The sequence below is a fragment of the Plectropomus leopardus genome, chromosome 21, assembly GCF_026936395.1.
Source record: "Plectropomus leopardus strain MGB_pleo_1.0 chromosome 21, ASM2693639v1, whole genome shotgun sequence".
Lineage (NCBI taxonomy): Eukaryota > Metazoa > Chordata > Actinopteri > Perciformes > Serranidae > Plectropomus > Plectropomus leopardus.
In genome coordinates this window covers 2,925,728-3,214,085 of record NC_142196.1, presented here as the reverse complement: position 1 = coordinate 3,214,085, position 288,358 = coordinate 2,925,728, and the positions used below count along the sequence as shown (strand labels likewise).

General features: G+C 38.7%; 4 protein-coding genes across 9 annotated transcripts; 3 read left to right on the top strand and 1 right to left on the bottom strand.

Annotated features, from left to right (window-relative positions):
• Positions 1-49,239: 49,239 nt before the first annotated feature.
• hecw1a (HECT, C2 and WW domain containing E3 ubiquitin protein ligase 1a) lies at positions 49,240-123,594 on the top strand. Of its 4 annotated transcripts, XM_088072056.1 has the most exons (30): positions 49,240-49,430; positions 58,311-58,368; positions 63,666-63,987; positions 64,376-64,483; positions 67,464-67,558; positions 73,697-73,772; positions 76,168-76,337; positions 86,625-86,767; positions 87,064-87,164; positions 89,271-90,265; positions 90,966-91,545; positions 96,605-96,703; positions 102,015-102,168; positions 103,572-103,675; positions 103,991-104,097; positions 104,732-104,917; positions 105,715-105,849; positions 106,302-106,410; positions 106,535-106,631; positions 108,024-108,107; positions 108,752-108,858; positions 111,823-111,937; positions 112,093-112,206; positions 112,510-112,662; positions 113,362-113,460; positions 113,613-113,742; positions 113,954-114,100; positions 114,397-114,511; positions 115,620-115,818; positions 117,539-123,594. In XM_088072056.1, the coding sequence occupies exons 2-30, from the start codon at positions 58,342-58,344 to the stop codon at positions 117,648-117,650; spliced, it is 4,983 nt and encodes a 1,660-aa protein (XP_087928182.1). In that variant the 5' UTR covers positions 49,240-49,430; positions 58,311-58,341; the 3' UTR covers positions 117,651-123,594. The 4 variants fall into 4 exon arrangements, with proteins under 4 accessions (XP_087928182.1, XP_042366304.2, XP_087928184.1 ...); XM_042510370.2 differs by lacking the exon at positions 58,311-58,368; XM_088072058.1 differs by lacking the exon at positions 96,605-96,703.
• A 781-nt stretch (positions 123,595-124,375) lies between these two features.
• On the top strand, positions 124,376-165,636 carry stk17a (serine/threonine kinase 17a). Its single transcript, XM_042510578.2, has 7 exons — positions 124,376-124,828; positions 146,174-146,386; positions 159,403-159,550; positions 160,424-160,550; positions 160,646-160,694; positions 161,687-161,866; positions 162,626-165,636. The coding sequence occupies exons 1-7, from the start codon at positions 124,641-124,643 to the stop codon at positions 163,002-163,004; spliced, it is 1,284 nt and encodes a 427-aa protein (XP_042366512.1). The 5' UTR covers positions 124,376-124,640; the 3' UTR covers positions 163,005-165,636.
• A 3,292-nt stretch (positions 165,637-168,928) lies between these two features.
• On the top strand, positions 168,929-224,337 carry vopp1b (VOPP1 WW domain binding protein b). Of its 3 annotated transcripts, none has more exons than XM_088072167.1 (6): positions 168,929-169,200; positions 181,383-181,608; positions 199,155-199,213; positions 212,358-212,435; positions 213,849-213,982; positions 217,313-224,337. In XM_088072167.1, the coding sequence occupies exons 2-6, from the start codon at positions 181,558-181,560 to the stop codon at positions 217,516-217,518; spliced, it is 528 nt and encodes a 175-aa protein (XP_087928293.1). In that variant the 5' UTR covers positions 168,929-169,200; positions 181,383-181,557; the 3' UTR covers positions 217,519-224,337. The 3 variants fall into 3 exon arrangements, with proteins under 3 accessions (XP_087928293.1, XP_087928294.1, XP_087928292.1); XM_088072168.1 differs by lacking the exon at positions 168,929-169,200 and having other exon boundaries at positions 181,319-181,608; positions 217,313-217,546; positions 217,789-224,337; XM_088072166.1 differs by lacking the exon at positions 168,929-169,200 and having other exon boundaries at positions 181,320-181,608.
• A 25,285-nt stretch (positions 224,338-249,622) lies between these two features.
• Positions 249,623-276,839, bottom strand: lancl2 (LanC lantibiotic synthetase component C-like 2 (bacterial)). Its single transcript, XM_042510847.2, has 10 exons — positions 276,357-276,839; positions 275,301-275,505; positions 270,618-270,735; positions 270,033-270,240; positions 267,079-267,226; positions 259,110-259,256; positions 256,511-256,693; positions 252,920-253,096; positions 252,322-252,394; positions 249,623-251,041 (listed from the first exon to the last, which is right to left on the bottom strand). Exons 2-10 carry the CDS (start codon positions 275,463-275,465, stop codon positions 250,965-250,967), a joined length of 1,296 nt encoding a protein of 431 aa, XP_042366781.1. The 5' UTR covers positions 275,466-275,505; positions 276,357-276,839; the 3' UTR covers positions 249,623-250,964.
• Positions 276,840-288,358: the final 11,519 nt, after the last annotated feature.

The window sequence follows — 288,358 nt, the reverse complement described above, 5'->3', positions numbered from 1 at the left end:
TCAATATTACCAAAACATCCTCAGAATGAGTCAGCATTTAACCATACGGGGCCATTACTTGAAATTTTAAACATCATTAAAAGGTTTTTTGAATTTTAGATTAAAATGTTTTCTGTGAAAAAGTTTGGTGGGGTTTTTTTTGTATTTCAGGCAATTCAAAAAAGCTTTATTTCATGATTTTGGGTTTCAATTATTTTCTGTTGTCTTGAGAACTTTGTTTTGGGGTTTTCTGTTTATGTCTTTTCTTGTTTCATGCTTTGCATTCACATTTTATCCGTTTCCTGTTTTATTTTGTACATTCACTCCTTATGTGTCTTATTTCCCTTTCTGCCTTTGTGTATTTTCCCACCTTTGTGCCCCTTTTTTCCACCTGTCCCTCAGCTTTGCTGTCACCTGTCCCTCATTGACACTCTTGTTATCAGCCAATCCGTCTGTTTCCTTTCTTTTACCTGTGCCTGCCTCTGCCAGCTGTTTCTTGTTCATGTGATTAGTTCTCTGTGTATATAAACCTGTGTATTCCCTTCTGTTCCTCGTCAGTTCAGGGCTTTGTTTCATTCTGGCTGGTTTTCAGTTTAGTTTTGTCTGTTTTTTGGAGGTGTTTTACCATCATTCAAGCTCGCTTTTTGTTTACTACTTGCCTGCTGTTTTGCATTTGGATCCTCATTCAGAACTAAACACTTTAATAGCAAATGCGACCCAAGTGACTTTTTAGTTTTAAGAATAAACACAAATAGTCTCCAGGATTCAGAACATATGAAGAATGATAATGACTTTTTTTAAAATGTTTAATTTTACTAGTTTGCATTTAGAAAATGTCCTCTGACTTGGAAGATTCCTTTGCACAAATATTTAAGAAATTTAAACCTGAAAGCTTTCAGACTTTTTGTTTTATTTAATTTAATGAATAACTCAAATAGCCTCTGGGATTCAGAACATTATGAAGAATAATTATGTAATGTGTTGCTTTGTTTTGTTTTTTAGTTAAATGTTTTTGTTTGATTTCAGAAAATGTCTTTTGACTTGGCAGATTCCTTGGCAGAAATGATTAAAAAATTAAACCTGAAAGCTAGAAAATATTTTTGGTTTTTTGTTTTTTTTTTAACTTTTTATTATTGTGAAGAAACATAAATAGCCTCCAGGATGCAGAGCATTATGAAGAATGCTGATTTTTCTTTTCTTTTACTGATTTAATTTTTTAGTTTATATGTAGAAAATGTCCTCTGACATGTCAGATTCCTTGGCAGAAAGAAAATAAATAAAAATAAAACTTGGAAGCTAGAAACTTTGGTATTTGCACCAGGTGAGCAGCTCCATAGCTCTGTATAGGTGCCATCTTAGCATCCAGTATCATGATATTATTATAAATCTGTGGAGCTGTCATGTTGTTCATCTTTATTATACAGTTTCTAGGACATTCCCTCCCGTGTTGGTTATTCATTTCATTTATAGTTGAGCCAGCTGAAAAAAAACAGCAGCTCTTTTACTCCCACAAGTACGCTCATTAGATCCCACATTAGGCCTGTCAGTGGATCAGAAATCTGATGACATGCGGAGTGAGTGTGGAAGAGGAGGCACTGTTTATGTAGCAGCACAGCTGCAAATGAGCAGGGACATTTATTTTGCAGGACAGGGTCAGGTCCCTATTTTCCTCATTGTGTGTTACTGTCCAATTACCATAATGCATGTCAGTTAACCCTTTAAAACCTGGACCGACATTGGATTTGTTGTGCTGCATTCAGACACTTTCACAAGCATTTAAACCTTTGAAAATGTGAGCAAATAAGTTTGATTAAAAAAATGAATACACTGAATGAAAAAAAAAAAACAAAAAACTAAAATACAACAAGAAACTGACCTTAATGAAAACCTATGCAATAAAAAAGATATATTTTTAGCACTTATTTCCTGTTTTTTCTTTATTTTTTCTGAAGGAAATTTTTGGTAATTGTCTTGTAACTTTTAAATAATTTCTTGCTAATTTTGTATCTTTTTGTTAAGTTGCTCATTATCTTCCTTTCATGTTTCTAAAAGAAATCAACAAATAAATGTTAAAGGAAATTATTTCTCCTAACATAGACACAGGTGTAAAATCCAGCCGACATTCCACAGGGATACAGAGGTTCAGAGGGAAAAAAATATAAAGACTATCACTGTAAACATTGTTTTATGATAATCCTGACAGACATTTGTAAGATTTGTGTCAAACAACGATCTGAATGTGACAGACAAACACTCTCCCACGCACACACTTAGTCACCGCCACATGTAATTTCTGCAGCTTTGTGTGCTTCCAGTGGTAATAAAGCAGGTTGCATTGTGGGTACATGCCCTCCACCCATGTCATTTCCACACCAAGCAAATTATTCTAATATGGGAGCGTGAAATTATCCCTTTAGGGAGAGACTGCATGTACTCAATCAACCCTGCTAAGACAGCAGAGAAGCTCGCTGACCCTGTGTGTGTGTGTGTGTGTGTGTGTGTGTGTGTGTGTGTGTGTGTGTCCATACATCCCTCAGGTTTTCACTTCGAGCCTCCTCATCCATCCACACCACCCATCACATAAAATTTACATCAAGCTGCGAAGCTGCAGTTGTCTAACAGGGATGCTTTGTTGTAAGCTTTTAACAATTATAGGTATACTCCAGTCATTTATGTATTGTCCATCTATAACATTTTTTTTAATGATCGTCAACAATAGCCATGTATCAAAGGCTTCTTTCAGTCACTAATATAGACCAAAACCACCAAAACTGGATCCTACACTTCTTACACATCCTACACTTGTGGTGTGAAACTCCACACCACAAGTTTATAATGCAGGCATGCTGTTAAAAAATATATACACTCCAAACCAAAGTAACACTGATAGCATGACTATGACATCGTCAACATAGTTTTTTTTAGATTTGACAAAGCTCATCAAGAGCCACAGAAGAACAGAAATGTAGCGTTTCTGTGGTTTGTAGAAACATACAATGCCCAAATTTTCTTTTGGAGACTGAACTAGCATGGAGGCTCTGTTGTAAAGATGCTGTTAGTAATACATTGATGCAATAGGAATCCAGTGGGTTTTTTTTTACTTTTACCAATGCTAAATTTCACAAATTTCTCATTTTAATTAGTCCCTTAAAGCTGCAGTTGGTAACTTCCAGGAGAGAGAGACTTTGCTTGAAAATTTGAAAGAGAACAACCAGCAGGTCCCTCCTCCTCCCTCTCTGCTGCTCCTCAGCCCCGCCTCCACACCTCCTCTAAGCCCCTCCCCTGCAGAGGAGGCTATAATTCAGTGCAGGCTCGCAACTTCAGCAACCGATGCGTCCAACAAACAAACTTAAAGGGCTCTGGTAAGAGCGAAACACAACAATAAAGCTAGAAATAGCTGCTTTAATATAACTGTTGCTGACTATATTTGAGCTAGAGACGTGGTCTTCATTACATTAGCTGCGTATTTATAAATAACCAGTCTGTGTGATGCTAGTAACGTTACAGTGTTTCTACGTAAGCATTAGCTCTACATTGAAGTGTTTGGCTAACGTTACAGTACTGTACTGTAAATAGATTGTTTCAGCCAGCTCTTATGTCTCCAGATTGTTTTAAAATGTAATAGACTTTTTGCCATTATATAAATAAATGTTAAAAAATTGATTTGTTTGTACTTTCGGTGTTTTTTTCATCCATTGTATCCATAATTTTTCTCCCGAGGCCGCAAGCTGACGATAGTGACCTTGGCTGAGTGTGCACGAGGGAAGGTGACTGCGCAGAGAGTGCACGGCAGTGATTGACACTGCATAGAGGCTCCCTCTGGCTCTGATTGGTTGATCTCTGCCTGCGCTGGAGTGATTTCTACAAATTGCAATAACAGTACCAGGAGGAGCCACAGGACCCTGATTTTTTCACAGATCATCTGTCTCCTATGTACCTCTCAGATTATTATAACAGATTCAGAAAATATAACAAAAAGTTATTTTGGAAAACGTTACCCACTGTAGCTTTAAAGTCCCAATCTTTACTTACTTCTTTAATGTTGTGATATTACTCAGCCTTATGTGCTGATACATAATGTCAAACGTGTTGCTGTTTCCATCAGTTGAGACCTTGAGGGCCTCTCAAAAGGCAAAAGGCTTTTGTAAGAAATATGCTCATCTGTCTCTTTATTCAGCTGTTGATGTCATGTGACAGGACAACCTTTTCCCACCGTCCTCTGCTAATGTGAGAAATGAGAGATCTGCTCTGAATGAACATAATGTACAAACTCTGATTTCACTGATGCGGCTTTTCAAAGGCTGACATTGATATTTTTGGAACGAGGCTGACAATATTTATTAGAAAAGAAAAAAAGACTTGACTTGTATGGAAGTTATGATGTTAAATTCAGATTTAATCAAAGCACAACACCAGGTCCATGCATGAGATGCACAAGCAAACAGTCACTGCAAAAACATTTGAACCAAGCTTTAGTGTGCATCCACATCACGTGTCCTCTCCTGAAGGTACAGGACATGTGACATACATCCTAAGGCATGCATGTTTGAGACAATGTGTCCATCTCTGGCTGAACATCTGATGTAAAGGTGATGTGCCTTTGAGTCTTGTCCAGCAGGACAGCACATTCTGTCTGTTTCATCTCCACACAGACGGAGAGAATTTGGAATGTGGTTCTAAGACAGCTTGGTGCTGCTGTCACAGTACTGCAGAACTCATGCTGCCCAAACATGAGATCTGTCCTTCTTAAAAGCTGTTCATTTCACAGCTGGAGATCTCCTCCATCAATCTAGTCAGTGTGAACACTCCACTTAAAGCTTGTTTGACGAGGCACAGTAGTGCTCAGTCGCTCAGGTAATTATTACAGAGCAAATAGACCCAGCTTTTAATTATTTGGTATGATTTTTTACCTTTGAACTCAGATTTTATCCTAGATTCTGCCTTTTTTTTGGTTTAAAGTGACTGAAATAGTGCTGATATCAGATACTGTGTGTACTGTATCTTGCATTCCAAGAAGACCATTGATTTTCTTAAGTCTTTTTCCTATTTTGCCAACTCTTTATACATAGGTGAGGTCCTCAGCAGATTTGTTCTAATCAGGCATGTAATTGTTATTTCATGTCAGCTAGTATTGGCCCTGCGTCATGCTGTCTGAAGACAAAGACAAGTACATAAAATGTTTCTTTTTTTAAATATACTTTATTTTTTGAGTGTTTCTTTGTGAAGAACAGAAAAGACAAGACAAGAACAACAGACAGGATCATCATATGTTGAATAAAACTCTTGATATCATATCAAAAAAAAATTGAAGGAAAGTTGGGAAGAAGAATGGTTGTATTATTGCATATGAGACTATACATCCTTTAAGTCCATGATTTTCCTTTAACATCCTGCAAGGACTTTGCAATCCATGACCCTGATTTGTGAAGAGACAAAGTGCTGTGTCTTCTACTTATTAATAATCCAAAGTCCATTCTGCTTGTCATAAAACACAGTTTTCCAATCAAGATTAACATATCAAATAAAACAGTCAATTCTAATTCAAATAGGATATCCACTTTTTTCAATATTTTTCACATTTTTCTGTAGCATGTTAAAAAGTCAGTCAGTCAGTCAGTCAGTCAATCATTTTCTATAACTGCTTGTCCTCGTAAGGGTCGCGGGGAGCTGGAGCCAATCCCAGCTGTCATCGGGCAGAAGGTGGGGTACACCCTGGACAGGTCCCTAGACTATCACAGGCTGACACATATAGACAGACAACCATACACGCTCACAGTCACAACTAAGGGCAAAAAAAGTCAATTGTTCCAAAACATAAATTTCCTTAACTATTTCTATTTGTTCAGACCTTCCCAGAGACTCTTTACGCAGCTGTTTCCTGGTTATTGCTTTTTTTGCTACCTGCTAACAGTATTTGTAATATACATATATATATATATATATATATATATATATATATATATATATATATATATATATGTCCAGCTTTGGCACATTTCCCAAATAAATAACACTAAAATAACAATCAAGTTTTAAGCAAATGAGGTGATCTAATCTCTGTAACCACGTCTACCCAGTGATGAATGAAATGTTTCTGTAAGTTATTTTGTTGAAAGGCTTCTTAGCAAGGTGCCCTGAGTAAATTTAAGTTGGGCTTTTATTGTGGAAGGTAAAAGCAGAAGTGAAGCTGGGTGCTTTTGTGGGACATAATGCATGTGTTGCTAGGTTGGTTTTAGGTCCCAGAAGAAGTGCGAAGCCAATTTTTGTCGTGGTCCCACAGCAGAATTAGCTTGTGAAAGGGTTAACTGTTAAACCTGCAATAACTAATTCTGTTTGGCCACTTGGAGGCAGCAGAAACAACCTGTAAACAAAGCATTGGTAAATCATCACCTTAAAAATTATATGGTAGCATAACCATTCATTTGGAAAATATTAAAGTTGTGGGCCAAACCGCTAAACAATTAACTGAAACTCACAATAAAAATCTGTAAAGCTAAAGAGAGCTGCAGATTCAGGTGATTATTCTCTGGAGGTTCATCACTGCAAACAACCTCTTTCATACTGTCACATTGTTTTCACATTGTCAATACATTGTTATTATAAAAGTCTCAATTATAGCGGCTTTCATCCCCTATGTCAGGGTTGAGTCGTATGAAAAAAAACGTTTCTATTCCCTCACAGTCAAGGACAAGTGGGTGCAGATCGGTGAAAGCATATTTACCCAATAAATCTCATTCTGATTTTCAGTCTCTTGCTAAATAGTGGTTAGATTACAATACAAAACATTAACTGCCTCAATTGTGAGTTTGTGGATAATTTTTTATTGTGGAGAGTCAAAAGTCAAAAGCCCCCTGATTATGTGTTTGTCATAAAGGGCACTGTGGTGATGGAAAGGGATTTTTATTGTTATGCCTCCACTCCGGCAGCAGCCAAGGCCGTAAGTATTATGTTTTTTGGGTTGTTGTCAGGTTGTCCTTGCATCCGTCTGTATATACGTACGTACATCCATCCCATTCTCATAAATACACTATCTCAGAAAAACACCTTGAAGGAATTTTTTCAAATTTGGTATAAACTTCCACAATTTTTATTTTTTATTTGGCCATAAAGAAATTACACTCTAATTCTGACAAAATTTCACACATTGGAGGGTAAAAAAATGGAGTGATGATATTTAATATCAGAAAGGTCAAAGGCATTGAGGGTATTTAATAAAATTTGACACAAATGTCCACTTGTATTCAACTATAAACTGATTAGATTCTGGTCATGTTCATTGTGACCTTGCATCCATCTGATAGTCATGAAGGATTTAAGGGAATTTTCTCAGAATTGGCACAAATATCCACTTGGACTCAAGGATGAATTGATTTGATTATGGCGGAGAAAGATCACTGTGACCTAGCCACCACCTTTTTTGTTGCCATAACTCAACAATTTAAATGTGAATTATAACCAAATTTCACCAAAATAATGTCTAATAGGAAAAATAATGAGGTGATAACATTTTAAATCCAAAAGGTCACAGGTCAACTTCTTTGTGACATCATAATGTTCTGTAAAAACAATTTTTTTGCAATTGTGCAATGCAGTAATTCAGAATTCTAAGGGGAGACATTTGGTTGGCTATTGAATTGGTGACACTAATCTTGGGTGTCCATCTTGAAACTGTGCTGACTGTTTAGATTGTCTGTACTGTCTTTTAATTTTGTAGTTTTTTGCAGCAACATCAATATTTGAAGCATTGTCTTCTGTCATGGCTTCATGACTGTATATTGCCACAATATATATCTGGCAAATATACACTCTGAAAAAGGGTGTCTGGTCTGGAACGTCTGTGTGACAACAACAAAAAAGTGCTGTAATTGGGGTGCTGTCCTAATTTTGGCTCCACTGATTTCTACTTTCAGGATTCAGCTGCCAGTCTCAAAAACTTAAATTGTGAGTGAGCCTATTGTGTTTGATTTTTATTTTCATATGAGTCTGGACAGACATCGATGTAAACTGCAACTTGACTGGTTGATGGAGGCACATAACCATGAGGCAAGGTGGTACTTCTAGTTTCTTTTTATTCTTCGTTCATTTTCACTTCCATAGGTCACTTCCACTCGGTTATATGGTGTGTTAGTCATAGACAATAATGTCACCTCACAGGGACAATTCAAATTTCATCTAGTTCATTTTGCCCAGTTCTGTCAGAAAATTGACTGAATCGTTCATTTTGGAAAATAGCAGTTCTCTCCTTTTTTTTCCTGCATGAAGCAGGACTTTTACATTCATTTCCACTTCGAATAATACACTCCATTGTTCGCTGAAAATAGGAAGTGAGGTTGGAAATAGAGTACGCGCTACCAGAAACCAGCAGGAGGATGACTCTGCCTCGTGATTTAATAGATTACCATATGTGGTCTACCATCCAAAAGTCATTTACTACTTTAACATGCACACTAGAGCCTGATTGAAATGAATGAGTGCAGATTTAAGCTGTCTGAATGAGCCATTTACATGGTTGAAGTAACCCTATTTACTCATTTTATGTCTGAGTTTGCAGATTTTTTTTTATATCCAGGCTCATGACTGTATATATGTATGCTACATCTGCAATATATATTAATGCTAGTGTTATCGAGTTCAGGATTTAAAGTGATGGGACACAATACAGTCACAGTCACCTTGGTATGAATCAAAGCACTTGGTCAGATTGTAATAATGCAGTTACACTACATCTATATTCTTGGTGTTTGCTGAAAAGAGAAGTAAATTATCTGCTATGAATTATTTCCACATGAAGGTTAGGTTAGCTTTCAGTGAAAAAAAGGCCACTGTCTCATGATAGTGTCTCAGAGCCAACAGCAGACAGACGCAGAGACTCGCTGATAAACATAATGGAACATTTAGCAGCTAAAGAGACAGATACTGTTCTTGGAGATGGTGGAGACAAAAAACAGAGCTAAGACGAGATTTAATGATGAACAAAAGGGAATTCCAAATGAATACTAATGTTCACTTTTGAATGTGTGTTGAAATGTAACAGTTTGTATGAAAAATTGATGGTGTGACAGCTACTCGAAATTGAAACAAAACCATCTGGATCTCCCCCAGGTGTGTGGCTGTCACATTTCTTTTAAACAAAGAAGGCAAAGAGCGACAAATTAAGAAATGACCCAACAATTTGCAGTCTGTATGGTTTGGTTACATTATTAAGAAAAATACTTACTCAACAGGCCTCACAGCGAGAGGGTCCCTGGTTCGAATCCCAGTTGGAACGGGGTTCGGTCTGGGCGGGGGGGGCCCTTCTGTGCAGAGTTTGCATGTTCTCCCTGTGTCTGCATGGGTTCTCTCCGGGGTCTCCGGCTTCCTCCCACAGTCCAAAGACATGCAGCTCAGGTTAATTGGTGACTCTAAATTGCCCTTAGGCGTGACTGTGAGCGTGTATGGTTGTCTGTCTATATGTGTCGGCCCTGCGATGGTCTGGCGAACTGTCCAGGGTGTACCCCGCCTTCCGCCCGATGACAGCTGGGATTGGCTCCAGCCCCCCCGCGACCCTTACGAGGACAAGCGGTTACAGAAAATGACTGACTGACTGACTTACTCAACAGGTTGGCTTAACTTTGTCACTTTCTGTTATCTCAAGCAAACACTGTGAAAAGAAACATAAGACTTTACCCTTGTCAAGTGAAAAATAAGAGCCCATCAAGCAGCAACACTTCCATTCATCTGTTTATTGACGTCTACTAGCCAGCTCCGCCTTCCCAATGTGCACATTGACATCAAATCACAAAGGAGAAATGTGTAAGCAATATTGCATATTATGCAAGTGATGTGATATATCATTATCCAGATAATGTATGTTTAACACTAAGAAGTCATATCATTTAAAAAGAGATGTGTATCCACTTTCATAATAAAAGTCTAGTGAACTGCTTTTCATTTTCTTTCAGCCCGGCAGGTTAAAAGGTTAATCGTTGAAATAATGACTGTAATTGCACTGACTGTTTTAATTGAGTGAACACTACAATTTAAAACAGTGAATCTTGGACAGAAAATCCCAGTTTCCACTCTGACCGTCTTTTCATCTGACACAGTGGATGTCATCACTTAACAAGGAGAGCAGGTTACATCATGAACAGGCTTTAACGGAGCACTAACACACAGACTTAAAGGATCGACTGTGAACGAGGAACTACATGAAAATACATGAGAATTCAGAGGCAGGCTGTTCATTAAATCAGTCAGAGCGCATGAAAAGTTTCTGAGAGAATGCAGCTGATAGAAGAAGTGAATCAAAGAGAATGCATTTGTGATCAGAGATAAATATATATATATATATATATAAAAACTCCATATTAACAGCTGAGTGACAACTTCAGGGTAAACACAAGATCAAGGCAATATTCTCAAGGCAGTGCTGTTTAAGGGGTCGTTAATGTGAATATGAAAAATTCAGCACACGTAGTAACTCATGTTTGACAGCAATGTAAGGAATTAAATAAGATACCTCAGAAGACTGTCTATAGATGTGTTGGGGGAGGGGTGCAAAACAAATTTTATGTTGTATGTTCAACATGTTGGTAGGATGAGGATTAACAACTCACATCACCTCAGGAATAGCAGGGTATGTGGATACAAGTGTGATGCATTTCTTGTACTGGAAAATTACATAGCATGGATGTATATATCCCATATAATTAAAATAATAGCAAAAGGCAAAAACATATGTTTTTTGAGTATACATAGTTTTTCTTGCATCCCTGCTTTTTGCAGATGATGTGGTTCTGTTGGTTCCATCACATCATGACCTCCAGCATGCACTGGGGCAGTGAGCCCATTTTAATGAGCAGTTTGCTCATCAAAATTGGCCAGTTGAGGTGGTTCGAGCATCTGATCAGGATGCTTCCTGGTGCCCTTGATAGAGGTTTTCTGGGGCACCTCTAATTGGCGGAAGATCATTTTTGCATCACATTCCTTTAGTTTCCTTTCATAACTCTTTGTCCCAGCGCAAACATGTCAGGCTATAACATACAGACCCTTGAAAGGATCAATGCTGGGTCTGAGTCACAAAGTGCAACCCCTTTCTGCAGTAAATTGACCATTTGTCACTACTTGTTCCATTAATGTCTTTCTTGAGTCCTGCCTAGGTTGTTCTTTGACCCTGGGGTTGTGTGATACAAAGGTTAAGGAAGCTTTATTCATTTTTCCTGGGGGGATGTAAGACTTGACTCACCATATTTACTACACCTGACATGATCAAGGTTATCTTCTCAGAATCAACAGAGCTCCTCCAAAGACAAGGACCAATCACTATAATGTGAAGTTCCTGACTATTTGATGAAAACATGGACACAACTGCAAATGACAGAGATTCAGTCACAAGCAAGTACAGAAGCTAAATACTTGGAGACACTTAAACTAGTACTTATTCTCTACTAGCCTGAACAGCTTAACCTATGTTGATCGCTGACCTGTCGAGGTTAGGGCAGTCCATTCTAAATTCGAAGTCCTAAAATACCAGTGCTTTTGCAGTGATTTTGGCGTAAGATCCCAACACCAAAAGCCACCTTTTGTTGTCCACATGATATGCCACTGGACTGAGTAATTTGAGAACACAGGCGGGTAGAACCATTTGTGGAATTATTATATGCCGGCGGATGGTGGGATGGCCCCTGGTGTGGCAACATGATACGCAGACACAAGGTATCAGTGAGAACAAGAATGACAACAGTGTAATGCAAGGAGCACAAAGGTCCCTATAGGGCGGGCGGACGGGGCAAGGGGTAGTGGATGGGTCGAACAAACCCTGGACTTTTATGCATGAGTCTGGTGTTTGCTTCCCATCTGAATGGGATTTTGGAAAAAAAAAAAAAAACAGGAAGAAACCAAGGCACTTGTCTTGAGAAAGAAAGTTAAAATGCCTTTATCTAATTGGCAGGTTCTCAAAGTAGAACATGATTAAAAACAACTGATACTTTAAAGCGTTACGGCGTCCATTCAGAAAGTTACTTCCTGAAGTAGGCTGGACACCGAAACGCATTGAAGAATCAATAGTTTTTTAATCATATGCTATTTTTAGAACCTGCCAATGAAATAAAGACATTTAAACTTTCTTTCTTAAGAAAAGTTATTTGGTTCCTTCCTGTTTTTTACTAATTTGTTCATGCCCTTAACCAAAGAGCACTGACTTTTTTTTAATATTTCTAGTTTGAAGAAGCTCTCCTGTTTTGTGGCTTGTTTGCATGGGGTTTTATTTATCTACACCTTACCATGTGCTTAAACCTGAACCATCCCTGATTTTGTTGCCTAATCCTAATCACCCATGCCAGCATGTGCCTGTGCTCACATCCCAGCGTAGGGTACTTTTGTTGCCTAACCACATGCACTGTAATCCAATCATGTCCTTGTGTTGACATAATGGTAGCAGCATCCGGAAACATCAACAGCAGACACAGAAGGATACGTAGAGTGTAATAAGTACACGCGAAAGTCCACTGCAAAGTGGCAATATGTGATGATTTGGGATGAGAACATTTTGGTTAAAGAGTAGATGGGTTAATATTATGCTCAGCTGGCACTGCAACCAATCAAGATCACAGCAGATGAGCTCTTTAAGCCTCTGCTATGAGACAATGATTAAAATACTAAACTGGGACCATGAAAAAAGGCCATTAAAAGAATGGACTTATGCCTTGTCTCTTCAGTGTCAGTGCTGGTTTCTTTATCCATGAAGACAATCGTTTCCTAACCTTAACAAACTAGTTTCAATTGTCAGAAGTTCAACTCAAAGTTCACTGGATAGATGACAGGTGCCACCTCTTTCCCTTTCTCACACATGCTTTGGTAATGAAACAACTGTCCAACACTGGAAACCATCTGCTTCCAGATTTAGGCATCCTCCCGTTGATCATTATGCAGAAACCACACTGCTTAGAAATTGTGCAATTGATGATCGGTCACAGCATGTCCCCTTTTTGACATTTTTCCCCTTAATAGGTGACACACAGGAGTTGCAGTGTGACTGTTAATGACCTCTTCTTCACACAAGACAATTTGTGCAACCTTTCAGTGAGACTGATGTCAGAGAGTCACTTTTGTCAATGAGCTAAGGCTAAATATTTTTTGAAGGTCAGGCATTCTCTAGGGCTCTGTGGACAGGGGCTTTGTGGTTATTTCACACCAGTTTTTACTCGTATTGATTAATTCCTTAAACCACAGAGGTCACTCCTTGTCCATGTCAAAGATGGGCAAGACACATGATAACTCTTCATCAGCAGGAAAGTGGATGCAATTAATATGAGAATGTTTCCCCTAAGGGAGTCACTCTGAAAGCTTTGGTTTTGACAGTTGATCAGTCAGTCTACCGCTTTGATTCAGAGTAAAATATCTCAGTAATTACTGGAAGAATTCCTCTGGAATATGGTTTAACGTTTATGGTCCCCAGAGAAGCCTACTGACTGTGATGATCCTCCACCTTTTACTCTAGATATTTGTGAAATAAATGTCTCTTTTAAAATGGATTGTCAGAAAAGTGGTAAACAGATCCATGTTCTCCTCAGCATGACTTGTAATAACTTTGGTGATTCCTTTGTCCAAAAATTTGGCTTACAACCAAACACCTAATGACATTTCCATTGGTGACTGGTCAATGTTTTCATATTAAAAGAAATGGTGATGAATACATCTACTAAACATCAGCATTACTAGCATGCTGACATTTACATTTAACCCCACAGCATTAGTGTGTCTAAGTATCGGTCACACAGGACTGCTAGCATGGCATAGGACTCTTGAACTCCTTTCCCACTGTACAAGAAACCCTCTAATATCCACCAACATCTGGCCTTTGTCTTCGGCATGAAAGTTTACAACTGGCATCCACTCCTGGGACTTTATTGGCTCAGCAGTGATGGAAATACAACACCTGGGAGGACACTTTTAAAATTTTCAAAATCTACCTGTTCAGGCATGATGCAATGATGCTTAAAGACACATACACCATCTGTCCAAGTGCAGCACTCAAACATTGCAAATTAGTCGGCACATAACTTGAAGAGAGACTGAATTACTGAAGAGAAGCAAGTTAACCACCATTACATTCTAACTGGCCTCCATGCTGCTTCCAACTATTAACTCACCCTATTATCTGGTACATTCATGATACTGACCATTTCACACACAAAAAAAGAAACAAAAAGGCATGCTTATCTGCTGCAGAGCTGTGGGCATAACTCTGGTCTACTGGCAATGGTAAAGAAGTCTTCTGCCATTTTTTAAGCAGGGTTCCCTGCATTTATGTGATGATTCGGGTGGGACAAGGGTATTAGTTTTGCTAAAATTAACAAAATGGAACAATTTGACCGTATACATGAAAAAAAATAATTTGGTTCATGAAACATATTGAAAGTGCAAAATGCATGATACAAATCACCATGGTCACCATTAAAGCAGTTAAGCTGAAAAAAGTTTAGCGTCATTCAACTTTGTAGCGAGCTAACTGTAAATGATAGCTTGCTAATACCCATGAGTAGCGTATAAGTAAGACCTGAGGGTTCTCTAAACCAGTTTTTAAAAGATTGCAACATTTTAGAGCTGCAATATTCAATTAGAGAATAATTTTTAAAAAATTAAAAATGATCACCAATTTTAGCTCCACTTTTTTGGAAAAATCACAGGAAAAACTTCATCAGAGGCTTAATAAAGGACTGAGTGGTTTTGTGTTTGACCATTTACCTTGCAGTGTCATTGGGGACTCCAGTAGTCCACACATATGCAACATGACTAAACAACACCAACTTTTCCATCTTCCCTCCTCTGGAATCCTCTCGCATTAGTTCCAGTGGGGGCTGGCACCTCATAAAGACTGCTGGACACACCGGCACCAAATCAGTTTTAGGTCGGATAAGTCCTTTCCTCAAGGGGCTCCAAATCCTCTGAGTCATATCTCTTGTTTGGATTGCTCGGGACAGGGTGGGTATAGTAAGTCTGTCAGAGCTGTGCATTGGTATTATGGCGGCAGTGTCAGCTAAGGTTAGTTTTGACTTGCTTTGAGTTATGGCCGAGAATATATCACTTTTTTTAATTAACATCCTTGTTCTGGGCACTTTGTCAAGGAACGGAGGTATTGTTTTCCTCCAACTCACCCAAAACATTGTGTTATATAGGATTAAAAGTCATGTTCTGAGAAACAGTTATCATTCTAAAGCAGTTTTAGATGGTTAATAGAGAATATAGTTAAACTGATGTCATGCCAATTTGAGAGCAATCAAAGAGATTCCATCCTAAACCAACCTTGAAAAATGGCCATGTGGAAGTCCTCCAAATGTAATCCTTATTTACAACTAAATGGAAATTACCACCTTTGTTGAAATAAAATTTTCACTCAGAGCCAATTTATGGACATTCACAACTCTCCTTGACAACTAAGTGGCTAAGCTCAGGTGTCCTCAGAGGAGACCCATTCCCAGTCAAAGGAAGTAAATTGGAACACAGATCAAAGTACATATTGTTGGCAAAAACAATGGCATTTCATATAAGTTAAGATGAAAAATTTAGATGAAACTCTAATGACCCCTATAGGGAAATCAGGCTGCCACATTTACATTCATTGCTACAGGTTGCTAAGAAATACCCAGTATGGCAAAACTTCAGTGGGAGTTTTATAGCTGGCTGGGATCAAGCATTATAATGCCAGCAGCATCTGAATATATCCCAACTCCTTTTTCCATGTAACCATTAATGAAGCCACACTGCCACCAAAAGAAACCACTTATTATTTTCCAATATGTCAAGATGCTTTTTATTATTCTTGTATAATCCAAGAGGCATTTATTTTCATGGCGCACACACATTCACCATTTGACAAGTGATACTTGTACAGAAAAGTCAAGTATGTTATTGCTTGCAGCATTCCATCCATGGAATTACTGGCACACTTACTGACTCAAGTCTCCAGGCTGCTAAGCACTCGCTTCATCACATCTATGAAATACTAATCAGAAAATAACATGCAGTTTATCAATGCAATCATCTGGTAATGAAATGCACCTGTCACATCATCATCAGTAATAGTCTTCATATTATACATCCTATATATATTTCCAATCTGAACAGTTGGGTATACAATGTCTAATACGTAATCAGAGGTAGACATAAACTGACTAACTATACATGCTTTTTACTGCAGAAAGTTGTACTTAATATACAGAATGTTAAACAAGAAATTAATAACCTTTATGACAATTCAATTCTGTTTTATTAAGCTATGCCACTGAAATATGCACAGTATCGGGGACTTGGAACAAATCAGTCTAAATGGATTGCATTCATTCATTCATTATTGGTAGCCACTTATCCTATTCAGGGTCATGCGGTCCACTCTGAACTTGTCAATACCGACTAACTTCCGCAACCAACTGGAACACAGCTGGAACACACAGCTGGACGGCGTCAGATGAGAACGTGGTCGTACAGAACCAGTGAAATTGTGATTGTACGCTGGCAGACGGCTGGAAGGCATTGGGCACGTCCACATGTAATGCGCACAGGCGACAACACCTGAAAACATGGCAGGATAGAACCAAAAACTTCATAATATAAGGAGTGTGAGGGCGCTTATAGGGCAGGCCAGTGGGGAGGTGGATGACAAATAAATAAATAGCTGACTTTCAGTATCCAAACCATATGTGTGTGTGTGTGTGTGTGTGTGTGTGTGTGTGTGTGTGTGTGTGTGTGCATGTTTATTTCTACACCTTATTTTGTGTTATTTTGTTTTGCCTAACCTTACTGGTTGTGACTTTGTTGCCTAATCCTGACCTTGTGACGGTCCACGCTGTGAGTATGCTGCTGTTGACTTCCCGAATTCAGAATCAGAATCAGGTTTTATTGCCAAGTACATTTACATATGCTGATTGGTGCAAAACAATTAACATAAAGGAATAATAAAAATAGTAAATTCAAATATAATAAGACATAAGATAAAAATATAGCAGCAATTCAAAAATATAAAATGAAAAATACAATAGAAAGAACACAAAATGATATGAACAAAAGGTGCAATGGAGGGATTGTACAGTTGTGCAGTGAAGTTGCAGTGCAGTGAATTAAAATATGCTCAACGTTTATTTGGGGCGACGCCAATATTGAACTGCCTACCATTTCCTTAACTACCCTTCAGATAATTTGGGGCCTGTCTTCTTCTGAAATATAAAGACTGAGATTACCCTTATTACACTGCTTTCACTCGAAAAAAGCTAGTGTTTACTATAATTTTTAAGTTACTGAATTAAAGAAAACAAGTTGAAACCTTTACAAAATTAGCTCAACTTGTCTGATCAAATCAGTCATCTTAAATTTTAAAATTTAAAAAATAAGGTACTATTTAGTGTGTACTAATAAAATTACCAATGTAACTCAATTTTGGGGGGTGTTGGCAATGGAATTTCAATTGTGATGATGAATCTTAATGGGTATGTCACAGTGTAATGTGATCACCCCTTTCACATAGCCCATAGTCATCTGATCTGTTGTTAATATAAAAATATTAATCAGCAGCTTCAATATGATCAGTAGATTGGCAGACACATAAGAACTTAATCATTTAACATTTTAAAGAGTTGTTGTTAGCTATTCATTAATGAGCACTTGGTTCCTGATTTACTCCGAACTCATTCCTCAGCAGCTACTCTGGCTACTAGAGTTTGAGTACCTTATTGTAAAGTTTTACTGTGCATCGCATAAGTAGGTCAGCCTCTCATTTGCCAGAGCTGCCAGATGGTCAGTCTTTTCCATCCAGGTGAGTCATCTCAGACGTTTGACAACACCTACACTCCTATAATTACACCTTTAGTAATCAAAACATGTCCTCATCCTTGGGAGTATCCAACTATTCTCTCAAAAGGCCTCATTCAGAGTAATTCACACAGAACAGATGCTGTCATTAAAGCCTGTGTGGATATTACAGGTCAGTGGCTACAGATTAATGGTCACTTTTATCTCTTGAGTAGATTCATCTCATTTTTCAATTCACACATTTCTAGAGTTGTGACTACCCCATAATTGTTTACACTGTGCAGTGTCCAAAAAATATGGTATGACAGACGGTGTAAATGCTGAAGAAATGATAAAAATGATGTGATTAAATAATGTTGTAAGACTGTCATCAGGTCCATTTTAACCCCTGTTACGTGTTACAATGTTACGTGTGGCCCTGCACTGTAAAATCTGACATGTTCATCTTACTTAAAATAATCTTGGAAACCGATTGCCTTGAAAAGGGGAAGTAAATATAAATATTAATCTTAGTTTATGTTTACTTTATATCTTAGTGTTGAGTTTACTCAAAATTCAGATGTATTTACTTAATTTTATGAAGTTGTTTCAACTTTAAAATGACAATTGCAAATTCCTTGTTGTTGTGTTACCAACTTAAGTAAACTACGTTAGTCTGGCTTAACTTGATCATCACACGATGTGTTCTTAGAGTTGTTTGCACCTGTGTTTTCATAGACTCCCATCTTCCCTGTAAATTTAAAGTGTGTGTCTGCTTATCCTAATTAATGGAAAAACAGCAAAGATGATTAAGACACGCATGGCTAAAACAAAGGTCTAAAAGGGGTAGAGCACAAGACTCTAAATGTTTACAGGACAAAGGTCAAAAGTTCTGAAATTGAAGTACTTAGGAAGTGAGGACCAAACTAGCCGTCATGTATTAAGCGGCTTCAGGATATAGAACAACAACAAAAAAGTCACATGGGGTGCTATTACTTGTTCAGTGAACACTGTGGGGGCTGACCACTGGAAGGGAACAGGTTTTTCTCTGTCTTTGCAAATAAATCTGCATGCTCCTAGAAGATGTGTTAAATGGTAAATGGACTGTACTTGTATCACAATTTTCTAGTCTTATTGACCATTCAAAGCGCTTTAAAACTACATGTCACATTCACCCATTCACACACACATTCACACACTGGTGGCCGAGGCTACCATACAAGGTGCCACGTGCTACTCAGTAATCATTCACACATACTCACATTCCAATGACGCAGCATCGGGCTGCAATTTGGGGTTCGGTATCTTGCCCAAGGGTACTTCGACATGTTGCCCAGAGGAGCTGGGGATCGAACCACTGACCTTCCGATTAGAGGACGAGCCACTCTACCTCTGAGCCACAGCCGTTCCCTTGTCAGGATCTGCAAGCAGCAAATGTGGCATTATGTAAGTAAACCAGGGAGAAACATGCCTATCGGGCCTATAAATAATACAATAAATCACAAATTACTGATGGCATGGTCCCCAAATTAACATAATTGATGTAAATTGAAGTCTTAGTGTGGTGTTCATTTTAAAAGTTCTTAATGCTTTGTAAAATAATGAAAACAATTATTAAAAATCTCTAAATGATCCAAATGTCAAGTCAAGTCAATTATATATATAAAGCCCATTATCAGAAATCACAATTTGCCTCAGAGGGCTTTACATCTCATGGCATCCCTCTGTCCTTAGACCGTCACTTCTACTAAGGAAAAACTCCCCCCAAAAAACCTATAATGGGGGAAAAAATATTATTGTTAAATCCTGTAACATTACAAGACTGCAGATTTGTAGATAACGCAATAACCAGTTTTTTGCACCAACATGTTGGCACAAAATGTGCATAAGTAGATTCTGTTCTTACCTAAGAAGAAAACCAAAGAGATTCCAAAAAGGAAAACATTGGTGAATGTTAGAATCTTTTGTGAAAAAAAAATGTGTGAATGGGTTTTAATATGTTTCTTCTTAACAGCAGTTGGACAATGAGGGTCATTGTGATATGAATGGCTGAAAGCATGATAATAAAATCATAACCTGGAGTCATTTTAAAGAGCAGTTTTTTATAAACATGTTTAGTCTTTTAAAGGAGGGATTAAAAAGAATGACAGAAGGTCACAAGTGGGCTTTTATCAGTGTAGTGTCTTTGATGGCCTCCAACTCAGCCTGCAGCTAGGCACAAACCTGAGGATGAGCTGAAACCCACAAACACTAGAGGCCCCACTGTGACTACAAAACTAGTTCTCAGTTTTAAGTGTTACCACTTAAAGTATCAAAGTGAAAATAATTGTTCTGCACCAAAACCCCCCCCGTGACTTATTCATATTCATACGACATTATGAGATTGTTAAGAGTGATGTATTAATGTCTAAGCAGCTGCGGCTGCTCCAGGTTGAGATAGTTTTATCTACTTTATACACAGTTAGCTGGTTTAGTCAAATATAAATCTGAAGGGTTATGAGATGATTAATGGGAAAGGGAAGAATACATTTGTATTCATATATTTTTGTTAAATGTTGAATGATTTGACCTCTTTGGCTGATTTATTTAGTTATTTATAACCATGTCAGAGGCTTAGAGAGAAATGACTCTTTTGTCAAATTGCTACCCCTTGTTACAAAGGTCACAAGAGGTCTCAAGCTAAAGGATGACATCAGTGGTTTAATCATTTACAATGTGTCATGTTTTGTATGATTTTTGTTTTTAATATATATATGTTTTAGTATGTTTTAAGCCATGCCAGCAACATGAAAAGCATTTATGGTCACCAAAAGATGAAGCCACCATGATTCTCCAGTCTCAGAGCCTGTTGGCCTTTGGTCTGATGACAATAAGTCTCTGGGGGTAAATGGTCAATGTAGCCAATAGATATTCTGACGGGCCAAAACTTTCCATTCCCTGTGCCACTCATTTTGGCACACAAACTCCAAATGCAGAATCATTTTTTGAAAGGTTTATATAAAGTTAAATTGTCGTTAGAAGAGTTCACTTGTCTTTCCTTCTGGCACCACCAGCCAGTTGGGGTTAAGTAGGCCAACATGTTCCTATCCCAAGCCATCACAAATCGCCACTTTGCAGGGGACTTCCATGTCTACATATTATGCTCCAAATATCCTTCTGTGTCTGCTGTTGACATTTCTGAATGGCACCACAGTGATGTCAACACAAGCACATGGTGGGGTGACGCTGCATGTGGTAATGTTAGCAAGCACACGGAAACCAAATAATCTGCTGATGGTTAGGTTTAGGCAACAGGGGCACATGGCAAGGTATAGGTAAAAATGCATCAGAAATAAGGCAGGTTGCAAAAACCCCAAGTTTTGTTGGATCTATCCACCACCCCTCCCACCGCCCTACAGGGAACCTCATGCTCCTTATATTACATTATTGCCAGCAGCGTTTCAACCTGCTGCACTCCAGTGGTGTATTATATTGCCACAAAAGGTTCCGTCTGGTCGTGTTATCAACTGACGCCACCGGTCCACGCATCATCTTGCCATGCCAAGTGCTGTCCAGCTGACCGGCAGCACATCATAACACCGTCAAGCCACATTACCAAGTGATGCCACAGGGCAGCATATCAATCTGCCACTAAGGTGGCATTTGGCAGCAGAATGTTACGCCAAAATCACTGACACAGTGGTGGTATTTTACAAATTCTGAATGAGAATGGGCTGGTAGAATACAATTTTCAAATCTATAATGTTGTGGGGTGAAAGTTGAAAGTATCATTAAATGAAAAAATGCTCAAGAAGTAGTATAATGCAAAACCCTTGCCAAATTGCCTGACTAGTACTTGTTGCCTTCATTGACTAGGTTGGTTAGTTTTAGGCATGAAGATTGGCATTGGTTTGATTAAGAATATCAAGGTAAGCCAATCAGAGGCAGAGTATAGCAGAAGAGGGTAGCTCATGCATTAAATTCTTTTTCCGTCCAGATAAAAGAAAAAAAATCACTTTGCAATCATGTGGCATTTTGCTTAGGGTGCACTAAACACAATCTTTTCATGAACTTAACATGAACCTGGCATGACGTTTAAGTAGTTTTATTTATGTTAGGTCATTTGTATTCAGTTCTGCCCTTTCCAGCATGATAATCCTCCCACCACTACTTAGCAGCTTTACTTCACGCTGTCATGTGTTATGATAGGAGGTAAGGCCTTTTCTCTCCTCCTTGGAGGCTGTGTAGGTTTTGCTGATGAGTTGTGGTGCAGGGGGAGGGAGGTGGAGACCCGCCAGTGAGATCAGATAAGAGAACTAACCTATAGTCTATTTTTACCTGTCATTTTTACTGCCATGTTGTTGAGGACAGTCATCACTGCAATATAAAACTAAACTCTAAAACTGTCAAAAGACAAGAGTTGGCTGCTCGCAGGGTAGCAGGAGTGTAACAGCATGCCAAGAGCTGTGGGCCGAGCCAGCCACGGGAACTGCCAGCCCACTGGTCCAACCAGTTACACTCTGATTCTCCTGTCAGGGGCCGACTCTGTTCACTCAGTCACTCCATCCCACCACATACTGTGCAGCTTAGGTTTTTACATGAGTCTCATTCTTTTTATCAAGTCAATAGCAAAACATGTCACTTTAAAGGGATAGTTCGGATCTTTTTAAGCAGGGTTGTGTGAGGCACACTAAAAAAATGGTTTAAGGATATGCAATATTGAGAAGATTTTCAGTGAATTGCCAGACTGTGATTTCCAGAAGCCATTATATTGAGAAAAACTGATATAACAACACTTAACACAGGAGCTGCTGTTTATTTTTCATTGTGTTATTGAGTGACTTTGGCTTTTAAAGGGGTTAAAGTTATATTTCACTGATATAAACAGGGTCCTCACATTAATGTAGGCTGTTTACGCAGTAGAAACACACAAACACTTTTGAAATTGATGCTGCATGACAAGAGAAAAGAAAAAAAGACTGTGCTGTTCGCTTTTTCTCAAGATGTAGAAAACCTACAACTACCAGAATGCAATACGCTACACCAGACCACTGGTGTGTGACGCAATGCCAACTTGTGTGTTCGACCAGCCCTCTGTCATTCCAAAATCCTGAAATACAGCTGCTTTGACAATGCTTTGTCAGAAAATCCTGCCACCAAAAGCCACCTCTGGACAGTGTCAGCTGGGAACACAGTCAGACACTGCTGGTTGTGGTGTTATTATGCACTGCAGGACGGCCAGACGGCACCTGCCGCATCAGCCTGATACGCACATGGCCAGCGTCTCTTCAAAACATAGCTGGACAGAACCTGTTGCATCCGCATGAAATGCCCTTGGGTCCAACAAACCACAGATTTTTATGTGGGAGTCTGGTGTTCACTTCATAACTGAATGTGATCTTTTCTCAAGACCTTACCATGTGCGTCTTTTGTCTATTCCTAACTATCCGTGCCAGTTTGTGCCTATGTTGACGTCACTGTAGTGCCATCCCGGATTTTTTTTTTAACTTTTAATAGGGTTTTAGCTCAACAAATACGAAAAAATTCAAATTATATTCGAAAAATATCACTGGGTCTTAGTTTTCACTTTGTATTTGCTAAACCGTTTTTCACAGTGTCATTATACACCACCGGGAAGCGTCAGTTTGGAACCATTTGTGGTGTTCTGATACACCATAAGGTACCTGACGCAGCAGTATGATACAGAGACGGGCAGCACCAGTTTATAATGCGACAGATGGAACTTGTGGCAGCCGTGTGAAAGCCACTGGATAATGTCAGGGTGAAATGCTACCGCCAATGAAGTAATATATGGAGCTGAAAGGTCCCTCTTCACTGAGTAGGCAGGCGGGACAGGAAGTGGATGGGTCCAACGAACCCATTGTTTTTTTCTTAACCCTGATTTTGTTGCCTAATCCTAATTAGTTAGGTGCGAATCTCAGAATTCAGCGACAGATGCAGGAGGATATCTAGAGCATAATTTAAAGAAGCAGAAGTAAACTGACAAAGCAGCAATATGTGAAGAGAACATGTTGACTGGCCACATGTTGTGCCATGATGAAATTTATGTAGCAAGAGAAAATGTGTTACAGCTGTAATACTTTATATTTAAGGTGACTCTCCTCTACTATCCCTAAAAGTTTCAGCGCTTTTAATACTGAACAGTGCAACCTTTATGTAACCCATAATTACATATACTGACAAGTTGAAGGTCATGTAAAGAAGCAGTGCAATACAGCAAGAAAATACAAACAGCAGGAGGTAGACAAAAAGTCAAGGAGACAGTCATTGTAGGTGCATCATGCAAGATTTGTTTATCTGCCAATCAAAGGGTTTACTATTCCGTATTATCAGGATGACTCTTTGAAATGCTCACACATCTAGTTGTTAAAAAAATAACATAACAGTCAAGGTGCTGTAAAAAAATCCTGACAAAATAATGCACATGCAGACAAGTACACAGCCGTACTGTTGCTGAGGTCCTTCTTCACTGCTCATAATAATGTTATCTGTGTCTTAGTGGAATAAACAAGCACAAGTGCCGATTCGGGCTGCTCACTGTCTCTCTGGGGGAGTGAGTCGGCTAATTAAAACATCACCAGCATCACATCTCTCTATGTGTTTGTATTTTTGTTCTCGTCAGGCCATCCGCAGTTTCTTATAAAAAGGTATGTCAGGAAATGATGGTGCTCTGTATATAATATTTAAGTGTAAAGTTCAGGTGCTGTTTTGTTTTATATGGGCGTCTCAGCACTCTTCACACGTTACTCATTTGCTCACTTTTCCAAACTTTTCCTCTGGTCAAGGTAATTTGGAGTCCGGCGGGGTCTGACTCTCCATCTGGGGCAAAATTAAGCAATTACTTTATTTTTCAGCTCCATAAATGGCCTTGCTAAAAGACAGCTAGCTGACGTCAATTACTCAATCCAGGGGGCTTGCACAAACATAGCCCCTTTTCTTCTTTGTTTTGCTCATTATTTGAGTATAAATATTGCATTTTGGTACTTTTTTTTTCTTTATACTTCTGTAACAGTGCTACCTGGTTAATATGGTTTAAAAATAAAATTGCAATATATTTAGGCTTTATCACGATACACAATATATATCTTGATATATTTCATCTAAACTACTGTAGATTACTAAAATACAATGTTATTAGTTCAATTAAACAAAGTAGCTATTGTCATAATTAAGTTTAAGTCTTGTTATAATAAAGGTGAATAAAGAAATAAAGTACTGTTACAATAAAGTGAAATGAAGTAATGTTATTAAGTAAAATGAAGTACTATTACAATAAAATTAAATAAAGTATTGTTATAATAAAGTTAAATAGAGTACTGTTAGAATAAAGTTAAATAAAGTACTGTTACAGTAATGTTAAACAAAGGTAAATAAAGTACTGTTTTAATCAAATTAAATAAAGTATTGCTATAATTATTATAAATTATTAAAAAGCCCAAAGGGCCCCTGGTGGCTCAGTGGATAGAGGGGGCACCCCATGTAGAAAGGCTGTGTCCTCGCCGCAGCAGCCGCAGGTTCTATTCCAGCCTCGGCACTTTGCTGCATGTCGTCCCTTCTCTCTCTCTTTCTCCCACTTTCACAATTGTGCTGTCCTATCAATTAAAGGCAAAAATGCCCCCAAAAATATCTTTTTAAAAAAAGGCCAAAAAGTTAAATAAAATACTAATATGATGAAGTTAGATTAAGTACTGTTGCAGAAAATGTAAATAAAGTACTGTTTTTGGTACTTTTATAATAACGTTAAATGAAGTGCTGTTATTATTAAATAAATCTAAGCAGAACCATTGATGCTTTTATTTCGAAGAACCCAGCTTGTCTTTCTGTATACTTGAAGCTTCCAGTCAACAGCAGTTAGCTGAAGTTAAACTGTTACCGCAGCACCTTTAAAGATGGGAATTTATTCACTTTGAGCTGGAAACAAACTAAAGCTCTCTAGTTTATATATTAGTAACATTTGCAAGTCAAACTAGAGTGGTCCGTGGTCACAAACTGAGAATTAGCTATGATCTGAACCTACAAAAACACGCCTTACCTGCTGTGGCAGTGAGAATTGCAGATTGCAGCCTGCCGAAATTTCTCCTGTTTAAAATTCCTTCAGTGTTCATTGTTCGGGAGGTTTTTACCAGGAGCTGAATTATCCAAAACAAACAGACCAGGTGATTAAAACTCATCCATAATGCCTACATGATCAGGCTCCTCAGGTGCTCAGTGACCTGAAGGTTCCTCTCAGAGTCTCGGGCTCAGTAACACGTGGAGCATGCAGTGGGAATTGTAAGGTGCCTTTATGTAAATCCTCACATGGACAATCAGCTTTCTCTGGTCAGGGAATTAACATATGGAATTCTGCACCTACTGAACTCAAACTGGATTCTTACTGTGTTCATTTTAAACTCAAACTGAAATAGTTTTTGAAGAGGAATCAGTCATGTAGTCATGAACCAGCTGGTGATTTGTGTTTATGATGTTTATTGTTTTGTATTATGGTTGGTGTTTTAAATTGTGTCAAATCATACATCAATAAAGGCCCATCTAGGGACGGGCATTGCAAATTAGTTTGACTATAAATGTTGTATGAGGCATTAGTTTTATGCTATATACTTGTCCCTATACAAATAAGCATGAAATTAAATTAAATGAAAACTGGTAAAAACACTGAATAAAGTTTCACTTTACAAATCAGTGTTTCTCCAGTGCACTTTAGCATGTTGGAGACAGGCTGCTTGCCCACTACATGCTATTGTATAATTTACTGTGTTCCATTTCTGCCAATATATCCCCATAAATCCTACACACTGGAGCTTTAACAGAAAGTCAATTTAACCTAATTAAATGCAACCACATAACCAACTTTGTGTGAGCTCACATGTTAGCTTAATGACTGACATGGCTGTTGGTGGATGTCAGACATGAGGATCCGCAGCCTGAAGGGACAGCTGCTGTCCCCCATCAATAAGTGACATCCAGCTGTGACAAGATCCGTCTCCATCAACAGCCTGGGGCCACTCTCCAGGAGGACGCAGGAATTATGAGTTGAGCCCAGCCACTTAGCGACAATGACAGAATACTGTCGCCACCATCAAAACCCACCAGAATGCTGATGCTGTCTTTTTATTTTTAGTTGACATACACTTCTCACATGAAACACAACTTTCATGTGCTACTTTAAGAAATGTGCTAACTGCAGAGGGAACAAGGAGGGAGGTGGCACAACTTGAGCAGCACAGCATCCCACAGCTAGAGAGAGATGTTAATGATAGTGTTGATGGTACCAGAGCTGATGATGTTGCAGAGGCTGCACATGTAGATTCCATACAGTCAACTGTTATTATCATCATGAGAGCTTCAGAGCATCTGACTTGAGTTTGAATAGTGCAGTGGAGCAGAGAGAATTCAGCAGTAATTCTGCTTGCATATACACATTACAATCAAAAACCCAAGCAATGCTTTTATTTCTGAAACTTTGCTTTTTTTATGTTTCGGTGTCAAAGAGCAACACTGTTTGTGTACTTTGCAGAGCCTGTTTTTTCGTTCTGTTAAACTGATTTAAATTTCCAATTGTATCTGCAGTCTGAGGTGCTGATGGAGCAGGACTGGAAGGAGCAGTGTCTTGACTGAGGGCTGGGAGTAGGCAGAAAAAGGAGCAGGTGGAAAAGCACCCGCAGCCAAGAGAGGAGTAAAGTTCCTGCAAGCAGCAATTATATTGTTGGCCTTAAAATAAGAGTTGTAGTTTTCAGTATATATACAATACCCTGTGTAGCCTTTGTGTCAATTTCGTTAACTGATTATGTCTCCTTCACACTACATGACTTTAGCCCTGATTTTCCACTTGCCAACACTTTTTGGAGCTCCCGGACAAAAACCCCAGATCAGTGGCAAATTGGGGGTTGGCTTGGCATTTTGGTGTTTGAACTGTTTAAAGATGCGAGCCAAGAGTCTCACCAATGCATCGCAGACACCCAGATATCTAGCATGCTTAATAACTGGACCTGTCAGACTGGTCAGTGGGGTACAGCCAATAAGAGCGTAAGACATGGGTTGAGGACAGAGACAAGTAGGCCCATGCACAGACATAGTCGGGCCCCTGAAAAGGTCAAGTGAATAAATCTAATTTACTTATGCACATGCTCTCACTCTAAATTTCCAGATCCAACCGAAAGAGACACAAAACAAATACAAAGAGACACAAAATGTCTACAAAGAGATAGAAAACAAATAGAAATAGACACAAAATTACTAAATGACTAAAAAGAGATACAGTATGACAACAAAGAGACACAAAAATATTAAAAATAGACAGAAAACAAAATGAACGAGACACAAAATGAAAGAGACACAAAACGAATGCAAAGATACAAAATGAATACAAAGAGACACAAAACGGATACAAAGGGACACAAAAGACCAAAAACTGCAATGTTTGGCACTATACAACATTATGATGTTCTTAAATCTTATTTAGCCACTTGTTGACTACCTTTTTCAAGACACAGCAAAGCCTCAAAACTCACAGTGGGGTATTTACTGATGTTATTTATGTCCTAGAACAAAACCTGAAACTCTCTTAAGTATGTGTTAACTTTGAGACAAGGGAACCAGATTTGCTGAAATGCTAAACTCATTTCTAGGTTTAAGAACTCAAGCCACCTCTCTCATGTAGGTACGCCGCTGGATGGCGTTCAGGTTGAAATGCTGCCAGTAAAGATGTAATATGAGAAGCATGACAGCCCTATAGGGTAGGCGGGAGGGGCGGTGTATGGACTGAACAAACCTGGACTTTCATGTGGGAGTCTGGTGTTCCCTTCCTGTTTAAATGCGATGGGTTTTTTTCACCTTGCCATGTGCCTCCTTACCTTAATCCTAACCATCCGTATCAGTGTGTGTGTGTGTTTGTTGACATCCCAGCATTTGATTGCTAGTGCTGTTGTTGCCCAAACATAAACACATGCAGCATGTTCCCATCCTGTTCGTTTGTTGACATCACAGAAGCGACATCCAGGAACATGAAGATCAGATACAGAAGGAAAAAACATTACATTCAAATGTGGAATTCCACTGCAAAGCTGCAATACGTGACGACTTGTGATGAGAACATTTTGACAATAAATGTTTTAAGCAATATATACTTTCAATAGTAATGGGCTTTGGGCTTGAATGCCACAAAAGGAGTTTCGAAGTCAGAAAGCGCTGACTAACACTTTGTTTGGGTCTTTACTTACTGTCAACAAATCTTTATTAGATTTGTTGACAGTAAGTAAAATATAGAATATCACCAGCCATTAAGAAGTACCTTAAGTTGAACAATAAACTTCTTATGGACATGGATGCAGGTGATGCAGCGTTGTCCCAAACATATCTGAAAATACATTTTTTTCAGTTTAAGGCTTTTACTGAACAGTGGTCAAGCAACATTACACCTCTCATGAAATACACTTTAATATAATGGTCAAAGACAGCATGCTCATAAAACAGTGTGTGTTTCCGGGTGTCTGTGATGACAGTTGCAGTCCACAGATTTATGTGTGACAAAGTGAAGCACTTGGAAAAGCAGCGTGTCTCTTAAAAGGAGTGGAAATCTCTCTGCAGCAGGAGGCGGTGGCAGCTTAAACAAAGAGCACGACGCACAAAAGAGAATGTGACATTAATCACAGGCAGCGAGATCAAACCACGATATCCGTAATCACCTGCTGGCTGCTCTGCTGTGACTTAGCATTATTTTATTGTGTTCACTTATTCAATTTTAATAGCATAGCCTATGTATTTTAATAAAATTTAATCTGCTGTGATCACCGGGGGAAATATATGACTAGTCCTTCTGTTCTCAATCATAGCTATAAATATAAGAATGTCTCCATTTTGTTGTGCAATCCAAGCAACCTGGCCTCACAGAAATGTGTGAAATCGACAGTGACCCCTTAACACTGCTTTGCATGTTTGTTGCGTGTATTGTGTTGAAATTACTTGCTACACCAAGTAAACAATGCCCGTGGAAAGTCAATTAGGATTCTTAGTCGTGGTGGACACACTCATTCCCTGGTAAACTCTGCACAGGGAGGGGTCGGAGTGGTGAATGTGCCAAACAAAGAGAGATACTCATGAGACTGATGTTTGTGAAAGTCAGTGTTGACTTCTTTTAGCCAGTTAGGAAGAGGAAGATGAGCCAGAAGGCAACATTTTTGGATGGATGGACTTCTTTCAACTTTATTTACTTTAGTATGAAAATGTTGATAAAACCAGTAGCCCAAAATTATTTAGTAATTAGTAAATATATGGTATTTCTACCAATTCCTTTTCCCAGCACAATAATAATTCATAATAAATCAGAAATTAAAATTACAGTTTGTTGGATTAAGGGGTGTCTGTGTGCAAAAGTAGTACATTATATTCAAAAATGTCTTCTTTTTTTTTAGTTTATATTCACCCTAAAATAGGAATTGTTTGTTTGTCTAACCTTAGAATAAGAAGTTTATATCTTCATAGGGAGAGTCCACCATGTTATTCTACAGTAGCCCAGAATGGACAAATTAAATACTGACTGTAGATAGAACCATTTGCGTTTTTATGTCGGCAACCACAAACTCAGTTCCATAAACTCAACGCTAGATGCCACTACAACCTACATATTGAACCTTTAATCATAAACATAACCTTGAACTGGTGCAGCAAAAGAACAAATGGATGACTGGCTTAACCAAATAAAATATTTTTAACGTACAATCCACATGTGAATTTATCAGAAGACTAGAGATATGGAAGAAAGGTAGTGGATATTTTCCAGTCAGAAATCAACCCTGTTTATTTCTCAAGTAGACCAAACCATTACATAGTGACATGACTTGGCTTTTCAAGTTGAGCTTTGGGATTTCAGTACTCTGCATGACCAAAGCTTCAGATCAGTGTACCACACACTAAGCTTCAGGAGAAAGCTGAATAATCCCATGTTTAGCAGCAGAGGACCTCATGTGGTCTGAACACTGTGTCCCCATCAGTGGGTGTTCTGAATCTATAGCAGCTTAAAGCTATAGGCAGGTTTTTCTTTGTTGTTCTTGGTTTTTATGGATTTAAAGTGATAGACAGCGGACTAGATGGCAGATGAATACGGGCTACCATTTACTGCAACTCATGAACATGCTTTAAACCTGTTGACCAGCAAATTTGGATAATTTCCTATTTCACCAAGTGTGTCATCTGTAGGGCTTTTGTCAATCGCTGGACAGTAATCCTCATTTTTCTGTCAGAGGAAAAATGTTTCCCATTTAGCACTGAATAATTAAATTCCCTTTTTAAAGAACCGAGTTGCAGGAGTCTGAAACAGAACATGAGCAGTTATTCCTCAGACCTTTTTGTACACTGCTGTGAAATACATTCAAACCTGTCAAATGGCTCAAAGAAAGCGTTGCAATGCTGGCTCTTACATATCAAGGTAGCATATACAGGGAGCTCAGGGGACACCTCAAGGTTGTCAGAATGGTAATACTGCTTGAGCCTAAACTCAAAGTCTGCTATAGAAACCTGTAGCACACAGCTGCAGCAGTCCTGTGGTGTGTACATGTTTGATAAAGACAGAAGCCTTTAGGGAGAACATCTTCAATCTCTGTCCAGTATACATCACCTGGACATCAAGACAGAGTCACATTGCATCATCAGCATGGGCAAAACATCATTGTTGATATGCACTATTTACTGTAGATTTAATCTGTTATTGCAACACATTTTCATTCCAAGTTGTTGCACCGCTCTAGGTATCCTTCTGCATCTGCTGTTGACATTCCAGGATGTGGCTCCCATGAAATCAACAAAGGCACATGCTGGGATTATGCTGCACGTGGTAATGTTAAGGCAACACAAGGAAATGGCAATCAATGCCAGGAAGTCAACAAATGTGCATACAGGCTTGGATGGTTAGAGGGCACATGGTAAGGGGTAGGAAGAAAATATCACATTCAGATGGGAAGGAAACACCGGATTCCTATATGAAAGTCTTGGGTTTGTTGGACCCATCCTCCACCCATCCCACTTATAATACAGGCATGCACCATTAGGCTTTCTATATTACGTTGTTATCGCCAGTGTTTCAACCTGCCGCCATCATTTAGATGCTAGGCTATTGTTAAATGCATTCCAAAGTTAATTTGCTTGCATCCTTTTACATAGTAATGTCATTTGAAGTGGCATTGTTACATAACTTTACATTGTACTTGGATCAAATAACCATGCTTGTTAGTATGGTTATTTGATCCAGAAACACATTCTTTTTCTAAACCATAGACTCACTATAATGATGGACGACACGTCTTTTCTTAAAAGCTGTACAAAACTGAGCCAAAATCCAAATCCTGGATATGGCAGCTGCAGTCTTAGCTGGTGATGTTATTCAGAGCCAGAGTCTGTGCAGTAGCAATCTCTGCTGGTATCGAGTTCATGCCCAAACATCCGTCCAATCAATCCCAAGCAGCTCCATTAATACATAGCTGTCAGTCACAGCCTTAATTACTGTTTTTTTTAAATGTTGAATTACTAGCAAAAACCAATCTTACCAGAAAAACCAACACTTGAACATACGGCGGCATGATAAGAATGATCTAAAATGACAGACACTATCTTGAAACATTTCTTTGTGTACTTTCAGTTTTTAGTTTAGTCCATTTCCCTTTCACTAACGTGGAGGGGAGGGGTTTATGACGTGTACTGCAGCCGTCCACCAGGGGGTGACTGAGCTGTTTTGACTTCACTTTTGGGGAGTTGTCATCTTTATATGAAGTTTATGTTCTAAACATAACCAAGAGGTTCCTTAACCTAACCCTTTTGCCAACATACAATTTCAACAGATTACGTGATACAACCAAATAATGTGGTGCTTAGAGGTTGTGGTCATTTCACATATTTCTGTGATATCATGTTTCCTTGATGCAGGCACTTCTCCTAACAGAACTTTAGCAAAATAATGTATTGGGGCGAGCAATGTAAGCCTCATAGAGTATTCTCAAATACACTGACATTTGACATAAACGATATCAGACACTCTCTGAGTCTCTGAGTGCGAACAAAAAAGAATTTAGCCCCTTTGATTTGCTTTTGTAGCTTATTGTATTAGGTTTCACTTCCAGAGAAACTTACAAGCTGTGAAGGATATTTAGGAAATTGGTCTGACATTGGTTTATGTCCGTGGATTCCAGGCCAGATTCCCTGAGCAGCAGTTGAACACAGAATGTCTTAAAATGGTCTGGTACACATCCAGAAAAGAGAGCTATTAATAATAGAGAGCACATTAGAGCGTATGGCCCCTATTATCTCTCTGGACAGTCTTTTGGGGATAATGTCAAGGGGACTGAATGAGGGTCTCATGTGCAGCTCAATATTCATGTGTGCATGCAGTGATATTAGCTCCAAGCAACATGACACATTTAGACAGAATTCAGGTTCAACATGAGTCCAGTGCAGACACAGGAGGAGGGATATAAGTGCTAACATAGTTGATCTTACTGACACAGACGCAAGCTTTTTTTTCCCCCGTTTAGTTGCGGAGGAATTTTTGTTACCTTACTTGTGTTCATGCATTCTGCATGATCTTTTAACCCTTTATAACTGGATTGATATCAATGTGTTCAGAAAACTTTCACAAGCATCTAAGATCTTTGACATCTGAGCTACTTGATTTGATTTCTTTTCAAGAGATGATAAAAAAGGCAATGAGCAAAATGGCAAGAAATACCCTGCAAATTGCAATTAAAATATGAATAAAAGGTGACAGGAAAAATAACCTGGACAGAAAGAGACAGAGTAAATTTCTAGAGTTGTTTTTGTTGTTGTTGTTGTTGGTGCTGTTTTTTTTGGAAAAAAAAAAAAAACGAATAAATTTAATTACTACGATTGAATTTTTTTTTTCAGTTCATATCCTTGGTTTATTCTTTATTTTATATTTTTTGTGTGCTAATTTTCAGGAAAATTCTTGTTTCTTTGACTAATTTTATGCAAATTGTTATGGTAATTTCTTGTAGAAAAGCTCAGTGCCTTTTTCTTATGTTCTTAAAAAAATGAGGCCAATTCTTTCAGATATCAAAGAGTTAAGGCTGCTTCTTTTTTTCTCTTTTAATGCCTTATAAGCAACAAAATGACAAGTGGCTCATGCCAGCCACCATACTAATTGGTACAGTAGCTAATGCGTACAGATCACCATGTATTGACCTAATTATTTTACTGTCAAATGGGTAAAATCTTAGTTTGTTGTAGAGCTATGTGTATTGATATGCCCCTTCTTGTCTTGCTATCTATTATCAAAAATAAAGAATTGTGTTCTCACATAAACATCTGCAAGTCTGCAAGTGAGGAGGTCTCCTTGACTTAAAGCCCAGTTTTGACCTAATATTCACTATCAAATGAACCATAGTGGTGCGGGACATGTTGTTTTTCTCCCATGGTGCTTTGGTACTTGTTCCCCTGTGATCTGGCTGCCTTTCAGAAGATCATGCAGGGTAACTGTTGTGTTATCCTTTCCTTCCAGCTGGGAAAAACAAGAGCAGCTCATGTGTATTAGAGCTCTATACCACTTCCTCTCTCTGAGAAAAAACTTTGAAATGCCCTAAAACACTAGAAGCTTTTCAAAACCCTGTATAAATCATAAAATCCTAGAAGTGTCCTAAAATCTGAGAAATTTCTTAAAATTGTAGAAACTCTCTAAAATCTTAGAAATGTCCTAAAACCTAAAAAACCTCCTTAAATCTGAGAAATGTACTTAAATCCCCAAACTTCTTAAAATCCAATACATTTCCTAAAATCCAAATGATTTCCTAACATCTGAGAAACATCTTAAAATTCTAGAAGTGTCCTAAAATCCTGGAAACATGTATGGGGCTGCTGTGACTGGCCCTGGCCTCCTGACTTTTGCAAAAGTGGCCGCAAACCAAAGCAAGTTGAGTATTCCTGCTGTAGCATTTGGATGAAGCAGAAGTAAAGAATTGATGGTAAGAGAAATAATTGTGTTGACTTATACTGCACATACTGACTGTGTCACATTTCATGTAATTATTATTTTAGTTGTGGTAGTAATTAAGAATTATTTTCCCTGTCCACAGGAGGTGATGTTTTCATCATTATGCATCATCCAGAAATGACATCAGTGTCTCACACACGTCTATGTATTCATCCACTGATAAATTATCGACACAGCCCTAATTGAAGTTGTGGGCTGTGGGCACAGCACTGATACAACTAATTGGCTGTTATGGCTGTTTTCTCATCACTTGTTACTACAGGAAAGAAATTACTGTCTAAAATGCTGGCAGAGTATCCAACAGGAAGATACCTCTGTAAGTATTAAATCATTTAAATTGGTTCACAAGATACTGAAAATGTTATAAAACAGAGAAACAGTAGAAAAGGCGAAAGCTTATTATCGTATGTGCTCATGACAGGGAACTAATTTGACTCAGGATCATTTTATAGTGTCTTACCTAACAAGTTCATTCAAAGTTACCTCTCCAAGGTATTAAAGGAATACTTCGCCTCCCGAATGAGCATTTGTACATCAACTGCTCACCTTGTGTTTCTTTGAGTGTCTTAATAAAACTTCACAGTGAATGAATAATCCAAATAAATCTTGATGAACTGATGCCATTTTGGTCCGCCTTTAACAATAGATTAAGTGAATCAGAATCTTTGTTTACAAACTCTCACACAACCTGTGCAGTATAATCCAAGTCTCATTTATCCAGTCTGATGCTCAGTGCCTTCCAAACAGCCCTTTCTTATAGGGGAACTGAATGAAAAGTGAAATCATACTTAAATGGCTAGTTCACATCCAAATAAAAAACATAACAAAAACATCCTACATGAAACTACTTAAAACACTTTCCCTTTCTTTTTTTGCTTTTTTTGTTTGTTTGTTTGAATCTTGTGTGTGTGTTCATTTTTATTATCATTGTCACTGCCCCATCTCTAAATTCCAACATTTTTGCGGTACTGTAAACACAGCACAGGCCAGACTTAGCATGACTTATTTCTATTCCTCAGCAACAACTTAAGTCGTGGATAATTGATCAGCTGATTCAATCAGTGCTGATCAGATCGATGGATGAGAGGAGAAGCAGACTGCAGAGTGCACAGGTAGTGAATGCAAACTTTTAGACCCAGCTCAACCAACGGCTAAGTTTCACTTTTACCACAGCTGGTGTTCTGATGCGCCGTTGGTATGGTGACAACAGTACACTCGGTACACCGAGTGTGGTGCAGTGATTAACCACATATATATCAAAAGTGCTAGAACATGAATGTGTAGGGAAACCCTGGTACAGTTATATCATTCTGATGCAAAAATAAACCTCTATTCTTGCCAACAGTAAGGTTTACTTCTGTCAGTGTAGGAATGCCATTGAATGCACATGCAGAAGTTAGCATATTTATGTGTCTAATATTTTAACCAGAGGAAAAATCAGGACACTGCACGCAGCTATATCTGTGCAGCTGTTCAGGGGATCACAGCAGTACTCTCCACTGAAAAAAAGGTCTTTTCTGGGTTTTGTCACACTTAAAAATTTTGCATGCTGAGGTTCTGTGGGACATTGGCAAATTTCAGAATAACTGTATTAAAGAAACACTTTCTGGCATGTCTAAGCTACAGGCACTCTGCCATGATGAACCCAGTAAAGGTTATTTCTTAAACAGGAAATTTAGACTTTTTATCATTTCGGAGAAGCTTACACGTACATGAATTTTTTGCATATTTGAAATGCATGTTGATGTTTGTGTGAAACATGTCAGTGTTACCTGAAATAAGTGTGTGTTTGTGTCATTCTTTTCTGTCTTGTCTTTCCAGATTCCCTCCGCTAACACCAATGCTCTCTGCCACTGTCAGCACAATATGTAAATACTAGTGCTGGGCCGTTAACGGCGTTAACGTGCTGCGTTAACGCGGGATTCTTATCGCGCGATAAGGAAATTATCGCGCGATAAACTATTCACTAAGTTGGGTCTATACAGTGAGCAAGGCACCAATTTCACTTTGTTGTTTAAGCGCGGATGTATACCTACCTTCCGCCTTGTTCACGCGGAGGGGGCGTGAACTAGGCGGAAGCTGGTCTGCCTGAGTGACTGGTGGAAAAAGGAGAAGCAGAGACTGGAGTGATTAGGCTCAAGCCGTGTCACAAAGCTGCTGACTGTTAATGGTCTTCTTCATGACCTCTAATGTAGGCCCACAGTTCAGTTAGGGTCATGTTATCAGAGGCTGCGCCCTCTGCTGTTCATTCCAGTTAGCAGGAAAAAGCTTTTTCCACATGGAGACAGAACCTGTGTTCCTAAATGTCTGTGTTTAACAAAATAAAAAAAAGTTAAACACCAAAGTAAATCTTGTGGAACATTATTTTTCTTTACCAAATATTATAGTAGAACAGCTTTCTCAAGCATTTTGTGATGCATTTTCATCATTTAGATAGATAGATATTATTTTGAATGTCTTTGGCAAAATTCAAATCTATAATTTTAATCTAGATTAATCTAGATTAACTACAGGATTGCAGTGAGATTAATCTAGATTAAAAAAATTAATCTATGCCCAGCACTAGTAAATACTCTACATTGTGGGCAGAGACTGACAATAGTGTGTGTAAATGTGTGGGCTGGAAGTGAGGTTTTCAGTCCAGTGTTTGATGTCATTTTCCTAATCTTTCATGTCCCTCTCCACTTTAAACTGGAAAACAAAGGAGGAAATAGCAGTGTGCTGCACAGTGGAAAGAAGTCATCACTGATGTTACTGGCATTTGTAATAAAAATAAATTTGAATTTGCATGCTTTATCAGTCCATCTACATCAGAAGCCCATTAGTTTGCTTTCCCAACTACTGATAGATCAGTATCATAACATAAACCTTCTACAACCAGCTCTGCAAACTGGGTCGTCCAATAGAAAATCTTTACATGTCTGCTGTTTGTATCTGTGCATCTTATCATCTGAAAGGGAAAACTGCATTAACATCTTAATTAAATCAGACTTTAAAAACCTTTTCATAACATGTATGTTACACAGTCCCACAGCAGCAGAACTGAGGCTCACTGCCTCTCTGCCTGCCCCTCAACATGATCTAAATCTTCTGAATTACTTCGATTGACAGGACAATGAACACCGATCATTTCTGAGAGTGTTGACATGGCTTTAGAAGCCAATCCTAGAACCCAAAAGTTGGGTTCACTAAGTGCAGTCTCTCCTGATACCCTCCTCATGACTTTTCACTCCTTTAAAGACTCTGTTTTTTCCATTTTGAGCTGTGTCCACTAAGTCCCACAGTTGATAGTACAACAGCAGTAGTACTGATAGCAGTTGTAGTTGTGTGTAGGCCTGTTCCTCCACCATGGCTCAACAAAGAAATGCTGTCTGTGGTAACACAAAGAAAGAATATTGTACTAAAAAGACTGTGACTTTGGGGTATCTCCACATCAACTCAGACTGCTGAAGCCTTATTACCTCTAGCTGAACTTCAATATGTGACAATACACAGAACAATGATTGTGGAAATCTTAGTCACTCTATGAAGAGATCACCTCGCAGCCAGTATAAACAAGAGACCTGATAATAACTCTTTCACGAAGCGGGTTTCCGAATTTGTGCAAAACTCAAGCAAAATATTCAAAATGTCGATAAAACGCAATACAAGATGACTATGCTTTCACTGAACGGTGTAATGCGACTTCTCCTCTCACGAGAGCAATCCAAGAAGCATGGTGATGGTGATGGATGTTTCTCTCTATTGCAGCCACTGCACTAGCTGTCTTTATTTCCAATCAAAAGCGACGTAGGCAAGTTATGCGAGCGATACAGGAAAGGCAAAGCCCTTTATACATGGGAGTGGCCACGTATGAGGGACTTCTGGGAGGTGATAGTCCACAACTTCACAGAGGAATTGTGGATTAAAAACTTCTGGATGATCCACTCAACTTTTTAAGAGTTATACAATGCAATAACAGCTCTGCTGCATCATGCCCGAGGGAACCAGTTCCTACTGACAAGCACATAGCCATAGCATCATGTGACCTAAGATAGACCAGAAAGTGTTTCCTTTTTCTTTTTTGCGATAAACAGGAGGGTTTTTTTGTGTCAGGGACAACAAGACTTTAGCAAGAGAGAGAAGTAGTAGTAGTAGCAGTTGTACTAATGATGGTTTGTCATAGTGGTGGCAGCAGTGGTAGGTTGTAGTGGTACTGTCAGCAGCCTACTGGTAATAGCAGTATATGCAGTCTGTTATTAGCTGTATACGGTTACAGATATTAAAAGCACAAGTAAAGACAGTAGCAGTGGCAGCACCAGTGGCAGCAGTTGTAGTGGGATATTAGTGTAAGAGGCAGCAGGGCTTTAGTTACAGTAACAGCAGCAGTCATTTGTGGTGGTAGTACAAGCAGTTGTAGTAAAAGTGGTAGTAATGGTAGTAGCATCAGTAGTACTCAGTAGTAGTAACAGTGTGAGAGGCAGCAGCAGTGTTAGAAGTCAGAATAAAAATATTGGTATGAGCTGCTATCAGTGGAAAGCCTGTTTGATTGTGTCACCTTCACAGCGATGCAGGATTTAAGAAAGAACAAGACAAATACAGGACGGAGAGCAAAGGGAGGAGAGAGGGAGGGAAAAGCTGGTGGCGCTAGAAGATGTTTTGTTCATTGCAGCAGATGCCATGCCTTGCTGCTGCTGGCCAGTACAGACAAGGCAAACCAATACTGCGACTAGTCACACTCACACACACACACACACACTCCTCCTTCTTATGTAAATACAAGATTGTGCACTGATGTGAGAGAGGGAGATAGATAGAACCACATGATGTTACGGAGAGCTTACAGCCAGCCTTTTCAATACTTCAAAAACAAAGAGGAAAAAAAACCTGCAGTGTGTCAGCTGTGCAGAAGGACCACACTGTCCTCTAGTGCTCAGATAAGGTACGACACCAGGGACACTGCAGATGATTTCATCCCTCCCACTCACAAGATAACAAGTGGTTTCTCTGGATGGCACTTTGTTGTTCTCTCTCTCTCTCTCTCTCTCTCTCTCTCTCTCCAGTCTTGTAAGTGTGGCATCTTTAAAGCGATGGTTCTATTGTTGGTCAGGGCTTTATGATATAGACAGAAGATGGTATGTCTGTACACTATAATGCAGACTCAAAATCTTATTTTATTTATGTATTTATTTAAGCGTTATACATGTGAAAGACTATTGAAACAGGATATAAACGGGTAGATGTGATGGCTTAACTGCCCCCAAAATAGCAGCAAGCATACCTGAGAGTGATGCAGCAGTACAAATTTCTGTAACAGCTCTTAAATCAGCATATGTTTTTGGTCAATATGATCTGCTTATTTTTTTTCTTTTTCATTTTTTTCCAAGTATAGATGCTCCTGCTCAAATCTTACTCCCAAGTCTTTACTTGAGTTAAGACTACTTCCTTAAAAAACCTAAGGACTCTTAAAAAAACAATTGAATGCACTGACTTGCTTTTTGAATCTATATAATAAAAAAAAAATCATCCGCTGACTTCAAAGCAAATGTAACGAGAGCTTTCATAGAAATTCTTTGTGTCAAACTTTTTTTTTTTTATGAACTCCTGGTGTTGCATGTTTGTTTGGTTGTTCGTTCTTTGCTTTTTGTTACTGTTTTAAATTGCATCCGCTGTCTTGCAAATCCAAGTTTAATAATAAAAAAAAAAATACTCATTTGATATCAAACAAAGTATGGATAACTTGTTTGCATATTGTTATGCATATTTATTATAGGAGCCTACCGCAAGTTTACATTTTGGTTTTACAATAAAATATGGTTCTATAATTTTCTGTCATAGTAAATTACTTCACTGCTAAAAGACAAGAAAACAGACTGTCAGCTGCAGTGTATTTTGATTTTCAGGCTGTTCATTTTTTGTCTCAACGATTGTCATTATTAGCACTTAAAGGAACATAACTCATTCAATATAAAAATGAATCATCAAAATCAGTTACATGTAAACATTAGTGCTTTTTATTCAAAAAAACTACAGTGTTTACATCTACTTTTGCAGTAGATGGGCTAATACAGTCAATGCAGCATCTATGTATATATTTCTATGCTTAAAAAACCCTTGTTGCTCTTTTTTCTAGTGGGCACTACAAACATGATCTTTGTCACATGACCTCTAGATGTGCTTAAACTGAGATGCTTTGGATACTTTTTTTGGACAGCCAGCCCACAGCATGGACCTCCACACTGAGTAAACTGGGACTGTAAGTGCTTTTCACTCGCTTTGTTGTTGCACTTGTTTACAAGCACCAGTTGCTGGATTCAAAAAGTTGATCTCAAAAGCAAAAATGAAGTAATTTGAACTGCCGATTATTAAATTCTGTTTGCTTGTTCGCATAAGCTCTAGATTTCATCTGCCGTTAGAGGCACATGTGACATGATTTCTAAGCGAGGTGATTGGATCTTTCTTGCTGAAATGCATCTTAAACAAATTCTCCCCTGATAGTTTCAGGTATACAAGCTTGCATCTTTAACTGCTTAATCAAAGAATCGGGAAGGTTTGCAATCTGTTTTACCTGATGATTCAATCTGAAGAGTTTCATGGTCATCCAAGATGAAAACATCAGAGTCACATGATGATGATGATGAACAACAACAAAAAAAAAAACACTTGACATGATACTTGTAGAACCAAAGGCACCAATAAGCTCCTCCTAAGTATAGAGAATTGTTCCCCAACCATTTACCTTTAGGATGCCCTTTTCTATCATTGAGTAAACACTACTACTACTGACTACTGATACATTTTATGGACATTTTATATTATATTTCTTGCATGACAAGAACAGTACAGAACAACTTCCAACTGTACAATTAACCTAAATAGTGAACGCAACAACTGTGGGAAGTTTGTATTAAATGAGTGATTTGGATTTTTTTTTTTTTATTAAGCAGATTTTTTCCTGTAAATGATAGGCGATTATTTTGTCATCAATGTGTTTTCCTGATATTTTTAAGAAACTTTTTCTGATGGTCTGTCTTTTCTTTCTTTTTAAACAAATTCCATACTTAATATTCTTTTTTTTTTACTTCTCTTCTCCCTGATGCCATTGTTTTATTATCTCTTTGGTTTCTTGTGCTGCATTCAGACACCTTTCACAACCATTAATACCGTTGACTATCTGAAATGTGAGCAGATCTGATTTATTTCAAAATCATGGGGGGAAAAAGGCAAACAGCAACTTGTCATGAAATGTCATGCAAATTGAAAAAAGATCAGTAAAAGGTGACCAAAGAAAAGACGTCAACTAAAAACTTTCTTTAAAAAGAGAGAGGTAGTGAATCAATGCAAAATTATCAAACAATCAGGGAAAAAGAAACCTATATTTATAATTATTTATTTAAAATTAGGCCACAGAAAAAAAATTATACTATTTTACTTTCTTTTTGTCTTTTTTGTTTTCATTTGATGCTTTTGGGCTTCAACTTTGCTTTTTGTTGCAAATTTCAGTTAATTTTCATTTAACTTTATATTATTTTCTTGCTAATTTGGGGGTAATTTCTTGTTAATTTGCTAATTTTTAATGAACTCAAGCCAAATTGCTCGTTTCAAATGGTTCATGCATCAACATGTTTTCAGCTAGGTTTGCTGCCCTCAAGTGGCTAAAAAAATACCAGCAGCCTAAAAACTGATCCAAAAACCATAAAACGCCATGAAAATGTAACAATACAATAAATCAACACAACACAATAACGTTATATCATCATAAAACTGCAATAATGCAATTTTATACATATATGTTACACATACAATGATGTTTGTCCCATGTTTTATTTCTAATCTACAGAACATACATGTATTGTATCACAAAAAAGTAAATTGTTGTTATCATCACAACTTGGACTAAACTTAAGTGGGGGTTTTTACTTGAAAGCACACAGCTTTGAACTTTTTAAATCTCTGAAACATAAATCAAAAGTTTTTGACTTTAGAGTCTACAGCTTTTGTCAGTTTTTGGTTTAGCACTATCCCCCAGCCCGGCGATGGTTCCACCGAACCTCTGGAGAACTGACTCTTTAATAAGGACGAGAGAGAGCATTTTAATTACTCTCCACAGTGCTTTGCATTATCAGCCCAAAGCAGAATATACAGACAATAGTGTCAATTTAAGGTAAACAGACAGGGATCTGTCTGCTTTAAGAGCAGTCAGATTGATGTCACTGATTAAACCCAAAACACTTCCACAGTCCTCACATCAAGGTCCTTCTTCTCCTCACTGTTAGATTAAGAATTTATTAATGAACACGGAATTAAATGTACAGTCTATAAAAGCATCTAAATGTGTCCTTTCAACTTTTTAATGAGACTGTATGCATGTAGCAAATATATTTGGTTAAAACCAATCACTGTAAAAAAGGCTATACATTATCAAACTCATATGCTTTTACAGTGGACATAGCAACACATGTATTTCTTTATGCTGAGGTTATAATTCCAGCAGGGCAGTTATGATTCTGTAATGCAGTGATACAGTGGGCCAGCCCCGATAGGGGATTTACACTGAGAATTGTTTTAGTACTTTTAGTTTAGGTAAGGTGCCAGAGTGCATAAAACAGCATCAAGATAAAGCTTTTTTATCGAATGAAGCGCCGGTGGAAAATCTCAGCACCTCCTGACAGAGGTCCTAGCTAAGACCCCAATGTCCTAAATTCCTAGAAATGTCCAACAGTTATAGAAATGTCCTAAAATCCTAAAAATGTCCTAAAATCCTTGAAATGTCCTAAATAATAATAATAATAAGAAGAAGAAGAAGAAGAAGAAGAAGAAGAAGAGGAAGAATGGCTATTATTATTATTGTTGTTATTATTATTATTATTATTATTACTTTATATAGCACCTTTAAAAACAGTTGTTTACAAAGTGCTTTGACATAAAAAGCAAAGGCAGGAACTCAGGGAATAATCAAAATAGACATCAACAATTAAGCCAAACAGAGAAAGGTATAGGACAGTCAAAAAGGTCAGAACAAAATACATATACAAAGGTCAACAAGAGTAAAGTATTTTTTAGAAGTTTTTAGAAAATATAAAAATATATGCACTCGAGAAGATAAAAATAATAAAAGAGGTAATCTAACAAGACAACAAGACGAGACGAGAGATGTCATGAGATGCTCCAGTAGAGTTCAAGTTTCATTAATAAATCACCATGTTGAATGTGTGTTGAAAAGCACTCTGGAAAACACCTCTGCTGGAGTAGATGTTGTGTAATGCAGGCTGATGGAAAGTGGGTACACCACATAATGATCCCACTTAATCACAAAGTAACTCCTGCAGTACGTTTGTTGGACTGCAAGTTTGCCTTCAGTGCTCTACTGGTTACCTGCTGGCAGCTCTTAGCTTTTACTGTTTTTACACAAATATACACAAAAATATCTGATTATCAGGGGTTGTGTCATTAGTAAAAGTGGTGATCACCATTATAACATTCATCAGAGGAATGATTGATAATGAGGGGAAAAGAAAGATAGGCTGAAATGTCATTTTGAATTCATCCACACATAATGCTAGGATTTGATAAAATTACACTGAAAAAAAGATAATTGGTAACCAACTAACAATAATTACTGCAGTCAGAAAAAAACATCAATGAATCAAGTTTTTTCAAATCAAGTTATCCAATTTGATCAAGACAACTGCTTGGAAATAATTTAAATTTTACTGATTGAAGTTATTACTTTAAGTTGGTTTAGAATTCTGAGTAAGGGCTCATATATGCTCATCTTACGTGTATGGACATGGATGGAGCCTTTTGTCCGTACTCTGCTTTTCATTTCATCTGTATCTGTCTGTAACAAACGTAAATGTCACCGCCTATGGACATTTTTCTCATGCTTGAAAAAAATATTAAAATCTAAATCTACTAATTTGGACTTAGATAGACATTTCTTTCTCATTGTCATTTACCCATGTTTTTGAAAGAAATCAAACCAAGTTGGGTTCAGAGGTTTAAATACAAGAAAAGGGATGGAGATCCAGGTCCCTACGCAGACTTCCTTCCTTCCTACTGTTTCCATGGTGCAAACATGTCATTTTAACATGTTACCTGCCACGTAATGTGGTAGGTAGTTGTCACAAACATGATGACTTAGCTCACAGCGGTATGACAGCTTTAATACCAGCTGCTATTGCCACGATAACCATGTGTGTATTGGAGTGAAATATTGTGACTGTCCTCTGTTTATTATGATGTCTTTTTTTATGAATAAAATAATAATAATAACAAATTTGACTGCACAAATTAAATACATTGAAAGCATTAGGCTAATTATTCATGTGAATTTGTTCTGCATTAAATATGTCATTTGAGCGCAATTTAAGAGCACAAGTCATAATTCAAGAGCACAAATTGCTTACGTTTTAGAAACCTGAAGAGCTTTGTAGCTTTTTAATTGACTGCTGGCTGTACAACAAATTGCCTCTTGGGGCCGGCTCATAAATGAATGATAACCAGCTATATCCATCATAATAAAATAATTTGGATGGTATTTATAGAGTCAGCAACCTCGATTCCAGAATATCTGTGGCAGTGCTGGCTGTAAGTGTGTGTGTTCAGACAAAGTCCAACCTCCTCATCAACTGACTGTTTTTATCTCTGTCAAAATCAAGCTTTGGCAGTTGTGGGCGTGCGTGTGTGGTTACTGGACATCACAAAAAAAGAAGCCCTTCCCTTCCCTCCTCCTCCTCCTCCCTCTCATGTCTCACTCAGTAGAAAGATGAATAGGCAGCTGTTCCTCCTTGTACATCAATGAATTAAGCGTAATGGAGAGGAGCTGACGGGGGGGCCGCAAAATGAAACCAAGAACTGGAAGAAGTAGGCGGAGGAGGAGGAGGTGACAGTTTCTGAGGAAGAGAAGGATGGGCCAAGACAGTGAGTGAGTGAGTGAGTGAGTGAGTGAGTGAGTGACAGTGAGTGAGTGAGTGAGTGAGTGAGAGTGAGTGAGAGTAAGTGAGTGAGTGAGTGAGTGAGTGAGAGTGAGTGAGTGAGTGAGTGAGTGAGAGTGAGTGAGAGTGAGAGAGAGTGAGTGAGTGAGTGAGTGAGAGAGTGAGAGGTGAGTGGAGTGAGTGAGCGGAAAGGAGGAGTGAGTGAGGAGTGGTGGAGGTGAGGAATGAGAGTAAGTGAGTGAGTGAGTGAGTGAGAGTGAGGGAGTGAGTGAGTGAGAGTGAGTGAGTGAGTGAGTGAGTGAGTGAGTGAGTGAGTGAGTGAGTGAGTGAGTGAGAGTAAGTGAGTGAGTGAGTGAGTGAGCAAGCGAGAGTGAGTGAGTGATTGAGTGAGTGAATGAGTGAGTGACAGTGATTGAGTGAGTGAGTGACTGATTGAGTGAGTGAGTGAGTGAGTGAGTGAGTGAGTGAGTGAGTGAGTGAGTGAGTGAGTGAGTGAGTGAATGAGGGACAGTGACTGAGTGAGTGACTGAATGAGTGACAGTGAGTGAGTGCGTGAGTGAGTGAGTGAGTGAGTGAGTAAGTGAGTGAGTGAGTGAGTGACAGTGAGTGAGTGAGTGGGAATGAAAGGGAATAGCAGATAATGTGAGGGGGTGGGGTGGCAGTGAGGTATCAGAAGACTTACAAGCTCAGCCAGGAAGATGTAGATGTTGGTTTCTCATTTACATTCATATTGTCAGTTTCTCTCTCCCCCGTCTCCTTCCCCTCGATTTTCATTTTCCTCCAACACAGAAACACAGGCAGAATGTAACCTGAGTCCTTACGCAGTGATCCCACATGCAGTGAATGTGAGGCTTATCTTGTGACACTGACTTTACTGATAGTTACTTTAAAAGTGAAAGGAGCATTTTTATGATCTGATTCGTGTTAATTTCATGGCTTGGATTCTCAGTGGGTGATAACATGCAGATGCATTTACAGCCTCATACCAGCAGATGCCACCAGAGGAACAGTCCTCTCTCTCTGATCTCTAGAGTTGATGACCACAGTGATAAATATCCCACAACAAGGGGGCTGGACTCGAACAATCAGCCCTGGCATTTCAGCCCAGACTGACCCACAACAATTGATCAACCATTATTTGAAAGTTAGTACATGGGGTAACTTCTTGTTCTTTCTTCTTTCTCTTTTGGAAAAGTCCATGGCTCAATGTCTTGCTGGGTGGAAATTGTCAAAAGGAGGTGTATTGGTTTTGTTTGGGTGGGTTGAGTGTGTAGGTTTGTCATTCACCTCACTTGTCCATGCTTTTATATTGCGGCTGATCAGTGTGAACTACCATCCATTAGTGCTGTATGTGGAAATGAGCATTATACCTAATTTATGTGAGCTGGTAACTTTACCCCTCAATGCCTCTGTTTTCATATTAGAATAACAGCCTAAATGAGAACATTTGAAAGGAAAATGTTTCAAAGAGTTAAGATAAGTTAAAATAAGTGCAATTCTGTGTTGAAGAATTTAGCTTTTTTTCCTACAGTCAGTCTGTCAAGATTGCAGACTGTTCCATTATTCATATTATAGTGTAATCTGTCAACTGAAAAACTGAAAAATTGACCCTTGCGCAGTGGTATAAGGACAAGAAAAAATCAGCTCTCTCACATCGGTATCCCTTATGGTAAATTTATTGAATAGCAACATTTCAGTGAAGCAACCTTCATGAGACATTTCACATAACAAATGACATGACAACATGCCTGCAATATATGCATACTCACACAGAGGCTCATTCAGCTGAATTCTGCGTAATAATCCAAATGAAGTTCAAATATTATCTATGAGTAAGGTCAGTGAACATCAGACAAAAAAATAAATAAATAAACAACTTTAAGGAAACATCCAAAGCCACTAGATACAGGTAAAGTGGTTATCGCCACCACAATATTATGGCTATAACCAGTATGATAATTCCATACCACATGAATTTGTTGAAATCATTCATTCTCATTATGACAATAAATAGATCAGCAATCCAGTGAACTATCAACATATAATGTAACAAAACAATTAAAAAAACTACTACATTTTGTTTATCAAGTGTTAGAATTTCAGAATTTGTAAAACAATAACAAAGAGACAAGCTGTGAAAAATTAATCAATAAACCAATAGAAAAGCTTTACAACCAGCCTCCTTGGGTCCAAATTTCAGGTATTTGTACTTCTAGTCCATATAACATATCTGAGGGAAATATTGTGCTTTTTAATTCACTACATTTAGCTGAAGAATATGTTACTAATCAATTTATAAATTAAGATTTTTGCCTAAAAGAAACGCAGCAAACAACAAAATATGATGTTTTTTGTATAAATTGAATCCCACAGTGCAGCTGAAATGATAAGTCGATCATTTGATTAGCAACTGATTTTTTCACATTTAAGTCATTTTCTTTCTTTTTCCTTTTTCTTTACAGTTTTGAGTTTTGTGGGTGTTTATTTTTTTTTGGGTAGGCCGACTTTGGCAACTACTTTAGTAAACATAAAGCCTAAGTCATTTTCTTTTGTTGGGGGGGGGGGTTTAAATATTTTTTTCTGAACTGAGTTGGCTACTCTGCCAATAAACATTTAAGTAATTTTCTACGTGTATTTTATAATTTATAACTTTTGGGGTATTATTATCATTGTTATTATTACTATTATTATTATTATTATTATTATTATTATAGGATTTTTTTCTGAATTGAGTACTTGACTTCCTATTTACTTTTAGCTTGCTTAAGTTACATTTGGTAGTAGTAGCCTACTTTTAATTAGGTAAAGGGGCTAATTACTTCCTCCACCACTGTAGTCTAGTCAATAGTCGTATTATTTCTAAAACGCAACTTACATAAAAACGTAGCTTACGTGAACTATTGTTTCAGTCCAGTATTTAGCCTATGACCTTAAACTGACAATGATTTTTAAGTAGTTTGTGTTTACCATGTTGGGGTTAACCGTATGTTTCCCTAATATCTACCACAAAAACGTGTGGCTGAGTATTTTCTAATATTTACCAGCCAGCAGTCCATACACCTCCTGAATTCCGAACAGTTTCCTCCGGTATGTTTCCAGCTCCGGACGGTATTTTCCAGCAGGAGGCTCCTCTCCGCTTCGCGCTGCCTCCTCACATCAGCTGCGGGTCTCTGAGGGAAACCGATGCATGCGAAGAGAGAGAGATGTTGATGATAACTGCGCGCGTGCCACCGCGTGCACGTATGTAGGCCTCATGTTTATATGTGTGCGTCAGGAGGTGGATGGAGGCAGAGACGAGGAGGCAGCGCACGCGAGGACAAAAGCGCGTTTTCTGATTGGCTGTGAGGCACTGGTACCCAGCTCTATGACCAGAAGTGGAACCTTCAAAATAAAAGCATGTTTTAAATCGCAGCGGCTTAAATTGATAATTAAACGGATTTTCTGAATTTTTGAACAAGTATTTATGTTATTCTAACGATGGTGAATGTATTTACAATCAAAATGTCGTGGAAAAATCCTAAAAACCTTCAAAGGTGACGTATTTTGGCAGTGACCGGAAAATGAGCATTGTATTTTGGCTAGCTTACTTTGGTCCAGTGAAGGAGGAAAGGATGTGAGGCTCTCTCGCGCGTGCCTCATCGGCCCTTTAATCGGTACGCTGTTTGTTTGTGTCCCTCCTGCCTTTTACCGTCGAAATGGAGCTCGGTGGAAATTAGCAGGCGTGTACCTCTTCGAGTTCTCGTCCTTCCTCTTGGAGAATGATCCACCGGCAGGTTATTTTATCCCAGGTAGGTCGTCTCTATTGTTGCTGTGTACCGTGAGGTGGTGGAGCCTGTCATATCAGTCTCCAGCAGCGGCCCGTCGCTCTGTAGCCCGCATATGTGTCATTCTCTCCCGTGTGAAGGAAACGCTACACGGAATCTGTTCAAAACATCGGGTTGTTGAGTGGGGTTATCGTTAATAGCACATAACAAGAGATATTTTAAGAACTTGTGGTTATTTGATGTTATTTTTTTCAACATGGAGCACATATTCGCCAAAGTGAAATTGTTTTTAGAGGTGCTTCGCCTCACGACCAAACACGGTTCCTCTGTAGCTTAATTTGCTGTCTTTGCTAGCAAGCTACATCATTCATAAAAGTTGGCTTCACATTTAAAAAAGAGACAAAATTGAATTATTGTAAGCCACTGGACGTGTGCCGAATGAAAGCGTGGATAAGAATCTCAGAAAGTCTTGAGTCATCTTTAGTGTAACGTTGATATCTGCCAGGAAGCAACCGTAACATTAAAGTGATTAATATTCTGAATGGTGTTTGGCCTGGTGTATGGGCACTGGAGACGTCAGCCAGGGAAATGCAGCTTCGCCCTACTTGCTCTTAATTTGGGATGCACTACTAGTCCTTCCCCCTTCCTCTTTGTGTGGGGATTCCCATCCTCAAAATCCTCTTAAATGCTGGAGCAACACACGAAGGGTGCATTTTCCTTTTGTTTTCCTCTGTGCTTTAGTGTCATGCAAATCAGTCACCTTTGATTAACCCTTTGAAACATGGGTAAATTGGCTTGATGTCTTTCAAAAAAATGGGAAGAAAGCAATGACAAACTTGTAAAAAAAAAAAAAATGTAAGGAAATTTATATATATATTATGATAATTTATAAGAATATTTAGAAATAGCTACGTAAAAATGTCCAGGAAACTATACATTTGAACTATTTTTTAATCAACTAATTTATTGCAATTTGCAGGAAATGCCCCCCCCCCATGTTTCCAAAAGATTTCTAACCAATTAGCTTAGGGTTCAGTGGTTTAAATATTTGTGAGAGGTGTCTGATTGCAGCACAAGACAACTGATGTCAATCCAGGTTTCAAACGGTTAAACAAATAACAAATGAGACTGAAGTGTGATTAGAACACTTGCTAATATTAAATATATATATATTTTTTTTTTTTTCAAAGAGCGACATATCACTTTTTATAGATGTGGCTTTGGGCTACATTTCACAGCTGATCATGGTTGTCAAGTTGTCAAGAGGGTGAGTAAATTCTTATGGCCTTCAGTTGGTGACCATCATATGACAAACCACTACCAATATAGCCCACAGGAAACTAAAAAAATGTGTGTCAGCTGAGCAATTTTCCTTTTAAATGCCATTTTAGATAATCCCATGTCCTGCTATTAGGCTATTTTAGGCTTTTTTAAGCTCCTATTGATTTTTTTGTTATTTTTAACCCTTTGAAACCTGAGCAAATATGCTTGCTTTATTTAAAAAACATGGGAAGAAGGCAATGAGCAATGACAGAAGAAATTGAATTAATAAAAAACTATAAGAAAATTAGTTATAATAAATGACATGGAAAAAATGAAAATAAATAATGTTGGTTATCAATATTGTTTTTCTCGAGCTTCTTAAAAAAATAAATCTTATTCTTCTAATTTCTTGCTGTGTGTGGAACTTAAAAGGAGTCTGAAAGCAGCACAAGAAAGGCGATGTCAGTCCTAGTTTTAATGGGTTAAAGTCAGTTTTTTAGTTGTTTTCTTTTTCTTATTTAACTCTGGGTTTCGGGGTGCAAGTTATGTCCTGTTTTTTAACACTCACATTTTTTTGGTGCCAGCTAAGGATGTTATTTCCAATATAAGCAGAGAAAGTGTGTTTGGATGGATTCTGTTGGTGTGAATTTGGTCTTGTTTTTGAAGCCACTTGAACAGATCAAGCTCTGCAGTGGTTGGCTGACTCAGAGGTGAACTCAGGTAATCTATGAGGAATGTTAGTCTTTCGACAATGCTAAAGGCCGAGTAGAGCATATGCTATTCATGTGACCCCTGTGAGCAAGTGCTCATAGATCTCCTATTGTAACCACAAACCCTGGTTGACCTTTGAAACGGTTTACATTGTATGTGACATAAAAAAAGTTTTGGCACAAATACATTTTTTTCTGAATCTTCATGTCCCAAGCTCTTTATATTATAGTGTTTTTTTCTTTTGCTAGTGCTGCCTTTTCTCTGTGCACCGAGGTTGTTGAGAAAATGAGCAGCATTTTGACATTGACAAATATATTTTCCTTTAGTGACTCAGCGTCTTGTGATAGGCTATTTCTGCCACACTGTCCCAGATCAGACACATGAAGGCCCAACTGACAGCACTCTCTTCTGTATTAATCACAGAGTTCAAAGCATGATGAAACAAAGTAAAACACCTACTGTACATCTGACATCCACCATTAGGGATGGGGATCATTGATTTCTCCTTAACGTATATATATATATATATATATATATATATATATATATATATATTAAAGTCTTTATAGATACTATTATCGATACTTTTGTATTATTTGATGGAAAGGCGAGGCAATATTTTTTTTATATGTTACATCATGATAAGGGTTTTATTTACCTTTGCCTTATTGTCGTTTTACTAAGCTGACCTTGCACGCATCACAATAAACCTTACGCTACCTCGTTTATCAAGCTAACTAGCTCTTATCCTGCTGATTTTAACTCGAATTTCAATATTGGATTACTACATATATATTATATTTATTTTTTCAAATTTTACAGTGGGTTATTTACTGATGTATTTTATGTTATAGAACAAAATGTGAAGGTGTCTTCAGCTTGTGTTAACGGCAGACCTTATTTTAGGCTTCTAATCCAAACCCCATTCAAAAAACCCACTTTGAGACAAGGGAACCAGGAGCGCAACGATGCTAACTTATTTTTCAGGTTTTAAGACTTATTCCTGGGGCACTCTACAAACCAGGCAATTGAGGGAGGTTTTGATTCTCAGAGGCTAGGGCTGCAATTTGTGATTATATCGATTATCTACCGATTAGTATCTCAGTTACACTAGATATCAAACAAAAGCCAGCTGCTGAGCTGTAAATTTACCACTTTTTAGCAAAAAAGAGATGGTTTGATTCTCCCCTCCTCCTCTGCACCTGCATGTCCATATAAGAGTAGCATGAAAGTCAGGAACACTCATTCCTCTGCTAAATCTGTGGACCAAAATGCCCCCAGAAGTAACTGCACAGCACACTGACTAGCAAAAAAACAAAAACAGATCAAAACAATGACTGCTCAACTTGAAGCAATCTAAGGCAGCATTTACACTACCTGTTTAAGGCTGGAATATCATGCCGTTGTGCCGCCTCGCTGTTCTGTATGTGACGTCCGATCATGGAAAGGGGGTCAGAGTGGTCTCCTCTCTGAGTTGGGAGAGGGGGAGTAACAGCCTCGAAACAAGGTCTGTGTAAAACTTGCAGCTGGAAAGACGTGACCATGGGCGTCATGAGTGTGGTGTTTTGACGACATGTTAATGTGTGCAATCCACCACAAAAGATTTAAAAAGCAGCTGTTAGCATAGAGCCTACTTCAAAGAAGAGGAATGGTAGCCATAACAGATGGCAAACTGGGAAAAGGGTGAGATTCGGAAGCTCATTACCCTCAAAGCAGAGGGTGAGAATGGCCACCATAACAGAGAGGGTAAATGACTTTGACGTGAAATGCCTATGTTATAAAGCACTGCTGACACATATGTTTTATGCCACGCTTGAGGCAGATGCTTGTGTGTTAAACGTCACGCCTCGTTTGATCGTGGGATGCCGCGATACAGTGTGTAATTACTCACAGGTCCTGGATGATGCCGCTGTCGGTTGGTTCTGTGTAGAGGTGTAGGGGCGGTATAAAGAGGGGACTTCGTTGCAGCCCTATAGTGTGATTTCTGTGTAAAAGTGGCTAAAGACGACATGGGAGTTTCTGACTGTTGATCTGAATCTCCAGCTTTAAGGGGTCAGCCCCAATTTAGATTATCTCTCCTTTTTCCAAGCTAATGAGCGCCTCAATTTTTGACAGAAGAACAGTCAGTGACAGAAAAAAAGCTACCAGTACCGCATTTTACTGCAAAGTCAATTTGAGGATTTTCTAAAAAGCACTACAGGAGTATCAGCATTACAAGACAACAGTTGAATTTGTAGTATGGAGAATTAAAGTACTTCAGAGTGAAAGTTTCCCCAGAGAATCAAGTGATATTCAGCTCAGTGAGTTTGGAGTGATTGGGTTTCAGCAAGGTTTGAAGCTGCTCTGAATTCAGCCATTTTTTGCTGCTTTTTGGCAGTGAGTGGTTAGAGGCCCTGCAGGTACTGACTGCAGTTTGGGTGAACATCAAAGCTCCAGCATACAAAATCAAGTTGAGCAGCAGCGTTAACAGCCCTGTTTCTGTTTCCCCTTTCACATCAAGCCAAGCCAGAGGAAACCATGACAGTGTAAATGTTGAGTACATCATCGCACCAGACCATTTGCCACCTTTTTCTGTCTAATATGAGAGGTTTCAACTGTTTGTTGGACAAGACAGCAATTTTGTCACCCTGGAGCCTTGGTGGACATTTTTCACTACTCTGACACTGCATTGATCAAACAGTATTTAAAATAACTTAATTTAAAGAACTTTTTCACTTATGCAAGCACATATACAAATAGACAGACAATTGTAATACACAGATATATTCACATTAGACACAAACGGGCCTACAGTACACCCACCCCTTATCGCTCCCTCCCTCCCTTCCTTCACTTCAAGAGCACTAAAAGAAAAAAAATAAACAAAAGAAGAGGGGGTCCAAATCATACACATTAATTATAGTAGCAATGTCTACACAGAAAGAAATCACTGTATCAGAGTCAGTCCCTTTACACGGTCCCTTTACAAGGACACCTCCTGCAACCATCTCTTGATTTGACCAAACAATTAATCACTTCATTGAGAAAATGATAAAAAAATAAGCTAGTATACACTGGTGTTCATAATTCCACCAAACCTGGTATGCTTCTGTTAAGACAACACACAAGAGTCCTGTCTCAGAAACAGCACACATTTATACATGGATAAACTTCTGAGTGCATTCAGCATACAGTGCTTTCTATAGAGTTAGTATTGATTTACAATACAGTGTGGTTCTCTGTGCACACATAGACACTGCAGCGCAGAGAGGGAATAAATGTGGGATGATTGATTAAGTAAATGCTCTATGTTAAAATTGTTTAAATGGTCCTAAGTAGTCTTTGTGAAAGTCAGACTTAGAATTTGATGAAATTGTTGTCAAGAACAGCAGGATCAGTAGTAGGAAATATGCATCAGTAACTATATCCCTGCCTATGTCGGCTAGTTGTTCAGGGGTGTCCATATTTCCATTAGTGAAGACACCTGTTGAGACTAGTTTATGTTGTGTGTCGTGTGTGTGTGTAGTCAGACCACAGGTTGCACAAACATTGGTGGCTTGTTCAGTTTTTTAGTCATGAAGAGAACAGTGTTTTCAAACTGATGAGTTGTGGTCCAAATGTAGGTTTTTGATCCATTCTGAATGCACTGCATTTGACTGAATTGACGTAAACTTTGTCAAGGCTGTAAAATACACATTTATTTTGAAGTGCCGTTTCTGTTTATTCTAAAAGCTGTTGTTCTAATTTATTGAAATAAAATTGAAAATGTGGTCATTTATAACCTTGAACTGATGAACTAGGAGAAAGCTGGACCCTGTGATTAGACCAGCTGGGGACCACTGGGTTAGAGAATGATTGCTTGTGGCCAAAATTTGGGTATGTTTGGTAGTAGCCAGTAAAAGCCCTTAGTCAATCCTGAGGGCACTAATGATAGGGTATATAGGAGTATCCAGTTTAAGTGTTGTAAAGTATACATAAGTAAGCATGTAAACACCATTTTGGGTTTATGAAAAACCTGAATTTGCTAGGTAGAGTACTCTGAAAGAAACTGCGATGCATTAATAATCAGTCCAAAGTGAGATATCTCAACAAATGCAGGCAATATTGCAATGAAAGCTGCTCAAGCATTGAATCCTAATGGTTTTGGTGACCCCCTGACCTTTCTTAGAGTTGCTGTATTCATATGGGAAGCTCTGCATGCCCAGACAACAAGAAAACTCTCCACAGGATACTCAATCTGTCAGTGCATCAGGACGGACTGCCCCGTGCCTAAAGGGGATAAATGTAGCACATGTGATTAGCCCCGATTGCCAGTGACAGTGACAGATTGACAGTGTAGGCTGTCGATTCCACCCAGCGTCCAAATGCGCCACAGGTGCAGCAGGTAAGCTTGACCACAAAAATACCAAAAAACTCCAGTCTTCAGAAGATGTTTGCATTTTACATTTCTGCAAACCATTTATATCTAACGAGTGTATATTTCATACATATAGCAACGTTTATGAAGTGATATAGTTCAGATTACATGTATGTAAGATGACTTAGTGGGATTTCCAGCCACAATTGTAGCACCAGAAATGTTTTTTTGATTTCTGATTTTTTTTGCAAGAAATTGGGGATTTCCAGCAAGGTCTGCGCAACAAAACATTCTATTATTAAGCCAAAGCCTGATCTTTTCCTTCAAGTGTTTTTTGTGCCTAAACATAACCACGTAAACTGCATGCTGTTGAAATGTAAAGAACTGTAAAGTTTCTATATATCTGCTTATATTAAACGTACAAATGTTAGGCTACACATCTGTGGTTTGCAGAAACTTACAATGCCAACATTTACTCTGGAGATCGGGTATGTGTGCTTGTCAAGACCCGATGCAATGGGCATCGTTTGACCATTCCATTTAGGCCTCAACAATCCTAAAAGTGATGTGCATTTGTAAAGATATCTCGATGAACAAAATCTGTAAGTATTATTAATGTTTGTTTGCTACAGAGATAATTTTCTGCAAAATCCAGTTAAAAAATTTAATAGGCTTTTTGGCAAATGAACCAGAACGAAGCTAACTTCCACGTTGGCCTACAGAAAAAAGTCATCCCTGAGATACACTATCGGGGTTTATGTGTAGGACTATGTCTTGGCTGAGTGCCGCGACTTCCTGCAGTTTTTTTTTTTTTCAAAGTGAGTTACCAGGCAACCGGTAAAGACATATGCCATCAATTAGTACCTAAACTACCAAAATCTGCTTCAGTTATCTTAGGTGAAGGACCTCTGTTGGCAGCAATACAGTATATCAGTCTGTAGTAACTGTTGTTTTCAGGACCTTCTTCATGAAACACTTCAGCACATAAAGTGCAGATCAGCTTTCACTTCCAGGGGAAAGTCGAGCCACCACAGAGTCAGGGCTTCATGTGGACAGCAGTAATAAGATCATAGCTATGGTTTCCCATCCTTAGCTGCAGAATAAGCTAACAGAAGCTTTTCAGTGATCATTACCGATCTGTCGCGCTGGATCATTTCATTTCCAGCAGAGGCCTTCCAGTCTCCCCTCTTCTGCCTGCTCTACATGTATGCTGAATTAATAATCTTGTAGTCTTGAATGCAATTATTCTGGTTAATTATGCAAGTGTCAGAACAAGCAGAAAGGACAACTGGGGATATTTCCCAGGAGGTTACTACACATGTGTGTTAATGTAGCCAGTTTGGGCACTATACTAATATGGTCCATGACTAATGAGGACTATGGGGATTTGAACACAATGTGAAACAGGAGTTTGTATAGCCTAGATTTTGCCTGTGCTCTTACATATTTTCATATGTATGTCACACCATTGTGTACATTTAAATTCCCAACTCATTTGTTAGCCCGCTGTTAACTCCAGTGTGGGGGTTTGTGACGGCTAAATTCAAATTCCATCATGCATATATAAAGAGACATGGATACAGTGTTGGAGGTGGGCCCCTGCCAAAGTGTAGCGAGCATAGCCAAAGAGCTAACTTCAGGTTTTGCACTCCGGGGTTAAAAGTTAATTCATAGAGACTTTTGAAATATTATCTGGCCTAATTCATCAAATCCTAGTAGTGCCTCAAAGATCATGCCAAAAAGAAAAGCAGACATTTCTGGTCACACAGAGAAACAAAATGAAAGTCTTGGATATAAACAGTTTTTTGTGTTTGTGTAAATATTGCAATGCCGACCTGTTCTCCAAACAAGTCACCACTGCTGGAAAACTCAGAAAAAACCCTAATTTGATGCAGAGGAGTACAATGACACTTGCGACTTTTCAATATTTTGAGGTGATACATAACATGCCACGGCATTGACTCATGTCAAACACAGCTGAGAATGGCATCCACATGTAAACGAGAGTCTTAGGAGAACATTTATTTTATTTGACATTCACAAACAGTTTAGTAGAATTATTGTCTTTTTTTCAGACAATTGCTCAGAGCAAAAAACTGGAATATTTCTAACATGTAAACGTCATCAGTGAATTACAGCACACAAGCGTTGCATCACGGCCTTCGTACCAGATCACATTTAAAAGAAAAGGGCATTACACTACATTCCTGCTAATGTGTTCTTCCTTTGCAGGCTTGCCTTTTCACTGCAGCAATGTGAACCATGTGATTTGTTTTGAGTTGAGCGCCATGCGACGCTCTGATGTGGTGTCTGTCCATTGCTGTGTATCTCTGTTCTCCATGTCTCCGTGTGGAGGTCACAGTGTCTTTGTCTCTCTGTTTGCTCCTGTTTGTCCATCTGTGCTTCTGCTCCTTCTCAATTATTCATATTTTTATCTGACAAAGATGAAGTATGAAAGTCTGATTATGCTGTTGTTTTTTTTTCTCTTCCTGCACACAAATGCCATACTTGACTCCCACCTGCTACATTCACTGCCTCTGCTTTTTGTTTCTGTAGTTTGTAACACGCCGCCCTTCTCCTCCCACTTCCCTCAGGTTTTGGTCTGCTTTGGGTTGACTGGTCATTATGCTGATGCAGCTCTGTAGTATCAAGGTCAGTGCCCCCCCACCTGCCATCACCATCACCCACCACTTTCTTCGTCTGCCTGCTTACCAACTCTGTGTGTAGGATTATGGGATTTTTAAAAATGGTGCCAATTTACAATATGTATGTACAGTTTACTTTAATACTAGATTTAGTTCCTTTAAATGTGATCACTTTCATATCAAAATATATAAATGCACTGCATTGTATATTTATCATTGTATTTGGCCATATTTGCCAAGTCAATGTTAAAAATAATGTATTGGTTTAATCATCAGCTAAATCAATAATAACACTGGCTTTTCACTAATATTCATATACCATGGGGACACTCAGCAAGCACATAAAATCTGTACAGTGTGTGCAGATAACCTTTCTCCATCACCAACTGCACGCACAGAGCCCCAGCATTTAGACCAATCCGTCAAGGCTGGCTAAGTCGAGCCCTGAAGCTCCTTTCCAACTAGAGCATCCTCTGATCTGATCCGAGATCCCAGGATGGAAAACTCTCACATTTGGACACGCTGGTAATGATGCCGAAATCTTGCAGTGATCACAGCATCCATGCTGAACAAACATTGAATTCGACTAGGTCATACCACTCTTTTAAACATGTTTACAGGTGCTAAAGGATTCAGACTTTCACAACTAAATCCTGGTCGCTACAATATATTTTGATTAGAATGACTGGCATTTTAATGATTAGATTAGAAATAAAACTAAAGCCACATTTAGACGAGAATGGCCTCACTAAAAACAGAAAAGTCTTTCCTCTGCATAAAAAAAAGCGTTTATATGTTAACATCGTGAGAATGATCCCCATGTACACTGATTCTCAAAAACTACCAAAAATGCTGTAGTATGCATGCCAGGCCAATAGTTGGTGGTGTAACTTTGTAATGACACACCATAGATGAACATCACATACCTGTGTGCGACTGTGACATTCATTCTCACAGGATCCGCACATGGCCAGTTTTGCACAGCAACAAAAGGGGCTGCATTTAAAAAAAAATTACACTCTGGAGCCTGGTGTCAAAAGTTTGCGTTTTCAGGCCCTCAAAATGCTGTTGTCATGTGAATGAAAGGCCAAACTGCAAGAAAAGTTTTGTGTTTCATGCAAGAACAGGCCCCTAAGTTAGTGGGTTTTGTGTAAACGGAACCACAGGTAGATGCATTTACTTAATAATTTTTCAGTTTTTTTATACTATATTACTTATCTGTACTGTCAGTGGATACAGGGTGTGGACACAATAAATACTTGTCACATCTAATGAAAACCAATACAATAGTTGTAGCCTTTTTTCACTTCATAGTGCTATAGAGCTGCCACTAAATCCCTTCTTTATGCCTACTTTGTATTTTTACACAGAACCAAACAACAGTGGCATCAGGCCACTCCAGTGTGTGAATTTAGACAGTATGTCGGCATTGTGGAACCAAAAAAGAAGTGACACTGTGATAAAAAACTAGATTCGAATTCACGCAGAACAGTGCGATGGACGCGTGAAATTTATCTACTAGAATTTTGACTTTCGTGTGATGAAAGCCTATTAGCCTTAAGATCTAGTTGAGATTCTCCTGATCTTACTGGGAGACAGAAGTGAAGGACAAACTATGTCGCTGTTTGTGGACACATGGATAAATACTGATACTGATAAATAATGGTGTTTACGTCTTGGTTCACTCTGCTTCAGCCGTGATGAATATGAACACTGCATAATTTATCCTCAGTCTTTCACTCTGCTTCAGGGCAAGGAGTCAGCATGTTTACATCCAGCTATGTGTTGAATTTCACTTCAAACCAAGTTAGCTGTTAGCTGCCTCTCCTAGCTAATGCAAGCACAACCAAAGCTGTTGAGGGTGAGATTTCATGAGTTGCAAAGTGTTCCAAACATACTTCAGAGTCCCTATACGTGCGAGTAACACAAACATTGTCATCACGTTCAGTGTTAACACAGCATTAGACTTGGACGCTAACTGCTACAAGCTGCTTTTAAAAATCTCCTGCGGTGGGTTGAACATGTAACATGTAGTGAAAACGTCACCACCGTCCTGCCCATGGTCCCGTCGTGCCAGCTGTGCTTTTTTATTCACACACTGTTTCGGTGCTGTTACTACCTCCTGTGGTGGCTCAAAGGCAACTATGTCCCATTCTACAATCATGCCTTTTGTACAGCAATATTCTTGCACTGATCAGGCTTTTGTTTCACCATCATGGTAATTTCTGAGGCTATAGTTTGTGTTGTTTTGTTGAATTGAATTATGTTATAGGTTTTAATAAAACACTGACCACCCAAAGTTGGTTAAAGAGAAATGCCTTGTTTTTAGTTGTTTTTTAGTGACTTATACTGTAGGCTTATTCTTTGAAGGTGCTCCTCTTGTCACGCATTTTAAAGCTTTCATTTGGAGATGCACCAGTACTGATACCAGTATTGGGTATCAGTCCAATATTGTGCTCATACTTGTATTTGTAAAATGACTCTGATACAAGAGCACCCAATACAACTGTGGGGTAATGTAACTTTAACCTTTCGCCAGTTGAGTGTTGATGACAAAAGAGTGGTCTGCAAATCATAGGAGGAGTGAATAATAGCTCATTTCACACAAGCAATTTCATTAAACATTTAGAACCAAGAAGACACAGAGTTCAGGAAGTTTACTAATGCTAACAGGAACAACCACGTTTGCAGCAAGCGCTGGAAGAAAAAAAAGTCCAGAGACGACCCATGGACAGTAAAAATGACTCTTACTCGAGTAAAATAATAGAAAAACCCATCAGTAAGATACAATCAGTTTAAAAGATACCACTAATTATGGGCACAGAAATGACGGTAGACATAATTAAGTACCTGAGATAGTCTTGACAAGAACCCCAAAAAAGGGTTTCAAATATGCTTATGATAACAATGATTTCATGCTAAAGTGTAAATGTTCTAGTACTGATCTCAATTCGCAGTTTATGTGTATGTAGTAGAGAAGCATTTTGCTCTGTCCATTTCTTACACTTTTTGCGCTTGTACATTTGATTCATGGCAGATTCAGTCTGGTGTGGAAAAGACAAAGTCCACTGCTAACAAAAATTGTGTTAAATGTACTGAAAAAATCTTTATGATTGTAACATTAAGCATGTTTATCAATTTATGTGGAGATGCTTTAATCCAAAGCAGCCGTTGCAGAAGTGCTATGCTGCTGTTATCTCCTGATGTAAAGTTTGTGTAGACAGGACCTTACTCACCAACCATGACCATGGAGCGCCAAACAGTGCCCCACTTACAGATCTCACAGTGCACTCAGGCATGTAACATCATGTAATCGGGTCAAGAATCAACCTCTGAGACAGGCCATTCAAAACCTTAATAATACACAATTTTAAGAATCAATTCTAATCCTAAGAGAGCTAATGGATGGTTTCAGCAGAGAGACATTGGTTATGTTCCTCAGTGCAAAGGAGGGCCCAAAAAACTGTGAAACATTCAAAATGAACAAATCCACTGTTTGACAACAAACAAACTGATCACTTGGATTTACATGCTACATATCTACCATGACTCGACATGCAGATCTGGCTGTCTATTTTAAAAACTTCATTTAAAGCTTCAAGGGAAAAACAAATGACATTGCATCCTTATTCCAACTTGTGTTAATGTTTGTAGAAATCCCCATCTCCTCCTTCCACATGAACAGTGTCACTCTCCAACCACCATTTCCCTAAACTGCCATAATGATGGCCCTTTGCCTGTTTAATTTGTGTGTACTGGTACAAAAGATGTATTAATGCATGCAAACATGTATGGTGTTATAGTCGAAATAATCTCTCAGCATGTTAACATGCAAGCTTGACAAATGCTTTACCTGATATATCTGATATTACATGCAGCAGACAGACCACAGTGATCATATTTTATAATTCTTTAGACTTTGTTAATGTTGCAGCATATTTATTTGATGTTACTACACTTTTCAGAACTCAGAATGACCCAAAAAGCATTACATAGCGACATCCAATGTCAGTGTGAAGGACTTAATATGATACTGCACTCTGATATTACATGTTTCCATCAAAACCAAAGTACACAATGACAATGATTTTCTTCTGTCAGCACAGACTATATAGATGTCAAAGTAGAACATCATGTGGATGTATCTCCAGAACAGGGCATTTGAATGCATGGTAGAGATGGTGAAGGCGTAAATTTGCTCCAAACATTGTGAATTGATTGAATTTGAGAAGACAAGTTGAATCATTACAAAATTACCTCAACTTGTCTTCTCAAATTCAGTAAATTTTAAAGGCAATCTGGACACCAACTTTTTAAAGTTAAAACAAATTGTTTATTTTTACAGTGGGGTGTAACGGCTCAAAAAATTCCAAGTTTGGTTCAATATGACACAGTGATGTCACTGTAAAATACATTTTCAATACAACAAAAAAGAAGCATTGTCAGACAAATTTCCTTGATTTTTAAATTGCTTTTGTTTATGTTTTATATTTATTTATTAAAACTAACACCATGAAGTATGATCTTTTCTTGACTAGGATAATAGAGTTGTACCTCAGTTGCCCATACCTCAGGGTGTTTTTTAGCAGCATATCAAACAAAAACAGCTCTGTATAAAATGTGAAATGTAGTATTGAGATTATAAAAAAAGACAAACAAATGAAACTCTTTTGTTTCAATGTTTCTGAAATGCTAGAGAAATATCTGCATTTTCTAAATGTATAAAAATAAACACAATTTGGGCTTTTGTTGCTTGTACAAAGCAGGAATTACAGTCTGCCTGAAATGGTTTCCTGAAGGAATATTGTAACGAGGTTCAATTACATTCAGCATTTTTGTTAAGCCTGTGTTTTCCACTGCAGAGTCAGGTCTCAAATTTGCAGTATAAATGAAACACTTGCCCTGACTTATTAAGTTAGGAAAGGCTGCGTAAACGCTAACGGGAAAACCTTAGCTTGTAGCTTGTGTTGCTCCTTGTTTTTGTCTGATTCCACCTGTTGACTCACTTTCTGTGGAAAATGTTTAAAAAAATTAAAAATTACCATTGGGTAATCAATAAATTGCGCGATTAAGTAACTATACATGTTTTATTAACTGGAAAAAAAAGTGTAATTAGTGAGGAGTTACTCTGTAATCTACAGTGGCCTGAATCGAACAAAATGGTCACAGCTTATAGCACCAGGACAAAAATAATTAGTGTGAAATTCAACAGAAACACCAATCATGTGCTTTTTCTTTTGATTTTTGATGTTCAGAGCAAAAAACTTTTGACCTCAAACCTCCCTGCGGCGCATTTTCTTCCAGAACTTGTACCAGAATCGGTTCCTGGGCCTGGCGGCCATGGCCTCCCCGACCCGCAGCAGCCAGACCCGCCAGCGCTGCAAGGATGCGGTTCGTCACAGCTACGGCCCGGACACCTTCGCCGTCAATGGGCTGAACCAGGAGGCCTTCATGCTGGGGCTGTCGCGCTCCACCAGCGACACCGATCTGGTCTCCCCTGACGCTCGCTCCACCCTCACCATCAGCTCCTCCCACTACACCATCGGTCAGTCTGAAGACCTGGTGATCACATGGGACATCAAGGAGGAAGTGGATGCTGGGGACTGGATTGGCATGTATCTAGTTGGTAAGTGCGATATGAAATAATGACCCTGAATGTTAGAATTTGATTGATACAACATAAATAATAATCATTTAAGTTTTTTTAATTTATCAGTATAATGATATATGACACAACACAATATTAAATGATGTGATACCATATGATACGATTTGCTACAATACCATACCATACCATACCATTCGATATGATATGATAAGATATATGGCAGACCTGTCATTGGTAGGGAATGGAGGATATTTCTTCATGGAAAATCATTTGCCGTTTATGTTATTGTCATGTGAAGTGTAATGGGAAATGCAAACTCAAAAATGACTTGAAAATGACAAGAAATGACACAAACTCTGGAGGGTCGGAATAGCAGTTTAGCTTTAACTGTTTGATCTCTTCCCAGATGAGGCTTTGTCTGAGAACTTTCTGGACTACAAGAACCGAGGCATCAACGGATCTCACAAGGGACAGATTGTTTGGAAAATTGACTCCAGTTCCAACTTCAGTGACTGTGAGTATTTGTTTGAGTTTTAGCCTATATTGTATGGTTAGATCAGTTGTACCACTTGGTGCAAGTTTTATCAGCTGTTTTATAATGAATCCTTTTCCCTTTTCTCTCTCTTTGATATTATACGTCCCTTTAAGCTTTTGAACCAAACTAAACCGAACAGACAAACACACCAAACAGGTTAGGTATGAAATCGCCCCTAGCTGTAGTCAAATATAAGTAATCATTAGAGTATATTCAGTACTTGTATCCAGTGCTAGTTCCAAGTCATCATCACTGTGGTGTTTTTCTATTCTGTCTCAAATAACAAGTGGATTGATCCTATGAGCGCAGATAGTGCTGCAGCAGCATGCGGAGTATCCGTCTCTGGCAAACTAACAGGGTTGCTTACAGAGGCACATCATTAGAGGGAGAGAGTGGGGGAGGGAGACGGTGACAAATGGTGCACAATTGCTGCGTTTAGGGGCATGGGGAATTGTGTGTATGAGTGAGAGAGTCTACGCAAATGCACACAGGAAACAGAATACATTTATCAGAGTAAAGTTGTCCAGGTGTTTCAGGTGAGTGGCATCAGCCTCTGTTACAGGTGGAGGTGGCTGTTTCAGAAGCTCCATGCTTTACAGGGCTGAAGCTGTTATTATAAAGTGCTCCAAGTATTCATACGTCCCCCAAATATGTACGATTGTCAGCATGGAAAAGCTCCCGAAGCAGCATTTATAAACTTTATAATATTTAGTAATCACTAATACAAAACTGCTGATACCAATAACCAACTAATGCAAATATATCTCCTTGTGTACATGCATGTAACATTAAAATCAGTTCAGCTTACGTTCTCCAATTGATAGAATCATTGAATGAAAAGCCCCAAGTTTCTCAACTGTTTTTAAAAAATGTTTTTCAATGAGTAAGAAAGTAAATAAATAAATCAATTAACAAACATATACAGAAATCTGAACAACCCAAAGACCCAATAGCAATGTTACCAAATAAAGTTTTCTGTGTACTCATGCCTTGATCTCCTTTTAAGGGCACACAAAGGGGACCTATTGTGCTCATTTTCAGGTTCATACTTGTAGTTTTGGTTTCTGCTAGAACACATTTATATGCTTTAATGTTCAAAAAACATGTTATTTTTCTCATACTGTCTGTGCTGGAACATCCGTATACCCCCTCTGTTTAAAATGCTCCATTTTAGTTCCTTCTTCTTAAAGCCATTTTCTAAAGAAGCCCAGTCATGATTGGTCAGCATTTGATGGTTCGATGGTCATTATAAATGACCAATGAAATCTTCCATACAAACTCTTCACAACCAGAAATTTTGCAGCGGAACTGTGATCCAAAATGGGAGAGAAATTAATTCTGTGTCTCAGTTATTGGAGCTACCTTTTTATCACCTGTGTGCAGAACACAGGAATGTCCCGAACACAGTAAATAAGAAGACAATCCAGGCAGAGGGCAGAGTCTCTGCAGATCAATACACCACCATAAGTGAGTGATGATTACAGGGGGGGGTCACTTCTGTATGAGTCTATATATTTTCTATACAAAAATTCAAGGCTGTGCAAATATAAGTGATTTTATTTTTGCCTCCCTGTTTGTTAAACACAGATGACACAAGTCAGACTGCAGGCAAACATTCAGTCACGTGTGCTGGTGCTGCTGTGTGTTCCCCCTCGTCTTGTCAAAACATCTGAGTGTGTCTGACCTAACAAGCAGAAAAACATGGAGCTTTACTATGACCTTAATCTCTTTGTGTCCCCCAAGCCTTTTGATTTTTTTGGTCTACTTCCCCTATTATCCCAAAGGCTATGGAGTCCCAGCAATGATAAATATCACCTATCACTGAGAGCTGATCATTTAAATAGATTGTAAAGAGGTTCATTTTTTTCCGCATTTCCTCTCATTTTTTGCAATACATTTTGTTAAAGATTTAACTAATTAAAATAAAAACTGAAAACATGGGTATGTTATGTTAAATTATTTAGTCACCATTAATAAATGACATATATTTCAAATTTTTATTTAGTCCTGTGGATCATTGAAAAGCCACTGAGGATATGTCAAAAAATCTGTTTACTATAGACTGGTACAGACTGTCTCCAAAGTTTTTGACTCACTTGCCAAGATGAAAAAAAAGGACGTAAATATATATGACAGCTGATCACCACAGCATCAGCATGTTAATACCTGGCCTCTGGTAAGCAGTGATGCAGTGTATATGACTAAGACTAAGATTAGAATTGGAGAAGTGGAACTAATGCTCTTCTGTCAACAATATGGGAGGTAAAAAAGAGTTTACTTTCTTGGTCCAAACTCTTGGGCCTCCGTGTTATTATTTTAAAACATTTATAAGTATGGATCCAACGCTAGCTGGCAGCAGATTGGCAGCAAGTTATGGTTTAGCGGATCAGCTGATGTCCTGTACAGTAAACAGTGAACCTCTTAATGATGCCAAAACACTGCAGAGATTTTCATCATATTTTTTTATTACATGACATTTTTTGGACAAACATTAACTCACTCGTATGGCAGCTAATCTCCCAAAATTTGCTGGAAGTGTGTTCAGGCTTCCTTCAAATTTTAAGTTGACTGAATTTGAATTTGAATATAAAAGTTTTTTGATTTGAATCATTGCAAAATTATCTCAACTTGTTTTGTCTGAGTTCACTTAATTCAAAATTTTATGGCGGCCTGGACACTAACTTTTTTTAAAGTTTAAACAAAATGTTTCTTTTAACAATGTACGTTCCACATTTATTCAAATACCTGCACATATATATATATATCGAGATTCACTGTAGTTATTAACTCTTACAATGCACTTCAAATAAACGTGATCATATGGGTCCCTCATTGCTGGAGACTGGAATGTATTCAAATGAAAATTATAAAACCTGTTGGTGAAAGGGAACTAATTCCTGTTGAATTTTTTCCCCATCATTGCCACCTCCCTGTCCCCGCTCATCATGTGTGTCCTCAGCTGAGACGCAGGTCTGCTTCAGGTACTACCACGGTGTCACCGGAGCGCTGAGAGCCACCACACCCAGCATCACCATAAAGAAAGGACCTGCACCTGTGAGTCTCTCCACAACTTTATTTAACTTTATTTGGACATATGCTGCTTTCTGACATTTGTGGCGTTTGACTGGTCCCCGTTGAATGGCTTCCTAGCTTTTTAATTTCTGTTCAATTCACTCAGTCATGTCAATCAACCTCAGTGATGAGGAAGCTACTTTGTAACTGTAGTTTGCCAGATTATGAGCTACTCCTGAAGTAGCTACACTGCAGTTTTGATGAAAATACTAGACTCCATGAGAAGCTACTCAGTATATTTCAGTCAGAGATACGTCAAAGAATTGACCATCCATTGCAAAGTGTTGTACAGTTAGATTTAGCAGTAGAGGCCCTGCTCTTTGGTTGAGCTTTCAAAGAATTCGAGCAGCAAGAAGGATTTTGCTGAGAGCTAATCCCCTTAACACTTGAGATCAGATAGAAAAATACATGAACATAGAGCTTAGCAAGATAACAATACTACAGCTGCAGTGATGTGAGGAGGAGGAGGAGGAGGAGGAGGAGGCTAGTGGAGTTGCGGCAGCAATCAGTGGATCAGTGCATTAGAGGATCACTGGGATAATAGAGAACTGACAGATTTAAAACACGGGTATGAATATAATTGGATGACAGTGGTCGGCTGGCAGCTGTATGCATCAATAAGCTAATGTTATTGTGACACCTGATGCTGATCAGAAGGTGTTAGTGTGACCTTCTCTGCAGGTGTGGATGATCACACTTTCAGACAGGGACAGTACCAACTGTTTTCCCACCTCAGTCAGCATATGCACACAGGTTTTGTGAACACGGGTACCCTGCTAAAATTAGGCTATAGACTGCTTTCCCATTGCCTGGAGAGCAGATTACATGACTGTGCAGCAGAGGAGTATGCCGTGTGTGGGGTTTTGTATTGGTGTGTCTGTGCAACGTCATGGACAGACCGGAGAACAGGTGAAGAGTAGAAAGCAGAATGGACAGGTCTGTAAAAACGTCACAGTGGTTACCTTCTTTATAAATCTCAAACTTGGTGCAGACTGATTTAGATCGATGTTTTAGTGCCGCTTAGGAGGAGATGGAGTGTAATTAGTGACGGCGCGTCATTGCATCTTGCCAGTTAAGGAGCTGAAATTTGCGCGTTTACCTGGACGTTGTGTTCCTGATGATGCCGATCGGAGCTGGAAGTGATAAATACCCGTGACTACTGCAGAGTCGTTTGACCCAGATGTGAATGCCGATTGTACACTTTCCGACTGCATTAAAGAACAAGATCTAAGTGGTTATTATTGGGTTTTTTTTGTGCAGTGGGAATAAGGCATACTTCAGGCAGTCCCACACCCCAAATCCAGGGGCCTGGTGGCGTGTACATGGCTTTGTCACCATAGATTCAGAAAATCTCTCACTGCTTGAAGCATCTTTTTCATCACCTCTGATATCCAAACCTTTGGCCTTTCCAGGAATCACTCCCACTCTGCCAGATTTTGGCTTGCATTGGATAAACAGGGTTCCCAGTGTGAACTGGATAGTGATCATATGAAATATTGCTACTTATAAATCTTCATACTTAAATCTTTTGAGCTGTCGCACCACATATTAGTTATCGCATTGCAATTGCCCTTCTCAAGCCTTTATCAGCCAGAGGCTGTTATCAGGAGGGTGTCCAGCTGGGTGATTAGGTTTCACTGTTTGTCTTCCCATTCTGCTGCTCTGGGCCCCTGGAAATGCTGATGGGCCCAGAACTTGATCTGTACTTGCTTCCTGAGGACAAACGAATAAAAATAACCGCCATAGGAAGGGATACAGGGAGGGAGGGAAGAGTAGAGACAGAAGAGAGTCAACTCCAGGTAAGTCATTCAGGTTTTTGGATGCGAGGGCTGGAAAGCAACGGATCAAACTGCAGGAGGCCGACACAACAAAGGAGGCGCGAGGAGGAAAAAGACAAGGATACAGGAGATGGACAGACAGGAGAGCAGCGGAGGGAGATTCATCTGCTTTGCCTGTTGTTGACTCTAGATAGAGAAGACACAGCACTTGATTTGTATGGGTGTGATGGACGGCATGTGTCTCCAGCTGGGACTGCTGTCTCCTAGTCATCCTGAGAGAAGGAGCGGGAGGAGGACGAGGCTCAGCTGGATAGCCTGGGTAACCATAAATATTCCCTCTGTCCTCGTCTTTCTCTTTCCTTACACATACATCTGTCTTTGCCTTTGTTTTCTCACAGCATCTTGAGAGACAGATTCATTAGATTGCATCTTAATGTGTTAATCCTTTGAAACCTGAAGCAACATCACTCTTCTTGTGCTGCTTTCAGATGCCTTTCATAAGTATTTAAACCTTTAAACGCTGAGGAAATTGCTGGACTTCTGTCAGAAACATTGGGAAAAAGTCAATGAGAAAGTTGGTTAGAAATGTTCTAGAGATTGCAAGAAATGAGAAGATCTAGAAAATGATATCAAAAAAGCTATGGAAAAATGTCTAGGGAAAAAATATTTTTTAAAAAATGTATTAAAGTGTATTAAAAAGTGTTCACTGCAGATTCTTTTTGCTTATCAGCCAACACATTGACACTGATACTCAGTACTAAGATTTAACAAAGTACATTTACTCAAGTATTGCACATAAGTATGAAATTTAGGTGCTTGTACTTTACTTTAGCATTTTCTTTTCATGTGACTTTATAGTTTAACTCCACTACATTTTAGAGGGAAATATTGCACATTTTACTCCACTACATTTATCTGAGAAGCTTTAGTTACTTTACACATTAAGATTTTTGAGAAGAGTTTATAAAATATGATTTTTATAAATCACAGAGTTTATAGAGGGTGGGGCTGTTTTTTCTATTTTTTTTCTATTCAGGGGGGTTGAATGTTGTTTCCTGTTTTATCATTTTTTTCAAATGTTGAGTCTTTTAGGTGTAGGGTTTTTTTATTTGAGTTTTTGGAGGGTGTTTTTTACTATATATTTTTAAATAATTTTGAGTCTTTTATAAGTAGACTTTTATATATATATTTTTTTATGTATTTTTTTTTTGAGGATTTTTTTCCTGCATTGAGGATTTTTACTTACTTTGAGTGCATTTTCCTGATTATATTCACTTACTTTTACCTAAGTACTATTTTAGAGTATTTAAAGTATTTTCAAAGTCTGGTATTAGTACTTTTACTTAAGTTAAGAATGTGAATACTTAATATTACTGGTCCAAACCAATTTTGACCAGTAATATTTAGGCCTTGGCTCTATTGCTACACAGCTTACCGCCTAGGTGGATTTTGCTTTAAGTTATCTCTACTGAAAGACACATAGCACCAGGAACATGACTGCTACTGACTGATGGACACTGAATAATGGCAATTTACAAACCACCCCCACCAGAGCTCCTCTCAACGCTGAGCTGATAGAAGCTCCTCCACACCGCCCCGTGTCTCTGTTAAACCACTCTAACTGAGTTAGATCACTCAGCCTGTCCATCTTAAAAGGCACTGGGATGGATGAAAAAACATCTTAAACATACTGGCCCAGAGGTTGGAGCCGTGGTTTATCTGATCTGTAATCAGATGCGGATCCACTTTGTACATGTAGGCTGTCTCTCTCAGACCCGTCATGGTTGGGAGGAGGGGAACTTTTATTGTATAAAATCCCCCTCCTCTTACATCATTTAAGATCCTCGCAGTGCTTAAAGAATGCTCATGAATTCTACATATTGTTCCTTTTCTATTCTCAAAGTGCCTGAGCGTTAGGCGAGTCTCTACACTCTGCAGTGGGAAGGGAGATTATATAAAGTGTGCTGCAGATGGATGAAGTTGCCATTTGGTTGATGTGTGAGATTAGAATCATTGAGGAGACTCGCGCTGGCACTTCTCTCTCTGACTGTACTCAGAAAGGCAGATTAGCATCTCATTAAAATGAATTGGTCCAAACATCTGTCATTTCCTTTATCTTTTCATTTCCACTGCCGGTTTGTTTTTTTGTTCCCAGACAATTGCGTAAGCATTCCAAGCTCAGGCTGAATTTTGTGAGCAAATACTGCTGTGTTTCAGAGGACTGAGACCCACTAGCTGTTTACATCGTCCTATACTGTCTGTTTCACTGCTGAGCTTGTGTCATACAGCTTTTACATCAGTGGTTAAAGAGATTGGTAATGTGTCTAAGTAGGCACTATTTTACTTGTCATTATAAGGTAAGAAATAAATCCTAACTCTAATTTTGTATACAGTAAAAATAATGCATATGTCACATCAATGTCATTATCACACAATCATTACCAGCTGTAACAATGTTGCAACAGCTGGTTTTGTTTTCACTCTGTAAGTCTGTCTGAGTGTGTGTGTGTGTGTGTGTGTGTGTGTGTGTGTGTGTGTGTGTGTCATTAATGTGGTCTTGGTGACACTCTTAAGGCACTGGTTAGGTGGAGGGGAGGTTACCACAGTTCATCTACACATTCTACCCGCATTGTTTTGGAAAAGCTAGTTGAAAACCAGCAAGATATCCCTTTAAATTGCAAAAATTCCCATCAGTCTTCACTTTTTTGTGTACTAGTTAGCAAATGTTAGCATGCTAAGATGCTAAATGAAAGCAGTAAACATGGAAAACATTATGTCTGCTCGGCTGTGACGTCACCGTTCTCACAGGATCCGCACATTGCCAGTTTACACGGCAACGGAAGAGTTGGTGTTTTCAATAAAAACTACACTCTGGAACCTGATATCAAAAGTTTGTGTTTTCAGGCGCCCGAAACAGCGCTGTTCTGTGAATGAGAGGCCAAAGTTTAATGTTTCATGCAAGAACTGTTGCCGTGTAAACGGCCCCTTAGTCTTGCTCCAGACTAATCTGGGAAGAAAAATAATGAAATGTCCAAGAATGAGTTGTAATATTAGAAATTTGGATTCCTCCATGTTATTTGAAAAAATCAGTAATAGGTGATAAACCCTTTTAGTTTATGTAATGCCGTGACCTTTATTTCATCACAATCATAAGGACATTTATTTACGTGTACAGCCTTAAGACTGGTGAGGCTCCAAGAGTACTTTGTCTAATTAAAGTTTATATCCTAAAATGTGTGTAATTACAAAAGAAACCTGAATAAACATCACTTTTCTTGTGCTGCATTCAGATGCAGTTCAAAAATATTTAAACCTTTGGATTGGTTTGATTTCTTTAGAAAACAAGGGTGAAAAGCCAATGGGCAACTTAGCCAAGAAATGTGCTACAAATTGCAAGCAATTAATATATTTAGAATATTCTATTTAAAAAGCTAAGGATTAAATACTTTTTTCCTGGTCATTTCCTTGTTTGTTTTTCACTTTCCTTTTTTGCCATTTTCAGGTAATTTTCTTGTACTTCTTCATTTATAATTTTTTCACTAATTTCTTGCAAGTTTTGGGCCATTTCTTCTTAGTTGCTCATTGCCTTTGTCACATATTTTTGAAAGAAATTGAGCCTGAAATTGACTTTCAATTGGTTAAAAATTCAGAGGGGAGAATCGAGAATTTGTGAAACTCACGGCTATGACTCTGCAGTGTCCCTGTGATGTTAATAATTCATTCAGTAAACTCTAAGACATCTTTCCATCAGTTCTGTTTTCTGCCTGCTCCTGTTTGACCGCGTTCAGTATTCGAGCTACACCAAGCCAAAGGTTTCCACTGTATGCTGGAGCTGACGCATCACAGCAGTACTTACTCTCTTCTCCACTTCCTCCTCTCTCTATCAGCTCCCCTGCCTCTCTTATCCCCCATGCTCCTCCTCTTCCTGGCTGTAGAATCAATGTCAGGAGAATGAAGACAAAGTATTGATCGCTGTCAGGCTGACTGAAAATGCAGCTTTACTAAAAGCTGTGCTGAAATGAGATTTCACGTTTTCTCTCTACCTACACACAAAGCTGTCAGACAAAACGGGAATTTTTCAGTCATAAAAGAGTTGTAAATGTAATGATGAATTTTGGTATTTTTGCTTTTTACTTTTTGCTTTTCAGTGTCTCTTGTCTACTGTTATTTGTGACTTTTATTTGTCTGCGGTGGCCTACTTCCCTCATGGGCATCATTAAAGATTCATCCCACAGCAAAGTTAGAGAGACGCTGCTGTAGAAGAGAAGGATAATTGAGTGTGTTTTCATGTTCTTTTCATGGCAGTTTTGAACTCTTTGCGTTTGTGTGTGTGTGTCCTCAGATATTAAAGCCAGTGGTTAGTCCTGAAGTCAACCATGGACTGGGCAACAGGAGACTCATTAACTTCTCGCTGTCAGGTAGGACACCAATATGTGTCTTTTACTTTCCGTCCATTGCTGTGTTGCTCTACTGGGACACTGGAAGCTCTTTGATCAAATCGCTCACACACTCTGTCCTCATCTGAACCATCCCCTAGCCTGCAGCTCTCTCTCGTAAACTCTGTCCTCTTAGTGTTGTCTAAAAGCAGCAGTGTGCTCAAATCAATGCCTGCTCAATTGTTCTGTGTCAATACTGAAGCTGAAGAGAGACAAAAACACCAAGTGCACCTTTTTTTAAAGTTAGTAGATTAGATGTACGGGCACTTTATTAACACTTGGATTTGTTGAGTCTGTAGTATTTATTGCAACAGTCTCTTGCCCTATACAAGAGAATATCAAATAAAATCTATCCTCTAGGCCGCGGGTTTGCAAAGTCTGCCAATGTGGGCTTCCCCTCAGACAAAATCCAATTTTGTAATTCTTGTTCCCCAAATGTTTTGAGGTATGTAAACAGGAAATATAATGTTTTGTAAACCTTGGGCTTCATGCAGCAACATTCTCTTAAATTTCTCTCATATTTTCTCTTAATTTTGTGGTAAGAGAAAATATAACTCAACTCGTGATGCACCAAATGTTCTTAACCACCTAAATCTGCTCTTACTCAGGTGTGCTCAATGATGAATCCCACTGATCATAAGTCACCTGTTAGCACAGGTAACGCCCCCTAAAGACTATATAAGGACAGGTTTTGTTGCCGTGTGTAAAAGACTCTGACACATGACCAAAACTGGAAACATGTCACCAAAAAAGGTCATCAGAAGAACTTCTGCAAGTGAATCTGGCATATGCCTACTGTGAAATAAACTTCAACAAAATAAATGGGATTGCAAGAATGTTTGAAAAAATGTAATAAATCAAAATAATTGAAATAATTAAAAGGAAAAGCAGCAAGTCCTCATACATACAGTATGTATGAGAAGCTGGAACTATGAAATGTTTTTGCATGAAAAATGACTAACATCATGATAAAAAAGTTGCCATTTAATTTTCAACTGAATCAACTAATTGTTTCAGCTGCATTTGTATACTTAAATGTAGTTTGTGTGAAACAATCTTAATTTGTAAAGTAGTTATCTAATATTAGCAGTGGAGTAAAAAGTACAGTATTTCAAATAGCTCAGGTTGGTTGAGAGGATCCCACTCTGGCTGCATTTAGACCTCAAATTATGCACAAACAGGTTCAGTCCATTTATATTCCACAAGCAGAGACAAAGCAACCTTGACACAGTTTAGAAAACACATTGAGGGATATTCCAGCAGTTTCTTTCCCATTCCCAGAAAATGCAATAAAAATATAAACACACTGAACAACATGGCTTATTTGTGACAATCATAGAGTGATGGTAGTTAATAGGCGGGTTTCCATTACGGATTTGTGCAAAACTTAAGCAATATTTTTGAAATGTCGATTAAACACAATTATAAACATGATAACATTCAAAGAAGCATAGCGATGGAGTTTCTAAACATTAGTGACTTTATTTCTATTGCAGCCACCACACTAGCCATCATTATTTACAATCCAAGGCCACGTAGGCGTGTTATGTGAGCAATAATGGAAAGGCAAGTCCCTTATACATGAAAGCGGCCACGTACGAGGGATTTCTGGGAGCTGATAGTTCATGATTTCACAGAGGAATTGTGGATTTAAAACTCCTGGATAATCTGTTAAACTTTTGAAGAGTTATTTGATGCAGTAACAGCTCTTGTGGCTCCTGCTGCATCTTGAGGGAGTCAGTTCCTACCGACAAGCACATAGCCATAGCATCATGTGACCTAGTAAAGACAAAAAGTGTCTCCATTACAGTTTTTCAAAATGTGTTTTTTTTTTAATTGCCTGAAACACCACCTCATGTGAGCATGAAAACAGTTTTTGTGATAAATGGGAGTGTTTTTTTTAAATGTACGTGTTTCCCTAACACATTTTATATTCGTAATTTCAATTTGCACAATTTGAGGGTTAATGGAAACCTGCCTCTAGTTAGCTAGTGAATAACATTTCGCTTCACAAAAGCGGAAAAACTTTGCTCCTCCATGTGTAGGCAGTAATAGTCCACCCATCCGGTCATAAAAGTAATTTTATTGTCGACATTGGTTGAATTTCTCTTCTGTCATTGCATGCATACAGGACTTGTAGTTTTTGTATCTGCAAAGTTCTTTGGTTATTTATATGGTGTATATACATATATAAGTTTACTGTTTATATGTGTGTATGTTTTGAATGTCTTAGCCACTGTACAAAAGTCATCTAAATCACTGAACAGCTGCAAGTCACTAATGAACATCCTACAATACATTAATTTCACTTTTTATCTATTATAACAGAGGACAATCATTGTTGTCTCTCCCTTGCGTTCATGTCCGCCTCTTTCAGACCTCCAGGCAGTTGGTTTGAAGAAAGGGATGTTCTTCAATCCTGACCCCTACCTGAAGCTTTCCATCCAGCCTGGAAAGCACAGCATCTTCCCCTCGCTGCCTCACCACGGCCAAGAGAAACGCTCTGGAGTGGTCTGCAACACCGTCAACCCACAGTGGAGCACCGAGGTACACACACACACACACACACACACACACACACACACACACACAATCAGTGGCACACACTCACTCTGACACATGATAGATTTCCTTGCTATGTTTAGACCTTAGAATAACAACATTATCTATATTCATAGTGTTAGCTGTATCATCTGTGTACTTGATTGTGGTAAATGCAGTCCTCTGTGAGGCTTCAGCAAACAAACTACAGGTCACCTGTTTCTATTGAGCAAGTGGAGAACAGTGTCCCTTTGAGAGAAGCATTTTCTGAGAGAAAAGTGGTTAGGATTCAGTTTTGGTGTAAGAAGTATAGCGGTGATGTGTGTATGTGTGTTCTCTAGTCTGTCAGTTGGGATTTTCCCGTTTTCTCTGACTTTGAAAGGAGATTGAAAGCAAACATTGTGCACATAACTTAGGCACCTGGTTTAGACTCTTGAGTTTTGGTTCTTCCAGTTTGCTGATATTTCAGTCTTATTTTCATCTTGCATTTAAATATTTTATGACATAGAGGCATTCTGAGGGGCTTGATGTATTAAGTTACCATGTTTACAGGTGTTCTCATCTAACTTAAGGTCAAAGGAAAATGCATCTTATCTCATAAGCTGTGTGGCAAACAAATGTTTATGATACTTACATGTTTTGTTCAGCAAAAAAATCTCCGCAAATGAACACCACTTTCACAAATTTTGAAGCCTAAATGTGATCAGATAGATAGTGCTTCTGGCAGAAACATAAAGTCTTTCCTTTTTATTTTGTTTTTGCCTAATTTTTCTTGTGGAACAAAACAAACAATACCAACCAGTAATTTTTCAATGTAAACCACATAAGATAGTATCTCCGTATGTGTGATTCCATGATGTGTAGGCTGTATGGGGACATTTCAGCGTAAGAACTAAAAGCATCTTAGAATCGTTAGTATAATGGTCAGATTTATTAGGAATTTTGTCAAGGTAATTTGTCCTATTACTGGAGTATTTTTTAAGTTCCTAAAATATACTCAGTACACAGATTGCACCACCCAGAAAAGTGAGGATTGGCTGCTTATTTGGTTCCAACTGTAGAGTAAGAGGATCAATGTAATCCATGGAAATCATGTTTGCTTTGTGGAAAACAAGATCAGCCAATTGATTTTCTCAGTTAGGGACTTTTTCAAGGAAACCCATACATTTCTGGAAAGTTCATCGTCAGTCAGTCCTGTCGTGGCGGCAGCAATTTAATGGCATGAGCAAAAAGGCTTGAAGTAATATTAACATTTTACACAGAATGACATTACAAATACAAAGTCAGCAAAACCAAAAGCTTGTTTACCTAATTTGCAAATGATGGTGTGTGCTCTGGAGTTATTAAAGCAATTCAGTTTGTCTGTTTAATACTTTTCAGTGAGTGGTTTAAGTGCTTTCATCTGTGTTAACCAATTTTCAGCCAGAGTTTTTCTTCCAACACACCCGCAAGATGATTTGTCATCCAGTGCTTACATACAAAATATCCTCCAAGTGCTCACAGCCAGGTCAGCCAGTAGGAATCACGGACAGGGGGCAACTTTTTCCACACACCCACTCCAGCACCTCGACCACCCACAGCTTTTAAAATCAATACAGGCAATTTCGATTAAGCTCTTTGCTGTTAGCCTCAGAATGACAGAGACAGAGTCACTTTTTCCCCTCGCCAAGTTAAGCTTTCCTTTTGAGGATTATTTTAGATTCAGAATCAGAAATACTCTATTGATCCTTGGGAGGAAATTATAATTAATTACAGTCACTCTGATGCCAAAAAATAGATAATAATAGCAAGTAGAAATGAGTACACAAAGTATGTAAAAATACAAATACAGTAATAGTAAAACAGTTAGCAAATATTATATTATATGTAAATATTTAAAAACGTATTTATGTATAATGTGCTGAGTATGAACAGTGTGCAAAAACATGCTATCTAAAATAAATGCAGAAATAAATAATCAACAGTAGTATGTGGATATTTAAAATTATAAATATGCATAGTGTGTAAAGTGTGTAAAAATGTCAAGAAATACATTAACAGATATTTAAAACTAGTTTATGTATGTTTAAATAATAATATGGATAATGTGCTGAAAATGTGTAAAATAAACTGTGCTCAATGCTACAATGCATAATGTAGCAGTGTCTAACACTGGTATGTATATTAGTTCAAAATATAAATATCCTTATAATGCCACAATGTACAACAGATATATATATATATATATATATATATATATATATATATATATATATATATATATATATATATATATATATATAAAAGTAATAAGTATATATATATAGTAAGAATAACAAGAAGAATATATATAATTATTATATATTATATATGTATTATATATTATATTATATACAATATGTGTATTTAGCCTCTTCTGAACAAGAAAGCATGACATGTTTGGCACCAGTGGATGCCTTTAGTTGCCTGGTTTCATTTCACTCTATCTTTAAAACTGAGTCTGCCACAGCTGCTTTATTTGTTAGCTCATCGCGTTTGTCGTGTTCAGCTTTGCCTGTCATATCTGGTGCTTCTTCATTCTGTTTTTTAGGGTCAGAACTTTGGCCATTGCCTCTCTGCTTTCTTCTCTTTCTTGTTTTCTCTGTATCCTGGCTTTCCTTTTTTAATCCCCTGATTTTTGGTGAGGCATTCTGACTCAGCTGGTCCGGCACATGTTTACTGCACATCTAGCTCCCGTTGTGAAAATGGTGCTGTCCAAACTGGATAGCACAATTTTCTCTGAGGATTGGGTATCAGATGACAATTTGAAGTGGGTTTTGATAACAAGACATTTATTTCTCCTGTAAGTACATATAACTTGTATCATCACAGCCATACCTCAGTAAATAAAGTCTTCTTGATCCCATTCAAGGATCAACCATTATAGACCTTTGTGTGGCCCCCCTGGGCCTTGAGCCAGGGTCGTTTCGACCCTTTGATGCCTACTACGCCAGGCTAAAGGTTTTTTAATTTTAAACTACAAATGTGTAGAGATCACACTTTAACAGACACTGCAGCTTTGTTCAGAGTTCGACTTTTAACTCTTTAAGTGCTTTTACTCAAACTGCAACTGTTGTACATTATTTTGCACACAAAGAATTAACATTTCTGCTTGTTTAAACCTAGAATTTTCAGTGAGCACACAAGTAAACTGATGCTCATTTTTGTTGAATGGCAAATGTGATCAGCCTTCCTGGACATTACTGAATCCACCATTCTTTGATCATTTTACTGCTTGAAACTAATGATTCATAGTTTATGACTCAATGTTGTTATACTGGTATTTAAGATGAGTAAAATCACCAATGTCAGCTCCTGTCACATAGCCTAATACATCTCCAGTACGTCTTCATCAGTGTCACTGAGGGTTACTGTCATTCAAAGCCCTGAGTGTTCTCTTTCAGAACAAATCAGGAAAAGATTATTTAATATTGTTAACATATTTGAATAAATATCTATGTTATTAAAACTTTAGTTTGAAAATACATTACTCAACCAGAAACCTCAGGACAGATTAACTGTGGCATTTGTCTTTTTGGCATTTTTTCACAAGCTGCATTAGATCATCAAAAAAAGGTGTCCCGAAATGCTTCACAACACGGACACATAAAAACACAAGATGTGGCATTTTCCTCAAATTACGGTGATGTTATGATTAGGACTGAACAATTTGAAGTGAACTGGTGATGCATGATGTTGTGTATTTCAGGTTGATCAGATATGGTTTCAGGCGATGAAATGGACAGGTTGGACTGGAGCATCACTGGGAATTGCTCATTGCTCTGAGAATTATATGAAGCTGTTTTGCTCACTGTCTGCAGTGTTTGTCTCAGAGCACTCTACAGCACAGTCTGTACCATGTATCATGTCCCTCAGGAGACTCCATACGTTGATTTAATATAGTGTCCTGTCCCGGCATGTCTTGGCAGCAGCCGCTCAGCTCAAAGCCACTTTCCTCCTCCAAACTGCTCCCATGTTGAGCAGCTTGCTTGGCAGTAATGTACTGTCGAACTCTAATGGGTCTCCATAGCATGCTGGCTCAGTCAGCTTACTCTCCATACTGCAGCCCAATGCTGTGCAAAGTGAAGAGACAATTCTGCATCAGTATATAATAAGGATGAATAATGACATATTATTAACATGCAAAAATAACCCATGACAAGAATAGATCCTTGCAAACTGGAAAGCACCACCCATGGAATTACGTCCTTTTTGCAGATATCATCTGTAATAGTGTTGCTATGAAGCTATTTTTGAATAATTAATGCATAAATATAAATAGCTTTATCAATATATTAGATCAATGTTGACCCAGATCAGTGTCATTTACCTCTAGTGTGCTGGATCTGATATGGTCTGATTAATTGTTAAAGATAAAGGCAGAATTTTACTCTTCCATATAAGGAAGAAATGTTAAAGAGGAACACAAGTAACAGTCTGAAATGCTAAATTTTTACCCACAAATGGTGGTCAAGTCCAGGAGTTATGGATGGGTCCCAGAGGGCCCTGTTATGACTGTGCAATGTCCCAGAGAAATTATCTGTCACCCTCTGTGACAGCTAGATTTGAGTTTTCTGTCAGGGAATCACTTTTCTGTACGAGTTTCATTCAGTGTGTTGCTTCGCCTCAGGCTACAGTATGCTGGCCTGATAGTCATTTTTGCAATTAAATTTTTCTGTGACTGTGGACATTCTGGAAATAGGCTGAGCAAGAACAGCCTGGATAGTGTTTTTGTGCAGATATAATGGAAATAACTAAAATATTAAAGAGGGATAACATAAATATGTGTGCCCCTCTATGGGAAAAGACCAGTCTCTTTTTTTCCTGCCTGTTACACTGTCTGTACAAGGCAAGACTGTTATGCTGTTATTCCGCTTTGCCGTTCTGTGTAAAAGGTTTGATCGACAAATGGGGGATAGAGTTGTCTTGACTTTAAGCCCGCAGTGGACATGTTAACAGCACTGAATCGACCTCTGTGTAAAAGGGACTCATCTGCTGTCTCATCTATGGAATAAAAGTAAATAAAATTTCTGTTTGTACAAAGGGAAATGGTTTTCAGCTTACAGAAATTCACAGGAGGTATCACTGTGATACATAGTTACATTTCTGAAGAGCTGCACTTCATGCTTCAGTGTAGTTACGGCATATGGTACACATCTATGGAGAGCATATGCTGTAGGTGACACAGAAGTATAATCTTGCATTATCATAACACCTGCCTCTTTCACCTCAAGAATGCCAGCATGCTGTCTAAAATCAAGCAGGCGCGGCATGATGCCACCATTGTTTGGTTCTGTGTAAACTGAGCAACGCCAGCACAAAGATGTAAATGACCCACTGTATGGCATTGGTATATAGATAAAGGTTCCATTTAAACATTGTTTCTGATTGGCTAATGCTGAGCATATATATAATTGACCACATGACCCTGTGTGTTTTTTATAGAGGTTATTTGGTAGCATTTTTTATGAAGACCGCATTTATAATGATTTATAAGTGTAGTGTCTTATGGATACTCTTGTTATATCATACTATAAGTCCTCACTACAGTTGATATGCAGATGATGTGTGAATAGTTGAGTTTTGGAATTTATAATGCATTATAAAACCCCATCAGTCAACCTCTAGTTTTTTAATAAGTCAAGGCCATCCATAAGAAACTTGATACTTATAAATCATTATAAATGACATCTAAAATATTTTATGACTGTTGATATAGTGCATCAGTAAGCATTATGTGTGTTTATGAGTGTTGTCATAAAGCATTATGAGTTTTCTATGAATGCCCTCATAATGCATTATAGATATGGTCTTCAAAGAAAGTGGTGCCGGTCATTCCTTCATTTTTCTGTAAGTCGCCTGATCATTTTAACCATTCTTTATCAGCAAGGGTCCTTTTTACTCCCAAATTGGGTCTTAACAGCATAGTGATGAGTGAATTTCAGCCTCTAAATGATGACTTTCATTTTTCCTCCTACTATTCCTCCTCTACTCGTCCTATCCTCTTCTCTCCTCATATGCCTCCCCCCTCCTCTCCCCTTCCATCCTCTGCATCTCTACAGCTTCATTTCACTCCTCTTCCTTGAGATTAACATGGTACTCTGATGCTGCAACAGCACACACTAACTCTCCCTCCGATTTCCTCACTCTCCCTCTCTCTCGGCTGTACAATCTCACCCTCTTTATTGAGTTTGTCCCCCATCCTCCACTCACAAACACACACTTTTGCTCTGTCTGCTCCGTTCTAGCTCATCTTGTAAATTATTCACTCCGTCTCCTTTTATCCTCCTCCTTTATCACTCCGCACACTGATTTCCCCAGCCCAGCCTTTCTTCCCCTCCTCTTCTCATTTTTCTGTCTTCGTAGCAGCACAGTGTCGTCTCATGTCATCTCGTGCAACCAGATGCACTTTTCAAATCTCATTGCGCTCCTCTCCTCATTGTGCTCTCCTTTTCTTGCCCTAGCCATTCATGTTTTAATGTATCTCTTTCAATCTGTCTTCCAGCACTAGAATTGCAAATTAAATATCACAGGATGTACAAGAACACACACTTACAACGACATCAGGAAACCAAACACAGCTAATATGATACACATAAAGTCACTGACTATAATGCTGGCTAAGGCACAGCTCTGTGACAAGGTTAACAGAGGACAGCAGCTGAAATCTCCTGTAGCTGCCACCACAACTAACACACACACACCATCCTATAGGCTTCAATTAAATTTGTGGAGCTTAAACTGCGTAGAATAAAGTCAATACTCAATATGGGATTGAGAATCCATTCAATAGGAAAATGTTAATAACCACAAAAGAGCTTAATGTGATTGTTTGTCCCTGGTTTGAATATATATATTCTTTCGAGAACTTGGGGGGTTTCACGGTATTACAGTACACCAGAGTGTTTCGAAATCCTGAAGTTTTTTTTGTTGTTGTTGTTTTAAATACCATCATAAATACAGGCGCTCTTCTTTCTGTTAAACTCATTGTATGTAGTGTACAGCACGCATCACCAGAGCTCAGTCTGTGGGATCTACTGGTGGAACAGGAAGCTGAGCTGAAAGACACAGCGACACATAGTGGTGGAGGGACTGTAAACAGCCGGTGGCCAGCAGGCAGAGAGAGAGCGTTGGGAATAACGGCATGTTTTTTTTTACATATAACTTGGTGAATTAAGGATTTATTTAAACCAAATCGGAGCTGTTGATTGTTGGAACAGTGGACTTACTAACGAGATTACTAGGAAGAGTAACTGAGATAGTTAGATAGTGAGTTTTATTTTGTTCCTGTAATTTGAATGCGGTGTGTGTTATGTTGACTAAACGAGGCAAATTAGCCTTGTCAGTCTTCATGACTGAGAGAAAGTTTTATTCCAAAGGTGTACAGCTGTATTTCTCTGTTTAATGAGGAAAATAGATGCGAGAATGTTATTTTTCTTAGCTTGGTAAAATTCCATAAATATATGAAATATAACATACTGCTCAGGTCTAATTCTTGTGTGTATGAGTTACATTAGGTGAAGTTGCTGGTTTTGTTTTTTGACACAGCAGCCAAAAGGTTAATCATTTCATTCGTGTGATGTCACAGAGACCAAAAAGACTTACAGACTTACATTGTGTGGGAGATGTCAGTGGATACATTTTTTTGGCATCACAACCCCTGCATTTGATTTGTTTCTCTATCAGGATTTGATCTATTGGGTCCAGTCACATTTGGAAAGTCTAGAAGAGGCACGAGACTACATCATTTTATCAATCTTCATTAAGTTAGTGGAGCACTAAACCAGAAGTTAACCACACTTAGCCACTGTCATTTTCTGTAGTGCTTGCCCTGTTGACCCTACGATGGCAAATTTTTTTTTAGTGTTTAATGCTTAATATTTGCTGGCAGGGGACCCCTAAACCTGTCTCATACCATGTGTTTCATCCTCAGTGTTGAAGAAAAACCTACACCCTTGAGTTAGTGACATGGAAAACCAAGCAGAATGAATAAATGAAGGATCAAGGAGGTCTGGTCACAGAACCAGTGTCTGCAAGAATTCGAGTTTGACCCTCTCCTATTTATTTTTTATTTTGTAATTTTTGGATAATAATTTAAATGAGAAGCAACCTGTCACACTATCAGTGGCAAATATGATCATACCTCTGGCCTCTGATGATGATGATAGGATAAGGATGGAGGGATGTTTATATGGAGGCATAAATAATAATTACCAATATACAGAATACTTTTGAAGGTTATTTCCATTGTGGATATTTTTGGATTAACACTTCTAATATTTAATAAATTGTGCCAATATTCATTGAAGTATTAAATGATTTTGATGGCAGAAATTTCGAAGCATGTCTCAGAGGGTTCTGAGACAGTGTCCTCTCTGGATTTGATCTTGGTAGGAGGGGAAAGGCTTCGGAGGATTTGGAAAGTTAAAGTTCCAGGCTCTGAAGCCACATTTAAGAAGCTTTGACAGTGATCAGACCCCCGCTGAGAGAGACAGAGAGGGAGGGGATAGGGAACGGGAGAGGGAGATTATTTCATACATCCACTCTAAAACCACATACAACTCCAATTGGATTGAAGAAAGGAAAATGAAGCCTAAATTAAGCGGGTATGACGCTGGAAAGATATTGTAATCTGGCAATATTAACAATATTAACATATTGTTAACAATATTAACATGGAAAATAGTGTGTGGAATTCCCAGATCAGCTACTTGGCCTTTTCAAGTAAACAAAGGGACTGTTTCTTTGTTGTTGTTTTTTTTTTTTTCAACATTACCTGCAGCATGTTAGCACTGGCATTGTGATAATTTTAGCATGCTGACATTAGAATTCAGCTGAGAACAGCCTTACAAAGCCACAAGCATAGCGTCAGTGATGCTCTCAGTCTTGTTTAACCCTTAGGGCCCACTTTAATTTTACACATGCTCATATTGCTCTGTGTACAAAATGCACTTTTTTAAAATCAAGCTTAAAAAATATCATACATTAAAATGATTTAATACTTTCATTGAATTCATTTTTTAACCAACATCAGTCCTTATCATTAAAATCAAATATCCATTAAGTTTCAGAATTTTAACTCTTTAAATGCCAGGTTTTTGTCATGATGGCACTATGTTTTTAGATAGAAAAAAAAACTCCCAAAAAAAATGAATACATTTCAATATACTACATACAAATTAGATTATTTATTATTATTTATTTTTATCACAGCCTGAGATATTTCAATGATTATAATTAGCAGTAACGTTGACTGTGACAGTACACCTAGTGGAAATAGCATGTATTTTCTCCATATGCCAAATGATTTAAAAGAAGTCATCAAGTGAAAAACAGTTAAAATGACAAAGTCAAGGCAAGAGCCCTGAATGACACTAAGAAATAATACAGTGCATGTTTTTGTATGCTTTGATGGGATAAAAATGTCAGTTTGAATGGGTTTCAATGGCAGATTTTTTTGCACTTAACAGTATGAATGTAACAATTTAGTTTACACAGTATTTTTTAGACTTACTGTAGGAGCTGAGCTGCAAATTCCAAAAATAAACAAAAATTCACAATCTTGCCAAAATATATGCCATATGCATGAACACAACTAAAATTATAAAAAAAAAATTAAGAATGCAAAGCACATAAAATGCACCAAACATCCCCTAAGAGGTAATAGTTAACCAAGACCATAAGCATGTCTTAATCTTAACCATAATGGAGACATTGAGTTTAGATATTTTTGTCATTGACTCAACATTTTCCATTTATATCGGTAGTAAATATTATATACTGCAGATTATGCCCACCATGCATACACTAGAAGACTTAAAAAGACTTTGAAAAGTCACACATTATAAGATTTTACAAAGTATGGGGATCTTGCAGGGTCACTATTTGGAAGATTACAGCTAGATTTCTTAAGAGATTATTTCCCATCCTGCACCTGGTGGAAAATATTATATCAAACTCCTTTCAAGAAAAAATACATTTTAACAATTTCTTCTGTGTCAGTAAAAACACAAAACTCTAGAAACACAAGATAAAGAGTGTCACATGTAGAGATTTCAGTCTCTTGGGGTTTCTTAATCTCACCTGCACAACTTTGGCTTTTACTGTTGCATTTCTATGATTTTGTGCATATAAACCTAAAACTTTAAATCGTTTGGCGTTGTCTCTGTTAAAGGCTTACAGATATTATAGTCTAGCTGATCAAAGCTCATCCTAATCCAATGACACAAAGTGATCTAATCCTTATGATGCTCACTCTTCTGTCTGTTTCTCCAGAGGTTTAACTTTGTGTCTCTGCCCACTGACGTCCTGGAGATCGAGGTGAAGGACAAGTTTGCCAAGAGTAGACCGATCATCAAGCGTTTCTTGGGGAAGCTGTCTGTTCCTGTCCAGAGGCTACTTGAGAAACACGCCATTGGGTAAGCTGAGTGCAGTTAGACTGTATTCGTCATCAGTCCAAATATTACTCTTGAGCTTGATGACTCAAGTCTGTAGAGCTTTCCCACATACATCAGCCCACACAGACGGTGGATGAGATGAGGAACGTGGGAGCTTGTTGCCAGTTAAAACCTCATGTGACCATCTGATTTTAGCTATGATTTCACTGGCTTTATTTCAGTCCTCCCATTTTTCTTCCTGTCTCTCCCTGCACTTCTGCTTGACACTTTCTCTTCTTTTTTTTTTTGTTCTGTCTGTCTCTGTCTTCTGTCTGCAGGGACCGGGTGGTGAGTTATTCGCTGGGTCGCAGGTTGCCAACAGATCATGTCTGCGGCCAGCTGCAGTTCCGCTTTGAGCTGACCTCTTCTATCCACCCAGGTATATGAGGCATAATGCCTTCAAGCAGTAGACATATCATCACTCCTGCTGTCTTCTCTTAGCTGCTAAACTCTCAAGTCAACTGTCTCTCTGTAGGAAAATGTTTTAAACTTTGATGCTTTAAAGAAAACTGGTGATCCGTATACATATATTATCTGTGTACGCAGTCCATGCAGTACTTGGTGTTTGGTTATTAAGCATGTGTATTTGTATACCTCCATGCCAGTGATAGCTGAAGCTGAAGGCATTATTTTTCAGGTTGTCAGTCTGTGTCTCCATCCATACATATTTACAGATATGTGCTGTTCTCAGAGCTTAATTTGAGCTGGATCCTGCCAGAACATGTTTGATCTGGAGCCTATTTCATTGCATCCGACACCTCACTATGTCACTATGAAAATATGTCAATATATTTTTGTCTAATATTTAATGTTGCCTGTCTTGTTAGCCTTTATTTCTTACTGAAGTCGCACAATAATCTCTTGTTTGCCTATTTTAGATGCATTTTAAATCAGTTTATTAATTGAAAAATTTAAATCTAAAAAGAGAGAGAAAACGAGAGAGAGCACGCAGGTCATGCAGCGCACAGAGTTTGGGAGTTTTCAATTCAATTCAATTCAATTTTATTGCCCATTATCACGAAACACAGTTTGCCTCAGAGGGCTTTACAGCATACGACATCCCTCTCCCCTTAGATCCTCACATTGTCTCAAGAAAAAACACTATAACCGGGGGAAAAAAGGTTTGTTTATTGAATTTCCTCAAACTGGCCAACCAGTAGGACACAAAGCAGGCCAAAGTCATTTCGGCGGATCAATGGTGTGGAAACCCCGGTGAGGTTGCAAAAGGACAGAGAACTGTGTGAGACACGGGGAGTGAAGAAACAAGCAGGGGAGAGGAGGCCGAGGGCTCTGTGGATGTTTTATGAGCTGTTTCAGAAATAAGCATAAAAGTGGGAAGAAACTGTTATTGTTGTTCTCTGCTGCATCTGTGCTGATTATTGACACTTTGGAGTGTTGGTGCGGTCTGCACTAACAGCCTGCACTAACTTCTGGTGTCCACCTTGAAACTGTGCGGATTGTATAGATCCTGTGTGCTTCTGGGGGTAAGATGTGCGTGAAGCATCCATGTTTTCACAGGCATGGAAGTAAACTGCAAGTGTAACTTAAGTGATGCAGGGAGGCATACAACCACATATTGGTAACTGTAGTTGATTTTAGGATTAACTGTCCCTTTAACAGGCAAAATCATCAAATCCAAGTATTACTGTCTAATTTCAAAACAAAACTGTAAGAAATCCGTGCAGCTCTTTTGATTTGTCCATGGCCCAATGATCTAAACAATCTCCTTAGTACCACGTTACTGAGGTCATTATTAATTCAAGAGCTCAAATCTGCAGTTCATGCACATGATTTATTAATTTGTCATGCAGATTAGTATTTTTGTTTCTGTGACACCTGCCAGGCTGCATACTCTGCCATGCAGAGGAGAAGGAAAAGTAAAGATGACACTGTGGCAGAAATCTTCTTTAGTATCAATATTTTTAAAGAGAAGGACATCAAAGTGTGTTTCCAGGTGTTGAAGCGTTCGGCTGCACATGTGATGAAGCGTATAAAGCCTTTAGTGTCTCCAAAGGGAGCTGTGTGAAGTCTGATAAATGTCCTCGAGTGATCCACTGTCCTTAGCGTAGGTTGAAGTCTACAAGTTTGAGAGGGTATTCCACAGTCTAGTCAAAATGTAAAAATGTAAAAAACCCAAACTTGTGCATGCCTAACTGTCAAGAATATAATATACCGGCTTTAATGGCATCTAAGGGGGCAATCAAACAGACACTTTGCACAAGGTGCACCTCCCATCTGTGGGGCGGGGCTGTGTCCGTGGCCAAAAGTAAGATTGACGAGTGGTGTGACTCTGCACCTTGAGCGGAAAAGTTGAACTTTTTTTTTAAACTTCAACTTAAAAAGAGGAGTGCTTGACAGGCGTGTTGCACCATAGGGAAACAGTGGTTTTATCTGTGACATTTCTCTAGCTACTCATCTCGCTGTGATCGGCCCCTAAAACATGAGTTGAGCAGTCATCTAACCTCTTCATGTGCTCTTTTCACAGATGATGAGGAGATCTCCCTGGTCATAGAGTCAGCGTGTCCTGAGGGGGGAAACGCAGCAAACGACCACCACCCACCTGATGAGGACACGCTCAGTGTGGGACCTGACATGCCAGACCTCCCCCTGGACGCCCCTCCTGACCCTGAGACATCGGTGCCACCAGCCCCCACAGCTGAAGCTCCCTCATCTGAGGAGGTCCGTCCTGCTGAGACAGAGGTGGCTGAGGCGACACCAGAGGTAGAGCAAGAAACTGTGGAGGAGGAGAACACAGTGAGGGAGGAGCCCCCGTCTACGGAGCCGCAGGTGGAGCAGGAAGAGGGGGCCTCGGCTGAACAGCAGGAGCAGAGTAGTGGAGAGGGAGGAGAGGAGGGAGGAGGAGAGGAGAGGCAGCAGGAGAAAGAGGAGGTGGAGGAGAGAGCTGAGTCTGCACCACAAGCTGATGAGGAGGTGACAGGTGAAGAGAAGGTTGGGGAGGAAACACAGCCAAAGCCAGACTCTGACAATCCTGAAGCATCAACAGAAAATGGAGCTGCTGCTACTATGGAGACCCCCACAGAGGGAAACACCACCTCCCAGGAGGCCCCTGTAGAAGCAGCAGAAGGGGCCCCACAGGAGGTAACGGAGGGAGAAGAAAGAAGCTGTGTCCCCTGCACCTGCCAGTCTATCTTCTCAAACTACAACTCCCATGCTCCCTCAAGACGCAAAAACCGCCCCTGCTCCCTTCCTGTGTCAGAGCTGGAGACGGTGATAGCATCAGCCTGCGGCGAGCCGGAGACGCCACGGTCACACTACATCCGGATCCACCACCTCCTCCACAGTCTCCCCTCAGCCCAGCAAAGAGCTCCCAGCCAGGAGGACGAGGAGGAGACCGGGGAGGGAGAGAACACAAGCAACACTCAAGACACCTCGTCCACATCACCAACGCTGAAAAGCTCCAAAGAGCAGGAGGGGCAGGAGGATGACGAGGAGGAGGATACAACCCAGTCTCCCTCTCAGGTACGTCCAGTTATGGACTTCCAGAGGCAGGTAGAGAACCCAAAATCTGTTCTAAACTTACTGTGTAATCACAAGTGTTAGTCAAATAAACACCCTTTATCTGCACACACTACACTAGTAAGTGTGGCCGAGACATCATCATTCTCACAGGATCCACGCATTGTTAGTTTACATGACAACAGAAGGGGTGGTGTTTTCAAAAAATTATACACTGGAACCTAGTTTCAAAAGTTTGCGTTTTCAGCCACCAAAACGCTGTTGTCTGTGAAAGAAAGGCCAAACTGCAACAAAAGTTTCATGCACGAACCGCTGATGTGTAAACAGCCCCTGGCTGTCTGTCCATGGCACACCCCGCCTCTCGCCCAGATGTCAGCTTTGATAGGTTCCAGTCACCTGCAACCGTTAAGAGAACAAGCAGTTATGGCTAATGAATGAATTAAACCATGTTTAACAAAATATTAGTTGGGTAGTCTCCTACCAAACTAATAATGTCTCCAGTTTTTTATATAGATGACAATGAATCCACCTAAATTGAAGCTTTATCACGCCTTTCTAGAATAAAAATAAGTGTGTCTGTCCCAGAGATAACGGTACATTTAGGTCTCTGGTTTCGGAAATCCAGCAGTGTATGACTGGCCGACTGATTTTTTCCTGGCAAGGGGGTAAAAGCTTTATTTTTGGCCGTTTTAAATGTCTGCAGGTCCCAGAGTGTCCGGGCCCCTGCTGCCGTCGCACCCTACCCCGCAGCCTCTCTATTGAACGCCTCTCTGAGCTAAACCAGCTCCTGGAAGGTGAGGGAGGAGGAGGAGGACACACAGCAGTGAGGAGGATCTCCCCCTCCTGTCTGGAGAGCGAGGAGGGAGACTCCAGTAATGGAGGAGGGAGAAGAGTCGGCGGGAGCACCCACAGACATCCCGGCGAGAACGAGTGCGAGTTCTGTGACACCTCCTGCTACAGCACCTCCTGCTACAGCACTTCCTGTTACAGCACGTCATGCTACAGCAACTCGGGCTACGAGGGGAGGAGCCGCTTCTGTAGCCACACCCGCCTCTCCTCGGTGGACAGCAACAGGCTCTCGGGCAGCACTGTGTTCTCCTCGCAGGACGAAGACGAGGATGAGGAGAGTGCCTTTGAGTCGGTACCTGACGCCAGCCAGACGCCAGAGGGCCAGGAGGCGGGCGGGGCAGGAGGAGAGAGGAGGACGGGGAGGTGGAAGGAGGCCAGGAGAGGAGAGCAGGGGGAGCCAGTGGTGGCGGGGCCCAGCGACAGAAACAACATCGGTGAGCTAAAACATGACCTTCTTATTGGTTGTTAGTCTCAGCTTCATTCTGCATCATAACTTAAACATCAGCTGTTGTGTTTTGGAATCATGTTTTGTCATGTGTGCATGCGTGTATGTTTGTGTTTCTATGTGTCTGCAGCTAAACTCACAAACTACTGGACCAATCATCCTAATATTTTGTGACTTAATGCTCAAGGACCTCTTGTGGTTGTTGTGATTTATAATTTTTTAAAACCCGTTTTATTGTGTGTTTTATACTGTCATTGACAGCTGACTGCTGCTGCCTTCAGGTGCCTTGTCAAGCACAGTGGCACTGAAAACACTATATTGAACACAGTTTTAGCTGTATTGCTTTTCCATATGTCAAAAGATAGTTCAATGGATCGTTCAGTTTGTAATGTGTACCGAACGAAAAGCAATGAACTGAACAGTTCATTACAAATATGTGTATTGTTACACCCCTAGAGCCATTAAACTACAGGTAAGTCCACCTGTCTTTATCCACAGCTTTTCTTTCACAATGACAAAACTGCTTGTCAGTAGGCAAGTTTCCATGATAGATGTGCACAAAATTTAAGCGATATTTTCCTTGTGGATAAAAACACAATTGTGAGATCACTGAGCGATGGTCTGCAACTTCTCTGGCGATACCATTCCAAGAAGCATGGCGATGGACGTTCAAAACATTAGCAGCTTTATTTCTATTGCAACCACCACACTAGCCGTCATTATTTCCAATCCAAGGTGACGTAGGCGTGTTATGGAGCGATAATGGAAAGGCGAGCCACTGAAATGTTGGAGCAGCCAGGGAGCGGAGGTGATAGTCCTGAAGATCAGCTCAACTTTGGACGAGTTATGTGATGCAGTAACAGCTCTTGTAGCTCCTGCTGCATCATGAGGGAGCCAGTTCCTACTAACAAGCATATCATCATGTGACCTAGAAAAGTCCAAAAAAAGTGTTTCCGTCGCAGTTTTGTGAAATATGGTGTTTTGTCGTGCGAGTGTAAATTTTTTTTTTGCGATAAATGGAAGTTGTTTCTAAATTGATCATTCATCGAAGAATTCTTTATTCCATGTAATAAATGAAACTGATAAGAAAATACCATTAACATTGAACAGATAGATACATATTCTGTATGTGACAAGGTTTTAAAAGGAGGCAACAAGCAAATGATCACAATCGGTATGTACTGTTTTTGAGGCATCATATTGATTTAATTGATTCACAATCTTTTTTGATTTGAGTAAACAATGAAAAAAATAGTAATAATAAAAAATAAATTAACAATAAATTGCCTTAGTTAAAAATGTGGACAACTGAGCCACTAGGTTCCAGAAAAAAATGTGGTAGTAAATTTGGTCTAAGCTGCTTCATATGGTCTGCAGTCACATAAAAAATTGACTGGTCTTGTTTCACTGAATATGTCTTCATGTTTTATACTGTATTTGTACATTTTACATGATGCCTGTTATAGACTGGGATAGAAAAGTAGGTCACACACACACACAGTCTCACAGAAACAAAATGAAATTCCCCTCTTCTGAAATGCAATCAGCACACTGCCGACTCCCTGCCAGGTTTGTTCTTTCTGTTTTTGTTCTTTCCCACTCCTGTTCCCATCAAAACATCAAATTAAATGTAATCTGGGTCCAAACTTTAACAACCATTATTTTGAAATGAAACGTAGAGTTTCTCGAGGTGTCTGTGTTGTAAAGCACATATGATGCACACAAATTCGAAGAATACCAAATACTGTAGCTTCTGTGTTCAGTTTAAGAGTCCTATTTCCATCATAAATGCAGATGATTTTGAATGTGGGTGAAAGGAAGAGAAGATTTGGGTCTTCCGCCTCCTCCAGCATGACATGAATATGGTAAACTGCAGCAAAGAGTAAATGAGGAAGTGAGTGAGTAATGCTGCGTTCAGTGCTGAGTTGTAGCTATTTAGAGAGATCTGCAGAGTGAGTGTTGTTGTGTAGAATAAGTGTTATTTCTGCTTGAAGCTGTTGGAGTTTGTGTTGGTCCTGTGGGTGTGTACAGGACTGCAGCTCTGCTGGAAAACTGGAGTGATCTAAAGCTCTATGCTGAAGTCAGTTAATGTTTACAACCTGCCAGTATCATGTCACATTTTACACATTAAAACACCTCAATTTGAAATAATTATGATCATTAGGGCCCACTTTAATATCTGAGCACAAAATGCACTTCTAAAAATCAAGCTTTAAGAATGTTATACATATTTTTTTTTGTACTTTCATTGAGTTAATCTTTTTATCAACATCAGTCCTGAACATACATATCAAATATTCATTCATTTTCAGAATTTTAACCCTTTTAATGCCAAGTATTTGTCATAATGCCTCTATGTTTTGAGATGAATAAAAACACATAAAATGAATTCTTTTCGATATACGACATGTAAGGAGTTTTTTTTTTTTCTTTTAATTTTTTGATTATCACAGTCATGGATATGTCAGTGATAAGCAGAAACACATACAAAGTCATTTTTTGTGCAGTGCCAAATACTCACACTCATACCACTGTGCACACAAAATACGCTTTTCAGTATCTAGCTATAAAAATACTACACATCAACATGATTTTCTACTTTCACTGAGTTTATTTTTTTAATCAACATCAGTTATAATCATAAATATCAAATATTCAATGATAAGCATTTTTTTTACCCTTTAAATGGTAGGTTTTTGTTAAGATTCCACTACTTCATTTATTTATTTATTTATTTTACTGATTTCTTGCCAATTTTGGGTCATTTCTTCTACTGTTGCGCTATGCCCCTCTTCCTATGTTTTTGAAAGAAATCAAGCCAGTTGGCTCAAGGGTTAAATTACTGTGTGATTTTCAGGAGGTTGTTCCTGATGTGTGTGCAGTGAGCAGAGGCTGTGTTAAAGACATGTCTAATCATAGTGATGGTGTTTCTGTCCTCCACATCTCTACCTGCTGTCATTACAATGATGTTTCTGTCTTTTGTATTGATGTTTCTGCTAATGTCCAATCCATTTCTCACCTGCTACAACAATCTTTCTGCCTTGGTGATGTTTGTCTGCCCAGCGGGGGAGTGTGCTCTCATTAACGTGACATTGTATGGTTTCCATTTCCACCAGGCTTACTCCAGCCAATTTAACTGTAGTCCCATCTCTAAACGTGTATGATTCCATTTTACATTTTCCTCATCCTGATCGCACATCCAGTCACAATTAGCATTTTAACAGCAGATAGAAATGCTGTTAGAGGCAAAAGAGACTGCCAGTAACCAATGAGAGAGTCTCTTGATATGGACTGAATGTTGTTTCTGAGATCATTGGTTCCTAGGTAACTGTGATGTCAGGAGACAGTCAATCAATCTTAGTCACTATTCTGTAATAAAATAGAGCTAGGGGTGGGCGATATTTCAAATATACATGGTATCATGGCTTGTTCTACATGCAATATGTAAAATTACTATATTGCAATCATTGAGGATATATATATGTATATATATAACGTTACGGCATTTCTATAAGCCACCATTTTTTCCTTTCTCTTGCTCTCTTCTTCGGCTCTGTCTCTCACAGACACACACAAAGCGGGCTTTTACAGAGCTCTGGACCATGATTTTTTAGTCACATTTTGCAACTATGGAGCACAACCGTGATTTGCAAATACTATTAATATCTGAACTGTAGAGCTGCTAGTTTGTTTCCAGCTTGCAGTGACTAAATCGTCACTTTAATGGCGCTGGGGTAACAGTCTAACTTAATGAGTGATAGTGGTGATAGTGTGAGCAGGTGAGGTGTGTGTTTGTATTTGCGAAGCTCTGATTGTGACTATTTCATTACATTTTGTGACTTGCAAATATTTGTAATAAGTGAGCTGTTAGTTCGTTGCCCGCTCACAGTAAATGAATCCTCACAGTTAAAGGCGGCACAGTATCTGTTTAACTGTCTGCCAACACGAACATACACTGTTGACCAGAAGCTTTAAGCATGGATGTACTAAGAAAATCTGGATACAGCCATGGAGGCAGGGGCCCTTTCATACCTGTAAGAGTTGCTCACTGGCGCATGAAGCAAAAAAAATAAAAAGAATGTCTTTTACCTGCTATAAAATACCTGGATCTACGGGCCCATGAGGCATGCGCACTAGAGACATAAAGCGGCCAAGTGTAACTTCCATCTTCAGAGCGACTGATTTCCGTTTTAGAGCTTTGCTAGCTTGAATGTTGGTCTAAAAGAATTAATCTTGTGGCTCTTTTAGACATTCCAACTGCATAGCTAAAATCTAGATAGTGAAGTTAGTTACATAGCGGGGGGTTTGACACTCACAAAGAATTATCCACTGATTTAGAGACATCTCTTTCACAAGGTCAGTCAATGGAGAAAGCTTTTTCTGGGCCCCTGGTCATCACATGATGGACCTGGACAATGTAATTCCACTTTTGGCCACTATTTAAAATTCACATCAGAGCCTGGCACAGTTCATACCTAAAACAAGCCTAGTCCTTCAACATAAAAGCACCATGGGTGTTGGTTTGATTTATTTAATTATAACAATACTTTTAGAATTCAATTATAAAAGTACTTTACTTAACTTCCTTATAATCATGTTTTATTAAATGTTATTATAACAGTAGTGTATTCACCTTCATTATATGACAGTAGCTACTTTATTTAACTTAATTGTAACTGCTTTTGAATAGTTTTGTTTTTAGTAGTTAACATTAGTTTAAAGGACATTTAAAAGTATCAAGACATATATTGTGAATTGCGATATACCCTTAAAATATCATGATATTATTTTAAACCATATCACCCAGCTCTAGATAGAGCAAAAATGTTGGACAACTTTGCAAAACCTCCCAGATGGAAATCATGCACTGTAAAAGTGCCCAGTAAAGACCCAGGGACACTATGGAGAAGCATGTTTAGGAGTGACAATATACAATATGGCACACTTCGCATCCCACGTGAGTTTCGTGTTCCTGGTGTGCCAGGTGGTGTGGTGTCTCCCCAGCTTTCTGGTAATGTATCCCGTGCTGTCTCTCTGGTGTCCTGTAGGCTCAGGCTTCTCCCCTCCTGTTGGCAATCTTCCAGTCCTGCGACCCAGCCATGACCTAAACCATTTTCCTGCTGCCACTGACCAAGCCTTACCTCCAAGTAAGAACCAACACCTCCCAGTCTTACTCTGGAGTCACATCCCTCCTCCCCGGTTTGCTGTCAGTGTGGCTGTCTGTGTGTGTGTGTGTGTCTGTGTGTGTGTGTGTTTCCATCAGGTGCATGCTGCCATTTGTACGTTTGCTTTCCAAACATCTTCCATCTCCTCTGTGTTTGTCGTCACGATCTCATCCTCCCTCCCTGCACACCTCCTCAGGTTTAGTGTGCAGCTTTAAACTGCTCTGTGCTGCTTGGTTCACGGTTGGATCTCTACTCAGTTTAGGATGGAAGGATGGCTCGCTGCTCTCTGCTGATTCAGAGCAGTAAGGTCAGCTGCCGGAAGGCCTAAACTCCACCTAGCTCTTACATCGTCATCATACAGAGTCCCCAACCAGTGGGCTGTTTCCCTACACGCAACTTTCTGTTAAACATGTTTGTGATGCAGAGTCTGTTTTCTGTTTCTTTTTATTAATACAGCAACAGTTCATAACATCTAATGTTGGTTTGTTTAGAGTATTTGTGTTTGCAAAGGACACTGAGCTGACAATAATGGACTAAACCAAATGAAAACATAGCAGTGTTTCCCACAGAATAGTTCCCACAAATAATTGTGATGGGGGGGGGGGATTGGTGGCAGGATACATTCAGAGCTGATCAGATCATTCACTTTCACTGCACCTGCCATACTGCTGCTCCATCCCTCTGTTCCAAGGGTGTGGTGCAATGCAACGGTATAAATATTTCAACAGCATTAACAGTCCAACTCCAAAAATATAAAATCAATTCATGGCAACAGATGATTTGCGCTGATTCATGGCGGGACGCCACAGAGAAATAAATGTTTGGGAAATCTTGCATAGCCTCACAAGCAATGCCGGATGATGGATTTGATAGTTGAGTAAGTAGTATAGATATCTTACCAACAAATGACTTCAGTAGAAGTTAAAGTTGCTTTATAATAAATAAATCTATAAATAATAAGAATATTACTTGATTACAAGTCTTAAAGTATCTGATATTTATTGTACTTAAGTATCAAAACTAAGATATAAATGTACTTAAGTATTGAAGTTAAAACTACAAGTAAATTACTTAATAAAATAAGCAAGTGGTCAGAGTTTTCAAGTGTAATGTATGCCTCATTTTAAGGTAGTGTATGTTTAACTCTGAAAGCTGTTGACCAGCGATGACTCAGCTGTGATCTGCTCCTGAGATAGGAGGTTTTCAAACAGTGGGACATGTCTCTACCCTCCTATGGGACACGGAGGCACCAACACAGTCAGCAGCAGCAGTAGCAGTTACACAGCACAGGGAGGCAATTTACGTACTTTCAAACCCTCAGAGCCAGATTGTCACGTTTCCTATCAAAAATCACGAGTAATAACTCCGTCAGATCTGAACACGCAAACATGATCCCCACATCCTCAGACTCAGTGTGACTTAAATCTTATGAGGATTTCGTTATATCTGCAGAGCCTGCCTGAGAAACATTTTAAAAGTTTTCTTCAGTATTTAAGTAATCCAGTGTTAGCTGTCTGTGTATCCATGTGAACAGGAGCTGCTAACAGCTAATTCAGTGTGCCAGTTTTAAATTTAAACACATATACACTCATAACAGGCTTAAAGCTGTAGCTTACATCATAACTCACTGAATCTAATCTTCTTTCTGTGCACATCCCCCAACGCATTGTGGGAACTGTAGTTCCAAAGATTGAAACATAATTACCCCCCAAACACAAGCAAGAAAGGGAATAATAGTAGAAGTAACAAAAATCAATTCATATTTACTTTTTTGTGTTAGGGCTGTCAGATGATTAATTGTTTTAACAGCCATTAATTGCTGAATTTCAATATTGAAAAGCAATTAATTGTTTTTTAATCACATGTTTAAAGTTGCTTATTTAGTTTTTCAAAACAGTTTTGAAGTCCTTCTTGACAATGTGAAGCAATTATCCCAGACTGTCACTTAAACTTGAGTAACATCCCCGAACAGTGCTGCCCCGAAAAACTGCTGGGTGGGCCATCAACAAAACCTGCGTGATTTTTAGTACTGCTTTCATGTGATGTCGCTAAAATCAGAATGGCAGCTTTCTCTCTCATGTCAGAAAAACAACTCAGCAACTCAGAGATCATTTTATAACACGGGTTGCCGACTTGATGTCATAAATGCGTAAACATGGTGGGCAAAAGTCAATGTTTGGTCAGTGGTATAAAACTTTATTAATAATTCACGTATGGAAACAGCCTCTGGTAGCCTCGGCCACCAGTGTATGAATTTGTGTGAATGTGACAAATAGTGAAAAAGAGTGGTCAAAAAACTTGTCCATCCACCGTCCGTTTAAAAATTGAGCCAAACCACCGTCAGCCTGATTAAAAGGAGCAGGCCTATAAAGGCAGGAATACTCACTCCCTTAATACGGCCAGGAATGAAACTGAGAAGCTTTTCCATTCTGTGTGTGTGTGTGTGCGTGCGTGCGTGCGTGTGTGTGTGTGTGTGTGTGTGTGTGTGTGTGTGTGTGTGTGGGTAGCAGCTGTCGTGACAACCAACAGATGTTTTTTTTCTCTGTCCTGAAGAGGCAGTCTTCCTCCTCCTCCTCCTTCAGCAGTTACTGTCCTCATTGTCTCACACATTCACACTGTGGCTATTTAGCAGCCAAATAAAATCCGTATTGTGGCGTAACCGATAGACACAACAACAGTTTCCAGTTCCAAGATGCGTCTGTGTCTGGCCTCTACAGATACACTTTAATAAAGAATCCACATCTCCCAAACCACTCAGGCAACCAAAAAATCTTTTTTTCTACCCCCCTTTTCCAGAAAACTGCATCTCCTAGCTTTAAGTGAAATGTGTCAAAATAAATGTCTGTGCCTCATATGAAGTGACAGTTCTCGGTTTAAACATATAGAACGAGGTAAACAGGACACATCATTCTGTTTGCCCCTTATATTGAGTAATCTGCAATATGAAAATGATTATTTCATTCAAGGTTTCAATTGGAGTACATCTGAAATTCTTTGAAACCTGGAACGACATACGTTTTCTCATGCTGCGTTCAAACACCTTTCACATGCATTTATACCTTTGAAACCAGCAAGTAAACTGGTTTGATTTTTTTTTATGGCTAAAAATGTTGAGGAACATGAGAATGGATGTCCCACAAATTACAAAAAAATTCAGTGAAGGTGATAAGAAAATGACCTGAAAATTAGTTTTAACACGAGAGAGGGAAATTATAAGATGTTATATGTGGAGAAAACTGTATTCATATAATTATAAATAGAGTTTTCTGGACATTTTTCAGCTTCAACTTTTTGCCTTTCTTCTTATCTTTTTATTATTATTATTATTAATATTATTATTTATTTTAAATTTTATTTTATTTTTAACTGAATTTCAAGTAATCTTTTTTGTAACTCGGAACTTCTTTTTCTTCTTTCTTGTTAACAAATGCTCAAGTTATAGTACCATTACAGTTCCAAAAAAATACATCAGATTTCTATTTGTGAATTAAAAAAAAAAGAAAACTTCATAAAGGAAAAAAAAAAGATATTCAAACATACCTCGTTAAAAAACGAGAGAGAAAAGAGGCAAAAACAAAAAAAAATTTTTTTTAAAAATCAAAAAAGCAACACTAACTTTCGGGACATTTATAGGTAATAACGTGTATAAACTTGTAACTTCTTCCCATGTTTTTTGAAGAACTTAAGCTGATGGCAAAGTGAACTGTGGGTTTTTACTTGTGTCCTAAGAGGTGTATTCCACCTGATGTTGTTCTGTATCTGCTGGATCCATAAACAGGAAACTCTTGGATTAAAAAGTTAGTTACATGGTCAACAACCCAGTATAGTGATGGCAGTGTTGTGACACATTTTGTTTTCTTTGTTTTCTTTCTGTTGTACTAGGATTGATCCTGTTTCTCAGTTTGCAGCTTTCACACACACAGTGTTTCAGGCTCTCTTACACTTGTGGTTGCTGTATTCTCAGTGTATTTAAGATTTAGATTTTCTTTCAGAAATAGAGAGGTAGGCTTATATTATCAATCATTTGCTCCATAGACTTGGATCCTAACACCAGTTAGCGTGTCAGAAAAAACCTGGAAGCCCCAGGGGATCTTCACTCATGCATCAGCCCAGGCATGAAGGGATTACTTATCCACTCAGTTTTGGCTTTATGACGTGCAGCATCAAAGCAGTTGGGGAATGGGAAAATTCGGGACGGTGGTCAAAGCATAACGATTTGGAAAATGTGTGCAAGAGATACTTAAATTTAGAAGTAGTGATTATAAAAGTGAGGATATATGCTTTTTTAAAGAAGTTTATTCAACTGCTGAGGCTGACTGTAAATGGCACTGAACCACAAAATACAGCTATATGAGAATCTGAAGTATTTTTTCAGTAGGTTTTCAGTAAATACAAATAATGCAAAGTGTATCATTTTATTTACAGTTGAATGAGAGCTTTAGACATTTTTTAACCCTTTGAGACATGAGCAATATTGCTTGATTTCTTCATAAACATTGGAGGAGGCATGAGCAACCACAGAAGAAATGACTTAAAATTTGCAAACAAAAAAAGATAAAAGCAAGAAAATGAGCAAAAACATAGTATGAGTCAAAAGTACAAGAAAATTACCTGAAAATTAGGGAAAAAAATGAATGAATAGGCTGGATGAATAAATGAATAAATTCTTCTACTTCTACTACTGCTACTAATGCTACTACCACAACTAATAATAATAATAGTAATAATAATGAAATGACTTGGAAAAAAGCGCTTAAAATTAAAGTAATTCTTTATTATAATTTTAAATATATAATTATGATAATTAGCTGTAATATAGCTTTTCCCTAGCTTCCATAGAAATGTTTTTGCTAGCTTTAATATATTAAAAAAACTAAATCTCCTCATTTCTTGCCGTTTGTGGACAGTTTCTCACTAAGTTGCTCATTTCATTTTTTTCCCGTGTTGTTGAAAGAAAATTGTATCAATTTGATCAGAATTGAAAGGTTTAAATACTTGTGAAAGGTGCCTGTGAGCAGCAGAAGAAAAGTGATGTCGCTCCAGGTTTCAGAGGGTTTAAGTTGATCAGCAGAAATAATATGGTATTGAAAAGTAGAAAGCCTTATGAATATTATACCAGGAAACATAACCTGGAGCCGCTTTTTCTTTTTCTTTCGGGTTAATGGCATTCAGGAAAAGGTTTGTTTACATCCAGCTAACCGTGATGTGATTGTCAAATACCTTCTCATCAGTGAAAAAGAACCCTTCAGCTGATAACTTTGCCTGACTCTTCCTCTCCTCTCTGTCACCACAGACTGGGAAGCTCGTATCGACAGCCACGGCAGAGTTTTCTACGTGGACCACGTCAACCGCACCACCACCTGGCAGAGGCCGAGCCACGGCGGCAAGTGTAACCATGGCATCCCCCGCTCAGGATCCACGCAGCAGATGGAGCAGCTCAACAGGAGGTCAGACTGGGAATACCATTGTAATAATGCATCAAACAATATTGGCATACAGCTGAAAAAAGCAACTAAATTGGGAAAATTTAGACTTTTTTTCTTGTGTATCTTTATCTTCATGGCCTGTCTTTGGCTCTTTTTTAGTTCTTGATTTTTAAGTAGATATCGTAGCCTTTATCAGTCATGTGATGTGTTTGCAAACTGGAACACCAGCCTTATCTGACAAAAACAATGTCATTATTTCTAACCAGTATTTGTTTCTCTGTAAGCACTAATTGGGCATTTTTTCCTTCACTTACTTTGAAGAACATACTGGAGATGTAACAGCATACCAGTTTATCATTTTATGACAAGTGTTTTTTGTCTTTTTAAAAATTTTTATTCAAGTAAAGAAAGACATGACAGCGAGACTACACAAGATAAAACTTAATACATCTGGTGACATGACAGGGCTGCAGAAAATACAAACAAAAAAAAACAAAACCAAGAAAAACACCTTTAAAAAAGTTAGATCTTTTGATGTGGGACGACAGTTGTTACTGTTGTAGTGAGATTCATTGCACTGTGAAATAAATAATGATAAAATGACATTTCTCTTAAAGCAGACGAGCTAGAATACATCATTATATCATGAAAAGTATTATTGTATTCATGTGAAACGGATCTTGTTTCTCATTATAGGGAAAAGGAAAAGGATGGTTTATTTTATAAATACTTTATCATGGTGGCAGCAATACACTGCCATATAGAATAATGTAAAATAAAATGAATATGATTTTAAAACAATAAGGTTCACAAGATGATAGACTATAAAAAAATCCAGGATCATAACACAAACAATGTAGCTATTTCTGTTCACAGAAACCAGTGAGAAAAAATAAAAATTGAAAAAATGAACCAAATATAAAAGATATGTATATATAAAAAACAACAATGAACAATTGTAAAGAGGGACATTAAGCCTATATAATGCAAGGCTGTGTAGTTGTGCAAAATGTGTAATAGATATGGATTATGTTCTAAGTTAATATACCTACAGTAGGTGGTTTATGCACAGTTAATTTTTGCGCAGTATATTAGGATTTAAAACTAATGTAAATATTTGTTTGTACAGTAGGTTCAGTGATACAGGTTTATTGCACAGGGATGCACAGATTTAACTGTTCAATATTACATGGTAAAAAAAAATAAACACTTAAATATCAAGTTTTAAATAGTCTCAAAAGTATATTTAATATACATTTAAATGTCTGTTTTTGTCAAACAAACAGTAATTTTAACCTGAAAGTGGTTAAAGAATGACCCAGAGGGAGAAGAAAACATGATAGCGAGGAGTGGAGGCAGTGCAGTACTCTGAGCTGAATATGAGCTATATCCAGGTCCTATAGTGACATCTGGTGTTTGTGCAGGTACCAGAACATCCAGAGGACCATGGCCACGGAGGAGGACGGAGGGAGTCCCAGGTTAGAGCGGAGCAGCAGCACAGAGACCGACCCTGACACTGCTCAGACAGGTACACTGCTGCTGAGCCTCCACACACTTTAAAGTGACATCATGTCTGCTTTTTCATCCCAACTAAACAGACTAAAGAGATTATTCCTGTAACATTTAGGATCGTGCTCATGCATGTTTATTTGGCTACTAACCTGTTGTCTCTGTCTGAAGACACAAAAAATTGTCTCTATTTTGTGTCCATATTTACAAAGCTTTATTGTCTGATGCAGTACATTTTTGTTAAGTATTATGTTTATAGATAGTGCATATAGTGTTTCAGACAGCAACCTACCTAAATGATAGACAAGTGATGTGTGTGTGTATGTGTGTGCAGGCCCCGCCTCCCCTGTCAATCACCAGAAGGTCAGCCATCTCCTCCAATCACCTGCTGTCAAGTTCATCACACACCCAGAATTCTTCACCGTGTTGCACAGTAACTATGTGAGTCCCACACTCACACACTCACACACACACACACACACACACATAGAACATTGCTTATACACTGTATATTGTGCTAACTTTTTGCTACAGGTCAGATGTAGAAACTATATGGCCTGAGATATACTTGCCATTAACTACGCGTACACGTGACAGTGCCACGCGTCCCTTGTGTCAGTTTGGTGCGTCCGCCTCAAAAGTTAATGTGACGCAGAGTCAAGATGCAGTAGGTATATTAACATCAGGAGCAGTGTAGAATCGTAGCAGACCTGCGAAAGTACTGGTTGTGCTTTTCATCATCGATCTCTTGCATTGGCAGCACGAGAGAAACATTCTCCACACTGATCCGACGCGCTTGTTTTAGAGGCCTTACGTTACCAATGGCATTGCTGCCACTGTCGCCTTTCTGCCTTGATCTCAGCATTAGGTTAGGTAGGTCTGTTGTTTACATCCCACACATCCGGTAGTTGAATATGGCTTGAGCTCTCTCAGGTATCCTCCATTACACCCATTGCCTACAGGCAAGTATATATACAAGAAAGCTCATTACGCAGCCGGACCAGACGCAGCTGGACAAATGACTTGATGAACTTTTCTAAATGTCAAAATAAACATGTAGTTGTTGTTTCTTCAGGCAGCCTACCGGATGTTCACCAGCAGCAGTTGTGTCAAACACATGATCCTGAAGGTGCGTCGAGATGCCCGCAACTTTGAGCGCTACCAACATAACCGGGACCTGGTGGTTTTCCTCAACAAGTTCGCAGACACTCAGCTTGAGCTGCCCAGAGGCTGGGAGATCAAGACAGACCCCCAGGGCAAGGTAGCTTCTCTCTGCAGAGTGACCATTTAATGGATCAGGAGGAGGAGGGTGGTACCTTCCAGTCAGCACTGTGAATGCTGGGGAATGCTATCAAAGCTAAATGAACCAACAACACGCTGGACTGATCGTGTTCAGCTCTTTGGTTCTGTTGTTTTATGCAGTCTGAAGGTCACAGTGCATCATGTCCACTGCAGCTGAATTCAAAACAGCCCAGAATATGAAACTGATAAATGCACAATCCCTCACATGAAAAGAAAAAAGGAAACAATTTATAGTACTGAGATTTAAAGCAATGATAATCTATTCATTTCAGCAAAAGTAATCACTTTGAAAAATAAGATGAAATAATAACATTGAAGGTTTGAGAATAAACAGCCTGGAATAGAAACTTTCAATTAAAATTTGAAATTTCCAATTCAGCCAGATGGTGTCTCTTACTTAATCAGTTAAAGTATTGCAAATTATGTAAAATGTACTATAATGAAGTGGATCTTTGAAGGGCACACATTTTCGACTTACTGTTGTAATTTGTCAGATTACAGGAAGACATTACAATTTAAGATTATTTAAAAATACTTGAAAAATGACAGATTTATCTCCAAATGGAAGAAAACAAAAACAATTGATTTTAGGTGGCCACTTGTTACTTGACAAGTAAATGTTATAATATTGCCCCAAATACTATTAGTATTGCAATATACTCCTATTCAAAATGTATTCATTCTAAAGTGGCACATCAATTAAAATCAGTATATGACAATACTTTACTATTTCAGTCCTTTTTTTCTGTCTCCCAGTCTTTCTTTGTGGACCACAACAGTCGAGCCACGACCTTCATTGACCCTCGCATCCCTCTACAGAACGGCCGGCTGCCGGGCCACCTCGCCCACAGACAGCACCTGCAGAGACTACGCAGCTACAGCGCCGGGGAGGTAACCACTCACACCTGTACCGATCGGCCAGTCTAACACTGTGAATCATTCATGTGTTTTTAATCATTTTTGGACAAAAATAGAGCTCTATGATTCAGAGCTAGAAGAAATGATAGGCTTTGGATATTCACACAAAAAAATCAGTTTGTTGTGAGTCTGGGTTCACATGGGATTTGTTGAAATGATGAGAAGTACAGTAAATGACCAGACTTAAACTTCCTAAAAAATTAAATTCACTGTTTCAGCATCACTTCAGCTGAGGAACGTAGCAAAGTGTATAAAGATCTATAAACAAGTAGACAGTGATGGTGAGCTGAAATGATGTAGAATCACAGCAGATCAGACGTATCAGAGGTGAAATGCGTGTTAAACAGCTTTTAGAGTCTTATCACAAGCTAAACTGTCACCATCGGCTGTGTGTCAGTGAGCAGTGAATCCGCTTGTGTTCCCAGGCCTCCGATGTATCCAGGAGTCGTGGAGCTTCTCTAATGGCCAGACCTGGAAACAGCCTGGTAGCAGCCATAAGAAGCCAGCACAACAACTCACAGCTGAGCGCACCGTGTAGGCACCGTAACAACATCTCAGCATTCATTTAAAGCCACCATCCACCTCTTACTGATTCTCTCTGCTGGCTTTCTCTGGGTTGATGTCTGTCTGCTGCTCTCTGTTTCCTCTCTCTCACCAGCTTACAACGACAAGATCGTGGCGTTCCTTCGACAGCCAAACATATTCGACATGTTGCAGGAGCGACAGCCCAGCCTTAGCAGAAACCATGCACTGAGGTACGCTTCTGTCTTACAGCGTGAATTCAGAAATACTGAAGTCTGCTTTGATTTTTATCATCACTGTCCAAATGTATGTAAGTGAGAGTTCCTGGTTCCTGAAACATATCCAACTAAGATTAGTGTGCAATTTGTGTGTGAAGCACTAAAATCGCATTTCAAAGCACTTATCTGAAGAAGTCTTTAAATGTTGCAAACACATCAAGACTGTTGAGCTCATTTTAAGGATGATTTTGGGCACGGCAACTGATGGGACCAAGTTGGAAGGGGGTCTGTCTCAGTCTGGGTCAGTTGGTATTGAAGACCAAAGACATCACTTGTCCTTCACCTGAGAAATAGTGACATGCATGTGTGAAGAGGGAAAGAGGAATGATGACAGGGTTCCCACAGATACTTGAAAAATCCTAAAAGGCATTGGAACCATTAATCTAAAAATAAGGCCTTTCACTGGTATCAAAATATCTTAAATTAATCTTTCAAAAGTCTTAAAAATGTTCAGACATGGTAAGGAGGATTTTATGAATAGTTTTTTTTCCTGACGTGTTGTAAAATCTCAAATTAAGTGGTAACATCTACTTTTTTTGATAAATAATTTCATATATTCCTGCTCTTAACTTGTCATGAGAAAACCGTCCTGAAAAGTAAAAAAAAAACAAAAAACAACAACTACCTACGTTTAGGATAATATAATATGTTCATTGTTCTCCATGTGTTCCATTCTAAAGGTGGGTTGTTTTTTTCTCAACAATTGATCCAGATAATCTACCTTTTTTACTGGACAAAAAAAAGCAATTTTTTTATGTTACTATAAACATTTTGGCAAAACAAAATTGTCCCTCTTTAATTTTGATTATTAGGAAATTAGTATTAAATGTCATTTTTAGCAGCATTGAAAATGTCTCAAGCTGCAGGAACCCTGAATGTTTCCTCAAATTCCTGTTTTCTTTCTTTTTTGGCTTTTTCAATGCAAATATCACACTGCATAGAAACACCACAACCTGCTGGGGGCCTCCGATGTTTGTTTTGATACTAGAACACGTGACAGTTTACGTTCTCGGGGGATTTGCATGGTGTTTTAACGCCAGAACTCCAGACATTAATACATGGTGTTGAGAATGAATTGTGCCAGTTTAGAGGAATTATGCTTTGTTAATGTAATTGCAGAAGAATTGTTTTTATTGCTTGATAGTTCAAAACGACAATACAGAAGTGCTTGTGCCTTCTCAGGTGTGAGGATGATTGACTGGAGCCTCCATTAATGTTAATTTTCATCAAGTCATGGAGGCTGCATCTCAGTATCAGATTCACATATTTAGTTTTATTAACTATGTGAGTTGAAGTCAATACATGAAATGAACAGCTGATGAGGACTTTGTCTTGTTTACTGTTTAGGGAGAAAATCCACTACATTCGGACAGAGGGCACTCAGGGGGTGGAGAAGTTGTCATGTGATGCAGACCTTGTCATCCTGTTAAGGTAAAGCACACACTAAACCCACTATACTTAACTCAGGTCGCAACATCTATTTCACTTTACAGTGTCTATGTGGTGGCGAGCAGCAACCTTTGAGGCTAAAGAATGAAGCCAGTGCAAATGTGCCATAAACTGCAGGTCCTCTAATGACCACTAGAGGCTAGCTCCAACAGTGAGTCAATCCACATAGACCTCCATGTTAAAACTTTACACCAGAAATAAACACATTTACAGCCTGGAACAAAAAATAAATTGGCCTTTACATCTAATTTCAACATTGATTACAACTATACGGGAGGTGAATTTTTATATAACTTGCCTGTTTGCATTTTTATAAAGGCTTAAAGTTATGCATAATTAAGGGTGTGGCCACTTTTGAGTGACAAGCTGTCTACTGAGTTAACCTCAGCTAATTGGTCAGCTTTCATCTAAATACGGTCACGTTTGGCTCCAAAATTTAGACAGGAGACAGTCAAAATGCCAAAATCAAGGCTTCAAAATGGGGATCACAAACCAATGCATGATGTCTGGTAGCTATGCCCATTACTTTTATACAGTCTTTCCTTTGTGCAGAAATGTTTTCTATGCGTTTCTGATTTCTTGTTTTTCGTTTGTTTGATTGGTTTGTTTTTTGGTTTTTTTTTTAGTTTATTCGAAGAGGAGATCATGTCTTATGTTCCACCTCACCCCATCCACCCCGGCTTCAGCTTCTCTCCTCGCTGCTCCCCCGCCTCCTCACCACAGAACTCTCCTGGTAGGTGGCACTAATGATGGACTTTACTGAAAGAGTCAAATAAAAAACACTTTTGGACTTGTTATGTACAAATCCATGTTATGTCAGAAAAGTGACAGCTGTCAAGCACAAACTTACAATTTTTTTCTTTAAATATCCCTCCTACAGACAAACATACCCCCACAACATGACATAACTTTACCTATCTGGGTCTAGACAGCATTCTTTTTTTTAATTAAATCATTTGAAAATAATGTTATATATGTCTTGAAAGGCCCTGTGATAGTCTCACAACCTCTCCAGAGTGAACTCCACCTCTCGCCCAGTGTCAGCTGGGAAAGGCTCCGCCCCCCCGTGACCCTGAACAGGATAAGCAGTTACACATAATGGTTAGATGGATTGCCATGAAGTAATAAAAAAATTGATATAATAACTCATTCTGGGCCATATGGTCCCCAGTGGTTTCCCTTCATACATCCAAACTTTGGCTGGTATCACGGTGAGATATTTAATTGCGTTCTATTTAAAAAGTTCCTAAGAAGTGCTAAATTGAACTTGGTGAACCCTGCAGAAACTCTGTACTGTGTAATGTCTATAAGATTTGCTGCCATTTGGAGCTAATAATTATAATAGAAACTCGAATTTATGTAGCACTCTCCATGGTACCAGTGGCTGCTTTACGGAGAAAGAAAATAAAAATACATAAATAAATAAAATGGAGGAAAAAAGAAATAATAATGATTGTCTGAGATGAGTGAGCTAGAGGTCGTACATCTCGGTGAACATGTGGGTTTTCGGCTGGGTTTTTTTTTTTTGGTAAATGTCCAGAGATGGGGCTTTGCTGAAAGTTTGCAGGCTGGTATGGTGGGAGGAGAGCAGCCTTGTGTCCATAGACTGTAAATTGTAGGACAGGGTATAGACGCGAAGGGGGTCAGACAGGTACTGAGGGACAAGAGCATGGGGGGGGGGGTTAGGTGAGAGGGAGGAGATTATAGTGAAAGCAGGATTTAACAGCATCCAGCTGTGTTGTTTTTAGTAAAAAACCACATTTTGGACAGCCATGGAATGAATGAATGACTGAATTAATTTTTGTTTCAAACATGTAAAAACAAAACAAAACACACAAACAAAAGCAAACAAGCCTTACAACCAAGTGCAATGAACGAAAAACAAAAAAAGATTCTACAAAACCTATACATCAGTCTCAATAACAAATACTCAAGCCACTAAAAACATATATCACCTCACATGTTCGTAAAGGAGTAGGGAGAAGTACACACTTATTTATCCCTACTCCTATAAAACTAAATGTCAGTATTAACCTCACACACACAGAACTGTATAGATAATTTTATATTTTATAACAACACAGGCTTAGTCGATGGGCAGCTGTAAAGTAGACATTTAGGAAAAACTGAATGGTAATAGGATGGAAGATTTCCTGAGCTCTCTGGTTATCACATCTTTTACCTCCACATGTGTGTATATCTGCCCGTCATCTGGCACACACTGCAGGTACCCATGTATGCAAGTGAAGTGGAAGCACTTTGGAGCCATGCTGACAGTTAAGATGCACACAAATCTAGCATGCTATCTGAAACAAACAAACACACACACACACACACACACACACACACACACACACACAGTAAAACGGTAATCATTGCTGTTTGACGGAGCCTGCAGTGCTCTGTTAGGGTGCACTAATGTTATCTTAATGAGCTGCAGAAGACCTCAAGCAGGCGTGTGTGTGTGTGTGTGTGTGTGTGTGTGTTGGGGTATGCATGTTATTGATGGGAGGGTCTATAACAGGAAATGGGGTCACAGCAGGGAAGCCTGGCTTCTAATTGTGCTTCATTCATTAGTTGTGTTTTTTCTTTGTGGAGCTCAGTTGAACTGCTTCACATCCGTCAGTCTCACTGTGAAAAAGATCCTGCAGAGGTCACTCCATTCTGATTGACTCTGGATTCATTTTGGAGTGAGATAGTGTCATTATCGTTGCAAAATAATGTGTCTGTCTCTCAAAAAAGTAAAATAAAATACACCTTTAATAACATTTTAGTCTTATCCTAGCCGATTATTTCGCAGTATATGTGTATATAACACATTTGCAGTATAACAAAAAAAAGGCTCACCCTGTCCAAAGCTCACAATTGTTACTTCTGTGTTGTCCAGCATGATGTCACCTGTTTGAGGAGGAGAGCGCTTTTGTTGTTTTTGTCTCTTTTGTCACTCAACAATTGGAGCTGAAAAGTGAACAATGTGCACAGAAAGGTAACCGTCACAGCCATTTTTGAACGTGGTTGGCTGGACTGGTTGATTTGTAGTATGTACCACTGCTACAGGTTCCCCTTTATTTATTAAAAAAGGAAATTCTGTTTGTTGGCAGCAGAATTAATAATAGTAACTTGTGTTTGAGGGACACAGAAGGTCGTTTCTATCATCTAAAGGTAAACATGTGGCAGCAAGCTAGAAGCTAGAAAAGCATAGGAGTAATTAAACCCCTGAATGAGGCCTGTGTGCAGTATTGCTGTATGCATGTGATGTGGGAAGGTTGTAGTTTCTGAGTTGGGAAGTCATTTTTCCAGCTTCGTTGTGTTCATGAGCTTTGAGGTTGTAAGATGGGATCAGCATGGAAGCTACAAAGAAGATGAGTTACATGTTAATGCCAAAAGCATTTAAAGAGGTTGATAGCTGTTTCCAGTTTATTTATATTTTTATTTATCCTTGTATATTTTATAAATGTTATATATTATATCAGTCACAATAGTTTGTAAATACACAACATGAAACTCCTGACATTTTTGGTACAGGATGTATGAAACTCTCGACCTCTCAATATCAGACTGTTATTTTGTAAAAAATCTTTTGCAGTGTTTTATATTAACTTTTCTTGTATATTATTTTTTTTTCTGTGTTTGTTTCTGTTGTGTGTGTGTGTGTGTGTGTGTGTGTGTGCATGCATGTGTGTATTTGTGTGTATAGGTCTGCAGAGGGCCAGGGCTCCAGCTCCTTACCGCAGAGACTTCGAAGCCAAACTAAGAAACTTCTACAGGAAATTAGAAGCCAAGGGCTACGGGCAGGGACCTGGCAAGATCAAGTAAGACTCAAATGACACGCATTCATATTGTACCATCAAAATAAAAGCCAAAGGTCAACAGCTCGGATATAGTAGGTTGTATCAGTCACTGTAAAATGAGCAAATATCCTGATGTGCTGGCACCAAAGCAGTAACATATGAGCTGGTTGTTGCAGGCTGCTGATCAGGAGAGAACACCTGCTGGAGGGAACCTTTAACCAGGTGATGGCATACTCTCGTAAAGAGCTGCAGAGGAACAAACTCTACGTCACTTTCCTGGGAGAGGAAGGGTGAGGCACACACACACACACATACAATGTGACCACCTAAAGATGTTACAGGATGCTATGCTGTTCTCGCAAGCTTTTGGAAGTCCAAAACTTTGTCATCAACATGCTTTTTTAGTACCGTTTACAAGACTTTTAAAGCTGCATTAGTCAGTATTTTAATATATAAACGATGGATCCCATGCAGACCATAGACTGTGTATAAAGACAAAATCAAAAGAATTATGTCATCAGATTATCTGCCTAAATATACCATGAATCACATGTGTAAAGATGTCCCCTCTCTGTGTCTTCTTGTCTCTTCAGGTTGGACTACAGCGGTCCTTCCAGAGAGTTCTTCTTCCTGTTGTCTCAGGAGTTGTTTAATCCGTACTACGGCCTGTTTGAGTACTCCGCTAACGATACTTACACCGTTCAGATCAGCCCCATGTCAGCGTTTGTTGAGAACCATCTGGAATGGTAAGCTGTGCAATACGCACACACACACACACACACACACACAAATACACATACACACAATGACACACACCCATATAGTGAACTGGTGTTCTGTGAAACATTCTAAAATTCATATGCAACTTTGGATTAAATACAGAAATTGCACAATCAAATCAGTAATGAACACTTGGCCCCAATCAGCATAGTGCATCTAACTATCTGCTGTTCAGTCGCACGGCTGGAAAGAGCTGAAACACTTTGTTTGTTTATTCATTCACTGTGGTCATCCAGTACAGAGCCTTAGTTTCATGAAAACTCAAAACACCTCTAACAGACTAAACAGCAACACTATTTAAGCCCTATTTGCACACGACCTTCTGTGATTTAGAAATTAACTCCCACATCTGTCTTTTATACGGCACATTTGCACATCAGTGAAGTCTCTATTTTACTCAATTTATTGATATTTTCTTGTGGATATGATGTGTACAGTCATTTGTAACTCCAATCTACACAACACAGAAACACCACACAGCAGCACCAGCAGTGATGCACAGTGTTAAGCTTTTGCTTTCCTAAAAGGTGTTCGAACAAACAGAGCAGATTCTGCCACAAATTGTCATGTCATGATTTGTCATTTGTCTTATTCTATGGTTGACTCTAACTCTAATTGTGCGTGTGTGTGTGTGTGTGTGTGTGTGTGTGTGTGTGTGTGTCCAGGTTCCGTTTCAGTGGTCGTATCCTGGGCCTGGCTCTGATCCATCAGTACCTGCTGGACGCTTTCTTCACCAGACCCTTCTACAAAGCGCTGCTCCGACTGTCAGTACACACACACACACACATCTACAAATATTGTAATTATTTTCATGTATTATTTCGGCTGATGTGAAACTGTGCTATCTGATAGATTAGCAGACTGGTACCGTGTAGTTCTGTGAGCTTTAGGTGCGAGCTCTGTGTGTCTCGTTCAGGGCGACGGACCTGTCTGACCTGGAGTACCTGGACGAGGAGTTCCATCAGTCTCTGCAGTGGATGAAAGACAACGACATCACTGACATCCTGGACCTCACCTTCACCGTCAATGAGGAGGTCTTTGGCCAGGTCAGTGCGTGTGTGTGTGTCACTGTGGATAACAGCATCAACCATGATGATCAGCTCCATATGATCTGCCACGAATGTAAATCTTTTTTTAAAATGTAATGTGTATTTTAGTGTTAGAGTATAATGTATGTATTTTCAAAAGGACAAAATTTCAACATAATGTCAGATAAATCACATTGTTAACTTCACCAAGTACTTCCTGTGTTGCCAGGTGACGGAGCGGGAGCTGAAGTCAGGCGGCTCTAACCTCCAGGTGACTGAGAAGAACAAGAAGGATTATATCGAGCGAATGGCCAAGTGGAGGGTGGAGAGAGGAGTGGTGCAGCAGACGGAGGCGCTGGTCAGAGGCTTCTACGAGGTAAATGCACTGTTTCAGTTCTCACAAGGTTCATAACACCATCAAAGGATTTTATCAACAAAATTAGAAAGTTAAATATATTTGGAAGCCCTTTTTTTCTCATTTATGAAAACACCAGTAAGATCATCAGCCTACTGTAGATAGCTGTCAGAAATGATACTTCAGACAAAACCCAACAGCAAGACAATAACATAATCCTAATCCACAGAGAAATACTTCAATGGCCTCATATGTGAATACATCACAGTACTCACAGTAAACGGATTGATTTTGCACGTTGTTTTTCTCCTTCCCAGGTGGTTGACTCCAGGCTGGTGTCCGTGTTTGATGCGCGGGAGCTAGAGCTGGTTATCGCCGGCACAGTCGAGATCGACCTTGGTGACTGGAGGAGCAACACCGAGTACAGAGGAGGTGTGTAAAATATCAAACACAGATCAAATAGTAAAACTAGGCGGAGCTTATTAAATACAAACCAAGATTCTGTAACTGTATCACCTATTTCTCACCCTTTAAAAGCTGAAATTGGCCTAATTTTTCTCAGATACATGGGGAAAAGTCAATAAGAAACTTTTGTTAAAGTAGTAAAAAGTACAAGAAAATTACCTGAAAATTAGAAAAAGTAGATAAATAAAGAAATTACAACAAACAAACAAACAAAAAAGGTCTAAAAAGAGCTCAAATGTGATAATAATTCTTTTAAAATATTTTTAAATAATTGTAAATATGTTATTATGATAATTCTAAATCCTTTTTTTTGGGTACATTTTTACCTAACTTTAAAAAAAATCTACTAATTTATTGTAATTTGCAAAACATTTATAGCCAAGTCTTATTGCTTTTTGCTCATGATTTGAAGGTTTAAATACTGTGCCTCTGAAGGAGTCTGAATACAGCATAAGGAAAGTGATGTCAGTCTGGGTTTTAAAGTGTTAAATGTCCATAGAAACATATTTTAGTGCACTGTTTAGATGTTGTATGATAATTTGTGAATGAGAAACGGGTGCAATACTGTTTCCTGTATTGTAAAAACGAGGGCGATCAAATGTAAAAATTATACAGCGCTGGTTAAATATGAATTACAGTTCTGTCACTGTGTTGCATTTTTCTCTCCTCAGATCTTTTCAGAAACAGGCTTTAGTGTACTGTTTAGCTGTAATTCCAGATCGTTTGTTACCACATCACCCAGCAGTGGGAGTATGTATTGGTGCGTTATGGCACAGTGCATTCTGGTAGATGTAGGTCCCTCTTTGTCCCTTCTCTATTCTGTCTGTTCATGTGGCACCTATTTCAAAAATATCACTGTCTCTTTACTGCATAGGTGGCCTTGTTTTGTGAGAAGGCCATCTTCTAGCAGTGAAATACTCCCATGCAGTACTTACATTACAACATGGATGCATGGATGCTTGTTACATATTTTTATATATTTATAATAGAACAGGTCAATACAAGACTCTTTAGTGCAAAGCCCTCAACTGAGATTATTCTGTCACATGTTAACCACTTGATTCCCTATCACTAGGTTACCATGATGGTCACATAGTGATGCGGTGGTTCTGGGCCGCTGTGGAGCGCTTCAACAATGAACAGCGTCTCCGTCTGCTGCAGTTTGTCACTGGGACATCCAGCGTGCCCTACGAAGGCTTTGCAGCGCTCCGGGGATCCAACGGCCTCCGGCGCTTCTGCATCGAGAAGTGGGGCAAAGTCACATCACTACCCAGGTATCTGAGCCTGTTTCTAAAAAAGCCATTTCCACACTGCCCTGCTCCCCTTACTTAAAGTCAAAGGCCCACTGCCTGTTTGTCCTCCAGCCCTCAGACACTACACGTTTGTGCTTTGACTGAAAAGTGCAAGGCAGCTGGTGAAATAATTAAACAGCAGCAGTTAACATGTAAGCCTGTGCAAGAAAAACAAAGAGCAGGGCTCAGGTTTCTCTACAGAGCAGCAGAAGTGCCAGAGTTTGACTTGAGACAGTGGAAGCTTCGGCATTAGCAATTATAATGCAGATCTACTGATGATAGGAGGTTAGGAGATAATGGGTGCGTTTGGTTTGAGGTGGTGAAAACAGAAACTATGCCAATTTTGAAAGAATAAATCTCTAAATTTAAAAAACAACAAAAAAGCTTGCTCACTTCAAAACATTTTGGGGTTTTGCTGCTACAGCTTTACTTAATCTGTTTTGATATATCGCTATTGATGGTTAATGTGAGCAAACTTTAGATATTACTGTGTACTGAACATCACAGAATCTGTGTTTTAGCATTTACCATCATCCTGTAATTGTCACTTGGGGCCAAAGGGGGCGCTGTTCAGTAACACTAAGACAGGCTCATTTTAAAGTTGCCCTGTGCAGTAAAACAAATTGGGCCTCATGCAATAACAATCTCATACATTGTTCTAATATTTTCTCTTAATTTTCTGGCAAGAGAAAAAATAAGAGAAGTCAACTCCATATGCATCCAACACTCAAATCTGCTTTGAGCAGGTGTGCTCAGTGATGAAACCTACTGATCATAAGTCACCTATTAGTACAGGTTTTGTGCTGTGTGCAAAGACTGGCACATGAACAAGACTGGAGACATGACACTTAAAAAGACTGTAAGAAGAACTTCTACAGGAGTGAAACTGACGTGGGCCTACTTTAAAATAAACTCAAACCAAGTAAATGTGATGTCAGGGAAATATATTAAAAATATTAAAAGTATGCATGCAAAAAGGTTCAAATAATAAATAATAAATAATTTAAAGGAAAAGCAGCAAGTCCTCATACATACAGTACAGTACAGTATGTCTGAGAAGTAATTAACTGACTAATTGTTACTGTTATCACAGTATTTGGGATCAATGCACCAAGAAGAGTATTTTTCTTAAACCCTGAAAATTATGAATCCAGTCATTATAATTACTTTGAAACATCATCTAAATTCCATTAAATGATATTCATGCATTTTTTAAAATGTTCCTCAAATATAAAACGTATTTTCCTCGCGCAGGGCAACAATATGTGGACTGTGAAAATGAGGTGTTTTTCTCTTAGCTTGGTCAGAGTGATCACAGCCACTTATAAAATGTTCTCTTACCTCAGAGAAGAACAACAATAAGACAACATAGGTGACTCCCAGATATCAAGGAGACAATAAAAGCAACCTTGTGTACTAGGGAAGTACTATATACAGATATCATGGCGCTGAAATATTGATATGAATAATCCCTATTTGTTCCTTATTGTTCTGCGTGTGTGTGTCTGTGTGTTTGTATTTGGACTTTTGAAAAGGACACATCATGTGTTGTTGACCTTGTTCCTCAAAGTGAATTAAAAAACAAAGAAAACCAAATGTAGACAATGATGTAAGCTTCAGGTATTCTCTTCTAGCCATGACTCTCCATACTCTCTAACATTCTGTCTGTCTATGTCTCTCTCTGTCTCTCTGTGTCTCTCAGAGCTCACACCTGTTTTAACCGCCTGGACCTGCCTCCATACCCTTCATACACTATGCTGTATGAGAAACTACTGATCGCGGTGGAGGAAACCAGCACATTTGGCCTGGAGTGAGACAGACAAATCAGCATCCCTCTCTGTGACACAGAGTGGGTTAAAATTCGTTAAAAAAAGGCAGCTCTTGTGGGCTTAACACATTGCAAAGATACCTGGATTGTACTCGACAAAGTTTTTGGTCATGCGGATGTACGTCACTGTTATGGTACTTTGTGTTAGAGTGTCTCACTTAGCTATGAGGATCTTTATGACTGCACCCAGCACTTAGTACACCACAGCGGGACTATGGTATTTTTTTTCTATTAGTCATTAAGACTGGAGGATAGGTAACACAACAACAGCATTAAAGTTGCACGTACCAAAATGATCATCTATCTGGTGATAAAAAAAAAGATTTTCAGTTATAGAGAAGGCTCAAAACAAGGCATTTACTTTAAATTTAAAACATTACTATGAAAGCTAAATACATGACAGTTTAAATTCACAGAAAGGATTTAGATGATAAGTTAATACATGGTAAAAGCTATAATATGCTCATATACTATAAAGACGAAGAGAAACAATAGAATTAAGTCTGAGAAAAAATTGAAAGTAATATAGAGAAAGACCCATATTTAATAAAACAGAAATGTCTACTGCACTTAAAATGCAAACAGTGCACAGAAAGCTTCAGGGTTGTCTTTTGTTGCACACTAAATGAAAAATGTTCCATTCAGATTATTTATTAATATGGCTTTAAAGAAGGGGTGCAAAGTATAATGCAGAATTTAAAAAGCCCCTCAGAAGGATGCAAACTCTGGCAGCCCTGATGCCAAAGGAACAATCAAGTCTGGTTTTTTAACCTGGAAGGTCTGCATCAGTATGACCAACACCTGTTCAACCTGAGGCGTGGTAGGGGACCTGCTTGAGGGTCTAAGACTGGTATCTGGTACTTAAAGAATTAAAGAAATGCAATGTAGCTTTGTGCCAGACACCAGCCATTTGAAGGCCTTAGGGGTGAACACTCGAACCGTACAATCAAATCTAAAACCGTAACCAATGTAAAGATGCTTGAATTATATAGATACATATATGTTTTCTGTTTGCTCCATTCAGAGCTGCAGAAGGCAAAAGCAGCAGGAGATAAAAGGATCTAGACTGTTTAGCTTTTAGGTTTAAGTTGAAGAACTTATAGCAAAAGAAAGGCAATGAAGGATTCCTGCTCTTTGCAAGGTGATTAAGAAGAGCTATCAGGATACCTATGCTTTGTTAGCAAGGTAAAAAAAATGCAGATAACTCAGTGAGTGCAGGAAGAGTCTTATAAATTGATAAGAAAATCCAGTACAAATCTGATCCCAGAGGAGCTGGTGAGGATTTTGATGAGATTACTAAAAGGAAAATAGAAGCTGGACCACTGAGGGGTCTCATCAGTGTCAATAATACTGAAGACAGCCATGCATATTATCTTGTTATTCCTCGACAACTATAGCAATTAAGTTTCTTTTTCAAGCAATGTCAAAGTCTTCAACAAGCTCTCCATGATGAGCAGAGACACAAGAGAAGTGCTAAACATCTTTATCTGATTTAGGAATAGAAAGGTCTGGCATTGTGAAAGTTTGCAAAGATCAATATAGGGATATTTTATATACAAATTGCCCTCTGGTCTAAGGCAGATACCATACACTGACAGCAAATTCAGGTCAAGGGTGCAGGATATCCCCTTTAATTGGTGGGTCTAATCAGTTGGTACAGTCTCAGCAACAACTGCAAGACTTTGTCCAGTTTGAATACTCAAGAAGTATTGTATCGTCCAGGAAGGCCTACATCTGGAGCTTTCGCTCTCTGGTTCTGTCCAAAGTAAAGACAGCAGCTGGGCGCAGACCTTTCATGTTCTCTTCTGAATGGACAACAATGGTACTGACAAAGAACTGCACAGTCTCTTCCGTTTTTCTTGCTCTGCAATCCTTTCAAAAGCAGAGACAATGATGTCACGTCTCCTCTATCAAAGTAGCCATCAATTCCAACTCAAGGGCTTCTGGGATTCCTTCCATGGAGACTGAGGATGATCATGGCGACCAAGCAAACAGGAAGTCATGACTTCTTGCTGACAAAGAATGCATACATGGACTCCAGCTGGCTAAAGGGGACTCTCTGTGAATCCTTTCAGCCAGAGCTGTGCTTCACCTTTCTGTATGTCTGGTCCTGCTGTCTGAAATGCTTGTACTCTTAATCAAGTCCTCCATGATGAAATCTCTGACTGTGTACCTTCAGTATGGTGTTGCTCTTTGTACGGAGCAGGTACTCCACTATCTCAAACCTTTATTTACTGTCTCAATGTGACGGGTGCAAAGCAGCATGTAGGTTTCCAAGGGCCTGGGATCATTGGGTCGGCTTCCTGAACCGATCCGGCCCTTCTGGTATATACTTGTAATGTGTACAGTGGCCCTTGGACAAACCAATGTAATATATGCAATAGTTAAGACCTTTACTCCAACGTGTTCCACACTACCATGTTCTTTCAGACACTGACCGTCCGCAGTGTACCCTCAGCATTCCCAGCCCCTTGTCTGCATCTGTAGTCCAGTAATGGAACTGTGCCTCAGTTACTTACTGCCTCATAAGTGGCCTGTGGGGCTTGTGGCGCTTAGTGGTCAGTGCTCAAGCCTGACAAAAGGAAAGTCCAGAAGTTCAGATATTTGCCTTGGTTCTTTTTGAAAACAGTTTGCATGTTCTACAAGTGTACATGATGTGGGTTTCCCCTCACACTTCAAAAATAAGTCAGGTTCATTGGAGACTCTGATAGTCCATTTGCACTTAGCCATCTCATGCGTCTTGGGCAGATAGCTATCTGATATTAAAAACAAGCCAAGTATAAATGCAACCTGGAAGCATTAAAGCTGGATTGAAATCGGACTCAATTTAGCCATGTTGAAAAGGTATAAAAGCTTGCATCTCTCAAAGCTGCAAACATTGTCTTTACTCCTCCCAGGTGTTATTACACTTTTGTCATTGCAACTTTTGGATGATCTATATGGTTAATGCAGATCTCTAATGATTTTACACATGAAATAGAGTTTCCTCGTTTTGGGGCAGTTTTGCTGCATATGTTAAGAAAGTTGTATAAAGCCCTTTAGTGTAGGGAGTATCTGATACTGTCACTTTAGTTGGCTTAAGGTATGAGGTTTGAAAACAAAACAAAACCAAATCTAGGGGTGTAGAAAGGGCTAGGTATTGTGAAAAAAATGATGACACCATTACTAATACCAGAAACCTTTAAGTGATACATAAACATAAAGAGCTTCATTTGACATCCATTATGTGAATGAAGTAGCATGTAACAGAGTATATATATATATATATATATATATATATATATACATAGATGTATATGTATATATGTCATTGGGGAGTTGGGACAGTCCAGTACTGGTACCCAGTCTTAGGTGTGACATTAGAAAGAAGCCATCTTACCAAACTTCTGTAGTCTGCTCCTCATCTCTGCTTGAGACTAGAGGCTCTGGGCTACATTAGCCACGACTAGCTTCCACACCCAACTCTCCAACTTGACTATAAGGTGGTGCAGGTATGAGGATGAGGACTTTTTTTTTTAATTTCCAGTTTACACATCTCAATTCTAAGGTTTTTTTTTTTTTTTAAAGGGTATTTGGTTAGAAGCCTGAAATAAGGTCTGGGGTTAGATCATACTTTTCACGATTAATGCAATTTGTCCAACAACATAACATACATCACTGAATGCCTCACTCGTAATTACACAGACAATGGCTTCACAGCCCCGTGGTTGTGATGTTTAAGACCATTGCGGCTGGCCAGCTGTTTTCAGTTCTGTAACTTCTCCCTCCACCACTAGATGTTGCTGTGTCTTTCAGCTCAGCTGCCTGTTCCATCAGTAGAGACTGGAGACTGAACTCTGGTTGTGCGTGCTGTGCACCACATACAATAAGTTATATAGAAATAGGAGCACCTGTTTTTATGACAATATTGAAAATCATAGCTTCGGGGTTTCTAGATTCACTGGTGTACTGTCATATAGTCATTCTAAACAAACATTTAGGATGACGGTATGACAGTCCACCACATAGCCACAGAGCTTATTTTCTGCTGCTATCCAAAATCTGATGGAAAAATCCCAAAGGCTTTTTTGTTGAGGGAACCTGGACGAAGCTAACTTTCATGTTAGCCTTCAAGAAAATGTAATCCCTGCAGCACTCTGTAGGTCAAATGCTTTGGTTGCCCAAACCCAACCACACATTACATAGTTTATATTCCATGACGACAATCTTCTGAACCTTAACCATATAGTAGTTGCCATGAGCATCATTATGGTTGCCATTGGATGTAAAAAAAAAAAAAAAGAATTAAAAAAAAAAAAACGTCATTGAACGGTATCTGGGGTTTCACCCAAAATGGACATTCTTGTCTGGCATTAGGTTTATGATACGATTCCCTAAATGGGCCAAAATTACAGAGGGTTAAAAGAAGGATTGAGTAGGTGTAAGTAAGAAATGGATGGATGTGACCTCTTGAGTGTTTTACATATGTGCATGTTTGACAGAATTTGGATGAGCATTTGGCCAAACCATCAGCAGCCTGTCAGGCTTCATCACATGATCCGATACTGTTTTCCTAAACAGCAGTTGAATACACAAACTTCACTTTGTGTTATTTTTTTTTTTGAAAGAGCTAAATGGTGCTTTATTTGATTGATTTGCTATCCACTGAATTTATTACAATGGGGTAATGGGGTACGACAAAATCAACAGAAACACAGGATTGCTGTTTGATTCTTCTAGTAGTTTAGACCGCTACATATATGGAGATTAGTCTCAGTAGATTTAAGAATGATTAGAATCAGATAAATGTTTTACTCTCTTGTAAAGTCACTGTACAGGCGGTCAGGTCAGTAGTGTTACAGGGATCCTTGGCAGTGACGAGGCCTTATCCAAGCATCTCGAGAACCAAGAGGACAAGGCTGTGATTAAGTTGCATCTTCCCTGTCTTTCTTTTTCTCTACAATCTTTTGTACGGTTATTTATACGGTATTGTATTTATAAGTGAAGGGAGGTCCAGAAGCTTTCCTTAAATGTTTTGCTTGTTTGCAGTTTTTTGATGATATGATAAGAAGCATCAGTCAAAGAGTTTGCCTTCACTTTTGAAGCCTTTGCGTTTTGATATGTGTGTCTTTTCTATTATCTCTTAAGCTGGCTGGTTGTCTGTCACTCAGTGCGGGAAATATGCTACCGTGAAGCCTGGTTCTGTTTCCGTCCATATTTCTCTTTTTTTGTGCACCACTTTCTTTGCTGGCATTGTCAGCTTCAGTCAATATTTTCAAGACTTTTTCCTCCATGTCACAGATGTCTCACTGTGTCATAAGCCGCATGCATCCAGCGAGGACTCTGTGCTTCGGGCAGTTTATGGCAACAAGTGACATGCATAAAGATGAGAGATTTCTGTGTGTAATTTGTTGAAAATGTAAAGGCATTGTATGGACGTCTTGTTTTTGTTGGTTGGATATTTGAATACATGCATTGTATAACTTGAACACATTATTCTGGAAAAGAAACGGTTAATAACACTCCCATAACACTGATATGTAAATGATAGCAGCAATGATAGCTATATATATTTAAGTAAGCTTTTGGAGAAGTAAAGAATTGTGAGATGTCTACAGAAAGGTAAGGTGTTGGCAAATTGTAGCAGCTGTCTGGTATTTGTGTCTTTTTAAGCTATTTATTTTCATTTTTAAAAAGGGAATTTAAGAAGGGGAATGAGTGAATGGTGGCAACTTCACTGGGAAGCAACACTGAAGCATGCATATATTTTTGTTTTGTTTATAATTTTTGTGTGTGTATGTGTATTCTACACATACTGTATGTACATAATGTTTAAAGGTACAGTTCTGATTTGTCTGAGAACGGGTTGCTAAATACTCAGGCTGTGCTATCGCTCCACCACACCATACAACTGTTTATGAATCTCAATAAAAAGGTCACTTTGTTACATAGCTGCTTTTGTGCCTAAATGTTGTCAAAAAGACAGAGATTAGAAAGTGAGAATGAAATCTTAAATTTGTTGAAAAATTCTCATCACAAGGTAGCTGAGCAGCCATCAACTGAAGATGAGTTTTCACTATTCGTTCTTTTGGTAGAAAGAAAAATCTTCCAAGTTAGTAGAGGGCTAAATCAGAAGTTAGTAAAATTGCCGGCAAAGTCATGGTCAGAAAATTTTCTTAAAAAAGAAAGAGAGAGAGTGAAAAAAACATTAGAAAATTATCAAATAACAAGGGGGAAAAAAAGGGAATTAAAATTAGTCTACTGAAACAAATCCATTCAAATTATTTATATATTCTTTCTTTTTTGTGCTAATTGCAGGTCATTTTCTTCTTTTTAATCATTTTTTGGGTTATTTCTTGGTATACATATATATATATATATATATATATATATATATATATATATATATATATATATATATATTAATCATAAATAAGTGCTCACAATGAAACTACTGTCATTTAAGTCTGTGTATTTAAGTGAGCTATAAAATTAAAGCTACATTTCTTTATAATTATTTTATGTGATTAAGTTTTTCAGAAGTAATTACTCATTTTTGAATATTGTGAGTTAGAATAACTTTGTCGGAATAATACTTCATCCTTTTTTCCATATGAAAGCAGCGGCTCCTCCATCGCGCCATCCTATTGGCCAGCCCGCCTGTCAATCATCTCGAGCTCCCATGGTAACTGAAAGCACGGCGCCGCTACGCTTGTTTGTCAGTGAGGAGCGAGTTGAGGACCGCTGACAAACGGAGAGCAAAGTACAGACCTGACAGCCCCAAAATGAGCCAGTCACTCGCGTTACTTGGTAGCATATTAAACTATGCTGATTCTTTTAACTGTTTTGCCGCCAAACAGTGATCTTTTTTTGTCGCGTGGATGTTTCTTTGAAGTTGCCACTCGGCGTTTAGTCAGTCGTGTTGTTGAATATTAGTGTGCTTCTGTTTGTGACACTTTTCATCTTTGCTAACTAACTGCTTCATTTAAACGACGTCATGATACCTGAATGTCCACGCGCCGGGACCTCGAGGAGCCGTACCCGCTTCCAGCACAGTCCGAGCCCGGCAGCCGAACCGAGCCAGGGCCGCAGCGTCAGCGGTTTGCTGTCCGAAATCAAAACCACCATCCACACCGAACCCTTCACCGACCACTACACCATCATCCCCGGGAAGGAGCTCGGAAGGTAACACCAACTCTTCCTAAAGTAGCCTACTAAAGAAGCAAGCAAACTTTTTCCCAATTAAAAATATTCATTTTTATTTTATTTTATGTTTTTTAAACGTTAATTGTTTTGTTTTTCTTCCTTTTTTGGTCGAGAAAAACACAGCACTATCTTCCTAGTTAAAAAAATGCTGCACTTGTGTCTCACTCTTCAGGTAAAAGCAAGCCCTGTTAGAAACGCATATTTATGAACTACTTAAATATTTGTTGTTGTTGTTTACATGTTTTTGTTGTCAGCTGGCAGGGGAATTTCTGTGATGTCTACCAGGCTGTAGCCATGCCCCATAAGTTTTATGAAGCTGTATGGCAAACAGATGGATTTATTTATTTAACTTCACTGCATAACTTTGCTACCAGGGGCGCTTCTAGGATTTAAGGACTGTGGGGGGGCTCGGACCTATGTAGAGGGGCTCAGGGGTATCCTTCCCCTTTTTTATTTATTTATTTATTCATGAAAAGCTTTATTTTTATTCTGTTTTATGTACTCTTTCACCTTATTTACTATTTTTCTTACTTTCTAGAGTAATTATGACTAATGATAGGGACAATATTAGTCTTTTTTGGCAATTCACCCTTTGGATTGACATCAGTTTTCTTGCTCTCAGACATCTTTTAGGGGCATTTCAACATTTGAAAAATTGGTTTGATTTCTTTCAAAAACATGACACATCATAAGAAAATTATCAAATAACTAGGGAAAAAATGGAAATCGATATTTATAATTATGTTTTTATAATTAGGCTACAGATAAAAAAAAACAAAAACGTTTTAATTAGTTGTATATTTTATTTTAGACTATTTTTACAGGTCATTTTCCTGTTCTTTTAATTTCTTTTTTGTGTGCTAATTTATTAATTTCTAGCTAACTTTTGGGTATTTTTTTGTTAAGGTTCTCATTGCTTTCTTTCCATGTTTCTAAAAGAAATCTAGCCATTTTGCCTGGGTTTAAAAGGGTTAGTGTTAAGAACGTAACACTTCACAAATGCTGTCATTAAAAATGTATTGCTTAGAGTTGGACAGATAAATGAATGTATTTCACCAATGTATGTTAGCAGTGGTGGAATGTAACAAAGTATATTTACTCAAGTCTAAGAAATAATGGAACAAGAATATAAGATCTGGGGATTACTTGGGCTATTATTATCATTTTGGCAAAAAAAAAGCCTTTATATGTAGCAACGGAGCTATTTATATACATTCGGGGCAAACAACACTACTATTTGCAAGTACAGTAGTACAAAATCATATCTTTCATTATGACCTGAACCTGATTTCACCTGATTAAAATAAGCCCTTTTTCTTTGACTTATTTGACTGAGATGCACTTCGCAATACATTGAACTGACTTCAATTTTGATTCAAAAGTAATATGAACATGACTGAATATTACCTTTAATACAGATTTACAGCTGATTATGGGATTTGCCTTCGGTGATCATTTATTTGCCGCTATGTAGGTATGACTGAATAAAACTTGCACCTGAAGGAGAATAACCGTATTGTTATTTAATCAGAAGTCATAGCGGTTGACTTATCTTTGACACTTGGAAAGTCAAATCTGGTCGAGTGTTTGATAGCATAGATCTGTCAGCTTTGTGTCCGTTTGAACAGCTAATGTTTCACAGGATTTCTGGGAGGTTAATTAGTAGAGGAAATACCCTCCATCCTGTTGGCTCCTCTGATCTGGGATCTAGCCCCTACCAAAGTCACAAGGCCAATCCCTTTTTGATTAGAATATGCTTTTACCCTGACTAATAAATCACACGGGGACTGGAGTCACATTGAATTGCTTCACTGTCAGCTTTGTGACAAAGCTAACAGTGTTGTGCAGTGTGTCTGTTGACCCAGGTACAGCAGCAGAGATAAGAGCTGACTGTAGACTGAATCTAAGTGAGTTCAGCGGGCAGTCTCCTACAGCTACAGCCATGTTAGCAATGTATGTTTGAGGTTTGAGTCTTAGACGGACATAACAAAGGGTGTGCGTGCGTGTGCGTGTGTGTGTGTGACTTTGCAAAGCATGACCTGACATTGTGACTGAGATTAGCTGCCACAGAACAACATGAAAGGTTACATTAATCTGCAGCGCTGCTCTGATCTGCAGCATTATAGTCGGCAGATCAGCTGACAGAAGTTCATGTGTTCAAGTTCATGTACAGCAACACGGAAGGTGTTGTCTTATTGTATTGTTTGACGTAAGCGTGCTCTTAATTGTGGGGAGAGTGAGGATCTGTTTCTTACTCCCTCTTTTTCATATGATGGTTATATAAAACATAAATCAAAAAATATACATGAATATGATTTTCTACTTTCATAGAGTGTCAGTTCTAATCATAAATATAGAATAATCATTAATTTTCAGGATTTTAACCTTTTAAATGTCTTTTTTTGCCATGATTCTACCATGTTTTGTTTTTTTTGGGAAGAAAAACACAAAAATTAATTATTTTCATTATACTACAAGCAAGGAGTTTTGGGATATGGCAGTGATTTACAGCAATATTGATAGTGACAGTGCACCCAGTGGAAGTAGCATTTGTTTTCTATGCCAAATATGGTTTAAAAATGATGTCATCAGGCGGAAAATAGGAAAAATAAAAATGAGAAACTCCAAGGTAAAATCCCAGAATGACAGCCAGAAATAATACAATGCATACAATGCATTTTATGCTTTGATGGCTGTGGGATGAAAAAATGCAGCTTGAATGGGTTTCATGGAGCATTTTTTGCACTTAACAGTCTGTAAAAATTCCACAGTGTTTTTAAGACTTATTGTAGAAGCTGAGCAGGAAATTCCAAGATTCAACAAAACTACCCTATCTTGCCAAAATGTATGCCATATGCATGAAAAAATCAAGAATGCAAAGTGCATTAAATGCAGCAAGAGTTAATTGTGTATGACAATGTGTTGATATTGGTTGGATTTCCATTAATAGTTTAGTAGAGAGCTCTGCTCTGTGGTGGCTTGAACCACATGGTTTTACAGACTGATTGCACAGACTGTCTCAATTTAGAACATTCAAAGGATAGGTTCATATTTTTTGAGTTTGTCTTAAAACAATATTCAGGTGGCTTTTTGGGGAAAAAAAAGTCCCTTTTCCGTTACACTCCTTACCAGGGTTGCAAATTGTAAGCCCTTTCATTAGTAGATAATTGGTAAAATGAACAATCGATTAATCATTGTTTGAAAGAAAAAAAAAAACAACAGCAATAACTTTGCTTAATTAAAACAACACCAAATACAGATTTTTTTGTCAATCAAAGCTCACAGCAACATATTGCATATACTTTGACAGAATGGCATAGCCCAGGGGTAGGCAACCTGTGGCTCTAGAGCCACATGCGGCTCTTCAGCCCCTCTCCAGTGGCTCCTGTGTCTCTGACTAAAAATTATATGGAAATGAAGTTATTTTTTAAAAGATTTTCATTCAATTTTTCAGTTGCAAAAATATGTAGCCTGTACACAGAATATGAAAATGTATTAGCATTTCATTAACTAAAATATGCATCATATTTCTGTGGCCTTGGTGCCTTTTCTGCTTAATTTTGCCAAATTTCAAAAGCGGTGGAGGCTCCTGAATCAAAAAAGCTTGACTAGCTATGGATTCCAAATCCAAGACAGGAGAAGGCTCAGAGGAAAATGAAGAAGTTAATCATGCATATAGATAATAATAATAATAATAACAGTGCATGAATAGATCTTTTAATTTTTACCACCAACACTGCAAAGTTAATGTACAAAAAAATAATAAATAGTGGTCAAACATATTAATGAATGCTCATATAGACCCATTAATAATATTTATAGGCTAGTTTGACTATGTGTTGTGTGTGCAGCTCCAGAGAGATTTTTTTTTTTGTTTTGGGCCAGAAATGGCTCCTTTGATAGTAAAGGTTGCCGACCCCTGGCATAACCTATAGAGTAACTGATTAAATTTCACATGTTGTATCAATTCTGAACGACTGATTTGAAATGATACATTTGTTAAAAAATAGTGGTAGTATTTATATATATATATATATACCAAAAAGTAAAACAGTAAAACAGACTTAAATGTATAAATAAATAAAAAGATAAATAGTCAATAGATAAAGTTCAATTGAAAGCCAGACTAAAAAGGCAGGTCTTGAGTTTGCTTTTAAAAATGCGCTAAATCCAATGAGAGGTGATAACAACAAGGGTGAGCATGATGGACAAGAAAGACACTATTATTGAGTCTGTTCTGAATCAGCATGTCTTCTCAATGTAACCTGACATCATAGTTCGTTTTTATTTAGCTCTGCTTGTGTGTGTGTGTGCGTGTCTGGCTGGACCTGACGATGGGGGAGGGACATCAGCAAACTTTTATGATTTTTTTCCTTTCAAATGCTTTGTCTTGTTGTTTGTCATTTGTATCATTTTGTGCCCCCTCTCTAAATTCAGATCTTTTTATTTCTTCATGAGTCATTTTTCCTCAGCAGCAGTTTGTAACTTATAATTGACGGATCATTGATCTGTTATTCCATCCACACGTAATCACATCAGATCAGTGGATGAGAGGAGCAGCTGCTGCAAGTGAATGCAAACTTTTAGACCTAGCGGAATGAATGGTTAAGATTCATTTTTACTTTGCCTAATGTTCTACTGCTCCATCTGTGCCCAGACTATGCTCTGTGCTACAAGAGTGTGGTGTTACAACTGAAAGACATATATTTATATATAGATCATTAGATATATATTCCTGTTGATGGCCCAGCTCCAGAAATGGAAAATCTATTTTGGCAGCAGATGTTTTAATCATGGTGGGATGCCATAAATAAAAGAATGCGTGGGAAACCCTGGAGAGGACGCAGTGTCGGGCTGAAAATGGAAGAAAAGTTAACAATTCCGTGTGCAAGAAGAATGCAACATAGCTCTGATTTGAGCCTCAGACTGGCTTCTTCTCCGTAGCAACAATGGCTGAGACTCATGGACAATGTAGGAACTGTCCGCCATACCCTGACCGAAAAAAAACAGCTTTCTCAGAAACAAAGTTGAAATAATTAAATGTGGATGTCATTACTGAATGACATCCATAATGAAACAAACAACTGAAATTTGAATACAGACCAGGAAAGATGCTTTGTTTCCTGCTGATGCTGTCATCAGTCTTCTAAATCAATACTCACAGCTGGAAAGCTGCTACAGCTGGACTACCTCGCACTCTAGCAGGAGTTGTAACCAAGTGCTCTGACAAAATAGACTGGAATCAAATCAAACCAAGTCCGTTTGGGATCTAGTCCACGTCTGTGCTCCCAGCTCTGATGTGTTTGTCTTTGGTCAGCATGTTGCTGAGGCTGTTGTTGTTCGGCTGTGCTTGTTGGCGGGGAGATTGTTCTGGCTGTTAATCAGTGTAATAACGGATGAAGGGGATGCCGTTCTTTGGCCATACAACTTGTGTTCATTCCCTGACTGACTCTTGGCCAGTTCCCTGGTTGAGCCCTCTGAACTCGTGGAATTCCATTCATGAGGCCTTTTCAGACTAAACCCTCGGCCCTAAACTGGGGTTGGTGCTTTGTTTTTGTTTTTTTTACCTGGAGTACAAACATCATCGAGCACGTGATAGTAGATAAAGAGCCAGCTGGAATGTAGACTTTATTTTTCTGAATTTAGTATTTATTTTATGAAAATTCTGCTTGATTTATTTATTCAGCTGAAATTGAACGTGCTCCCTCTGTATGGAAGCTTCTGTCACATTATTCCACAGTGTGGTTTGTCCCTGCTGGGGAAACTCTCAGCTGTACAGCAGGGCCTGAAACTGAAGCAGAGTCATGACACCAGCATGCAGAACATTCGGCCTGTAGCACAGCCTTCTAGCAGCGTGTGTGTTTAGAAAGTGTGAAGTGTGCCTGGCAAGCAGTTCCTGAACTGAGATGTGCACAGATGCCGCCCAGCTCACACCTCTTCGCCCTGTCGCTCTCTCCCAGCATTCCTGCTCTGTGAGGAGACTCCCTGCATGTGTGGACTGAACCACAGATTTCACTCAAGTGGCACACTCAGTTTCTTACCGAGTCTACAAGGACCACAGTCAAACCCCCGACAAATGTCAGTGTCTACATTCACCAGACATCACTTTCTCTGATCAGCGAATATTTTTACCAGGTGTCAAAATGTCGTACTGTCTGGTATTGTGTTTGTGAGTCTGCGTGTGTGTCAGCATGGCAAAATGTTCTCCCAGTAACACTTATTGTTGCAAATCTACCACAGATGCAATTTTGAGTACTTTGCCGGGTGTTGTTATGTCTGTCTTAGTCTGTCTGTCTGCCTGTGGACAGATTTTGTCAGCACGATAACAGGGTGAGGAAAGGGTCTGGAAATGCATCTCTGCTCTCTGTAGACAATGTGGTTCTGTTGGCTTCTTCACACTGTGACCATAAGCGTGCACTGGGGACGTTTGCAGCTGAGTCTGAAATGGTCGGGAAGAAAGTCAGTACCTCCAAATCTGAGGTCATGAATCTGCTGGAAAATGGTGGATTGTCCCCTCTGGGAGGGGAGAGAGTTGCTTCCCCAAGATAAGGAGTTCAAGTATCTCTGGATCTTGTTCATAAGTGAGAGTAAAATGGATAGGCGGTTTGGCGTCGGCAGTGATGTGGGCTGAGCCAGACTGACAAGAGGGTGCTGAGTCGGAGGGCTAAATTTTTCATTTCATAGTTCATGTACGTCCCAGCCCTCACCTGTGGTCCTGTGCTTTGGGCAGTGGCAGAAAGAATGAGATTATGGATACAAGTGACTGAAATGAGTTTCCTCTGGAGGGTGTCTGGGCTCAGCCTTAGAGATAGGGTGAGGAGCTCAGACATTCGAGGGAAGCTTTGAGTAGATTGGCTGCTCCTTCATGTTGAAAGGGGCCAGTTGAGGTAGTTTAGGCATCTGATCAGGATGCCTCCTGGACACCTCCAGTTCAAGGTACTCTGGGCACGTCCAGCTGGAAGGAGGCCCCGAGGCAGACTAGAACATTCTTTAGGGATTATATATATCTTGGTTGGCCTGGGATCGCCTCGGGATCCCCCTAGAGGAACCGGAAAATTTTCCCGGGGAGAGGGATGTCTAGAGTACTTTGCTCAGCCTGCTGCCCCCCACAACCTGGACGGATGGATGGAGGGACAGACTGATGGATGGCGTCACAATTGTGTAAGATGCAATCATTAAACTTTACCAGTTTGTAGCTGAGATCAAAATGAAGGCCAAGTTCACAGATGGGTGTGGAGTTGGAGGGTAGGAAGGAGGCAAGGGGCCAATGCCCCTCATTACCCCCCTCTTTTCCTGTCTCTCATGAAAGAGGACACATTCCAGACAAACTGACTTGGACTAATTGATTTTATTCCACCCATTAATTTACTTTGCCTATAGGTACAGACACAATGTTGTGAAAAGGTTGGTAAGAACTGGTGCATTAAATGGTTGCTGTTTGACTGCCTTTAGCTGGCTACTCTTCGCATTCAGGAGTGGAGGTAGGCCGAGGATGGGGGAGAAGGGGGGATTTTAAGGTAATACCCTCCAATACGTCTCTGCAGTTGGAGTCGCAGATGGCCATCAGCCAAGCTCCTTTAGTGACTACGACAATGGTGAAGCAGTCAGTGAATTCCATATGGTTAAGACCCAAAGCTTTTCCATGATGGGTCTTAGTGACAGAAAGGGCCACTCTCTTATTAGCCCATCTGGTCCTGGGCAGAGCTCTTTAGTGATTGCACACAACCACTGGGGTGTCACACCAGGAGCCCATCATCATAGGGATACAGATATTTTGGGAGATTAATTAATTGATGGCTCACATTTTCATCGGTTAAAATTTTGACTAATTCTTCTTCGGATCCTAAGAGTACAAGGTACAAGGTAACTTTATTGTTGTTTATTATGTTGTTTTTTTCCACACAGAAATGTATTTTTATCAGGGAAGTAAACTTAAAATTAACTCTAGACTAAGAACTCCTAAATAATAATGGATCATAATGATAAGTGATAATATTAGCTGGGTGTCTTGATATTAAAAAATAACACAAAAAAAGGCTTAATAATTATTTACCTTCAATAAATTAATTAGTAATTAATTAATTAGATTAATTGTTTCATCCCCACCTGTGGTAGCAACAAGCACTGGATTGACAACCTACTACCAAGGGGGTTTGAGAGCCCCCCCAAATAAAAAAACTACACAATTATATTTATATACAAATAAAAAAAATATATGATAAGTTATACCTTTATACCTTATTTTATAATTAAAGGAGCTTGCTAATGATAATGATCCTGATCCAACAGTAAGGGGTGGTAAATTGGACTCATGGTCTAACTCAGCGTCACCCTTTTTATTTTTGTTTTATTTATTTATTTATTGTTTTACTTTTGAGTGTCTCCCTCGTTTTTATCATTCTGTTACCCATTTAGTTTCATCATTCTGTGCTGCCTCTTCTAAATTTGGATATGTATTTGCGGGTCTGTGAACAAAGTGCAGGCAATACTGATCACAAATTATTTATATCCCTCAGCAGCAGTTTGAGTGGATAATTGATCAGTTGATCCAGTTAGAGCTGATCGCATCGAATGATGAGAGCAGAAGCAGAGTGCAGAGTGAGTGAAAGCAAACTTTTAGACCCAGCACAATGAATGGTTACATTTCATTTCCACTGAGTCTGGTGTTTTGTAGTGACAACAACATGGTGCAATAACAGTATGATTAGCGCTCCAAGAGTGTGGTGTAACTGCACAGCAGGCCTATATATAAATATATTTAAGTAGCACTAGAAAATTTGTTTTAGCTCGATAACAGTCACAATCTTTAAAATGACTGATAAATGTACCCTTTGTTTTCTTAAATGCCATATGTTGGATGGAAAAAGGTAACAGAGGGAGGAAGATAGTATAGATAATCACATCTGCTATGTTTGGCATTTTACCATAATTAATTTTGGGTTTTGATTTCAGCCCACTGTGACAGATATCTGGCAACTGTCTGATACCTGTCTCAGAGAGCTTTGGTCAAAAAATAGCTTCTATGGACCCTTGTTGTAGATATACCAACCACTGGGTCCAGTGGGCAATGAGAACCCCCAAATAAAACACAGCATTATTATAACAGTAGTGTATTCAACTTTATTTAAAGACAATAGCAACTTTAACTGTATTGTAATTGCAGTTCATTCAATAATTTTGTATTTTAGTAGTTAACATTAGTTTAAAGGACATTTAGAAATATATAAAAATAAGATAAAGTAAAATGATATAAAAAATATAATGTGTGTTGCTATATAACTAACTATTTTAAAGCCATATCGCCCAGCCCTACTGTGGATATAATGACTTAGTGGGTAAAGACAAATAATAGGCCCGTTAGAACAGTCTGGTCAGAAAATGACATCACTTTACTGTTATGCGGTCTTTAAAACCAGGAAAAGATAACACTTACCATATGACAATATCCAAAATCTAAGACTATATCCAGCCTCATAGTACTTTTTTACAGTGCTGCGGTGTACATTACAATGTATTTCGATGGGTGACCTTTCCCAGTAGAATTCACCAGCGATGGCAAACACTGTCCCCAGTTGATCAATGTCTTCCTGTCAGAGTTCTGTCTCAGTTGGTGCATCCTGCCTGTGTGTCTGTGGCTTTGACACCAGCCACAAACTCAATGACAGGAGACAGCACAATATCTGCCAACCCTGGTGAACACATAGGGGAATCTGTTGATGCCAGTGGGAACGTTTGGCTCTTAGCCAGTGAAAATCTTTATTTCATTAAATGCATCCAGGACAGTCTGGCAGCCCGTCACACAGCCCGGCTAGGAGACTGCAAACAGTGGACAGAACCAGGGATTCACCCACACGGTGTTAGAAAGCTGATGCACTGAAACCACTCAGAGCTAATAATCGGCCGTGGGCTGTAATACCTTTCCAGTGCATGAGACACTTATGCAGGATTTATGCTTCTGAGTTACCTGACATACACCTCTCCAAAAATGTAACCACCCGTCTGCACAACATTGACCTCCTGTTAATTTGAGACAGACCCTCTATGTATTTTTGTGGAAACAAAACTTTTATTTGCTTTAATTTCAGATAAGATGCAGTAAATTATGACGACAGTAATGTTCCACACTATGGCATGTTAAGTCTTGTTCTAATAACATTACCATATTGTATTTGTTGAGAGAACATGTCTATTATAAGAAAATTACTATGTCGTTGAAACTTGCAGCTTGTGTTTGAGATAAATTTTGTAATGTTATCCTTATTAAATGTTGCTGCTTTCCCTGCCTTCATATTTGAGAAAATTTCTGCTAGCCGCTAGGCTAATTCATACAATATAAAATGCCTTACGAGCCGATCACACCAATACGCATCGCTAGAAAAGCATTGCCAGCAATTTCAGACAAACTTACATCATGGCCATCGTGTCATTGCCTGCAACAGAAATTCTGCTTCATTAAAAGCTATTATAGAACCAGAAGGCAAACCATAAAGCCATGAAGCTTCATGAAAACCATCAGTGTTCTCAAAAGCTTCAGGGCACTTTAGCAGGGCAGCAGAATAATGATTTCAACTGCAGTTTAAATATTAACAGTTAAAGTTAAGCTTTATATTTAATAATATATTTCATTATATTTATTGTTGCTCCCATTTTAAAACAGTGATGCATAAATCTTTACTAGTTAAACACATACATTATAAATAGGCCACGCTGAACAGCTGGTGCAGCATGCTGCAGCTCTCCATTAGAGGTCTCATGTTCAAATTTTATCAGTGAATCAATGAATACACAGCACTGTAAGGATCCCCTCCAGCCTGTAACCATCCAAGACAAGCACAGCGTCCATTAGACTGGTTCTTTACTGTAGCTGTAACTGTGCCATCACCTCTGGCTTGGTCCTTTGCGTACATACAAACAAACACACACATACACACAAAAGCCATTTTTTCAGGGTGTAGTCTGTGAATGAGGCTGTTGGCTTTGGAAATGTGCTGACGCTGCTTTAGAAAAGGCTGTGGTGGCCCAGTATGGTTTCTAAAGAGCAGGCCCAGACTCCCAAACCAAACAGCTTCTATCTGCTCTTCTCAGACATGAACGTGACACCACACCCACACCCAAAAACACACCACTTTCAGGGGTCTTTGAACCATCATCATTCAGAGAAGGATGCTGAAATACATCAAGTGAAAGCTAAAAATCATAGCTCGATTTCGTCCTTTGAGAACTAACTGTGCTTCCGCCACCCTCAAAACAGATGAAGTCAACTAAAAACAAAGAAATCTGTGAAAGAACTTGTGAAAAGACTACAGTCTAACACAGCACAGTGAATCAGCCTCAGCTGCAACCCCGAAACTAAATGTTGAACTGGCTGTTCCGGCACAAAATTGATTTGTAGAGTTAAGTGAAAAAATTGATTATTAATTCATGAATACATCCATTGTATTATATGTATCTAACAATACAGACATCCCTCTTTCCGCATGGATCAGACACAGGCCTGCAGCCATCTTTCTCTTTCTGTCCGTCCCTGTCTTTTTCCCCCCTCACTGTAATCATCAGCCTGTCTGTTCTGTGAAAGCCCCTCTCTACTTTGGTCACATCATGTCTTAGGTCATGAAATTTTCCAATGAAACTAAAATGTTGCTAACTTTTTTTTTCCACCACAAGCATTCTCCAAGATATTATTATTAACAGGGTTCACACAAGGTGCCTAAAGTGCTTGAAGTTTGAGGGAAAAAAAACAAGGACTACTTTAAAAATACATATTTACTGAATTTGTATCTAAAACAGTGACTTTAAATAGTTCTTCAGAATGTCCAACCACCATATTTCCCTCTGTTTGCCTCTATAATTAAAAAAAATGTCCAAGTCTAGTGAGTTGTTTTGCCTCTTAACACGGTTATTTTTGGAAGTTATGTATGTGATATTGGACTTACTTGTCTTTTTTTGGAAGTGACTGCAGTTGATTTCTTTTGATTAGGAAGACATTTAGTTTACTAGTAACTAACTTTACAAAATAACATCTTAATGGTGCGTGTTCTTGTAAATCTCTAGTTAAAACCTAGTGGTTCCTAAGATGTTTGGAGGGACTTTACACAAAAACTTGGGTCTACCAATAACTGGCGCAGCACGTGATTATCTGACCCAGATAATGATCTTCTTTCTCCTCATCGTCTCGGTCTCTGGTCGTCTGGGTCTGCGAGCCCAGTGTTGGGGGAATTACATTCCAAAAAAGGTCCTGTGTTCTGTGTTTGGCTTGTGTAATGCACCTGAGCCTGCATGCCTTAAGAGAAGAATCTCCTCCAGTAGTGTTATGATGACCTTAATTGGCTTATGTGATAATATGCCGAGTTTAGAACTATTAATTATCCTGATAAGGTTGATTTACTTTGATTTATAAATGACAGCGATCACAATTTGGACATATAAAATAACAGTGCATGATCAAAGTTTGTTTAAATAAATGAAATATTCAAAAAAAAAAAAAAGAAAAATGCCACATCATTCAGCTGAGTGGACAGAAAGAAAAAGATGTCTCAAAATGTTTTAGTCATTGATACTAGGCATACTAATAGGCATTAAGATTTACATTTATATGTTATTGTACACAATATTACAGACTAAGTGGGAACTCTAAACCTTCCGTCTGAAACTCATCACTGAATTATGACTGATGACACTCATGCAGAACTATTTTCTCCATATGTCAGCTGAGGATGACATAGTGCTGTGCACAACAATAGTTTTTTAGGCTGCACACAGATATACATATATCCATGTTGTATTGCACACACACACAGACACAGACACACACACACTGAGCTGTATAGCTGCTGGTTTTTGACAGTGTCCATATGTGTGCAAAAGGTGATGCGGGAGGTAATTACACAGCTAATGGGATTGGAGGGAAAGGGGTGGAGGCGGCATGTGTCGGTGCTGTGTGGAGTGTCATTGTCACAGAGTGGGATGCTATGAGCTGCTTGTTTCTTTTACTGGGACTTATATGTGGGAGAAATAGTGAAAAAAGGCTGATAGCTGACTATATGAAATGTAGCTACTAGCAGTGAAGCTAATGTGTCAGTCAGGTAAAGCAGTGATTACATGATAGTTTAGAGTTGGGCAATGTGGGCTGCGTTCAAATTAGTTTGAAGGAATTGAATGTTACATGTCATTTTATTTATTTGAAAATTCAACATCGTTAATTCAGTAAAAATATTAATTTCATAAAGACTTAGGCTTCAAATTGATTACGGCTGTGCCTAATGATTTTCTTTTATTTTCCATGAATCTGTTTCACAATTGATTGGCTGACCCTTTGGTCCATAAAATGTCAGACACTTGTCCAACAAAAGAAGCCCATCTTGATTTCCTGTAGCCCTGTTTGACATCAGCAAATTATTATTAATTATTCAGTTTCATGACAAAAAAAGCAATTCACATTTTAGAAGCTGGAACATTTATAAGAAAAAGAAGGAAAAAAGATGCGTCCAATTTTTAAAGTAGTTGCAGTTTACAATTTTTTTTGTTGTTAAACATATTTTCTGGGGCGTTTTTGGATGACATGCAGCAAAGGGCCAAGGCTGGAGGACAAAGCCTCTATAGATGGGGCTCCCACTCTATCCACTGAGCTGCCAGGTTCCCCAGCAAGTTGTAAATTTTTTTCATTATTTTTATGTCCTATCATCAGTGACAGCCGGAGGTGTTGTGTTTTCAGGTTGTCTGTCCATCCATCTCTTGATATGTCCTATTCGTGTGAACACAATATCTCGACAACAACCTGAAGGAATTTCTTTAAATTTGGCACAAACGTCCACTTGGACTTCATGATTACTCAATTTTGGAGGTCAAAGGTCAAGGTCAATGTCGCCTTGTGTCTGTCTCATTCTCGTTTATGTGATCTCAGGAATGCCTTTGGGGTATTTCTTCAAATTTGGCAAAAATGTCCACAAGGACCCAAGGATGAACTGATTAGATTTTGGTGGCTAAAGGTCAAGGTCACAGTGACCTCACAAAACATGTTATTTGGCCATAACTCAAGAATTTATAAACTTATTATGACAAAATGGCACCCAAATAGGATATATTGATGAACTGATGACAATCTTTAGTCAAAAGGTCAAAGGTCGACTTCCATGCAATGATTGTTCAGCTAAAACTCTTTCTGGCATTTACTCAACACTATAACTCAGAAACAGAAGCAGACAGTTGGTCAGAAACTGAGTTGATGACATGAATCTTGAAACTGATCCGTGCTGGTGCTGTGAGGCATCCATGTCTTGTAGTTTGTAACTTTGTTGCAGGAACATCCATATTTGAAGTGTCGTCACCTACCGTGGCCACATTAAAGTCTGGACATGCATTAATAATAATAATAATAACTTTGTTTGTATAACACCTCTCATAGAAGGAATGCAGCTTAATGTGCTTTACAAGAAAGAAATTACATGCACTTAGTGCTTCACTTTAAAAGACATAGAAAGCAAAAAGACATAATAAAACCTGCATGTAAAAATAAAATAACATCAGACTAGAATACATAAAATGCATCTTCAAATGCATAAAACCCACTATATAATACTAGTGAAGGTAAGAAGAAATAAGGGTAGAAAACTGAATGCATAGAATGCATAACATAAGATGGAAAATAAAATGAAACCTCCTGACATTACTAATAAAAATAAGAAAAAAATACAGTGTTTAAAATGCATGCAAAATTAAGGAAAATACAACATCTTAAAGATGTGCAGCAGCATTAATGTAAACCTCACCTGCAACCTGACTGGTTTGCAGAAGCAAGAAGTGCAACACAGTAATTCAAGTTGCATTTGATATACAGTACAAATCATTTTGAAGATGAAGAAACCAGTTGCACCATCTCTGCTGGGATCAGGGTATCAGAAACTGTTGTAGCTCCCGGCTGCATCGTCCCCATGACTCTCACATGAGGCCAGCTGAGGATGAGGCAGCTCAGCGTGGCGCTTCAGGCCCAGAGCTGCTTGTCATGCTCTGTACCCTCATACAGTCCTTTATGGCCACCAAACAGTCTGATTCATTATCTTTTATTCTCATGCCTTCAGTTCTTGCTCTTAGCTGTGGTTTAATAATGAATGTGAACGATGCTCACAAATAGATATCTCTTTGCTCTCGCTAGCCTGACCCATAATTACTGTTTTCTCTGGCCCTGCAGTACAGCGTGATCACAACAGTCTTCTCTGTGAAAGTCTGAGAACCTTCAGGTGTTTGTTGGTTTATTTTAAAACCCAATAATTCTTCAGTTCTGCTTTATGTCAAACACTGTGATCACTCAGAAACCTTAGGGATGATGATGATTTTATTTTTAAGTTTCTTTTCTTCAGCCTACTGCCAGTATCATCAGGTTTAGCATTTACAGAGTTGTTTCTTCCCTCTGTTGTTGGTGTCAATATTGGAAATGTCCGATGAACTGAAAACGACTTTTTACAAAAGCTAAAACAACTCAAACAACTCAGTCCACCAAGTCTTCATCTCAGTTTCTAGCACAGCATGAATTTACTTTCCCTCATCTGTATGCACATCTCTTGTGTTTATGCCACATTTTGCTCTGAGATGTGAAATACAACTGAAAGGCAGCATTCACCATCTTTGGAAATTGTCTGGTCAGCTATGTTGTTCCACATGTGTTGGTCTGATCAAGTTCAAACATTAGATTATTATCAGTATAGGAAGATTATTTAGGCATTTTATTTAGTAGAGGATCTACAGGGGGTAATGTAGTTATTCTTTTATAAGAGTGTAGTATTGGCACTTTGCAAAAAGAACCTGAAGACCTAGGAAACGTTAACTGTTGTGCTTATACTGAAATTTGCAGGTGCAAGCACTGTACAGGTTTCATTTATCAGTTGTTTGCATGTGAGATGTTTTTAGGGAGTTTCATTCTAAAGTGCAACTGAAATCAAATTTAGTCACCCTCTTTGTAGTTAAATGAATGCTGTGTGTTTTTTTAATTTCTTGGTAGTTTTTATTAAAGGGAAGTAAGAAATATTTGGAAATATCAGACATGTTTATAGTGTGGTAGCTCACCTGGTAAAGCTGGTTCAACCTGCAGCCCTGTGCTGCATGTCATCCCCTCCATCTCCCCATTTCACGTTTAATCTGTCATATGAAATAAAGGCAAAAGCCTAAAAACACAATAGTATCTTAGAAATGCTTCTTGTCGTGTTAGCCAGCTGGAGTAATGTGTCTGTATCCGTGGGGCCGTTTACACGGCAACGGTTTTTGCATGAACAGTTGAACTTTTGTTGTGATTTGGCCTTTCGACAGTGGTGTTTGGGGGCTTGAAAATGCAAACTTTTGAAACCGGGTTCCAGGGTGTAATCTCTTGAAAACACCAACCCTTCCGTCGCCATGTAATGTGGCAATGTGCTGCTGATCTTGTGAGAACGGTGACGTCACAGTCGCACTTTGCGCATGCACATGATGTTCTTCTATGGTGTGTCATTAAAAAGTTACACAGCCAACTACTGGCCTGGAATGCATACTACAGAGTTTTTGGTTGTTTTTGCAGATCCGTGCACATGAGGATCGTTTTCACAATGTTATCATATGAATTTTTGATTTTTTAAAATTTTTTTTACACCAAGGAAAGATTTTCTGGTTTTAAGTAGGGCTGTTCTAATGTGGGCGGTGTTTGATTGACAGCAGCTGGCGGGCTGCCAACGTTACAGAGTAGGAAAGGGGGACAAGGTCAAGAAAGTTGTGCTGTAGTCTTCTGGACAGACATAGTGCTGTTAGTAGTACTGAAGAGTCAGGACCACAGCAGCATCTAAGCAGACTTACTTGCTGTTTAATATGCTGCAGCTGAGCAGCTAATGAGCTACATTACCTGCAAACTGACATTAGCAGTGCACTCTTCCTAGTGCATGTTTGATTGGTCACTTGACTCTTTTATCAAGCAAAGCTGCAGGACAAGATGTGTGTCCATATATCTGTAAGTTTGATAAGAAAGAGACTTTAGCAGAACACTAATATGTGTTGTTGTTTAAGTCTGTGGCTCTTGTGTTGTGCAGCAGGCGGCTGTCTGGCTCAGTCTGCTCTGCCTGTCAGAGAACGCTGACATTACTGTTTAATTTGAGATTTGATCGGCAGTATCTATAGTGTCTCCATCTATGTAGACAGATACCCAATGGCAGTCAGTCAAATTCATGAATAATCAGGGAGCTACTTCATCAAACCAAAACAAAATAAATGAAAAAAATAGAATTTTTAACCTTTTGGCTTTTCTCAGAGGACTTGCTTTCATCTGGACTTTAAGTTAAATCATTGAAAGAGTTTGAAGTGTCCCTTGCAATAATGGACAGTATATGAGTACACTTACTCAAGTATAGGGTTTAAGTACAAATTTGATGTACTTTTAAACCTTGTTGTGCCAGAGCCTCTCAATTCTAGTATCCTGATGTTGTCACTCTGCTGTCTAAGATGACGGCAGATGGACAGAGAGTAGACAGGATGTGCTGGATCACAGTGTCAGTCTGCTGCCGTCACCTCCCTCATAGCATGCTGTATTATCTCACTGTGCTGCAGAAATGACCAAGAAGCCAGGAAGTGTGTTTTTCAATTGTTTGTGACGTCACTGTTTGGTGTTTGCTTCCTTTCAAAGTCAGTACATTTACATGATGTTATAAAAAGTTCACGTAAACAGAGGATGGACTTGCGTTTTTAATTTTGAAAAAAGTGAGGGACATACAACTCGAAAAGTATTTCATATTTATTTAAAATAAAAAGTCACACCCCAGCCACCACCCCCCCTCTGATAAATAAAGTACAGTCCCACAACACCGGCACAGAAGCTAAGTGATGTCCGGCTGTGGACGAAGCCGCAATAAAACATATTTTAGACACATAAAATAAAAAATCCAAACCAGTTTAAGAGTACACTATATTTGAATCTTGTCTCCTCGTAACCTTAACCTTGCACAACAGCTAATGGAGGCAGCAGTAGAGCAACAGCTCTGCCATTCAGTAGAGTGAAAATGTTTTTCTCAGTGGGGTCGGTGTTTTTGATATAAAAGCATCAAATCCCTGTCAGTAAAGGCTGTCTTACAGAAAGGCAAAGGGGTGCAAATAATGTAAATAAAGTGCAGGCTACACTTGATACAACTGATACTGATTTTTTTAGGTGACTTAAAAACTAATCAATGAAGGCAGAGTTTGCTCAGCGCGGTGTGATTATACGTACGTGACAGCTCAGAACCAGTGTCATATTATTTATCATGTGGGACAGGACTTTGTTGTCTATTGACAGTTTGCCATGGCCAGCAGGCACAGACAGCAACCAGTCCAATCAAAATGGGAACAATGGCCTTGTATCCAGCTGACTCTGAGCTGGCTGCCTGCTGTGTCGCTCTGCATTAAACCCCCTGGATCGTTTACAGGCGTTAACATTTGTTGAAACTTAACACTGTTCCTCTTTGGTGGCTCAGAGACCAAGAACAACATCCACAGCTCACAGATCAAGTTTCTACATTCTCTCTTTCTTCCATCTGCTCTTTCTGTCATCTGTAGTTCTGACAACCTCGAGGAAAAAGTTTTCTATTTGATATAATCTTTAAATTCCAGTTACATTTATATAAAGTCACACTGAAAAGATGAATTTTGGCCACATTAAAAGAAGAAGAGCGGGCAGTTTTGGCCGGTCGGTGTGAGTGAGTCTTGGCTGCAGATGGCTCAGGATGCAGCCAGGATGCTGCTGCTGATTATTGGAGCATTGACTGCCAACAGCAGCCACAGGGAAGGCACGATGTTGGCTTGTCATCTCCATCACCAGCTGCATGTCAGAGGATTTCCCCTGGGCACTGTGCACGTGCGCACACATGGCGCTGTGGTGGTCACACGAGAACACCTTGGAGCCTGGAATCAAACTGGGTCAGGCCAGATGGTTGAAAGAGAAAGGGAAACACCGCCGACAGCAGCCACATAATGTTTTTAACTTGTGTTTTTATACCAAGCATTTACACAGAATACACACCCGGGAACCTGGAGTCGGCCTCTGCTTGTTGGCTGAGAAATGTCTGATGCCACAGTCCTTTTAACCCTTTAAAACCTGGATTTACCTCACTTTCCTGTGCGAGTTCGAATGCCTTTCACCAGCATGTGCAAAGTTGGCAATGGGCAACTTGGCAAGAAATGTCCCGACGCAAGGGAAAAATTCTGAAAATAAACTTTATTTGTAATTATTATTGTTAGGGATGTGCCGATCCAACATTTTCAGTCTTGATACAGATACCCGGGCTTTTCGCATCGGTCAATACCCGACACTGATCTGAGACCATAGTTGAATGAATAAACTGTGTACCTCAGCATGTGGAAGAGACTAAAGGCATCAAGCTTGGCTTGAACATTACTTAACTGTGTAAAATGAAATGTAACAAATTAACACATAGATATAAATGTGCTTAATTGTTATTTATTTGTTTGTTAGTAAAAAAAAACAATTGTGCACCAGCAGCAACTTGGAACAGCAGGAAAGGAAAGGAAAGGAAAGGAAAGGAAAGGAAAGGAAAGGAAAGGAAGGGAAAGGAAAGGAATCAAACTTCTTAAAATAAATCAAATATAGCAACTGAAACTAAGAATAAATAAGTAGCTTGAATAACTTGGTTAAACAAACAATAATCAAAGTTCTCTGTAAATATTCAGTGCAAACAGGAATTCAAAATTAAATAAAAAAGCTAAACCAGACAATAAACAGGTAACTTGGCCAAAAACACAAACAGTAAATAAGCTTATTTGTAAATTACATTGCAAATAGCCGTCAAACTTTTTGGGTTAGCAAGCGTGAAATATACCTCCATGCAGCTGACTTTTAGGCTCACTCCATGTTGTTGCTCATGTTTTTTGCGAGTGCTCAATCCACACAGCACGCAGAAACAGTGCGTGAGCGTCACCGAACCTGTTGTTGTTGTTGTTGTTTAGTTTAGTTTACGGAGCCTGTGTGTCTGAGCAGCACTGATCAGGCACGTCTCAGCCACGGCACGTCTAGAGAAACAGAGACTTGCTGATTTTTTTCTGCTTGCCACACAGTTTTCTGCAGAAATAGACTGTAGAATTGGCATTTTGATAATTATATTGACTGTATAGCATTTTTACCACAGTTTAAAAGTCTCTCTCAGCCTCAGACACGAGGAAATACAAAGCTGTCTGTTTCACTCAGCCTTTCCTGCTCCTGCTTCACACTTACTTTTTTCTTGCAAACTTTTGGACCTTTTCTTCCTAAGTTGCTCATTGTCTTCATCTTGTGTTTGTCAAAGAAATAGAGCTCATTTGCTCAGGTTTCAAAGGGCTGAGAGTCAGTCTCAATCCTCCCTACCAGTGTTTTATAAAGTCTACTTTTACTTTCCACTTGTACTTAGTATTTAGATGTTTTTGTCTGCCGTTCTTGCAGCCAGTTAACAGCTGTGCCTGTAATCATTTGGCCCAGACATTTTTACTTGCTCAGTTTTTTTTTTAGTTTTATTCATCTGGTGCTGCTTTGATGCTGTCTTCAGTAACAGCTCTGTTAAAGCTTACAGTACAGCCTACATTAAAGGATGAATCCCATTTACTCACTATTGCTCCTCAACTCTGGGACAGTCTCCCAGAAAGTCTCAGAGAAGCCAAATCATGCTCATCTTTAAATGCCCTTCATTTTCTTAAACTTTGTCTGAAAGGAGAACACCACCAAAGTGAGGAATTCCAACATGTGGAGCCGCGGGGGGGGCTCAGTGGGTGGAGTGTGCGCCCCATGTTCAGGGGCTATGTGTCCTCGTCGTGGCAGCCAAGGGTTCGATTCCGACCAGAGGCCCTTTGCTGCATGTCATCTCTCTCTCGTCCCCATTTCCTGTCATCTCGCTAGCTGTCCTATAAAATAAGAAAGTTATTTATTAGAAAAACAAGAAAGTCTAATCAGTATTTGTGAATATGAGTGAACTGATTGTGTGGAGTCATAGCCTTTTTTTTCTTTTCTTTTCTTTATTTAATTTTTAAGATTTTTTACCCAAATGAGCTTCATTCTATTGTAGTTTTCTCAGTTGTGAAACAAAAATGTCCCCATATTCGCAAAACATTCCCCTGGCTGCTCTTAGTGTCATCTATTACATCTTTTGCCATTCATTGTCTATGGAGCATATGACTATATGACATCCAAAATTTTAGTTTTAGCACTCCTTTGGGATTTGGGAGCATTGTTCAAGTTTACTAATATTTTTGGACTATTTTAGACCATGGTAATAAAACATACATTTTAAAAATGTGCATTGTTTCCCTTTAATGTTAGAACTGCTCTGTAGCTCTTCTGATTGTCTTCTTCTCTTCCAGGGGAAAATTTGCTGTGGTCAGAAAGTGTGTGGAAAAAAGCACAGGCAACGAGTACGCCGCAAAGTTCATGAGGAAGAGACGGAAAGGCCAAGACTGCCGCATGGACATCATCCATGAGATCGCAGTGCTGGAGCTGGCCACAGCTAGCCCCCATGTGATCAACCTCCACCAGGTCTATGAGATGGCTTCTGAGATGGTGCTGGTCCTGGAGTTGTAAGTATCCAACCAACACCAGAGACCAAAACACTCACATGAACATCTGATAAAGATCTAGAAACCTAAATTGTTCTTTAAATCTTCAAATCCTTTGTTTTTTCCTTACACTCACAAACATGGTCAGCAGTTGGTTTACTCTGGGTTTTCGTATCCAACCACAAGTGTATTCATGTGAAAGAGGTTTCAGTTACCCTTCTGTAAACCATATCATGGCAGGCTGGTGACAAACTTTCTTGAATTTCAGTTAAATGGTGCACTAAAATATGTTTCTGAAAACATCTGAGATGAGAAATAGCTAAGGCACTAACAGAATCTTGGTTTATATTTGATCAGCACTTATCATTTTATTGTCTGATCTCAGTTATTTCAGCCCCTGTTTTTACAATAGAGGAAAAAGTATTGTCCCCGCTTCCTGTTCAGAAACTCTCACATTACAGCTAAACAGGGCACTATAATATGTTTCTGAAGACATTTTAGGCAAGAAATAGGCACTGCATTAACATAATCTTGAATTATATTGGGGTGTAAAAAATTCAGATGTCCATATATCGGCCGATATTAATATGCAGTGAATACGCAATTAAGCAATGCAACTACGCCTCAGATCTGGTCATTGTATACTTGTGACAAAGATATGTAATGGATGCAGGATATTTTACAGCTAACTAACCATTTGAAACCTGGAGTGACATCACTTTTCTTCTTCTTATTTAAACCTTTTAACCCTGAGCAAATTGGTGATTTATTTCAAAAACGTGGGAAAAAGGCAAGGAGCAAATTGGCATGAAATGTTCCAAAAATGTAAGAAAATAGTAGATTTAGAAAATGATTTTCTAAAAACAATTAAAAAAGAACAAAAAAAAATGTCAGAAGAAAAAAATCCAGGGAAATAAAACTTTATTCAAAATTATCATAATTACATTTTTAAAATTAGGTTACAAATTACCATGTTTTAAAGGTTTTTCTTTAACCTTTTTCCCTTTTTTGGTCAGTTTTTTTCTTTTTTGTTCTTAATTAATTCATTAAATAATTAAGAAATGACTTGTACTTTTCACTAATTTCTTGCTAATTTTGGGGTCATTTCTTCTTTCTTTGCTCATTGCCTTCCTCCTATAATTTTTGTCTTGCAACAGTTATTCTATTGGGCATTCAAAAATTGAAAATTATTTTAAGTATCGTTTTTCTGCATTACTTTCTTTTAAAAATTTATTTTTCATATCAGGCATATCTGACAACAAATAAGTTGACACCAATACATGATGTGATGATTAAAATGGGCTGACAGATCATTCATATCAGTCATGACATATCAGTCAGGCTCTAATCAGAGCTTACAGTTTGATGTCAGATTGGTCTGAGTTTGACGGGGGGGGGGGTCTCGGGGTCTCTCTAGATCCACTTCTATAGTCTTTGTGTCTGTGGTGATGGGCATATAAAAATGAGAAGGTACATTCTGTAGTTTGAGCAGCGGCCTTAGAGCCAGTGTGGAGATCTGGATGCTGATTCGATGGAAGGACGTTTAACACAGATCATCTACACATACTGCCCACAGTGTGAGGATACAAAGGTGGTTGAAAGTCACCAAAGTGTAACTTTAATGTAAATTTTCACTTGGGCTTCATCTGCATTCAGACATTCAAAGTGTATGCCGTGACTATATTGTCTCATGACAAATATAAAAAGTTTCCCTTCCTCCCATCATTCCCTGAGAATTTGTAGTTTTCTGTTTAGATACCGAGACAGTTGTTGTTGCAGTTGATTTCTCTATATTTAGTGTCCAGAGGTCATTTTTAGATTATTGTCCGTAAACGTCTGTGTCACAGTGCGACTGGTGAGTACACTGAGATTTGGTTAGCCGGTGACTAAACATAGAAAACCCACAGGAAGTAAACAGTGTGATGTTCTCACAGCTCGAGTGTGAGAGAGAAACAAGCAATAAAGCTGGAGCTTTTTTAGTCCCGCAGAGCTTCAGGCCAAACTTTAATGCTCCAGCAAACACTAGCTATGCCAACAATGTGCCTCGCCTCTGTCCCTTTGTATGCACACACAGATTGTGCTGTAGGATACGGGTGGATTGGGTTTCCAGTGTCCCGGGCTTATGGCTGAGAGTGAAGGGGACACACAGACTGACAGCACGGTGATGTGTTAAACCCAGCAGTACCATCCAAAAATGACCAACTGGAGCACTTTCTCAGTTTGAGGGATTCACACACACACACACACACACACACACACACACACACACACACACACACACACACACACCAAACACACACGTGATGTTGTATGGTGTTGACTACAGTAGTCCACCAGTTGTCGATGAGCTCATCTCACTGGTCATGCCTATGCTTGACCTGGTTCCCATAGTGTGTGTGTGTGTGTGTGTGTGTGTGTGTGTGTGTATGTATGCGCCACTCCATGGCGCGCCAGGCTGATCAAGAAGGTCTCTCTCACTCCCTCTCTCTCTCTCTTTCTGTCCTTGTCTCTCTATCCACATGCCATATTGGATTTTGCCTGCGTCCCTCACCATAGTGACACCCGGAACCCCCACCACACACACACACACACACACACACACACACACACACACACACACACACACACAAACACACAGGGTGAATCACTAGATTAGATGGTATTGACACCTTCTGGATCAGCTGTCATTTGTAGTCTCTGACCTCCATATTCACAGCCACGGACAGTAGAGGGCTTAAGATTCTACCAGTATTTCACTGCACAGACACACACTGTCCCATGCCTGATAGATGCATCAGACAATAAAACTGGGTTAGGGGCGGGCAATATAGCAAAAATCATCACGGTATATTACATTTTATAACACTGTAACATTATATATCATGATACAGGAATTGTTCTGTAAATTCAGTGAGGATATGGTTTAACATACCGAGCATCATCTCATTTGATTAAGAGTTAAAAACAAGACTCAAAACAGTAAAACTAAAATTCTTTCAATGTGGATGCTTTAAGGTTTTTACAATTTTACAGCCTCTCACATTTCCAAGCAACAACTCTAGATTCACGATGTGATGCAGCCCTGTCACCATGAGAAAATGTTGGTGTTTAACATTTCTGTAAACCCCAACGTTACATTTTTATGTTCTTTATGCTCATCATATCTGCTCAATTTATGAAGAGTTATGCAATACAATAACACCTCTTTTAGTGACTCTTTTGTACATCAAGTGACCTATAAAAGCCAAAGAAATGTTTCTATTGTAGTGCTGCAAAATATGTCTTCTTTAAGTCTCCTGACATACCAACTCATGCGAGCATAAAAAATGTTTTGTGATAAATGGGATTTTTCCTAAATTTCCTCATTTCTATAAAGCGTATTTTATATTTGCATTTTCAATTTGTGCAATTTGAGGGTTAGTGGAAACCCGCCCAGTGACTCTACCCTCCAGATATTTTAGCCATGTTGTAGATTTATGTTTCAACCACCAGTTTAAATAATTTCAACTTTTGTCAGTTTGTCTTTGCGTCTGTGGAGAAGAGTCCACTTAAAGGCAAAAATTAGCTACAGCAACTTCCAAAAGCTTTTTTGTTGCAGTTGAGGATGAAAAAGAAAATTGCAGAATTTATCTAAAATGGAGCCAGAATCAAAAACATTCAAGCAGCAGATTTTCACAGCACTTTTATCTGCAGCTTCAGTGGCACATGGAGCAGAATGTTGACCTTGAACTGATGGTCCACCTTGAAGAGTTCCAGGCCCATTCAGGTGTGGAAATTCTTCATCAGCCACATAAGAAGTGGATGAAATGAATGAGACGAGACTTGTTGTCTGCTTGTAGTGTTATTACCACAGTGTGTCTCTGTGATGTCCCTCTGTGTTTGAAGCGAGACATGAGTAGAGTAGAGAGGCTGCCAGTGTTGTGCGGATTGTGGTGTTTTACAGGATTAGGTGCTGTGAGCAGCACATGCCATACAATGCAATCTGTCCTGTTAAGGAGATCCAATAAATGCCCCTTTAAATGCTCCAGTCGGCCCAATCCTTCCCCCACCTCGGCCCATAATCCCAATCCCAGCCATTGTTCATAAAAAGGATAATCCCGGAATTAACTGCTGCCCTAAATGAGGATAGTGCTCCCTGTCACGGACACACACAGTCTCACTCATACATGCACACACACACACACACATTCACGGAGACCAAACTACACTAACACAGAAAGACACTACAGCTGGCTGGTGTTGTAAATCCATTATTAATTCCCCAATTTCAATGACAAAGTTAATTATGGACTAGGCATAAGTGATGTGAGCAACATGTGTTTGTGTGAATGAAAATTCCTACATTGATCGCTCTAATTAGGCACATGTAGCAGACAACATGCTGTGTATTTGTGTCATCATCCACTGTAGCACTGTTTACATGTTTTAACATATAGCGGGCGTGACAGACCCTTTTTGATCAGAGGTCTTTCCATCTTTTAGATTCCTTAAAAACATGAGTTCCATAACTCTATGAGACTTCAACTATCAATTATTTTTGCTTTTTTCCCCTGAAAGACAGTTTTCAGTGTTTCCCACAAAATGACAGTGTATGTGTGTATCACGCTGGTGATAGCTGGCATGGAGGCAGTATGTTTTCAGGATGTAGGGCCTGCCAGACATTCTTGTGAACGTGATATCTCAACAATACCAAAGAGAATTTCTTCCAATCAGACTCAATGATGAGCTGATTTGATTTTGGTGGTCATATTTCAAAGGTCAAGGTCACTGTGACCTCATCAGTCTCATTCTTGTGACTGTAAAATCTCAAGAACACCTTGAGGGAATTTCTTCAAATTTGGCACAAACGCTCAAATTTATTCAAGGATGAACTAATTAGATATTTGTCACGATATTGATCACGATAACCTTACATTCGTCTTATTCTTGTGAAAGTGATACCTCACTAGCAGTCCTAATTAACAGTCCAGCTCTAAATATATAATTGTGGCCTCAGATGATATATATGAAACATGCAAATGTAATGAATCTGTGGTTTGCAGAGACATATAATACCAACATTTTCTCCTGGGGACTGGGCTCAACATTGCTGTCTTTTTATGTCGGTAACAGCTGAACTTGAAATATTAAATTAATTTAATTCATACCAGAAGTTAAGAAAGAATTACTGAAAAATGGATGACATGGTACTTTAAATCAAATGGAAATATATTTCATCAAATACGCTCAAATATATAGCAATGTACATACAGTAGACTCTGGGGTCTTTCAAAACAGGTGTATATACACTAAGATCATGTGACACTGAGACCTAACAAAGGCAGACTTTATTTAACAAATGATGTGGTGTTTTTTTTTCATTTTACAGAATTTTTCTAAAACAGTTTTTTTGTCTTTATTTCACTGATTGCTTCTGCAAGGCACTGTACATCATCAAAAGAGTGAGACCATGCTGGTTGTTTGGGGTGAAAATGATTGACTGGATCAATTTTATTTTAATGTTTAAGTAAAAAACGAGCACCGATGTCAACCCACTTAATTATACCAGTAAATTACTTTTATTGATCAGACGAAAAACACACCAAAAAACAAAGGAAGGGAAATGAGTTCAAGAGTCCAGTGTGAAACTATGAATCATATGAATGAGGGAATGTGTGTCAGTTGGAAGTGATCCCTGTGTGACTGCCAGAGCTTGTGTCAGCACCATTTGCTCCATCTGACCACACGTTCCCCCTTTCTTTTTTATTTTTCCTCTCTGCTGTTTTTTATATCGGGAGGGAAATGGAGCAGAATGGTTTCATTGTGTCTTTGGAAAGATGTTGACAACATGCCGTTGTCTTTTTTTTTTCTTCTTCTTCTCCCCATCTTTTATCCGGCTGACAGCTGACAGATATTTCGGGCAGTGGGGCAAATGGTGATGACGGAGGATTGAAGGAGAGATGGAGGAGCGGATGGAGGGAGGAGGGTGCAGATATTCTACGAATGAGGGTCAACTTGACATAGAAAGCTATTCATGCCACGATGGGACGGGGGGGGGGCAAAGGGGGCCAAAGCTTCTTTCTGGCAGAGAAAGAGAAAGAAATGAAAAGTGAGAGATGAGGAAAGACAGAAAGAGAGCGAGGCAGGGATACTGTATATGACCGGGTGATGGACAGAGCGGTTAAGCAGAAAGACGAAGGCGACCGGAGAGAATGAATGAGACCGATAGAGTGCTCCATGGCCTCATTGCTGGCTGATCTCCAGCCGAGAGTTCATCATGTCAGTTGAGCCGCACGAGCGCACGTGACCATCCGAAGCACGGCTGCTCGCCCAGAGAGAGGGAGTCCTGCAGGGGAATAAACACAGGAATGACCCGACAGTTTAGATCGTTAAAATTCACACCAACAAACTAGTTTCTATCTCTATAGATTCTGTTATTGAAGTTTTCTGTGGACTCATTTAAACATCGATATGGTCAGCGTTTGGGCTATACTCTGTAACAAATCCCATCAAAACGCTCAAATCAAAAATGGCTGAGCATTATGGCTTAAAAAATAAATCAGGCTATAACCCGATACTTGATGAATATCTAGATGTTCAGAAATCTCCTCTAAACTAAATTACAAAATGATTAAATAACTACAGTTACAATAAAGTTTAATAAAGTAGCTACCATCATAATACAGGTGAAAAAAGTACTGTTATAATACAGTTGATTGAAGTGTTGTAATACTAGAGTTAATTGAAATACTGTAATAGGAGAGTTATATAAAATACTAATATCATTTTGTTTAATAAAAAACGGTGATCAAGAAAATACTGTTATAATGAAGCTCAATAAAGTACTGCTATAATAAAGTTAAAAAGTAATCAAGATTTATTGATAGATAGAGGTAGATTTATTGGTAATTTCTTTAACAACGTTTAAAATGAATTTAAAATTTGTCCCTCAATCCTGTTACTTCTTGTTGATAATATAATATATAATCTATAATGATAAAGTTAAATAAAGTTCTGTTACAATAAAGTCAGTGGAATACTGTTATAATACTGTTAAATAAGGTACTGTTACAGTAAAGTCAAATAAAATACAGTTATAATTAAGTTCAATAATATTTTGTCATGATCAATTTAAATGAAGTACTGTTATAATAAAGTTCAATAAAATATAGTTATAATAAAGTTGAATGAAGCATTGTTATAATAAAGTTAAATAAAGCACTGTTTTAATTAAGTTAAATAAAATACCGTTATAAAGTAAAATAAAATACTGTCATAAAGTAAAATAAATTACTGTTATAATAAAGTTTAATAAAGTGCCGTTATAGTAAAGTTTAAGTATCATTCTGTCACAGTAAAATTAAATAAAGTATTGTTATAATTAAATAAATCAATTTATATAAATCAAGGTGTTACCACTAGCTTTATTCTGAAATTTTTGTACATGTTCACATTGTATATATATATATATATATATATATATATATATATATATATTCATTTTCTGTTTTTTTTTAATTGTTTTCACTTTCTCTCTCTGGCAAAAATTAGCATGTAGGCCAGTCCCAATATTTAATTTTAAAGTCAGCATCTGCTGATACCGATGCGTGCCGATATTATCCTGCATCCCCATGAATGTTCGAAATAATGCTCACATGGTTAATATTCGTAAATAGATTGCACAGCACGGTATTCCAGCATATAAACACCGCTCAGATCCTGAGGCTCCGGGCAAAATAAGATCAGAGATCATGTCTGGGGTTGGCTCAATGGGGGCCCCACAGTTATTTTTTAGCCAGTGGCCCAATAGCAGCTTAATTCATCCCTAATTGTAACAAATGATGATGTCAGATTTCAGGCATTGAAACAAATAGGGCTTCATTGCCAGACTGTACGATGCTATTTTTTTCTGGAGCCATTAGCATGTGGGAAAGTCCAGTTTGGACATGAATACATGATGAGCGCAGAATGAAGGGCCGCTCCGAGGCATTCACTCGACCTCACTCTGACTTTATCATTCCCCCTCTCTCTGTCACGCACATTTGTCTCTTTGTCTCCACTCTCCATTGTAGAGATGGTGTCCTCTCCTCCACTCATCCGTCTCTGCTGCTCTTTCTGCTTTAATCTTGATGGAACACTTTTGACCGATAACTCCCATCTCTTCGCTCATCTTCTGAAGAAATAGATAAATAAAAAATTCAGTACTTTGATATTTGTGCTGTCCTCCTAGATAAGTACAAAACCCCCTTCCCCCCTTTGTTTACAGTGTGTCTGTGTTTGTGTTCCGACTGAAGCAGGTCAGATATGAAGCAGAGTATTTAGGTCAGCTGACGTTCATGTTTTCATTTTTCAACCAAACCATGTGAGGCTGAGCATTATGGCTGGCTGATCAAAGCTGGATTGATCCATTCCCACAGCACAGCTCTGACACTGATTTCATTAATGACATTAGCAACTCGCTAATCAGATGTCCGGCATGGACCTGACCTCTCACTGGGCTTCAAAGCCATGCTCAGGCTCTGCTTTTGTCTAAGATCAGATCTGTGGAGAAGTGGTTTTTCATGTGTTTGTGGTGGTGTGGATGACCCATTTAGTGAGGCCTCTTGGTCACTGGGATTTTCATATTCACGTCTCTGTTTAAAAGTATATTCATTTCATTGATTAAGATAGGAAATTGATTGCCAGCATCCTGTTGTCACTTATATTCATCAGTCCAAAAATAATTAGTGCTGATGTCTAAAATCAATCTTTATAAAGTCTCAAAAATGCAAAGACATGGGGAAGTAGGATTTTTGAAGCATTTTTCTTTTGATCTTATTAATTTTTTAAAGGGTTTGCACAGTCATGAAAAACCTAGAAAAGTAATGGAATCTGCAGTTAGCAATTTTCAGGCCAGGGAAAGTTTTGAAAAACTAAATATACTTTGAAAATTTTGGAAAAGTCCTTGAATTTTGTTTAACAAACCTTTATAATAACACGTTGTGTTCAACAGCTGTTGGAAATTTGAAAAGCCAAGGATCATTTCTCTTTTAACAGTTTCTGTCTGTGATAAAGGTAAATTTGGGTGATTTTTAAAGAAAACATGCCTTCAATACTTGCAGGCCCATGGGTTTGGAAAGCATGTTTTCTATAAAAGTCAATGAAAAATTTTAGAGAAATGCCAAAAAATTTTAACAAACATTAAAAATCACCACGTTTTTCTTTAAAAAAAAAATCTGCAATGAAGAAGAATCATCAAGTATCTATGGTTACATTAGAGAATATATGGTCTTGAAAATTAGCCTCAAAATCATGGAAAAGTCATTAAAATGTATTGGTAAAAATGTGTATGAACCCTGATTGTAAAATTTTCAAATACCTGGTGAAAGCCCTTTTTTTAAAAAAAACAAAACTTTTCCAACTGCCTCTTGAATTAACATCAATACATCAGGATAACCAACAGCACTCATGTTTTGTTTTTGGCCAGGATGCTGAGTAGAGGATTCAGTGTCTGCTAGTTAGCTGTCACTGGATGACACCCTGGACAACATAATCAATGTACAGTATCAATGAAAATTGAGTATTCAACCAAAATTTTGCAGCAAAGTACATCAGTAAAGGCAGTGCACACAAGGCTCAGGACAATGAACCGGAATAAGAAACCCAAAACTCCCCAACAAACAGCAGCCAATTTAGTTCTACCCTTGTCTCTGCTACGGGACAAAAAACTTCTGTGTTTATTTTTTTTTTTGGTATTTTTTTGTTTTTAAATTTAATTGTGAGTGGCAAAAGTCTTAAATCTAACTTGCCTTTAGCTGTAGGAACCCTGTACTGAGCATTCGTTGTTTCCTCCTTTGTTCTTCCTCTGTGCTAAACTGTCTTCCCATGAACACCATCACATAAAACCTCACAGCACCGCCCTGCCTCCAATAAATTATGTTCATAAACTACCTCTGGAACTCACTGTCTGAAGGGTCTGAGGCTTTAAGTGTTAGTAACGTCTCTAAAATTCAAACTCATTGAATGATACTTTTCAGATTGTGACCCACTCTTCTTAAATTAGACTGTTTTTCCATATTGTTCAGCCCAACCAAATATGAAACTAAACAGTGTTTCCCACTGAATTAGAAGTCTTTTGTATCATTCTTTGTCCCCTCTCTAAATCTGGGCTTTTTTGCGGGTCCCGGTAGATAATTAATTAGTTGCTCCAACCACAGCTTATCAGACCGATGGATGACAGGAGCAGCTGCTGCAGAGCCAAAAAATTGCAAACTTTTAGACCCAGTACAATTTCACTTTTACTGCGCCTGACGTTCTACTGCTCCGTCTGTGCCCAGAGCATGCTCTGTGCTCCAAAAGTGTGGTGCAGTGAATGACCGAACAGTATTCTAACAGCGCTCCTAATGAACGGTCCAGCTCCAAAACTAGAAAAGCAAAACTTGGCAGCAGATGTTTTGATTGCAGCTACAAATAAATGAATGTGTGGGAAACCCTGCTAATCCGACTGAGAATATATCCTGACAGATTCTCATACTTAGATGAATATACAGTTCACATATTTGCAGTCATTAGGTAAAGCTCATGTGTGTTGACCTTTTAAGAGCAGAGCGGATACATTAGGAAGTGTTAGGTTTTCTGTATGTCAGACTGGAGTCGTTTCTGTCTGATCCTCTGAGGTATTAACATTCATTCCAGCAGTTTAATGCACGTGCTGAGAGCAGCCGTGTGTGTGTCTGGGTGTGGGTGGGTGTGTGTGTGTGTGTGCGTGCAATGGTGACGCAGATTAGAAGCCACTCACTTCATACACACATTCCCCTAGCTGACCTAATTATAAGCATAGTTCTCTTCTTGTTCTCTCAGAATTTTGGCTCTTCTTCTCTTCACACACTGCTTTCTCATTAAAGCAACGGGGTGAGATTTCTGCATCAACACATAACAAAACCAAAGTAGTAAGGGTGTGTGGGGGGGGGCTGTGTGTGTGTTGTGTGTCTGTGTGAGGACTACTTGAACTTAGTGTTTAACCAAGATTATTTTATTTTTACACGGTAACAACCGTACTTATTTCAAGCCAAACCATGTTTTTTTTTTAACCCCAACCAAGTGCTTTTGTTGCCTTAAGCTAAAAGCAAACACACACACACACACACACACACACACTAACAAGACTTTATTACCTTTTTAACTGATCATAAAACACACTTCAATCAAACTGAAAAGCAATAAAATTAAACTCCCCCAAACCATCTTGGTTATTATTGCGAGTAATCTAGTCCATTGTTCCAACAATCACCAGCTCCGGTTTGGTCAAAATAAATTCTGAATTCACCACGTTAGATTTTGTAAATTCAAACATTTTCATATGGACCCTGAGTCTGAAATAAAGGAGTGATTGATAAAGCCTCCATCACAAAATAAACATATACAAAGTTCAGAACACTGATTAAGAGGAAAAGCTAATTTAAAGAAAATAAATAATTTAGCAAGTACGTTACTTACTGTCAGCTTTTCAGACTAATAAATACAAAGTAGAAACCTATAAAATTTTAAGAAAAGTAATAATATCATTCCTATCTTTCTTATTAAACAGAGAAACACCTTTGAAATTCAACTGTCTCTTGGTCACAGAAGACTCATGAGGGCTACAAAAATACACACGTCATCCAAGCTCAACAGAAACAAAAGAAAAGTCACCCACACCGTCTTGGTTACTCTTTTGTTAGTAATCTGTAAGTTAACTGTTTCAACAGTCACCAGCTCTGGTTTTGATAAATCCTTTATTCACCAAGTTAGAAGTAAAAAACATGCTGTTATTCTGTACGCTCTCTCTCTCACCCTGCTGACGCCGGCTGTTTACAGTCCTGTAGCTTTTCCATCCACCACTGAGTATCATGTTGTCTTTCAGCTCAGCTGCCTGTTACATCCATAGAGACTGGAGACTGAGCTCTGGTGGTGCGTGCTGTGCACTACATACAATGAGTGTAACAGAAAGAGCAGCACCTGTAGGCTATTTATTGATAAACATACCTTCAGGATTTCTAGTACCTAGAGAGTCATAGTTTGGTATGCAGGGCCACTGACAAAGGGTCAGTATTTGACAAGTTGGGAGTGAGAATGCAGAATGGAGGTTCTGCAAGGAATCATTTGACTTTCATTACCATGCATCAGGTCTGACTTCCAGACAGTTTTGCCAGTGTTTTTAGTTGGGTTAAAGGCCTTTTCTTCCCACCTTGAAAAACCAAAACACGCCCCCCCTCCTCCTCCTCTTCCTCCCTCTCTCCACCTTCCTCTGAGATAAAGCCTAATTCAGCAGCCCCCTGAGGGGACGCCTTGTCTATTCCTGACTGCCCTCTCTCTTTTTTCTGTTCAATCACGCACCCGGTCTAATTGAGTTTATCCAGCAGAGTTTATCTCAGGTCAGAGGAAATTACAGGGACTTTAAGGAGGGCGGCACTTTGAGTATTTTTGATCAGTCCTGACAGTTTTCATTGTGCTGTTTGTTTTTTAATCACCACCCTGTTTCTGGTGTCAGAGGTGGAGAGAAAGTGATCAGTCAACAGAGCTGGCCTCGTTCAACTCAAGCTCATAATTAGTTTTCTCTGCTATTTCTGCTGCCGCCTCCAGCAAGTCCTAACACACACACACACACATACACATTCACACACTGGGGCTGGATGGTGATTTATTTCCATGGTGTCTAGTGGGATTCACCATAAAAAGCCTGACACAGGACAAGTTTGGTTTTGGATGGAGCAGTGAACACAGACTGTGGTTTGGGTTTCCTGCGGGTACTCTGGTTTCCTCCCACAGTCCAACACAAACTCTAAATTACACATGAATGTGTCTGTGTGTCTGTGTGCACCACTTGCCTACTGCAGCCCCACTGACCACTCACAGGTTAAACAGAGGGAATGGAGAGATTTTGGAAACCTGGCTGATCTTCAGCTCTTCCACACTGAAAATTTATGAAGTAGCAAGTTGACACGTTTCCATTTTAATCTGTGGACTGTGTGTGTATGTGTGTGTGCATGTGCGTGTGCGTGTGTTTGTGTGTGTGTGTGTGTGTGTGTGTGTGTGTGCAGTGCGGCTGGAGGTGAGATCTTCAACCAGTGTGTGTCAGATCAGGAAGACGAGGCCTTCAGTGAGGAGGACGTGAAGAGGCTCATGAGGCAGATCCTGGAGGGAGTCTCCTTCCTCCACCAGAACAATGTAGTCCACCTGGACCTGAAGGTCAGTGTGCACACACGCACACACGCACACACACACACACACACACACACACACACACGCGCGCACACACACACACACACACACACACACACACACACACACACACACACACACACACACACACACACACACACACACTAGGGCTGGGCAATAAATCGAAAATCAATGGAACCCGACATTCAGAACCAACGTAATTTTGCCCATGTTGGTTATATCGCTTGTTTGAAAATTCTGTTAATCCTTTCCAACCTTTTGGGGTTGCCAACTCTCACGCATTCAACATCATTTGAGCACAACAGTGATGCGGTCAGGACTGTGGCACTTAGATAAGTTTCACTTTAACTTTAGTTCCCCCTCTGAAAGGGCTATCTTGGAGAAATACTAAGTGAGTGAGCGAGTGGATAAATGAGACTTGGATTATTCTGCACAAGTTGTGTGAGACTTTGTAAACAGAGGCTTTGACATAGTTTTGCTGTTGGTAAATGTGGACCCCTTTCACTTCAGTTCATCAAGAATATTCTCAGTTTTTGGATTCTTAATGCAGATGTGAGATTTACTGAGTTTTCTTTATAAATTAAATGTATCACAGAGTGAGTAAGTGATATGCAAATGGTCATTTGGGGGTGAGGTGTGGCTTTAAATTAAATTTCCTATTTCAAATCTCACCCATCATCCATAAATGACTTTTCTGAAAGAAACATGACATGAATACATAAACATAAAAGAAAGTAGCTCAGATGGGTTTATCCTGTATGAAACTGGTGAAACAAAGAAGACTCTTGCGCACTGGAAATGAAGGGGAGAAGCTAAAGATGGTACAGATGAAGACGTGTTGCCTGTCAAACACTAACGTGTGCTGTGATGTGCCGTCAGCCTCAGAACATCCTGCTGACCAGCAGCTCTCCTCTGGGAGACATTAAGATCGTGGACTTCGGCCTGTCCAGGATGGTCAGCAGCCAGCAGGAGATCAGGGAGATCATGGGAACTCCGGAGTACGTCGGTGAGTCGGTGCTCAGCATCACTTCTAACACACTCATTTTAGCACTGATTTCCTTCTAGATTATAACTGTCATGTTTGTGTTGATGTTTTTTCAGCTCCTGAGATTCTAAACTATGAGCCCATCAGCACAGCAACAGATATGTGGTAAGAAAAGTTTGCCAGTGACAAATAAATGTTGGTTATACTGGACACTTGGGCTCTTTTTTGCTGGCATATGAAAACTGACTGGTGGCCCCCCAGTGGTAGTCGTCAAAAACAACACTATGGCTGCAAAGAGCTAAAAGCCACACATTAACTGCACTGATCTTTCAACTGGGCTTGCATCATAATGGGAATGTCATTAGTTTAGCAGGTATTTGGTCATAAATAAAAGTATTATATCAATTTTTTAAAAAATGACCAGTTAGTTATGAATTAAAAGTTATAAATACATACCATGGCATGGTCATCTATCCTGTCACAAGTGCACAGCTCATCAGTTTGACACGACCTTATCCAGCTCAAGAGTGCACAGGCTCCATTTGTCTAAATCACAGCCGTCAAAGATGTGTCTATCAGTGGACGCCTCTTGTAATAGATGTAGATACTCGGCAGCTACATCAGCTCACACAGTTTGATTTTGTCCGAAGTTCTCAGGTTTGAAGAGCTCTAAATGTAATGTCTGTAGAATTTTTATATCATTTCTCAGTAATGAAGTTCATCTTTCATAACTTGAAGTGACTGATGAGTATTTTCAGTAGAGATCTGTCATTTTAAAAATGTCTCCTACATTATTTTGCTTTAAACACAATATATTAACACATTCTGCCCATCTTCTACACCTCCAAGTAATTGGCCATACTGTAGTTAGGAAATATATCTTTACATCATCTTTGCCTCTCAACATAAAATACAAATAGTATAAGGAAAGTTAATAAAGTGTGGAAAAACAGATTTATTTTTTGTATTTATTTTATTTGTGATTACTATTTTTCACATTCTAGTTTTCCTACTCTTGCTACAGATAGTACCACTGCGTGCTGCTACCATTTGGGTTGAGGATTCACATTTTTGTGTATGTAATTTAATTTATGCACTATGCATTTTGTTTTTTGCTGCCCTGATCCCTCTGCACTGTGCTCCATGCTTGTTTTCAGGAGCACTGGTGTTTTGGCCTATGTGATGCTGACGGGGATCTCTCCGTTCCTGGGCGAGAACAAGCAGGAGACGTTTCTCAACATCTCCCAGCTCAATGTGAGCTACACCGAGGAGGAGCTGCAGCAGCTGGACCAGGCTGCCCTGTCCTTCATCCAAACGCTGCTCTGCAAGCAGCCACAGTCAGTACACCACTCATGCTGCCTCAGCTCACAGTAATATGATGTCACGCTGGAGCTCTATTTTTTTAATTTAGTTATTTATTTATTTATTTATTTTTTAATACTTTTTCCCATGCCATTTTCAGGAAGCTTTTCTGATTTTGTTAGCAATTCTTGCCAAAAATGTTTTCAATCAAAGTCAAAATATGTATATAAAAAAACATAAATACCAATTTATCTGCCATATCAAAAACAAAAAAAAGAAAAGTTGAGGAGATGCAGACAATTTTATATAGGTAATGACTAGGTTCCAGTTGATCATATACTGTACCCATAATTATACATGATTCAATAATCTCTGTATACCTGCATGTATACTGACATACACACACACAAGTTCCTGCATGTACCTACATGTACACATTATGTTAATATATACACCTGTTCACTTTTCTGTATGTACAGGGATATACACACATACAAGTGTTCCCATACATATCTGCACAGACATGAATACATACATGGTACATGCATGAACACATGTGCTTGTACTCCTGTCTTCCTATACACTTTTATATACATCAACATTCACAAGAATATATACAAATCTATACATTTACATTCAAACTCTTACTGTGTATTAATATTATTATTATTATTATTATTATTATTATTATCATTATTATCATTATTATCTTTATCTTTATTATTATTAAGGATTCATGTGTGTGTGTGTCTGTGTGTCTGTGTGTCTGTGTTTGTGTGTGTCTGTGTGTCCAGGGATCGGGCCACAGCTGAGCAGTGTCTCAAACACCCCTGGCTTCAGTCCTCAGAGCCTCAGGAGACCCAGACAGAAGAGCAGAATCTCCCAGTGGAGAACCAAGGGAAATCCAGCTCCACCAGCAGCTCCACCAGTAGCCCTGAACCTCCCAGCAGCACCTCCACGGCAGAGGAGGAGGAGGATGAGGAGGGAGAAGCCCCAGTGACGGAGGAGCTGATAGTGATGGCTGCATACACACTGGGTCAGTGCCGCCAGTCGTCCAGCTCCAGCTCCGAAAAGGAGGCGCTGGCTGCAGAGCAGAAGGCCATCTCCAAACGCTTCAAGTTTGAGGAGCCTTTCAGCGCCCTGCAGGAGGTCCCTGGAGAGTTCATCTACTGACCCCCCCCCTTACGACTGGTACTGTCTGAGGAAAGTTAGTGTTGTCACAGTAACAAGAATAAACCTTGTGAATATACCAGTCCCCCTCCATATATTCTGTATGTTTATGATCAGATGCTGCTGCACAGCCACTCTGATTTTATTTAAGCAGTTGGATTTAAAGTGCATTTTTAAGGACCTGCACGTTTTTCTCCCAAAATGCATCTGCTTGCTTGACACCCACCTTCTCTACCTTCTCACACGGCTGCAGCAGGTTTATGTCTTGATTTGGTTTGCTGTTGTGTTTCTCTTTCTCTCTGAGCAACTGGCCAAATGTAGACAGCGAGACATTTCCAGAAGTTCAGCTTTTGGTGTTGAAGAGTGAGGTCTTCTTTTTGCAGCTGTCATCTCAGACCAACTTTGAACAATTAACCCTTTAACACCTGGATCAAGATGAGTTTTTTTGGTGCTGCGTTTAGATGCTTTTCACTAGCATTGAAACTCCTGAAACCTGAGAATACTGGTTTGATTTCTTTTAAAAACACGATGCAACTTGGCAAGAAATGACCTGCAACTTCAGAAAGTAAAGTAAGTGGGGGCAGTTCTTGTTAAGCTGTTTGTCACCCTCTCCCCATGTTGTGAAAGAAATCAAGCTAGTTAGCTCAAGTATCAAAGGGTTAAACAGGAAGACATCCATGATAGACGAGGCTGAATCCAAATATGCACCTTCTGGACCAGCCCTTCAAACCTGCAGGCTGCATGCAACATGCACCATGTGACCTCTCACAGTATTTCAATGAACAGAATTTGCATTTTGTGAATTCAAAGAGTGTGTGCAATGTAAAGCCCCAATGTATAAATAAATGTATACATACAAAATTCAGAGTATTGACTGAGATTGAAACCTAATTTTTTTTTAACAGTTTTTTAACAAAGTTAATTCAAGTTCCATTTAATAGTTCTTCTGAAGCTTGTGTTCATGCAAGAACCCATCACCCATCACTCCTAATAGTTGAAAGGACTTTAAAACCTGTCTGGTTTTAACATCCAGTTAGTCAGAATTTAAAAAAAAATAATTTATATATAGTAGTCTTGGGTGGTATATAATATTCCATACCTTCATGCCTTGCTGAAATTTCCACAGGGTATATGCTAAATGATGTGTGGTGCTAAAACTCACCCGATGGCAAGTGTGCAACTTACTTTCAGCTTTTGAGACTAATAAACACACAATAGAAACCCACAAACTGTTGAGAAAAGTATTATTCTCATGCCTATTGTCCTCATTAAGTGGATAAATACAGCTGTACACTTTTTGAATTCAACTTTGTCTCGGTCACAGATCAGACTGATGAGGTTTAAATTGTCTCATTAACTTTAAAACACATTTTATTCAAACTGGACAGACACAAAATAAAACTTAACCCAAACTGTCCTTTTTACTTTTACTAGTAATCTACTTAGTAGGTCCACTGTTCCAACAATCACCAGCTCCAGTTTGGTCCAGATAAATACTCAATTCACTAAGTTAAATGTAAAATAAAAAACATGCCGTTATTCACCACACTCGCTCTGCCTGCCGGCTGTTCACAGTCCTGCAACTTCTCCCTCCACCACTAGATGTCACAGTGTCTTTCAGCTCAGCTGTTTGTTCTGCCAGCAGAGACCACAAATTAAACTCTGGTGGTGCGTGCTGTGCACTACATACAATGAGTTTATAAGAAAAAGGAGCGCCTGCATTTATGACGGTATGATCATACCATCGGGATTTTCGTTATACCCCGCTGTATCGTAATACAGTGATCACGCCCAAGCCTAACTGCTAGTGGCCATGCTATAAAATATTGAAAACACTCACCGTGCTGAAGTATCACTCAGGCTCTAATCCTAATCCATCACTTTGTGCTCTGTCACATGGGGTATTCTGTGTGGTTTCAATACATATGATGACATGTTTGGACCATCATGTTTTGAAATTGCGCTAATTTCAAAAACAGGTGGAACTCTCTCCCAGTATGTATAGACAGTGTATATACAGTAGCACAAACACACTTCCAGTCATCATATATGTGCATGATGAGTGAAGGAGTTGATTTGCTGTTGCACTTATTACAAAACAACAGGAAGTGACTACCTTTTTTTTTTTAAATTCAGAAGCCAAATGTTTGTTGATCTCGCTTGTCCTCTTCTGTGCTGCTTTATGAACAGAAACCAGCTCCTCTTGATTCTACCCTCTTTGTATTTTGTCTCGTTTTATATTTGGTGCCATGCTTGGAAAAAGTATTTGATGATTTTTAGCTCTTTATTTTTTTTCCCCCGCTGTACTATTACAGATCTCTCTGAGACAGAATCTTTGAGTTTTCTAATTCTGTGTACATGATGCTAATTATTTTGTTTTTATGAAGTACAAATATTCAGCAGTACTGTTTAGAGAGCCATCATTCCTCTTGTATGGTGGCTCTCCCATGATTCAGTTCTCCGTGAAGCAGTAAAATTTGATCATTGTAAACTGTACATGTAGACGAGGAGCACTCTAGACTTCCAGAGGGTCTGTACTGTAAATGGATTTAGTTTATGTAGTTATAAGCTCTGTTGCTATGAGAACTGAGTTGTACATGAATGTCCCGTACTGTAAATAAACATGTCAGAAGTGTGTTGAGAGTGTGAGTGATCATTTGGGATCAGAGTTCAGAAATGAAAAGTGTGTTTTAGGAGTCGTACTTTGTGTATCTGGTCCGTCTCATGTAAACAACATCCTCTGTACCTTTACATGAACGTAACCTCTGTCATGTCTTATTGTGGTAATAATCACATGCAGGACATCATGCAAAAATACTCTTCAACAAGTCCAGTACATTAAAAATCCTACTTAAATAAAAGTACAAATGTCTTATATGCAAAAAAATATCAAAGTAAAAGTACTCCGTCTGCAGTAAAGTGTCTCTTGTGACTGATACGTTAACCTTCAAATGTATACACTTTTATGTCTCTTTCACACAAAGTAAAAAACAGTCAGTCATTTTCTGTAACCGCTTGTCCTTGTAAGGGTCGCAGGCTGGAGCCAATCCCAGCTGTCATCGGGCGGAAGGCGGGGTACACCCTGGACAGTTCGCCAGACCATCGCAGGGCTGACACATATAGACGAACAACCATACACACTCACAGTCACACCTAAGGGCAATTTAGAGTCACCAATTAACCTGAGCTGCATGTCTTTGGACCGTGGGAGGAAGCCGGAGACCCCGGAGAGAACCCACGTGGACATGGGGAGAACATGCAAACTCCACACAGAAGAGCCCCCACTTGGACCAAACCACGTTCCAACCAGGATTCGAACCAGGGACCCTCTTGCTGTGAGGCAACAGTGCTAACCACAAAGCCACCGTGCCACCCAAAACAAAACAACAAAACAAAAAATAACAAAGAACATGCCCTTGATAAAGTGCTTTAAAATTTCAATTCTGTAACATAATTCTAAGAATGTAATTATGATAATTAGAAATATCATTTTCCCCTACTTTTTTTCCAAATTCCTTTTGATTTGTGGAACATCTCTGACCAAGATGCTAATTTCTTTTCTTTTTTTTCCTTCTGAAAGCTGCACAAGAAAAGTGATGTTGCTCCAAGTATCAAATGTTTTATTATCATAACTATTATTCCAAACTGACCAAACCTTCGACCTTGACCCTACTACATTCATGGGAAAAAAATCATCATCATCAATGCTACATGATAAAAAGTTCATACAAAAGATTATGACAGTGCCAAAGTTGATAGGAAAAAATACAGTATATATTGAATTGGTTTTATGAAAGAAAACCTTTGAAAAAAACTGCTAAAATAAGTCCTAGTATCTGTGTGTCAGGCCAACTCTGACTCGCTGTCACTCTCTGGTTGGCTCTGCTCAGGTGTGCTGCTGTACACAGGTGAAGGGGGTGTGGCCTTTGGGAACAAGGGAAGAGGGAAATGTTTGGGGAGGCCATTTTTAATTTTTAAAATTTTTTAATTTTTTAATTTTAATTTTTTAAGTTTACACTTTTTTTAATGGTGGTTTCTTTCTATGACTGACAGCAGTCATAAAAAGCTTTGTGTGTGTGTGTGTGTGTGTGTGTGTGTGTGTGTGTGTGTGTGTGAGAGAGAGAGACCAAAAAGACTGAGCGAGCCGTCATGTTAAGGCTGGATTGTTCCTTTTCCTGATTCCACGGAAGTGAGTTTGATTCCCTTTTTGGATATTTTTCTTGCCATGCGTTTTGCCATGCTTTTTCCTGGTTTTTATGTGTGCATTTTGAAGGGAGGATTGTTTTAAGTTGGACAAATTGTTATTCAAGCAGACATTCCTCTCATAACTTTTGTTTTTTCTTTTTTTTGAAGTTTTAGTTTTGTATTTACTTCATATGAGAGGGAGGTTATTATATGAATAAACTGTGATCAAGATTCATATAGGTTTCCTTTTAGTCCTTTCTGTTGCTGGTGTCAGTCGGAAATTAAACAAACAAATCGGACATTAAAGTGTTTCTCAGGAGACTCATGCTGTTCTCCACAACTTACCACCTTTATCATACTTTTTTGTGATGATTTGTTTTTATTAACAAATTACAGTGCAAATGCAGTTCTAAATACAGACTTCCATTTGTGCATTTGAAAATAATTACTTTAAAAAGGAAAAAAATAAAAGTACAAAGATAGTTATCAAAGACAAAAGAAAATAGGCCAAAAACAAACAAACAAACAAACAAAAACACTGACAACAGGGATACTAATGCTTGAATTTATCTATAGAGAAGATGTACTAATACTTAACTTGAGGGACATTTTGGAGGCACGAACATATGTATATAAACTTACAAACAGATCTAAAATAATTAGAATTGGGCAAGAAAAAACAGGAGTTGTACCTAGCATCAACCCCACCCCTGTATGGCTCTCCATTTTCTGTCATCTATATGAAAATGTAGTCTGTACACACATTCACACATGTACAGGCACGCACATATTACACATATACCATATAGCACAGACATGAACACATATCAGTGAAAACAATATACTGAAAGAATATATAAGAAAACCAACACGAAAGTTTAAGTTAAAGTTGGTGCAGGAAGAGTTGCATACGGACCCTCAATTTTCTGAAAGGTTGAAGTTTTTTTTCTTACATTAAATAATGTTTTTTTTTAAGTGTATAGAAAGAGGTGAAATCATTCACCCTAATCACACTTGTGTTGGGCTTTCACAACTGTTAAGATTTTACGATAAATATTCTTAAAAGTCAGATTTTTAACAGACCACTAAAGTGTTGTTTTCCAGTTTTGACCACTAGGGGGAGCATTGTAGAGCAGACCTCTGGTAGTGTCTTCAGTATCACCTTTTACTGCTAAATGTATGGAGTTAGAACGATCTCAAAATAAGTAAATGCACAGAGAAGGATTGAGAAATGCATTTTGGGATTTATATGTTAAAGACTATTTACACAAAAATATTTTGCAATGCACAAACAAATAATTTTCTTTTCTATATAAATGCAAAAAGAATCCACATAAATTAAAAAGGTTCACAATGTATTTATGATGCACACACAAACATTTCCTGTTTAAAATACCTACAATGGAAATCCACAAATATATGTATTTAAAATAATTGGCTATTTTCATCAAAAACATATATGTATGTTGTGACATACACAAACCGTTGAATCTGCAATGTCAAACTGCTTGTGGTTTGTGAACTTTGAGACTCCCCGAGCGTGCTCCCTTATAATACATCCATGGCTTTGATTCACAAAAGCGTTCATTTTTCAACAAGGAATTGTCTGTAGCCAATCAGATGGCTCCCTCCCTTTAGCCCATCATAAAAAAAAAAAAACGTGCGTAACGTGCGTGAGGTTTTACTTTTCAGCCAATCACATGAGCATGGTCGCACAGCGATTCTTCCGTGGTTGCTACACGTGTGCGCAGGCCCCCTCCCTCGCGCGCGCTCAGTTACGCTCACTACCGTCAGCGCGCGCGGCTTCAGGAGGAAAATTAGATATACAATGGCCGAAAAACAACCACCAACAATAAAAATTCAGCATATTCCTTCGCTGAAGAACAGCATACACGGCGAAGACAGAGTCACAGAAAAGTGAGCTAAAAGGGAAGAATTCAAGGAGCCCGAGATAAAAACAGAGCTGCTTTTCTGAAGTGGCTCGAGCTAACGGGAGCTGAAAGGACGCATGGCGGTGAGTTAGCCTCATTTCTGCTTTACAGCTAAATAATGTTTTTAATGAATGCACTGTAACGACTGTAATGAATGCTGTATCTGTACGTTATGTTACTGTGATGTTGTGGAGCTAACGTTACGTTGTTTACAATGCTAAGGCTGGTTAGCACTCATTTACTGCAGACTGGCTAAACATATCTTTGTGAAGTTACCAAACAGTCTTGTCAGTTTGGGTTTCTGATAGATATTCATGTATGCTCTCATTTTTATATGATGATAATGTTTTCATCACTACTGTTCCACTATGTTAGCTCTCTGTTTACCACCGTTTCTGTTATCAAAGACTTGCAGTACATAAAGCACATGATAACGTTTTTTTGTTTTGTTTTGTCATATTGGAACTGCTGTTCCTAAGTTTTCATAGCAAAATGATTTTTCAAGGAACAGGCTGCGGTTGATGGACAATGTTGTGCCTATCACAGCTGTAGTTGTGGCACCACCACTGTCACGTAGTGAAATGTCAAAGTACATCTGATGGTGACAAAACTGTCAGATTACACAGATAAATATTTCTTGATGGTTCTGGTAATCCCTGGTTTCTGGATGTGGCATGACTCAACTGTCCACACATCTTGACCTTGGCGGTTTGTGGTCTCTCTTCCTGAACACAACATAATGGTCATCCTGAGACACTTCACAACATGCAAGAAACTAAAGGGAAAAAAAGCCATAGTAGATTCAGGAGCCTTCAGCTGTATGTCATGGCCTTCATCATCTAATGGAGTTTGCTCAGCTGTCTATGAACACCATAAGCACTTACAGCAGGCATGTCAAACCGGTCCACAGGGGGGCCGGTGTGGCTGCAGGTTTTGTTTCCAACCAAGTAGCAGCACACCAGACTTGGCTCATTTAATCAACTGATCTCCATCTTCAGACAGTTGATTGGTCAAACTGTGTGCTCTTGGTTGGTTGGCACAAAAACCTGCAGCCACACCGGCCCCCCTGTGGACCAGTTTGACATGCCTGACTTACAGCATCCACTGGAAAAAGGTCAGAGGTCACAAACCAGGTGTCAGTCAGTCAGGCTACTTCTATTAGCATGTAAGTCATTAAGCTGCAGCAGTACCTCCAGCGACCACTAGATGGAAGCAACAGTATTTCTATCAGATGCATGAGGAGGATGTGAACATGTGCTGCATAATTCACATACTTGTACTCAGATTTAAGCAGATTTTTCTTTGAGGTGCAAATGAATTCTATAAATGAAAAAGGGATTGTTTTTTGCATTGTTAACACCTGTATAGTTTTTTTGGTTTGTTTTTTGGTGAAGAGAATATGTTTTAATCTCTCATGAAGAAATTAGGTTTTTTTGTAATAACTTGTCTTTCCCTGTTATTTATTTATTTATTTTTTATATGACATCACAGGTCAATCTAAGCCAGCCAGCAAGAGGAAGGGAGGGGAGGGTTAGACAGAAAGTTGACTTTCGTTCTGGAGTATCAGTACCTGCAAAACTGAGTGGCTGTAAAACATATGTGCACATATGGATTAGATGCACCCTGCACAAAAACTTAATAAAAACTTGATCACAAAAAATAAGAAACTAATTTATGGCAAAATAAGCAATAAGGGCAATAAAATAGTAAAGTGAATGGAAAATAGTGATAGTTTAAGTGGATTAGAAGAATATAATCAGGTTATATATAAAATGCCATTATTGTCGTCAGAGGGAAACTTGTCTTGGGCACTTTGTAAGTACATACATGGTGTGCAATAGACAACAGAAGACAACACATAAATAGAATATAATAGAATACACTTTACTGTTATTATGCATGGTGTAATAAAACTAAGTGTTTTTTGCAATAAAACAATCTGCAGAACTGCAGAATAGCCACATAGCAGCAGAATAGCAGTGTGTCACTGTGCAAAAGTGTGCAAACATATATAGTATACAGTGTAATAACAGTCCCCGAGGAGAGGCACTAATCTAATGGTGCAACACTGTGTCTGCAGTCAGTCCTGACGGTCTGAGTTATTGTAAAGGGGGGATGGGGGGTTGTTGGGGGTGATGAAGGCCACAGCTCGTCTCAGTCTATGTGTGTGTGATCTGATTATTCTGAAGCTTTTATCAGACAGCAGTGGTTCACAGAGTGGGCGGCCGGTGTGAGCAGTGTCTGTGGAGATGCTGCTGGCCTTCTTCCTCAGGCGGTTGGTGTAGACGATGTCTAGGTGTCGGGCCTCCATCCACACAATGTGCTGAGCCGTCTTCACCACACGGTGCAGGTCTTTCCGCTCTGCAGCTGGATAACACATGATTGTGCAGTTTGTGAGGATGTTGTCAATGGTGCTCCTGTAGAAATTTAATGGTTTCTGGGGAAGCCGGGCTTGATTCTGCTTCCTCAAGAAAAACTCTGTTTGGCTTTATTCACCAGGCTTGAGGTGTTGGAGGTGCATGTCAGTCACTTTGTGAGGGTGACTCCAAGGAACTTCAGTTTTTTGACGTTCTCCACTGCTTCTAATAGACATATACTGTATATGTAATTTGCTGCAACACGTTTTCATCCCAACTTGTTTTTTGTTGGCGCTTTGGGTATCCTTCTGCGTCAACTGTTTACGCTCTGGGATGCTGTTGTGATGATGTCAACGAATGCACATGGTGCACTTGTTACTCCTTATATTGTGGTGTCCGGCCATGTTCTCGAGTGATGCTGCCAGTGTGCCTTGCATGTGGATGTGTCTGGTGCTGTCCAGCCATCTGCCGGCCTGTAACACCAGCTTTTGTCCGAGCGCATTCTTATCTGACGCCGTCCAGCTGCGTTCCGGTTTGAGGCAGAAGGTGGCTTTTGGCGTCATGCTCTCACGCTGAAAGCACAGACAGAGTGGACTTATTTGAAGAGGGAGCAGTATGAACAGGCTGGTAGTTCAATAGACAACACATCACATAGGTATCAGTGTACTGAGGTGAATAAAAAACAGCAGTGTTAATAAAATAGGTACGTAAAAGTTGATGGGAGAAAAATTACACCTGCCCTTAGGATAAAACATAAGTCATCTCCTGTCAAATACGGGCGTCAACGTCTGTAACAGACATTTCAATAAAAATAAATGTGTCAATGTTGGACTGTCAGTAAGCGTCCGTCACCCTAGTTGCTGTAGCGTGAGCGGCACTGTTGGTGCTTGTTGGCAGTACTCCTTTTTTTTCCTGCTGATTCAGCATGTTGGATCTGCGCAGGTGATGGTGGATCCTGCCGATGAATAAAATCACTCTGATTGGCCGTTCAGAGTGCAAAAGAAAACGAAGGGAAGAATGAAGGGTTAAAGTCAAGAAGGAGTGAAGGACTTTACATTTGACGTTTTCATTTACCATTTAAATATGGAGCGTTTTTAAAAGATTTTGCAAATTAAACGGCAACTTCCGTTGATTGTGTTTTTGTGACAAAGTGAGTCACAAACAGGAGATGCTGAGAAAACATTTGTCAAATGTTTGTCTTTACAAAGATCTATTTTCGTCCTCTGTCACTGCAGGAAGTCATCTCGACTGTTTCCTTTTTTTTAACTGGATGATGGAAATTCAGCAGAGCTCTGTAACTGCACCGCTCGCAGCTGCTCTGTCTCTGTTGCGCTCTCGTGGTCTTGCTCAGCGGCACCTCAGTAGTAGCTGCTTGCGGTGTGAAAAGAATGTTCTTCGCAAACTTTCCATGAGAATGTTCTCCAAACTGTCTTGTCTTGGGATTCAACTTGGTTAACATTCACAAGTGTGTGTAACTTTTCTGAGAATGAATGTACAGCATGTACCCACAGATGAGATCCGAGACAGTGATGTTGCCAGGCAGCCGGGAAGATTCACTCAGACTCTCAAAGTAGAAAAACTGGCAGTGTTGATGTGTATAAATATTTGTTTTAACCCTTTGAATCCAAGAGCAACATCACTTTTAGACACCTTTCACAAGTATTTTAACCTTTGAACCCAAAGCACATTGGTGTGATTTCTTTCAAAAACATGAAGACAAAAGGCAATGAGCAGTTTGGTAAGATGTGTTATACAAATTGCATCAAATTAGTAGATTTAGAAAAAAAATTGAGAAAAATGTGCAGGGAAAAAATAAAACGAGGAAAAAATTATATTGATGATTATCATTATTACATATTTGAAATTATTTAGCAAAATTATTATAATTTCTGTAAGCACTTTTTGGAAAGTCATTTCTTTGTTTTTCTTTGTGTGTGTGTGCGCGTGTGTGTGCGTGTTTGTGTGTGTGCGTGTCATTTTTTTGATACTTAATGCCTTCAACACATGTTATAGACAAAAAAAAGGGTGAATGGAGAACTACGCTTATTTTTAAAACTCATACATGTTATTCCTATGGTCTCAGACAGACCAAAAATATTTTTACACATAAACAATTGTTTCCCAAAACCAAAAACTATATTGCTTAAACTCTAAATTTGTGATGCTCCATAGAGAAATAATTCGGAAAGATGGTTTACAACTGGTCCAGCTTCAGGATTCAATTTTTTTCTTAGCCATTAGTTCAAGGTTCACACATTATATGAATTACCACATATTTATTTCAAATAAAGTTAGTTAGTTGCCAAATAAAATAGGACAACAAAATAAAGTGTGAGCAACAATAGCAACACCAGAACTGCCCATCAGACATACTCAGTAACTCCGATCCTCCTTAATTTCATAGAATGTTTTATGATTTTAAACATGGATATTCCCAATTTTCACCATACACTCCATGAAGTAAAACATGCCGCCTTGGAACAAAAAGTAAAAAAACAGAATTCAAGAATAAACAGAAAAGGAACTTCAAAATAAAAGCTCCAGTGAAAAAAATTTATTGTAACTCAAAATAAGTGTATATAAGTGTATTTCACAAACTCCACACGTTCTCGAGTCAGTTGTAGTCCAGTTGGAATTGGCCCACGGTCTGTTTTTGGATTGTGACCCACCAGTTGGGAACCACAGCTCTAGATGACATTTGAGAGCACCATGAAAAAATAAAATGACTAGAAATGACATTGAACTTTCGGTCGTGGTCATTTTACTGGTATAGAAGAAAATGGCGATTGTTGTTAGTTGTTTCAGTGTATTGTGTGTCACACTCACTAATTTGAGATCTCCGTTTTGGCATATTTTTACCCTTTTTTCCATATCAAACTGAAAAATACAACTGTACGCCATTCTAAGCTTCCTTCTCTCACAAAACCAATGTTAACTTAATTGCCTTGTCACCTGTGAACTAATGACTAAGGTGAAATCTGAACCCCGAGGCTGGACCATTGGAAACCAATGATCTGGAACATCTTCCCCGATTTATTGGCTATGGAGCAGCTCCAGACTTGCAGAGAGTAGCTTACGTTCACAAATATGTGCTGGATCATTTCTAGACCTTGGAAATAAAATATTGTAGTTCTTAATTAGGGGGGTATTCCCCTTTAAAGTGTCACCAGTTCAGCAATGCTATCAAGTTCGTTTGCTAATTTAACCTGACAGCAATTAGCCTCCTGTGTCATGGAGCGGTGTGTCTCGGGCACAGCTCCGAAAGCTTTAAGACCTGAGAACCAAGCCTTTCTAATGGTATGCAACTGATGCCTTAATAATATATAAAGAGTCATGAGTTATCATTTCACCTGGTAAAACCCCAGAAACCCTGTTCAGTCAGGTGCACAGATATTACAAAACCCACACTGCTGACAGTGGTTACGCAGTGTAAAGCTGCTAGAATTTTATCCAATAGCACAATTCAAGATTCAAGATTTGTTTTATTGTCATTTCTGCGAGTATGAAACGAAATACCGTTTCTCATCCTTACTTCAGTACATTTAAAGAGAGAGTTCTGTGCATTAAAAAGGCAGTACTAAATATTCAAAAAACAACTGTCAGTACAATAAAACAATATCAAATCCCTAAAATAAAAAACTAAACAGACATATCAGACACACAGTTGAGCGGCCGAGCCAACAAACATTTAAAAACACACAATTAAAACTGCTTGTTGTTTCTAGGGAGGCCAAACATTACCAGCAGCACATTGAATTACAGATAGTACAACACACCATCCACAGGGACCAACAGGCAGCAACAGAGAGCGGAAACAATAACACTAAACTGAGATTAAATCAGCTTGACAACAGGACAAACTGAAAACAAACTACAGACGAGCCTGAAGGCCACAAATGAGCTGACAATATGTGAGCAATGACGGGACAATGTGAGCGATGTGAAGCTACGGAGGAAGAAAACAAATCGGTATCCAGATGGAAGCACAGCAGTGTCGGCATGTGTTCAGATTTAATAGCTGAGACAACATAGCAGTGACTGGTATTGTTTTCACCTTGTGGGAGTGTGTGTGTTATCATGGAAAAATGTGGTCCTAGAGACACTAAGAGGAGCTACAGCAGCAACGTGTTCTCATCCCAAGTTGTCACATGTTGTCACTTTGCAGTGGACTTCCAAGTCTACATCTTGCTACATCTGTTGCATTTTAGGTAATTTTCTGCATCTGCTGTTGACATTCTGGGATGCCGTTACGATGATGTCGACAAGAGCACATGGTTGGATGCTGCTGCAGGTGGTTTTGTTTACACAACACAAGCACATGGCACACGCAGGTTGCTAGGGATGGTTAGGTTTAGGCAACATTAGACGGGTTTCCATGACAGATTTGCGCTAAACTTAAAACAATATTTTCCAGTAGTCGATAAAACACAATTGACTGTGTGTGAGATGACTGTTTCCACTGAGTGATGTTATGCGATGTCTCCTCTGGTGATAACACTCCAAGAAGCATGGTGATGGATGTTCAAAACATTAGCAGCTTTATTTCTATTGCAGCCACCGCACTAGCTGTCATTATTTCCAATCCGAGGCCATGTAGGCGTGCTATGCGAGCAATAATGGAAAGGCAAGGCCCTTATATGTGAGAGCAGCCAAGTCTGAGGGATTTCTGGGAGGTGATAGCCCATGATTTCACAGAGGAATTGTGGATTCAAAATTTCCAGATGATCCGCTCAACTTTTGAAGAGTTATGCGATGCAGTAACACTTCTTGTGGCACCTGATGCATCATGGCCAAGGGAGCCAGTTCCTACTGACAAGTGCAAAGCCAAAGCTATAAACTGGCTACCTGTGCAGAATCCAGGGAGAGAGCGAAAAAACGGTTTGCAGTTTTGCAAAGTGTGTTTTTTTCTGATCATCTGAAATACCACCTCATTCAAGGGACTTTTTTAGCGATAAATGGGAGTTGACATGTTTCCTTTAGGCATATTTTATATTCACAATTTAAATTTGTGCAATTTGAGGGTAAATGGAAACCCGCCTACAGTCATGTATGGTTAGCATTAGGGGAAGGTTTCAAGTTTCACCTGCTTCTATTTACATGCATGTGTGGGTAATACACCCACATTTGTATTTTCTATTTCATTATGTATTTTAAACGGCTGCAATCACATGACCAGTGCGCTGTTGGGAGTAAACAAGGAAGAAGTCCTGAGGGTTCTTATAAGGAGGCAGGTTGGGTTTGTGGAATACACAAAAATCCTGACTTCCCTCAATCCTGACTTTGTCCTGGAGACACGTGTTGTAACCTTTTAAACTGAGTCATGTCTTTACCATTCTTACTTTCCTTAACCTAACCTCTATGTTAATTATGTAACTGTATGTTAAGGATGTAATGTCATTTTGGGGGTGCTAATTTGAATTAACTATCAAATGAACTGTTGAATATGCATTTTGGTAGGATATCATACAAACCATTCTATTAGAATATGTTGATGTGGTTGACAGCTTAACTAGAGATGTATTTGGGAATTATTGGTACCCTTGACCAGACACTGTTACCATTATAATTTCTAATGACAATTAAAATCATTTTATAGTATTATATTGTTTTAAATTCTGCCCCGGGGCCGTCTCATGTCAGCATCATTTGCAGTGCATAAATACTAGCTCCTGTCTTCTGATTTTATTCATGCTCAGGATATGATTTGGAACGTAACCTGGCTATTAATATCTCTGTGTGATTCTAACATTTCCTGGTGTCTGATCATCTGTGCAGTGTCTTTGACTCCTCCACATCGCAGACAGTTCTGTGCTGAGGTGCACTAATCACTTATCAGTATCTGACTTTCATCTGTGGCTGGCCTTTTATGATCAAGCATTTATTTTCATGCTATTTTTGACTGTTTTTTCCCTCATTGTGATTCATCGCAAGTTGGGTATGTTATACAGCCGAGTAGCTCTGCATTAAGAAAATATAACATGCTGTTTTTTAATAGCCTGAAATTTTATCCAGGCTGATACATAGCACTACAGGCAAAAGGAAAAAAAAACCTTTTTTTGATTTTGGGGTGAACTGTCCCTTTAATATGTGAGCTGCATAAGAATGAACTGCAGAACCTTTTTGTTTTAAGTATTTATTTAGTTTTTTTTTTTTTGTCTTTTATGTTTCTATTAGCCTTCATCTCCGGTGTAAATATTTTATGACAAAGAGATGTGGAAGAGTATAAGTATATTGTGCTGTTAAATGTTAACTGAAACTCACTGTGTGAAAGTGCATTTGTACGTTTCTCAAGTTGTGGAAAAAAGCTCCCAGGGTGCTTAGTAAGAGCGGACCTCTAGGGGGCACTATTCACTCCTCACTCTACACATCTGTAACAAAGAAATGGGTTTTTATTGGTTCTCTTCATAATCCAGTTGTGGAATGTCTTGCTGCTGTCAATATGTGAATCATATTTTTAATGGCTCTGCCATTTGTCATGTTATTGTTTGACTATTGTTGCTTTAAAGGTTGAGTGTAAAGGATTCAGTGGCATCAAGGGGTGACGTAACAGACTTCCACCAACTGAAACATCTCACACGTGCCAAGTATGTAGCAGAGACCCGGTGTTTGTCTGTCAGAGCTTTCAGCACTGAGCATGACGCCAAAAGACACCTTCCACATCCAACCGGAACGCAGCTGGAGGATGTTGTTGTTAATGTATACTGGCGGATGGCTGGAGGGCAGCAGATGTGCGCACGTGCAACGCACACAGCTGGCGCCACCTGACAATGTGGCTTGATGAAACTGATAGTGCGCGCATGATCGTTGAAAGTCAGCATCAGCTATAAGGCTGCCGGTAACCATGTAATGTAAGGAGTGCACATGCACTAGTAGAGAGGGCGGGTAGGTCGGGAGGTGGATGGTTCCCAAAAGCAGCAGACTTGCGAATGGGATTCTCAAGTTCACTTCCCTTGGTGGGTGTATGTGGTTTTTTTCTACACCTTACCATGTGCCTCTTATGCTCAGCCTAACCATACGTGACTTTGTTGCTTAATCTTAATCATCATGGCAGTCCATGCTGTTGTGTAAACATAAGGACTTTGCTGCTTTCTGCACGCTGTGTCATCCCACTATGATATTCTTGCACCATGTGCATTTGTTGACATCGCCCTAACGGCATCCTGGAGCGTAAACAGCTGATGCAGAAGAATAGCTAAAACATGACAGGTAGATGTAGAGTGTCCTGACAGAGCAGCACCTTGTGATGCATTTGTTTACGTCCTGCTAGCACCATCCTGGAACGTCAACAGCAGACACAGAAGAGCTGCCAAAACATAAGGTGTAGACACAATAGTCCACTACAAAGCGGCAATATGAGATGACTTGGGATGAGAACGTGTTGGGAAAACTAGCTGTTATTTAGATTACACCCCGATGTTTGCGGGTGAAGTGAACGACAGCTGAGACAGTCTTCAGAGGTTGACAGTATCCATAACACTGTCCCCTGGACTTTAATTCTGCAGTAAACACAAGGATGTACCTCATGGTTATTATCCAAATAGTACCAGAAAATTCTAAAGGATTAATGTAGTTTTCTTGTTTGAATGTAAAAAGGTCATTTTGAAGGAAAACCACATTAGATTTATCAAAGTCATGCATAAATCCTCACTGCTTCTTCCCTCACGTCTAGATTTCGCTCAGTTTTATGGTCATACAAAGACTTTACAACACCAGAGCAATTACGCAATACGTAGCAGGCTGTAATCTAAAGAATAACCAACAAGGGTTTTAGCAACCAGAGTGTTTAAATCCTCTGATACTCAGTAATTACTACATCAGGATTCATTTGTCTGGGAGTACTGCTGGAAGTGGAGCAGATGAGAGATTGAAGCGCTGAAGAATCAGTGATGATCTGCGTGTGTGTGTGTGTGTGTCTGTTTTCTTCCCAGAGCAATTTTGCCATTAGCACCACTGCTAATTCTCATGCAATACAACAACTCAGCCAAAAAAAACAAGTGGCTGCAGCAGAGCACCAGAGCCACATCTAATCAGTCCCCTTTCCCGTAATGCTTCTCAGTAGCAGTCACATACCAACAGAATAATGATTCAGTCTTATAAAATGTATGTCACACGTCATACGGCTGTGTCTAACTTTGGAGTCTGAACATCTACAAGGTCTTAACCTTCAGACGCTCTGGAGCCTCATGCCTGCCTGCAGACAGTGAAGGACTCTGAAAGTACCGAAATTATCACCATGGATGAATCATAGTTACTGATATTGAACATAATGACATTCAAACACTTTTGTACTGAACAATTTTCCCATGACATTGATCAAGTTTGCATTTTCACATTGTCATGCGCTTTGAATATGTAAAGTACTGTGATCTGCAACACAGCTAAGTGGCCAGCATCTCTGTCATCTCACTGATGTCAGACAGCAGCTATTTATGATCATCTAAGTTATTGTGAGCTAAATCAATTATCCCCAGCTGTCTTTTACATGACATTTTTATTATTTAGGTTTTCTTGATTAATCAAGAGATGCATTTCATCTGCTGTCATGATAACACATTCATTCATCCATCACATACACAAACATGCACCATGGTCTCTCCCCCGGGGCCTGCTACAAAGCACAGCTGTCTGTCTACCACTGTGTGTCATTCATTTCCATCCCTGACAGTAATATCCAGCTTTATGTTGTCCTCTCCTGCTGAGGATCTCTGTTGTTGTTTCATGCTGTGGAGGAAACACACAAAGTATAAAGGCTCATCTTCAACACAGTGGGACAGTAATTGTAGGCATATGGTGCCAATTGACTGAAATCAATAATGATGTGTATACATATATATATATATATATATATATTTTTTTCTCCATATATATATGGAGTTAATATAATTGTGTTTATTTTTTAATTATTCCTTTTTTTCTTTTCTTTTTAACTTTTTTGTGTGCTGACTTTCAGGCAGATTAATGTGTTTTTTTTTTTTTTTTTTTTTTTTAACTAATTTTGTGCTCATTTTGGAGGGCATTTCTTGTGAAGTTGCTTAATCTCTTTTTCTAATGTTTGTGGCATAAATCAGGCCAATTTGCTCAATTTGGGTTAACACTGAGTTTTAGATTTTAAAAAACAGCGTCTTTATCTTTTTCATAATTGCAAGTAAGTATAGGCTAAAGGTGAATAGTATATACCATTATGTAGTCCTGTACAGAGGTAGGTTTTACACAGGAATATGGTTTAAGAGTGAGTCAGGTTAATCTATACAGATAGGTGTATGTATAAAATAAAAGGACAGTATTTGTTTCAGTAGTAGGTTTAAATATTTTGTAAAATGTGAACTTTAGGAAAAAGGGTTTTGACTCATTGTGATCCATAAATACATTCAATTAAAAGATGAATAAAATTCGATAAAATGTGGCAATCAAGACCTTACAAATTCAGATATGATGACTTTGAAGGACTAATATTTATGAAATAAACAAGACAGGACATTTTATGACTTTTCTGAGGGACATGCAGACACCCTCTGTGACAGCTTTGGGAGTGGAACTGTTTGAAATGGAAAGCAGGGATGGCCTAGCAGAGTTCTGGCAAAAGCATGACAAAATAAAAGCCTAAAATGTAAACTTTTTAGAGCATACATCCAGAATTTGAAGGTCTTTTGAATATTTCGAAACCACAAGTCGTTTTTCATTTTCGTGTGTTTTACTGGACAATAGATGTGCCACGTATGAATTTCTCTTAAATGCAATTTCATAAAAACGTGTGTGTGTGTGTGTGTGTGTGTGTGTGTTTGTGCGCGCGCTTGTTTAGGGCGGGGGAGGGTTGGTAAAGGGGCGTGGAATAAGACAACATCACAGGCTAATGCAGCTTCCCAGCATGCCATTAATCTCCGTCTGTGGACCGTCTGACTGTCACCCAGGTTGCCTTCATCCGTCCGCTCACCCGAAGGACTCGGTACCGGAGCTGATGGATGTGATCTCCGGGCGTCTCCAGTAGCGGGATGAAAGCGACATAGTGATTAAAGGAGCATCTCCTCCTCGTCTTTCACTTGTTCACCAGCGGAGCTCTGCTTTCTCTCTCCCACCGGCGGAGAAATGAGGAATCCACTGGCCGATGTAGCCCTGACATTCTGGCTGTTTCTAGAGGTGAGCGAAGCCTGCCGATATTGTCACGAGTAGCGTTATTTTTTGGAGCTTTTGATAGACCGGAGCTTGTGTTTGAAAAGACAGTGTTGCCCTGTGAGTGTTTTTTTTTTCAAACGGGTAAAGACAATAAGTGGTTTTGTTGGAGGATTATCGGTGTGCTAGCGGGCAGCCTGTGATGTAGCTCTGTGTGCCGCCCGGTATTGTTTTTAGAGCGTTGTTCGCCAAATTCAATTCAAAAGTAACGTAATTCCACATTGTATCGCTTAACGCCCAAATTACACACACCGTAGAGGACAAACAGAGATATTTATCAAACGAATGTCACCCTCTGGTAACTTCGGCATCTAAATGACACCCCAAGAAACACTTAATAATGAGAAAATCTTAACTTTTAAATTGGTGGCACGTTTATCCCGACCTCCATCTCCATTGTTTTGTGCAGAACAAATAAATAATACAAGAAAGGTGATGCTGGTGGTATAGTGTGTGTTGGGCTGAGGACTGGGGACACAGAAATCCTTTTTACAGTCCTTTTTTTTTTTTTTTTTATAAAACCACACTTTTTGGTAAGGTGCTCTGTGAGAGCGCTAATTAGGCTCCCCTGAGGTACCTGTGATTCTGTCATCCTTTGTCCTTGTGCCCAGACCCCCATACCTACTCACTAGGTTACTGGGCCTGTAGGACACACACATACACACACAAAGTACAGGTGTATATTAGGCAAGAGGCTGATCCAGTTGTGGGCAATGACATTCTTCTTTCATTTCTTATTATCGTTGTCTGTATGTAATGTGATATTTATGTCTTGTCATAAGAGATTTTTCAGAGCTTGATGCATTTGTGCTCTCCGAGAAGCCAATTTATTTAAAGTGTTCCTCTTTTCTTTGCTGTTTAAAACATGCGCTTTGACATGGAAAAAATGAGAATCATTGTAAGTGATGTGAATGCTCTGGATGTTTCTGGGGATTTAAGGATCCTTTGAGGAGAACAAGGGGATGGCAAGGAGTTCTAATTTTATGTTACAGGGCTCTGAAGGCAGCACAATGTGGTCACGATCCCCACTCTTCCTGCCAGTCCAGTACCGCTGACACCCATGTCTATTCATGTATTATTAATAAGAGGCCAGGCAGCTCTTCCTCTTGTTCTTCTTTCTCTTCTTCCCTGTCTTCCCATGCATGAGAATAAACCAAACTCTGAACATAGTTTCAGTCCTATGCCATTACTTATCTGATGCTGTGGAGTAATTATCCTGATGGTGGTGCTACGGCAACGATCTAAAGCTGTGTTTTCTGGCGTTTTCAGGCCAAGGACCCATTAGCTGAAAGAGAGACGGTGCAGGGACCCCTTAAATTGAGTTGCACTTGAGATAATTTTCTAAATATTTTATGTCTTCTCTTATTTGCCTTACCCGCTGCATTTTGGCTGGTGGTTCTGAAGTGGTGTCAGGGTCTCTTGCTCAAAAATAAAAAAAAAACAGTTGACTGTGGCTTGCAAGAATGTCTGTACACTCTGAATAAAAATACATGAATATAAAATTAGAGCCCGACTGATATATTGGTCAGCAAATATAATCGTCCAATATTTGCCCATCACAGATGTATCGGTATTGACTTATTTGTTAAAAGGTAAGGTTGCAAACTTGCATCAGAGTTCTTATGGCTCCCAACAATGTCCACCCATCCAGTGCAACAGCTTGATCTGGGATGTTAGGGGTTAATCATGACTGTGAATGACTATGTGAAGATTTGCACAGAACAGTCCCAGATCCCCCGCTGCTGAGTGAGCCAAAATCACATCTCATCCACTTCACTCTCCTGCGTCAGACATTAGACAGAAGGAGGCTTGGAAGAGGAACAGCTCCCGGTCCAAGTCAGACCAGCCTCACCGTCATCTTCTCCCTCTTTTCGTCCCACACTTTCAGTTTTATTTCTCTCCTCTGGTCTGATTGGCTTGTTGGCGTATGCCGTCGGTGGGGACCCTCCCGTGGTCTGCTGCATTCAGTCCAAGCCCCACACAACTTTTTGTTGTGTGGGGCTGATAAATCGTAGAAAAGTTGTGCTTCAGCAGAAGGGGCCATGGTGTTGAAACACTGTTGCTGAATGAGCCTTTGTCGAATCTCATCCATTTTTCTCTGCTGCTAGCGGACATTAGACAGAAGAAGGCTTGGTAGAGGAACAGCTCTCCAGGTCGGGGTAGTCTCGCCCATGGTTGTTGAAATCATGGTGTGTGAAGCCATCTCTGGTTTCTCAGTTGGCAGGTAGCTCAGATAGGTCCTGACTTGCTCTTGGTGTCTGATGTTGTGAGATCGAGTCCTGGGTGATGCATGAACACGCTAATGCCAACTCGGGCATAGAGTGGTGAAGTAATGAGTCCTAAAACCTGGAAGTCTGATAGCATTTTTGCACTTCTGGTTCCCTCATCTCAAAGTCTTTGGGTTTTGTGAATGGGTTTTTGGTAAAATGCCTTAAATAAGGTCTGTGGTTAACACAGGCTAAAGATATTTAGACGTTTTGTTCTGCAACACGGAGACGTTTAAGTCGTGCGACCACAGTGTAGTTGGTTTATAGCCTAACAATAGCTTTTTGCTTCCAGAGATTTTCATTTACGCTTCAACACACACAAAAGTGGTGTTCATCTGTGAAGTTTGTCATGCTGAACAAAACTGTCATAAAGGTGTGTTGATCACAGAGCTTATTTTTGGCGATAATTGAAAATCCTGTTAAAAAATCCCAGAAGGTTTTGACGAGGGAACCAGTGCGATGCTAACTTCCGTGTTGGCCTACAAAAATGCGTCACCTCTTTACCACTCTATCATGCTGTGCGGACTGTAGACACAAGACTTTAAGGTGTAGTGATCATTTTGCTGCAGATATGTTGATGGACCCTTCTGTGTTTCTCATGTGTCTTCCTCCTCCTTCTTTTCTCATCTTCCTCCTCCTCCTGCCTCCTTACATGCCCGGCCCCACTCACTGGTGCGCAGCAGCTGTAATTCTCATCATTATTATTTTATTTCATTCAGCTGACTCGGTGAGCACATCCATTTTGAATGTGAGCAGGCAGTCGAGAGGGAGCTAAGCCCTTAGACCTTGTGTTGGTGCTGCTGTGTTCACTCTGATAAGAAGTTCTGACAACTTGTACATTTGGAATGAGACTGCTGATGTTTTGTTTCAATTTCAGTTGCTTTGACCAACAAACGCTGAAGTCAGCTTGCGTCTGTCAGAGTGGAAAAGCCTCTGGGACAGTAATTAGACACTGGGAGGCTGTAGTGTTGGCTATCTTTGAACATTCTGCCTGTAGTAATAACAGTACTGTACATTTAAAGGTATACTGTTAATCTCATACCGTTTTGTGGCCTTTTGAAGACTGTGCAGCTCTCCACCATGGCGTTCTGTTCATGCTGATTGAGGTGCTTATCATGTCATAGTTCCAGCAGTGCATGTGAGAGGAGTGCGAGTGCAAATGAAAGGATCTTTGAAGGAGCTTAGAGCAGATTTTTAAAAAGGTTGTGTTTCAGTAACGTTCACACCGTGACTTTATGTGCCCAAAGTCATGTCCAATCCAGAATGCATCTGCTTATTGTGTACACATTTTGTGTCCTGTCAAAAATTTGGCTGCTACAAGTCTGATGATGGAGTTTAAAAATTATTTCCAAAAGGAAACTGAGTGAGCGGGGAGTGATCCGAGTGGAGCAGGGTAATATCTGAGTTGAGCACGTTGCGATATTAAGCGGGGAAATGGAGGGAATGAGCAGCTCTATGACTCCCTGCTCTGCTCACATGATCTGATTCTCATTTTATTTTCCTGAAATAATCCTCCTGCATTTTATGCATTTATATTTATCACAAACTGTGCCACAGGCATGCAGTATAGCCCTTGAATATTTTGGTGGCATCTCGGCAGGCTCAAACACCCAACCCCTTGACAGCACTGTATGGACTATAGTGGTTGCAATCATGGACCCAATCACACATTGCATTGCATTAACCCTTAGTGCCCACCTTAATATTACACACACTCTTACCTCTCTGTGCACAAAATGAGCTTTAAAAAGTATTATACATTAATATTATTTTCTACTTTCATTGAGTATATTTTTTTAACCAACATCAGTCCTAATAAAAATGACAGGTTTTTATCATAATGCCACCATGGAAGACACACACACACACACACACACACACACACACACACACACACACAAAACATAACTACACACAAAATACTACACAAGTAGATTTTTTGGATTATCACAAACTAGTATGTCAATGTCAATGATAAGCAGCAACATTGTTTGTGACAGTGAACCTTAGAGAATAACATGCCTAATATGGATAAAATAACATAATCAGGTGGAAAATAGTCAAAATGCCAAATTCCAAGACAAAACCCCAGAATGACACACAGAAATAATACAATGCATGTTTTTATGCTTTGATGGCTGTGGGGTCAAAAATTGCAGTTTGAATGGGCTTCAGCAGCACATTTTTGACCTGAACAGTCTGAATGTAACGGTTTAGTTTCATTGTAGGAGCTGTGCTTGAAATTCACAGATTAAACAAAAATATCCAGTCTTGCCAAAATGTATGTCATATGCACAATGCAGCCAAAATGATCAAAAAATGATATCAAAAAAGAAAAGGGCATAAAATGGGCCAAACAGTTCTTAGTGGTTAAAGAATACTTGTGGTGATTGGCTATGAGCAAAACCATACAAATATGAAGTTTATCTCTAGATCGCGGTAAAAAAATGGGACAAATGCACGAATTGTCTGACTGGAGAAGTTTCAATACTACTTGAGTTGATTATCTAAATCTGGGATGCACAATTTTGCGATTTTTTTTGCCGTTAACTGATATGCCGACACTACTACAATATTTCATTTTAAAGCCAATATCAAGACCGATACCAATGCCATGCCAATATTATAATGTATTCCTAATTTCAGTGGATACCTTAAAGGCACTGAGTGCTGATACTCTGCCCTGTGGACTACTTTACAGTGAAACCAGGATATTGTGTGGAATTCAGCTCTAATATCATATGGAAAGGAATGCAGGTGTAGTTTAGAGTCTCAGGAGTTTCAGGTTTCTGTCCATACTCATGAGCAGCATTTTTGTCACTTTAGGACCAGGTGCAAGGTGTTGCAATAGTTTGAGGACAAGACAATTTTCTTTTTCTTTTGATAAACAATCTCTTTTTTGATGCTTTTTTATGCACCTTATTTACCTTCAAAGTACATGTCTTAATAATTGAAAAATTAAGATGTAAACCTCCAAAAAGTTTTTTACTTTCCAGATTAATTTTAACTTGTATTAAAAATGTTAGTGGTTGTAGAAATTTACATTAGCATGAAGTAAAAACAGATTACTTCATAACTGATTTGATAAAACATTCACCGACTAGAGTGAGTAAAACTGACAAATGTTTTTAAGTCAGTAGTGGTGTAATGTAATTATATTTACTTAAGTACAATTTTGAGGTACTCTCAGAGGCAAAAATTGTACTTTTTACTCCACTACATTTATCTGACAGCTATAGTTACTTTGAAGATTCAGATTATTACAAAATAAAGATTAACAAGTAAAATGATGTATTATTCTAGATTAAACTACCTAGCAGTATATAAAGTAATGAAAATGAGCTCCATCTTTACCAGCTGCAACATTAAAGACATCCACACATTAATACATCAATCATTATAGTCCAATAATATAATCTCTCTTTTTCTGAAATGAGACATTCTGTATAATGAGTGCTTTCACTTTTGGTACTTTTAAGTATAATTTGAATCTAATATCTTTTGCAATTTTGCTTGAATTATGTTTTGAATGCAGGACTTCTACTTTTAACAGTATTTGTACCCTGTAGTAACGTTTATTTAAGTAAAGATCCGAGCAGGCCTCTCCCTGTTTATTAGTTTATTGGCATATAAAATGTGTTTATCTTTCTTTTGCATGCTCTCTCTCTCTCGACACAGCTCAGTCAGTGTGTGTGCACCATTCACTTTCACCTGCTGTCTGTGTGTGAAGCATCCATGTTTTCATAGACATGGATGTAAACTGTAAGTTTAACTTGATTGGTGTGTGGAGGCTTACAACTGCATGTTTTTTTTTTTTGTTTTTTTTTTTTACACTGAACCTGCAGTTTATCAGTGATGCAGAAAACCTGAGCAACTATATTGCTTTAACCTCACACGATTGTTGTTGCTCTCAGTCAGTGACTGAATGTGTCTGTTGTGTTCTTGTCCACAGTGACTTTACAAGCAGCTTCTGCAAAATCACATGCAACTTTAACAGTTCTCTCTTTTTTCAAGGATGGCATTACTTACACATGAAATGCAGTACTATCCCTTCAAATCGTACCATTATGTTGCAACTGTGGATGTTTATATGCTTGGTTCTGATTTTCTGAAGTCTGTTTTACACCTTTGATATATAACAGCTGATAGATTAGTCTATTGGTATTCATCACTTTGAAAATTTCATTGATAAAATTTATTTTACTTTGATTTGACCAGAAACTGAAGCAATTTACATGTCTCCTTCATTGCAAGACCTAAATGCAGTTCTTGATTATGATGTTTTTGTATCAGCTGCATAAAGTTTCAGAGCTGCAGAATGAGAAGCTGTCTCATTAGAAATACCAGAGTGATGGAATAAATAGGCTCTGTTAACTTGTGAATTTACAAAACTAGTCATTTTCTGCCAGGGTTCCTTTCTCGCCTGAACTGATTCAAAAAAAATGTTCAGAGGTGTAGGGAGGTGGCATGGATCGATTGTTTTTAAGTGTCAAATGAAGTGCTACATGTGTCATTTGACTTGTTTTTTGTGAACGCGCTCAGAACCTGAAGCAGAAAGTGTGAGTGAACAGAGAAAGCTGATAACCATCTTCATGGTACCTGTTAGCTCTGACTGAGGCGGCAGGGTTTGTTGAGTCAGCTCCGGCAAAGAGAGCCTGACTCTGCTGCTTGCTTTGTGGCACAGCCCTCTGATTAAATTGTTATTATGTTTAAAAGAGCGGGACTGAGTGGCTGCAGCCTTGCTTGTGTGGGCTTTTGTTGGTTACTCTGTTAATCACTTCTAAATCGCACTGTTTCATTGGTTTGCTGTTACACCAATGACATGTATGAGATGGAGATAGTGCTGGATTTGAGTGAATTTTCTATTTCAATATCTAGTAAACTGAGGGAGGGAGCACGTGGGGGCTGCACGTGCTCCCTCCATTGAGTGGCCAGCACTGGTATAGACAACACCAACAGCAGCCAACTCACCAAATCAACATTTAACAGCTACAGCTGAGTAAACAGTTGTTAAATGGTGAAATCAAAGATCTATTTCTAAACCCTGCATCAAATGCAGCTTGTTAAAATGCTGTAAAATATGTGATGCTGCATTCATGTGATAAAGGAAGATAGTAGTTTCCGAGGTCATAAAGTGGGAACAACATGGAAGCTACAAAAAAATGGGTTAAATTTTATTGCTAAAAGCATTTAAACAAGAGGTTGATAGCTGTTTCCAGTTTATTTATGTATTATTGTATTATGTTATATTATATTTGTACATATTTTTATATTTAATCTAGGATGCAGTTAACATTAATACCATATTAAACTTTACATGTGATCAAAAATGATATTTAATATGTGAATTAATTTAAAAGTTTCTTACCATTGACCAAACATTGACTTTTGCCTGCCATGTTTATGCATTTATGACATCAAGGCAGCAACTTATAAAATAGCGTTAGTATCAATGTTAGTAAACTGGCCTGTCGTGCTTTAGAGTTAAAAGTTTGCTTGCTTGCTAGCTAATAGTTGCATTTACTAAAATGTGCAACTACTAAAAGTAAATGAAAATAACTGAATATATGATTTTTTACCGTCAATTGTTGACACTGTTTTCATGCTTTTTGCCATTTCTGCTGCCCTGAAATGTCACACAGACGCCACAACTCTTGTATCATCAAAATTTCCCAATTTCCCACCTGTAAATATGACTTTAGAGGACCTTTTATGTGCTTGTAACTTGTAAATACGGAAAATGTTATATGGAACACGTGAAGGCAGTGTAAGTTAGAGTTAATCAATCAAACTTAAATTGTGATTTCAATGTACACAAAGTAATAATTACATTTACTGCTGTATTTGATACTTTGTGTGTACAGTCCAGTTTGTGGGAGTGATATATTAATCCTAAAATGATGCATAAGGTGTTTTTCTTTTTTTAAGTTAAACAAATAAATTAATATGTGGATTAATTACATGCAGTATATCTGATATGAAAGCAGCATTACATATGTGGTCTTATGATCCATTCATTTCATGTTGAGTCAAAAGGAAAAAGAAGGAAGTCATTTAAGGGGTTCATTTTTTTTGACAACTCAAAATGGTGTTGCATACCTTTTAAATAATGGATATGATTTTCACTCTGAATAACTGAAACACATTTAAACTGGATAGTTTTGCACTGCTTCATTGGTGGAGTAAATAGTGTGTGGGTGCAAAATCATAAGCTATAAGCTATAATGATATCATTACAGCTTTGTAATGATAGCTGATGTCAGAAGTCTGTGTGGTCTTCAGAAACACATTATTTACAGCACAAGTCAGTTGCAATTATCCGATGGAAAAATGTAATTATGGTCATTTTCATAACTTGACATCATGCTGACTGCCCAACTCCTGCTCCCATCTCTTGGACATTGTAAGAAGAATGTTTTACATCCGGGATATTTTAGCTTCACCAAAGCATAGCGGGGGTAAGTAGGCGTGTTGTCCATCTTTATATACAGCGTTTGGTATTGGCTAAGAAAGAACCAAATAAATAATAGTAAATATTAATAATAAATAGATAGTAACCCCACTTTGAATGGCCTTTGTGGTTCTGCATCTCAGGTTGGTAACTTTTTATTCTGAGATCTTTCAATGTCTGTACTCCTCAGATCTATGAAAATAATGTTTGGTTTGGTTGTCATTGTATTTGTCTCTTGTGGGGTGGATATCTGATTTGTTGATCTGTCCACAGCTGATCAGATCACACTAATGAATGAGAGGAGCAGCAGTTTGTGAGTGAATACAAACTTTTTGACCCAGTGGTTGATGTACTACTGCACCGCTGTCTCTGCCCCAAGTGTGCTATAAATAATGGTATATTCTAATAGACACCCTGGGTTTTGTCAAGCCAACAAAGGCAAAACAAGCCTGGCTTTCTTCAACTTGTAGTTTACTGTATCCCTCCTCATGACAGAGCAAGCTTGTGTGCAGTCATTCAGTTAATAAACAGTCCATTTCCCAGTTTGCAAGGATGTCGTTTCTGTGCCTGTAATTAGAATATGATTGCATTATTACACAGCTATATAATCAAGGTCCTCTGGTGTTTGTTTACCCCCCTCTGTATTCAGTGGTGGCTTTGAAATCCCTCAGCTCAGATACTACAATAAGTCTTAAAACACACTGTGTAAACAAAATTGTTATATTCATACTGTTAAGTACAAAAAATGCATAGACTCAAGATGCAAATAAACTGCAGTCCCACAACCATCAAAGCATAAAAACATGCATTCATTCTGGGCTTTTGCCTTGGAATTTGTAATGCTTTACTATTTTCATGTGGTCACATCAAAACACGTATGTGTCATTTCCACTGTGGTGATCACTGTCACAATCAATGTTGCTGCTAATTACTGACATATCCCAGGCTATGATCAAAAAAAATAAAAATATAAATCTGCTAATTTTTCAAATTTATTATATATTTCATATATTCATCTAAAAGGACTGAATAATAAAAATAATTTTTATGTACCATTTTTTTTTTTGTAACTTTTGAAAAGTGTATTTTGTGTGTAGAGTGATATGTGTGTAATACTAAAGCGGGCCCTAAGGGTTAAAAAAAATGGTTTCATGTTTCAATTAAAATGAAATGAAATGAAATTCAACCAAAAAAAGGCCTTTGTTAGTACAGCATATAGTACAGTTTAAGGTGAAACCATGATATTAAATGAGAAGATTATCATACCATGAATATTTCATACTGTTGAAAGACAAATACAGGCAGACTAAATGATTAGCAGATGGACTTTTTATACATGACTCAAGAACACAGGCTTCCTCCAGCTCTGTTTCCTCCTAATTGTTGTCTCCACTTCAGGCAAAACACACACTGACAATCAAATGATGCTTGCTGGCCTGTTGCTGCTTGTTAATGGCTGAGGCATCTGCGCGGTCAGCGGAGATCAATAAGACAGGAGGAGGGGGAGAGGTGGATGGATGGCAAATGAGAGGAGAGGAAGAAAGCAGAAGAGATGAAACAGAATGTTAGAATCAAGCAAAAGAGATTCTGAAATGAGGGCGAATATGACAAATAGGTTATTTAAACCTTTGAAACCTTGGCAAATTGGTGTGACTTCTTTCAAAAAACATAGGAAGAAGACAATGAGCAACTTATGAAGAAATGACCGAGAAATCAGAAAGGAATTAGTGAAAAGCACAAGAAAATTACCTGAAAATGTGCATTTAAAAAAAACAAAACAAAAAGGGGAGAATATCAGACAAAGAAATGACCTGAGATAACTCAAAAGTTATAATAGTTAAAAAAAAAACTAGTCTATTAAAATGTATTATTATTATGATCATTTTAAATATTGTCTCTTGAAACCTCCCCCTAGCTTTATAGGAAAAAAAAGAGATCATTTTTTAAATCTACTAACTTCTTGCAATTTGCAAGAAATTTCTTGCGTGGGAATGGCCACGTATAAGGGATTTCTGGGAGGTGATAGTCCAGGATTTCACAGAGGAATTGTGGATTCAAAACTTCTGAATGATTCGCTCAACTTTTGAAGAGTTATGTGATGTAATAACAGCTCTTGTAGCCACTCTACCTCACCTATAAAAGCAAACCAGTCACCTCAAACACCACCTCATGCTAGTGTAAGAACTTCTATTTACACTGAAATTGACATTTTTCCTTAGGCCTATTTTATATTCACAATTTCAGTTTGCGCAGTTTGAGGGTTAATGGAAACCTGCCTACAGTTGTGATGAGTTTGAAGGCCCCGCACTGGAGCAAAGCAGTGTTCAGTACCATCTGACTTTTCACAGGAAGCGTCTTTATTGACCCGTCTCCTTTCACCGTCTCACCTATAGCATCCTGCAACTTCAAAGGCTAAACACAGCCTGATCACCACACACCCACACCCACACACACACACACACACACACACACACACACACACACACACACTCCTGCTTCTAAAGCTTTCATGTGCATTTGAGAACCATTTGAACTATTCATCCCCCCCAAATGTCCTTTAGCCAAAACCTATCTGAGCTGCTTTTAAAGCAGGAAAACACATTCTGTGGTTGCGTAACGGTCATTTTTTCCCGCGGGAGCACAGAGGGACATTTTCCTCTGCTGTCAGCGCTTTCACTGAGCTCTAATTAGAAGAGGACAATGAACAGAGCTGGACGGTGACCATTGCTGGCACAGTATCGGCGACAGGATAACAATTAAACGCAAACTAATGTAGATGGGAAGCAACAAAATCAAAAATTGTGAAATTTGGGTTTTGTTATTGAAGCTGTTGTGTGTATTTCCACATTAGAAATATAATTATGACATTAATGAGTATTTCAGTTTTTGTCCTGTGTCTTTACTGTAGGTGGTCTGCTAATAACTGAGTAACATTTTCTCTCGCCTACACTCATATCCGTCCTGCCAGAGGTGACATTGTTAACTGAGTCATTGGCCAGAATATCGGGAGATGAGAGGCCAAAAGCTAGTAGATTGTGAGGAGGATTGAGAGGGAGGATCAAGAGTGTTGATAACAGAGCCTGAGCTGTTTATGGGATCTGCTTTAGTAGCGACTGGGATTAACTGCAGCTGGAAAAGTGGACAAATTGATGCAGATTAATAATTATGACTTGCATGAAGTCAATGGTGTGTCCTCTCTCTAGCTTTAGCTCTTGTGTTTATTCTGTAGCTCTGGATGATGGCAAGTATTAAATTCATGGTCACAAGAAGATAAATATTTATGACAGTAGTAATCCTCTGACATATCACCACTATCAGTTCAAAATGTTCTCTTGTGGACGCCGTTCACCACATCAGGGTGTCTCAGCATTGCTTAAAATTTGCTTTAAATATTCATAACCCCAAGACGCCTGGTGGTTCATGTATAGAGACTGTTTCCGAGTCGCAGCGGCCGCAGGTTCGATTCCGGCCTCGGCTCTTTGCTGCGTGTCATCCCCCGTCTCTCTCCCCCTTTCACACTTGTGCTGTCTTATCAATTAAAGGCAAAAACGCCCCCAAAAATATCTTTAAAAAAAGAAAAAAATTCATAACCCCCAGAGAATTAATTAATTCCTTTTTTAGGACCCCATCCTAATTTCTCTTATGATGTGAAAACGTTAGAGGTGGGCATTGTTTAGGATTAGATTTTTTTTCCGAAACCGGTGCCTAAATGATGCTTTTACAACTGTACCAGTCCCTAAACGGTGACGAACTGAGGCCACTTTTAGATGAAAACGGCACAACTAGACACGAAAAAGTCTTTCCTTTGCATTTTCAAAAAATCCACATTCATATGTGAAAACTATCCTCGTGTACACGGATCCGCAAAAAAACAACTGAAAAGGCTGCAGTATGCATGCCAGGCCAGTGGTTGGCATAGAAGAACACATGTACCTGTGCTTAAAGGCGTTCCACATGAGAGCGGTGAGTGTAAACACCCAAGACGATGGCAAACACACGCATGAGAACTGACAGCGCTAATAAACTCAGTTGAGTCAGCAGCACAAACACAGCTCGGTATACCTCCATTGTAGTTATCGTTGCCCTCCTGCTCACGCATGGCTATTAGTCTGATGTGCATGAGTGCAGCCATGACCTCATCGTTCTCACAGGATCCGGGCATTGCCAGTTTACACAGCGACAGAAGTGGTAGCATTTTCAAAAGATTACACTCTGGAACCAGGTTCTAAAAGTTTGCTTTTTCAGGCCCCCAAACGCTGTTGTTGGATGAAAGAAAGGCCAAACCGCAACAAAAGTTTAACATTTCATGCAAGAACCGTTGTTGTGTAAATGGCCCCTGATGCGGCAGTAGCTCAGCCCATAGGGACATGTCTTGGGAACCATAGGGATGCCAGTTTAAGTCCCCATTTGGACCACGTATTGAGTGTGGATTGGTAGCTGGAGAGGTGCCAGTTCACCTCCTCAAGGTGCCCTTGAGCAAGGCACTGAACCCCCAACTACTCGGGGTGCCTGTCCATGGGCAGCCCACTCACTCTGACATCTCTATAGTCAGTGCATGTATAGCTGCCTTTTGTGCTTGTGTGTGTATTTTGGGCTTGTGTGTTAAGTTAAAAAAGTTGAAAAATTGGATTTCTCCTTGGGGACCAATAAAGTATATAAAATGAAATATATACTTTGTCTGAACTGATACTTTTGAAAAAATAAAGTAAAAAAGAACAGTGCAAAATAAAGCACAAAACCAGGGTCAGTGACTTGAAAGAATGGCTTTAGGCAAATTTGAACTTGTAATTCAGTATATTACCTCTTAATAGTTAAAAGTACACATATGAATCAATACAAATAATTAATACAAAAGACTTTTAATAAATGCACATAGCACATTCCTGTAATCAATAAAAATCTTATTTAACAACAATAATTTAAACCAAATAACAGTGAAAAGGAGGGCTGATACTGAATATTAGTTAATGAGACGGATAACTGATATTTGGAACCAAAATGCATTTACCATAAAGATGAAAATTTGGAATACAACAAACTCCTGCACAAAACTTTGTTTAAATGCCCTTACCAAATGTCTAATCAAAACTGAAACTTTCAACATCATATACAGCAAGTTCCTAGCAACTTAAAAAAAACCCATAAATCCAAGTGAAAATTTAAATTACAAAAAAAAGGTCCCTAAGATTTTACAAAGTAAAAATTCCTCCCATGCTGAATCATAGTTGTACAGGCTGAACATTAAGTGAGACAGTGGTGAGTGAAAACAGATCAGAAACAGCTGCACTGAGGCCAACGCAGCACATTAATTTTATTGGCAATCATTAAAATAAATGCTGACACAGATCATTGACAAAATGCCAAATATCGGCCCCGGTAATCATCCAGGCTTATAATGTGTTGACCCCTAAAACTTGGTCATGGTTTGGTCCTGTAGGTACCACTCTTACAGGAACCTAGAACCCAAAACATACTCAGTGTTACAAAAAGCAGTGGCATCAATTCAGCTGCTGTTTGTTTTAAAAAAAAGTGTCAGAAAGATGGAAGGAGAGACAAATGATCAAATGAACTGACCCACTGTGCCTCAGATGACGGTGTATCTAATTCGAGATCTGATGTGTGTGGGTTAGATTTCCCACCAGTGTCCACACTGATGGCAGAACACGGTGTGGACAAACAGATTGGATGTGCATTGTGTCCGTGAGAGGGGATGGGATGCTTTTCCCTCTGTGCGTGTGTGTTCCTGCCATTTGGTCTCAGCCACAGTGCCACAGTATGCTCCCATTCTCCAGTGTTAGCCTGACAAATACCCTGTTGTGTTCTCATGTTGTGAGACACCAAAACAGCTCGACCTGGCATGCCCCCCCCCCGCAGCTCTGCTCTCCACACAGTGTCAGACATCTGATGGACATTTGTTGTATCCTTTTAGGCCCAACGAACGTGAGGATATAAGTTATTTATGAAATCTTACAACTTAAAAACACATCCAGAGAACTCTTAAAGGAACAGTATGTGATATTTCGGAGGATTTAGTGGCCTCTAGCATTGAGAACTGCAGTTTAGAATAAGAGTGTCTGCCTGCAGGCCTCCGCTGTGAGGACCGTTCCAGTGCAGGCTCCGCTCTCAAAGATTCAATCATTTTAAGTGTAACGTTATCTTTTTACATGCACTATTGATTTAAATGGTCAAAATGGGACATAAACTCCATCCATGTAGCCTAGCGACATCATTAAAAAAATGTTTTTTTGCTGTTGTATATTCTTCAAAGGGAAATTATGAATGGTTATGTCTCTCTGTGTGTGTGTGTGTGTGTGTGTGTGTGTGTGTGTGTGTGTGTGTGTGTGTGTGTGTGTGACTGTGTGACTGTGAGTGAGAGAGAGAGAGAGAGAGAGATTGTTCAATTATTGTTCAGTTGTTCAAAATGTTTTGTTTTTTTTCAGTGAACTGATGTCATGTTTCTACACTGGCATAAATACCCACATTACATTCTACACAAACTGAGTAGGCAAAATCAAAATGTAAAATCAATATCTACACTTGAGGAATAATGGTTTTCATGTTACATTGTTGACTATTTAAGTAAAGATTAATCAATGAAAACATTGCTTCCCCCGTAAGTGTCTATACGATTTTATTTAGATTTTTTTCTGTGCATTTATTTTGTACTTTTTTATGTTATTTCCTGTGACTTGAGAGCGTATTCTGCATTGGAACTGTCCTCACATTGGAGGCCTGCAGGCAGGCCCCTCACGATTAGAAGGGGGTTTGATGCTCAAAAAAGTTTATCCACTGATTTAAAGGTGTCTCTTTCCCAAGGTAAGTCCATGGGGAAAAAAATGTTTTGGACTCCATGGCATTTCATGACAGACCTAGATGGTCAAATTCCAGTTTTGGCCACTTTGTAAAATTGGCTTCAAAGACCAGCACTGTTCCCAAGGGCTTGGCACACAGCAAATGCCTTGTATCAGCAACTGATGGGATTCTGTCCATAGAGAAACTGTCAGAGGGCTTTTGTTTTGAAAGGGAAGCAGGGAAGTTGTATTAAAACAGACATCTTTGTATTTCCTCATCTCTGTGACAGAGAGACTTTTAAACTGCAGTTAAAAGTGGTATAGAGTCAGTATAATCATCAAAAAACCATTTTCACTGTTTCTGCTTACAAACGTGCGGAACGCACATAAAAAATCAGCGAGCCACCGTTTCTCTAGATGTGCTGCAAACACCATTTTCACTGTCTATGCCCCGTTTCAGGCCTGTTTCACACAGCGCGCATCAGGAGAGCATGAGCAGCGCATAGCGTGTTGTTTTTTTGTGTCAGTGCCCGTTATCAAATTGGAGCATGTGCACCTACCTCAGGCGTGTCTGAGTTGCATGTCAGCTGCTGTACATGTAGAGAAATGGCATTGATTTTTTTATGCAACACACGTGTTTGTCAGCAGAAATAGACAATGAGGATGGTGTTTTGATGATTATATTAGATATTAGATTGATATATTAGATTTATTCCAACTTCCTTGGTTCCCTCTGATAGTGTTTCTGTGGACAGAATCCCATCAGTTGCTGATACAATGCACTTTATTTTGAAACATTTACAGGACCAGGTTGTCGGCTGTGCGGGAGCTGCATGACTTCTAAAGTGAGAATGGAATTTGTGATTTGAGACTGAGGTGCCAAATGTGGGGCCTCCGGAATGCATTTGCTAATAAAGATAATGACCTGCACTTTAAATAATAACATAATACTTGCAACAAAAAAAAAAAATGTCAGAAAAAGCTTGAAAGAATGGCTTTCAAGCTATCTCAGTTGACTGATGTGTCTCTGACTGATGATTTGGATCCCCGACTTTTAAGGGGCAGCCCTGAAAAATGGTGAGATTTTCAACTAGAAATGCTTGACACAACTGCATAAAATAGCTTGAGCGCTCAGATAAAACACACAGGCAAATTCCGAAAAAAATGCTTTGCGGACACAGGTGCTGAGAAAACATGCAAATATCATGACACGTGTTGCTGAATCTGAAAATGGCATCGGCAGGCTACAGTATTTTATTTTCTTGAGTACTTTTTTGAGTGAGTGCATAACAATATGATGTGAGTGAATGTCATATCAATTTCATAAGTATATCTAAAAAGTGCACGTTTTCATTTGCACTGAGACTCCAGTTCAACTGCTTATCATTGAGAAGATGTTTTTTAAGCTTTAATGGAGAGAGATGCTGCCTGCCACCCTGAGGCAAGGCATGTCCCTACAGTGTGATTCACTTCATTTTGCACGCTCTTTTCTATCAGCCTCCAACCAGCTCCTTTTCTCTCCTATCTCACCTCCTCGCTTTCTCTTTCTCTCTCTCTTCTTAACGCCCTCAGCCTATCCTGTACGGCTTTTTTGCAAGGCGCACAATGATAACAGTGAAAATCCTCTATAAGCCACTACAAAGCAGGCTGCGTTTTCACAGGAGATCGTTTCAAAGACAGTTAATTAAAGGCGCTCTCCAGTCGGCCAGCGTCAGCTCTCTGTGCATTCTCAGCTGAAGTCACTAATGGAAAAGAGAGGGTTCATACACAAAGGGTGCAGGGAGATCCTCGCTGAGCGCTCTGCTCTGCATGTCACTGTGGAACTGTATCCAATCAGACGGAGAAAAATGTTTTCCTATATGATAGAAGATGGAGCTCTTAATATTTTAACTTTCAAGTCCTGTGGTATATTGAATATTTTTTACTGCTATAGGCCTAAAGCTGCTTTTGGTGTGTATAGTGTCAGTTTTTGTAACTGCATCAATCTGTCTTTCTCTTTTACAGTGTGTAGAAGCCAAGAAGTACTGCTGGTATTTTGAAGGTGGATACCCTATCTACTTCATGTAAGTACCACAATGTTCCACTCCTACAACTTTAAACCAATAAACTCCAATAAATCGCTGCGTTGTGTACATATAATCAAATGGTTCCGAGCAAACTGCCTTAATTGATTGGTAATCACTTAAGGCAGTTTAAGTGCTTGCTATATTTAGAATATTTTTAATGCTTTACCTTGCCATAAAACAGCCCTTGCGGATGGGGATTTGAAGCCGACTCTTCTGCGGAAGACATTTATTGTACTCCAGTAGCGGTGGAGCTGCTGCACTACCGCTGCCTCCATCAGCTGTTGTGTATAGTCAAGTGGAGCAAATATTCAAATATAGTGAACACTTAAACTGATATTAATTTTTTGCGTCCGCCCCGTCCACGGCAGGACATTGCTTAGCTTCTGTGCCGGTGTTGTGGGACTGTGCTTTATTTATTAGAGGTGGGTTGTGGGTTTATGTCCCTCAGTTAAGCCAAAATTTAAAACATAAGTCCCTCCTCAGGGCTTACATTTTTTTCATTTTGCAGCACCCCTTTCCCCATCATAATTAACAAACAGTCCTTATCGCTAACCACTAAGGGGGGCTGACGCGGCAACTTGGAGCACGCACAGAACACCAAGTCCAGTTTAAGTGTGATTTAAGTGTCTACATGCCGGAATAGCCTGACTTCCAGTTGAATTATTTCAACTAATCCAACTTTGAGAAAATGAGAAATTCAACTTGGTACGATTTCAGTCGCACTTACATGTTTACATTAATTTTAAAAGTCCAGTTTCAGTTGGACTAACACAATAATTTGACTTTTTCTAACATCCTGTAAACGTACTGACTGATCCTTCAGACTGGGTCTCATTCATGATGTCAATGCTAAAAAGGACAAACAAAATATCAGACTGTGCATCATTAAAGACCTCACCACAGCGATGAAAATGGCATCATCCCATGTACAGGGTTGGGGAAGTGGCAGCAACAAAAAAACAAAAGCTCAACTGAACTTTAACACTATGTCCATGACATCATCAACTGCATTGGAGCTTGGTCCTTTAACAGTGAAACCAGCACAGCCCGTACAACCCCCAAAGCAGCAGCTCTGTGCACTCTAAGACTGTGAAAACCTCTGGTGTTGGCTCAAACTGCTTGTAAAGTTGTCAGGACATAGAGACGAGTAAAGCTGCACAGCTAATAATAGACAAAAAGAAGACAGCTAGATCATTTGGCCAAAGAAAAAGGCACTTCAATGGAGAATGGTACAAAAATAGAGTGGCTGATTGTAAAAACTGTGAATTATGCAGATATGCTGCTGTCAAACAGCTTGTAACCTTCTCCAAATGTGGAGACGACATCTCTGTAAAAAACTCTCTTTTAACTGAATTAAAAAGCAATGCTTTAGCAAGCACTGCAATTATTGGGGATGAAACCTGTCATTGTTCCGAGCATAAACAGCTGTTTCTGTTTGATGGGTATCAGCTGACTATGTGGTACATGAAGACGTCATAGGAAAGTATGACGCAGAATTAATAACCCTTCTGATCAAAGATGTAGTACTTAGATGTGGCTTTAGCACTGGTAATATGAAAGGGCGAACCCACAATGGTTAATCTGTTCTACAGGGACATATGTCAGGTGTGGCTAAAAAAGACATTTAACAAAAGGTAGTCTCAATGCATTGCAGCAATCACAGTTTAAACCCAATACATCTACATATACGAGATACAACTCCAGTGAAATGTGATCCCATAAGCTCCTTCAACTTGTGCTCTTTAATAAAGTCTTTTTTTAGCGTTGTCTTACGTTGTTGGCTGCTGCTTTATAAATGTCCATGCTTCTGGATGGTCCTGGTGATCTATGGTTTTTGGCTGTGGGACGATTTAACTCTCCACATATCCCGACTGCAACAGGACAGCTTCACGGTTGTTCTTCCTCAACACAGCAGTGTCGATCGGCCACCGTCACTGAACGATCCACAGCAGGAACTAGACAGCATCTCACATCCCCACAGTTCAGTTTGAGATAATGTTAATTCCAGACTATGGCTTATTGGACCTTTAAACTCTGGGCCTCACAATTTAAGGAAGCAGTTTGTTTTACTGATTCAGACTAATGACAGGCTTCTCCCACTTTTACAGCTTTCATCTATTTAGTTTGCTCTCCAGCTGCAGGCCACAGCTATAGAAGCCATGAGAAGGAGGAAGAGAGAGCGACAGACTGAGAGCATCAGTGAGGAGAGATTACCTTACTAATGAAAAACAACACGGGGGAAAATTCTCCTTTCCCCTCCACTTTCTGTCTCCCTGTCCCCTCAGCCCTCGATTTCTGTTTCTCTGTTCAGCTTCAGCAAATGCACAAATCCAGTTTTTATGAATAAATTTGTTACCAAGAGGGAAAGAAAAGCTTTGAGCACAGCATCTATTGCAAAAAAATCATCTGAACTACAACATACTTGTTGACAACATACTTGTGTGAGTAAATTATGTCCTTGCCTTGATTCCAGTAACAGCACTTTAAGGAGCAGTGTGCAGGATTTAGTGGCCTCTGGTGGTGAGGTTGCAGATAGTAAGCTACCCAACACTTTCCAAGCATATAGGAAAATTATGTTGGCTGGCCCAAAATGCAAATGGCCCGATCTAAAGCCAGTGTTTGTGGGTTTTTGATGCTGGACTACTGTAGAAACATGGCGGACTCTGTTGAAGAGGATCTATGTCCTATGGAGAGATAAACAGCTCAACAGCTCAAGTACAACATTTTAACAAATTCCATCAGCACCACAAACTGCAGCCTCCAAAATGAGGCTTCACGAAGCTGTGGTAAACAAATGTTGATAATTTTTACAAACAAATGACACTTTTAGGACTTTGAGGCCTGAATGCAATCGCCAGAAATAAGAAGCTAATGTCCGACTGTAAATGAATTACACCAAAGTCACATGATTTAATGGCACCACAACATTGAGTCCGTCGAGCTGTATTTTGCGCCACTCTGCATGATGACGATCTGTAGTATTATTTAACCACTTGTAAGCAATCGTGTTTTTTAAGACACATATAAGCTTCAAAGTTCACAGTTCTCGTAAAACATTATTCTACGTTATTTCAGGCTTATAACCAAAAATATATTAAAAAAAACACTGACTTCAAGACAAAAAAGTTGGAAGTGCATGCATGCTAACTAATTTCTGCATGTTATAACTCATTACTGTACCAAATTTTAAGATTTTCGACAAACTAAGATTAACATTGTGACAGCATGTGACAGCTTTAATTTTATCACATTTGTGACAATTCATTATTAGCTTAGCGAGTGTACTGTGCATACGAGACTGTGGACAAAGCAGATTAAACTTTGGTTTTTCTATGTGGTTACACATTAATGCACATTGAATATGTGTATTGATGATGCAGGGACCAGAGGAGATGCTGCAGTCTGATATTACATTGCATCAAAATGTTTAAGAACGAATAAAAGAGCAATGGGGCAGTTGAAAAGTGGGACTCAAAGACATCTTATGTAAGTTCATGTTCTTTTTGTTTAACAGCTTTTTGATTTAGTGAAATTTAACACATTCAGAGAGGTTTCGAGATGCCATTTTTATTCTACATTCTTATCATTGTGGGACTGGTGGTTTTCCTTTGGTACAGGGTTAAGCCTCCTTGGGGGGTGCCAAAAATTCCTTTCTGCAGGAAAAACCTTGTGTCAAGAATGCATTCGGCCTGCTGATGTTGCCTCACCCGTCTCACAGTATCAATAATTCATTTAGGGGCATGTTTTCTTTGTATTGAAGCTGACTAAAACAATTGCAGTGCAGAGTGATGTGAATGCCACAGGCAGTGCTGATTCAGTTTAATACAGAGACTAAAAATCATAACAGTTAGGAAATAAGCAATTGAAACTAACATAGAGTTTTGTCCAATATTCCAGTTATCAGAAGGTAAAATAAATAAATAAATAAATCAGTGCTCTTACATGTCACTTTTTAATGATAAAAGCAGGAAAGCAGGAGAACAGCAGGAGATCACCTGCCATGCTACTCCAATAGCCTTTCTGATGTGCTAATCATTAAGACACATTGCAAATAACTTCTCACTTCCAACTAATAATAAATCCTGTCTTAGGGGCCTTTTACACAGTTGCATGAAATGTTAAGCCTTTGTTGCGTTTTGGCCTTTTGTTCAGATTTGAAAAGCGTTTTGGGGGCCTGAAAATTTGAACTTTTGAAACCGGATTCCAGTTGCATGCAAATTACATTTCAGACAAATAGCCATGCGCAAGTGGGAGGACAACAATAACAACAATGGCAGACTTTATAATCCAGCGTCACTCGAAGTAACGGTCCCGCTTCATCGCCTGTCCAGAACAAGCTGTCGACTCTTGTGCATATGTTTGCCATCGTCTTCTTGTTTGTTTATACTCTCGCTCTGTAGAGGACTGCCTTTATATGCAGGTACCTGGGGGGTGATTCAACAAACTCTGAGTCTAATTTGCTCCAAAATGGGAAACTCTGAGTATTCGGTTCCAGAACAGCTGATCTGAATTAGTTCAGTCAACTCTGAGTATGTTCACCCTGAGTTCAGCACGTGCATGACCTCAGTAAAAAGCCATCATCATATCTCGATTCACCATGGCAACGGCTGACAAAAAGAAACCATGCTACTGTACCCCATTGGAACTAGATGTCCTTATGCTGCTGGCGAATATGAGCCCATGTTTAGAAAGAAAAGTAATACATCTGAAGCATCTAAGGAGAGAAAAGCATCATTGAAAAATCACTGCCCGTGTCATTTTTGTCAAGTTTGAATGCATGTGTCCATTGACTTAACATTAAAAGCACTTAATTAAAATTGTAGCATACAGGTGAAAAAGTGGTGGATTGAATAAATTTTGATTTTCATTTAGGTGTATTGCCACAGGGGTAAAATGTACTTGGAAGCAACTGAAATTGAAATATAAAAACATCATTCAGAGAGGTAAGGCATATTTCGCTTGGCCATGATTGTAGGCCGACCTCACTTTGGTTTATTCATATTTGGCGTTAAACAAAGTAAATATTCAACACGTAGTCATTCAAACCCCTAAAAGAATGCTGTTTAAACACATAAATGTCCTCTCGCCTGATATCCTGCTGAGTAAATTATCATTTAATATTGATAAGTCACAAACCATCAATGCAATATTAACTGTCTTCATGGGACTGAGAATTACCGTGATGATTGTGTGTTAGATTATGGTGCATACAAATGTAGGGATGGTACTTTTATTTAGCTAACTGATATTTGTCTTTTATTGTATGTTGGTATTTTAGCTTTTTGGATGTTTTTGAAGTGTAATCTATTATTAGAGTTTTGTTTTATTTTATTGCTTTTAATCTAATATTTTCTATTTTATTTTTTATTTATTTTAACCATACTGGAGTCATTGATTTGTAGACTAAAATCTTGGTGTCTTGTATGAAATTTCAGTAAAATACTAATTATGAAAAAACTTACATTTGAGTTGTACTCAGCCAACAGAGAGGCGGTGTGTGAGATTGTATATGTACAGCCAGAGATTGTTATTGAGATTAATGATTGAGTGTAATGAAAAACTGTGCCATTATAACAAATATTCATCTGGGAAAGAGAGCACATCTAATTGAGATGTGAAAATCCTCCTCCGACATGAAGCACTGCGTAATAATTCTGCTTCAATATCTATCGGATTGCAAAAAAACAGATGTGTCTGACAGCTTGCTTCAGGTGGGAGGAGACAGGTAGAAACTCAGGGTGTCTTATAGAAAACCTGCCAGCGAGCAGGTTATGTTCACAGAGTCTGTTACCATGGTGATTGACTCAGAGTTTGACTTAACTGGCTTTCTGGAACGGATAACGCAGAGTTTCCCTCTTCTCAGGGTTAACATACTCAGAGTTTTCACATAACATGCTTTTTGGAAGACCCCCCTGGTGTTCTTCTATGGAGTCATTACACTGCCAGCTACTGGCCTGGCATGCATACTACAGCGTTTTTGGTTGTTTTTGCCTGTACACGAGAATCGTTTTCACAATCTTATCATATGACGGCAGATTTTTTTTTTAATGCCAAGGAAAGACTTTCCCGTTTTTGGCAAGGCTGTTCTCGTCCAAATGTGTCCTCAGTAAGAGTTAAAACATCATCCACCTGAAGAATGAAGATGAGAAGAAAAGATTCAGCATGAGGTGATAGGGACAGATGTGCATGTCCGTGTTCTGATGGAAAGTTAATTAATTTGGCTGATCAACATGGTACACAGCAGCAGCTTTGTTGGCTGTGACACGCAGCTCATTCTCTGCACTGTCTATGTTCCACCCAGCGGCAAGGCTGCGAGTGCAGCGGCCCAAATCACTGACCAACTTTACGCACGCCAGAGGCTCTGGTTTTCATCCTGGGGGATTTCAATCACTGCAAACTCAAATTTTCACTGCCTGGTTTTCATCATTATATCAAATGCGGGACAAGAGACAATAAAATATTAGATAAATGTTGCGGTAACGTGACCAGCGCTAACGTAAGCAAAGCCAAACCTCCGCTGTCAAATTCGGATCATAACACTGTGCACCTTATCCCGACCTATAAATCAGTCCTTAAACGCAGCAAACCTGTCACCGAAACTGTCAAGACCCGGACAGCCGACAGCATAGAGACCCTAAAAGGATGTTTTTTGTCCACTGAATGAAGTATCTTTCAGGAGATGGATTTGGATATTGCCACTGAATCTATTACTGATTATATTAAGTTCTGTGTGGACAATGTAATACCTGAAAAGACAATCACCATTTACCCTAACAACAAACCATACATAACTAAGGAAGTGAAGGACTGTATCAATCGCAAAACATTGCTTTTAAAAACCAGGGCAAAATACAACTTAAAGCTGTGCAAAAAGAACTTAACATCATGCTTCGGGAAGCCAGGACAAAGCACAAGGAGAATATTGAACAGAACTTTCTTACTATGAACCCTAAAAACCTGTGGGACAGCATGAAAGCAATCACCAATATGGCCCCTACAAAAAAAAAGCCTTTGTACATCTGATGACTTGCAGAAAGCCAATGAGTTTAATGATTTCTATATGTGATTTGAAACTAATGATTTTTTCCTCTGAACTTGAAGAGGTTCAAGAGACTGTTATTATTTCAGATCAGGTCACAAGCTTGGTGATTGAACCCTGCAAGGTCCAATCACTCTTCAAGAGAATCTGCACAAAAAAAGCCACAGGGCCAGACGGCATCCCTGCATTTCTCATCAAGATGTGAGCTGAGGAGCTGGTGCAAGCTTTCTGCTTTATTTTCCAAAGATCTGTGGACCCGTGTACAATCCCCACACTCTGGAAAAAATCAATAATCCCACCTGTCCCTAAAAAACCCTGCCCCGAGTCAGATAATGATTTCAGACCTGTTGCCTTAACTCCTGTAATAATGAAATGTTTTGACAGGATCAAGGTCTCCTGGCTTAAAACAGAAGTTGATTTTTTTTTTTTTGATCCTTTTCAGTTTGCATATAAGCAGGGACGTGGCACTGATGCCATCAGTAGTGTCACACACCTGGTCACCAAACACCTGGAAGACCCCAAGGCTTATGTGGTGGTCATCCATAGTGAACCCATCAGACAGGTCAGCGCCTACAAGTACCTGGGGGTTCATATTTACAATACGCTCAGCTCAGCTGGAGGACCCACGTTGAGAGCCTGTGCTCAAGACTGCATCAGCGACTGTATTTTTTACGCCAGACTTAGAGTATTTGGAGTTCAGCAGAAGCTAATGGTGTTATTTTACTCTGCTGTCCTCGAAAGCATCATCAGATATGGAATAACAGGCCTCTAGGGTCATTTGTCTGTTCAGTTAAAAACACAGATAACTCGTCTAGTGCAGACTGCTATGAAAATCATGGGTGTTAATAGGCACCCATCTCTCCCAACAGTCTATGAGCAGTCTGTTGTTAGACAGGCACAAAAAATAGTTTCTGATCCGACCCACATTCTTCACTCAGAGTTTTGCCCCCTACCCTCAGGAAGAAGATTTAGGGTCCCTGAGATCAGACTGAATGGCTACAAACATTAATTTGTGCCCATGTCCATTAAATTCCTGAACAATAGGTGATGTTAGATGTGCCATGAGGTTGTGCAAAATGCCAGTATGCCACTGCTGCCAGATGTTTGCTTTTTATGTAGATGTAGTGTATTGTTAGATGGATATGCTGCTGCTGCAGGATGCAATGTTATGTATTTTGTATGACTTTTATGTATATATTTATTGGTTTTGTAACTGTGCGACAGAGTCCAGGATGAATTTCCCTACGGGGACATTAAAGTTCTATCTATCTATCTTAACTGCACACAGATATGATGGACATATTTGTAGATTCAGTGTGAGCGACACACTAGGGATATCATTATCTCCATTGTCCATCATAAATAAACATCCAAAGTCTTCATAGAAAGAACTCCGTAGATCATGGGAGCTTGCCTCAGAATAATCATGTTTTTTAACATTTTCTAAAGTAATAGAGTGATGTAGTGACAGTTGCATGTACATTCATGAGTCCACGGTAAACTGCTAACAGCTAACAGTATGATAATTCTGCTTACTTTTAATAGACTTTTTGCATCGTTTCATGTTCATTTGTTAGAACCAGAATGTAAGTTGAAAACCACGAACAATAAAGTAACTCTACACCTAAATACAGTGTAGCCTACAATACACTGAAGATTATACAGACCTGTTTGAGGCCGGTAAAGTGAATGAACATTTATTGCTATTAAACTATCAAGAACTCTTATTTTTCCTCACCCATGATTTCTTTTTGCCCTAAACCAGTAAACGGAAAAGTGACTGGGTTACGCATATAATCGGTGCTCATTAAGAAAATGACTACTTGTGAGAAAATCAATAATTTAATTCCTAATGAATGAGTGGTTCATTAACAACAGTCTTTCTAGCACACAAATTAATTCGAGTGCTCTGCTGTCAGTCTTCTGTTTTGCTCCAAAATGTTAAGTGTAAAAAAAAAACCAAACAAACAAGAAAATCCAAAAAAAAATCTACTTTGCATGTAGTATTTTGAAAAGAATTCATTCATTTTGTGTTTGCGTGTGTGTGTGTGTGTGTGTGTGTGTGTGTGTGTGTGTGTGTGTGTGTGTGTGTGTGTGTGTGCATGCGTTTTATTTATCTGAAAACATAGTGTCATCATGACACAAACCTGGCATTTAAAGTGTAAAATTTCTGAAAATTAACGTATATATCATAATTATGATTAGGACTAATTTTGGTTAAAAAAAATAAACTTAATGAAAGAAAAAATTAAAAGAAAAAATCATTAATATTTAGGTATATTTTTTAAAAGCTTGATTTTGAGAAGTGCATTTGGTTCCAAGACCAATACGAGTGTGTGTAATATTAAAGCGTGCCCTAAGGGTTAAATATGCAAACATACAGGAAGTTTGGCAGAGATTGGCACCTCTGTGGCTTGCTTATTTTCACACTGCAGACCCCGGGGCCTCCAGGGATAACGGTTGCTCATCCCTGATGTCTTGTTGAAATGCCAGACAGGACTGGGTGTCTGAGGTATACACTGTCATGCTGGCTATCTCCAGTCATCTATCACACACACACACTCACACACACACCTTGGTGTTGTTTGAGCTGCATTAGTGCAGATATCCTGCTGCTCTCCATAGACTGATCAATCACACTTGGCCTCTGTTCTGAATATTTGGCTCTCAGGCTGCTGGGCTTGCCATTTAAAATGAAACTTCGTAAAAGTTTTGTTTACGTAGCAGAAATCATGATGAATGGCAACATTACAATACACCTGTGTGTGCTGCTTTGAGGCTTGTTATAGGCGAGGAAATGTCAGCGTGCTGTAGTGAGGTTCTCTGTCCTGTAATAAAACTGCACATAGACACAAAGTCATTTTCTGCAACCTGAGAGGAAACTTTGTAGTTCCATCCACTGTTGTGTACTTCCCCTACAGACTGTTGTTAAGCTTAATGGATCAAATGATTTTAATGTTAGGGGTCAAAGAGAATTATCACCGACTCTGCAGATCTCTAAAGCTTAACACAAAGCTTTAGCTGCTTCCAGCTCATTGTTTTGGTTCTCTCTTTGGCTCTCTCATTACCTCTTTTCCAGGCAGCTGTTTGTCAGATAAAAAGCTCTAATAAACCCTCAGTACTCCTAACACCAAACCAGCTGGTGGACATACAGTGTTTTTCTCATCAAACTACAGCTAAAAGAAAGTGAGAGATGAATATTGAATTTTCATTAAACACAAATATAAATGCATGATGTTTCACTGTGTGCTGGATGTTTAGATACCTGCATGCAACAGGCGAGCAATAATAACTATGTAAGGTGATAACATGTCAGTAGACAGGTTTCCATTACAGATTTGTGCAAAACTTTGCAAAAATTAATAAAACACAATTGCGAGATGACTGTGTTTCCACCGAGTGATGAGTGAAGCAACTTCTCACACGATAACATTCCAAGAAGCACGGCGATGGAGGTTCTAAACATTAGCAGCTTTATTTCTATTGCAGCCACCACACTAGCTGTCATTATTTCCAATCCAAGGTCACGTAGGCGTGTTATATGAGCAATAATGGAAAGGCAAGTCCCTTGTTCATGGAAGCGGCCATGTATGAGGGATTTCTGAGAAGTGATAGTGAATGATTTCACTGAGAAATTGTTCCTACTGACAAGCGCATAGCCATAGCATCATGTGACCTAGAAAAGCCAAAAAAGTGTTTCCATTATAGTTATGGGAAATACAGCTTTTTGAAATCGCCTGAAATACCATTTTCATGCACGCATAAAAACTTTCAACAAACAAATTTCAATACGTGCAATTTGAGGGTTAATGGAAATCTGCCTATTGCACGTCTGTCCGTCCTGGAAGAGGGATCCCTCATCATCCTCAGTACTTCCTGAGTACTTCGGAGGAGCCCCATTTTCCAGTGCACACCACTACTAAAACATGTAACATGCATAAAGTGTGCAGCATCGCGCGGTCAATATCAGGGTTACTGCAAAAAAGATTCTACAACATTTTCTCTCTCTCTCTGTCCCTTTTGTCGGATGATGACGAGTTCAGATATCTACGTAAATGTAAGAAGTTGAGCGCAGTACCGCTTCACGCACAGATGGCCGCATCAGGGATGAACAGTAATGAGCGAATGAGCGAAACACACAAGATTGACATATTACTTCTATTTTTTTATTATTATTATTTCAGGAACCTTTATGTGCAGAAAATATATAATCTATAACACAAAAGTCAACAGTGTTTTAGAGCTCTCCCTGAACGTCTCCCCTTAGCTCCCCGTAATTCAAACTACGCACACACAGACTCACACTAGCTGGATATGCTCGTCGGCCAGCAAGTTGAGGAACGTTTGCTCCTCCTTGAGTGTCCACAGTGTGATCTTTCTTGTTACCATTTTGGGAAAGAAAAAAATGATACAAAACTGCAGCCGCTACAGTAGTTTAGCTGTTTGCACTGTTCAGGTTATTGTATCTGATTGTAAACACTGGACTGCCGCAGGGCTGCGTTTTTACTTTCCATTTACACAAACAATATAACCTACAATAATAATGACATTTAATATTAAGTATAATACATTTATATTAAGTATGCAGATGACATGGGCTTGGTGGCTCACATCAGGGATGAGAGGCATTGATGACGCAGTGACATTTCAGTCAGAGGTCTGCAGTGTGTCCACGTCACCTTTTAGTACCTCTTAGTACCTGGTTGGCTGTTTTTGGAACCCCGGGAGAGCACATACCAAAAAGGTGGTACTGCGTTGTGTACTTTATCCTAATAGGAAACCAAAAAAACTAGAGTAGAGTAGAGCCGGTACCATGTAGTGGAAAAGTGCCATTAGTCAGCTCTGTGTATTTCCAGCTTGGTTACAGCTATGGTTGATAAGGCTAATACACACTTTTGCTCTCAAAACCTGGCTTAAAACCAATAAAACAAAATGTACTTTTAGGAAGAACTGAATAGCCGATACCTTAGAGGGTCTTTTACTACAACCAAACACTTTTTAGATGACCAAAACTTTACAACCTAAAAAACACTGAAATAGTGACTACAGTTACACCTGTACTCTGTGAATCTGGGACCACGTTATCTAACCAATGTTTTCATGGGAGCAACTTGTTAATGGGGGGCATCTTCATGGGCAGTGTATGGGGATTGACTCGCTCTTGGAGCCAGCCTCTAGTAGACATTGGAGGAACTGTAGTTTTTGACACTTCCACATTGGCTTCATTTTTCTGCTGCTGCTTGCGTCAAACAAGAACAGCAATTTTGCTTTTCCATCTCCTAAACCTCCCCACTCTTACTTTTCACAAAGGCCTATTTCTTCCTACATTACTCATGAGTGGTACTGTTCTATATAGAGATAATCATCACAGTTCATAGGGATACTACATTGGTTTAAAAACAGTAAGTGGCATTGAAAGATATTTATATTGGCCTGACCTGTGTCTGACTCTTTTTTTTTTTTTTAAGACTTTGGTGTCATATAACACTCCACTTTGATTCATGTTGACATTTTTACTGTGAATATTTCAAAGAGGAGGTTAATTTATGTCCCTTCCACATATTTTTGGAGAGAAATTGCAAGTACGGGGTCTGTTTGACTTGGATTAAGAACTAAGAGATGAAAGAGATGGATGTTGAGAGCGCTCTCTCACACATGGGTGGTGATTAATGAACATCTAAGTGGTTTCTGGTAGAAACCTTGGCTGGAGATTGTGTATGAAACTCTTGGCTGTAAAGGGATAATACCTTTGCATATTTGAGTCACTGTTTTTACACTTCTGTTTATATATTTATACTGCTTTGCATATACATGTATTGCATTACTTTTGACATTCACTTTATCCATTCCATTTACTGTCTAATTAATATAATTTATTCTTTATTTAACTTGCACTACTTCAAGTCTTGGAGTCTTCTGTTGTTTTTTACTTGTGCAATACTGTTCTGCTTTGTTTTTTTTTTCTTTTTACACAAATCTTATAAGCATTGATAGAGGAAGACTTTAATTCCCAACAACTGGTACAACTTTGTAGTTGTTGTGCAGTGATAAATACTTTTTTATTTGTTTATCACTGACTGGCTGTGTGCTTTTTTGTTGCAGATGTCGCTCCTATGAGGACTGCTGTGGGACACGCTGCTGCGTCAGAGCCCTGTCCATCCAGAGACTATGGTACTTCTGGTGAGTTGCAGTTCGGCCTTTGTCTACTGCTCTTTCTTACAGTGAGGGACAGAGTAAAACACATATCTTATATGATGCTGAGTGTTCAGCCGGTATCTAAACCCAGAGGTCACTGCTTTGAACTTGATCTTAACTTGGCTCTGTTATTAGTTTCCCATATGTTTATCATCAATACCTTTATCTCACCTACGATGACGTAGGCTAGCAAGTTAATTTTATCCAGTCAAGATTAGATGCATATTACAGATATACAGATATTGCATTAATGGTTAATGGTTCGGCAGCAGCCGAAGGCGAATGATGCTGTCAGACTTTACTGCTCTGCCTCAGAGTGTCTGGCACTCTGAGTTAATAGACTGGCACTTACCTACAATCACATTTCACAATTTATTTCTTATTACTTCAAATGTGCAATGAGGTTTAAAAGTGCAATAATAATTCTTTATATCACTGTCTTAACTGCAATAGTTGGTACAAATTTTCTATTTCAACTGCAGCAGTCCTCTGTGCAATTACTCAAATCTGCAATATTCTAGCAACTCTTGACTGTAGGTTAAATTTAACATGTTACATATTGTATATATTTTTATTTCAATTCTTGCTTTTTTGTATATCTTGTTCATTGTTGTAGCTTTGCACACACATTTATATGTTTCACAAAATACTAGTTGTTACATTGCATCGTAGCATCAGGCCCAGTTTTATATTTACACGCTTTACACTCTAAGCACATTATCTGTATTAGAATTTGAATATTCACAGACTAGTACAAATTGTTTTATTACTGTATTTTTTACATTTGTGTCTTTACACACTGACATATTATACATATTTTATATTAAATACTTACATACTGTAAGCATGTAATGTTTTAAATACTTACATACTGTGCGGATTGATTACTCTTACTGCATATCTATTTCATATTTTATATTTTCATACACTTGCTATAGTTCTCTATGCTGACATAAGAGCAACTGTAATGAATCCCCTGAGATCAATAAAGTTTTTCTGATTTTAATAACAAACTTCCTTATATAAATGCAGGGTTTCCTTCACATTTATTTACAATCAAAACATCTGCACCATCACCATCACAGTGATTACTATTATTATCATCGTGTGATCAGTTTTATGCAGTGTGTTAGAGTGATTTAGTCTGAGGGGACGACATACTCTTTAACCGCAATAAGCTGCTGGTGTGGCTTTTTTGTGAATGGTCACGGTGGCACCTTTGTGTCTGCTCACTGTGTGCAGATATTACTCACAAAACAGTCAAACTATTAATAGACGCTGATGTTCTCATCCATCTTCCTGAATGGATGAGCCCTTCAGCTCCTTCCAGACAGGCCTGGCCGTGTTGATGATGTCGGGCTGGTGAATCATCTTCGATGTCTTTTGTCTGTCACTCAGGGTGCTGCTGATGATGGGAGTATTGTTCTGCTGCGGTGCTGGCTTCTTTGTCCGCAGGAGGATGTATCCGTCCCCTCTGAGAGACGAGCCAGCCTTCAACGTGTCCTTCACCAGGCACCCTGTCACCACACCAGGTACGGCAGGAGTCCCACTATTACACATAGTAAAAAGGCGACAATGCCAGAAATGGAGAATATTAAAAATTAAAATTAAGCAAGTATTTAAAAAAAAAAGGAGTTTAGTCTGGCATAGGTGGACTCTGTCTGTTTAACCCTTTGAAACTGCAGCAAATTGATATATTTTTTTAAACATGGGAAGAGTTCATCGAGCAACTTAACAAAAAATGGCCAACCATTAGCAAGGCATTAGTAAAAAGTAACAAGAAAATTTTCTGAAAAAAAGAAAAAAGTAAACTAAACAAAAAGAAAACAGTCTCAATAAAGAGCTAAAAAAATGTATTAACTTTTTTCATTTTTTTTTCATTGTTTTTTAATCATACTTAAAATATTTTATGAAGAGTATAAGAAGAGAGTTTTCTGGATATTTTTCATATATATATATATGTCATTTTCTATCAATCAAATGGCAACTTATGTTCCAAAATACAATGTCTTCTGCTTCTAAAATAGATGTTAGAAGCAGAAGACTCTGTTGCTGACAGTCATTTCTCAGACCTGGCCATTGTGATCGTCAGTGTGGCCTTAAATGATACTTCATTTAAAATTTAGAGATTTGGGGTGAAAGTATGGCAGCTGATAAAATGTCTTAATATTAAATGAATGTAATTTCACTCTGTGTCAGTCAGCCAAGCAGAAAATTGGACGGAGCGCTCCAATAATAACCACCATGTAAAACTCAATTCTGTAGGCGGCCGAGATACTAGAAAGGTGACCCAGAATAGGACATAATAATTCTCCCCGATGAACTCCAAAATAAAGTCGCTGTCAGAGCCTGCTTGTTAAAATCATTGTGCTCAGAGAATATGAAATGATTTCATGCGAGTTCATTTGAGGTTTTGGATTGTGGCCAAACATTTAATCTCAGAGGAAGATGGGTACTCTCGGTCCCAGTGGTGTCTCAGACTAATAAAAGAACGAGTCAACGAGGTGAGGACATCATGTCAATGAGCAGATATAATATTCATTAGATGAATGGCTTTGGTTTAGCCTTTTACCTCATGATCCATTAAGCTGCCACTTTGGACTTATGTGCTATAATGTGAGCAGTTGTTGGTTATTTGGTTATTTGGTTTATTGTGTTATTTGACTGATATAGAAAATTAGTTTCGTTTTTTTTCGACTGCCCTTTTTATGTGAAACTGCGCACTTGTTTGTTTAGTAACATAAAAACAGATATTGATTAAGAACATATGGATGATGCAGAAAGATCGAGTTGGTGGTTTACATGTGAAACATTTAGATTAGCTTGTTATGTGGAACGAGCATGGGAGATGAGAAAACAAGCTCTTAATCAAAGATAAACGTCTTTGACAATGAAGAGTTTCTTATCTTTCACTCCCCAAGTGGCAGCATTACTGACCCATCCAGGTTGAAAATAAATGTGTCTGTACTTTTGTACACTTTCATCCAGGCGGCAGTGTAAGAAGAGCGACTCTCCACAAGGTGGATGTAAACATCACTGAAGTGAAACTCTGGCAGGAACTAAGTTGTTATTAGTGATACAAAGCTGCGTCGGGTGCTGTAACCCCGAAACTTGCAGTTTTTTAACAATATCTTTCTTTTTGCTTGTTTGGAGGTGTGATCCAATTATTCATGGCATGAAAAAAAGGAAATATGATGGGTTTTTGCTGCATTTCAGTGGTGCGTTTCCACCACTGTTTTGCCCTCCAGGGCCCGGTGCCGGTCACGTGACTGAAAACTATGAATTGCGTCTAGGCTTCAAACATCCTAAAAAGGGGTGTTCATTTATGAAGATTATCTTGCTGAAAAAAAACATGCAAGTATCATAAATGTTTTTTTTGCCACAGAACTTATTTTCTACAGCAATCCAAAAGGCGATGGAAAAATCCCATAAGCTTTCAGACGAGGGAACCAGGGCCAAGCTAACTTCAGCGACGGCCTACAGAAGTGATGCTCAATTTATGGCGGCCAATTCTGACCCGCAAAAGGATGACCATTTTGGTGACTGATTCACACTGGGATCGTTTTGTACTGTGGTAACAAACAGAGCATAAAAAGAGAGCAAAAGAGAGCATAAAAAAGTATAAAACTAGAGTTTTACTTTTTCCAAGTTTGTTATCACAGATCTATTTTTTAGCCCAGCAATGTCTCATCCTTGTGGCCCTGCGATAGTCTGGCGACCATATAGTCTGCCCACCCCCCAGTTACAGAAAATGACTGACTGACTGTCTCATCCTTGTCATGGAAAAAAAGCGCTGAATATTTTTTGTCATAGTTTTCCTCATCGAAATTAACGCTGTGCTATACAGATATGAAGAAAACTGTCCAAGCTAAAATCCTTTTTATTCATCTTGTAAAGAGATTGAGATGACTTTGTATTCTATTCAAGCAAAATATAGATATATTCTCTATTAAGGTGACAGAGTGCATAAACAAAGCATCAGAATAGAGCTTGTTTGTCAGAAATTTTCCTGTTATGTTGTAATGTTATGCTGTAATGTTATCAATGACTGTCGATCGATTGGCCCCCGGCCTCCTATCATCCCGCAAGCTGACCCGGGGGCAAAGCATATGAAAATTCCTGGCCTTCAGAGAAACGTCTTGTTTGTTGCTGATCACATGGACACACACAAAATCATCTGGCAGTGAGATTTACGGACAGATCAATTTTCAGTCATTTGGCCATAAAAGCAGGACTTTAGGAGGAGGAGAGGTGAGGGATTCAGTCTGCAGATCAAATGTTGCCTTCAGATACCCCTTGGAAATATCATACTTCTAAGTTGTACAGTCGTAATTAAGACATACACACATTCAAGTGTTCTTGTTAGAGAAAAACAACAAACATGGACATTTGAAAATATTTTTTTTCATGGCTGATGTTTCACCGAAAATAAGTAGCACAGAGCTCCTTTGAGCTTCAGCAGCAGAACGAAGCACATAGAATGCACACCAGGTATGAAGTTTACATTTTTATTTGTTTAGAAGCTTAAATAACATTATAATTAGTTGATATCTGTTTAGCTAGCTGGTTTTATGTTTCTGTTGTACAAAGAAATAAAACAAAATAACCAAATATATATTATTAACAGTCAATAGTTGTAACTGTTTCCATGCTTTCTGCCATTTCTGCTGCCCTGAAACGCCACACGATCGTCACAACTCGCCAACTCGATTTCCCAATTTCCCACTTGTAATCACGACTTTGAAGGGCTGTTCATGTGCTTGTAACTGATAACACCGTGAATCTGGTAAAATTCAACATTTCCAATGAGCATGTGAAGGCAACAAAAGATCAGCATGTGAATTTTCTCCTCTTATTTCCAGTTTCCCAGCAGCCAGGGAGCATGCCGGGCTTCGGGGTCAACGGGATGACAGGTAACGACCCAGGGGTCACCAGCACACACCCGGCCTACCCGGCACAGCCTGGCTCCGCCCACATGATGATGGGTCCATACCCTCCACCTCCATCCTACTGCAACCACCCGCCTCCGTCCTACGAACAAATATTTCAAAACAGCGACAAGAAGTAACGTCTGCAAGGAGATGGAACTTGACAAGGTAAATCGGGGAAGGAAGGAGGCAGAATAATCAGGAAGTTGCGATGAAATAGGAGGATTGCCTGCCAACTGTTTGCTAGTTTGTTGATGTAAGACTCGGAAAAACACACAATCTCTTATCTGGTGGAAAAGACCAAAAGAGGCACAGTAACCAGAATCTAGATGCACAGACACTCATCACTCACACACTGCTTCGTCTGCAGTGCTTTATTTACTCGGTTTGTGTGGATTCTTTGTGTACAGTGAGCGTGCCGGCCTTGTTGAACTGAGGACAAGTGAGGATGCACGCGTTCAGGTTTTGGATTCACCCACTGTCACCCGTCTCCTCCACCCTCCCCCTGCAGCTACAACTGTGAACTGAATGGCACAGATCAAACTCATACTGTATTAAAATGCTGGATACTATTTGCCTTAATGGGCAGCTTTAATTAATTGATTTCAAAATTGTTTTGAAATATCTTCAACTGAACAGATAAAAAAATATAAACACATTATTATAACAAGATGAAAGGATGATCTCTGTTCTTAAAAGCAATTCCAAGGATGACAGACTTATTTTCCATCCAGCATTTTACTGCAAGATGGGCTCTTTACTAAATGATGAGTTCTTGATACATTTTTTATTACAGAATGTGTAGTCCAGTTATGTAATGACATAATGAGAAGCTCCGGCAGTCACTGGCTCATTCTCCTCTTAGCAGCGAAGACGGCTTTAGTTCCCGAGATGAATCAGACAGTGACGCTGAGGTGAAAAAGTGGCTGATGTAGTTTTAGTGTCAGTGGTACATCACTTTGATGATTGGTGTTAGGGCTGCACGACTCATGATATCGCCAAAAAATCCCCAAAAAACGATCAAATTTGACAAAGATAAAGAGCAAATCATCATAGCAAAGATACTAGGACAAAGTAGGGTCTGTTTTTATGCCTCTGCGCAGAGGCCAGACGCATTATGTTTTCCGTCTGTCCGGCACGTTCTTGTGAACACAATATTAAGGGAATTTCTTTAAATGTTGCACAAACATTCACTTGGACTTTAATGACGAGCTGATTAGATTATTGGAGGTCAAAGGTGAAGGTCACTGTGACCTCATCAGTCTCATTCTTGTGAACAGTATCTTAACACCTTGAGAGAATTTTTTAAAAATTTTGCACAAACATTCACTAGGACTCAACAACGAGCTGATTAGATTTTGGTGGTCATAGGCCAAAGGTCAAGGTTATTCTGATCTCATTAGTCTCATTCTTGTGAACGCAATATCTCAAGAACACCTTGAGGGAATTTCTTCAGATTTGGCAGACATAAAACCACGTGGCAGTCATTGTAGTTTGCTTGAAAGATGACTAAAATGATTATGAACTTTTAAAATTGTTGTTGAATTATTTTATGTCAACTGACAATGGTTTTAGCATTATAAACGCTGGTACTGTATGCGCCACTAAAACGGTAATGATGCAGCTGTGTGATGCTTCTTGCAAAACCCAGAACAAGAACCACACGGTGGGTCTCATGCACACCGTAATCACAGCAGCCATTAAGAACTGCAGGTTGACCGTTAAGCACAAGTTATATATGGTTTATTATTACCATTAACCAGCAGAACAGCAATGAATTTATACTAGTCGAAGATGACCACAATCAGCATCTAACACTAAAACAAGCACACATTTCCATTTTGGCGCTGCTGCATGAACGTACCAACATTACGGAGGAACATTTAGGTTAAATTATATAAATGAGTAAATGCTTAAAGGGACATGTTTCAATGAGTAAACCTGTGATTTTTAGACAGGGAGCGGACTGAGAAGTGCGGCAGATAATGGCCTTTGAGCTCTCAGACTGTGACGTTGATGTTGTAGTTGAGAGTAATTGTGCTGTGTAGGAGCTGAAGCAGTGATCCATGTTCATCCATGTTCATCTGACATTCCTGCTGAATCATTGAGTGTTATTTGCCTAGAGCCTCTTGCATCTAACTGCTCCCAGAGTGGCTCAGGGGCAACTTTAGATAACCGTTTCTTTGCACTCAGCTTATTTGCACTTAGCATGGCTGTTTTATCTCTTCGTCTCTCTCAATGGAAACCCGGTGAAAGAAAATCAGTCGCTTTAGACTCACTGCTTCTGTTTGGTTGTTCACATGAACTGACTGCACTTCACTTCAAGGTTTTCTCTTTAAGTAGCAGGTGCAGCAACAAACATCTGCTAAGCTACACCAGCTGGCTGTATCGACAACTCTCGACAGCAAAGCTGACAAACTTATTTCCCAAAATATGAAAGTTGTGTAGAAATCACTAGTTTTGTAACAATATATATTTCAATCAGCAGGGTTATCACTGAGCAAAGAAACAGTCAGTCTGGTGGCATTTCCATCAATGTGATGAAAAAAAAAGTCGTTATAATGGGGAACTTTATCAGTAGTATCATAAATTAATGAGAAACTGTATTCAAAACAATGACTAATTATCATTTTTCATTATTTTAAGATACTAAGATGAGAACAGCCCTACTTAAAACAGAAAATTCTTCCCACATTCATATTGACAAAAATAAAATCCATGTCATATGAGAACACTGTGAGAACGGATCTGCAAAAACAACCCAAAATGTTGTAGTGTGCATGCCAGGCCAGTTTTCGGTGGTATATTTTTGTACTGACACACCATAGAAGAACAACATGCGTGAAGTGCGGCCGTGACATCACTGTTCTCACAGGATCCATGCATCGCCAGTTTACACGGTCAGAAGGGGTGGTGTTTTCAAACGATTACACTCTGAGACCCACTTTCAAAAGTTTGCATTTTCAGGCCCCCAAAACACCGTTGTCATGTGAACAAAAGGCCAAACCACAACAACAGTTTGAGGTTTCATGCAAGATCTGTTGCATTAGAAAATGACTAATGAAATGAGAAAATCTTGGTTGATTTTAGTTCTACCTACTGTACAACCAACTGATTAGTCGATAGGGGAAAAGAAATCTGCTAATGTGATACCTCTAGATGAACTGAGCTGGCCTCACTGATGCACTACAGTGATATGTGTCCATCGCAGTTTTGTAAAATATGGCTTTTTACAATCGCTTGAAATGCCCCTTGCGTGAGTGTGAAAAATTTTCTGCCATAAATGTGAGTTAAAAATTAAAAATGATTAAAAAATGATACAGATGAGAAAATAAAAAGTCTACTTTTTTATTTTTAGAAAGCAAAAAAAACAAACCGAACAAAATATGGAACAAGAAAAATAAACAGATGTTGGGCTGCACCTAACGATTTTTTTTTTCGATTAATCGATTAATCTATTGATTATTTTTTATTGATCTAATATTTTTTTATTACTCGATTAATATAACAATGAATTTACCAACAAAACAGTTACTCTTTGTTACAGTAACAAACCTCAAATCTTGCAGTCCAACAAAACATCTTACAGTAAAATCAGTGCAATTTAAAAAATAACACTCTAACTTTTCTCTAACAGAAATAATAATAACTAATACATTATTTCTCCATCAAAATAGATCAGCCTTAACTGGGCCTGAGGGCATACCGCTGCCTGCTGATATGAGTGCTGTATTTTTGTATTTATTAGCACATATTCCACTCATTTATGAAGTTATACAAGCTCCTGCACAGCTGACAACCCCATCCTGTAAATGTTTCAAAATAAAATGCATTGTATCAGCAACTCATGGCATTCTGTCCACAGAGACACAGTCAGAAACCTTTTGTTTTGAAATGGAAGCCAGGAAGTTGAGGTAAAACAAACATCTTTGTATTTCCTCTTCTCTGTGACAGAGAGAGACTTTAAACTGCAGTGTAAAGTGGTATAGAGTCAACAAATGCGAGCGTCACGCGTAGAAAAACGGCTGCAGTTGACACACAGCTCAGACGCGCCTGACAAGCGCTGCTCGGGTGAGCAGTGTGCACGCTCTCATAACATGAGCACCGAAACAAAAAACAACACACTCGGCGCTGCTCACGCGCTCATGACGCGCGCTGTGTGAAACAGTGCGACGCACGTTACATGAATCAGCGTATTCAAATAATTAATCACGTCGATTACATTGACGCGTCGTCCCAACCCTAAACAGATCTACAAATATACAAATACTCAGTACATTCAGGAAGAAAGTGGCATAATTTGCTAAAAGCTTGACACTTTTATTGTTATTAATTAGTTCGTTATTAATTTAAGTAGAAGGTTTTAGTAAAATAAGACAGATTTTTTGACCAAGGAGGATTTGGTCAGAGAATCATTCGACCAACCAGAAGTTTACAGCCCTCATTATTTTGAAATACCAAGTCAATATTTCCAAAGTTTCCTATTATAATTACTTTCTTTTTTTTTTCATAACACTGGCAGAAGTGGGCTTCCATAGAGAGAGACCTTTGTGTGTGTGATGTTTTCCTTTAGTTCACAGCCACCATAGCTTTCAAGAAATAAATAAAATGCACTATCTGGTGAGTTAGTATTTCCAGTTTATATCAGTGGGTCTGTAAATCGGCTATGGAATGTGGTGACCAGTTTAGTGCCAAGCCATTCAGGAACGTCGCATAACAACAAGACAAAAAATAACTCATGAAGACTGAGATCAGATCTAAATACTATCTCATTAGAATCAGGTCAAAGTTGACATGGTCAACCTCTGAAGTATCACGTGACTGAACAAACCCTGATCACAGCTGAATTCACGTGCTTACTCATGCTTTCTTACAGTTCGTGTTTGTAAAAAAGGTGACAGTTTTAGCTCTAGTACGTACACAGTGACGTGATCGTTTTTGCATAAGAACAGACCGACTGCTCCAGGAGTTAACGTGTGCTTTTGGTTCTCTTTGGACTTTTTGTGCTGCAGTAAATATCCAGATGATGACGTGGTAGTTTCAAGAGGCAGCCGAGCTCTTTCTGTAGCGTAGATTTGTCCGTGCGCACCTGAAATCACAACAGGCCTCATTGCAAGAACATTTACCCGTTTCACACCGAGAAAGGATTCTCAAATCTGGAAAATTTACACAAAAAATTCTAAAAACTGATTATTATGAATGCTTTCACATTTGTTGTGGGGGAAAATATGATGAAATATATGTTTAACCAATGATATCTGTTATTTCCGACTGGTATCATACGTCATGGTCATAGTTAGCTCGCGGCAAAAGTGGGGAAACAAATCAAAATCAATTTGGTTTGTGCTTCAGTTGGGATACAATAAAAATGCAGCTGATTTACTAACTTTATGTGTGGCTAGCCATAACAACTATTGTTAGCATCAATTTGGGAATGTTTTCGGGGACCTAACTGAAACACGGTAACAGTGATCATTTGGACCACACCCATGTGCATTATTGTCATGCTGGAAATTTGCATTCAGACTTTCCATATTCCTGCATCGTTTTCCTGGTGAGAAACGGCTTTTTCGTATCCATAAAACCCAGAAAATAGATGTACAGGGTTCATACACATTTTTACCAATAAATGTTCATGACTTTTCTGCACATTTTTAAGCCCATACATTTCCCAAGATGACCATTGAAACTCCTTATTGGTTCTTTTTCACTGCTATATAACAGCTTTTTTTAGATATATATTATTTATTTATAAGAGGAGAGGGATGTCAAATATTTTTAAGCACTGGGGAGGGACTTCCAAACCCCTTGAGCCTGAGGGTTTGAAAGGCATGTTTTCTTTTTCTTTTTTTTCTTTTTTCTTTTTGCCCCCCTTTATTTTTTGGTGGTTTCTAAAGAAAACATGTTTTCTTGAAAAAAAAAAATAAATAAAAAATTCTCCATCACAGCTGGAAACTGTAAAAAGATATTATTGTTAAATTTTCAAATTTCTGATGGTCCTTGAACACATTGTGTTATTATACAGGTTGTGAAACAACTTTCAGGGTATATTTAATTTTCCAAAACTTTTTCCCTTGAAATTGCCATGAAATTACAATTTGCAAATTCCATGACTTTTCCAGGTTTTTCAATAAAAACCCTGAATGTAAACAACTTCATGTTGAATTTTGTTTACTTTTTTTAATCCTATGGGCCACCATAGCCAAAGGTCTTAAAAATAATTCATACTGTGGGGAATTTAATAAGTGAATTTCAGTACAGTACAGTATCTGGCCTGATGTTGTCCTTAAAAATTAAAATTCATTCACAAAAATTGTTAAAGGCAGTTATAGACACCAATTTTTATTGTATTGTATTTTTTAAATTTCTTTATTTTGCTGCAATCTATTTATTTTTTATTTTGGTGCATCTCTCCTTTCCCTGCCCAGCTGCGGTAAAAATAAAAATCAAAGAAACCATCCTGCAGTGGACTCCACTTATGGCACCAGATGGGGTTTTTAAAGATGTTTGCAACAGCAAAGCCTGCATGGCACTTTGTTCGGATCATTTAATTCTCAGTTTTAGATAGTTCGAGGACAACCATCCTGCTCTCCAGACAGATGTGATGATTCACTGTGAGAACGTTCAAAGTGCACACACGTCTGTAAGGACCCTTCTGACCCCGATCTGGTTTCTGGTTTCCCAGTCAGTCGCAGGTTTCAGAGCAAGACCAGGGCCCAGTGCCGCAAGAGTTTGAAATACACAGCACAATATTAGAGAAGGTTTTTGGTTTAATCATGTCAAACTATGCAACAGGTACTGTAATTAAAGCATTTCAGCCTGTGTTCTCTTTTTCTCTCTGCTGTTTTTATCCTCTCCTTGTTACCCTCATCCTTTTCTTCTTCATCTGCTCTTCAAACAGAAAATACCAGTATACATTGTGAAATATGTAAATAAACTTCACTTCTGATAAAATGTCATATCGACTGAGGGATTTACCTTGAGTAGCTTATTCACACTACAGTGTGTTTTTGTTTTTTTAATTTTATTTTTATTTTATTTTATATATTTTTATATATTTTTGCAGTGTTCTTTTGTACACAACAACAATCCCAAAACGGCAAACATTCTCAGAAATAAATCTAACCATTAGGGAAGAAAAATCAATACAGTATGCTATCATAATATATCCCATGGCAATATTCTATTGATATAGATACTATGACGTTGTAATGATTTTCTCCAAAAACAAAAAAAACTATACTGTGGTGTGTTTTTTTAAACATAACAACTATGACATTTTTAAAATGCATACAATGTTATGACCCTTTTCACTTTTTTCTACATTGTCATGTTTTAGTGATTTCTTTTACTACACTGGCCTTTTTATGAATTTTTAAATGACATATGGTAACAATTATTTTTTTAAATGTATTTTTTAATTTTCTAATGACATTCTGTTCTGACATTTTTAGGATTGTTTTAAATGACATACTGTAGTGTGACATTTTAAGGATTTTCCAAAGTCATACTATACTGACACTTTAATGACGTCTTTAACTGCTTCGCCCCAAATCATGTTCTAACCTGGAACCCTCCTGCTGTGAGGCAAACCACCACACCACATTTTGATGACATTTCAATGATTTTTTAATCAAAGTTTAAAACCATGACATGATTAGTGTTTTCTAACGACATAGTATACAAAAAAAGTTAAAGAATTCTTTTAAATGGTTTTCAGCTGTTTTTTGGACATGACAATTTTTGACATTTTCGCCATACTATAGCCTTGCTGTTTTTTTCATTTTTTCAAGGTGCTATTTTATGGGTCTTTTGGCCGTTTTTGGATGTTTTTTCAACACTGTACACTATAAAATGCTTTAACAGGCTATACTAAGTGGTTTTCAGCTGTTTTTTGGACATGACAAATTTTGACATTTTCGCCATACTATAGCCTTGCTGTTTTTTTCATTTTTTCAAGGTTCTATTTTATGGGTCTTTTGGCCGTTTTTGGATGTTTTTTCAACACTGTACATTATAAAATGGTTTGACAGGCTATACTAAGTGGTTTTCAGCTGTTTTTTGGACATGACAACTTTTGACATTTTCGCCATACTATAGCCTTGCTGTTTTTTTTCATATTTTCAAGGTGCTATTTTATGGGTCTTTTGGCCGTTTTTGGATGTTTTTTCAACACTGTTGAGTATAAAATGCTCTAAAAGGCTATACTAAGTGGTTTTCAGCTGTTTTTTGGACATGACAACTTTTGACATTTTCGCCATACTATAGCCTTGCTGTTTTTTTCATTTTTTCAAGGTGCTATTTTATGGGTCTTTTGGCCGTTTTTGGATGTTTTTTCAACACTGTTGAGTATAAAATGCTCTAAAAGGCTATACCAAGTGGTTTTCAGCTGTTTTTTGGACATGACAAATTTTGACATTTTCGCCATACTATAGCCTTGCTGTTTTTTTCATTTTTTCAAGGTTCTATTTTATGGGTCTTTTGGCCGTTTTTGGATGTTTTTTCAACACTGTACATTATAAAATGGTTTGACAGGCTATACTAAGTGGTTTTCAGCTGTTTTTTGGACATGACAACTTTTGACATTTTCGCCATACTATAGCCTTGCTGTTTTTTTCATATTTTCAAGGTGCTATTTTATGGATCTTTTGGCCGTTTTTGGATGTTTTTTCAACACTGTTGAGTATAAAATGCTCTAAAAGGCTATACTAAGTGGTTTTTAGCTCTTTTTGGACATGACAAATTTTGACATTTTAGCCATACTATAGCCTCGCTGTTTTTTCATTTTTCAAGGTTCTATTTTATGGGTCTTTTGGCCGTTTTTGGATGTTTTTTCAACACTGTACATTATAAAATGCTTTGACAGGCTATACTAAGTGGTTTTCAGCTGTTTTTTGGACATGACAACTTTTGACATTTTCGCCATACTATAGCCTTGCTGTTTTTTTTCATATTTTCAAGGTGCTATTTTATGGGTCTTTTGGCCGTTTTTGGATGTTTTTTCAACACTGTTGAGTATAAAATGCTCTAAAAGGCTATACCAAGTGGTTTTCAGCTGTTTTTTGGACATGACAAATTTTGACATTTTAGCCATACTATAGCCTTGCTGTTTTTTTCATTTTTTCAAGGTTCTATTTTATGGGTCTTTTGGACGCTTTTGGATGTTTTTCAACACTGTTGAGTATAAAATGCTCTAAAAGGCTATACTAAGTTGTTTTCAGCTGTTTTTTGGACATGACAACTTTTGACATTTTTGCCATACTATAGCCTTGCTGTTTTTTTCATTTTTTCAAGGTGCTATTTTATGGGTCTTTTGGCCGCTTTTGGATGTTTATTCAACACTGTACACTATAAAATGCTTTGTCAGGCTATACTAAGTGGTTTTCAGCTGTTTTTTGGACATGACAAATTTTGACATTTTCGCCATACTATAGCCTTGCTGTTTTTTCATTTTTCAAGGTGCTATTTTATGGGTCTTTTGGCCGTTTTTGGATGTTTTTTCAACACTGTACACTATAAAATGCTCTAAAACGCTATACTAAGTGGTTTTCAGCTGTTTTTGGACATGACAACTTTTGACATTTTCGCCATACTATAGCCTTGCTGTTTTTTCATTTTTCAAGGTGCTATTTTATGGGTCTTTTGGCCGTTTTTGGATGTTTTTTCAACACTGTACACTATAAAATGCTCTAAAACGCTATACTAAGTGGTTTTCAGCTGTTTTTTGGACATGACAAATTTTGACATTTTCGCCATACTATAGCCTTGCTGTTTTTTTCATTTTTTCAAGGTGCTATTTTATGGGTCTTTTGGCTTTTTGGATGTTTTTCAACACTGTTGAGTATAAAATGCTCTAAAAGGCTATACCAAGTGGTTTTCAGCTGTTTTTGGACATGACAAATTTTGACATTTTCGCCATACTATAGCCTTGCTGTTTTTTCATTTTTCAAGGTGCTATTTTATGGGTCTTTTGGCGTTTTGGATGTTTTTTCAACACTGTTCAGTATAAAATGCTCTAAAAGGCTATACTAAGTGGTTTTCAGCTGTTGTTTGGACATGACAAATTTTGACATTTTCGCCATACTATAGCCTTGCTGTTTTTTCATTTTTCAAGGTTCTATTTTATGGGTCTTTTGGCCGTTTTGGATGTTTTTTCAACACTGTACACTATAAAATGCTCTAAAACGCTATACTAAGTGGTTTTCAGCTGTTTTTGGACATGACAAATTTTGACATTTTCGCCATACTATAGCCTTGCTGTTTTTTTCATTTTTCAAGGTGCTATTTTATGGGTCTTTTGGCCGTTTTTGGATGTTTTTTCAACACTGTACATTATAAAATGCTCTAAAAGGCTATACTAAGTGGTTTTCAGCTGTTTTTTGGACATGACAAATTTTGACATTTTCGCCATACTATAGCCTTGCTGTTTTTTCATTTTTCAAGGTGCTATTTTATGGGTCTTTTGGCCATTTTTGGATGTTTTTTCAACACTGTACATTATAAAATGCTTTGACAGGCTATACTAAGTGGTTTTCAGCTGTTTTTGGACATGACAACTTTTGACATTTTTGCCATACTATAGCCTTGCTTCTTTTGTCATTTTTTCAAGGTGCTATTTTATTAGTCTTTTGGCCGTTTTGGATGTTTTTCAACACTGTACATTATAAAATGGTTTGACAGGCTATACTAAGTGGTTTTCAGCTGTTTTTTGACATGACAACTTTTGACATTTTCGCCATACTATAGCCTTGCTGTTTTTTCATTTTTTCAAGGTGCTATTTTATGGGTCTTTTGGCCGTTTTGGATGTTTTTCAACACTGTACACTATAAAATGCTTTGTCAAGCGATACTAAGTGGTTTTCAGCTGTTTTTTGACATGACAAATTTTGACATTTTCGCCATACTATAGCCTTGCTGTTTTTTCATTTTTCAAGGTGCTATTTTATGGGTCTTTTGGCCGTTTTGGATGTTTTTTCAACACTGTTGAGTATAAAATGCTCTAAAACGCTATACTAAGTGGTTTTCAGCTGTTTTTGGACATGACAACTTTTGACATTTTCGCCATACTATAGCCTTGCTGTTTTTTCATTTTTCAAGGTTCTATTTTATGGGTCTTTTGGCCGTTTTGGATGTTTTTCAACACTGTACATTATAAAAGGCTTTGACAGGCTATACTAAGTGGTTTTCAGCTGCTTTTTGGACATGACAAATTTTGACATTTTCGCCATACTATAGCCTTGCTGTTTTTTTCATTTTTTCAAGGTGCTATTTTATGGGTCTTTTGGCCGTTTTGGATGTTTTTCAACACTGTTGAGTATAAAATGCTCTAAAAGGCTATACTAAGTGGTTTTCAGCTGTTTTTGGACATGACAAATTTTGACATTTTCGCCATACTATAGCCTTGCTGTTTTTTCATTTTTCAAGGTGCTATTTTATGGGTCTTTTGGCCGTTTTGGATGTTTTTTCAACACTGTACACTATAAAATGCTCTAAAACGCTATACTAAGTGGTTTTCAGCTGTTTTTGGACATGACAACTTTTGACATTTTCGCCATACTATAGCCTTGCTGTTTTTTCATTTTTCAAGGTTCTATTTTATGGGTCTTTTGGCCGTTTTGGATGTTTTTCAACACTGTACACTATAAAATGCTCTAAAACGCTATACTAAGTGGTTTTCAGCTGTTTTTTGACATGACAAATTTTGACATTTTCGCCATACTATAGCCTTGCTGTTTTTTCATTTTTTCAAGGTGCTATTTTATGGGTCTTTTGGCCGTTTTTGGATGTTTTTTCAACACTGTTGAGTATAAAATGCTCTAAAAGGCTATACCAAGTGGTTTTCAGCTGTTTTTTGGACATGACAAATTTTGACATTTTCGCCATACTATAGCCTTGCTGTTTTTTTCATTTTTTCAAGGTGCTATTTTATGGGTCTTTTGGCCGTTTTTGGATGTTTTTTCAACACTGTTCAGTATAAAATGCTCTAAAAGGCTATACTAAGTGGTTTTCAGCTGTTGTTTGGACATGACAAATTTTGACGTTTTCGCCATACTATAGCCTTGCTGTTTTTTTCATTTTTTCAAGGTTCTATTTTATGGGTCTTTTGGCCGTTTTTGGATGTTTTTTCAACACTGTTGAGTATAAAATGCTCTAAAAGGCAATACTAAGTGGTTTTCAGCTGTTTTTTGGACATGACAAATTTTGACATTTTCGCCATACTATAGCCTTGCTGTTTTTTTCATTTTTTCAAGGTTCTATTTTATGGGTCTTTTGGACGTTTTTGGATGTTTTTTCAACACTGTACATTATAAAATGCTCTAAAAGGCTATACTAAGTGGTTTTCAGCTGTTTTTTGGACATGACAAATTTTGACATTTTCGCCATACTATAGCCTTGCTGTTTTTTTCATTTTTTCAAGGTGCTATTTTATGGGTCTTTTGGCCATTTTTGGATGTTTTTTCAACACTGTACATTATAAAATGCTTTGACAGGCTATACTAAGTGGTTTTCAGCTGTTTTTTGGACATGACAACTTTTGACATTTTTGCCATACTATAGCCTTGCTTTTTTTGTCATTTTTTCAAGGTGCTATTTTATGGGTCTTTTGGCCGTTTTTGGATGTTTTTTCAACACTGTACATTATAAAATGCTTTGACAGGCTATACTAAGTGGTTTTCAGCTGTTTTTTGGACATGACAACTTTTGACATTTTCGCCATACTATAGCCTTGCTGTTTTTTTCATTTTTTCAAGGTGCTATTTTATGGGTCTTTTGGCCGTTTTTGGATGTTTTTCAACACTGTACACTATAAAATGCTTTAACAGGCCATACTAAGTGGTTTTCAGCTGTTTTTTGGACATGACAAATTTTGACATTTTCGCCATACTATAGCCTTGCTGTTTTTTTCATTTTTTCAAGGTGCTATTTTATGGGTCTTTTGGCCGTTTTTGGATGTTTTTCAACACTGTTGAGTATAAAATGCTCTAAAAGGCTATACCAAGTGGTTTTCAGCTGTTTTTTGGACATGACAAATTTTGACATTTTCGCCATACTATAGCCTTGCTGTTTTTTTCATTTTTTCAAGGTTCTATTTTATGGGTCTTTTGGCCGCTTTTTATGTTTTTTCAACACTGTTCAGTATAAAATGCTCTAAAAGGCAATACTAAGTGGTTTTCAGCTGTTTTTTGGACATGACAAATTTTGACATTTTCGCCATACTATAGCCTTGCTGTTTTTTCATTTTTCAAGGTGCTATTTTATGGGTCTTTTGGCCATTTTTGGATGTTTTTTCAACACTGTACATTATAAAATGCTTTGACAGGCTATACTAAGTGGTTTTCAGCTGTTTTTTGGACATGACAAATTTTGACATTTTTGCCATACTATAGCCTTGCTGTTTTTTTCATTTTTTCAAGGTGCTATTTTATGGGTCTTTTGGCCGTTTTTGGATGTTTTTTCAACACTGTTGAGTATAAAATGCTCTAAAAGGCTATACTAAGTGGTTTTCAGCTGTTTTTTGGACATGACAAATTTTGACATTTTCGCCATACTATAGCCTTGTTTTTTTTTCATTTTTCAAGGTGCTATTTTATGGTTCTTTTGGCCGTTTTTGGATGTTTTTTCAACACTGTACATTATAAACCGATTCGACAAGCTATACTAAGTGGTTTTCAGCTGTTTTTTGGACATGACCAATTTTGACATTTTCGCCATACTATAGCCTTGCTGTTTTTTTCATTTTTCAAGGTGCTATTTTATGGGTCTTTTGGCCGTTTTGGATGTTTTTCAACACTGTTGAGTATAAAATGCTCTAAAAGGCTATACCAAGTGGTTTTCAGCTGTTTTTGGACATGACAAATTTTGACATTTTCGCCATACTATAGCCTTGCTGTTTTTTCATTTTTCAAGGTTCTATTTTATGGGTCTTTTGGCCGTTTTGGATGTTTTTCAACACTGTACATTATAAAATGGTTTGACAGGCTATACTAAGTGGTTTTCAGCTGTTTTTTGGACATGACAACTTTTGACATTTTCGCCATACTATAGCCTTGCTGTTTTTTTTCATATTTTCAAGGTGCTATTTTATGGGTCTTTTGGCCGTTTTTGGATGTTTTTTCAACACTGTTGAGTATAAAATGCTCTAAAAGGCTATACCAAGTGGTTTTCAGCTCTTTTTTGGACATGACAAATTTTGACATTTTAGCCATACTATAGCCTTGCTGTTTTTTTAATTTTTTCAAGGTTCTTTTTTTTGGTTCTTTTGGCCGTTTTGGATGTTTTTCAACACTGTACATTATAAAATGCTTTGACAGGCTATACTAAGTGGTTTTCAGCTGTTTTTTGGACATGACAACTTTTGACATTTTCGCCATACTATAGCCTTGCTGTTTTTTTTCATATTTTCAAGGTGCTTTTTTATGGGTCTTTTGGCCGTTTTGGATGTTTTTTCAACACTGTTGAGTATAAAATGCTCTAAAAGGCTATACCAAGTGGTTTTCAGCTGTTTTTGGACATGACAAATTTTGACATTTTAGCCATACTATAGCCTTGCTGTTTTTTTCATTTTTTCAAGGTTCTATTTTATGGGTCTTTTGGACGTTTTTGGATGTTTTTTCAACACTGTACATTATAAAATGCTCTAAAAGGCTATACTAAGTGGTTTTCAGCTGTTTTTTGGACATGACAACTTTTGACGTTTTTGCCATACTATAGCCTTGCTGTTTTTTTCATTTTTTCAAGGTGCTATTTTATGGGTCTTTTGGCCGTTTTTGGATGTTTTTTCAACACTGTACATTATAAAATGCTTTGACAGGCTATACTGAGTGGTTTTCAGCTGTTTTTTGGACATGACAAATTTTGACATTTTCGCCATACTATAGCCTTGCTGTTTTTTTCATTTTTTCAAGGTGCTATTTTATGGGTCTTTTGGCCGTTTTTGGATGTTTTTTCAACACTGTTGAGTATAAAATGCTCTAAAAGGCTATACCAAGTGGTTTTCAGCTGTTTTTTGGACATGACAAATTTTGACATTTTCGCCATACTATAGCCTTGCTGTTTTTTCATTTTTCAAGGTGCTATTTTATGGGTCTTTTGGCCGTTTTGGATGTTTTTTCAACACTGTTCAGTATAAAATGCTCTAAAAGGCTATACTAAGTGGTTTTCAGCTGTTTTTTGGACATGACAACTTTTGACATTTTCGCCATACTATAGCCTTGCTGTTTTTTCATTTTTCAAGGTGCTATTTTATGGGTCTTTTGGCCATTTTTGTATGTTTTTTCAACACTGTACATTATAAAATGCTTTGACAGGCTATACTAAGTGGTTTTCAGCTGTTTTTGGACATGACAACTTTTGACATTTTGCCATACTATAGCCTTGCTGTTTTTCATTTTTTCAAGGTGCTATTTTATGGGTCTTTTGGCCGTTTTGGATGTTTTTTCAACACTGTTGAGTATAAAATGCTCTAAAAGGCTATACTAAGTGGTTTTCAGCTGTTTTTTGGACATGACAAATTTTGACATTTTCGCCATACTATAGCCTTGCTGTTTTTTCCATTTTTTCAAGGTGCTATTTTATGGGTCTTTTGGCCGTTTTGGATGTTTTTCAACACTGTACATTATAAAATGCTTTGACAGGCTATACTAAGTGGTTTTCAGCTGTTTTTTGGACATGACAACTTTTGACATTTTCGCCATACTATAGCCTTGCTGTTTTTTTCATTTTTTCAAGGTGCTATTTTATGGGTCTTTTGGCCGTTTTTGGATGTTTTTTCAACACTGTACACTATAAGATGCTTTGTCAAGCTATACTAAGTGGTTTTCAGCTGTTTTTTGGACATGACAACTTTTGACATTTTTGCCATACTATAGCCTTGCTGTTTTTTGTCATTTTTCAAGGTGCTATTTTATGGGTCTTTTGGCCGTTTTGGATGTTTTTCAACACTGTTGAGTATAAAATGCTCTAAAAGGCAATACTAAGTGGTTTTCAGCTGTTTTTTGGACATGACAAATTTTGACATTTTCGCCATACTATAGCCTTGCTGTTTTTTTCATTTTTCAAGGTGCCATTTTATGGGTCTTTTGGCCATTTTGGATGTTTTTTCAACACTGTACATTATAAAATGCTCTAAAAGGCTATACTAAGTGGTTTTCAGCTGTTTTTGGACATGACAAATTTTGACATTTTCGCCATACTATAGCCTTGCTGTTTTTTCATTTTTTCAAGGTGCTATTTTATGGGTCTTTTGGCCATTTTGGATGTTTTTTCAACACTGTACATTATAAAATGCTTTGAATGGCTATACTAAGTGGTTTTCAGCTGTTTTTTGGACATGACAAATTTTGACATTTTGCCATACTATAGCCTTGCTTTTTTTTCATTTTTCAAGGTGCTATTTTATGGGTCTTTTGGCGCTTTTTGGATGTTTTTTCAACACTGTTCAGTATAAAATGCTCTAAAGGCTATACTAAGTTGTTTTCAGCTGTTTTTTGGACATGACAAATTTTGACATTTTCGCCATACTATAGCCTTGCTGTTTTTTTCATTTTTTCAAGGTGCTATTTTATGGGTCTTTTGGCCGTTTTTGGATGTTTTTCAACACTGTTCAGTATAAAATGCTTTAACAGGCTATACTAAGTGGTTTTCAGCTGTTTTTTGGACATGACAAATTTTGACATTTTCGCCATACTATAGCCTTGCTGTTTTTTCATTTTTCAAGGTGCTATTTTATGGGTCTTTTGGCTTTTTGGATGTTTTTCAACACTGTACACTATAAAATGCTCTAAAAGGCTATACTAAGTGGTTTTCAGCTGTTTTTGGACATGACAAATTTTGACATTTTCGCCATACTATAGCCTTGCTGTTTTTCATTTTTCAAGGTTCTATTTTATGGGTCTTTTGGCCGTTTTGGATGTTTTTTCAACACTGTACACTATAAAATGCTCTGTCAAGCTATACTAAGTGGTTTTCAGCTGTTTTTGGACATGACAAATTTTGACATTTTCGCCATACTATAGCCTTGCTGTTTTTTCATTTTTTCAAGGTGCTATTTTATGGGTCTTTTGGCCGTTTTGGATGTTTTTTCAACACTGTTGAGTATAAAATGCTCTAAAAGGCTATACTAAGTGGTTTTCAGCTGTTTTTTGGACATGACAAATTTTGACATTTTTGCCCTACTATAGCCCTGCTGTTTTTTTTCATTTTTTAAGGTGCTATTTTATGGGTCTTTTGGCCGTTTTGGATGTTTTTTCAACACTGTTCAGTATAAAATGCTCTAAAAGGCTATAATAAGTGGTTTTCAGCTGTTGTTTGGACATGACAAATTTTGACATTTTCGCCATACTATAGCCTTGCTGTTTTTCATTTTTCAAGGTGCTATTTTATGGGTCTTTTGGCCGTTTTGGATGTTTTTTCAACACTGTTGAGTATAAAATGCTCTAAAAGGCAATACTAAGTGGTTTTCAGCTGTTTTTGGACATGACAAATTTTGACATTTTCGCCATACTATAGCCTTGCTGTTTTTTTCATTTTTTCAAGGTTCTATTTTATGGGTCTTTTGGCCGTTTTTGGATGTTTTTTCAACACTGTACATTATAAAATGCTCTAAAAGGCTATACTAAGTGGTTTTCAGCTGTTTTTGGACATGACAAATTTTGACATTTTCGCCATACTATAGCCTTGCTGTTTTTTCATTTTTCAAGGTGCTATTTTATGGGTCTTTTGGCCATTTTGGATGTTTTTTCAACACTGTACATTATAAAATGCTTTGACAGGCTATACTAAGTGGTTTTCAGCTGTTTTTTGGACATGACAACTTTTGACATTTTTGCCATACTATAGCCTTGCTGTTTTTTCATTTTTCAAGGTGCTATTTTATGGGTCTTTTGGCCGTTTTGGATGTTTTTCAACACTGTACATTATAAAATGCTCTAAAAGGCTATACTAAGTGGTTTTCAGCTGTTTTTTGGACATGACAACTTTTGACATTTTCGCCATACTATAGCCTTGCTGTTTTTCATTTTTCAAGGTGCTATTTTATGGGTCTTTTGGCCATTTTTGGATGTTTTTTCAACACTGTACATTATAAAAGGCTTTGACAGGCTATACTAAGTGGTTTTCAGCTGCTTTTTGGACATGACAAATTTTGACATTTTCGCCATACTATAGCCTTGCTGTTTTTTTCATTTTTTCAAGGTGCTATTTTATGGGTCTTTGGCCGTTTTGGATGTTTTTTCAACACTGTACACTATAAAATGCTTTGTCAAGCGATACTAAGTGGTTTTCAGCTGTTTTTGGACATGACAAATTTTGACATTTTCGCCATACTATAGCCTTGCTGTTTTTTCATTTTTCAAGGTGCTATTTTATGGGTCTTTTGGCCGTTTTGGATGTTTTTCAACACTGTTGAGTATAAAATGCTCTAAAACGCTATACTAAGTGGTTTTCAGCTGTTTTTTGGACATGACAACTTTTGACATTTTCGCCATACTATAGCCTTGCTGTTTTTTTCATTTTTTCAAGGTTCTATTTTATGGGTCTTTTGGCCGTTTTTGGATGTTTTTTCAACACTGTACATTATAAAAGGCTTTGACAGGCTATACTAAGTGGTTTTCAGCTGCTTTTTGGACATGACAAATTTTGACATTTTTGCCATACTATAGCCTTGCTGTTTTTTTAATTTTTTCCAAGTTGCTATTTTATGGGTCTTTTGGCCGTTTTTGGATGTTTTTCAACCACTTTGAGTATAAAATGCCCTAAAAGGCTATACCAAAGGGTTTTCAGCTGGTTTTTTGACATGACAAATTTTGACATTTTCGCCATACTATAGCCTTGCTGTTTTTTTCATTTTTTCAAGGTGCTATTTTATGGGTCTTTTGGCCGTTTTTGGATGTTTTTTCAACACTGTACACTATAAAATGCTCTAAAACGCTATACTAAGTGGTTTTCAGCTGTTTTTTGGACATGACAAATTTTGACATTTTCGCCATACTATAGCCTTGCTGTTTTTTTCATTTTTTCAAGGTTCTATTTTATGGGTCTTTTGGCCGTTTTTGGATGTTTTTTCAACACTGTACATTATAAAATGCTCTAAAAGGCTATACTAAGTGGTTTTCAGCTGTTTTTTGGACATGACAAATTTTGACATTTTCGCCATACTATAGCCTTGCTGTTTTTTTCATTTTTTCAAGGTGCTATTTTATGGGTCTTTTGGCCGTTTTTGGATGTTTTTTCAACACTGTTGAGTATAAAATGCTCTAAAAGGCAATACTAAGTGGTTTTCAGCTGTTTTTTGGACATGACAAATTTTGACATTTTCGCCATACTATAGCCTTGCTGTTTTTTTCATTTTTTCAAGGTGCTATTTTATGGGTCTTTTGGCCGTTTTTGGATGTTTTTTCAACACTGTACACTATAAAATGCTTTGTCAAGCGATACTAAGTGGTTTTCAGCTGTTTTTGGACATGACAAATTTTGACATTTTTGCCATACTATAGCCTTGCTGTGTTTTTCATTTTTCAAGGTGCTATTTTATGGGTCTTTTGGCCGTTTTGGATGTTTTTTCAACACTGTTGAGTATAAAATGCTCTAAAAGGCAATACTAAGTGGTTTTCAGCTGTTTTTTGGACATGACAAATTTTGACATTTTCGCCATACTATAGCCTTGCTGTTTTTTTCATTTTTTCAAGGTGCTATTTTATGGGTCTTTTGGCCGTTTTTGGATGTTTTTTCAACACTGTTCAGTATAAAATGCTCTAAAAGGCTATACTAAGTGGTTTTCAGCTGTTTTTTGGACATGACAAATTTTGACATTTTCGCCATACTATAGCCTTGCTGTTTTTTTCATTTTTTCAAGGTGCTATTTTATGGGTCTTTTGGCCGTTTTTGGATGTTTTTTCAACACTGTTCAGTATAAAATGCTCTAAAAGGCTATACTAAGTGGTTTTCAGCTGTTTTTTGGACATGACAAATTTTGACATTTTCGCCATACTATAGCCTTGCTGTTTTTTTCATTTTTTCAAGGTGCTATTTTATGGGTCTTTTGGCCGTTTTTGGATGTTTTTTCAACACTGTACATTATAAAATGCTCTAAAAGGCTATACTAAGTGGTTTTCAGCTGTTTTTGGACATGACAAATTTTGACATTTTCGCCATACTATAGCCTTGCTGTTTTTTCATTTTTTCAAGGTGCTATTTTATGGGTCTTTTGGCCGTTTTTGGATGTTTTTTCAACACTGTACACTATAAAATGCTTTGTCAAGCTATACTAAGTGGTTTTCAGCTGTTTTTTGGACATGACAACTTTTGACATTTTCGCCATACTATAGCCTTGCTGTTTTTTTCATTTTTTCAAGGTGCTATTTTATGGGTCTTTTGGCCATTTTTGGATGTTTTTTCAACACTGTACATTATAAAATGCTTTGACAGGCTATACTAAGTGGTTTTCGCTGTTTTTTGACATGACAACTTTTGACATTTTCGCCATACTATAGCCTTGCTGTTTTTTCATTTTTCAAGGTGCTATTTTATGGGTCTTTTGGCCTTTTGGATGTTTTTCAACACTGTACATTATAAAATGCTCTAAAAGGCTATACTAAGTGGTTTTCAGCTGTTTTTTGGACATGACAAATTTTGACATTTTCGCCATACTATAGCCTTGCTGTTTTTTTCATTTTTTCAAGGTGCTATTTTATGGGTCTTTAGGCCGTTTCTGGATGTTTTTTCAACACTGTACATTATAAAATGCTTTGTCAAGCTATACTAAGTGGTTTTCAGCTATTTTTTGGACATGACAAATCTTTACATTTTCGCCATACTATCGCCATGCTGTTTTTTTCATTTTTCAAGGTGCTATTTTATGGGTCTTTTGGCCGCTTTGGATGTTTTTTCAACACTGTTGAGTATAAAATGCTCTAAAACGCTATACTAAGTGGTTTTCAGCTGTTTTTTGGACATGACAACTTTTGACATTTTCGCCATACTATAGCCTTGCTGTTTTTTTCATTTTTTCAAGGTTCTATTTTATGGGTCTTTTGGCCGTTTTGGATGTTTTTCAACACTGTACATTATAAAATGCTTTGACAGGCTATACTAAGTGGTTTTCAGCTGTTTTTGGACATGACAACTTTTGACATTTTCGCCATACTATAGCCTTGCTGTTTTTGTCATTTTTTCAAGGTGCTATTTTATGGGTCTTTTGGCCGTTTTTGGATGTTTTTTCAACACTGTTGAGTATAAAATGCTCTAAAACGCTATACTAAGTGGTTTTCAGCTGTTTTTTGGACATGACAACTTTTGACATTTTCGCCATACTATAGCCTTGCTGTTTTTTCATTTTTCAAGGTGCTATTTTATGGGTCTTTTGGCCGTTTTGGATGTTTTTCAACACTGTACATTATAAAATGCTTTGTCAGGCTATACTAAGTGGTTTTCAGCTGTTTTTGGACATGACAAATTTTGACATTTTCGCCATACTATAGCCTTGCTGTTTTTTCATTTTTCAAGGTGCTATTTTATGGGTCTTTTGGCCGTTTTGGATGTTTTTCAACACTGTTGAGTATAAAATGCTCTAAAAGGCTATACTAAGTGGTTTTCAGCTGTTTTTGGACATGACAAATTTTGACATTTTCGCCATACTATAGCCTTGCTGTTTTTTCATTTTTCAAGGTGCTATTTTATGGGTCTTTTGGCCGTTTTTGGATGTTTTTTCAACACTGTTCAGTATAAAATGCTCTAAAAGGCTATACTAAGTGGTTTTCAGCTGTTGTTTGGACATGACAAATTTTGACATTTTAGCCATACTATAGCCTTGCTGTTTTTTTCATTTTTTCAAGGTTCTATTTTATGGGTCTTTTGGCCGTTTTTGGATGTTTTTCAACACTGTTGAGTATAAAATGCTCTAAAAGGCAATACTAAGTGGTTTTCAGCTGTTTTTGGACATGACAAATTTTGACATTTTCGCCATACTATAGCCTTGCTGTTTTTTCATTTTTCAAGGTGCTATTTTATGGGTCTTTTGGCTTTTTGGATGTTTTTTCAACACTGTACATTATAAAATGCTCTAAAAGGCTATACTAAGTGGTTTTCAGCTGTTTTTTGGACATGACAAATTTTGACATTTTCGCCATACTATAGCCTTGCTGTTTTTTTCATTTTTCAAGGTGCTATTTTATGGGTCTTTTGGCCATTTTGGATGTTTTTTCAACACTGTACATTATAAAATGCTTTGACAGGCTATACTAAGTTGTTTTCAGCTGTTTTTTGGACATGACAAATTTTGACATTTTCGCCATACTATAGCCTTGCTTTTTTTGTCATTTTTTCAAGGTGCTATTTTATGGGTCTTTTGGCCGTTTTTGGATGTTTTTCAACACTGTTGAGTATAAAATGCTCTAAAAGGCTATACCAAGTGGTTTTCAGCTGTTTTTTGGACATGACAAATTTTGACATTTTCGCCATACTATAGCCTTGCTGTTTTTTCATTTTTCAAGGTGCTATTTTATGGGTCTTTTGGCCGTTTTGGATGTTTTTTCAACACTGTTGAGTATAAAACGCTCTAAAAGGCTATACTAAGTGGTTTTCAGCTGTTGTTTGGACATGACAAATTTTGACATTTTCGCCATACTATAGCCTTGCTGTTTTTTTCATTTTTCAAGGTGCTATTTTATGGGTCTTTTGGCCGCTTTTGGATGTTTTTCAACACTGTACACTATAAAATGCTTTGTCAAGCTATACTAAGTGGTTTTCAGCTGTTTTTGGACATGACAACTTTTGACATTTTTGCCATACTATAGCCTTGCTGTGTTTGTCATTTTTTCAAGGTGCTATTTTATGGGTCTTTTGGCCGTTTTTGGATGTTTTTTCAACACTGTTGAGTATAAAATGCTCTAAAAGGCAATACTAAGTGGTTTTCAGCTGTTTTTTGGACATGACAAATTTTGACATTTTCGCCATACTATAGCCTTGCTGTTTTTTTCATTTTTTCAAGGTGCTATTTTATGGGTCTTTTGGCCGTTTTTGGATGTTTTTTCAACACTGTACATTATAAAATGCTCTAAAAGGCTATACTAAGTGGTTTTCAGCTGTTTTTTGGACATGACAAATTTTGACATTTTCGCCATACTATAGCCTTGCTGTTTTTTTCATTTTTTCAAGGTGCTATTTTATGGGTCTTTTGGCCGTTTTTGGATGTTTTTTCAACACTGTACATTATAAAATGCTCTAAAAGGCTATACTAAGTGGTTTTCAGCTGTTTTTTGGACATGACAAATTTTGACATTTTCGCCATACTATAGCCTTGCTGTTTTTTTCATTTTTCAAGGTGCTATTTTATGGGTCTTTTGGCCATTTTTGGATGTTTTTCAACACTGTACATTATAAAATGCTTTGACAGGCTATACTAAGTGGTTTTCAGCTGTTTTTTGGACATGACAACTTTTGACATTTTTGCCATACTATAGCCTTGCTTTTTTTGTCATTTTTTCAAGGTGCTATTTTATGGGTCTTTTGGCCGTTTTTGGATGTTTTTTCAACACTGTACATTATAAAATGGTTTGACAGGCTATACTAAGTGGTTTTCAGCTGTTTTTTGGACATGACAACTTTTGACATTTTCGCCATACTATAGCCTTGCTGTTTTTTTCATTTTTTCAAGGTGCTATTTTATGGGTCTTTTGGCGCTTTTGGATGTTTTTCAACACTGTACACTATAAAATGCTTTGTCAAGCGATACTAAGTGGTTTTCAGCTGTTTTCTGGACATGACAAATTTTGACATTTTCGCCATACTATAGCCTTGCTGTTTTTTTCATTTTTTCAAGGTGCTATTTTATGGGTCTTTTGGCCGTTTTTGGATGTTTTTTCAACACTGTACACTATAAAATGCTTTGTCAAGCTATACTAAGTGGTTTTCAGCTGTTTTTTGGACATGACAACTTTTGACATTTTTGCCATACTATAGCCTTGCTGTGTTTGTCATTTTTCAAGGTGCTATTTTATGGGTCTTTTGGCCGTTTTTGGATGTTTTTTCAACACTGTTGAGTATAAAATGCTCTAAAAGGCAATACTAAGTGGTTTTCAGCTGTTTTTTGGACATGACAACTTTTGACATTTTCGCCATACTATAGCCTTGCTGTTTTTTTCATTTTTTCAAGGTGCTATTTTATGGGTCTTTTGGCCATTTTTGGATGTTTTTTCAACACTGTACACTATAAAATGCTTTGTCAAGCGATACTAAGTGGTTTTCAGCTGTTTTCTGGACATGACAAATTTTGACATTTTCGCCATACTATAGCCTTGCTGTTATTTTCATTTTTTCAAGGTGCTATTTTATGGGTCTTTTGGCCGTTTTTGGATGTTTTTTCAACACTGTACACTATAAAATGCTTTGTCAAGCGATACTAAGTGGTTTTCAGCTGTTTTTTGGACATGACAAATTTTGACATTTTCGCCATACTATAGCCTTGCTGTTTTTTTCATTTTTTCAAGGTGCTATTTTATGGGTCTTTTGGCCGTTTTTGGATGTTTTTTCAACACTGTTCAGTATAAAATGCTCTAAAAGGCTATACCAAGTGGTTTTCAGCTGTTTTTTGGACATGACAACTTTTGACATTTTCGCCATACTATAGCCTTGCTGTTTTTTTCATTTTTTCAAGGTTCTATTTTATGGGTCTTTTGGCCGTTTTTGGATGTTTTTTCAACACTGTACATTATAAAATGCTCTAAAAGGCTATACTAAGTGGTTTTCAGCTGTTTTTTGGACATGACAAATTTTGACATTTTCGCCATACTATAGCCTTGCTGTTTTTTTCATTTTTTCAAGGTGCTATTTTATGGGTCTTTTGGCCGTTTTGGATGTTTTTTCAACACTGTTGAGTATAAAACGCTCTAAAAGGCTATACTAAGTGGTTTTCAGCTGTTTTTTGGACATGACAAATTTTGACATTTTCGCCATACTATAGCCTTGCTGTTTTTTTCATTTTTTCAAGGTGCTATTTTATGGGTCTTTTGGCCGTTTTTGGATGTTTTTTCAACACTGTACATTATAAAATGCTCTAAAAGGCTATACTAAGTGGTTTTCAGCTGTTTTTTGGACATGACAAATTTTGACATTTTCGCCATACTATAGCCTTGCTGTTTTTTTCATTTTTTCAAGGTGCTATTTTATGGGTCTTTTGGCCGTTTTTGGATGTTTTTTCAACACTGTACATTATAAAATGCTTTGACAGGCTATACTAAGTGGTTTTCAGCTGTTTTTTGGACATGACAACTTTTGACATTTTTGCCATACTATAGCCTTGCTTTTTTTGTCAGTTTTTCAAGGTGCTATTTTATGGGTCTTTTGGCCGTTTTTGGATGTTTTTTCAACACTGTTCAGTATAAAATGCTCTAAAAGGCTATACTAAGTTGTTTTCAGCTGCTTTTTGGACATGACAAATTTTGACATTTTCGCCATACTATAGCCTTGCTGTTTTTTTCATTTTTTCAAGGTGCTATTTTATGGGTCTTTTGGCCGTTTTTGGATGTTTTTCAACACTGTTCAGTATAAAATGCTTTAACAGGCTATACTAAGTGGTTTTCAGCTGTTTTTTGGACATGACAAATTTTGACATTTTCGCCATACTATAGCCTTGCTGTTTTTTTCATTTTTTCAAGGTGCTATTTTATGGGTCTTTTGGCCGTTTTTGGATGTTTTTTCAACACTGTACACTATAAAATGCTTTGTCAAGCTATACTAAGTGGTTTTCAGCTGTTTTTTGGACATGACAACTTTTGACATTTTTGCCATACTATAGCCTTGCTGTGTTTGTCATTTTTTCAAGGTGCTATTTTATGGGTCTTTTGGCCGTTTTTGGATGTTTTTTCAACACTGTTGAGTATAAAATGCTCTAAAACGCTATACTAAGTGGTTTTCAGCTGTTTTTTGGACATGACAAATTTTGACATTTTCGCCATACTATAGCCTTGCTGTTTTTTTCATTTTTTCAAGGTGCTATTTTATTGGTCTTTTGGCCATTTTTGGATGTTTTTTCAACACTGTACACTATAAAATGCTTTGTCAAGCGATACTAAGTGGTTTTCAGCTGTTTTCTGGACATGACAAATTTTGACATTTTCGCCATACTATAGCCTTGCTGTTTTTGTCATTTTTTCAAGGTGCTATTTTATGGGTCTTTTGGCCGTTTTTGGATGTTTTTTCAACACTGTACACTATGAAATGCTTTGTCAAGCGATACTAAGTGGTTTTCAGCTGTTTTCTGGACATGACAACTTTTGACATTTTTGCCATACTATAGCCTTGCTGTTTTTTTCATTTTTTCAAGGTGCTATTTTATGGGTCTTTTCGCCATTTTTGGATGATTTTTCAACACTGTTCAGTATAAAATGCTCTAAAAGGCTATACTAAGTGGTTTTCAGCTGTTTTTTGGACATGACAAATTTTGACATTTTCGCCATACTATAGCCTTGCTGTTTTTTTTCATATTTTCAAGGTTCTATTTTATGGGTCTTTTGGCCGTTTTTGGATGTTATTTCAACACTGTTGAGTATAAAATGCTCTAAAAGGCTATACTAAGTGGTTTTGAGCTGTTTTTTGGACATGACAAATTTTGACATTTTCGCCATACTATAGCCTTGCTGTTTTTTTTCATTTTTTCAAGGTGCTATTTTATGGGTCTTTTCGCCATTTTTGGATGTTTTTTCAACACTGTTGAGTATAAAATGCTCTAAAAGCCTATACTAAGTGGTTTTCAGCTGTGTTTTGGACATGACAAATTTTGACATTTTCGCCATACTATAGCCTTGCTGTTTTTTTCATATTTTCAAGGTGCTATTTTATGGGTCTTTTGGCCGTTTTTGGATGTTTTTTCAACACTGTACATTATAAAATGCTTTGACAGGCTATACTAAGTGGTTTTCAGCTGTTTTTTGGACATGACAACTTTTGACATTTTTGCCATACTATAGCCTTGCTGTTTTTATCATTTTTTCAAGGTGCTATTTTATGGGTCTTTTGGCCGTTTTTGGATGTTTTTTCAACACTGTTGAGTATAAAATGCTCTAAAAGGCTATACTAAGTGGTTTTCAGCTGTTTTTTGGACATGACAAATTTTGACATTTTCGCCATACTATAGCCTTGCTGTTTTTTTCATTTTTTCAAGGTGCTATTTTATGGGTCTTTTGGCCGTTTTTGGATGTTTTTTCAACACACACTTTTCAACCAAAAGTTAGCTTTTGTCCAGCAACCTGTTTCTTTTTTGTCTCGTTTGTGTCTTTTAGCCATTCACCAGATTCTCAGAAGGATGAAAAGGGACCCAGGGATGGTAGAAAAAGGTTAAAACTGCTTGAGGCAGGCTTTATTCAAAGATTAAAAATTCAAAATTGTAAATCAAAAGCAACAGTTACCTCACTCCTTTTTTTAAAAAGAGTTACATTTACTGTCTAACACAGAGTCTAAGCAAGATAGGGCAAAAGCACAAAAAGCCTCAAAAAGCACACACAGTGATCTGTTGATCCTCTTTTATCTGAAGGTCTGTTGCGTCATCACTCTATCCACTCTTCCTCTCTCCTTATTGGCTAGCCTTGGGGTGGTGTGTTCAAGTAGAAACTTCCTCCTCCTGCCCTGGATGTCATGTTCGGGTAGAAGCTTCCTCCTCCTGCTGCTGGGGAGTTTCCATCCCTCCGCCTGTAGTTTCCTGTCAGTGATTGCTCAAACGGCTGCTGCTACTGATTCATGAACATGTTTAACATGCTCATGAGCAGAGTGCAGCCATTTGCATTATCATGAAGGGATACATCTCCCTCGGGGGAAATGAGCAGCTTGGGTTAGGATCTGGGTGCGAGTTTCCATTCTTGGCTATGTCGACTATGACATGTCTTGAAATACTATAATATGTTGTTTCAGCTGTTTTTTGGACATGTCAAAAGTTGATGTTTTTCAACATACTATACTATGTCATTTTCAGCCATTTTTTCGGTATGCAATATTATAATGTTTTTGGCTTTTTTTTCCAACTTACTATACTATGATGTGTTTTGACAAGCTATAATATGTCGTTTTCAGCTGTTTTTCGACATGTCAAAATTTGATGTTTTTCGTCATACTATACTAGGTTGTTTTCGGCAATTTTTTTAACATGCTATATTGCTATGATGTTTTGGGGTGTTTTTTTATGTATTATACTATGACGTGTCTCTACAAGCTATGATATGTGGTTTTCAGCTGTTTTTTGACAATATATGTCAAAATGTGACATTTTTCGCCATACTATACCATGTCGTTTTCAGCCATTTTGTCGACGTGCTGTTCTATGATGTTTTTTGCTGGGGTTTTTTACGCATTTTGGTGTGACATTTCTCGATACACTATACTATGTCGTTTTCAGACATATGTTATCACATTTTTGTCTGTTTTTGGCTGCTCTTTCAACTTACGTTTTTATGACTTGTCTCTACATGCTATACTATGTCGTTTTCAGCAGGTTTTTTTTTTGCCATGGCAAAATTTGACGTGTTTCGCCATACTATACTATGTCGTTTTCAGCCATTTTTCTACTTTTGGCTGTTTTTTCGACTTACTATACTATGATGTGCCTTGACAAGCAATAATATGTTGTTTTCAGCTGTTTTTTCCACAAGTCAAAATTTCACGTTTTTCACCGTACTATTCTAAGTAATTTTCAGCCATTTTTTTGACATGCTATATTATGACATTTTTGGCTGTTTTTTGAACTTACTATACTATGACATGTGTAGGAACCTAATATTGGTATTGTTTTATCTTACACTTTTGTTTCTGAGTTGACCCCAACTAGTGGCTATGGCTGGAGTCTGAGATGGGAGGAAAAAAGGCATAAAGGCCCAGTATGCAGCCTGAAAGACGTGGCTGAAGCAGAAGGACAGTCTTTTGGCCTCACTCACAAGAATCCTGCTCCTCTTAAAAGAATATTTTAGTTTATCTTCACAATCCTTATTTTATTAAGTCATGGCATCCTGAGCCTTTTGATCATTTTTTATTTGTAATAAAAGATTCTTTATTTTTTGAACATCCTTTGTGGAACTTGGATATTTAGATGATGGCGGATGGATGATAGAGCGTCAAGACGACTTCGCACAGTCACCGTAGTGGTAAGAATAAATATAAAAGTAAAATATGTTGGTTTCAATGTCACAATTTGACGTTTTTCGAGATTCTATACTATGTTGTTTTCAGCCACTTTTTCGACATGCTATATTATTACATTTTTGGCTATTTTTCTTTTACTTTGTATACTATGACATGTCTTGACAATACTGTGTTGTTTACAGCTTTTTTTTTCAACATGTCAAAATTTGGCATTTTTGACAAATGTTTTCAACCATTTTTTTAACATGCTATATTATGACGTTTTTGGCTGATTCTTCCACTATAAACTGTTGTTTTCACCTGTTTTTTCCACGTCAAAATTTTCCACGGCGTTTTTTGACATAGGTTTTCAGCTATTTTTTCAACACGTTTTTGGCTGGGGTTTTTTTTTCAAATTACTTTGTATGACGTAACTGGACAAGGTATGTCTTTTTCACCTGTTTTTTCAACATGTCAAATTATGACGTTTTTATGATTTTTTGAAGGACATACTATACTATGAAGTTTTTTATCAATTTTTTGGACAACATACATGTTGCTGTACTTTGTTTTCTTATATTGTATAGTTTGGTATTGTGAAGCGCTTTATAACTCTGGTTAAGAAAAGCGCTATAGAAATGAAATGTGTTTATTTATTAAGGCCTGAGCACCGACTGCAGGTTGGCGAGGACCCTATTGAAATTACTAAGATTATTATTATTACACTTTTTATTTGTTTTTGACGATTTATGGATGACATACTATATTATATTGTTTTTTCAGGTTGCAGACCTGCCATGACACATAGAGCATTCGATTTGTCTTCATGCTTATGCTCATGCCTTAAATGAGGATTTTGAAATAAACACATGGAAGTATTCCATTGAATGTCAGACAACAGACTGGATCTCTTTGTTTCACACACATGCAGTACATCACTTTGATCACAACTGAAACCTATGAGCATCCTCTATACAGACTGTGGGGACATTTTTAATATAAATACAGTACATGAGCCCCACAGGATCAATCGTAATGATGTCACCATTAGGTTGGAATTTGTGGCTCTCACTGTTAAATAAAGTGAGAAAAAAATATCATCTTGAAATATATAGAACTGTCATTAAAAAGCAAGACACTTCAATAGAAAAATGCCAGATGTCTCTACTGATATTGATTTATCTGTTCCAAGAAAATAAAGGCTCATTCATTGGCCTGACTCAAATATCAGTCATGACTGTGACAGACGTCACTGCCGTTACTGAATTTTCCCTGCCAAAACTTAGCTGATTATCGGCCTGACTCATATATCAGTCGAGTTTTCGACAGACATCACTGACAATACTGAATTTTCCTGCCAAGAACTTAGTTGATTATTGGCCTGACACATATTTCAGTTGAGTTTTCGACAGACGTCACTGCCAATACTGAATTTTCTGCTTCAACACCTTATGACAGATATATCAGAGCAGACAGACATATCAGCCAATATTTTATTTGATTTATTTGAAGTCGTCCCGAAACAAGTAAAACCTGTATCGGCAGATGCATATGACATTTCTTTACCGATATTCCTTGATTTCGACAGACGCATCTGCCGATACTGGTTTAATGTTTCACTTGATTTATCAGCCAAAATGATATATCACTCAACTTTACGTGCCTTGATTTGTTCTGCTATATCACAGTCAGTGTCTAAACTGTATGAATTCACAGCCAAATTATATTTTATGGCATAAATAAAATACAATATCGGCTGATATATTTGTCTGCTCTGCTGATATAAGGGTCATATGGTGCTGAAACAGAAATTACGTCTGCCAAAGTTTTTGGCAGGGAAAATTCAGTATCGGCAGTGACGTCTGTCTAAAACTCGACTGATATATGAGTCAGGCCAATAATCAGCTAAGTTTTGGCAGGGAAAATTCAGTATCGGCAGTGACGTCTGTCTAAAACTCGACTGATATATGAGTCAGGCCGATAATCAGCTAAGTTTTGGCAGGGAAAATTCAGTAACGGCAGTGACGTCTGTCACAGTCATGACTGATATTTGAGTCAGGCCAATGAATGAGCCTTTATTTTCTTGGAACAGATAAATCAATATCAGTAGAGACATCTGGCATTTTTCTATTGAAGTGTCTTGCTTTTTAATGACAGTTCTATATATTTCAAGATGATATTTTTTTCTCACTTTAACAGTGAGAGTCACAAATTCCAACCTAATTGTGGCATCATTACGATTGATCCTGTGGGACTCATGTACTATATTTACATTAAAAATGTCCCTACAGTCTGTATTGAGGATGCTCATAGATTTCAGTTGTGATCAAAGTGATGTACTGCATGTGTGTGAAACAAAGAGATCCAGTCTGTTGTCTGACATTCAATGGAATGAATTCCATGTGTTTATTTCAAAATCCTCATTTAAGGCATTTATGAGACACTGCATGAAGACAAACGGACAATTTGGGCTTATCAGTACCAATCAATGCTCCATTAAAAACTGAAAAACCGACATAATATAGTATGTCGTCCAAAAATCGTCAAAAACGAATAAAAAGCGTAATAATAATAATCTTAGCAATTTTAATAGGGTCCTCACCAAACTGTCATCGGTGCTAGGACCTTAATAAATAAATAAATCTAATTTCTATAGCGCTTTTCTTAACCAGAGTTACAAAGTGCTTCACTATACCAAACTATACAATATAAGAAAACAAAGTACAACATCATTCACCTAAAATGCAATATGTGTGTCATATGTTATATTGTATTTTAGATACATTTTAAAAATAAATGAATGTTTCTCTACCTCATGGCAATAATTGGAACTGAGGAAAAAGTGTATTTATTCTTTTTTTACAGCCTAATTGATGATGTTTGACAACAAAATACAGGCTATTATTCTGTTATTACATGATCACAACAAACACAAACAAAATACCATACACTTGGATATTAAAACATGTCAGTGCTCTCTAATGGACAAAGTATGTTATTATATCACAGTTTCTAAATTACCTCAGATTTTCCTTTGTTGAAACCAAGGAATATCGGTAAAGCAATGTCAAAGTAAAATCTGAGGTAAATTAGAATCTGGGATGTAATAGAGTACTGACATGTTCTAATATTATATAGTGTATGGTATTTTGTTTGTTTGTGTGTGTTGTGTTTTTGTAATAACTGAATAATAGCCTATATTTTCTGATCAAACATATCCATTAGGCTGTAAAAAACATATCTAATAAAAAGAGAAATAGCAAAAACAAGGGCATATTTTTAGCTGTTGCTTTGAGGTATACTGTGCAGGATTTCACTAAATAATGACACACTAGTAGCGTTTCAACAATCACCAGCTCCAGGTTGGTCACAGCAAATCTTTAATTCACCAAATTTAATGTTACCACAGTCTGGGAAATAACAGCTGCCGGCCGCCTGCTGTATACAGTCCTGTAGCGTCTCCCTCCATTACTAGGTGTGACTATCTTTCAGCCCAGCTGCTTGTTCCACCCATAGACTGTGTATAAAGATGGGAAACATGACAGTTCCCACAGTGTAGTTTTTAATCTGGATTGCCCCCTGGTGTCACCTCCACTTTTCCAACTGAAATGCAACTTAATAGCACAATGGGTTCTTCTAAATAGTACATGTTGTAGTAAACTGAACGTAAGGCTTAAATAATTTATGACTGATACAGCACAAAACACGATATAGACTTGTTCAAAAAAGGGGCAAAAAAATGCCTTGAATCATTGTTTCTACGCTATACAACACTGCCTAACATTCTCTGGTCAGTCACCACAGAAGAATGATGAGAGAGAAACTTCTCTCCCATGATGTGACATATACCTGGAGAAGTGAAACTGCACACCTACAAACACAGGAAGAGGAAGTTACTACACTGACAGGATATGAGGCACCAAGAGCCAATTACAGTGAGCATGCAGAGGCATAGAAATACCAAAACAGCTTTAGTTCACTTCACACACAGACACACAGCCCCCCCTTTCTTGGCCTAGGTGCTATGATATTAAAGGCTAAGGGTTCGAGTGTGTTCTTTGTGTTCATGCCAGCTGGCAATTCATTGGGTGAGGGACAGACATGGGGCCCATTTCTATGCCCCATACACCGGTTGATGACAGGGGATCTCAGTGCTGAAGGGTCCACAAGTTTGGACAGTGTTCCTATGATAGGCCCTGCAGGACGCAAGTGTCCAAATTCAGGAGGAGAAATCTTGTCCTCTTTAATACAGCACTAGATAAACAACATTCAACCTGAAGTTCTGTCCGAAACATATCTTCCCTTTATCTTTTTGCATGTTTTCGATTCCGTAAACCACATGTTAACTCCACCAATCAACTGTGCTGACTGAGGTTGAAAGCTGCATCACAAATACATCCTCATCCAGTTCTCAAACAAAGACTGAAGTTTTGTCCAATACACTTTGTCCCATTCCCCTTCATCCTCCTCAGTCCCATCAGTTGGCAGGTCAAAGTTCAAAGGCAGGGAAGCAGGAGGCTTCAGGCTTCGCCACCTCTGACAGGTAATGGATGGCCCCCGCCATGCCTGAGAGCAACAACACATTTATTACTGCAAGCTACACATTTCACTGTCCAACAGTCGAGTTCCCTGCTCTCTCAGGGCACTGGAGGCATTATGCAAAACCATGGAAAAAAAATGCTTTTTCATCTGGACCAGGTCCATTGTGGTCTACATGTGAACAACACAGGAAAATCTCCCTTTTTTACATTTTCACAAATGTAATACAGGATTCACAAATCTAAAACTGTGTTGTTAAAGCCTCTGTAAATGTGGTTTGAAACAGTAAGTATCGACGTTGAGCGTCTCATTAGGTATCTACAAAATTCTGAGTGAAAATAAATGTTCCAAACTATTAGAAAACAGAGTTGAAAACAGCTCATTTTGAGGATAACAGCATTACACATAGACTGTGTGGGCGTGGCAGATCACTTTGAGTGACACCTCCTGGATGCCACCTTTGTCAACTGTCTCTGGTCTCCATGACGACAGCCATGGACTAAGATACAAAAACATGGGAAAACGGTGACCAGGTTGGAAAGTTAACCCTTTAAGGACAAGTTTGGGATGGTAGAGGAAGCTGTGGCAGTGAGTGGTGTTGGTAATAATAATAATAATATTAACTCACCAGCAGATTTGTGGTACGTGTGGATATAACTGGATGTTACTGGTCAGCTGGTAGCCGAGCAGCTAATGGATGAGCCACCGATGTTAAAGATTATAAAAACCCCAATCATCATTAATACACATTTCAGTCGTCTGTGTGCTTTATTATGAAAGCACTTTGTCCCATAATTCAGTAAAAGAAGACACTGATTATTTTGAAAACCATCAACTTAAGTAGTATTTTGTATCTTCATAAGCCTGGTTACTTGGACTATCAGTTTCAAAGCTGTGATTAGACGTCCTGCTTTTGTGCACTCAGTGGCTCATTTCCACTCAAAGAAGCTTTTCTGCGGTGTTATGCTGCCAGTAGTGTACTTAATTCTATCATTACAGCTTAGTGAAAGGCCTCTCTGAACCTCACACTGATAGCATTACACAGTGCTGCATAACTGGCCTCTGATGGATGAACAGGTAGCAGCAGCAAATGTTTGCGGCACAATTTACAGGTCTGAAAATATAAATGCAACACTTGTTTTTGCTCCATTCTTCACAGCTTTAAGTTACAGATCTAAGACAAGTGTTGCCTTTAAATTTCTGCTCAGCCTACACTGATTCAAAGGATGGGTTTCTTGCAGGGGAAGGAAATGTCAAAGCTGAATATATTCAGCCTGGAGGAAAGGTGAATAATAAATATTTGGTACCTTCAAAAAGAGAGTAGGGTCTGTCTGGGATGCGACAGCCGTGGGTCCCATAGGCCAAACACCACTCGGCAAACTGGAGGAATAAAATATCAACATGTTTATCCATTCAAGCAACATTTTAATGCAATTTGAGAAAATGCAAAAAAAAAAAAAAAAAAAAAAAACAAGGTTAATTAAGTGCTATCAACAACATTCAGTGGACATTTTGTGTTTTCTACCTCAGCAACAAAACATCTTTCTTTGAGCTGTGGAATCGGATCATTTCAGCTACAGCCCCAAAGACAACTTGAGATAAACCTGCTTTACTGCAGAGATTTTGGGGAGGACAACTTGTCCATTTTATTGCAGTCCTGCTGATTGATACCTTGCCGTTCCAGCTGCTTTCATAACAGAAATATCAAACTGACACTGTGTCAGTGACACAAAACATATGCAGCTCATTATATTTTAACCAGCATACATACATTCTCAGTCAGAGAGCTACAGCTAACTCAACCTTTAGTCCACAAAAATGTTAACCACCACTGGGTTACAGTAAAGATCGCACTCCTATAAGACTATCAGACTCAAAATGGACAGTTAAGTATTAAAATCTTACCTTGCAGACACGGTACAGGTATTTCTTCTCCTGGGTGAGCTTATAAAGGGACAGGAAGGCGTAGCCGTTGCCCGCAGTGCCGTGACAGATGCCGTAGCCTTTTCTGAGCAGGCCCCGCTGCCAGATCACCTCAGCACATTCTGCAGCCTCCTTCAAGTACTTCTCCTCTTTAAACACCTGGGGACACACAGATGAAGCCAAATGAATGTAGCTGATGTTTTTTTTAAAGTCAAGTCAAGTCAATTTTATCTATTAAGCTCATTTTCACAGCCTCAGAGGGATTTATAGCATATGACATCCCTGCCTTTAGACCCTCACATCACCTAAGGAAAAACTCCCAAAAAGGAAGAAACCTCAGGAAGAGCAGCAGAGGATGATGACGGATCCCTCTTCCAGGACGGACAGACAAGCAATAGATGTCATACATAACAAATGAAATACAATCATGACAAAAAGGAAAGAGAGAAAATATGGAGAGAAAAAGAGAAAAATAATATTTAAAAAAAAAACTCAATTTGTGGCAGCAGGTGTTTTAATTGTGGCAGCCCCCTACAAATAGATAAAAAGAATAGAATAATATTTATTGTCAGGGGTGGAAATTTGTCTTCGCTCCACCAAACACAGAACACAACACAGACAAAAAGCACACAAGCAGTGAATAAAACCTGGTACAGCTAACACATTAAATCAATTCATGTCACTGTCTGCCTGTGGTTTAAAACGCATCAGTCACTTTGTTGAGTTAAGAATACTGATGGCACTTGAGATGAAGGACTCTATAACACCTTCAGGGCTCAGGATCTCAAACTGGTTGAAGAGAGGATGGGAGCTTTCTGCTAAGATACTCCTCGCTTTCTTCCGCGTCCTTTCTGTAAAAAGTAAGCTTGAGGTCTTTTGTGGCTTGACAACTATTTTACTTGCTGTCGACACAATTCAATAAAGTTTACTCTTACCTGTACAGTTTAGGTGACCGAACCAAGCAGGAAGGTAAAAAGTTAAGACGCTCTCAATTGTAGCTTTATACACGAAATCTAAAATCTACAGATTAACACCCAGGCTAAGCTTCTTGAGAGGAGAGAGGCGCTGTGAGCATCAAAATATAGCCGGTATTTCCAAAGAAGCTCACCAGGAAGTCAAGAACATCAACAAAATATTTAAAGCTTTACACTGCTTCAACATGTTGGCCATCAAGCGAAACTGGCTCAGTTTTCAGATATTGGTTTTGTCCAGATAATCAGTTCTTTAGTCTTGGCCACATTCATTTCTAACTTGCTGACACAATGTGAACGACTGTGTGGGAAACCCTGAACCACTCGCACTTCAAATTCATGAGACATATCAGCATTCATTAATTGTGTGATTAATTGTGCAGTCATCTTGTCCAGTTTGGACGAGGTAGTTGTCTGATCTGCTGAAAACATTGCTTTATACTCTGTGAAATGTCTCAGGGAAACAATACTTACATATATGCTGGCATCAAACCAAACAACCACAGTATGTCCTACTCCTTGTATTACAGCGCCCATTCGAGACAGAAAAACATGGCTGACAGGCTGGTTGGTGTGTTGTATCTCTCCCTCGAGAACAGATAAGAGTTGAGCCAACATAAAAGACTAAATGCTCCCACATGTCCAGACCTCATTAGTGGGAAATAAATAGGGCTGAATGATTAATCCAATACAAACAGCCAAGGTGGGAAACACCTGGCCCTGTGGGCTTCATGAAAAAACATATTGCCAACACTCCATGTGACATACAGTATGTAAAGAAGATTAGCTCAAGAAAACAACAAATGCAGCTTGCAAGTTTGATGCTCACAGTACAACTGTGTGAACATGACCATGATTCAAGTGCAATCCACATGTCTTCGCATAACTTTGTCTATAGTTACATGCACACCAATATTCCCCTATCATTCTGAAAATGACAATACTGTGAATTTGAAACAGTCATATAAATAGCATATTCCAAAACAGGCCGTTTTCCAAATTTAGCATTTTCCCATTAAGACATGTGGGATGTGCCAGTAATATTCAGGTTTTAGAGACATTACTTGGACATGCATAGAGCCAAATTAAAATATTCATCTCAAATGCGGTTTTTACTGCAATTTGCAACGCACAGCCTCTTGTCTGTTTATGGGCGGCTCTGTGCGTTGTCATGGATACGTTGTATACAAACCAACTTGCCTACAGTTAGCAAACTGTGGGGTACAGATGCATGCAAAAGGTATTTGCAACAGAAAAACAATATTAACCTTACTTATTATCCTTACTCTTCAATGTGAACAATATTCTAGCTTATTAGCAGCTGTACTTGTTAATATAGCTTTTTAATACTTAGCAAGCTACGGCACTAATATTCTAGACTTTTGGACCCCGGATTTTGTTTACCTTGACTTACTTCAATTTGGATAAGTTATCTGCAGTCTATAGAAGGTCAGAGGAATTTTGAAAGAAGCACGGTAGCAGCACACTGATGATGTCAGAGGACTGTTGGTTGAGATGAGAAAAACAGCATGATCCTCACTGACCTGTTTCAAAGGGAAATCTTTTACCATTTCACCTTTTTGAGGTGAGCAAATGAACTATATAAATGCTATATAAATGCTATATAGAAAAGCTGTTATGCGTTGCATAGCAACAACAGTGATCTGGCACTTATTGCAGCCCTTGATATCTTCCTGTTAGCAGTGATGCTCCCAGCTTTACTTGTGTCAAAACAATAAGAGACTGAAACAGTCTGAACTTCTCTGTGATGACAGATATCCAATAATATCGCTCAGTGAAACAGTGTCTGCTTGAATATGCCAATGTGTTCTGAAACAGAACTCGACATGCAGCCTCCAGTTTACTGTAAATCAGTGCTTAATAACAGAAGCTTTAAATAAAACACAGCAGGTAGAAACTACAGCTGTAACTGCTTACCTGAGACATTTACTGACAAAATATATGCAGCCATTGGAATGCTCCTCGGGCAACAACAAAAAGAGAGATGTGTTGCGTGTCCTGTTAATAGTGAGACAGTGATAAGCAATCGTGTCTCCCATTGTGCTTTGTTCTTTGTGTGGTGCCAAAGAGTCTCAGTGTTGGTGAGAAGAATAAGAAAGGCTGCATAGCAGTGCGTTAGCTGCCAAGTGGCTCTCTAATGGGCCAAGAAAAGAAGAAATTAGCCCACAATGCATTACTGCAGTGTGTGTGTGTGTGTGTGTGTGTGTGTGTGTGTGTGTGTGTGTGTGTGTGTGTCTGCCCAGCCAAGCTATTAAAATGAAAGATAGCTGGTCTGGAGGGGAGGATTCAGATTCTGTCTTTGTCATAATCTTCTCACAAGTTCAGTGCTGACAAGATAAAGTGTGTGTTTAATAAAAAAGATTAACCACTTTTACAAGTGTTCTCTTGACAATGGTAACTACACACTCAAACATATCTGAAACACAGTGAGATGTCATGCAGTGCAGAGGCGAGCCACAGGGTGCCAGTGTCGGACAGGCTGGCCAGTTCACAAAGAAACCGAATCTGTTCAACTGTTTTTAAACTGGTGATGTTACACAATGAGGACTACACAGTACGAAGCATAATAAACAGGTCTCACCTTGTAAGCCATGATCAGCATATGGATGACACCAGGGGCTCCGTGGCACCAGTGAACCAGCCGGTCACTCTCGTTACTCAGCGATGACGGGAAGTTTCCAGAACGGAACCTCTTGTGGCGGACGTAGTCGATGCTGGGACGGACCAGCTCTGACAAAATGTCTGGATTAACCCTCGCTCCTGGCTAGAGAGAGACAGAGACAAAGTTTCATTATTTCTGGTCATCTGAGTCTGAGTTATTATCCTGCTTTGGAAATGCAACATTTTTAAGGTAGCGCAGAAATCAACTAAGAAGACAGAGTCACAACAGGAGGCAGAAATTAAGGAAAAAAGAGTTCAGTGACTGATGTGATTGTTGAAACTGGAAATTTCTAACACGCTCTCATCCCAACTCGTCACATGGTCACTCTGGCAGTGACCTTCTGCATCAGTTGTTTACACTGCGGGATGCAGTTAAGGTGATGTCAACAAATGCACATGGTGGGATGACGTAGCTGTTATTTTGATGTCAACTAATGCATGCGCAGACACAAAAGCCCGGGCTGTCACAATGGTTAGCATTAGGCAAAAAAGTCACGGCTGTGTCATCCTCTACTGTATAGCACTGCACTGCTACTCTTAATATATAAACCATAAATAAACCATAGATGCAAAAAGACAAAACTTCTATGGTCCCTGATGCTTGATGCTTCCAAGAAATAATTAAATAGAAAAGTGAACTGACTTTTCCCCAAAGGTACTGTATATGCATCTTTTTTGGGCTTGTTTACCTGAGCTTAAGTTTATAGGTGTTGACAATAAATCTAAAAGTGCTTTAAGGTGCATTGGGCTCAGACAGCAGGCAGATTGAGATCTACTTCATTCTCATATGCAGGCAACATTTTGATCACATCTGACAGAGAAACTGCCTCAACTGAGCAGCCAAAAGCACTTGTGATGTAAAGAAGTTAGTAGCTCCTCTACTGGCTCTCAGCCCAGGACAGCAAGACCCTTCAAACACCAGACATTAGGCCAACTGTAAAACTCTGGACGACTGATTAATGTCCACTCATCAAAGGATGGTTTTCTTGCCAAGAAATGAAGCTGAATCACTGGAGAACTGTGGCTAACATCTAAGCATTAGTGTAGCTTAAACCCATTTTAACACATTACCATGAACGAAAGACACTTTTGCCAAGAGGGCCTGACTAACCTCTGGCTGAAGATTATCTTAATGGCAGAAGGCTGAAAGGAATTGAGGTCCTAATTCTGACAACAAAAACCAGCACCAATATTATAACAGCTAATATATTGATCTACTCATTTAGACCATGTTTTATTCATGCTATATAATTGTTCTGGATAGGAAACCACCCTCTGTGGTGAAATGAAAGAATAACGTTTGGAACACATCGGATGCTTCCTGAAAATCACTTGAACCGCATTTTCTATTTTTTTTAAATGCAACAAGCTTAGATCGAGCGTGCTGACTCAGACAGACTCTCTGGTTTGCAGCCAAAGAAAGAGAGGCACCGCCTTCAGTCACAGCAGTGAGCTGCTTAAGCCCGTCAAACAAGTCACATTTTTGCACGGCTTCATTAACTGCCCCAAGTATACCAATACATGTACACTAATAATGGCACCTGACTTATTGTGTTTTTTCTGTTGCTCAATATAACACAGTGCACAGCAAAGCATAGACAGAGTGGAATAGATTATCTTTGAGAGAAGAGTAGTGAGCGTGTAAAACAAGCTATTGACAGAATAACAACAGTGGTATATAGGAGCCTCTGTGGTTGAAGCAGAAACACAGAGAACATTACACTACAGGGAACTAAAATATAATCAATGCGTGTCTGTCATATTGCTTTTTTTCCGATACAGAGCAACTTCTGACCTAATTTAAGCTGTTCAATTCCACTAAATCCAGTCACTGAGCGTTGTGCATCAATTCCAATCTAGGTCTTTTAACATTCTGTAATGGGAAATTGGATTAACCAAACTAGCATGAAAATACTGCCTAAGCTGGTGAACTGACATGATTTCTGTCTTTGAGACAGCAGGGTTTCCTAAACATCCATTCATTTGTGTTGGCCCTTCATGTTTAAATCATTTGCTGCTACAAACAGATTTCCTATTTTTAGAGCTAGATCGTTTATTAGGAGTGCTGTTGATTAATTGGTATTAATTGCATCATACTACCGGAGCACAGAGTGTACTCTGGGCAGCGACGGAGCAGCAGAACATTAGAAACAGTGAAAGTCAACAGTTCATTATGCTAGGTCTTTAAGACTTGGGTTTTAGATTTCAGTTTTGTTTCTGACTTTGTACCTTGATTTTAATCTCATAGATTCCCCATATTAAGTCTCGGCATATCATTTACTATCAGAAGAAACCAAATTGTGTCGAAAGGAACAAAAATGAAAATCTAAGCTGCCTTAAGAAAGAAAACTGTCCTTATCGAGGAGCACACTCATGACTTATAAATGCATGAGACACTAAGTCTTTAAAAATTGTACTATGTGCCACATATCTCAGTTTTTGCTTAGACCACAAAGTGAAAATGTGGCCAAAGCATCAACACCTACAACCATCCAATGAACCCATTCAGCCTCTCTTACCTGCATGACCATGTAATAGATGCCAGCCATGCCATGAGCAGCACCAATGTACTGCTTCTTGTGCCATTCATAAAGCAGAGGGCAGCGGTCCGTCTTCTTCTGCTCTGCTGACATGTTCTTCCCTGATTCCATGATTGCAGTCACCACCTGAGGATTGTAATGGGAGAAAAGTTTCAGGAGGAAAATGACAGGTGTGACTGTCATCTGACAAAATGCTGATCTGTGATCAGTGCACAGCAGATGTTTAGGCCTACCTGATTTGTTTAAATTATGTAATAAAAGTGCATATTTAAGAGATTTAGTTTGGACAGAGAGCTTGCAATGTAATGTGACTGTCTGATGCTCATTTGCTGTAGGACATGGTATCATTATGTTCCTGGGGCTACTGTGTCAAGAGCGACACCAGGTAAAATTAAATAAAATAAAAACTTTTTTTTTTAACAGCTTTTTGCACAGACTTTGGCAAGTATGATTCCAATACTAAAAAAAGTTTGGACATTGTGTAAACATAAATAAAAACAGAATGCAATGATTTGCAAATCCTTTCTGACCTATATTCAATTGAATACACAATTACGAGGATATCTGATGTTCAAACTGACACTCATTCTGATTTTCATGCTTACAACATATTCCAAAAAAGTTGGGAACAGAGGACACCAATCTTTTGAAAACGAAATTCTTGCTTGATGTATGACTCAATTTGCCCAGTTTGGGCCTCCATTATGATATTGTGCATTTCATAATGTGTCACACATTTTCATTTTGGAGACAGGTCTGGACTGCAGGCAGGACAGTCTGGTATCCACACTTTTTTACTACAAAGCCTCACAGCTGTAACACGTGAATACAGACAAACGCAGAATGTGGATGCGCATTATGTTACTGGAATAATCACCAAAATCCCTAAAAAACAGATGTTGGATGGCAGCATATGTTGCCCCAAACCTATTTTTACCTTTCAAAATTCTTGGTACCTTCCCAGATGTGTATGTTACAGATCCCAGGGGAACCTCATGCTGTACCTGTTTGTGAACTGAGGTTGCATATTTCCTACCCAGTCATGATACTATCGTCTGTTATCAGTTTGCCTGTTTACCTGTGGAATGCTCCAAACAGGTGTGCCTCAGTTGTTTACATTGAACTGATACCCACAGGATGCTAACTTTAACTTTCAGATTTTTCCAGCACTGCAAGGTGACGTTGACTTCTATTCTATTTTTCAAATACATAGATTTGTATCCAACTTTCTCACTCTGCCTAATAACTAAGCACAAGACTGCTGGACTTACATACTTGTAACTTCGCTGATAAAGACAGTAGACAACAGCAATAAGAATTCTAAAGGACAGCCCCCAAAGTGTATACATTTCTTATTTCAGCAGCTTATTTTTGGAACTCTGGAATTACACTAAATTTATCTTTCCCACAGTTTATGCATTTTCCGTGTAGTAACATATGTGTGTCCACAGAAATTGTGTTGAGCACTAACATTAAATGAAGCGAGAAAGGTCAAGACCATGAATAATAATAAACAAAGGCTAACTCTGGACAAGTTAGATTCTATTAACATTTGATACTGTTAAAGGCGATCTGAGTCCCACACACATGCATCACTGCCTCCCACAATGAAAGGGTCAATGTGGAATAATAACAGAAGGCCAAGCAACCCCTGAGAGGAGCAAATTAGCTGAGGTCAACAGCTGACCTCAATAAGAGAGAGACCAGAGATTAAATCATTTTCTCCGAGGTCACAGTGTCAACATGTGCTGTATATATGATTATTTCTGCTGAGATCTGCTACCTGACCCTCAAATGTCAGGTTTCAGGTCAGGTGTGGGCCTTTTTGTTGCATTATGCTTCAGCCTCTGGTCGAATTCAAAGTATTTATTAATAAATGTCTTCTTTCTCTCTCTGACTCTGCCAGACATCTGTATCCAAGCATCCAATGTGTTGCAAGGATAAACCAATTAAATAGGGAAAGGGGACATGGTTTAGCTTGACCAGGCAGCAGTCAGTAATGGGTCAAATAAAGCAAAAATATAACTTTGGGTCTTGAGTCTAGTTCAAGTCCCAAATTTGGCAGCACCACTCAGGTCTGATCTTAAAGGCAGGAGTACAAATATGGTCCCTGTCTCAGTTTTAGATGCATACACGCATCAAAGTTAACATTTTAATAACGTAGATTACTGTGTTGATCATTTCTTTTATGTGGTAAGCTGGCTATGGCGCTGCTAGCTTGCATTAGCCCTGTGTGTGTGTTTGTGGGTGTAATGTGCATGCTATGACATTAGTTTGTTTGCATCTGAGCCGACTAGTGCTGTAACTGTAATGTAATCACAAAGCAAACACTGATGGTGACTCCTTCTGTTTAAGGTGGTTTGTGATATTGTCAGTCTCAGGCCAAGAGGACAAGATATTTTGTGATGGCTTTTGTGCCCCCCCTTTTTTTCTATAATTCTGGCATATAATATAAATATTAGCCAGGCTGCATATTTTTTGGTTAATTTTAGAGTTTCAAACTCAAATCCTATAATAAGTCTACAATACAATGTGTAATCAAACTTGTTATTTTCAGCCCCCTAGTCCAATTTTGGCACCCACTGACTACCATTAAAACTACATTTTTTGACACCCCTGCCATTACAACATATATCATTAATTCAATTATGTTAGGCTTTCATCCTGTACTCCTGACTTCAACTTTTTTTTTTTTTTTACACTTTGATGGTGTCTCCTTCTGTTTTAGCTAGTTTGTAATACTGTTAGTCTTGGGCCAAGAGGACAAGATATTTTGTGATGTCTGTGCAGATTGGGAGTAATGTGAGTGCATCACACCATCTTTTAGCAAAATGGCAATAAAAACAGGTCCAGCAGCCTGGTGTTCACAGTTTTTGATCAGTGCTTTGTAATTATTATATAGTAACATTTAGGCTGTAACAGTGTGCATTCTTGCACTTGACTCATTTTTGGGATTCATTTAAATTGACGTTGCACCATGTTGTGCCATGAAACAGATCCATGTAACCTCGTTTGGGCAAAAAAGATGCTGGTTAAGAAGCGATAATTCTTTGGTTGCCTTAACACGACCATACAGATGTTTATCATAACAATATTACAGGACAACAAAGACAGTAGAATATAAACTCTGCAAGTGTGCACGAGGTGGCGGGGTGTGTGGGAGGGTGTATGTCTCGGGGCTATGGGTTCTGAGTCAGCAGTTTACGTTGTCCCTGAGCAGGATAGAGTGGAAAAGAAAGGAAAACAGTTCTGCTGCTGCAGCACTGCCTCTCTCATGACAGAGCAGATTTACAGCCAGCTTGTTCATTTACACCTCCCTTCAGTCCTGTATGCATCCATGCTGCCATCGCTGCCTCTCCTAGCGTCAAATGCATCTTTCTTTTTCCCCAACAAAAGCTTATCATCACAGTGTTCACCTCAGAGGGGAGAAGAGACACTTTCTTTGGGAAAAAAAAACATTTAAATGTATTCACACACGGATCTTCAGCTTCCATACACATTCAGCTGGCACCTCCTCCTATGTGTGCCCAAGATAGAAAGCACACAAACACAGACACACACAGACACACCCCTCAATAAGCAATCAACTGTCTCTCTTGAAGGCAGAGCATGTAATTTAGGGAGAATTAATCTGTTTGCAGGGAAAATTAATCACTGTAAACAAACTGAGGCCTGTGGGATTTAGCACCAAGAGGCCAACTCTAATCTAAGAGCTCTGGATAGGACTCAGACTTACTTGAATGTTTGACGGCCAGTGCTATCAGTATATCTGACATGGGCAGACTCTGGAGCCTGGAAAGCAGCCCACTGCTAAGTGATGTCATATTGACATATTGATGATCTTTTTTGGGGGGATATTTTTTAGCAGATAATTACATACAATCATAAAGCACATGTGCAGCAAGGGTATGAATCATCTGGAATTTCATAATTTAATTTGATTCTTGGGGACATGATTCAATCCAAATTCGGGCCGCCACATTTTAGTGCAATTAATTTGCCCCACTACAGTTACATGTCGGCATTCTCCCACACATAACCGAAACTTGCATACACACACACACACACACACACACACACACACACACACACACACACACACACAAACACCAGCGTATAACTGATGATTGCCTTTTCACACACACAGATAAGCTACCTACTCTAAAAGCCCTATTCGCACGGGACCCGATTACCTGGGTACCTTATGTAGTATAGAAATTACGTAAGACAGCCCTTACCAACGGGGATTTGAAGCTGTTTTATCAAAAACACCAAACTCCACTGACAAAAACAGTCACTTTACTGTACTGCTGCCTCCATCAGATAGGCTAGTCCTTCTGTGTAAGGTAAAGAGGATTAAATACTCAAATTAATTCAAACTAATATTGATTTTGTTTTAGGTGTTGCAGGACCATACTTTATTCCTCTCTCTCTCTCTCTCTCTCTCTCTCTCTCTCTATATATATATATATATATATATATATATATAATTTATTTATTCATTATTATTATAATTGTTATTTAAATATATATATATATATATATATATATATATATATATATATTTAAAATAAATATAAAATACTACATTTTCAAGTTATAAGTAACTTCCCCCCTAAGTATTAACAAACAGTCCCTATCTCTAACCACTGAGGGAGGCCAGTGCAGCAACTAACGCTTATTCCAGTTAGTCCAGCTAAAGTTAAGTCCAGCTAAAAAAACAAAAAACCCCAGCAGCATTAGCAGCAAATCATAGAGATGCTGATTTGCACAGGAATAATAATATCCCATGACCTCTGTGTCCAATATGCATTGGAAATTTTAATATATAAATTACAGACAAAGCTGATTTAGACAGAATTAAAATCACAGACATCCTCAGCAATTATTACAAATTACCCTCGTAATACTAGTCCCGTGCAAGGTGGCCTTAGGAGTTGTTCCTGAGATATTGTGTTCACCAAATGGGACAGACTCAAAAACATAATGCCTCTGTCCACAGTTGCTGCCAGTGTGGAGACACAATAAAATCGTTCAAAAACAACTAAGAACACTGTTGCTCTCCAGAGGATGAACCCATTCCATTCTGGATGCTCCATGACCTTTCATCCTTTCATCAAGACCTAACCTTGTTAGCCTACTACAGGTGAGACTCTGAGACAAGTTTTACTGATCATGGACAAGTTTAGCAGTGGTCTAGACTAGTTATCTTGTCAAATTCATTTCAGCACTGAAATGTGGAGGAGCTGCTTTGTTTCTCAGTCAAGCATAAGCAGTAACACAGCAGGACAGTGGCATACTAACTTTACAATTTGCCAAGGCGATGTTGGCTGTAGGGTTACAGCGATACACAGATTTTAAGGTATACTATGATATGAAAGTCGCGGATTATCATACCGTGTGCATTTGCTTATCTACGATATTGAAAAAAATGCAACTGGACAGATAATCTCCCCTTTGTTTTAGTTATTTTTAATCTCCATTAAAAAATGGCTTCAAAAGGGAAAATTTGTTCAACCAAAACTAACCCTTCAGTTTTCATTCACTTAAGGATCATTCTGACTGATAATAATAATAATCCTGTAATACCGTGATACCGTAAAACCACAAAATTTTCTCAGTACATTATCATACCGTGAAAATCTCATATCTTTGCTGACAGGTTGGTATTTGCCGGAAAAGACTTTCTACATACACGTACGTACATTTTCCACTTATTTGGGGGCCGGTAAAACTGTAGATACTGTAACTGGCTGCAACCCAAACAATAGAAACTTTTCAAAAACACAACCCTCAGCTGAAAGCCTTTGTTCAGCAAACTGTCAGTCAGAGAGTGTATCTTGACATGAGGAAGAAAAAGTCTCCCAAAGCTTCAAAGAGAACAATACCAAGGTAGGAGTGCAAAGCTGAAGAGAAGAAAGCATCTCTAAACAGCCCCCTGGAGCACAGCCACTGTTTGGTAAAGTGTGCAAAGTGCTGCTGAGCTGTGTGGTGCTGACAGGTATATGAGCACAAATGATGGCCAGATGAACAGCAGTGTGGTGCTGCAGGAAACGAGAGCTTTAGAGCTCCACTTTTTTATTCCTTCATCAGTCATAATAATACTTCCATCAAACACTAGTGTCTGTGAGCCCACTGCTGCTGCCCACTCTCTTAGCCCTGCTGTCACTGTGTGTGTGTGTGTGTGTGTGTGTGTGTGTGTGTGTGTGTGTGTGTGTGTGTGTGTGTACAGTATATGATGTATTTTGGCCTGGCATTTTACCAAAAGGGGACAGCTGGCCCTGCAGATTTCTGCAGTGAGTGTGTGTGTGCTTAAATAAATAATAAAAACAGAGTGTGGAGAGATTACTTTCCTCTGTGTGTGTGTGTGTGTGTGTGTGTGTGTCCTTTGTCCTCAGTGCCCTGATACTAGTCCCCTTTTGTCTCAGCATGATGTCTAACAGATGGTTATTACAGCAGCCTCACAGAAAAAATGTCCATTATCTAAAGATGGTTTCCACAGTTTCACCTTCTCTGCCACGGAGGCAGAGAGGAGGCAAAGGTGACACTCAAACACTTTGTACGCATGTATCAAACATCACAGCCCAGCTAATAATATGCTGTGTATGGTATATACTGTACGTCATCAACATAATATATCAGAATGTAAAAGATCTAAAAAAAACAGCAATAAAACACTGAAAACTGGAAAATGTACACTGGTGCTATTAAAACATGCACAACACAACAGATGTCCCCCCTTCTGTTCCTGAGATACGGTGTTGAATAATGGCTGGAAAAGTATTTTTTGTGCAACATTATGATGTCATAGTGTAGAGCCCTGCATTGGGATTAGGATCCTGCAGGTCCTGCAGGCAGTCGAAAAAATAAACAGCGGACTCCGGGATTGCATGCAGGAGAGAGATATCGAGTGAAGTTGAGAAGGAAAAAGCAAAGCTGGAGTTTTCAAAACAATAGGAAAATCTGAAATCTGGAGTAAATTCAAAATTGTTGTTAACAAAGAGGAGAAGGAGCTTGTGAGAAATGTGGCAAACTGCTCACGTACAACGGGCATCTGGCACCTTGAGGCGACACACCCACTCCATGCTCCCTGGTCAGAGATAACTGTCAGACTGTCTATCAGAGACAAAGCCATATCTCTAAATGCAGCTCCGTCCGACTGGCACCAAGTTGAGAATATTTTTGAATTGTATACCAGACCAAAAACAGCCAGAAAAATGTCATGTGCAGAGTCTCATATTCACATGTACATTTTCCATGCAGAAATCGTGTACTGTGTACTGAGGACTGCTGGGATGAAGGGTTTGAGCCATGAGAGAAAAAATGATGCTGCACATGATTAAACACTTTCCATGTCTAAACAGCAGAGACAAAAAAAACATTTTTGCATAAAACAAGTTTTTTTAAGACAGGACAGTATTAAGGCTGTCTTGGCCAAATATCTTCTAAGGTGCTGATAGAGCAGAGAGAAAAAAAAGAGAGAGTCCAGATGCTGCATACTGAGGCACTGACAGGTGTGTGCGCAATGATGACACTAAAACTGGAGAGAGACGGGGAGGGGGGGTGTGAGCAGATTCAAGTAGTATGTGAGCAAAAACTAAAGAAAGGTGGATAATACTTAATAATTAAATCTTTTTGATCTAGAGCTAGACCAATAAATCCACCAGGCCAATACTTTGGCAGACAGAACCTGATACTAGCCAACATTTTTGCTGAAAAGTTGGAAGAGGTCAACCTCCAACAGAATGGTTAACAATAGCTGCCTTTAGCTATTAGTCGGAGATGGAACTGACTCGTGATTTTGTGTGAATTTTATAGGACTTTTTTTGTTGTTGCTTTTGCTGCTATTCTGTTCATAAAATGCACTGTAATGGAGATCTGTGTGACTAAACTGTTTTACAAGATAAACTGTAAAAGAGTAAAATAAAAAATAAAAATAATTTCTCACCTTTGTAATAGTGCCCTCGTCCACCGTGTCAGGTCCTATCTCTTTGTTAACGTAGAGCAGAGCATAAAGGTAGCCGGCCCGGCCGTACAGCAGCTCATCTGGCATCTCAGAGTCTGGACTCAGCACTGAACGCTGCAGCTGGAGGAGCCTAACACACACACACACACACACACACACACACACACACACACACACACACACACACACACACACACACACACACACACACACAGCTGTTAGTTCGAATCGCTGATAGGGTTGAGGTTACCATTAATGACACAGATAAACTCAGTTTAAAATATCAGAACTCAGTTTTCCTCACACAGACCACACATGGACAACCCCCCCACCAGTATATTATAAAATAAATATGGAAATATCCAATTTTTTACGTCTCAACAAATAACAAATCTCATGCAAAAAAACCAAACAAAATAAACAATAATTGTACCCTAATTTGTTGTTAACCTTGGGGCTGACCTGCACACACACCTATATACAGCTGCTGGTTAACAGAGCTCAGGAACTCTGACTCTTATGAAGCTATACCGTTTATTTTCTGACAAATCATTGCTCAAACTGCAAGGATACATTCACAGTTTACTGCTAACCTGACCCAGACACACAGTGTCTCTTTCCTGCATGCTTGTCACCACACACAACACTTAGCGCTTCCAATTAGGCTGTGAAACTCTGCTGTCATCCAACAGTATCTACATTCAGCGTTGTTTTGTCCTGTGTCTTATTCACTGAAGCAAGTGTGCCCACACGACCAATTTGACATGGTTTTTCTGTCTTTCCCAGCTCCTACACAGCATTTCTTCGACATCTGAGTCGTTTTGTCTGAGCTGAACTTGGCACGCATGCTTAATTACATCTCTTAAGACTGCAGAGGGAACAATGCCGACTCGACTGGCTGTGTATTAGGGCCTGTAGAGGTAGAGTCTTTGCTGTACTCATGTGGTAGGCGGCAGTATAAAGGAATTAGTTCATCAAATATGACAATATGACTAAAATTAAGATGGTTAGAGTCACAATGGGTTTGGTTATTTTATTTTGTTTGTAATTGTCGGCCCCACTCCATCAGAAACACATCAGTGAGCCACACTGTTGCACCTATTGACTTCCTACATCACCATGAACACACACACTGTAGATTATCTTATCTCAATCCAACACATACTGTCCTATTGCCCGAAATACTCAGCAAAGCACCAAATGTTGATTAATCCGCAACTAAAACTAGTCCGAAAACTATTTCATTATTTCCTCCTGTTTGAGTAATGTTTGATAAAAAACTGCAGGTGCCCGCTGTTTTAGGAATTTACTGAAAATAGGTCATTTACAGTATTCTTTCATTTTTTTAAGATTTAAGTCTTCAACAGGAACCAGTGGGCTGGGGGCTGGTACACACATTGCTGGTTTTGGACAATATGGATGTCCCAATCCCATCTCAAACATCGGACCTGGGGCCATTAAAGGCATTTTTTTTAACTGATTGGGATCAGCTATATTTAGCTTATTAAGTGATCCAATCCTTTTTTAATCTGATGCATAGCAACACGGAGCGCACCCTTCGTCAACTCTCCTCCACTCAGCTGTCTCCTCTGCCAATCTCTGGGGTATGTAAGAGCAGCATCTGAGCCCTGCCTGCCACAAAACATAAACGATAAACAAAAATGTAATATGACACTACTTATTTACATTATTTACTGAAGTTATGAGCACTCGTTTCATTTCAGCTCAGTGTAGGAGTCTCAGGTTTGCCTTCAACTATAGTGCATGTTGTTTCTCCGCCCTGCTCCAAGGAGAGGTAACTCAGACTGCACCAGAGGAACAAACACTGGAGAATACTGAGGCCAAAAAATTTAAAGGGAGGGTTTGTCATTTTATTCTTTATTTTGTGAATTTAATAATAATAACAATAATAATAATAATAACAATAATAATAATAATAATAATAATAATAATAATAATAATAATAATAATAATAATAAGCTAAAGCATTGCAAAGCTATTCATGCATTCATATTGTCAGGCATAGGCTATACACTGGATTGATTTTTATGACTTTAAGGAAGCCACCTTAAAGTGTGTACTTTGCAGCTGTATTACCTAGAAAAATAGTAGTATCAGATTGGGACTAACACCAGCCTTATGAAGATCACAAAGGTATGTAATACTTCAGATGTAAAGAATAACCTGTCTCTATCCAAAACCAATACAAGAGTCAGAGAAATGGCTACATAAAAAAAAAATCAACGATCAAACTCATATCCTGTGTAAAATTGATTTAAAAAATTTAAAAAAACCTACATTGTCTTACACTGCCTATAATCTTTAGATTTTAACATAATATATATTCTGCATACAACTGGTACACAATAACTGAGTCAATTTTTCCTCCAAAGCTGCATCTTTAAATCAAACATAGAATTCTTCCTCATTTTTTACCTTGCGTCAAAATACAAGAATAACCTTACTAAATTATATACACAAATAAAATGATGCCCCTGACATAGAGGTCATTTATTGTCTCTCGTACATTATGCTCTGTTAAATATAGCTTTACCATGTTCCAGTGTAGCAGAAATAGAAAAATACAATATACATATATATATAAAAGTCAGAAACAGAACATTACAACCTGTGTAGCCATGAACTAGGGTTCTTTTTCTTCTAATGATGGACAGCTCAAATAAAGTCTGACCTAATTGGTTTTATGAACTCTATCCAATTTTCCCAAATTCTTTTAAATCTGTCCACCTCCAGTCTCATGGAGAAAGTTAACTTTTCTATCACATATATATTGTGTATAACCTCAACCCAATCCTCAACCTTAGGTACCTCATTCTTCATCCATTTTCTGGTAGCTACTCATTTTTTAAGAAGGCGACGTGGTCGAAATTAGATGCACCATGTCAAACAAACACATACATTGCTCAGTCACTCACCTGGACAGACAGTCTTGGCTGTCAGCAGTATTATTCAGTTTGTGGTGAACCACCGCGCCCACTGCCAGCGGCCCCGCATCGCCACACAGGAATGTCACCTTACGGCCATTCAGGATCCTCATGCTCCTCTTCACGTAGTCCAGTGCCCTCTGCAGGTGGGTGGCCTCATGGGTCACCCGGTACAGCTGGAGGTACAGCAAGGCAATACCTGTGGTGAAGATAGAACATTGGGGATGAATGATGGGCTGAACCTGACACTTGAAATTAGCATGTCTTCACAAATTTATCAGGTTAGCAAACAGGGTTGGGTATTATCTGTATTTTAAAAATTCTTATTTTGCTTATCGATTGCAGGTCTAAACAATTATCGATTCCAATTCTTTGAGAGGCGGTGTCAAAACAAGTTGCACGCTTATTATACACAATTCATATTCATTCATGTTCAGTTCATACAGTTTATGAAACCTGTAAATTAACTGTTTACAGTTTAATCTGGCTGCTCTTGTTAAACCCAATTTTAAAAAAATCATTTATAGAAACATGGTTGGGAGCTGTTCTCAGTGCTCGACCCTTCTGGCAACATACCTGTCCAACCGGTGTAAGTGGAGAAGTCATGGGGGTCGGCAGTCTTCAGGCCCTCCTCCATCTGCTGGAGAAGATCTTTGATCTTATTCTGGACCTTCTTCTGGAATGCTGCGCTGACCTAAGGAGGAGACATAAAGCATATTCAAAAACCCCAGCCAGCTTTTCAAATGAACATATCTGCTTGTTTCTTAGTCTTCAGTGATGGTACACTATATGTCTTTGAAGTGTTTCCCCTACCATTATATTGGGGGGGGGGGCACAACTAGCTCTCCTGCTAAAACTGCATCCCTTGCCAAGCAGCAAAGGACTGACCACATGATGACAGGCTTTGATCCAACTTCGCTTAGAGAGAAAATACTCTGCCTGACTCTACAAGTCTGAACTTGGTAAGTAAATAGGGTTGTTGATCATTAATTTTTATTGACATTGATACCAAAAACTTAAACGTAAAATCAATGTATGCTGACTAATGATTGAATTTAAATGATGTGACTCTACTCGAGGTGTAATGTTACACTATAGGACCCACAGGACTCGATAGCAATATCGATAAGCTCAAACATTATTGATTTGTGGGTTTTGAATATAGCAAAACTGGGTCCTCAATAAAACCAGGTTTCGATTCCCATTCCTGCTGTTCCAACAATCACCAACTCCTGCTTGGTAGATTAAGATTAAATAAAACATGCCGTCTTTCCAAACGGTCTCTCTCTTCCTGCTGGCTGCTGGCTGTTTACAGTTCTGTTACTTATCCCTCCACCACTAGGTGTCACGGTGTCTTTTAACTCTGCTGACTGTTCCAACAGTAGAGACCAGAGCTCTAGTGGTGCATGCTGTGCACTATCTACAATGAGTTTAATAGAAAGAGAAGCATATGTATTTATGACGGTATTGAAAAACATACCTTTGGATTTTCTAGAAACCCTGGTATACCACTATACCATGATACCACCCAAGCCTAGTTATGCCCTGATTCTTCATCATTAGGATTCATTTCAGAAAATATATTATGTTAATAGGGTCATTCTCAACAAGGCTCAAGGCTCTATTTACCCTTACAGATTTAACAGCATAGAATAGGTCAGACTATGCTTCAAAGGCTGGTTTGATGGTAGAGTTAATTTATTCTCTACAGGCTCCACTCACATTCAGCCTACAGCGTGAACTGTATGAAAAGAGGAGCTGGGGAGCTTCCTGAATCAAAGCAAGGATTTCAGTGAGTGTGCCTCACTTGCCACCTCTTCCAACAAACACAGATGGGAGTCTGGGGGTTCACAGGAAACGCAGGAGCTATTTGTTGGACTCAAGGCCCATTTACTCCTATCCACTGGCCTGATAAATTAACAGGGGCCGCTTAGAGAATAGGTTCCTCAGCTCTTGCCAGTCTCTGCTGCTGCTGCTGTAAGCTAGTCATGTACAGACTGTTTTTCACAAGCTCATACCAGTCTGCTTCTGCAGGCACCATTTTACTCAGTGCACGATGGGATACAAGGCTGGGTAAACTAACAGGGGTCTGCACTCACTATTATTCTCATGAGCTGTTATCATCATCTTACCTTAGCAACAGTTACTAGGCAGAGCAGACCTGTCAAGTTTTGGAATTCTTAAAAAGCTAAGAGATACTGTTTATAGAGAGAGTTGTCATTTGTTTTAAGAGGCAAAATAAGTCCCTCCTGGGAAAATATATTTTTTTTCACGGTTGTTGTTACACACACACACACACACACACACACACACACACACACACACACACACACACACACACACACAGGAGCGGTATCAGAATCAAGGGTAGTGGTAGCTCTGTCCTGCTCTTTATTGGATGTGGGGAAGTTGACACTCGCATAGATAGATACTTGCATAGATAGCCTCCCTTTTAAATGTATAGCTGTCCCCAAGGAAACTAGTACCATCAATAAACATGCAGTCTGCTCTCGTCTGCATCCTGCTCCAAATCAGTCACTTGTGCGTTAGAAAATCATTTCTTTCCCAGTCACGTCTGAACAAATCAGACGGTGCTAAAAGGCTAAAACCCGAAGAGCCTGACCAGAGCCTGCCCTCTGTCCTCAAGCATGGAGGATTATGACCAAGCCTTTCTGTTCTCTCTGCTCTGACTCACTGCTGCAGTCGTCCATGGATGAAGGGATCAATGGTGAAGGATAAAGAACAAAGCAGAGGCAAGTGACACACAGGATTTTTCCACAAGAATAAATGTTACTGTTTGGAATTACAATGGGATGTTCAGAGAAGCCAATGAGAGGAATGAGGGAGTACGTCTAAAAATGACACAATTTACACAAAACACAACTCATTATTAGAGCTATTGGAATATATTTCACACACAAATACATACAATACTAGAGCTGGATGGAACCAGTAACACACTGCAGTTTTTTTCTTTTTAGAGCCTTATCAGGAGATAGTGGTACCTGCACACATGCACATGCAGGATCCTCAGGCTAAAAAGATGACCTGGTCCAGCTTTGCAGCAAAGCATGGCAGCATCATTCTGCAAGGTGCTGTGCTGGACAATCAGATACATGCAACTGCAAATTCCTGATTGAGGTGGGGATATATCAAATATAATTGATGTATTGCGGCTTGTTCCATGTGAGATATATAAAATGACAATATTGCGATTATTCAGTATAAACTGACACGTTGTTTACAAGATAGCGCCGGGTGAAAGTCGCGCCAATCGCACCTCCTCCAGCTGAATACACATACACACTCACAGAAACTAACATACACTATTCTTCACATTTGCATTTAACAATGCAAAATTGTGTATTGTTGTTGTTTATTTTATATGGTCTTTACACTGTGCTTGTATGATCTTGCATGATCTTGCTTAAAACTATAAGCCACAGGCATTTCAGTTCTCTCACTCTCTCCTACAGCTCTCTGCCTCACATACACATACACACACACACACACACACACACACACACACACACACATTAAGCAGGCTTCTGCAGGGCTCCAGAACGTGAGTATTTAGCCTCATTTTGCTATCATGGTGCACTACTGTGAATTGCAAATACTACAAATGTATGAGCTATAGAGTTTGTTTCAAGCTTACGGAGAATAAATAATCACGTTTAACACCCCTGCAGTAACAGTCTGACTTAATGAATAGTAGCTCTGGTAGTATGAGCAGGTGAGGTGTATGTTTGTATTTGGAGAGCTCCGATAGAAACTTTGTTACATTTTCTGACCACACAGCAACCTAAAAATATTATTAATAAGTGACCTGGAGAGCTGTTAGTTTGTTGCCCGCTCACAGTCAATGAATATTCACGGTTAAGGCGGCACTGTATCTGTTTAACTGTATGCATGTATAATTAAATGTTGTCATAATTGTAGTATATTGGGCAGACAGGTGTTGCCTGTTTGCAGTCTACATCTGCCTTATTCCATGCAAACGCAACATAAATCACTTGCAAGGTCCTATTCTCAGTCAAACACATTCAGTAAGTTTACATGATGTAAAAAAAAGTCTAATTATTGTGTTAGGTCAACTAAAAGTGGACTTTTAAAATACATGTAAACATGACAGTCCAACTGAGATTAGACTAAATCGAATTTCTTGAAACCGGACCAACACACCCAGATAAAATGATTTAAAATAACTGATGAAGACAAGAGCCTGCTCTGTGCCTTTTGATTATATGTACATGATGCAGTGGTTTTCTACCCAAAGTTACTGTAAATAACCAGGTGTTATTGTGATGCATCGATATTGTGGCATTTTAAATAATATAAATGTATTACAACTAGCAGAAAGAGGGCATATCTCTACCTGCCATGGCAGAGTCGGATATACTTCCGTCAGTGAGTCCATTCTACCCCACTGGTGCTTTTATACTGGGACAAGGACAGTAGTCCAATGAAATGGCCTAATTGAAATATAACCATAGCTCAATTTAACTGTGTATGTAAACATTCTGACTGTCTGAGGGCCTGCTCTCTACTAGCCCCCACACACCCCACCCCACGGGCCCCAGCGCAACTGCCCTGTATGCACTGTCTATATTTACACCCCTGCACTATATAGCCTCGCTGAAGACATCGCAGTATGTGCCTTCTGGAGAGAACGCATTTTCAGCCACAAACATAACATTAAATAGAGTGACAAACAATCTGTCAGCTATATGCGACTTCTAAGATATTTACTAATATGAAGATAGAAACAACGTAAATTCGTCCATGCTGCAGCACAGACATATACACAGAGAGATGGAGGCGTGGCAGTGTTCTGGCTGCAAACAGCGGTCAGTTTACAATGGCTCTGTTTCACTAACATTAGCATCGTAGCAAGGCTGCACGCGTGTTATAATTCCGATGGTAATTTTGCGTGCGCACTTATGTCGGGCGAAAAGTATCGCTACGCACATTAATAAATTGGGCCCAGTGACCTCAATGTGTACATATAACGTTAGCATGACGCTTTCTTCATTCGGTAAGGCTCAGTTTGACCCCCGTGCCAGCCACCGGTCTCTTAAAATGTCCAAATACACCCAAATCATTGCGAATAAGTATAGAAGAGATGTTGACAAGTCTAAAAATGACAACTAACTACGACACAAGTGCTAACCTGAGCCAAGCTAACGTTAGCTTTAGTTTTCATTAGAATCTCAAGTTAGTTAGTAGTTATTTCGAAGCAAAAGTAAAACTTCTCACCTTTCCCTCTGCGTCAAAAGGCTCATTGTAGCCTCCGTCTTCTTCGGAGTTTGTGGAAAGGACTCCTTGGTCCCAGTCCGGGTACGGGTTTGGAAAAGAGCGCTCCTCCATCTCTGCCTCTGTAGCTGAGATCAACTTCAACCGCTTCGAAACGTTGTCTCCCATCGCTACGGCGGCTCGGCAGGGACAAAAACCCCCAGGCACACTGTACCGCACATAGGGGAAATAAAAATTTTGAAATGTTACCACGTTAAAATGACAAGAGCTAGCAAAATAAGAGTAAAAAGTGGTCATGAAAATGTGTTTATGTGCTAAATTTTGTTACAATGCAAGGGTAAGTCCTATTATAAAATATATTATACATTATTATACAAATGGGTAGGCTATACAAAAGAAAAACTCAATCGTGGGGGGATTAAATTAAAAATTAGCCTATAATAATTACACACTCAAAGTTTTGTTACAAAATAATTTCAAGCACTTTTTCCCAGTCGTTTTTTGTTTTTGTTTTTTAAAACAAATTTCGGGTAGATTTTTTGTACTTTTTAGACATTACTCGCTAATTTTTGGGTAATTTATTCTCTAATTGCACGTTTCAACGCCCCCTAAACTGGGGCGTTTTGGGGAAATTTTGATTAAAAAAAGTTTGCTCTGCTGAAACTTTCAAATAGCCTAGACTACTAAGAAATTTAAAACATCTAATATTAACATTTTTGTAGGAACTGCATTTAACACCTGATGGTAAAATTAAAAAAAAAAAAACATTTAGCTAATGAATGTCACCTTGAGTTGGCTAAGCTTTCAGCACAGGCCCCAAAAATGGTTAATATAGGCTATGAAAAATAAAATAAAATAAAAAATATGCAAAGGATCATATTTTTTCGGAGGCTAAAATGTGATAGTTAAGACAGAGCAATAGATGCTGATCAAAATGCCAATAGAGAACAATTGTTGCTGCACTGTGATTGCTGTAAAATGTATCGTTAATATCAGCAGCCCCAGCTACAATTACTAAACACTGCAGGTAATGACAGGTGGGGCCAGGATCGGGCTTACCGAGAGGCTAAATAATCAGCAGGGTATCCGATCAGCGGTCTGTGTATTCCCCAGTCAGTTCAGAGCTTGTTTTTGTGTGCTTGATCCCGGTCGGTGGTTGCAGAAGCCTCCAGCTTCCCAGCAGTGCCTCTCAGCATCCCAGTGCCCAGCAGCCTCTCCCGGTGAATGGAAAGTGGACGCTGCAGTCAGAGCGTACAGGCGGTGCAGACTGCCATGTGTCACCGCATCACAGTGTTCCCGTGCGCCTCTCCCTGCTCTGTATCCTCCCCGCTCCAATCTGCGCGCGCCCGACCATCAGACTGCTGCTGATGCTGTTTGGCAAATCACAAACCCCTTCTTCTTCCTTCCGCCTCCGCTCGAGCGTGAGAGACAGACCCCGAACGCTCTGTGCACACCACAGGCTGCGGGAGGTGTCCGAAACCCCGCACCACCCGAGCTCTCCCTGCCAGTACCCGTCAGTACCCGGCAGCTGAGTCCAAATGTGAATGGTGACAGATGGTGTTGGTGTGTGATGCTGCCGGGATTAGGCAATATAGCAAATAACAAATCCACACACCCCCACCCCTCCCACACATCACCCCCCGTCGCTTCCTTCATCCCTCCTGCTCTCCCTCTCTGTCACTTTCTCCATGTGCTTCAATAGGCACCATTTGTAGGATTTTGCATATAATGCACTGATACTCAGTTTACAGCCTGTGGGCCAAATCTGGCCTGGTGCAAGGTGGCTTGCTGTCCATTCACTGTTACAATAAATTAATTAAAACAGGGATTTCTTTTGTATTATTATTTCTAGTTCTTTGAAGAAATGAGAGTACAAAAAAGCATGAAAATAGAGACGGCGGTGCATATAGATGCAGCAGCCAGTAGCTCCTCAAATCCTTGCTACTTTTTTGCAGTATTTTTCTCCTCCTTTAACTCCAAATGTGACAAGATTAAGGACAAATTTCAATTTCATTTTTTAAAACTTCATTGAGAAAATTATTCTGACTCTGGTAGTTTATAGAAGCCCTAAGCAGCTACACATTCATAAATTTTTTTTGGAGATGATTTTATTTTGTGTGCGTGTGGGGGGCAGGGAGGGGCTGTGGATTGAGAGACAGCACAAACAGGGGACTGCACGTGTCTTAGCTCCCCTCCAAGCCTTTTTTTCACATTCCAGGGAGGATGTACTCAAGCCAAAAGTAGGGCGTTTGCTCTATAAAAATATGTCATGGGAGGATAAGGGGTCCACGTTAACCCCTGAATGTCTGTACATCCTATATACGCCCCTGCATACAACTAATCTGTGCAGGGCTGCTGTGACGGATTTGCCTTGGTCTTTAATTTTATCGCATAAATATCAATGCTTGTTTATTAACTGGCCCCTGGATTCCTATCATCCTGCAAAAGTGGCCCCTGAGCAAAGCAATTACAGTACCCCTGTAATCCATTATAAGCAGCAGATGCTGGCATCTAAATTTAATTAAACACTTTGAGAGTCTCAAACTTGAGTTTTACTTTATGTGATTCTCCAAAGATTTCCCTTTTATAAAGGGAAACATTTTAGCATCATCTCAATAATAATTTCCAAAAGCACTTTACATAAATGCTTTCCTGATTCCCCCTTCCAAACAGACTGACCACTATAACAATTAGCGAGATCAGGGCACTAATGGTATTGGATTCAACTATTTCCCAGCTCCACTCGCCTTTACAGTATATCACAGGAGCACAGTTGCAGTAATCCAGTCCGATATACAACAGAGCATTTAAAGCAGCAGCAGCAGTCTGACCTGATGGAAGGCTGCCTCCAGTTGAAGCTCTCAGTCTCTTATCTGCTCTTTTTCTGTCACGCTCTCCATCACAGGAAATGGACAAGCTCTAAATGAAAATGCGAAACAAGTGGGACTTATCTTCATTAGGGCAGGAAAGATAAAGCTTTAGAGTTTGTCTGTGTGTGGCTGATACTGACCTTTTTTTTAACAAGTAAAAATGGAGTCCCAGACTGCCATGAAATTTGATTTCCTGTGTACACAGGTTACTAATTTAATCATTCAGTGGTGATTTTTGGAATCTTCATAAGGCGGCTGGAATGACTCAGGTCAGTCTGTTTTAAACAACAGTTAGTACTTTCACATGCACAGATAAATGGAGCTATGATTATAGCTCAATAAGGCCTTTTAGTTGGACTACTCTCCTTGTTCCAGTATACAGACACCGGGGGAGAATCGATTTGTTGAAGGAAGTATGTCCAACTCTGCCATGGTAGCTGCTGATATCCCTCCTTTCAGCTAGTTTCTACTGGACCTTCTTCTGGTTGAATTCTTAAGACACCAAACCAGTTAGCAACCAGACCGCATGTGAAACAGCGATAAAATGGATAACTTTTTGGCGCTGTACATTTTGTACATACAACTACTTGTTGAACAGGTGATGTTTTCAAAAAACACTATGGAGCCCTATTTCAAAAGTTTGCATTTTCATGCCCCCATAATGCTGTTGTTTTGTGAATGAAAGGACAAAAGTTTAATGTTTCATGTAAGAGCCGTTGCCATGTAAACAGTCCCTAAGAATATCAGCATGAGTGCAGCTATTGACCTTTAAAACTCTGAATATCAATACAGGACATTGATCAGTCAGAGCCGAATAAGACCAATGCTCTGTCAGTGGCCCCTAAAGACTGCAAAGGCAACAAAAACTTGTCAATACTGGCTGACTTAAAAAACCTAATTATGGTATGTATGCTCACAAGCACACAACTTATTCTCACACTTAAATGCTGGCAATCAAGTTGCAATGTCGGTAATGTAGGCTTTATGTTTTGACATGGACAAGGAATGCAAAAAGACAATGTCTCCAATTCTGGTACATTGTTTATGATCGTTTTTTGTGTTTTGTAATTAACTGTTCATTATGAGTCCAACAGTGTTATAGGACTGCAATGCTTAATTAGTGGAGTGCTCTTTAAAGATCAGGGAACAACTGTGGTGCTGGTTAAAAGAAACCAGTATTAGCTGATGGTAGAAATGGAATACAAACAGGAATTTCACAAGTTTTTTCTGAGAAATTGTCTTCTTTTAATGGTGAGAACCATCTTCGAGAGCCTGTGTTTGTATCTGATTCACATCTGCATACATTTCTCAGCAGATGCTAGAAAAAGAACAGAAATGTAGGCTAAGCTATTGAATACATCCCAAGGAGCTTTATGAAGGCGACTACAGAGCGCATGTCACATCTTCGAAACATCTGCCGGTTGAGCAATTAATACGGTTCACTTGCTGAATTTATAAAGCATTCACCACATCCTCCCATAAGCAGAGTGCTGCTGCCTGATCACTGTGCTCTGCATTTTCCTCCCTCTCCATCCAGTACTCTGTGGGAGATTTTTGATGAAATCATGAAGGGCAGTAATGATGTCCTAATCCCCCAGAGACTGGCTCTAGACCCGCATAAATGCGGTGATAATGCCATGTATGTGTGGGCGTCTTATCAGTTGCAATGATTTCTCACAAGGTTCAGCAGAGCAGCACTGGAGCTGTCTTTTTTTCACCCTACTGCAAAAACATAAAAAAGAGACAGTGAGAGATAGATATAGGGCGTGGGAGAAAAGGGGAAGCGAAGAATACTGTACATAGACTGGACAACAGATGGTAGCTTGAATGACTGGTAACTATGCAGGGTGAGCACAGTGCAGGATCATCCTGAGGGTCAGCAGGAACTATCCTTTCCCAGAAAAACAGATGCATGTTTTAATAAGACATCATATTAACCATTAAGGTCTTCTGAAGAAAGCGTTTTTTTTCACAATAAGTGAACTACATTAAACACAAAATGTTGTAGTTTATCTCAAGTGAAAAGTGCTTTTTTGTGTTCAAATTTAGTTTTATTTATGATCAAATTTAGGTTGTAAAACAGCACAAAAATGTTATTAAATTGACAAACATGATGTAACATGGGTGGCACGATGGTGTCGTGGTTAGCACTGTTGCCTCATAGCAAGAGGGTCCCTCTAGCCTCCCCGCGACCCTTACGAGGACAAGTGGTTATGGAAAATGAATGAATGAATGAATGATGTAACACTGTGGCTTGTGACTGGTGATAATGTATTGATTAAGGCGTAATTAAAAATGTAGTGAATACTATAACTTGATAAATGGTAATGAATTTGGCTGTAGCAAAATTAAAGTGTTTCAATTACTTTTTTTCTGAAGTAACAAATATACCTGGATTTAGTTGTAAATATTGAATTGAAAAAGAAAAGTTGAAACAAAGTTTAAAAAACAAACAAAAACAAACAAAAAGAACATTGTGTGGTCTTTTAATAAATAAACATTTTTTTGGGGTGAATGTCAATTTTTGTCCTTGGACAAATAAATATTTTGATTGATATTATATCAAAATTTAAGGTTTTAACTAAATCATAAATATTATTTGAAAAAAAGCTAATACATTTTGGTGCACCAAATTAGAGTAATATTTTTAAAGTATACAAAGCACTTTTTTTCAGTGTGGTTCTGTAAACTGTCATTCACCGAGTCCCTTCATTAACAGTGCAAAACATTTGTTCCCTGAAGAAGAAATGCAATTCATGTGCAACAAAATACTTTTTGACATTTCGAATTAATTTTTTCTTGTGTCCTTGATCATTTTGCTGTCAGACAGCTAAAATAGACTCATAAGTCTTTGTTCCCAAAATATGACAATTACATAGCATATGTGTTACTGTACTCCAGTGAGGAGAGGTGAAAATCAAAAGAAAACAGAGATAAGGAGAAATCCAACTATGGTACAGGAGATAATTCACAATAGATTTGTTTTAAAGTCATGATTGCGGTCATGAACATGTCATACAAAAACACACATTTTTTTTTAGGAATATTTGTTGTTTCACACTTTACCTATCAGCTCTGCCCTCACCTGATGCCCTCTCTCATCCATCTCTGCCACAGAAACTCTTCTGTGTCCCCTTCCTCTCTGTGCTCTCACCTCCAGACAGCCTGACATGACCCTGCAGCTCCATGGTTGTCGGACTCACTGACAGAAACACTGTACGGACAGCTGAAAGAGAATGGCAGAGGCTCAGGCTCTCTAAGGACCTCCTTGCCAATCAGTCTCATCTTTCCTCTTTCTCCTCTTCATTATCTGCAGTTAAAAGCTCCTTTTTTCAATCTAAAGTTCAATAATCTTTTTCCAACCCCTCCCAAAACTCCTTCTATCTTCTCTATCCTCCTTGATCCCCCTGACTCAGCAACTTTTGTTAACTTTGTAAAAAGATTACTGTCATGCACTAATTTCCCACCCCCTCTACTGATACCACCTGCCCTAAATACTCAGCTTCATCTCCTAACTTCTTTTTCAGCCCTCTCCTCCGAGTCAGATAGGCTACTGACCTTTTGCTCTTTTGCTACTTTTGCTCCTTTCCTCATTCCTTTCCTTATCTTCCTCATCAATACCTATATTTGAGAATTTGAATGTTTCAGCCCTCCAAGTGGACTCAGACCCATGACTCAGCATTTTTTCAAACACTCCAAACGAACTTGGAGTGCTTAAAACTCAAATATTAGGATCATGTCGTTTAGGGGTCTGTCATATATGCAGTTTTAGAAATCTGTGGAAATTGATCTATTCTTCTGTTAGGTATGACAAAGTGTTGGATACTGTTTGTAGTGTCTAAAAGGCTTGGCTTTGTTGTAGCCAGTTTATTTGGTCTGAACACCTCTCAACAAAACCTCACAAATCTGTGTAAATAACATAGATTTGAAGACGTTAAACAAGGCTTGCCAACATAGTCTCGATCCGAAGTTGTCACATGGTGACGGTCGGTCAGTGACTTTCCTAGTCAATCTATGACGTCATAGGTATCCTTGCCACGTTAACCTATGATGTTCCGAGTTTGGAGTGAGAATGGGTTGGGTGACCATGTGATATAAGGACAGCAAATGTACTTGTAGGGCAGGTGGGGGGGTCCCACAAACAACCGACTTTAATGCAGGAGTCCAGAGTTTGCAACCTATGTGTGTGTGTGTTTTCTTTTTGCCTAAACCTAACCATCCATGACTGTGGTGCCTAATCCCAACCATCATGATAGTCTGGGCTGTTGTGTGAACATAGCGACCGTGCTGCATCATCCCACCGCACGTGCATTTGTTGACATCACTGCAGCGGCATCCCGGAACATCATAGGCTGATGCGGCAAGGATAACTAAAACATCATAGGTTGTCTGGAAGCAGCTGCTTTCTGCGTCCAGGCTTTTGCTATCGGCCAGGCACATTTTGACCAAGAAACAATGGAATTTCACCATGACACCATGTTAGTATGTTTTTTGGCTAATTTAACCCACTTAGAGTGACATTAGTGAGAGTAATGATAAATTGTAGCATTATAAGTTATTACCTTATCATTTGCTCTTTTCCTCTCTTGCCCCAGAGGGAAAGGAGATCCATTCTTATCTGTGCTTCTCTGCAACTGACATACATTTGCTTCTCATTTCCATAACAATACGCAGTTCTCGCAGGGCAATAGCCAAAAGTGCAAGCTCAGCTTTTCCTCTTGCTGCGTGTGAACCGAGATGATGAATTACTTCAGTATTGTCAAATATTTCTCCTATTCCTCAGCTGGATATGATATCAGTGAGCTATTGCCGCAGTGATTGTAGGAGAAATGTTAATTTTGCTGTTGTGTTTTCAGATCCAGCAGAGCATTGCTTTGTACGTCAGACAGATGTGCTGTTGTAGTTTGAAAAAAAAAGCAGACGCAGAATTATAGCAGAGCTTCAAGATGCTCATTACCACGCTTCAGTGAAGACTAATTCATCAGCCTGTCCTGCTAAGCACAACACAAACAGCAGTCATACAGAGCAATCAAACACTGACACACATACTACTGCACAGCTGAAACACATTTCTTCCCTCATGTGTGTCTGCATTTATGGATGCATCATACGTGTTTTACGTGTCATTTATCAGTGGTCTTGGAGTTGGACATGAATAAAAAATGAGCAAAAGCATTTTATTAATCTTCTTCACAATATAGAGAAAATCTCATCTCTCGATGCTCAGGCGAGTTTGAGAGCTGTTTCCTTCCCAAATGTGCATGCACTGTTTGTGTTATGTTGTGTTAGAGGTAAGGTAACTAAAAATAAGCCTCAAATAAATAGATTATTTTTTTCAGGTTATCATGCTTACTCGAAGCTTTTACACAGAGATTGCGCTACATGGCCATAAAAAGTCTCCCTTTTAACCTCTTAAACTCTGCTGGACCAGTCACTGGCTCCTGTGTTCCGGCTGTACGTTTCCTAATTACATTTAACCTAATTTTAAGTTCTATTTGAGAACCAAAAGTGAGCCAAAATGAAAAACACAAGTACCCCCTCAATACTTAATTAAAAAAAATGCCTGTCCTGTTTTGCAGCACCCATAAATGACAAATGGTCCCTATCTCTACCTACCTACAGTGGCCAGCGCAGCGGCTGGAAGCATGCACAGAACGCCTAGCCTAATCGAGAAATCTGATTTAGTCTGATTTCCGTCGGACCAACATGTTTACATGTATTTTAAAAGTTAAGTTCTAGTCAGTCTAATAAAATAATTTGACTTCTTCTAACATCATGTAAACATACTAAGTGATATGACATAAGTGATAGGACATAAACATGCGCAGACGAGCACAGCGTATCACAGGAAGTCCCCTGGCAGACTGGACCAATATCAGCCTAACTAGGGGCTGGTTCAAGGCAAGCCTGAGCCAGCCCTATCTATAAGCTTTATCAAAAAGGAAAGTCTTCAGTCTACTCTTAAATGTGGAGACAGTGTATGCCTTCTAGACCAAAACTTCACATTGTGTCCACAGAAGAGGAGCCTGATAGCTGAAGGCTCTGGCTCCTATTCCTATTCCCATTTGTGGTATGTCATATACATGTTATGTTTATATATTTTGTTACATTCATGGATATATATATATATATATATATATATATATATGGAATTAACATCAATTTATGCAATAATGCATTCCAACAATGACCTCATCCTGCCCCTCCTTTTCCCAGCTAATGTTGCTTGGTCTACAAACTTTGATGACTGTGTTTGTAGATGAGATAATGGAGAATATCACTATGGCAACTCACTATATCGCAGTGTTGACAGTTTGCAGGAATTTTGATGCGCAGTCTTACGAGGGGATAACCGGCCATATCCTGCGACAATTGCTTCACGCTCACCGAAACACACACACACACACAGGAATTAATCATAGAGAAAAGTGGGTCGCCTGCTATGCTAAGCATTAAGACAATGACCTCCGCCCAGTGGTCACTCTCCAGGCCTGAACTATTAATGACATTGACTTTCACATAGTCGGGGAGCTTTGTAGTGGGATGAACAGAGACGCAATTGTGGACCACGGTCGGTAGCTCTCAGTGAGAAGTCTGAGGATTTCCACTGCTCCTGTTCATGTGAGGATCTGCTCTCTGTTGTTCCTAGTGTCTGTCCTTCCCTGTCCCCTTCATGTTATTTGTGTGTCTGTCTGTTTTCTCCTGTGTCTGTCAGCCTCATCAGGCGATGAGGCTGAGAAAAGAAGAGAGTGTTTCCAGCAGCAGCTCAGTGTTTGTGAGGTTGATTCGTTGATATGTTTAATTTGGACAGCAATGGAGGTCCATGGCACAATACGATAAGATATATCAGGCTTTGGATTAACCCTTTGAAACCTGGGTTGACATCAGTTTTCTTGTGCTGCATTCAGATGCCTTTCACAAGTTATTTAACCTTTTTAAACACAACTAAGTTGGTTTTATTTCTGGAAAGAAAAAAAAAAACAAGGTCAAACTTGGCGAGAAATGTTGAATAAACAGCAAGAAATTAGTAAAACTGAAAACTTCCTAAACGGAAACTGCAGATTGTCCACTGATTTCACCCAGTCTACACATTTATTCATCAATTATTTATCGCTGTATTCATCATAGTCATTCATTCACATCTTATTCATATCACTTATTAGTAGTTATAACCAGAATATATAGTTAGTAGATCAATAAACCTGTTCATTAGTAAAGTAGTTGATTATGTGGTTCTTTTTGTAATATTATAGTTGCTGTACACCTGCTGAGTCAAGAATTTAGGAGGAAGTTCATAGTCTCGATAATAAAGACAAGGTGAATTAATCAGATATCAAGTCTCCCTTTTTAAAGTATGGTGCTCCAAGGTGGATTTCAATTCTGTTATTTAATTTTAAACCTATTTATTCTGATAGCGGGAGTTGTGTGCAATCATTCCACTTCATCATTACTAATTCATGTACATGCATAATTTTTGAGATTTATTAATTACTGTTTCACAATTTATTGTTAATTTATGCATTCATGCTACAACTTGCGAGCGGCATGTCATATCAGACTCAACAATTTACAATCGCAGCAGACAGCGGTGCTTGATCTCTCATCTAATTACAAACAACACTGCTGCTGCTGCGACAGAATCACAGTCATATTAGAGGAGCTGCTGCCAGAGAGTAGCACGCACGTACACACGCACGCACGCACACACACACACACACACACAAACACACACACACACATGTACACACACACCCACACACACCCACACACACACACACACACACACACACACACACACACACCTCATACAGAGCTTGTCTGATGTGTATTTTTGGTTTCAGAGCAGGGAGTAGTGGAACGCCATGGAAATACTGTAAACTGTGCCAGTGCTGACTCATCATTTTCCACCCCCCCTAAGACCAATCTCTTTACACACTCTGCATAATATACCGATATGCAAGCTGGCCCTTATATTCTATAAAAAAAAGTGTCCTCAGGTGAACCATACTGCTGGTAGTTTCCCTTCTGGAGCTCTCCTTGTAATAGATGCTTTTAAGTCTTTTGTGCTGACTGGGGTTAGAATGATTGTTATTGTTAGAATTACAATTATTAAGTAATTTAATGAGGGACTTCTTTCCACACTGCACCAGTTTACAGTCTATCATACCCATGTGCTTTAAGAAGGCCAGCTGTGCCCAAGAGAACAAAACCACCCTGCCTGAATAGCTACCTCTCAGAAATCACCTCTGTAATGATCAGGTGCTTTGAATGACTGCTAAGGATTCTGAAGTCGTCAAATAACCAGCACTTTCTCATGGTGCCGCTCTGTCAGTGGCCTTCTGCATCTATTTATTACATTTTTAGTATCCTTCTGCTTCAGGTGTTCACGTTACAGTGATGTCAGCAAATGTACATGGTGGGATGACGCAGCATGGTCTGTATGGGAACCAATGTGGACTGCCACAATGGATTAGGCAACAAAGGTTAGGTTTGGGCAAAAGAGGCACATGGTACAGTGTGGAAAAAAAACACAAATCCACACGAGAACTGAACTTGGGACTTGATACAACAGTCAGTTCTTTGTGCGACCCATCTACCTCCCCTCCTGCCCACCCTATAACGGTAACTGTTCTCTTTATATCATGTTGTTACCGGCAGTGTTTTTTTTTAACATCATGGTAGTGGCATCCCAGAGCTTAAATAACAGACGCAGGAGGATACTTAGAGCATTATATGTAGACGTGAAAGTCCACTGCAAAGCATTAATATGTGATGACTTGGGATGAGAACATGTCTAACAATGTGGTATCTATGTTTCTTTATCTGTGGTTGAGAAAGGCAAAGCAGAGACTGTTTTACCTGAGACAACTGGGAAAATTCTCTGTATTCCCTGAAATACAGCAGAATTTCTACTCCTGCACCATTGAGAACATCCAAATGGGGAACATAACAGCTGGGTACAGAGACAACACCAGACAGGACCACAATGCCTCGGAAAGAGTGGTTGGTTTGGCCTACATGCTGCTCTACCCTGCCTTAAGTATGTTTACACCAGGCGTTAAAAAAACAAGGCCAGAAGGATCATTAAAGATCCCAACCATTCAGATAACAGCCTTTTCTCCCTGCTGAGATCTGGAAGAAGGTACCAGATACACCAGACCAGCTCTAACACACTCAGGAGGAGCATCTACCTTCAGGCCAAAAGGATCCTAGATAAGTTCACTACCTAAGACTGCCCCAGATGATCAAATAAAAAAAATCTGCTGTTAAACCAAACAAGATAGAGTTTCAGAGTCAGAGTGGAGGGATCAGGGTTTGTCCGATTTAGAACGAATAAGTAAGTGAATAAGTGAATAAGTAAATATTCACCTAAAATATTCAGACACTTTAGTCTAACTCAGCCAAAGAGGGGCCAGGATCTGAACTGGAATAAGTAGTTGGCAACCACATTGCTTGTTTTTTCTTCTGCAAAGTCAGGGTCAAAGGTCAGAGGGTGCTGTACAGACTGCAATGCCCCTTAGGGTAAATTAGTGATATTGAGCTCAATAAAAAAAATGTCTTGATTTGACTTGGTTGGGTGTGATGGGCTAAGACACCTGTAAATCAAGCAGACAAGTTAAAAAATGTCCTTTTTAGAACTTTAGAAGAAAGAGATAGAGTTTTGGACCTCTAGTAGCACCAAGAAGATGATTTTCTAAGAATTTTAGTTTATCTTATCTCACTTACAGTTGATACACACTCCTGACAATCAGTATGTTTACATGCACAGTTTAGTGGAGCTACAGTTATAGCTCAGTTAGTCCATTTAATTGGACTACTCCACTCGGCTGCTGCTCTACCGCTGCCTCCATCAGCTGTTGCAGCTATCAGCTATATATATATATATACTATATATATGTATATATATATATATATATATATATATATATATATATATATATATATATATACTATATATATACTATATATATATGTGTGTGTGTGTGTGTGTGTGTGTGTGTGTGTATGTTATAAACATATATTTGTCAGACTTTTTCCTTTTTTTTCTGGGGACATTTTCTCATACGTCATAAGTGCTGCTCAGCTAGATACTGAAAGGAAAAGTGAAAATATTTGTTTGTTTCTAAAAAAAAATATGCAATCTTAAACTGATGTCACTACGTGACCCTGAAGTTCAGAAAAACTCTACAC

What these genes read in the sequence shown, in the direction of transcription:
- hecw1a (XM_042510370.2), top strand. Translation starts at nt 49,401, where the DNA reads ATGATCCACCGGCAGGTTATTTTATCCCAG. An exon ending in GACCTCTTCTATCCACCCAG is followed by an intron (nt 87,165 to 89,270) that starts GTATATGAGGCA and finishes CTCTTTTCACAG; the next exon opens with ATGATGAGGAGATCTCCCTG. An exon ending in GCAGCTACAGCGCCGGGGAG is followed by an intron (nt 105,850 to 106,301) that starts GTAACCACTCAC and finishes TTGTGTTCCCAG; the next exon opens with GCCTCCGATGTATCCAGGAG.
- stk17a (XM_042510578.2), top strand. Translation starts at nt 124,641, where the DNA reads ATGATACCTGAATGTCCACGCGCCGGGACCTCGAGGAGCCGTACCCGC. An exon ending in ATGGTGCTGGTCCTGGAGTT is followed by an intron (nt 146,387 to 159,402) that starts GTAAGTATCCAA and finishes GTGTGTGTGCAG; the next exon opens with TGCGGCTGGAGGTGAGATCT. An exon ending in AGCACAGCAACAGATATGTG is followed by an intron (nt 160,695 to 161,686) that starts GTAAGAAAAGTT and finishes GCTTGTTTTCAG; the next exon opens with GAGCACTGGTGTTTTGGCCT.
- vopp1b (XM_088072167.1), top strand. Translation starts at nt 181,558, where the DNA reads ATGAGGAATCCACTGGCCGATGTAGCCCTGACATTCTGGCTGTTTCTA. An exon ending in GGATACCCTATCTACTTCAT is followed by an intron (nt 199,214 to 212,357) that starts GTAAGTACCACA and finishes TTTTTGTTGCAG; the next exon opens with ATGTCGCTCCTATGAGGACT. An exon ending in GCACCCTGTCACCACACCAG is followed by an intron (nt 213,983 to 217,312) that starts GTACGGCAGGAG and finishes TCTTATTTCCAG; the next exon opens with TTTCCCAGCAGCCAGGGAGC.
- lancl2 (XM_042510847.2), bottom strand. Translation starts at nt 275,465, where the DNA reads ATGGGAGACAACGTTTCGAAGCGGTTGAAGTTGATCTCAGCTACAGAG. An exon ending in TCTATTACATGGTCATGCAG is followed by an intron (nt 256,694 to 259,109) that starts GTAAGAGAGGCT and finishes GTCTCTCTCTAG; the next exon opens with CCAGGAGCGAGGGTTAATCC. An exon ending in ACCCTACTCTCTTTTTGAAG is followed by an intron (nt 251,042 to 252,321) that starts GTACCAAATATT and finishes TGTTGCTCTCAG; the next exon opens with GCATGGCGGGGGCCATCCAT.